The sequence below is a fragment of the Phyllostomus discolor genome, chromosome 6 (genome assembly GCF_004126475.2).
Source record: "Phyllostomus discolor isolate MPI-MPIP mPhyDis1 chromosome 6, mPhyDis1.pri.v3, whole genome shotgun sequence".
NCBI lineage: Eukaryota > Metazoa > Chordata > Mammalia > Chiroptera > Phyllostomidae > Phyllostomus > Phyllostomus discolor.
Window position 1 is genome coordinate 128150905 of NC_040908.2, and position 202566 is coordinate 128353470.

The 202566-nt window shown below is 40.0% G+C and overlaps 2 protein-coding genes, 1 non-coding gene and 2 pseudogenes across 6 annotated transcripts; all 5 read right to left on the minus strand.

The window, feature by feature from the left end:
* Window positions 1–2112: 2112 nt before the first annotated feature.
* On the minus strand, window positions 2113–97606 carry DENND5A (DENN domain containing 5A). Of its 4 annotated transcripts, none has more exons than XM_028514392.2 (23): window positions 97175–97603; window positions 68945–69016; window positions 68061–68170; window positions 63331–63988; window positions 52707–52894; window positions 46801–47118; window positions 40648–40863; window positions 39686–39920; window positions 32152–32302; window positions 31427–31520; window positions 26600–26731; window positions 23353–23505; window positions 16352–16436; window positions 14035–14119; window positions 13428–13556; window positions 9049–9170; window positions 7704–7849; window positions 7021–7139; window positions 6560–6741; window positions 5892–5974; window positions 5265–5388; window positions 4494–4662; window positions 2113–3144 (listed from the first exon to the last, which is right to left on the minus strand). In XM_028514392.2, exons 1-23 carry the CDS (start codon window positions 97284–97286, stop codon window positions 2961–2963), a joined length of 3867 nt encoding a protein of 1288 aa, XP_028370193.1. In that variant the 5' UTR covers window positions 97287–97603; the 3' UTR covers window positions 2113–2960. The 4 variants fall into 4 exon arrangements, with proteins under 4 accessions (XP_028370193.1, XP_028370194.1, XP_028370195.1 ...); XM_028514394.2 differs by having other exon boundaries at window positions 3065–3144; window positions 4528–4662; window positions 97175–97604; XM_028514393.2 differs by lacking the exon at window positions 68945–69016.
* An 18401-nt stretch (window positions 97607–116007) lies between these two features.
* Window positions 116008–138299, minus strand: TMEM41B (transmembrane protein 41B). The gene is made up of 7 exons (XM_028516224.2): window positions 137909–138299; window positions 127928–128045; window positions 124819–124947; window positions 122351–122444; window positions 121610–121714; window positions 120016–120154; window positions 116008–117663 (listed from the first exon to the last, which is right to left on the minus strand). The coding sequence occupies exons 1-7, from the start codon at window positions 138027–138029 to the stop codon at window positions 117494–117496; spliced, it is 876 nt and encodes a 291-aa protein (XP_028372025.1). The 5' UTR covers window positions 138030–138299; the 3' UTR covers window positions 116008–117493.
* Window positions 126394–126521, minus strand: LOC114501178. Its single transcript, XR_003684938.1, has one exon. It is a non-coding gene; the product is annotated as a small nucleolar RNA SNORA19 (small nucleolar RNA).
* Window positions 138300–154346: 16047 nt separating the features above from the next.
* Window positions 154347–155437, minus strand: LOC114501017 (annotated as a pseudogene).
* A 2661-nt stretch (window positions 155438–158098) lies between these two features.
* Window positions 158099–158748, minus strand: LOC114498961 (annotated as a pseudogene).
* Between the last annotated feature and the right edge of the window lie 43818 nt (window positions 158749–202566).

Consider the following 202566-nt stretch of genomic DNA (forward strand, 5'->3'; position numbering starts at 1 on the left):
GTTGCAGACATGCAGATAGAGTCATTTGGTCCTCACAACCCTATGATGCAAGCACTATTATCATTCCCATTTTATAGATGAGTAAACTGGGGTCCAGGAAAGTTATGTATTTAGATAGCTTGCTCTAGGTGACAGTAGGAGAGCAAGGATTCAACCTAAGGGTTTTGACTCCACAGTCTGTGATCTTAACCACTGCCAATGAATTCATTTACCCCACAGATACTTCCTGGGTACCTACCATGTGCCAGTCACTGCTTAGTGGACAAAGCGGACTGTGTCCCTCCCTTATAAAACGTACACTTAGAATTAGCAAATAATGAGTATAACAGTTGATAAGAAAGGGAATAAAACAGAATTTAGGGGACAAAAAGTAGCTGAGACTGACTTGGTGTTTTAGAGCAGTTGGGGTAGGTCACTCTGATGCCATCTCAGGAGAGGCCTGCATCAGACAGGGGGGCAGATGTCAGCAGAAGAGCCGCAAGCTGGGGGGGAGACAGTTCCGGCAACTGCAAACTTCACATCCAACACATGTGGCCTTGGGCAAGCGATTAAACTCTTTGCTTTCATCACCTGTAAACCAGGGATACTCTACACTTACCTTGCACAATTATAAGAGAGGTGTTGTATAAAGGTGTCTCTGGCCTAGGCCCACAACAGATACACACTGAGGTCCATGCTGCCCTTCTTGCCCAGCCAGAAATCCCCCTTCCTGCTTCAGGCCCACGGGGCCCCCTCTCCCCACTTTCCCTCCTCCACTTCCAAAAGAAACTGGGTTCCGCTTGGCCTTCAGGTAGACAGCTCTAGTGCAGCCCACTGATACCCCCTGCCTGCCGGATGTTGTACTGCAACTGTCTTAGAAGCCTCCAGTCTCTTTGGTCATCTCTTCAAAAATCCCTATCTAGGAACTCATCACCTGCCAGACACCAGGGATGAAAATGAACAAGAGACCCTCTCTCCCCTCTCAGAGCTCAGTCTACAAAGTAAGCCCACCATGAAAGCAGGCAATGACAACTGGAGAGGAAGTGCCAACACCTAAGAAACCACTGGAGCACATCGAAGGAACAATTAACTGTACCAGCAGGAATTAAGGAAGACTTTATAGTGGGTGACTCCTAAAGTAAAGCTTGAACAATGGGCAAGAAGTGAGTTGAGGCATTCCAGGCAGAGGGAACAGCACATGTGACATCAGGGACACACAAAAGAGGACAATGAGCCCTGGCCAGGTGAGTCAATTAGTTGGAGCATTGTCCCATGCACCAGAAGGCTGTGGGTTCGATCCCCGGTTGGGTGTGTATGGGAAGTAGCTGATTGCTGTTTTTCTCTCTCTAATCAATAAACATAGCCTCAAATGAAAAATTTTTAAAAAGGGCATTGAGCCCTGGCTGGCGTAGCTCAGTGGATTCAGTGCGGGCTGTGAACCAAAGCATCGCAGGTTTGATTCCCAGTCAGGGCACATGCCTGGGTTGTGGGCCAGGTCCCCAGTGGGGGCCACATGAGAGGCAACTACACATTGATGTTTCTCTCTTTCTCCCTCCCTTCCTGTCTCTAAAAATAAATAAATAAAATATTTTTTTTAAAAAACACCCTCTTCTCTTAAAAAAAAAAGGCATTGATTGGTTTGAGGTGTTCTACATGCTCATTGGAGCTTCCTGCCTCTACAGAGCAGCTTGGTTGAAGAATAAAATGGAAGGAAGCTGGTTCCCAAGATTCTCATAAAGCTGCATCACCTACCATCTCAAGAAAAGTAAACCCCTATCTCAAGAAAGAGCTTTTTTTCCTGAGGGCAGAAAGGATCTCAAGCGTCCTATGTTCCCACACCTGGTCTTATTTCAAGAAATGGCCCATCCTGCAACCTTGGCCGGGTCTCTTCCCCTGTGTCTCCTCCGCCTCCTCTGTAGATAGGAAAGTAACCCTTGTCTGCACCCCTCTCACCCAGGAGAGTTAACAGCTGTGGAAACTCCCACGCTGCCGTGGGAAGGACCCAGGAGTCACAGGCCCCCGGGCCAACGGGGAGAGGAGTGCCGCTGCGGCCCGGACCACTCTGACAGACCACACTGCCCCCTCCACCACCCACGGCTCGGAAACCCCCATAAAAATCAGGGACCCACACAGTTTTGTTTCAGGTGTTTTATTAAGTGGGCCATACTGTAGCTGGTTTCTAAGTTGCAAAACAACATAAATTGAACAATAACATAGCCGGTTAGACTGTGACAAGCTTTTCTTTTCCTTAAAAAAAGAAAGACTTAAAACACACAATGGAGGGTTAAATAAATAATATGGAAAAAAGGAAAACCTGTTAAAACATGCTTATGTTTACTTCTGTGCAACTGCGTGCCAAGAGGAAATGTGATTTTCTGCACAATAATACATCTCAGCATGTCTTCTTCCCAAATAATACTGACCAAAAAAAAAAAAAGAAAGGAAGAAAGAAAAAAGGTGAGATGTGGGACTGCTTGCCTGTGCTTGCAGAGGCACTGCTAAAATCCCTTTGATTGGAGCTTGGGGCTTCCACTCAGCACACCTGTGTGTGGCCCAGGAAAGCCAAATATCCATAATAATGTTAATATAGAAAACATTAGTTTAAAAACGATGTGGAATGGCCTCAGTAATGCGGCGAGGCAAGGAAGCGGACCTGCCCGCCCGCGATGCCAGCCTCAGTCCGGGGAGGCCGCAGGCCCCCAGCTCACGGCCACGGCGAGGGAGGGCACAGGCTTCAAAATAAGCGGCACCAACCTCGTCTCCCTCTCCTATCACTCTCTCACATGAAAGTGTGTAAAAAGCAAATCAGCAAATAAACTCTAAAATAGATTATTTATTCCAAAAATCCTCTAGTTTTCTTTTTACAGTGAGTGTACATCTTCTCTCCATCTCCTGCGCAACTTGCTTAAGTCCCTTGGGAAGACGGGTCCGAGCTGCAGGGCGAGTCTTTCTCAGTCCTATTGCTGGCTGGTGTTGAGAGGTCAGATGTCGATGCCCTTGACCAGGGACGTCTCCAGAGTGATATTGAACTCCTGCAATGTCTGCAGCACGCGGATCAAGGAATTGACAAGCGTGTGGTCTTTGATCAATGCCACGTCCTCGTACATGTGCGCAGTGATGGGGCAGTCGGCCAGCAGGGCAATCCAGTGGTGGAGGAGGTGATCTCTGGCAGGGCAGGACCAGTCCAGGTGGGTCAGAGGACAAAGGAAGGGAGACCGTTAGTGCAAGGCCAAGGGGAGACCTGCTCCATCTCTCCTAGAACAAAGCCTGAGGCTGGAGAAGTAGATAGCTCCCCACAGCCCCCTTTTCCTCCTCTATCGGGGCTTGGTGAGGAGGCCTTACCTGGCTTTAAAAGGCTCCCACGGAGGGATGCCCAGCCCCAGGAGACAACCGGATCTAACCCAAATCAACCCTGCCCCTGCCATCCCTCCCTCCACAACCCAACCAGACACCAGATCCAGTCAGCACTTCACCTCAGCAGCCCCTCCCCAGCCAACAGCCAATCACTCCTCCCCACAGCTATCACCACCAAGAACAATGTTAAGAGCTAACATCCACACAGAACTTAGCATGGACCAGACACTGCTTACCTGTCAAGGCTAACCCTATGATATAAGGTAGGCGCTATCAGTGCTACTGTAATTCCCACTTTACTGAGGAAGAAACTAAAGTACATAGAAGTTAAGAAGCTTTTCCAAGATCACGCAGCTAGTGAGGGGCTGATCGGAGCTGTGAACCTAATGAATCTGGTTCCAGAGTCTGTTTCCTACCACCACACCAACTCCCTTCCCTCCCGCAGCCTGAAAAACTACTGCCTCAAGTTTATTTGGCCTTCATGCTCTCACCTGACCTACGGGAACAGCCCCTAAAAATCTTGCCTACTCTTCCACATACCATCTGTGATACCAAATTAATGCCATCGCAGTCCCGTGGTTAAACAACGCCATCCTAACAGGGAAGAATTCTCTGTCCCAGCTGCCCTATCCTTGCAGCCAACTAACTCCCTGCAGCCTTCTCTGACCTCCCTCCTCTACCTTTCCAGTGCACCCCACACACGTGCACTTCTTTTTTGGACCTCACGACCTTCTGCCTTGTCGTGTATTCACTCGGGACAAGTGAACGTCTACGTGGCAGGGGCCACGTTTCATTCAGCTCTGTGCCCACCATCTCTACTCCCACCATCACAAGGTCTGGCACGCTCAAGTGTCTGTTGAAGGAATGACTAGATATACTCTTTCGAACCTCACCAGCGGGCCGCTTCTATTCCTTCCCATCAAATGCGGCTTTTCCTCCCCAGTTACACACACACTCTCATCCCCGCTCCCAGAGATCCCCCCAATATGCATGGTGCATAAAGGAAATTAAGGGCCTCCCGGAAGCCCTCTAAGGCCTCACCTGCTCAAGAGTGTCTGCTCATCTGCACTGCCCCCCACCCCCCGCCCACACCACACCGGGACTGCAGCACCCCTGCCGAGGCCAGCTGCTGAGCACTCCAGCCCACGAGGCTGCAGTACCTGGCTCCCAAGCACACCAGCATCTGAAACTTGCCGTCCTTGCCAATGTTCCGGGGAGTATTGTTGATTGCAGTGACAAATCGACAGAAATTTCGGGCCCTTGTATGCCAGTTTTCCTCAGGAACAACTTCATTCTGCTCCAGAGTCTCATAATAGGTTTGTGCTTTTTCTGTGAACAGGAGAAAAGCTTGCCAATGACAAAGTCTCTTAAAACCAACCTACCCCTGCAGGCTACCTGCTACGGGCCTCTCGATGCTGACGTAAATAACTTACCAAGGATGACATGAGGTTCGTGACGTCACTAATCACCTTTCAAAATGATCCCTATATACCTTATCCTTATTTTTTAAATTTATTTGGCCCCTGATACAAAGATGGTCCTTTCCCCAGTCTTAAGATTTAAAAACACTCGTGAAGGAGAAACTTGTTGCATAAAAATTCTCCAAGTGGTGCAACACAGGGCTTGGGCTCCGCTGCCATCAGCTGGCCTGCTAGATCTACAGGGAGGAAGTGCAAGGACTCATGACGAAGCCTGCACAGCAGATGCCCAGGAAGAACCTCTTCTGTCCACTTCAGGAGGTGAGTGAGAGCAAAGGGTGGGAGAGCTTCTGCCATCGCCTTCGGGAAAAGGCAGGGCAAACAACAGACCTAATCTGAGAGTCACCTGATTTGGCATGTGCACGTCAGACCCCAGCGGTTAGCACCCATGTTACAGTGGTGAGTCCCCATGTCTCTGCATGCTTCCCCCTTTCACATCCTAGTCAAACTCACCCAGGAAATCCCAAATGAAGACATTTTTGAAGAGACGGGGCGATTTAAATCCATGCTGGAAAGCCTGCTCCAGGGCCGAGACAAGGCCGCACTCTCCACAAAGCAACAGCGTCAGACTGCCTCGCTAGTAAGGAAACAGGGAAGAGTGACAGGCTTGCCTCAGCCAAGCTGCCCTCCACCACTGCGTCCCCAAACCCACAGCCCACAGCTGGGAGGGCAGCAGAAGACAGGCAGGACCCTTGTCTATCCCCCAGCACCTGGCGCAGTGCCTAACTCAAAACAGCTCTCAGTGAATAGCTATTGAATGAATGGACAAATGAACAGATGATGGATATGGGTCCCCGCCAGGGGAACAAAGCCAGTGTGGCCATTATTCAGGGAGACCAGGCAAATCCTGGAAAAAAAAACAAAACAAAACAGGAATACACACTGTTCACTAGAGGCCCAGGGACTCTGTCGGGTCACTGGTGTGTAAGGAAAACAGGGTAACCCAAGGCAGAGGCCCTCAGAGGAAGAATCCGCTCAATCTCACACTAACCGAGGCACACGCTCTACATTCTGGGCTGTCTGAACATTCTTCTCTCTGATTCAGTACAAGGCCCTGGGCTGGAGGACAGGAAGGCTCACCTCTTTCTCAGGCTTATGGAAGTGCTTCACGATGCCATTGACTGCCTCCCCAATGGACTCCTGGATCTGCCCCGTGTTCAGCTCTGACAAGAATCAAGCAGACATCCGTCACCAATCTCAGAGGCGAACAGTGCTTAGCTGACTGAGCGGGAGACTGAGGACACTGGGAGGGCCCATGGGAGAGGCAGGGCCGCCTGGACCTTGGGAAGAGTGGCTCTCACTCACCCAACTTTGCTGAGCCAGCTCTTCCTAAAATCTTGGGAAAAAAGCAAAGCCAATACCTTGGAGTTCTGTCTCTAAGAGATGCTGGTAAAGTTTACTTTCCATTTTTACCCTGGAACTTTTGGCAACCAAAAGTAGGCCAAGACTTGGCTGTGAAGCCCAGGAACCAAGAAAGAGAAGGCCAGAAAGCAACCCCTCACCTCTCCGGTATCATATACAAATAAGACAGAGGACCCAGGCCGGGCTCTACAAGCTCTCGGCTCCTTCCGGGCCTCTGGGGACAGTGCCAAAGGCCCTGAGACTGACTTGCGGGCAGAGGTGGTTCCTGAGGCAGCTGCACAGGCTGTGATTGGGCTAACGTATCAGGGCTCCCGGAGATCTGCCCAGATTTCCCAGGCTGGGGAGCATAGGAGGGGCGGGGGGGCCCAGCCTCTCCCCCTACTCACTGGGCCTGTTGTTGGGGGAGATGGCGACAAGCCTGCGGATGACGCTGGGAGACTGCTGCAGGGGCGGCGTCCGGCAGGGCCTCTCGTCCACCTCGGGCTGTGACGTGAGCAGCTCTCCAACTAGGACCCGCTCCAGGCTTCCGTCGTCCATGCCCTTTCCCAGCCACCGGCCACAAGGAAACCTAAGGGTCAGGCAGTGGCCTGTCAGAGCTGCCAGCTCCTCCAGTGTCCTTCCCCTTATTGCTGAAGGGTCTGCTCATCCATCCCACGGTTATCATCAGGGAAGCCACCCGAGTAATGGGTGGCCACAGCAATGCCACACATCTTCACTTGGCAAACCCTCCCTCTACTTTTCTCAGGTACATAAGGCAGAGCCAAACACTCCACACACCCAAGCATCATACACAGTCCCTGGTCCACCTTGCCCCTCCACCTTACAGCAGCGCTGAGGGAACACTTACTTGTAGGTGTGTCCTGTGATCTCATTCCTGACCATCACACACTCCACCAGCCATTTGGCATACAGCCCCGAGTTATCATGGCCTATCTGCACGGTAGTGAGCTTCCCCAGGTTCTGGCACTGTGAGAGAACAGCCACGTAGAGAAGTTGGAGTAGGAAAAGAAAACAGGAGAAAACAGTGGCGCTCCTTGGAAGCAGAGATCTGACTGGCTGCTTGCAACCTAGCAAGGAGAGAGCTCACAGCTCCACCTGCCAGCAAAACTGGCAGTACAGCACCACCTCACGAGGGTGAGAAAGGCGACGCTGCTATGTAGAGGGAGAATGGGGCGTGGGAGCAGGCCGCTTTGGAATGGGAGAGCAGCCTGAGATTCAGAGGTCTCGGTAAGCACTGGGCCCAGCAGCTGAGAGAACTCTCTGGGATTTCTCAATACACCACAGACAGGGAGGTATGAGTGTTCAGATGGGTGAGTGCCTGCCAGCCAGAGACTGTTTAGACAGGGCGGGCCCCCCCTTCCTTGGGTCAACTCTTGGCTCTGGCCTCGGATCATCTCAAGACAGGTCAGCTCTGCTGATGCATAGCACTCTACAGAGCAAGACCTCCAAAAACCCTGCAGAAAGCTCCAGAAAAGCAGCTGTTGCGAACTCAGATCCCCACAGAGCCTGTTGTTCCCAGATAACACGTACCTCGAAGGTCATCTCTAACACATTCCTGGGGACCTGCAGGATCTGTGTCTCACCCAGTTCTCCCGAGATGCAGATCCATGGGTTGGCGGTGAACATGGAGCCCCCCAGCTTCTTGCTCGGCACAATCAGGATGTGGTAGGGGATCACTGTTTAGGGGAAGCCACAGAGGCATGGAGGGGGGTCAGGAATCCCTCCCACACCTGAGAGGGCCCTGACCCGTTCCAGGTGTGCTGGTGGGTTTGTGGCCCCTGCTGTATCAGCACGGCAGAGGCTGGAGCTGCAGGTCTCTCGGACCTAGTCTCTGGCTGGCTCAGAATATAAGCCAGCCCCTCCCCTCAGCCTGACTCCTCCTAGGGTCCCCACCCAAACAGCAAAGATCCAAGCCCTTGTATGGGCTCAGAGCTAAATCAACCTGTTCCTTAAGTAATATCAGCCACTCCACATTGTCCTAAAATGCTTTCCAGGGCGCTTTTCAAGGCGCTTTTCAATCTATCATCTCATGAACGCCATTAACCATCTCAGGGGAAGCCATGCAGGTATTACAGTGCCTTTTCTGCGGCACTGAGAGGTAATTAGCTTCCCTCGGGTCTCCTAAATTCTCATTCAGTGCTGCTTCTACCGAAGCCTATAGCCCTCGTCTCTAGGAAGGAGGATGGATGTCCTTGAGAAAAAGAATCCATGCTGCTGAAGCTGCTGAATCACAGGGCAAACACGACTGGGCAAATGCAGAGACCATCCCCACCCAACATCTTGGCACCAAAGATAGATGAGGCTCCAGAGGCCTTCCTCGAACCCTACTGAACCCTCATCCTCACTCTGCAAATACGGAGACGGAGGCCCACGGCAGGGGTAGACTCTGCTCACAGAAACATAATGAGTTAGGGCTGGGACCCAAGTCTCCCTTGGCAATCTGGAGTTCTTCCTGCTACTTCAGGAAGAGTTGTTTTTCCCTGTGGGCAGTTCTAAAACCTTCTGTGAAGCCAAATGACTCAGCCCAAAAGAAAAGGGAAATGTCTTTACGGGTATGCAGAGAGAACAGTGAGCTTCACCACCCAACTCGTCCACCCCACCCTCACCGCCCTGGGCTCCCAGGGAAGTGCCCAGGACAACAGTGACAACAGAAGGCCCAGAGGGCTGAGCTCCCAGTTCAGAGCAAGAATAAGAAGCTTCAGGGGAAAAACAGCCTCCACTCGGGGGCAAAGGTACCTCTCTCCCGCAGAAGCAAAGGCAAACAGAAAGCACGAGTGGTCACCTTTTTTCTTAAAAAGAGAACAGTGAGTTAGCCTCAGGCAGGCTCACGAAGACCGGAACTGAGAAGGCTGGGGGGGAGCACAGGGCTACTCACGGATAGTTGTGAAGACATTGGTGAAGCAAAAGTAATCGACGGCATTGAAAGAGAGGAGGTGATAGAGGAACTGCTCCTTCTCGTCGTCACAGCGCAGGAAGGCATAGCGCTTGTACAACTTTCTGTCGGAGAGGAGGCAACACATCAGTCTCCCAGCCAAACAAAAGAGGAAGAGGCTAGAATTACTCAGTTCTGGAAGGAGACAGCTGAGGGGAGAGTAAGATGTCGAGCCTTAAGTTCTTCAGAGCTATCTGAAAAAGGAACAAAGCAGTTGCTCTGTCTAACCGAGGGCTAGAGGGAAAGCGGCCTGAGCTACAGCAAGAACAACAAAAACCAAACCCTGTCCAAGGGGCGATGTTATTAGAATGTGAAGTGTCAGAAGTTATGGGATCTCCTTCCTTAAACTGAGGGCTGACGTGAAATTCCCTCCAGGAAGACACAGGCCCTCTCGGGCTCCCAGCGAGGGCGTCCCCCCAGTGGGTGGTGGAGGAGCAATGACAGGAGGTCTCCGATCACCACTCATAACCAGGCCAAGTCTCAGACCCCAGCAGTGCTGAGACCCACAAGTCAGGACACTGCTCTGACTACAAGTGTAAGGCCTGTGACGCATCAGAGACAATACAGAGCAATGAAGGGAATGGTCCAGGTCACAGGCAAGGAAGAGCTACACTGATCTTGTCCTTCCCCCTTTCTAGCTTTCTCCCATCGCCACCATCGATCCTCTCTGCACACTCATCAAAGACCAACTCCTTTGCCTAACATTGCAGGCCCTCTGCGACTGCTCAGCAAAACCTTCTACCAGCAGAGGGGACACAGAGAGCCAAATGCACAGGCCCTCAGCACAGAGGAATACACAAAAACAAACACAAAAAAGGTAACTATCCTGGCTGCCAAGACTGCAATCACCATGGCCAGAGAGGTGTGGGATTCAGCACACCTGTGAGGTTCTACCCAGTCAGGCTTATAAGGTACTTTCAGCAGGTAATTCACCAAACAAGGCCTACTATGTGCTGGTGCTAGAGAGGGAAGCACCTATCCTCCCATAAATCTAGGTGAATAAATCAGGTAAAGGCCACATTGTAAGACACCCCATAATGCGCTGCCAAAGGAAAGGCTCTCTGGAGATTTAAAGAGCCATAAGCGCCAATGGTCCTATAACAAGAGGGGACTGAGGGGCAGCACAGTCTTAGACAGGTGTGCAGAAGGGGGACAAAGCGAAGAAACAGTCTGAGTGGCAATGAGGGCTCAGGGAAGTGATCGGTTAGCAATGAGGCTGAAAAGTTAGGTTAAAGCCAAATGAAGGCAGGCCCTAAATATTCAAGACAGGGAGTTTGCAATCTGCCCTAAAGTAATAGGTTTCTGCAATTTGCCCTAGAAGTAAAGGAGAAGTGACAATCAACTTCAAGAAATTTAAATTTAGTGTAGCTGAGGGGTGAAAGGGGGAAGAGGGCAAACTCAGGCAGAGGCAGTAGGTAAGGAGGCAGGTGGGGGCAGGGGCTGAGGACCGGAAATGCATACGTGGGAGGCAAAGCAGAGCAAGGGGTCAAAATGACTTCAAATTTTGAACCTAGGTAGGCAAGAGTGAGGATGGTCAGAGAGAATAATGGTGACATTAAAATTTTTGAGAAAAAGATTATGCTAAAGACTCTGTGAAACTTGCTTTGTTCTGTCTAGGTCAAGGTAAGATATCAGAATGGAAATAAATGGAGAACTAGAGCTCAGAAGAAACGTCAGAGCGAGAGCTTCAGATGTGGTGGTCACCTGCTAAGCAGTGACAGAAGTCATGACAATGGGTGAGCACACTGAGTGAGAGAGCCAAGAGAATGGGTGCGCATGCGGAGAACGGAGGACCGTGAAAGCCGGCACCCTGGAAAGAGTAAGGGGGAAGAGAACATGAGGGTACAGGGTCACGCCATGCAAAGTGAGTTTCAAAGTCAAGGGGTAGAGGAGGCACTACATCATATTAATCACTGCAGACAGGTTTAAGAAAAAAGTCTGAGCTCACTATATAAAGGCCAACTAAGTTCTTTCCTTAGAATACATAGTTGCCTTACCCTGTCTCCACCTTACCCCATCTCCAAGCTACATTCCAGAGACTCAGAAACATTCTATCAAGATATACTCCCCAAAGCTGCCCATGCCTCCTGTCTGCGAAGCTATGAATACATTTTATGTGCACAATCAAACATCTACTAGGTGCTAGACAACATGCTTTGCATGGGAAAGACAGAGTTCATGCCATCAATGAAAGCACATTTTAATAAGCAGTAAGCAACTAGACAATGATAATACAGCCTGTAGTGGCAAAACAGGGATGAACTAATACTGTAACAAATGCTGTGGGTGCCCAGAGGGAATGGACCCAGTCCCTGGGGAGTCAAGGCAAACTTTAGCAAAGAAAACTTCATATTAGGTCCTGAAAGGACTGAAGATATTCTGAGACAGGTGTAGAGTATGACGTGACTGGAGCTTTAAACAAAGGGAAGAGAAAGATGAAAAAGGACAGGATGGAAACGTAGGCAGGTATTTTGTTGTTGTTGCTTTTAATCCTCACCCAAGGACATTTTTCCATTGCTTTTAGAGAGAGACGAAGGGAGAGGGAGAGAGAGAGAGAAAGAAACCTGGATGTGAGAGAGAAACATCAACTGGTTGCCTCTACACACAACCCAACCAGGGATCAAACCCACACGCTAGGTATGTGCCCTGACCAAGGATCAAACCTGCAAACTTTCAGTTTACGGGATGATGTTCCAACCACCTGAACCACCCAGCCAGGGCGAGAGTGGGCAGGTTTTGATGAAGGGCCCCTTTCTCTCTCCCTAGGCCCCATCCAATATGCAATCTAGGGCAGCAAAGCTCTCCTCATTTTCTGCTCACTTAGAGTAGCACAGAGATCAGAACCAAGCGAGAAGTTACTACATAGTGAGTAAATTCTGAGCTAACCTTCTCTAATGGGACTACAGTTTAAAGAAATCAAGGCTAGCCTCCTCACTAAGGTCTGTGCCCTGCTGGCTATTGCTCAGGCCTTTAAGCTCATCTGCCCACTGTCCTGGACTTTGGAAGTTCTTGCGTTTGGCTCCTCTCAGACACCTCCCTGTCCTCCCACTGACTTGCAGCCTCTTCTGGCAGATGACACCCACGCTGGCCAGCAGGAAACATTCCCGCCCTCTGGCCCTGGTGCCCACACAGCTGCAGATACAATGGTCCTCCAGAATCTGGCATGCAAATGTCTCTCTTCCAAACGCCAGGCTTACATGTTCACTTGTTCTCTTTCAGTTATCCTCTCCACTTTCAAATTTTACTCCTTAATCTTTTTGTCCGACATTTAAGTGCTTTAAGAATTGCAATTTCTAACCTTTCAGGTTGAGCTCTCTAACCTATCAAGGTTTTAAAACTGGTTTCTTGCTGTGGTTTACACACACAATAAACAGTCTTAAAAAAAATACATTCCTACTTTGAATAAAAACAGATTCTGCAGCTTTCATCAACTGACTCAGACAAAGTGTCCCCAAGGTCCACTCCTCTGCTTTATCATCCACAGGGAAGTCACTTAATAAATGATACCATGAAAGATGCCTAAGAAAACGCTAAATGAAAATGCCCAGCAGGCTTGCCGATGAAGAAAAAGCCAAACATACTATCTGCAGAAACACGCGGAGAGGTGGCAATCTGAGGCACAGAACGGGCATAGCTCTCCTGCCTCCTCCTCCTCCTCCAGTACAGTGGGTACAGAAAGAATGCAAAAAATATAAGATCAAAAGAAGGAAACTATTAGGTTTAGTGGTCCCTGGGAGTATGAGAACCTTGAAATCCCTCCCCTCCCTCCTTCTGGGTGAAAAGTGAGGAGGGGGAGGGCCTGAGAGGGTCATCCAAAAGCCCTTTTAGGCACTAAGGAGACTCAGGCAAGGTCCATAGAGGAAGAGCAAGAACTTGGTTACTGTGGGCTTTCCCTGGGCTCAGGAAAGAACAAAAGAGGTAAGGGAATATCTTAGAAGTCTTCTTGTAATCCTCCAATCCTCTCCTCCCCAGGACAGAAAAGAGACTAAGAAAACGCCCATGCACAAGAATTACCCGAGTGCAGCAAGGAGAGGAGGAGCCCCCAAATCTGAGGTAGCCAATGAGGACCCCATCCTTCTGACTACCTCTTGCAGAAAACCATTGTGGGGCACGCATATTGAGAAAGAAGGGAGAAGAAATAGAATGATTCTTTTTCAGGTAGAGAGGGAGAAGCAGAAATGTTTCAAAACTTTCAAATGCAGTTTGAGTTTAGCTGAATACAGCAGTGACGACATACTGACTACTCCCCCTCCCCACACAGGGGTCTCCAATCCCCCCCTATTCCTGAGAGCCCAGTTCCACTCCAGGCAGAGTGGCCTTACTTGGTGAGCTCATGGTCTGAGAGAAGCTGCTTCAGGTGTCTGGAAAGTAACTTTTTTTCCATGGACAGTCGCACCCATGCTCTGGCCTTCCCCACATCAGTCTTGATTTCCCCGATGTTCTGGATATGCCTGAAGGGGGAATGAAGAAAAGGAAGTGGAGGGAGGGTGGGGGATGAACTCACTACCAGCACCGCCCCTGAGAAGCTGAAGGAGACCTGGTGAGGCAGTCTACCCCATCCTGAGAGAGTATGTCTCTCTTGCTCCCTACATCCTGGGCTTCCATGCAGCTTTGCCAGAAAGGCTCACCTGGCAAAGCACCGGGGGCAAGGGAGATTTACGGTACAGCTCTCAGTAAAAGTCAGGTGAACCCCAGAGCCCCTAGGTCTTGAGAGATGCTGATATAATTCTCAAAAAATGTCAGGGAACCCAACTGTTTATACAGCTCTACAAATGCATCAAGAAGCACAAGACCAATGAAAAGAGCTTCCTGATTAACTGAGATGTTGTAGACACCCAGGTCACTGAGACCCTGCTATTTAAAGTGGACACATAAGCAGCAACTGGAAACGGGATTTTAGTGGCTTATTATGTATGAGCCCACACTGACCTCATATCCTGAATGAGGGATATTCTCAAGGGAGACATGACTGAGCTGGCATCAGACTTCCTCCGTTCTGAGTCAACAAGTATTCCTAAAACAAAAACAAATTGGTTATAGGAGACCATTCTGCATGGCGTGGGCCCAGCTCCCATGGGAAAGCAAGGTCTGATGCACAGGACCCACACCCATGGATAGGTTCTCCCATGGGGAATCAGGCCTGCATTGTACCTAGGCTGCTTTTGAGGCTTGCTTTTTGCTAAAACTCCCTCACCCTGAATTGAGGCAGCAAACGTTTACTGCATATCTTTGAAGTAACTTCCTAAAGTCTGTGCTCCCTTCCAAGGATGAGTGTAACCAGTTCAACCACTTTTCCCTTTGCAGTTGCAAATATCCTTCTTCTGTGATGTGATTAGTGGCTTCCTCTCCTTTGTTTTCTGTAAAAGGTAACCACCTAAAGCGAACTTGTGCATAGTAAATGAGGACCACCATGTAATGTGCCCAGAAAAGAAGTAAAAGCCTGTCAAGGCAAGGGTTGGGGTGCTCTCCCCTTGAGAGAGTGGCCAGGCCGTCCCTTTTCCTCCACAGGACTCGGCAGTCTGTGTGAATTTGCCTCATGTTTTATGCAGTGGACACTGCTTGCCAGTGTCTGCATCAATTGGTCCTGTCCAAAGAGATCTGACTATCCAAATAGCTGACCACCTTTCTTGTCTCAAATCACAAATTACTACAGGAAACAGTTAGTTGCTTTGGTAGCACTCTGATCAATCATTTCATGACTATAGAACATCCACTAGGTTTCAGACTGAACACTTTTAAGCACACTATTTCATTTAATTCTCTAACAACTTATAAGATAGCCAAAGAAGGCATCACGGAGGAGGGAGCCGAAATTCAGAGAGGTTGGCTGCTTTGCCCCAGTCACAAGTGGCAAAGTAAGATCCTCTGGCTCCTAATCCGGCATGTTTCTCGTCATAGTCCACAGAGGCAGTGCTTCCACTTGGAGCTACTACTCCTGTCCTGCCCCTGCCTCAAAATGGGCTGCCAGAAACCCAACAGAATGTGTCAAGACCATGTTCCAGAAAACCGGACCTCTAAATTTATTTATATATATCTGCATGCCTGGCCCCTTTAAAACTTAGTACCTTGATTACCTAGCTGTTGAGGATTTTTGACTAGTTTATTCCTTGGCAATAACTTCTATGGCCTTCCTGAGAAGACTGCTTGCTCTCATATCCAGAAAGTTGAACAAAAAAGTCTTAAAAGGCTACTTAGGGAGCTCTTGCACCCAGTTTTCAGCCAACCACTTCCCCCTCATTCAGTGCTAGTTGAGGATGACTAGGTCAAGAGCAAGGACAACACTGAGTTTACACCTATCTTTTTACCCCCCATTTAAACTGATCTTTACCATCAGGCAAGAACATCTAAGGAAGGTAAACAAACTGCTGGGCAGAGAGAAGAGAATGAAGGATGGCATGAAAAAGAGATACTGCCAAGAAGTAAACGAAGGAGGGGACTGTCCTGGAAGGGACACTGTAGAACGGTACAAAGAACACCAGACCAGGAGACAAGAGGCCTGACTCCTAATCTGGCCTCTTCCATCAATCAGTTGTATGATCTTGAGTAAATTCAATTCCCCTCTGGATCCCAGTTTCCTCCTCTTGTAAAATAAAAGGGCTGCACTAGATGATCTCTGGGTCCCTACCCACTCTGATATTTTTATTAAATTAAAAACAGAAAGGAAGTGTAAGGAATCATTCACCCCAGGCCTCAAGGTAGAACACTGACAAAGAGGCTCTCTTACTGATAGATTACTGCAGTGCCCATCCAAGAGAAATGAAACAAAAGACTTGCTTCAAACACAAGACATCAGTACCACCCAAATCCATTTAAATTCAATCAATCAGTTAGAGTGTCGTCCCAATGCACCAAGGCTCTGGGTTGGACCCCTAGTCAGGGCACCTACGGGAACCAACCAGTGAGTGCACAAATGGGTGGGACAACAAATCAGTCTGTGTGTGTGTGTCTCCCCCCACTCCTTTCCTCTCTCTAAAACCAATTTAAAAACAAAACAAAGTCATTTTAATACAGGCCTCCTGCTGATACAAGTCTTCTATCTCACTGATCAAAAGGGTATATAATGAAAGCAAACCCCACGGCTATGGCATGCTCTGTGGTTCAAAGGGCCCAGCAGCTTAATGTGTACAAAGACAGCATTACAGAGCACAGGCTCCATCGACCTGGATCGCTCCCGCTGATCACTCTCGGGTAGGGACTGGGAACATGGGTGAGGGAGTTCCCTCCAGTGGTGCAGAGGCCATCTTACCTGAGGTACTGAGGCTTCCTGATGTGAGTTTTCTCTGCCGGTTTTCCTGATAATGCAACAGGTGGGACCACAAGGCTGATTTCCCCTAGAACCAACACAAGGAAACAATACCTATCAGTTTTGATTTCAGAGACTAACACATCCAATGAACAGAGTCAGAGATAATTTAAACATATAGATTCATGCTTTTGCTAAAAAGTATCTGTACAGCAGGTCCTCAAATAACACTCTGTTCAATATCATTTCATTATAACACTGATGAGATGCCATAGAAGCTTAACTCCTGTTTACATCACTTGACCTATGATAAAATTGTTTTGTTCTACATCATTTAATGTGAAGTCACAGAATCTATCAACATTAAGTGAGGACTTACTGTAATATTTCTTATCTCAGTGTATACCTGGATACAATGTACACACATGTGAGGGGGGACCCCAAAAACCAGAATTTATTTATTTAAAAATTGTGTATTTAGTCCTGGCTGGTGTGGCTCAGTGGATTGAGTGCTGGCCTGCAAATTGAAAGGTTGCTAGTTCAATTTCCCATCAGGGCACAAGCCTGGCTTGCAGGTTGGGTTCCCAGTTGGGGTGTTCGAGAAGCAGCTGATTGATGCTCCTCTCTCACATACCTCTCTCTCCTTCTCTTTTTCTCTCCCTTCCCTTCTCTCTAAAAATCAACAAATAAAATCTTGAAAAATTTTCATGTATTATTCTTATACATTTAAACTTCAGCCTCCTTCAAAGCACTCTGCATGTGATGCCACACACCCATCGAGACAGTTTTTTCACTGCTCAAAACAGTTTTTGAACTCGTCAATTTTGATGCCTTTTAGTGCTTCTGCTGTTTTTTTTTGTTTCACCTCTTCCACATGGCAAAATGTTTCCCTTTGAGGACTTTTTTTCATCCCGGGAAAGCACTTGGGGTGAGATGACGTGAATAGGGACGGTAGGGCTCGGAGGTCATGCTGGTTTTGATCAAAAACTGCTGAACACTCAGTGTGGTGTGGGCAGGTGCACTCGTAAATCACCCATCATAAAAGGGGCAAATGCATTGAAAGAGTCTCCAAAAAAATTCACTGAAGCTCAATGCAGCCTCTCACAACAATGCCAGCTGGTACACTGAGACAGATGGGTTCCTAGAACACTCTCCTGGGGGTGGGGGAGGGGGAGGTGTTGGGAAGCCTGTACTATAAGGAGCCTGTTCTCCAGAAGATAATTCCACTTTTTTTTTGGGGGGGGGGGGGACACCCCTCATATATCCCCTTACTAAAATCCTGGGGAAATATAAAGAAAAGAGAAATGGTCCTTGACTGGAAACAGGAAGGACATGACCCAAAGAGATATGAATAGACTAATGACTAAGAAAGAAAAAAGCAAATAACCTCTCAACGGTTTGCTGACTAAGGGTCAGCCTGGGTACAGCATGGTGTCTTTTGCACAGAGGAACTGATAGCCAGTCTGCAAGATTCTATGACAGCTAGTGAATTTCCTAAAATATTTAACGGCATTCCTGCCCCAGCCAGTGTATCTCAGTTGGTTGGACTACCATCCCACACACCAAAAGGTTGTGGGTTCAATCCCTGTTGGGCTGTGTATGGGAGACAACCAACTGATGTTTCTCTCCCTCTCCCTTCCCCTCTCTAAAAACAATAAACATTTTTTAATAAAATTTTTGTATTAGTGCAGGCTTTTTATTTTTTTATTCCCTTAGTACAGACTGGGAACAATCAGTCATCACTATGATGAGGATTTACTACTGAAGGTACAGTTGAAGAAGTCCGCAGGAAAGCAGCTATTAATTTTAGCAAGGCTGAGATACAGCCAGCATAAGAGAACCTCAGCATTTGCAGTTTAAACTATGGGGGGGGGGGGGGGGGGGGGCGGCGCAAAAGTAGGCATACAGTTTCAAGTATACAAAACAGTTTATTCTTGTATTATTATTTATTAATTGTTGTATTATTTCCCACATGAACAACTGTAAACCTCCTTTTGCCCCACCCTGTATTTGAGTCACACAGATTTGTCATTTTGCCAAGGCGCACATCTAAAGAGCATCTGCAAGCCTGACATAAGGCAGCAATTTGCCTAAGCAGTGAGTAAGCCCAGGCGGCACGCAGCAACTGCTTCGTCTCCTTCCAGTCATCCTTCAGGACACAGTGACTCTCATGACTTGATAAAACTTTATTTCAGATTCATGGTTAAGGTTTCTATATACTTGATATAATACAAAGGTAGTACAATGTTTGTTTTAGTGATAGGATTTAGTATAATTTCTTCAAGATTTTATTTATGTTTTTTAAAGAAAAAGAGGGAGAAAAACGCACCCCAACTAGCAACCAAACCTACAACCCAGGCATGTGCCCCAGTGGGGAATCGAACTGATGACGTTTTTCTCTGTAAAACGACATCCAGCCAACTGAGCCGCACTGGTCTGGGGCTATAATAATTTTATAAATTACTTTAGTTCTGTATTTTATAAATAATGATAGAAGCTACCATGTCTTGCTTCAGGTTTGCTATGAACTATGTTGAATGATTAAAATACAGTATTTTAGCCCTGGCTGGTATGGCTCAGTGGATTGAGCACCACCCTGCAAACCAAAGGGTTGAGGGTTTGATTCCCAGTCAGGGCACATGCCTGGGTTGTGGGCCAGGTCCCCACAAGGGGGCACATGAGAGGCAACCACACACTGTTTGTCTCCCTCTCTTTCTCTCTCCCTTCCTCTCCGGAAAAATAAAATAAATAAAAAATTTTAAAAATAAAATAAAATATTTTAGTTAACATTCTCAAAATCCTGTAAGGCAGGTATCCCTATCCTCCTTTTCTTTAGAAAAGAGCAAATTGAGTAGTAAGAGACTGTAAAAGATCACATAGCTAGTAAGTAGAGTGTGAGGACTCAAGTTTAAGTCTATCTAATGTCAGAACCATTGCTCTTAATAATGTAGCTATACAGACTGCTTTTGAAAGAGATCGTTTAACTTAGGAAATTATACCTTCTAAAGAAAGTTTAATGTCTGGAATGAATGTATGACTTTTACATCTCTCAAGAGTTTCCCTTGAGAATATCAAGAAACTATTCTGTTTCTATCCACCAACTTGATCTTTTTGGGGTGGAAAAAAAATCTAGCATTTAAATGGAAGAAAACCCTCATCTATGGGTCAGCAAGCTGCTGACATACACCTGCTGCATATTTGGATTTCCTACAATATCTAACCAGCTTCAAACAAAACCCAACAACTTCAATAGCAAGTTTTAAGAAACACATTAAAACTAGAGAAGATCATTTTTTATTCATCAAAATACCAAATATTTGAAAAAAATAGATGTTTGACAAAATCAGACTTATGGTTCCTATACACTGTTACTGCTCCTATACATTAAGATGTTATATCAATATAATATATGTAGAAAATAATACAAAACTTAAAATAGCCAGGCTCTTTGAGACAGTAATTCAACTTCTAGAAATCCATTCATTTATCAAAACCTTGGAGTAGGCTCATAAAGGGCAGGTCTTTGACTTAATCATCACCATATTCCCAGCATCTAGGCAGACCTGGAAGGCAGCCTCCCTTAAAAGAACTGTGTGGATGTGATACATACTAAATACAGCTGGTCAGCAGAGAGCCCTCACATGACGTGATGCTGAAGAACCAAAGGCAAGAGCAACACCAGGTCACTGTGCCAGCAGCATGCCTGGGCTCACAGTGATTATACTAGTCAAGGAGGGAAGGCAAGGGTGAGTGAGAGAACAGCAGCTGGGCTGAAGCTTAGCAATAGGGCACTGGGGTCCTTCCAGTACAGGAGACATGGATGACTCTCCTCCTTTGCAAAGGGACTGATAGAGACTACAAGGTTCAATATAGTCTGACTACCCATTAAGGGATGTGGCCACACGATATATAGAGAGTACCAGACTCTCCAAAACTATCAATGCATAAAGAGTGAGAAACAACCCCTTTTCACTTACCAGTCCCCAAATGGCAGCAATTACAAAACTTTGTATAAAATCAAACTTCACCTCTTAGTGTCAGATAAACATACTAGAGTAGGATGTCTATTTCCTTGGACTGTGTCATCAAAAGTCAAAGGGTAGTGAGGACAACAGAGATTCTTAGGAGAATTTGCTGGAGGCAGCCTTTCATGCAGACAGCCACAGCTAACAGCAAAATTTAATAGGAAGCTAGCAACAAACAGTTGTTTGGGTTCCCTGTGCTTTCTAAGTAGATAAAATGGGTGCTTGATCAGTAAGGTGTCCCCAGAAGAGGGAGATAAGGTAGTTCTCTGACCAGGAAACCAGGTTACAACCTTGGACTGGAACATAACAGAAAGGATGTCTCAGAGGAAGAAGCTGCTCTACACACAGGCCAGCAACATGGAGGTCTAAGGAACATGCCGCAGGAACCAGACAGACAGACAGGGTCAATCCCCACTGCACATGCGTCCCTGAGGTCATACCCTGCCAGCAAGCACAGGCCCTCACTTCCCTCTGGTGACACTTCTAGTGCTCCAAAAGCATGACTCAGAAAACAGAACCCAAACCAAAAAGCCCCCATTATTTTGAACTGTTTTCTCACCAAACAAGTAGACTCTGCCTATCCAAACTTAGAGAGGGGATCAAATGAATTCCAAAAGAAATTCCCCATGCTGCGGGAATTCTTGTAGAGATGTAACAGATGTAGAGCCTCGGAGAACAGGTTTATGACACGTGATGATATGTTTATTTTCAAAATGCCTCAAGATTTTCATGGCAAATATTAAAAAGTTTTGAAGACATGTGTTTTACCAAGAAGCTGAAAAAGTTTACTTAACCATGGTGCCAGGCTTGCTAAACTTTAAGGAAAATGACAAAATGATTATGTATATTCTAATTATTTGTTATAAAGAAAAGGAAACAAATTCCTCACATGGAACCTAGCATAATAACAGTGTTATATGTTACATACCCACCACATGCCAGGTACTCATTTTTATTACATTTAATTATCATAACACCCCTGCAAGGTAGGTTTTATTAACTCTGTACTATGCATACGGAAAATGAGAATCAAAAGTCACAAATCACTTGAAGTCATCCAGTGGAGCTAAGATTCAAATTCAAATCTTTCTGACTCCAAAGTTCATAGTGTTGCTACTTACACAACAGGACCCTCAAAATTTTAAGGATGTGATACACAATCTTTAACATTAAAAAAAATATTTAATCACAGTGCTATTTATAATACTAAAAAAGTCAGAAATAACCTAAATGACCAATAATAAGGGACTGATTCAAGTATGGCACATCTATACAATAACAGAATAGTAACCACAGACATTTGCAGAGAACCTCCCAGACAGGAGGCTCTTGACTCAGTGCTTCACTCGAATTACAAAACCCTCATGGGAACCCTTCAGAGGTGGGTACTTTCAAAACTCCAACACACAGAGGAGGAAATGGAAGCTTAGAAAAACTAGGTACCTCACTCGGTTTCATAAAATGATTAAGTGGGAATCAAACCCGGGTTTATCTGATTTATAATCTGAGCTCTTAATATTTATTATAACATCACCTAAAAATTAGTTAAGGGCATGGGAAAAATATTATGAGGTAAAAATAAAAAGCAAGTTACAAAACACTACTAGATTTTTTAAAAAACAGTTTTACTGAGATGTTTAATTCACATTACCATGAAATCCACACTTCATATAATTTTCGGGACCAAAAAAAATCTGGGTTTTAGTATATTCACAGAGTTACACAATCATGACCACTACCTAATTTTAGAACCTTTTCATCACCTCAGAAAGAAACCCATACCCATCAGCAGTCACTGCCTAGTCCTCCCCCCCCCGCCCACCTCTGGCATCTTTTTATCTACTTTCTGTCTATGATTTTGCCTAAATGGGATTATATAATATGTGGTCTTTAGTGATTAGCTGCTTTCATTTAATATGTTTTCAAAGTTCATCCATGCTGTACCATGTATCCATATGTTACTCCTTTTATTGAATAATATTCCATCATATGGATATACCACATTAAGTTTATCTATTCATTAGCTGATGGGCGTCTGGGACGTTCCACTTCTGGCCTATTAAGAATAATGTTGTGCCTTGGCTGGTGTGGCTCAGTGGACTGAGTGCTGGCCTGCAAACCAAAGGGTTGCCAGTTTGATCCCCAGTCAGGGCACACACCTGGGTTACAGGCCAGGTCCCCAGTTGGGGGCCTATAAGAGGCAACCATACATTGGTGTTTCTCTCTCTCTTTCTCCCTTCTTTCCCTCTCTCTAAAATAAATAAATAAAATCTTTAAAAAAATAAAAATTAAAAATTTTTTAAAAAGAAGAATGTTGCTATAAACATCTGTGCACATGTTTTTATGTAGACATATGTTTCCACTTCTCTTGAATACATAGCTAGACATGGACTTGCTGGGTCACTACACTAAGTTTAACATTTTGAGGAGCTTATTTTCCAAAGTGGCTGTACCACTTTACATTCCCACCAGCAGTGTATGAAAGTTCTAATTTCTCCACACCCTCTCTAACACTTGTCACTGTCTTTTTTATTTTAGCTATCTTAGTGGGTGTGAAAAGGAATCTCACTGTGGTTCTGTTGGATTTTTAAATATACACCTGTATCTGGGTATATGTGTAGATAAAAACGTTTTGAGGACAGACGTGGTAGACTGTCTCCAAACCATGAGGACAGAAACTCCAGAAGGGCAGAGGTCTTGGTCTGTTTTGTTCACTAAGGTATCTCAAGTGCCTGGCATACTATAGGTCCTCCATAAATATTTGCTGGATACTTATGTGTATTTTTGAATTTGTCCAAAATAAAATTCCTTTGATAAGGTTTCACGTTCTTCTCAAATTTAAAAATGCATAAGAGTAAAACTTGTCCGTGTATACTGTGCACCATTCTTCAAAGCCACCAGCTGGAAGAATATGGGAAAGCTAGTAAGTGAAAACAGGAGCACAGCCTGCACAGCAAAGGGAGGCCAGACAGTCAGTACCTGTTTTACTTGCAGCCCATGACTCCAGATCCTTTCCAAGAGGTCACAAAGGCTGGCAATCAAGGTGTTCTCTTCCACTCCTGTGATGTTGACCTCCCCGTGCCCTAGCTCCACAGCCTCTCTGCCCATCTTCTCCACCAGCATTCTCTTGGTCTACAAGGAATCAGTCGTAGGATTAGATAACCACAGCAAACAAGATCACATGCAACTGCAGAGGGTTGTGGCCACCTGCACAGCACATCTGTTGAGCTGGGACGGACAAGATGAGTGAGACCAGATACATAGAGTGTATTTATTCTCCATCATATAGGTCAGGTTCTGATAAAATGCATTCTTTAAAAGTTTAATAAAGAAGATACAAACATAGCAATCACTGTATGACCCTGAACAAGTGATTTCATCACTCTGGATTCAGTTTTTGCATTTATGAGATAAAAAGAGTTGAATAAAACCATTTAGTTATGCTCACTCTGACATTCTCTGATTCTCACTGTTTAGCTGACCTTATTAAATAAACCTTCAAGCATTTAATCCCTAGAAATAAATCTGAAGTACCTATCAAGGGAATAAAAATATTGTGGAGTAATAACTTACTTTTAGGTAAAAATTTTTAAGTGCTTATTGTAAAACAAAAAAAAATATGCATTGTATAATGATCATCTCAGCTTTCAATGTTATTTGCCAGGTACTATATTATGCACTGCATTATCTCATTTAAGCTTCCAAATAACTCTAAGAATTATTATTGTTGCCATATAATTGATAAGGAAATTGTCATTTAACTGATAAGAAAAAGTAACTTGCCAAAATCACATAGCAAAGAAGTAGCACATCTAACCTTTGAACCTAAATCTGCCTGAATATTGAATCCAAGTACTTAAGTAAGATTTAATCATATTATAAATTTGTGACATATAAAAATTTAATGAGCAGGGGGAAAATCACCACCAATCCTACTTTCAGAAGCTACAACTCCTAACACTTTTGGCATACTTCTTTCCAGTGTTACTATTCTTAATCTTTTTATTGTGAAATGTATCTCATATATATATGTGTATGTGTATAGGTATATATATACACATACACGTATATGTATACACTTATGATATATACATGCACACATTGTGTATTATAGCCATCACCCAGGTTAAGAAATAAAATACTGTTCATGTATACCTTTGCAACACCCTACATGCCCCTTCCAATCACCTTCCCACTCTAAAAGCAATCAGTATCCTGACAAGGAAATAGTCATCTCCTGTATTTACATTCTTAAACAATGTAGTTCAGTTTTGCCAGGATGTTTTCTTTTGTGATTTGCTTTTTCATTCAACTTTATATTTGTGCAATTCATCTACATTCATGGGTATGACTGCTGTCCATTTCCATCACTGTATAGCACTCCATCATATGAATATACTATAATTTACTTACTGATTCTTCTACTAATTGGTATTGGGTTGTTTCCAGTTTAAAGCTATTGTAAAGAATGCTGCTGTAAACTTTCTGCACATATCTCCTGGGTCACACTACAAAGGTTTGTCTTGGGAATACACCTATAAGAAGAATACTAAATAGTGCTATGCTGTTTTCCAAAGTGGTCATAGCAACCTATACTACCAATAGCATGAGAGTTCCTGTTGCTCCACATGCTAGTCAGCACTTGGTAGTGTTAGACTGCTTACCATACTTCTTCAGTTCTAAGAGGTACATTTTTTGCTTATTAACATCTCTGAAATTGGAATGTATTTCACAGTCACTGTTGACTGACTAGGCAACACAAGTGAAGACAATGTCATTGACTGGGTATGTATCTCAAAACCTGAGAATGAATGTCAGCAGCTTGGAAAACAAATCTCAGAGACAACAGAAAAGCCCTCTTTCAAGAAAGGCAGCATCACCAATGTTCTTGATAGCAGAAAAGACTATAATGTATGGAAAAATTACAGATATCGATGGCTCAAAGTGAACCAATAGAAGCTTTTTTCTGAAACACCTGAATTCAAAATATCAGTACTGGCTCTGGCTGGTGTGGCTCAGTTGATTGAGCGCTAGCCTTTGAATCAAAAGGTCCCTGGTTCAATTCCCCACCAGGGCACATGCCTGGGCTGCCCCACAATCGATGTTTCTCTTGCATGTTGCTGCTTCCCTCTCTTTCTCCCTCCCTCTCTAAAATAAAAAATAAATAAAATCTTTAAAAGATATATCAGTACTAATATGTCAATCCATCTTGTAACTAACAAGATGTGTATTTCTTCTGCAAGAGAAAGTATTATTTGATTTCATCCTATAAATGAGTACCACTCACAATCTGAAAATGCAGAAAAATCTTTTTTCTCATTGATAAATAAACAGGATATAACAGATATCAAGTTAGTTGAATTGTCCTAAAAAGTATGGCATACTGACTTGGTTGAAAGACTACATTTTTATAGAAAAGAAGTTACACATTCTTAACTAAAACATTAAAAATCAAGAATGACTATCTTTTTTGCCCTGGCTAGTATAGTTCAGTGGATTGAGCATGGGCTGTGAACCAAAGGGTCACCAGTTCGATTTCTAGTCAGGGCACATGCCTGGGTTGCAGGCCAGGTCCCTGGTTGGGGGTGTGCAAGAGGCAACCATCATTGATATTTCTCTCCCTCTCTTTCTCTTCCCCTGCCCTCTCTCTAAAATAAATAAATAAAATCTTTTTTAAAATCCCCAGACCTTACACAAAGAAATTTCAAGTGGATTAACAATTTTTTTAAAATAATAATAAATGTGTGTAATTTTTTGTATATCAATTCTAAAAAAAAAAAAAAAAAACAACAAGCTTAAACTGAGTAACACTTTGACCTAGCACATAATAGGCATTCATAAATTCTTGTTTCTGGACATATGAAATCACTGCTATCAAATTAATATAGAGGCAAAAACATTTTCATATGTGTAAGCTGAATCTGCTGGAGACAATTCAACCACAACCATTTCAAGGAATGTTAGATGTCTAAAATTAAAAACTACATCTCTCAGTTTTAAAGAATACATATTAAGTTTATGCCAATCAAAGTGTGCTCACTTTTGATTACTGGTTTACTTCATTTAAAACAAATACACTTAATTCCAAGTTAACACAATCTTAAAATTAATACTATTTCATATTAACAATATTTTTAAAACCAAGAAAGAACAGTCAGAGCCAAGCCTCGGTCTTAGCTCGGCTGCCAAAGGAAATAGCACACGTACAAAGGCGTCCACCGCTCACCTTGTTGCGACACTCCTTCAACAGGCCCTCTACAAACTTCCAGTTGGTCTGGGCAATCACTGACGGGGAGAGGTTGGACAGTTTGGGCTGGCGGATGGTGCTGCCCATATTCCTGGCTTCCTGGATGTACTTCTACAGTAAACGAAAAAATCAAAGACTCCATCCATGCACACAAACTACAGGAGACCAGTACTGATGGGTACCTGAAGAGGGCACTCTCACCCAGCACTTTCTTTCTGCCTCTTTCCTAGGCTCAGATAAAGTTGGGGCAGAAAATTTAACATGCAACTCTATAAAAGGGAAAAACTGAGAAAATATATGACGAATTCTGTTTCCTCTGTTGTAGAGCAGTCCATAAGGACTATAATTACCTTTGCTTCAATGAAACAAGAGGTAAAAACAAAACATGGCTGCAGCATGTATAGTTCGGCATGCAAACCCACCCAAATCACAAAGTACTACTGAAAAAATCATTTTATCCACTAAGCTGGGAGGAACTTAACTCGTTTGCCCATATCAAAGATATCTTTGTTATCACAAAGTATAACTTTGCTCCAACTGTATTTTCTGCTTTTCTACAATGTTCTGGTGATTTTCCGTATGCTGTTTGAACACAGAATGCACTATAAATGGAATGAGCTGCACACTGACATCCTCTCCAGTATCCCAGATTCACAAGCAACATTTTTATCCCAGACTTCTTTCCTCTCCCATATTTATTCCAGTAGCACAATTCTGTCTGGCCCCTCAATCTGCCCCCTACTACCAACACAAAGGTAAGGCTCAGTTACTATCACCTGGACTACTGCTACCTGCCTCCTAACTTGCTAGCTACCCGGCTGCTTCTAGTACCTCCTTCCTCCAAATATTCTGTCCACAGTCTCCATCACACAACAATCACCAAGCTTTTGATCCTGCATTTCTACTTAAAACTCTCTTCTTTGTCTCTAACAATCTTATCATCCTCCAAGGCTTAAATAAAGATTTTGACTCCTTCAAAAAGTCTTGTTTGATGATTACCCCAGGTAAAACTAACCTCTGCTTTCTCTAATCAGTGACCAAACACTGGCTTGCCTCTCACATGACCCTTTAAAAAGACTACTCTACTAAAGTTATTTGTGTTCCTGACTTTACTCCCTTAATAAACTGGTATTCCCTGAGACAAGGTTACCTCTTTGTTATCTTTATATTTCAAAGTGCTTACTACAATGATTTTGACCAAGCATATGTGCTCAATAAACACGGCTGGAAGAAGTAACATGGAGGTGAAGTGGAAGATCCAGGGGAGACTGAAATTAACACCACCCTGATTGGTATGGCTCAGTGGGTTGGGTGCTGGCCTGCAAACTGAAAGATCCAATTCTAGTCAGGGTACATGCCTGCGTTGTGGGCCAGGTCCCCAGTAGGGGAGTGCAAGAGGCAACCAAATGTTATTTCTCACATTGATGTTTCTCTCCCTCTTTTTCTCCCTCCCTTCCCATCTCTCTAAAAATTATATAAAATCTTTTAAAAAAACTTAAAAAAATGTAGCTTAAAAAAAAAAATAACACCCGGCCAAGATGGAGGCATAGATAGACACACTATGCCTCCTTGCACAACAAAAATAAGGACAACAACAATGTAGAAACAAAGTAACAAACAGAACTGACAGAAAATTGAACTGTATGGAAGTCCCACAACCAAGAAGTTAAAATAGACACATTCATCCAGACCAGTAGGAAGGGCGGAGTCAGGGAGCTGGGAAGAGAGGGGTCGAGGCACAAAAAGCGGTGGCACCGGCAGCGCAAGGCCCCCAGGGCACGCAAGATGGCGGCGGGCGGACCCTGGGCACACAGGCAGCAGCTGGCAGACCCCAGACAGGAGGTGGCAACAGGCAGACTCCGAGGGGTGGCGATTGTGAAGTGAGGCGCTGCGCACAAGGCGGCTGGCTGACCCTGCGGTCCCACATTCTCATGCAGATAGACCAGGCAAAACTGAGGAGCGAGACAGACTGTGCAACCCAGGGTCCTAGTGCTGGAAAATAAAGCCTCAAAACACCAGCTGAAAACACCTGCAGGGGTTGAGGTGCCGGGAGAGACTCCCAGCCTCACAGGAGAGTTCGTTGGAGAGACCCACAGTGTCCTAGAATGTGCACAAACCCACGCGGGAATCAGCACCAGAAAGGCCCAGTTTGCCTGGGGGAAGTGGCAGAAGGGACTGAAATCCAAGAGAGCACAGAGCAAATGCCATTGTTCTTTCTTGGACCCTGCTCCCACATACAGCGTCACAACCCAGCAACTGGGTTGACCCGCCCTGGTGAACACCTAGGGCTCTGTCCCTCATACGTAACAGGCATGACAAAACAAAACAAAAAAAAGGCTCAAACAGAAGAACAGATCAAAGCTCCACAGCAAATACAACTAAGCAACTAAGAGAAGCCAACCTATAAGATGCACAGTTCAAAGCACTGGTGATCAGGATGCTCACAGAATTGGTTGAATTTGGTTGCAAATTAAATGAAAAAATGAAGAACACACTAAGTGAAATGAAGAAAAATGCACAGGGAACCAATAGTGATGGGAAGAAAACTGGGACTCAAATCATTGGAGTGGACCAGAAGGAAGAAAGAAACAACCAAAGAGAAAAGAATGGAGAAATAAGAATTCAAAAAAAAAAAAAAAATGAGGAGAGGCTTAGGAACCTCCAGGACATCTTAAAATGTTCCACTATCCGAATTATAGGGGTACCAGAAGGGGAAGAGAAAGAGCAACAAGTGGAAAAGTTATCTGAGCAAATAATAAAGGAGAACTTCCCCAATCTGGCAAAGGAAATAGACTTCCAGGAAGTCCAGGAAGCTCAGAAAGTCCCAAAGAAGTTGCACCCAAGGAGGAACACACCAAGGCACATCATAATTACATTAGCCAAGGTAGAAATGAAGGAGAGAATCCTAGATGCAGCAAAAGATAAGGGGACAGTCACCTACAAAGTAGTTCCCATCAGACTGTCAGCTGATTTCTCAAAAGAGACCTTACAGGCAAGAAGGGGCTGGAAAGAAGTATTCCAAGCCATGAAAGGCAAGGATCTACAACCAAGATTGCTCTATCCAGCAAAACTTTCATTTAGAATGGAAGGGCAGAAAAAGTGCTTCTCAGATAAAGTCAAGTTAAAGGAGTTCATCATCACCAAGCCCTGATTTTATGAAATGTTAAAGAGACTTATCTAAGAAAAAGAAGATAAAAAACATGTATAGTAAAATGATAGCAAACTCAAAATTATTAACAACCACACTAAAACAAAAACAAAAACAAACTAAACAAACAACTAGAAAAGGAACAGAACCACAGAAATGGAGATCACATAGAGGGCTAGCAACAGGAGAGTGGGAGGAGAGAGGGGGAAAAGGTACAGAGAATAAGTAGCATAGATGGTAGGTAGAAAATAGACAGGGGGAGGGCAAGAATAGTATGGCAAATGTAGAAGGTAAAGAACTTATGACACATGGACATGAACTAAAGGGGGGAATGTGGGTGGGAGAGGGTATGCAGGGTGGAGGGGAATGAAGCGGGGGGATGGGACAACTGTAATAGCATAATCAATAAAATATATTTTAAAAAATAACACCAACACCCAACACCCCTTACAGCACCCTCACAAAAACTCCTAAGCATAGCTTATCCTATGAATCAGCACTTACAAATTTATAACCATGCCTTGCAATTTTAATTTATTCCTTTAAAATATAGCAAAGGCAAAATATGTTCCTTTCCCATCACTGAGGTGCCAGACACATATGAAAACAATATGCTTTATAGGATTTTATAAGTATATAATGCAATTTGCAGGGTATTTTCTTAAAAAGAAGTTTCCTGACATAGGTTTTTCAAGGTTAAACTCCAGTTTTCACAACTTCTTTGCAACTGAGTAAGGCCGGGTTTCCAGCCTGAGGTTTACAACTGGAAGCTTCACTGGGAACAAGTTACAGTAGAGCTGAGAAACTCAGCTTACAAGCAATGAGGACTCAGGGGATCCTCATTCAAGAATCCTCAGTCCCCAGGCACCTGATAACATTCCTCTCCTTTGCCTCTCTAAGAAAAAAATTCAAGAATGCCTGTTTTAAATTAATATACACAAAAAAATAGGGAAAATGTACCCTTCTCCCCAGGTTTGGATATTAACAGCACTAACCCAAGTTCAGCTTCTCTTCCTTCTAACTCTAACAGAATTACTTCTTTACTACCATACCACACACAAAAGGAGGCTCACAAAATTTAAAAGGATTTCTCCCAAGTTGCAGACTCTTGTCCTCTGAGGTTCCTGTCACGCTCCCCAGGGAGTATGGTGCATGAGGGAGTACTGAAAGGATAGAGAAAGGCGCTCTTCTAAGCACTGATATCACTTCTGAGTGGGCCTGCAAATAGGGCCTAGCTCAAAGAGAGGACCTACATGGCTAGCGGTTGGTTGTCAGGTACAAAACATCATACGTCCTAGATTTGTCATAACCTAGGCGCAGTATCAGGCTTCAGGAACTCACTCTATTCTTAACCCTTCTTTATGGGAAGAGATGTCTGAACGTGGAATGGAGGCAACCCCAACAGTCTACACAGATAACCTCTGCTCTGATTAGTAACTTCCCCACAATAAACCCTGTTACAAGCTATGGGGTTGCCTGCTTGGTTTTTTGGTCTCAAAGTACTTTCTTGGTTCGGTGGTCACTGTACCTCTGCTCCATACTCAAATGAGGTCATTGCCAGGACACTTGGATCAGACCAGAGGCCAAGGAAATAGGAAAGAAAATGAGAGTATAGCATGACAATAGGCCCATTCCTTGTTATTCTTGAGGTGACTTACCTCTCTCTGGTCATTGTCTAAACGAAGGTGTTCTGTGTGCTGCTTCTGCCGATCTTTCCGCCTCCACTGGGCAGGGGCATTCCTTTTTGTCCACCTGAAAAAATCAAAGCAGGCAATTAATAACATCCCAGTAAGTCCATGACAGGAAAAAACTTGAATATCTAAATGCTGGGCACAGAAAAACACCAAGGAGTCACTAAAGATAGCTCAGAGACCTTGAGGAAGGATAACTTAAAGATCAATAACTGGGCAAGAGAGATAACTCCCCAAGGAACACAGACATACCTCTCTTCACACATCTTCAGAAAGTTCACATGTAGATTTGGAACTATATTCAACCAACTCTGCCTGGGCTTTGTTACACCCATCTCCAAAAGTAACTGAAGAATAGCAATCCAGCTAAGTCATCTACTTTCAGTTCGGACTCCTATTATTTCAACCACCACTTATTGAAGATAAAATGCTAGCTAGATGTTGTATGGGATTCAGTCATAAGATAATTTCAACCCATTTGCAGCCTGCCTTTTTGCAGGTCCTGAGCATGTGGAGCTATCCCAATTTGCACAGCAGAGACAGGAACTGATAAAATTCTTGTCACCTATTTTCTTGTTCAAAAAAGTGAATGATCTGGATAGTTTGGGTCTTCTCCATATTTGCTTTATGAAATTCAGAGGGACCTGTGATGATTAGGGAGCTGGATCAGGGAATCCCTAGGGTTAACTCACTTGTTGCTGGCTGGCCCAATGGAAAGCACATCAGACTGTAGCTTTGGGAAGAAACCTGGCTCATACTTTCCTTGTCCAATCTTCATATCGAGTAAATGGGGGTGAACTGCAGTATGGTCAATTTTTGCCAGACGCAGCTCAATTGCTTTCTCTGGATCAGAAAAAAAATGTAAAATATTTTTTAAAATATACTATAATCTGGGCCATATAATAAGTCTCAATAAATATAATTTGAATCACACAAAGTACATCCTCTGACCACAATAATCTTAAAACTAAATTAACATACTTCTAAATAACCCAAGCATAAACAACCAAAAAAAAAAAAAAATCAAAGGAAAGTAAGAACTGAATACAAAAGCACAAAACATAAGAATTTGTAGCATGTCATTAATATTAGCTGAAAGGAAGTTTATGGCACTAAATGCCTGCCTTAGAAAAGAAAAAAGATCTCAAATTAATGAGCTTAGCTTCGACCTTCAGAAACTAGAAAAAGATGAGCAATTTAAAGTCAAAGTATAAGAAATAATAAAGGCCAGAGTGAAATCAATGAAATAAATAGACAAAATAAATCCAGAAACTGATTCTTTCAGAAGATCAGTAAAACTAATACACTTCTAGTCTGACCAATCAGGATAAAAAGGAAAAGACACAAATTACCAATGTCAGGGATGAGAGAAGTGACCTTGCTACAGATTTGACAGGATACATTACATATAACTTAATGCCAACAAATTTGACAACAGGTGAAATAGACAAATTCCTTGAAAGATGCAAACTGCCAAGTTCACTCAAGAAGAAACAGCTAATATGAATAGCTTTTTTTTTTTAAAGATTTTATTTATTTTTTATGGAGGGAAGGGAGGGAGGGAGAGACAGACAGACAGACAGACATCAATGTGCGGTTGCTGGGGGTTATGGCCTGCAACCCAGGAACGTACCCTGGCTGGGAATCGAACCTGGGACACTTTGGTTCCCAGCCCGCGCTCAATCCACTGAGCTACGCCAGCCAGGGCGCTTTTTTTTTTTTTTAATTGAATCTATAGTTTAAAATCTTCCCTCCCCTCCAGCAAAAAACCCAACCCTCCACGCCCAGATGGCTTCACTGATGAATTCTGCCAAACATCTAAAGAAGAAACAGTATCACTTACACATGCTCTTCCAGGAAACTGAAGAGCAGAGAATACTTCCCAATTTATTCTTTCAAGCCATCATTATCGTGATACCAAATCAGGCAAGATATTACATAAAAACTATGAAACAATATTCCTCATGAACAGAGATGAAAAATTCTAAACAAAATTTTAGTAAACTGAATTCAATAATATACAAAAAGATAATACATCATGATCAAATGGAGTTTATCTCCAGAATGCAAGACTTAGTAACTCACCATATTAACAAACTAAAACTAAAAACCACACAATTACCCCAATAGATGCAGAAGAAGCATTTAATGAAATACAGCACCCACTGCTGATAAAAAGTTTTGGTAAACTAGTAACAGGGTAAACATCTGTAGATGGTGGTGAATGTTTTCCCCCTAAAATCAGAAACAAGACAAAGATGTCTACTCTCACCACTTCTGTTTGACACTGTAGTAAAGCCAGTACAAAAGGCAAGAAATAAAAGGCACCCAGACTGGAAAGAAAAATGTAAAACTATCATTATTCCCAGGCAATATGATTTATCTATGTAGAAGATCTGATATAATTACAAAAAAGCTATTAAAAGTAAGTTTAGTGTGGTTGCATGACACAGATCAATTACAAAACTCTATTATATTCCTATATATTAGTAATAAACAATCAAAATTTAAAATTTTAAGTATTTATAATACCAAAAATATTAAATACTTAGGGATAAATATGACAAAAGCATGCAAAACTTGTATACTAAAAAATACTTGTACAAAACCGCTGAGAGAAATTAAAGACCTAAATAAATACAGAGATACGCCATGTTCATGGATGAGAACACTCAATGTTAAGATGTCAATTCTCCCTAAATTGATGTATAGATTCAAGGTAATCCCAATCAAAATTTCAGAAGGGTGTTTATAGAAATTGATAAGCTGGTTCTAAATATCTATGAAATACAAAGGGCCTAGAACAATCAAAATAACTTTGAAAAAGAATAAAGTTGCCCTGGCTGGTGTGGTTCAGTGGACTGAGTGCCAGCCTACCAACCAAAGGGTTGCTGGTTTGATTCCCATTCAGGGCACATGCCTGGGCTACAGACCAGGTCAGGTCCCCCGGTAGGGGGCATACCAGAGACAATCACACACTGATGTTTCTCTCCCTCTCTTCCTCCCTCCCCTCCCCCTCTGTCTATAATAAATAAATAAGATCTTAAAAAAAAAAAGAATAAAGTTGAAGGACTAACATTACCTGACTTCAGGATTTAATATAAAGCTATAGTAATTAAGACTTCGGGATTTAATATATAGCCAAAGTAATTAAGCAATGGTGTAAATGTAGATTAATAGATTAATGAAGCAGAACAGAGAACCCAGAAATAGATTTACACATAACCTATATACAGCTTATACTTTGACAAAGGATAAAAAGGCAATTCATCCTAAGTATGGGGAGTATTTGGAGGGTTATCAGCTGGGAGGGGGAAGGGGGAGAAATGGGGAAATGGTGCAGGGATCAAGAAGCATAACTGGTAAGAGCAAAATAGAAAGGGAAATGTTAAGAATAATACAGTAAAGGGAGAAGCCAAAGAACTTCCATGCACGTCCCATGGACATGAACTAAGGGAGTGGGGGACTGCTACAGGGGAGAGGAGCAAAGGGGAAAATAATTGGGACAACTGTAACAGCATACTCAATAAAATATACTTTAAAAAAAGAATAAATTTCACACTCTAGAACCCTAGCTTTCAGAGCTGCCAGCAGCAGGTCTACATACGCACAGAGTAGAAAGAAACCCTAAGAGAGAACAGGGTTAATAGGAATACTTCTAAATCTTTACGGTATGTGGATATATAAAATTTATCTGACTAAAAACAGTAATGGTTTAAGAGAAAACACACTTTAAAATCTATTACTGGAATTGTTAGGAAACCAACAAGGAAGAAGTTAATCTAGCTTCATAAGGAAGGATGAAGTGCTTTAACAAATAAAGTTAAACACAATCACAAAAAAACTGCTGGAAAAGAGAATTGTGCCAAGATTCTCAGAACTTAGTTTCCTCTCTGTTACCGACACAGCATAGCCGTAGGAATACAAGTTGAAGAAAATCAATAACACTGCTCTTTCCAATCCTTTTCTACCATATACCACAGTTTATTTATTTAAGCATAGACTGATCTACCTACAGTGTCCAAGAAAAGGCTGGGAAACTTTCCACTATTTAGATTTTATGCAAAGTAGCAGTAACTTCAATCAAATCATACTCATTCAAGCAAACTTCCTATTTGAAATGTACCCGCCCATCCAGGAAACCAGGGTACATTAGGCTCTACTTTGGTGCCTGCTACTTAAGTCAGAAAGGCTATGGGCAGACAGGGAGGTGACAGTGCATTCTGCAAGCGAGGGATCTAGAGTTTAATATACTATTTCATAGATGTTAAATGGTCAAGTAAATTACTTCTTCCAGCACAGTTTTCTTCAAGTGTGACACCTAGTGCAAGTAAATTCAGTCTTCGATTCTTAAATAGTAGAAATGTAGAAAAGGCTGCCTTCTTTTGTAATTCATTTTTATTGTAAAATCTTGTAAAACAGAAAGAAACTAAGTCTGCCTGTGTTAATGTCAGTTCAGACTTTTTAAAAATGTCTAATAGTTATTTTCAAATTGAAAAAAAAGAGGCAATTCATGGGACAAAAAATAGCCTTTTCCACAGCTGATACTTACATTACTCATAGAAATTTTAATTAATCAAAGATTCAAACAAAAAGCCTAAAACTATAAAACTTCCAGAAGGAAATATAGAGAAAAATATCCTGCTCTGGCTGGTGTGGGTCAGTGGACTGTGTGTCAACCTGTAACCCAAAAGGTCGCCAGTTCGATTCCCAGTCAGGGCACATGCCTGGGTTCAGGCCAGGTCACCAGTTGGCAGTGTGTGAAAGGCAACCACACAGTGATGTTTCTCTCCCTCTCTTTCTCCCTCCCTTTCCTTCTCTCAAAGAATAAATAAATAAAACTTTTTTAAAAATCTGTGTGACCTTACTTAGGCAAAAATTTCTTAGCTACAACACCAGAAGCATAATAAATTTTTTAAAAACTGATAAATTAGCCCCCATCATCAACATTTAAAACTTCATTCTTCAAAAGACATTGTTAAGAAAACAAAAAGACAAGCCACAGAGTGGGTATATCTGGTAGAGGACTTGCATCCAGAATACATAAAGAAATTTCAAAACTCACTAATAAGAAAATAACCCAATTTTTAAAATGGGCAAAAACTTTAAACAGGCAACTCACCAGAGAAGATGGATGGCAAGTAAACAGATGACAAATGTTCAACATTATTAGTCATCAGAAACATACAAACAAACCACAATGAGATACCACTACACACCTATCAGAATGGCTAAAACTGAAAAGACCGACCAAACTAATGCTGGCTACAGTGTGGGAGAACTATGACTCTCCTACACTGCTAGTGGGAATGGAAAATGCACAACCCCTTTGAAAGACAACTCGGCCGTTTCTTTAAAAAGTAAACATACAAACATCATACGATCCAGTTATTCCACTCCTAGCTATTTATCCAAAGAAAAGAAAACATCTGTACACAAATGTTCATCGCCCAGGTGCCCACCAAAAAGGTAAACAGACAAATGGTAGTAATATCCATACAATGGAATACTCCTTACATGAATCTCAAAATAATTATGCTAAGAAGCCAAAGTTAAAAAAAGAGTAATTACTATATCATTCCATGTTTATAAAATTCTAGAATATGAAAACTGTCCAGTAACAGAAATCACAGCAGTGGTTGCTTGTGGGATTTGGAGAGAGTGGGGAGGAGCTGGGATGAAGGTCTTACAAATGGCAAACTTTTGAGGGTGACAGGTATGTTTGCTAGTTCTTGATGAAAGTGAATAGATATACGAAAACTTTAAATATGTTTGGTTTATTGCATGTCAATCATACCTCAAAAGTTTTTAAGAGTAAGAACAAAAATAGCTGGTAAAAATCCTGGTATTTCCTAATCACATAAAAACATCTCAGCCTTTTGGCCTTGCTATTATCCTAGGTTAAAGATGCCTTCTCTCTTTGAACCTTCCTCGCTTCCCCCACCTTTACTCTTATTCAACAGAACTTATTCAGTTGTCTGAAATGTGCCAAGCACTAAAAAGAAAAGATAAAATGTACCAAGCAATACTCTAGGTCCAGTGGATACGTGGTGAGCCAATGGAACATCTTTACTGATAAAATTAGTGAGTAAGAATTGATTGTCATCCAGATACCTTTCAAGTGTAACATTTTAAAAGATCTCCAAAAAAGATTCCTTTAGTTATGCTTTTACCATTTTCCAATCAGACTGGTTCAAGAAGCTGAAGTGTCCATGTGGGGTGGGCTCCAGGCTATGGATCTAAGGCAAAATCCCTGCTCTAGCATATCTATAGTGCCTCTCACCGGGACACAGGTGAGGGATATAACAACGACAAAGGTATTCCCATTATTCCTGGAGCACAGCATAAGGGTTCCCTGAAGGGTCTCTGTGATACCCATTTTTTTCTGAAATGAGTCATACAAATGAGGGTTAACCCTCCCTTCCATACCCCAACCCCCACGTTCTAACTGGCTCATGACAACACATATGCGGCCACAACAAAGACCAGAGTAATTCACACCAGTGCACTGTGGCATTAGGTGTCCAACAAATTCATACAGACGGGTTAAGAATTGACTGCCTCAACCCTTGGGCAGATGAGCAGTGCCTCAAGTGACTAGAGCCTCTCACTTTACAGCTTCCAGCTACAAGCAGACTCCTCACTTTATTCCAGTGAGCCATATACAAATACTGTCCTTTTCAAGTATAGCACCACATAAAAGATTGGGAAGTCCTGATTTAAACTGATGGCTTGGGAGATGTTTCTCTAAAAATCTTATTTAAAAAATCTTAGAGTCTTGTAAAAATCTCCATCGAGCTCCCCAGGACCAAACCCTTAGGCAAGGTTCAGGAATCTGAAGCCTGATGTGTTCCATCCTGATGTGGATGACTATGTCAGAGGAGCCCACTTGCATGGGCAACATGTCCCCAAATCAAGCCTTAACCAAGGGGATTGTCATCTTAATGAAAGTCCTGGATCAAGAGCTGAAAGATAAAGACAGACGGCTAGAGAATACAGTCAATGAAGACAGAACTTTGTCCAAATCGTCACCAGACATATCTTCTTCAAAACCTAGAAAAACGCTTGCTTGGCATGTTTATTTATTCAGTAAACATTTGTTGAGTACTTAGCTTATGTTAAGCATGTAGTAGGTATTTATAATGTTTGGTAAGCAAATGAACAATATATACAAAACAGTGACAAGGACACTGAACATCCCACAAGGAAGTGACATACTACCTAATCTGACACCTCAAATTAAGACCATTCTCCAGCTACACTGATCTACATAGGGCTTCTGTGAACAAAAAGGCCTTTTCAATCACGCATACAACAAACCACTTTTAGCATCTGTATGTGCTAAGCACAATGGTAAAAGTTGAGAGGTAAGAAAATAAATATAGTCTCTGCCCTTAAATTGTTCCCAGGTAATGATAGCTCAAAATAACAGATATTACAGAGGAGAGGTAAGAACAAAGCAACACAGGAGCAAAGGAGGAATGCACCAACTCAGCCTCAGGGCATTAGAGAAGGCTTCACCGAGGAATCATACCAGCTTTTTGCCTCAAACACTATCAAGTGCTTACATGTAACTCATTTGCCCCTTCTTTCTTGCTAATAGAATCCCGTATTGTTCAGGGTAACATTACATCCAATTCATGATTCACTTTCACAGCCTCCCTTGCACTTAAGTATGGTCACATAACATGGCTCTGGCCCATGAGACAATGGAAGTTGTTGGGAATTTCTGGGATAGCTTTTGCTTTCTGATACAAGGGAAAATACAGCTGGTGGCAACCTCCCCTCTTCTTGCCCTGAACGTGAACATAAAAAGCCTCTTGTAAACATGAGGCAACAGCATGAATATAGAAGTCAACGTACTAAGGACAGCTGAATATAAAGTTAGAACCTCAGTTCCTGATTACACGGCTGAGCAGATGAACCAACACCAGCAACCACCAATTTTGCACTCTTGCTAATCTGAGAAAAACAATCCCCCCATCTGTCTTAACCCACTGCTGATTAGATTCTCTATTACCTACAGCAGGGCCACTTCCTAACTGACACAGTGTTTAAGGATGAAAAAAGTTAACCAGGCAAAAAAGACAGGAAAGAGCATTTCGGGCTATGGGAACAACTTATACAAAAGCAGAAACAGGGAAAGAAGCTGGCATGTTTAGGAACAGGGACACACTGGGGACATAATCCAAGAAGCTGAAAAGTACAGCAACAAAGAGGCCTCACCTGCTTCATCCACAGTGGTGCACTTCTGGTACATGGATGTGCGGAGGGTAGGCGTCCGAACGTTCAACAGCCTGATCTTGTCTACTCGGGAATCGAAAACCCGCAGCACAGGGTCTTTATCATCATCATCGTGACACATAATTTTATTGTCAATGAAAGAAGCAAACATCTGGGTCTCAAGGAATCTTGAGAGAAAAGGCAGGTAGGGCTCAGGCTGATCTGATAGAAAAGATGCCTGGTGGGAACAAGGAAACAGACAGTCATCACTGGAAAAGGGAAAAGGGTATGTCAGCCTTGACCAGCAAAGGCAACACATCCAAAGGATCCAATACGATAATTCTTCTCTGAAGTTCCTTAGGTATTGATGAAAAGCAAACAGCAAAATCTCTTCATCATTGTTTTTTAACACAAGGTAAAATCGCCTCATAGTAAGAACCAGACCTCTGTTCCAAAGCAACCAGACCTTATATTTTATCAACATCAGAGGGACCATAAACTTGTTTCCAGCATAGAATACAACTCACCCTTGAACAACATAGGTTTGAACTGCACAAGTCCACTTACATACATATAGTTTTCAATAAATATACAGCTGGTCCTCCATCCATACCCCAGGATTTTGCGTCTATGGATTCAACCAACCACAGGTGAAAACAGTATTTTCGATCGGCAGCTGGGAACCATGGATGCAGCAGTATAGGTTGTTCTACACCATTCTACTTATGGAACTTGAGCATCTGCCAATTTCAGCATCTGTGAGGATCTTGGAAACAAGTCCCCACAGATACCAAGGGACGGCTGAAGTTTGGGAGGAGTCAAAAGTTATACACGAATTTCTGACTGTGCAGGGGTTTAGCTCCCCTAACCCCTACATTGTTCAAAGGTCCTCTGTATTATGCAAGAAAAACTCATCACCAGTTAAACCTTCGTGCATTACCATCGCCCCAGCAGATTAAACTCACTTTATCAAAGTTTTGCATCTGCTCCCTGTTGGTAAACCAGGACTCCTTATCCTGGCTGGGCTGAATGACGAACACCTCATAATCCGCAAACATCTGAGTGAAACGATTTGCGAAAACTTCCCGGATCTGAATGTTTAGCTGGTAAATCCTGAGTTCTTCTTCATCACACTGAATTTTCAGATCTTTATTGCTGCTGGGGTCTTCACGTACTTCCAGCTATAAAAAAGAAATGACAGTTGAGAACACAGAAGTTTTTTCCTCTTATCCCAAAGAAATGCAACTCATTTGTTTTTTTTCTCCCCGGTCATTTACTTTGCGGGAGGGAGAGAAAGAGAGACAGAGAGAGAGAGAGGGAGACAGGGAGAGAGAGGGAGAGAGAGATGGGGAGGGGGGAGAGAAAGAGAAAGAGAAAAAGAAAAAGAAAAAGAAAAAGAAAAAGAAAAAGAAAAAGAAAAAGAAAAAGAAAAAGAAAAAGGAAAAGGGAGGGATACGGACATGGAGAAGAGATAAATGAGATGTTCCACTTGCAGGTACCCAGTAACTCAATGAAAGTGATCATTATGGGAAGAGAGAGATTCAACAATAGAGAAAAGGGTGCAACTTATCTCAAAGGTCTGGGGAAGGAGGGAATCTGGAAGTCAGTAAGAAAATGATAATGCAAAGCAGCATGGCTAGACTTTAGGTTGACCTACATCTTTTTGATTTTCTCCCCCATATCACTTTCCTTATGTCTCCCTACGAATTTTTCCTTATTGTGTCTTTTTTAACCTTTTTAATCTCTCTAAATATTTCTCTGCTCCTCTATAACTGGTCATGATATTTTTTGCATTTTTTTATGTTTACAATTTTTCAATTACAGTTTACGTTCATATTTTTATATTAGTTTCAGGTGTATAGCACAGTAGTTAGACAATCATGTACTTTATAAAGTGTTACCCTGCTATTTCTAGTAACCAACTGGAACCACACATAGTTATTACTAACTGGCCATGATGTTTTCTAAATATATTTTACTGATTATGCTATTACAGTTGTCCCAGTTTTTCCCCCTTTGCCCCCCTCTACCCAGAACCTCCATTCCCTCCAGCAATCACCTCCACTTAGTTCAAGTCCATGGGTCATACACATAAGTTCTTTGGCTTCTCCATTTCCTATACTATTCTTAACATCCCCCCTTGTCTATTTTGTACCTAACCAATTATGCTTTTTATTCCCCATACATTTCCCCCCCATTCTCTCCCCTCCCCCTGCCCACTGATAATCCTCCAAATGATATCCATATCTATGATTCTGTTCTTGTTCTAGTTGTTTGCTTATTTTTCAGATTCAGTTGTTGACAGCCGGGAATTTTTTGCCATTTTAATGTTCATAGTTTTGTTCTTGTTCTTAAATAAGTCCCTTTAACATTTCATGTAATAATGGCTTGGAGATGATGAACTCCTTTAGCCTTTATTTACCTTGTCTGGAAAGCACTTTATCTGCCCTTCCATTCTAAATGATAGCTTTGCTGGATAGAGTAATCCTGAATGTAGGTCCTTGCCTTTCATGACTTCAAATACTTCTTTCCAGCCCCTTCTTGCTAGTAAGATTTCTTTTGAGAAGTCAGCTGATAGTCTTATGGGAATTCCTTTGTAGGTAACTCTCTGCTTTTCTTTTGCTGCTTTTAAGATTCTCTCTTTATCAGACACATAGACAAAAACAAGGTGGGGGTGGAAACAGGAGGGAGGTGGGAAGGGCTGTGGGGGTGGGCTGGGATGGGAGTAAAAGGCAGAAAAGTGTACTTGAACAACAATAAAAATAAAAATAAAAAATAAATTAAAATAAATAAAATCTTTAAAAACATTTTTTAAAAAAGATTCTCTCTTTAACTTTTGGCATTTTAACTATGATGTGTCTCGGTGTGGTCCTGTTTGGGTCCAACTTGTTTGGGACTCTCTGTGCCTCCCAGACTTGTATGTCTGTTTCCTTTGCCAAATTAGGAAAACTTTCTTTCAAATAAGTTTTCAATTTCTTATTGTTCCTCTTCTCCTTTCTAGCACCCCTGTGATTCTGATGCTCGTATGTTTAAAGTTGCCCCAGAGGTTCCTAAGGCTATCCTCATTTTTTTTAGTTCTTTTTTCTTCCTGCTGATCTAACTGAATGCTTTTTTCTTCCTTGTCTTCCAAATCGTAATCTCAGCTTCATCCTTTCCATTGTTGGTTCCAAGTAGGTTTTTCTTTATTTCACTTAGCATAACTTTCATTTCTTCCCTTATGGTTTTGTTGTACTCAGTGAGTTCATTCAATATCCTGATCACCAGCATTTTGAACTCTGCATCTGATAGGTTGGTTATCTCCACTTTGTTGAGTTCTTTTTCTGGAGTTTTGTTCTGTTCTTTCATTTGGGCCATGTTCCTTTGTCTCCTCAATTTGGCAGCCTCCCTGTGTTTGTTTCTGTGTATTAAGTAGAGCTGCTTTGACTTCCTGACTTACTAGTGTGGCCTATTATAGAAAAGACATCTATAAATTGTGTGAGCAAAGCCTTAGGTAATCTCCAGGGTGGGGCAACCCACTTCACCATTTTGTGGCTGTGTGTGTGTAGGGGGAAGGCTCGGAGAGGGGACACTGTCACTGCCTAGCTTCTAGATGTTTGCCTGGCACTCACCCTGTTTCCAGTCACTTCACCCACTTCCCATATGTGATTGGCACCCTTCCAGGTGTTGCCCTGGTGGTGAATCCCAGAGTGGGTGGGTTTGCACACATTCTAAAACCATGTGGTCCCTTTAAGTGGAGTCTCCTGAAAACCTGGCAGTGTCCTCTGATGTCCCAACACCGACTTATTTTTACAGCCAGGAAGTTAAAGGGATTTATCTTCCCAGAGCTAGAACCCTGGGCTGTGCGATCTGGCCTGGGGCTGGCACTGCTTGCTCCCAAGGTATCCCTCCCAATTTTTATCCACCACTGGTGAAAGTGGGACCACCAATGCTGCCCCTCTGCATCACACCACATCTCCTCACCTGTCCACCCATCTCCACATCTCCACTCCTCCTACCCATCGTTAAATCCTTGGTTGTCGGATTTCCAAACAGTTCAATTTTCTAAGAGCTCTGGGTGTTACTTGTTTTGAGGTTTAGGTGTAATTCTCTGTGTGATTATGCAAGGAGGTAAAGCATGTCTACCTATGCCTCTATCTTGACCGAAAGTCCTTGTGATGATTTTTTTTAAATATCTGCCCTACTATCTAAATAAAGCAGGAAAATGAAATGTTTCACAATTCACTAAAAAAAAATAGCACAACAAAATGATTACATCAGCCCATTTTGTAATTACATTAGCCCATATGTAATTAACAAAAGTAATTTAACAGTGAAATTGAGGGAGCATGAAAAACTGCAGAAAGCTGACAGTCTCATTAAAGTCAAAAAATAGAAAGCTAAATACATCCCTGGAAAGAATAGAGGACTAGAATTTAAAGGACCAGGTTCTAGCCTCAGCTCAGCCACTTGCTAGGTCATTGGATGTTAGGTAAAACACTCAGGCTCTCTAAGCCTCCGTTCCTTGGGCTAATAAAGAGATTAAATGCACATACATTTTACCTCTTTGCACAACCAAAAGAAGGAAAACAACAAACTTAAAACAACCAGAACTGCCAGATAATTGAACTGTATGGAAGTCCCACAACCAAGGAGTTAAAGAAGGAACACTCATCCAGACCAGCAGGAGGGGCGGAGACAGGCAGACAGGGAGGAGAGGATGTGGGGCAAGGCAGCAGCTGGCAGACCTGGTAGCCCCACATTTGCATGCAGATAAACTGGGAGGAACAACTGGGGAGCAAGACAGAGCATGCAACCCAGGGTTCTAGCACAGGGAAATAAAGCCTCAAAAACCTCTGGCTATAAAAATCTATGGGGGTTTTGGCAGCAGGAGAAACTCCCAGCCTCATAGGGGAGTTCATTGGAGAGACCCACGGGGTCCTAGAATGTACTCAAACCCACCCATCTGGGAATAAGCACCAGAAGGGCCCAATTTGCTTGTGGGTAGCAGGGGAAGTGACTGAAAGCCAGCCAAGAACTGGGCAACTGGCATTGTTCCCTCTCAGACCCTTCTCCCACATACAGCGCCACAACACAGCGAAGTGGGTTGCCCCACCCTAACAAATACCTAAGGCTACAACACTTACTACATAACAGCCACTAGGAGATGGAAAAAATATAGCCCAAATGAAAAGACAGATCAAAGATCCAAAATCAAAACTAAGTGACAAAGAGATAGCCAACCTATCAGATGTAGTTCAAAATACTGGTAATCAGGATGCTCACAGAAATGGTTGAGTATGGTCATAAAATAGAGGAAGAAGTGAAGGCTACACAAAGTGAAATAAAGGAAAATGTACAGGGAACCAACAGTGACAGGAAGGAAACCGGGACTCAAATCAATGATTTGGAACAGAAGGAAGAAATAAATATCCAAACAGAACAGAATGAAGAAACAAGAATTCAAAAAAATGAGAAGAGGCTTATTCCCAGGAACCTCTGGGACAGCTTTAAACATTGAACACCTGAATCACAGGGGTGCTAGAAGGAGAAGAGGAAGAGCAGGAAATTGAAAACTTATTTGAACAAATAATGAAGGAGAACTTCCCCAATCTGGCAAAAAAAAAAAAAAAAACCAGAATTCTAGGAAGTCTAGGAAGCTCAGAGAGTCCCAAAGAAGTTGGACCCAAGGAGAAATACACCAAGGCACATCATAATTACTTCAGCCAAGATTAAAGATAAGGAGAGAATCTTGAAAGCAGCAAGAGAAAAGGAGACAGTCACCTACAAAGGAGTTCCCATAAGACTATCAGTTGATTTCTCAAAAGAGACCTTGCAGGCAAGAAGGGGCTGAAAAGAAGTATTTGAAGTCATGAAAGGTAAGGATCTACATCCAAGATTACTCTATCCAGCAAAGGTTTCATTTAGAATGGAAAGGCAGATAAAGTGCTTCCCAGATAAAGTCAAGTTAAAGGAGTTCATCATCACCAAACCCTGATTTTATGAAATGTTAAAGAGACTTATCTAAGAAAAAGAATATAAAAACTATGAACAGTAAAATGACAACAAACTCACAACTATCAACAACTGAACCTAGAAAAAGCAAACTAAGCAAACAAGCAGAACAGGAACTGAATCACAGAAATGGAGATCACATGGAGAGTTATGAGTGGGGAAAGGGTGGGGAGAGAATGGGGGAAAAGGTACAGGGAATAAGAAGCATAAATGGTAGGTAGAAAATAGACAGGGGGAGGTTAAGAACAGTATGGGAAATGGAGAAGCCAAAGAACTTACATGTATGACCCATGGACATGAACTAACGTGGGGGAATGTTGGTTGGAATGGGGGTACAGGTGGAGGGAATAAAGGGGAGAAAAAAATGGGACAACTATAATAGCATAATCAAAAAAATATGTATATATTTTTTAAAAAGCCCTGGCTGGTGTGGCTCAGTGGATTGAGTGCCAGCCTTAGAACTGAAAGGTCACCGACTCAATTCCCAGTCAGGTTACATGCCTGGGTTGCAGGCCAGGTCCCCAGTTGGGGGCGTGCAAGAGGCAACCAATCAATGTATCTCTCACACATTGATGTTTCTCTCCCTCTCATTCTCTCTCTCTCTCTCTCTCTAAATAAATAAAATCTTTTTAAAAAATTCCTATAACCTTTCAGTAGAAGAGAGCCATTCCCTGGCCGGAGATGGCACACTCCCATTTCTTGGGAAGTGCAATTCCTTAATAAATTTCCCACTTGCTTTGATTTCTAAAAAGAGAGAGAGATTTAACAACACCTCCTCTGTATGCTTTAGGTTGCTGTGAAACTCACAGGACAATGGATCTGAAAGAGGTTTGAACACAAAGATTACCCAACCAAGTCACTCTACAGTAGTGTTCACATAGGAGAGCAGGTTCTCCTTGATACCCAAGTGAAATGCTACCCAGATTTAATCCCAGATTTAGATTCAAGTAGCATTTACTAGGATGTTTGCCAGAGCTGAATCCACTGTATCCCATACAAGAGCATTCTTACACTGCAAACGAATGTGCCTTTTCCTAAACTTAGTGCTTTCACATCCCTGCAATTTTCACCAGGACAGCACCCTAGCCTAGACCAAACCTGTCACAGATTTATAAACAGCATCTTACCTTTTCCAGGCTCACCCCAGTCCTCTTGACCAAGGCTTGTAGCCGAGCGATTGTTTCATTCTCCTTGAGGAGCTCATAGGAATGCAAAGGGGAACCTGCGATGTTCCCATTCCTCTTGTCAGAGACAAGCTCAGATGCCCGGAGCCTCTTCAGCTTGGAGGCACTCTCACTGCAATGAAGGTTCCCTTCAGGAGGAATGCCAAATGCCATGAGAATCTCAGAGACTTCCTGGACAAACTCCAATTTGTTGGGAAACTGAGGCAGGTCCTCTGGCAGCTCAATGAAATGGTTGTCAATGTCCACAAAGCAGAGGTTGGCCTGGCAGTCAAAACAGGATGAGGAATGTGAACATTAATGAATAAGTTTCAAAAAGGATAATGAACAAGAGAGGAAAGAGAAAACATCTGAAATGGACACATATCAAGTATGGTATAAAGAAGATGAGGTTCAGGAAGAAAATAGACCTGAGTTCCAATCCTCCCCTGCCACTTTGTTGTTGTATGAGCTTGAGAAAGTTACTTAACTCTCTGAATCTGTTTCTTCAGCTATAAAATGGTAATAAAGAGATAAAATCAGAGTGGTAAGAATTATTTTTAGCATCTAGCAAAAAAGTCTCATATTATAAATGCTCATAAAATGTCAAATTCATAAATTCTTACAGTGGTAAAAAGAACACAAGGAGTACGTCAGAAAGTTAGGTCCCAGATCTGACTCTGTCACTTCTTCCTATATGGCCCTGAGCATACTATTATCCCTTTCTGAGCCTCAGTCTTGATTTGTAAGATTTGATTGCTGGTCTTGATGATTTCTGTGCTTCCTTCTGGCTTTACGATTGTTCTATATAGAGAGACACCACTCTCATACACTACACTACTGATGAGGTGGGTAATCTGGATTAACAAAGAACAATTTGGCAAAATCTATCTATACTTAATTTAAAGACAAAATTGACACAGAGAGGTTAAGTAACCTGTCCAATGTCACACAACTAGTAAGTATTACAGCTGGGATTTGAACTCAGCTTACCTGACTTCAGTCACACCCTCAAGCTCTTAACCATCCACTCTTCCCCTTAGTGTTCTTACACATTTCTTGTTCAATTTAACCTAAATATTTTATAGTTTCTGTGCTGTTGGAATTTTCTTGCAGCTATAAATTAGAAATACCTTTTATTTTTTATATTTATCTTATGACCATGAACCTGTTCTGACCAAGATATCTGTCATTTCCTTCATTGTAGTGCATTGTTAAGTGTTTAAGAATTTGTTTCATTCATAAAATGGGAATAATATTACCTATGTCACAGGTTTGTTTTGCGGTTTATGAAACAATCAATGTTGAAGACTTAGAACAGTGCCAGACCCACAGTGTATAACAAATGTTAGTCAAACATTGTTATTATCACTGTGGAATAAAAAACTTCAATAAATGGATATATATATAAAATTACTACATAGGAAAATTCTGTAATAAATAAAAATGCTAATGTATCATCAGATTTCTTAATTTTGCCACTGAAATAGATGCATTTAATTTACACCTCTGTGACTGCTAGTAAAAATTTTAATGCATATATTTTATACAATATCTTTCATGGTTTTAACACATTTTTCTAATGGGTTACTTATCATTTTTCTAACTCTTTGTATGTTACATGTGTTACACATATCTTCTCATAGTTTTTATCATCATTTCATTTAAAGATGTCCTTTCCTTAATTTAAAAAATCCAATTTATTAATCTGTATCTTGTTTACAGAAGTCAGAAATGTATTTTTTAATATTTTCTTCCAGAAAAATTAGATTTTTGCTTTTGACATTTAACTTCTTAATCCATCTTGTTTATTTTGTTATGGTGTAGGAATCCTTTTTTAGCTATTTTCCCCTATGAACAAGCAATTTTTCCAGTTCCATTACTAAGCAGTCCCTCCTTTGGACTAAGCAGTCCCTCCAGACGTCCCTACAGATGTCTGTATTGTGTAATAAAATCTTGGTCCACTTGTCCACCTTTTGTTTATCCTTGCAAAGAAAAGGCAGGATGGTAACATAAGTCTAGCTTAATAGAACTATTCCACAAATTCTCAATCTACTAAAACTGCATGTCATAACATCTCCATGCACGCATTCATTCAATAAACATTTGCTCAGTGTATAAATTACTCTACCAATCTGTAACTAAAAATGAGAACTTTCCCATATCCTCGATTTAAAGATTAGAAAATGAATCACTTACAATTTAGCTTTCTAGAGTTTCTCACAAGATAACAATTTTAAGCCCTGCCTAACTTAAAGGGCCAATAAATGTTTAAAAGGCTATTTTTGTTTATTCCTTTAAGACTTTAAAATTATAAATGCTTTCACACCGAGTCACTTAAAAAGACAGTAAAGACAGAACTAAATCATCTAGTCATGAAGAACACCTGCCTGCTTCCTAGGCCCTGTCCATTCAGCTAACAGAACAAAGCACTGTGGCCCACCAGAGGCACACAATGCATTGTGCCATTGATTCAGGGGAAAAAAGCAGTTTGTGCAATAGGAAACACTAAGGTAGCTAAAAATAACTGCATCCGCCCAACAGTGCTTGGTTTGGCTTTTCTCCCAATACTGTGAACCAAATATAGAATGTCTGTAAAGAATCTTATGAACTCCAAATGCTACATCCACATATTGAAGATATACTCCTGATCAAATGTGGCTAGAGAGAGAAAACCGCTCAGGGCCACTTCAGAGATGGGCTAGAGTAACACAGGAGCCTCTGAGTAGACACTACTAGCCATTCTCTGCAGAGTTGGGCTGAAGGAGGTAAGGATAAGAAGGCAAAGTAAAAAACGAGAACATTTAATTATTAGGTCACAGAATAGTCTCATGTTCTTTTCTACCAGGACACAGAGGGCTCTGACAAACAGAAGCCAACCTCAAACTCCTCATGTACCCCATTCCACAGCTGAGATGAGGCTAACTCCTGCAAAATAGCTTAGCAGACAAGAAGTCGCTTAGAAGGGGAAATGATCAGTTTTCCTCAGTTACTCTTCTGCCTTGTTAGTAAAGGCCATGGGAAGACTTAGCTGCTCTGAGGTAAGGACCACACGAATCCCCCAAAATCCAAAAAAGTCTCTCAAATCTCTTCCGGCAGGAGATCTCAATGCCCTTGCCTAGCCCTAAGTTCCTAACACCAAGTCACAGCCATCTCCACCCCGTAGTCTACCTCATGTTATTCACTGAAGGGGAGCACGACACACAACTTACTGGGAAAAAGATAATGAAGGAGTACCCTGAGAAAGGAGGGAAAAAAGTAGGAAAGAAGGACCCAAGATAGAAAGAAGAAACACCTCCTTCTTCACTTTTATATCCTCTGCTTGTGTCCCCTGACATAGCCGTGGACAACTGACTCCTTCCTGAACTCAGACAATGAAAAGCCAGAAAGAGAAGCACAGGACAAAAGATACCCCACAAAAGCAGCCCAGCACTTTTACTTGCTCAGGGTCAGCTGAGCTCATGTGTTGTTGTAGAAAGAAACAAAGGGCTTTTCAGACTTCTGATGCCCAAGATGGAGTAGCAACTGATGAATTCTGATATAGCGGAGGGTCAGCGAATATACACTCTCCGCCCTTCCAGAAGATAAAGTCCCTTTTACAAATCAAGCTGGCCCCACCCCACTGCTGTGATAATGCCCTTCTGCACAGGCCCAGTTGAATTTCCCCAGCACTGACTCAAAACTTCCTTCTAGCAGCATAAAGGTACACACAAGATGTCCACCAAAATGTCAAAACTAGTTATCTCTAGGTGGTGACATCTGAAGTAATTACTTTATTCTTTATATTTTCGTACACTTAGAATTTTTTTTACTATAAATGTATCATTTATGAGCTATCCCAAAGCTGTCTTTCAAAGATACTGTCACTCTCCACTCACTACATGTATCTTTCATGGTGCTTCACTCCTTGAGAAAGTCAGTTCTTTTCTCTCCAGTCTAAAGTTTCCCACAGGGACTAAAAATTAATAAATAAAATCTTAAAAAATAAATAAAACCAAAGGAAAGAAAAAACAGTAAAGAGATGTATTTGACTACAATTTAACTGTTACTAATGTGACATAATTATCAGCAGGTTCATCGCGCACACTACCCAAACGTGCCTAATGACATGAATGCTGCTCAGACCCAATTCCACAAGAACGCTCCCTTTTCGGAGGTCCCCTTACTCGTATTCTTCAGTTACACACAAAAAATCTTCCCCCCCAAAAAAATTCTGATGGAGGGAGGAAAAAGAATCATATTGACACTGGTATCCATTTTTTCCAAAGTCTTCTTCCCAGGCCTTGCTAATGACTAAGAAAGTCGGAATAGAAAAGCCCTTCCCAGCTGGTTTCGTACCAGCTACAAAATGACTGAAAAAGGTAGACCAGTTCTATTAGTAATTCTAGGAAAATAAAAAACAAAACAATCATTTCTAATCATGTTTTAAATCTATTTAGAATAAAGTAGGACGTACTTTATTTAAATACCAAAATTTTATATTTTGGTATTTAAAACAATAGGAAAGAGGAGCGGGCCACCCTCACAGCAAGAAAAGAAAAGCCTTCTCTCAAGGCCTTCTTATACTGAACAAAAAATGTTTTCGAAGCTGACTCGGTAACACAAGAATCACAATGATCGAATCAAGTTTTACAGATCAACTGTGGGCTGTAAAAGAAAACCACTGATTTATTAATATACATCTGACCACTAAAGTTATTATAAAATTATAGTTTGGGGCTTTCCTTAAAATAAAGGGGGGATAGGTACAGAAATATATAACTTAACACATATAAGTGTTACAGCTGGGCACTGAAAACATATGAATTCCTTACGCTACTCTTTTGCATATGTTTAAAATGTTTATGACAGCCCTGATTAGTGTGGCTCAGTGAGTTGGACAGTGTCCTGCAAAAGGTCACCAGTTTGATTCCTCCTCAGGGTATTATGTCTGGGTTGCAGGCCAGGTCCCCAGCTGGGGGCATGCCAGAGGTAAGTGATCACACATCGATGTTTCTCTCCCTCCCTTACTCCTCTCTAAAAATAAGTAAATAATATCTTTTTTTAAGTGTGTAAAATACTGTGATTGAAAAAGGCAATTCATAATTGTACAAACACAGAGACAACAATAGGGACTTTATACAAGGAGGGGCTCAAAAAAAAAGAATTTACTTACAAAAACTTGTACATTTATTCTTACATGTTTAAACTTCAGTCACCTTCAAAGCACTCTCCATTTGATGCATTACACCTATCGAGACTTTTCCTCTGCTTGAGGCAGTTTTTGAACTTACTGATTCTGATGCCGTTTAAGTGCTTCTGCTGTTTTTTGTTTCACCTCTTCCACATGGCAATTTTTTCATTGGGAAAACAAAAATGTTGCTCGAGGTAAGATCAGGTGAATAAGAGAGAGTAGGGCATGGGGATCATGACATTTTTGGTCAAAAACTGCTGGACAATCAGCATGGTGTGGGCAGATCACCCATCATGAAATGGGCAAACGTGCTGAAAGAGTCTTCCAAAAAAGTTCACTGAAGCCAAACACAGCCTCTCACAACATCAGCTGGTGCACTGATACAGATGGGTTCCTAGAACACTCAACCTGGGGTGAAGCCTATACTACAAGGGGCCTGCCCTCCAGAATATAATTCTGGTTTTTTTGTCAGGTCCCCTCTCATATGTCAAGTGATAAAGATGATGAGTGTTTCTGAAATGATATAAACTGAGGTAAATGTTCATTGTTTTTATTTTTCTCCTGGAAAGTTACTAACATTTCCCAAAATGAAAGAAAACAAATGTGGAGACAACACAGTGGGCATATCCCAAAGCCCTTCTCTTTCCAGTTCCAGATTGAGGCCAGGAGCATCAGCAGTCAAGCTCCACACTTCTCTCACCTCTTGAGGCAGCTCCAGCTTTGACCGGTCATCCAGGCCATTGGAATGCAAGCCCATCAGGTATGGAACAGGAGCATCTAAGAAATGTAGTAGAGAAGCCGGGAGAATAGGGACATAGACATGCTGCCATTGGAAAGGAAACATGAGAGCTGTAATTGTCTCCGCCACAGTCATCAGCCTCTGGTAATCTAGGTCAAAAGAAAAAACACACACAAAAACCAAACAGTCAAAATCAAGGCACTTGCTTCCCAAATAGTAAGTTAAACTCTTCAAAACAATTTCACATTTAGAAAGGATCAGAATAAATTTCAGCAAGGCTATGTGCAGAGTATGATTCCCCAGCGGGTATCAGAGACCTCAACAGATAAGTTGAAATACACCCTCCCCCACAGGTCCCTGATTATAATAAAATTTAATAAATAGCACTTTGCTCCAAACACTAAACCAGAATGTTCTGTCAGGTAGAACTGAAATCGAAAGAAAAGGAACAGTAGTCTGGGTCTCTGCTCAGCACGGAAGACAAAACAGGCTTCTTCAACACTCAGATTATGCCTGCATTCAATAAGGAGGTGCAGCCTGTCCTTATTGAGAACAGCACAGATGGGTTACTTTAACACTTCCCTAGAACTTGAAAGACCCAGAAGACTGACTTGCATGACTCAAAACTCTTGTTCTAGGTCAGAAACAGTGTGGAAGGGAAGGCCTGTGCTCACAGTTTAGCTCTTCAGAATGCAATTTCTAGACCTGGTTTGTTTTTTTTTTAATGAGTAATAAACACATTGGGGTAAAGCCAATAAAATGGACCAGTTACAATCAAAACTAAAAAAATTAATATTCACAAGCAGTATGTCCCCTGTTCAGGCCAAAAGAGACAAAGAAGGAACATACAATTTAAAATATTTGAGTAATATCCTTCTGGAATGGCTGCCTTCAAATGAGCTTTCACAAGGGTTAAAGTGGGTTCATGTACTAAAAACCCACGCCAACATTTAAACCACAGTTTGATTCATAAAGGAGTTATAGTGTAAGTAACAAAAAGCTTTCCAGAAAATCAGAAACACTGAGTAGGAAGTGAACAGAAGCTGGGATGTATCAACTAGGGAGCACCGTACATCTGCTCACTAATAATGCTTTGAAACTCATTGCCCTGATCCTGGCTAAGCAAAGAACACAACTTGGAAACCACTGTGTTTTCTCTTAACTAGTAATGCAAACAAATACAAATTATTGACTAAAACATCACAGTCTCTATCATTTTGAGTACACTATAGGAAAGGGCATCAAATGCTGTTTTGGGAAAACTAAGACATTTGACAGATAAATGATGTAACCAATCAGTGAGCAAAACTGAGCTCAGAGATTTGATCACCAACAACGGAAAAACAAAATACAACTAATTGACTTAGCAGAAGGACATAAGGACATGAACTTTTCATAGTCACTAAAGATCAGGGCTACACTGATACAAATTTAAAAAGAAAGTCTATCTCATTTTTTGTTGTGCCCACACAAAGCATTGTCATTCCCATATTAAAAACTATTTAGTAAGGATGCTTCCCCCCAGAAATGGAAATAACAATAAAGACAATTCCAAAATTACAAAAAAATACCCTCTTCAAAGGATTAAATTAGATTTTTATACATATACGTGTGCATGTGTGTGTGTATATATATATAATTTTAGAAACAGTAGTTAGTTGTACATGAAAGTAAGCCAACAACTGAATAATAAAATTTAGACAAGCTCTTACAAATTTTGGCAAGCTCTACCTTCAACCTTTCTGTGCTATGTCAATTCTATAGGGCACTATATAACTCTGTTTATCTGCTTTTTCCTGAAATTCTCCTGCTCTATGATTACTCTAAGAATCATTTAGAATTCTAATGATTCTGCATATGAGACCTCAATTCTTATATTTTCCAGCTCTTTTTTAAAAAGATTTTATTTATTTTTAGACAGACAGGAAGGGAGGGAGAAAGAGAGGGAGAGAAACATGAATGTGTGGTTGCTTCTCATGCTCCCTGTACTGGAGAACCTGGCCCGCAACCCAGGCATGTGCCCTGACTGGGAATCGAACCAGTGACCCATCAGTTCACAGGAGGCCACTCAATCAACTGAGCCACAGCAGCTCTTTTTTATAGATATAAATATCTGTAAATAATCTATTCAAGGGCAATAATCTTGAAAATCTCAGACATTATAAGTATTTTAAAATTCAAATTAAGATGAACCAAAAGAATGTAAAAGCTTAGAAAACTTTCAAGTGATATTTAAAGCTGATGGTCTAGTCTTACTATGTTCCAACACTGGCTCTTAAACACATACTTTGAGTAAATATTACACTGAATAACCATGCACGCACGCGCGCACACACACACACACCATTTCTGGATTTAAAAAAATTAGGCAGGACGTACCACAGGCCTTTTCAATCATGAAAAAAATAAAAAAACTTCCTCTTTCTCTCACCCAGAGTCAATAAGGCAGGTGCTTTATGTGGCTGGAATTCCTGGCACGTCTGCTCGAGGACAGTAACATCTAACAGAGGACAGGCAGACACTGAGTAAAGGAGTCCCTGAAATGCCTTTGTCATGAGTCTTCCTGGGCTCTAGCTACTGTGTCTGTGAACGTCTACTCTGTAATCACAAAGCAGGGCATGCTAGAGTCTGAAAGAAGGGACTTTCTCTGCTCCACAAAAGCCGGTTTTTCAATAGCACAGAGGTCTAGTTCTGGTTTTCCCTTACTCTTCTGGATGAATCTAATCTAGTATCTGAAATTCAGCCCACTTATTTCTGCTACAGTGGATAACTTTATTCACATCAGACCGAAATCTCTGAAGAATTCCTTTTCATGCCCTTGAAATGATGGTATTGTTAGAAACAAAACACTTTTGGAGGTGAGAGATAACCTCTTTCAACACTAAACTACTTTCCATTTATGTGGTTTGGCTTTATAGATAATAAAAATTTAGAATTTTATAGCCTTTTTGATTTGTGTGAGTTGTAGGTTTCTTTTTTCTTTACTTTTTTATATTTACAACCCATCTTGAAGAATGACCTAATAAACAATGCCTCAGGGATACAGCAATCCGTGGTACCCACACTAGGATGCTGATCTCCAAGAGCTGTAAGCAACAGTACAAAACCCATCTCTATACACCAATACACATGATAAAATCAGCACCTCCTTTGCCATTGCCTGTGTGTGCTCATGGTTCCAAGAAGGTGAAACCAATAAATAGGAAACAGCTGAAGGTCATCTGTACCCAAAGCATTTCAGCCAATCAAAATCAACTGGAGACACTTCAGCTTCAGGCAACTGCCAAGGTTCTCTCGCAGCTCCCATAATGTTTAGTGTGCAATTACTTTTAACAAAAAGAGATAATGCAAAACATTCTGGGATTACAACCACCACTAAGCAGTGAGAAAGACAGAATTAGCACATTTTATGACATGTCTCTGTGCCAAGAATACAGATTTGGGATCGCTCTACAGGTAAGTTCACTCATAAACTGCCGGGCAGCTCCTACACAATAGAAACGTAACTATAAACTGTCCTTAAATACCTGCACTTCTGTGAAAGCTGCGTGAATAAGGATGTTTCTAGTGTACTCTTTGTTCTTAAGAAACAACCTAATCTCTATGTCCTCATATCTCCAAAATACCTTACTAAATGAAAGAAGTGCAAAACAATGATTCACATCCATATATATACATGTTGTATATGCATAACAATGTCTGTAAGGAAACAGGAAAATAGTGGCAATCTCCCTGAAGGAGAACCAGGGACCAGAGGTGGAAGTCTTATATTTCACTATATGCCCTTTTATAATGTTTTAAGTTTCTACCATATGATTGAAATGCTTTTTTCCAAGTTTTAAAATACCATATTTAAAACACACATGAATAGGTATATTAAAATACTTTTAAGATATCATAATGTACACATATATAACTTAAATATTACAGCCCACTTCCAGGCAAGATGGAGGCATAGGCAGACATGGCTTGCCTCTTCCCACAACCACATCAAAATTGCAACTAAAATATAAAACAAGCATCACTCAGAACCATCAGAAATCCAGTTGAATGGAAGTCTGACAACTATGGAATTAAAGAAACCATGTCCATCCAGACTGGTAGGAGGGGCGCAGACATGGAATGGGCTGCTCCCTCACCCACCTGCAGTGGATAAAAATTCAGGAGGGATATCTCAGGAGCGAGGAGTCCCAGACACACACCAGAACCCCCAGCCCAGGGTTCCAGTGCCAGGAAGATAAGTCCCACAATTTCTGGCTGCAAAAACCAGCAGGGAGGTCAGTGAAAGAAACTTCTAGAGCCCCAAGGAGTTCCTCTTAAAGAAACCACACACAGACTTACCTACTTTGACTCATGCCCTCTGAGCTCCAGCAGCGGGGTAGCAGCTTGAAAAGCATCAGTGGCATATAGGGAGAAACTGAAGTGTCTGGCATCAAGGCAAGCAGAACCACTGTCCCTCTTATTAACCTTCCTCCCACAGAGTCAGCAAGCTCGTCCATATCTGCGACTCCATCAACCTGGCCAACACCATTTAACCCTCCTTGGAGAACCCCCAAGACTTGGCCCCACCCAACTTACAAGCCCAACCAAGCCCCTTTTCAATATGAATGGTTGGCCTTGGCTCATGCTTCACAACTTCCTAAATCCTATCAAACAATCAAGAGTGGGCCTCAGTAAGCCCTGGGCATGACACTAGCAGCAGCCACCTTAGATTCACAGCTTGGCTTCACCTGGGAATCTCCAAACCCAACACAAGTATAGAAGACATCTCAGATTGCTTTACAGCTCAGGAGCCCCAGAAAGAAACACAGGTGAGGGCTGACCTTGGCCTGTACCACCCAGGAAACCCCAGGGCCAGAGCACCCAGTGGACAGCTACAGACCACATCAGAGCACCAGCACTCTGCCCCTGCACAGATGATCCTCCACAGAGGGCAGGGGTTGGTGGTCAGTGGTCATAGCCAGTCTTTGCAGATGAATGGCCTGGTAAATCCCTCCCATTGATTGCCAACAGCAACCAAGGCTCAACCAAAAGAGGAGGATGTACTCAGCCCACACAAAGGGCACACCTCAAGTACCCAGCTTGGATGATAGGTGATGCTGTGCCCCTGGACCCTGCAGGACACCTATTACATTAGGCCACACTATCAAGACACAGAGTCAAGGCAGCTCTACCTAATACAGAGAATGAACACAGGGAGGCTGCCAAAATGAGGAGACAAAGAAATATGGCCCAAGTAAAAGAACAGATCAAAACTGCAAAAACAGCTAAACAAAATGGGGATAAGCAATCTGTCAGATGCAGAATTCAAAACACTGTTTATAAGGATGCTCAAGGAACTTAGTGAGGACATCACCAGCATAAAAAAAGATCCAGTCAAAAATGAAGGAAACACTAATAGAAGTAAAGAACCATTTACAGCCCTGGCTGGTGTAGTTCAGTGGATTGAGCTCGGGCTGCGAAACAAAGTGTCGCAGGTTCAATTCCCAGTCAGGGTATATGCCTGGGTTGCAGGCCATGACCCCCAGCAACCACACATTGGTGTTTCTCTCTCTCTCTCTATCTCCCTCCCTTCCCTCTCTAAAAATAAATAAAATCTTAAAAAACAAGAACTATTTACAGAGAAACAACAGTAGAATGGATGAAGCCAAGAATCAAATCAATGACTTCAAACACAGAAAGAAAAAAACAACCATGCAGAAGCACAGGGAAAAAAAGATTTAAAAAATGGGAATACTATAAACAGCCTCTGGGACAATTCTAAGAGGTCCAACATTTGCCTCATAGGGGTGCCAGAAGGAGAAGAGAAAGAGCAAGAAATTGGAAATCTATCTGAAAAAATAATGAAAGAAAATTTCCCTAATTTCATGAAGGAAATAGACATGCAAGTCCAGGAAGCCCAGAGAATCCCAATTATGATGGATGTAAAGAGGCCCACTCCAAGACACATCATTGCTAAAAGGCCAAAGGTTAAAGATAAAGAGAGACTCTTAAAAGTAAGGGAAAAGGCCCTGGCTGGTGTGGCTCAGTGGGTTGAGTGTAGGTCTGCAAACCAAAGGATCACTGGTTTGATTCCCAGTCAGGGCACATGCCTGGGTTGCAGCCGGAACCCTAGAGTGGGGCATGCAAGAGGCAACTGCACATTGATGTGTCTCTCCCTTTCTCCCTCCCTTTCCCTCTCTCTAAAAATAAGTAAAATATTTTAAAAATTTAAACACATTATCTGGAAAACCTAGTGAATGAATTATTTATGGATGCTGCTTATGCAAGAAAAACAATACATACATCTGATTGGTGGACCCATAACCAAAGGAAATGCCTAGATCTTTCATCAAAAGATTGGTGACTATATACTGATGTTTTAAGTTAAAATAAAATGTTTAATAGATGTATCATTTTTAAGATTCCCAGACTTAAATGGCTTTTTCAATTATTCAATTCACTACCCTATTAAGTCACAGAAAGAAATTCTGCTCTATTTGTAATTTTAAAACATCCACTAAAAACTAAGCTATTTAAAAAAAAAAAACTATATAACCTAAAGAACAACTATTATCCAGTAGTAAAGAAGCTGAGCTACTCAAATTTTAAAAAAACACCACTTACAACTGCCTCATAAGTCATCCAAGGGGTTAGACTTTTAGAGTCTTACAATTTCACCTGCACTCCTTTTCCCCAACACCTCTTTTCTATTCAGAAGGCAAGACACGCAGTGCGCAACACCAACTGTAAGTGGTGAAGGCATGTTTTTGGAGGATCAGAGAGATTTTCATCCACATAAGGCCTTCGAATCATAAATAAAACTATTTCAAGAAAACCAATGTGAATTGTTTACAATACTCTATTAATAATAGAGAGTATAACCTACATCCAATACAAGGCCACTCCATTTTAGCCTCAGCCATGCTTGACAATGCCCAGGAAGTTTTTGGAAAAAGCTTTTTCTTGACAGTGATAAGCATGACTTTGCATCCTGAGTTCACTTTGATTCTACACGCAAACCTCCACTCCCTTTGTATTATGGACACAATAACCCACATTCTGGGAAATATTAGAAGCTCTGATGGGAAAATGTTACCTGTCCCATTTTAATCTTCCTTGTCCTGCCTCTAAACATCCTCTACGCATTATAGCACCTGAATGCCACTGCACTTTCTAACACCCTATCCAGTTTGGTTTCCTCCTCTCTGCTCCATTTAAAACTAGTCTTCACTATTCAGCTAAGTCACTGTTTCAAAATATTTTTGCCAAGCTCCAGCCAAGAAACCACAACTAAGAAGCTACAGTACTTGTGCAAATCTATATTTCACCCAGAGAAAGGAGCCTGAAACTTCATATTCTAAACCAGAAGTTGCAAGATGAAGCCTCAGGAATCACGTTCAGCCAAAAGGTGCTTTTCATTTGGCCCACAGTGTCTAACAAGAATGTTGTTGCCAATGTTTAAAAATCAGACATTTAACATTAAAAATCTGGGTCCTCATGAACAATTGGAAGATCTAACATTAGGCCAGCACTCCCACACGAAATTAACCGGAGGTAATTACTGGCTATCCAGTTTAGATGGGGGTATGTGCCCTTCCATTCAATGTAGCCTCTATTACTTCACCCACGGACCAAATATGGGACAATTTAAGCACCAAAATAAATAATTATAGTAATGTATAACCTACTGAATAAAATTAAAATCTATGAGTCTATACAATAAAAAACTAACAAAGAGACCTGGCTGGCGTAGCTCAGTGGATTGAGCATGGGCTGTGAACCAAAGTGTCGCAGGTTCGATTCCCAGCCAGGGTACATGCCTGGGTTGCAGGCCACAGCCCCCAGCAATCGCACATTGATGTTTCTCTCTCTCTCTTTCTCCCTCCCTTCCTTCTCTAAAAATAAATAAATAAAATATTTTTAAAAAACTAACAAAGAAACAAGATGAAATGTTCTTCCTTGTAGTAAAATGCCAATTAAGAAATACAGTATTATAGAGTTAGGAAAGAAAACAACCATTTTGGAACCCCAAAGGTAATAACTAATTCCAATTAGAATTGTCAATGGATGTTAAAGCCATTTGGCAAAACTCTGAAGAGGAACAGCATAGAGTTTCAAAGTACCTCCCACAAGTTACTTATTAATTACAAAGGGGGAAAAAAGACAACTTTTCAGTTTAGAAATTTGGCAGACATCATCTTAATCTTAACCAAGTGATCAAATTAACACTACCAAAAATGGGACAAAATGACATCATGTGCCTTCCATAGTGATAAAATAGACATTATGTGTCTCCTTATATAATGCACTGAGAGAATTACAATATCACTTCTGTGACATTCCAGCCAAAAACATATAACTTGAATCTAATCATGAGAAAACATCAAACAAGTCCAAATTGAAGGATATTCCACAAAATACATTGCCTGTACTCTTCAAAAATACAATACCATTAAAGACATAAAGAATTGACAAAAGCAATACATATTATAGACCAGCTCATAGATCAGGAATAAAAATAAACCATCATAACAGACATTTTTGGACAATGGTAAAACTTGAATATAGTATTGTATCTATATTAATATTTCCTAGATTTGGTGATCGTACTATGGTTATGTAAGAAAACGTCTTTGTTCTTATGAAATAAAAGCTGAAGCATTTAGGAATCAATGGACATGGTGTCTACAACGACTCTTAATGGTTCAACTAAGTTCACACACGAGAGAAGGATGCATGGATGGACCTGAAGAACATTATGTTAAGTGAAATAAGCCAGTCAGAGAAAGACAAATAGCAATTATTTCGCTCATATTTGGACTCTAATGAACAAATTGAACTAACAAGCAAAACAGAAAAAGACTCATAGAAAGCAGGGTGCAGTTCTCGGGGGAAGCTGAGAGGATATGCAGGAATTGAGAAAAAGAGAGAAACAACTCGTGGACACCAACAACAGTGGGTAACTGCAGTGAGGAGGGAGCATAGGGGGGATAAATGGTAATGAAAAAATACAATAAAAATAATTTTAAAAAAATAAATAAATAAAAATTACACCAGAGAGAGAGAGAAAGAGGAATGATAAAACAAATGTGGCCAAATGTTAACAATTGGTGAACTGTTCTTCAAAAAGCTCTTTGAATACTTCTTGAAACTCTTTCATAAGTGGGACATTATTTTAAAATAAAAAGTCAGAAACAAAACCTCTAATGACTAAGCATCTCAGAATAACAAAGGCTTTACAATGGCCTGCAAGACTTCGTACAATCTGGCCTCCTGTTAAGTCTCTAACACCATCTGCTACTAGACTCCTGCTCTCTCACTCCACTCCACCCACCAGCTTCCTTGCTGTTCTTGAACAAAGCAGACACATGTTTGTCTCTGAACCTTTATACTTCCTGCGCCCTTTGCTAATTACTTCCCCTACAGTTATTAAGATGGGTCACTCAGAGAGGCCCAAACTAATCGCTCTATTAAAAATTAACACTTCCCTTCGCCAAATACCATCATCCTCTTCCTATTTCATTTTTCTCCATGGACCATATTATCAGCTTACATACTATACATTTTATTTTATTTAATTACCTCTCTTTCCCCATTACAATATAAGTTCCACTGTAGGAAGAATTTTTACCTGTTTTGTCCAGCACTGTATCTCTAGACCCTGGAACAATACCTGGCACACAGCAGGCTCTCAATAAATACGTGCTGAGTGAATGAATTTTATGTGACTTGTCTGGGTCATTCAATTAATATCTGTTTCCTTCTGATCTCCTTCATTATTAAGTACAAACCTGCTGCTCACATTCATGTAACCTCTCACTTACAAAAACAGTTCAGCTATAACAAATGACAGAAAGAAGCAACACATCCTCATTTTCTTAAATATAGTGGGGTTTTTTTTTCAAATACAGGAGTGGGCAAAAGTAGGTTTATAGTCGTGAGTACGTGAAACACAAAGTTTATTATTGTACTATTATTTATTTATTATGTTATTTATTTGTATTATAACTGTAAACCTCATTTTGCCCAACCCTGTATATGAACAATCATTGTTTGTGAATCCTTAATTTTACTGTCAAGGTAAGAAAGGACAGAAATAACTCTTCCGAATGACAGAACAGAACTGATAGAAAGTCAGTGTCCCATGAACATTGCCTCCTGCCCCTTTTTAACATCAACCAGAAGAGATTATTATCAGGATACACAGTTACCCTCACAGACTGGAGTGCCCAACAGAAGGCCATGGTAATAGCCAACAAGAAATGGTACCCTGCCCTGGCTAGTGTGGCTCAGTGGATTGAGCATTGGCACTGGTTCGAGTCCCCATCAGGTTTCAGGCCTGGGTTCCTGGCCAGGTCCCCAGTTGGGGACGTGCAGGAAGCAACCGATCAACATATGTCTCACACATTGATGTTTCTCTCCTCTCTTTCTCCCTCCTTTCCCCTTTCATAGTCCATTGGTTTCCCATCCACCACAGACCTGAAAAAGATCTGAGTTTTGCTCAAATTGTAACAGCCCTTGATCTTTATAGCCAGCCCCATTGTTTCCGATAGGGAAAGGGAGGACCTATGCAGGAAGAGAGCTCTAGTAAGCACTGACTTACGCTGTGAGTAGAGCAGGATTTGAAACTCCAGAAGAGCACAAGTAAAAAGTTGAAACACGTTCTCCACCCCAAGCAGTTCAAAGACCTCTCTGACAGGAAAGTCGAATAGGGGAAGCTCATTGGTACTTGGTCTCTGGCAGATTATTGGCCCATAGACCCCAGAAAACTTCAAGGACCGGCCAGGAGGTGGGAGTGGCACCTCATAGAGTACATTGTATATGTAGCTCTCAAGGGGCAGTGGAGGGGGCTGAGGTGAAGTGACTGCCTGGTGAAGTTGTTCCAGAACACTCCGACATGCTTTCATGAAGGACATGGGTGTGATGAGGCAGATGCATTTAGAGACATACAGCGTGTCTCGGCTAATGTCATATGAGTTGAATCGCTGCAGCTTGGTCCCAGGAGTGCCTTCACCATCCTCCATGTCACTGTGGTCTCGGCCATCAGCAGAGTGAGCATATATGACATCATACTCAGCATTATGCATGTGGTAGAGCGTCTGCATTGCACTGCAGATCTGCTTGCTAGTCACCTCCTCATAAAACGTGAGGGCAAACCCAAATGTCCGAGAGCCATCCTCCCTTGTGATAATAAAGGCATGGAACTGGGGCTCCCTGGGATCAGCCTGGGTCTTGAATGCCAGCCCTTTCGGCATGCACAGCTGCAAAAGATAACAAGAAAACAGGTGATGAGAATAATCACTGCTGACCCTCTTTGCAGAAACCCATCACTATTTATTTACTTACAGAGCAGCCACTGTCCTGGGTGTTTGGGATATCAAGATCAACATAGCAGAATATCTGCTCTAAAGATCTCTCATTCTAAATAAGAAACACTGCCCTAGCTGGCGTGGCTCAGTGGATTGAGCACCAGCCTGCAAACCGAAGTGTTGCCGGTTTGATTCCCAGTCTATGGCACATGCCTGGATTATGGGCCAGGTCCCAGGTAGGGGGTGCATGAGAGGCAACCACACATTGATGTTTCTCTCCCTCTCTTTCTCCCTCCCTTCCTCTCTAAAAATAAATAAATAAAATCTTTTAAAAAATAAGAAACACAAGTAAATACAATGATAATGGAGTCATCAGAACTATACAGAAGTATATATAAAGTACCAGGAAACAAAGAACAGACAATTCAGCCTAGGAACATCAGAAAAGGCTCCACAGACGAGGTTATGTTAGAGTTCCTCAGGTGGACAAAGGGAAGAAGGATACTTGAGGGGCAGGAAGACAATGCACAAGATGAGGTAAAAGAGAGCAGCATGACAGCATGTATTGAGAGATGATGCTAGAAATATATCTAAAGACCAGACAGGTGCAGCTTTGTATCTAAAAACAAAATCAAGTTTTAGACTATCAGCTCACAGAACTTTGTCATCAATAACACCTTCTCTGTTCATAGAAAAAAGGGTGCTCATTTCACACAAAGCAAGGAGACAGCAATCAGGATAAAGATGTTCTTTTTTTCACTTTAACTCCAGTGCTATAAGCATCTCAACAGTATAAGCAACCAATAGCTCAATGCTACAAAAAAGTTTGCTGATCCAATACTATGTATTTGTACATACATAGTAAAGAAACTTGGATAGCTAATCAAATCGATCTGAATCCATCAGTTCACATTTTCATTTTATATAAACCTAGCTATACAAACAAACTACCAGCAACTTAATTTAACAAATACTAGGACCTACATTATGTTGTATCCATTATCCTTGAACTTGACTTCCCAAAGCCTACGTGTTTTTAGACTATAACATGTTGCCTTACAGTCAAAATGGCAAAGTAGGCAGATGTGGCTTGCCTCTTCACACAACCACATCAAAATTGCAACTAAAATATAGAACAACCATTACTGAGAAAGGTCAGAAATCGAGTTGAATGGAAGTCTGATAACAACGGAACTGAAGAAACCACATCTATCCAGACTGATAGGAGGGGCGCAGATGCAAAATGGGCTGGCCCCACACCCACATGAATAAAAATTCAGGAGGGATATCTCAGGAGCAAGGAGTCCCAGACACACACCAGAACCCCCAGCCCAGGATTCCAGTGCAAGGAAGATAAGTCCCCACAACTTCTGCCTGCAAAAACCAGTGGGGATTGAGTTAATGAAGGAGGCTGATGGAGCCAGCCCTACGCAGATTCTCTTGGGGGACCCACACACGGACTCACCTACTCTCACTCCCTCTGGGCTCCACCACCAGGGTGGCAGCTTGAAAGGCACCAGTGGTATATTGGGAGAAACTAAAGTCTCTGACACTGAGGTGAGCAGAGGTCTTTGTCCCTTTGCTGAGCCCTCGCCACAATAGAGCTGGTAGGCTGGTGCCATATCTGAGACTCCATCAACCCGGCTAACACTGTGTGATCCACCTTGGAGATCCACAGAAGCTTTACCCCACCCAACTTATGGGTCCACCCAAGCTTCTTCATAAGAATGACTCATCTTGACTCCTAAATCCTATCAAATAATCAAGAGTGGGCCTCAGTGAGCCCCGGGCACGAACTAGCAGCAGCCACCTTAGATTCACAGCTTGGCTTCACCTGGGAATCTCCAAACCCAACACAAGTATAGAAGACATCTCAGATTGCTTTACAGCTCAGGGGCCCCAGAAAGAAAGACAGGTGAGGGCTGACCTTGGCCTGTACCACCCAGGAAACCCCAGGGCCAGAGCACCCAGTGGACAGCTACAGACCACATCAGAGCACCAGCACTCTGCCCCTGCACAGATGATCCTCCACAGAGGGCAGGGGTTGGTGGTCAGTGGTCATAGCCAGTCTTTGCAGATGAATGGCCTGGTAAATCCCTCCCATTGATTGCCAACAGCAACCAAGGCTCAACCAAAAGAGGAGGATGTACTCAGCCCACACAAAGGGCACACCTCAAGTACCCAGCTTGGATGATAGGTGATGCTGTGCCCCTGGACCCTGCAGGACACCTATTACATTAGGCCACACTATCAAGACACAGAGTCAAGGCAGCTCTACCTAATACAGAGAATGAACACAGGGAGGCTGCCAAAATGAGGAGACAAAGAAATATGGCCCAAGTAAAAGAACAGATCAAAACTGCAAAAACAGCTAAACAAAATGGGGATAAGCAATCTGTCAGATGCAGAATTCAAAACACTGTTTATAAGGATGCTCAAGGAACTTAGTGAGGACATCACCAGCATAAAAAAAGATCCAGTCAAAAATGAAGGAAACACTAATTGAAATAAAGAACCATTTACAGGGAAACAACAGTAGAATGGATGAAGCCAAGAATCAAATCAATGACTTCAAACACAGAAAGAAAAAAACAACCATGCAGAAGAACAGGAAAAAAAGAATTAAAAAATGAGGATAGTATAAACAGCCTCTGGGACAACTTTAAGAGGTCCAACATTTGCCTCATAGGGGTGCCAGAAGGAAGAGAGAAAGAGCAAGAAATTGGAAATCTATCTGAAAAAATAATGAAAGAAAAGTTCCCTAATTTCGTGAAGGAAATAAGACACGCAAGTCTAGGAAGTGCAGAGAATCTCAATTATAATGGATACAAAGAGGCCCACTCCAAGACACATCATTGCTAAAAGACCAAAGGTTAAAGATAAAGAGAGATTCTTAAAAGCAAGGGAAAAGAAGTTAGGTACCAGAAGGTTGCCAGACTTGAGGGGGGAAAGGGGAATGGGTGAAGAGGTGAGGGGATTAAGAAGTACAAATAGGTAGTTACAGAATAGCCATGAGTATGTAAAGTACAGTATAGGAGGTGGAATGGCCAAAGAACTTATACACATGATCCACGGACATGAACAACCATGAGAGGATTGACTGAGGGGGTGAGGTGCACTGTAATGGTAAGAGGGTCAAAAGGGGAAAAATCAGGACAACTGTAATAGCATAATCAATAAAATATAACATAAAAAAGAATGTAACATGTTAAAATTAAATAAGCACTCATCTAGGCATCAAATCCTTGAGGCTTTCTAAAACTCAGTTATCTCATCTGTGAAATAAAGGTAATACAGTATACTCTACTTATTTCACACAGTTATTGTATATATTGAACACGATCATCCTCTAAAAACTATAAAAAGCTATTAAAAATTAACAGAGGTAGTATTGATACAAGTATGCAGTTAAGAACAGAGCTCTAGAACCAGAATATGGTGTTTAAACTCCAGCTCAATTGCTTCTACCATGTGACCTTGGACACATGACTTAACCTCTTTGGATATTAGTTTCCTCACTTGTAAAATATTGCATATGTCTTTATGTTCACTTAGTATTATCTACATAAGGGGTATTATGAAAATTAAATGAGTTAATTCATGTAAAATGCATGTCATGTAAAATGCCTAGCACAAGGTGACTCAATGAAGGTTAGCTTATTCAAAGTAGTACTTCTCTACATGCCCTATCTAAAATTATGAGGAAACAAAAATGGTCATTTCTGCCATATCACTCAGACATATACAACACAGATTGATAGAAAATTGCTTTAAACCTCACTCTTCATGTAATCTCAATACTATAAGCAACCAATAGCTCAGTACCATAAAAAAAGTCTGCTAATCCATTACTATGTATTTGTCTCACACAACAGAAACACATTACGACTTTCAGTATTTTGATACATGTATTCTGAATATTTGATATATTCGTCAAAATGCAGAATCATGAACAATATAAATACAATCCCTTTTTCAAAATTTAGTCTGTAAATTCTAGTATTTGTGGCTAACAAATACTAACCATTCCCACTGCATCTTGGTCAAAGGGATTCCATTCTACGTTCTCAGGATATCGTGCAAGGACCTTAGACTTGAATGTTCGTCTCAATGGTGTCTGCTCAAAATTTTCCCCTACAAGAAAAGAAAAGAAGTAAATCATTTCCACAAAGTCCCTTGAAATTACCAGGTTATGAATGTCTGAGCTTGGTAGTCCAGCAATGTACAGAAATGAACACAAAGCAAGACAGAGAAATGCCAACCATCTAAGAATAGGAAAGGTATCAAAGTTTTTAGGTAAGTAAAGAAGCTGAAAAGTTTAGCATAGTTAATATTGGACACCAAAAGCTATCATTTCTTTCCATTAAAATGAAAACGATTACTATAAACCCAATGGTTAATTTTCTTGGGAGAGAAGGGAGAAAGCACAAAAAATGATAAAGGATTATATCCATCTTTTCTTTTTTTGTATGCCATCTTTAGTTTGCTTAAAGTCAAATAGTAACAGCATTGAAGCATAAGTGATTTTAAATTCAGAATGAAATATGCATTTCTATGATCTCTAAAAAAATGCAAAGGGACTAAAAGATTCGAGAACAGTAAGAACGCAGATTTCAAGGTAAATCTAATAAGCAATTTTGTCAATTCAAAATCATTTGAAATTTCTGAAATACTCCTTTGTTTCCCCCTTCGTCCCCCTAAAAACATTAGAGCATGTTGAAATAAGAACATTACAGTGAAAAGAGGAAGAACCAAAGAACCTATCACCTAGAGGGATACAAATGTGAAAAGTCTACTAGTCAAGGCGCAAGAAAGTTAGAAGGTCAAAGGGTACAAAATGCAACGGAAGAGACATATGTAAGAGGAACCAGAAAGCTTTGTGTATTCTCAATTTTCTTTTGTTTTTACCTTCAGTTGTACTGGAAATGAAAGGGCTGGTACCATCCCTGGCTTTAGAAGCCTGTATGTACTGGCATAATGCTATATGACAAATGAAATAACACAGTATTACAATAAAGTAGTGTGATTCAAACATTTTGACCATGACTCCAGTATGAAATAAATTTTTCAACATGAAGTAATACACAGACATAATATATATCTAAATTTATCTAAAATAAAAATTTCACAAAATACTTACCCTTACTATGTCACACCCTCTCATAATTTCTATTCTATATCATTAAAATTAAATAAGCTAACTGCAGACCTACCAACAGTTACAATTCAGTTTGAAAAACATTACAATACAGAATAATGGGATGAAGAGCTCAACCAATATCAAATTACTATAAAGTCACTAGTGCTATACTCAAAAGTATGTTGCCTCAAATATTGCTTTTCTTAAGGGGTTATGGAGTGAGGGACAAATTAAATGTGCCTAAATATTTCAAACAAATAAATTTAGTAGGAGCCACAGAAAAATATGTAGTAAACATAATCAAGGACAATTCAACTGAATTTTATATCTATTTACTGAGTAATTATGCTATACAAGGACTTTGAGTACTGTGGGGGACAGAGATAAACCAGATGAAATGCCTATCCTCAAGGACCTTACTATCAAATATATAAGGAAAGAACATACACAAATAACCATTTCATAGGGAGGATCCAGATCTTCGGTCTATTTGGTCTAACTATTCAGACACATGCGTACAGGACCCTGTTCACGTGCTCTAGTTGATACAATAAATTCTGTTCCAACTATAGTTTTTAAAAACTTGGTTTGAAACCCAAAGGGGTTGGTGATTACTAAGAAAGATGCATTCTTCATCAACACAGAATTGGGGTGACCTAAAGTCAGACAGTCCTTCACTCTAAATCATCCCAGAGCCAATGCAACAATTCCTAAAAAAGAAGAGTTTGTAATAATTCTAAGGAAATTGTCCCAGAAACTAACAATGATGAGAGTCAGAAAGTTATTGTTTTTAAAACTAAAACCTCTGCTTTCACACTCTCAGGTTCTGTCCATCATCACTGGAAGCCCACTTATTCAACCTCTGACAAGGCTCAACTTTTTGTTAGTAAAACAGGTACCACAATTTCAATCTCTCTCATTTCCTGATTCCTTCTTCCAAACTGATTTTTCTGGAACTCTTTTCCAATAAATTTCATCTCTCAAAATACATTTGGTTCTTTTTTTTAAATGATTTTATTTATTTATTTTTAGAGAAATAGGAAGGGAGGGAAAGAGAGAGGGAGAGAAACAGCAATGATCGAGAAATACATAAATCAATTGCCTGTCGCCCCCAGCCCAGGACATGGCTGGCAACCCAGGCATGTGCCCTGACGGGGAATCGAACTGGCAACCTTTTGGTTCTCAGCCTAGTGCTCAATCCACTGAGCCACACCAGCCAGGACCATCTGGTAATCTTCACTAAAGACTGGCAAAATCAGCAGGTAGCTGGTACCAGTGGAAGCAACAAAGCCCTACAGCTATGTAGAGCTTGTCTCAGAGCTTTCAGTGACACCTGCAAAGAGCCCACTCACAGCAAGTCTGAATTTACAGTACAAAGTAATTAAACAGCAAGCAGACAACATAATGATCTTGTCTACAGTATGAGATTCTCAGAATGTATTTTTAAATTGTATTCAGTTCTGAGAGAAGATAAGGATTTCTTCCTGCTAAGCTTCTTCAGTTTTGTCAGTTTGCTTATTTCTTCCTTAACTAGGCTAGAAAATCCCCTCAGTAAAAACCACAAAATATACAAACATACTGTAAGTCCTCACTTAACATCATCAATAGGTTCTTGGAAACTGCAACTTTAAGCAAAAAGATGTATAATCAGCTAATTTTACAATGGGCAAATTGATATAAACTAGAATTAAGCTCCTATTGCATATTTCTGGTCACCAAACTTCTAAATAAAACCCCAAACACTTCTAATATTGTTGAATAATATTCTAATATTATTCTAATATAACTGAATAATAATATTCTAACATAACTGAAATAAATGTGAGTTATATATACACTTAAGAAAGATAAAATAGTAGCATCTCCCCAACCCCCAAATTTAGCTGTGACCTCACATATGATCTTAACTGGAAATAAGGTATAATTAATCAATTGAGATGAGATCATACTGGATTAAGGTAGACCCTAAATCAGTAAGAAGGTCCTTGTAGAGAGACAGCAAAGGACACAAGAGAGACACTCAGAGAGAGGGCATGTGAAGACGGAAGCAGAGGCTGGAGATGCATCCACGAGCCAGGGAATGGGGAGGATCGCTGGCAGCCACCGAAGTGAGAAGAGGGGTCTGGAACAGATTCTCCCCCAGATCTTCCAGAAGAAGCAAACCCTGGCCATACCTTCACGTCAAGTTTGTAGTCTCCAGAAACGAGAGAATAGATTTTTTAAAGCACCCAATTTGTGGGTTTATTTTGCTTTTTTTTTTTTTTTTTTTAGTGTCTTAAGGCGGAAGTTTCAGGTACCAATTTGAAACCTTTCTTCTTTTCCAATAAAAACATTTAATACTACAAATTCCCCTATAAGCTATGTTAGCTGAGTTCCACAGATTCTATATGTTGTATATTCACTTTTGTTCAGCTGAAAATATTTTCTAATTTCCTTTGAGACTTTCTCTTTGACCCAGATATTATTAATAAGTGTGTTGTTTAATTTCCATATACTTGTAATTTTTCTTGTTATTGATTTTTGGTTAATTTCATTATGGTCAGACAACATATTTTATATGATTTCACTCTTTTAAATTTGTTAAGATGTGTTTTATGACACAGGATATGGTCTATCTCATAGAAAGTTCCATGGGTGCTTGGCAAGAAAGTGCATTCTGTTGTTGGGAATCCTACAAATATCAATTAAATAGATTCAAGTCAAGTGATGTCTGGACACCTGGAGCAGAAAAAACAGCAAGCTCACAATTCTATGATACTTGGAAATCTAGTCTTCTTCAGTGCACTGCTGCTGTTTATTTTTCAGGGCCCTCCAACAGCTGTTCCAATGGCTATGAGGTGCCCCCTAAGACATGATAAGCACTGAAAGGATGGAACGGGATTATTTAAGAGGAAACTGTTAAACAACCAGTGAGATGAAGCCAGAGGTGAACATGATGAGCTGACCTGGAGTGTAGACAAAGAGGAAGGGAGGCTATGAATCACAGGGAGAAGTGGCCTTTAGACCCTCTGTCCTCACCATCACCACCTCTCCACCACCTGCCCCTTCTTCAAACAAGCTGAGTAAAGAAGTCTTGTTAAAGATGTAGAGGCAGGTTGTAAGTAAAGGAACCACAGAGATCCAATCTCAGGCAAAAGTTCTTCTATATATTAGTCTGGGCAAGTGTAGTGGGAACATAGTATTTTCACTCCAAGGGGAAAGGAGGTGTACAAAGATAGTTATAAGGGGCCTGAGAACCAATCCTGTTTATTACAGCTACCTTCTAAAGAGTGGCAGAAAGGCAACAGAGGAAAGAGACGTACAAACCCAAGATATTTTTTATTAAAAAACAATTGAATTTTTCACCACTTTACTAAGGGCTGAGTTTTGAGAATAAGCAGTAGAGATTTAATGCCTCAGGAACACATACATTAGCCCTGCCTCCTGAACCCTGCATGCATGTCACAGGCTAAATCATAAATATTTAGACCTTTGAAAAGTTAAACAATATTAGGACTATCACGGCACAAGCACAACTGTCCTATTTTCCTAGAAACATCAACTGATTATTTGCCCAACACATACAGAGTGTACAAATACTGGCAGGTCTGGATATCACAACTAAGGCCCATTTCTAACAGCTACTTAAAAATTAATCAACTAGGTATCAGTTTATCTTTGTAAATCTGCCATCAGGAAAGTACAGTTCAGATAAATCATAACAGACTTTTTTAAAAAGTTTGCATGTGTTAAAAAGACATCTAATAGGTTCTTTGTTTATTTGTTCTGCCTTGACCAAGCCAGAAACAAACTGACATCTGTACTGCTATTTGCCTGTTGGTAATGGTTTAATTTGAATAATGCTGCACAAGGGATGCTTATGCTGAGAAGCTTCTAAGGAACCCCCTAAAGTCTCTGAAATGATTCATTAAATTTTGTATAAAGATATGTGTATTTTTCTGGGGAGAGAACGCAATTTTTGCCAGAGTCTCAAAGGGTCCCCTGACCCAAAAAGATTAGAAACCACAGGCCCAAAACAAAAGTGTCACAGGAACTTCCTCGCCTCACCACATCAACACCAATCCTACAGTTTAACTCACATTACCTATACCAAGAGTGATGAAATTCTTTTCCTCTGGGGACTGATACAGCCAGGTTATTATGCTATCCTTTGCATATTGACATTCTGGGATATCCTAGAATTGATCCTGTTGACACCAGTCACCAATTCAGTGCCACTCATGCTATAATCAGTTTACTTCCAGCACTAAAAGATGTCGCTGCATCTTCCCTGTTACAAACACTCCTGAAACAGACTGCCCACCAGAACAGTATCACTACCAACTCACACTTCTGTTTCTGGTGTATGTTGAAGAACCAACTTGAGTTTTCAATTCATTCACTGTCCCAGCATTTCAATTCTCTCTTCCCAATGATTTCCGAGCACTTGTACAAATCAAAGGTTACCTCCTGTCATCTGACTGATGGGGCACAATGTAGTAAGAGGAGGGAATGCCCATTTCTAACTAAATGAGCATTAGTCTTACTGTTATTTTTGGGTGAGCACTTCATTATAATCAGCACTTTCTAAATAGAGACATCTTTTTAAAAACACAGTAAGGCTAGCAGAGTTTTCGTAGGCACAAAAACCGTCTAACACTACATTCTACTCATCACTCTCCCTCACTTCTTCTGTATATGAAGTTAAAGTGAATGTATAGCTGCTGCAGCATCAACTGAAGAAGAACAGTGCTCTTTGGAGAGACAGCACATACCTTAGCCCCACATCACCAGCTGACTGTGCTGCTCAGGAGTCAGACATTCAGAGACAAACACCCAGAGTGCAAGCGGTGAGCTGCGCTTACCTTCAACAGGCCACAAGGCCTCTTTAAGGCACTAACTAACCCAGGACAGCTGCTCACTAGGCTTTTCAATGGAAGAGCAATAGAAACCATCTGTTACTGCTGTTTTCCCCTTGAGGCAGATTAGTTCATTTTCCTTCTCAACCTATTTTCTTTGTGAGATTATTTTAGATTTGTATATACGAACATTACTTTTACTGATAATTTGCCTCCTGCTTGACATTTTTCAGGCACCAACCTAGTCTAACTCAGGTACCCACTTACTCTAAAATGTACTGTTTTAACAAGGGGGGTGGGGTTTGAGAACCTATCCAGATAGGACTGCTCCAAACCACAGCTAGGACAGAACTTTGGTAGCAAAATATCAAGTGTAGATACCTTTCAGCCCATCTGAATGCCCTAAAGGGCACACATCTGGCAGGCTACCGTCTAAGTGCTGGAGACAATGTGGTGAAAGGGGGACCCCCATACACTGTTGGTAGGAATGTAAATCAGTCTAACCGCTATGGAAAATAACACAGAGGTTCCTCAAAAAATTAAAAATAGATCTACCATAAGTCTAGCAATTCCACTTCTGAGTATATATACACAAAGGAAAGGAAATCAGGATTTCAAGGAGATTTATGAACACCCATGTTTATTGCAGCATTATTCACAATAGCCAAGATACAGAAACAGCCCAAATGGACACCAACAGATAAATGGATAAAAAAGATGCAGTATATACACACAATGGAATATTATTCAGCCATGAGAAAGGATGATATCCTGCCATTTGGAACAACATAAGTGGAGCATATTATGCTAAGCGAGATAAGCCAGACACAGAAAAGACAAGTACTATAAGCTATCACTTATATGTGGAACCTAACCAAGTCAAACGCCTTTAAAAAAAAAAAAAAAAGAGGTGGTTACCAGGGGATGGGGGTGGTAAAGAGATACAATTAATGGTGTTTAAGGGTACAAACTTCTACCAACTAGTAAATGTCATAGAGATTTAATGCTTAGCATAATGAACATAGATAATAATATTGTACTATAAAGATGTAATGTGATAAATATTGTGTCAATAGCAATATTATAATACATAAATGTATCAAAGTCAACATGCCGTACACCTTATATTTACAAAACTTAACATGTCAAATTTATCAATAAAAATATGCAGATGAACCCTTTGGTGCTGTGGCGTGGCTTGGCTGGCTGGAGCATCGCCCCGTGCACTGAAAGGTTGAGGGATGTATTCCCCAGTCAGGGGACATACCTAGGTTGTGAATTAGATCCCTGGTGAGGGTGTGTATGAGAGGCAACCAACTGATGTTTCTCTCTCACATCAATGTTCCTCTCTCTCACCTTCCCTCTCTCTCTCTCTCAAATCAATAAACATATTTTTTATTTTTTAAATGTGGATTTTAAAACAAAACACATACCTGAAGGAAGGGAAAAAGAAAGAACTCTTGAACATAAGTGAGAAAGCCTGGAATTCTAGGCCTACTACAATCAAGACTTACACAAATCATTTTTATCTTCATGGGCTCGTTTCTCCTTCTTTATATAAGGCACCTGCCAACTTCCCCAGTCTCGCCCCCCACTATCCCCTCTCCGCCTCTTTACACATTATCTGTACTAACTCACTTGTATTTCCTCAAATATGGAATGCTTTTTTCATTCTTTTGCAGATGCTATTCTCTGCCGAGAATAAAATTCATACACTTCTGTGCCTGTTGGCCAATCTACAATTATTCAAGTGAGTGCTATTCAAAATCTATGGTATTCTAACAATGTTGTCTTTTCTCCTTTCTCCAAGTTATTCTGATATTCTTCTGTGGGACCTACTGTCAAAGCCATTTACTAATCATAAAACGAATTTGCTCCTTTGAATGTAGTTCATATGACATGGTTTTCAGTTCCCTCACCACCCTAGCTCCTAGAACTGAAGTCAGCGCTCCACCTAGGTGTAATCTAACCAGCATCTTTTTGAACAGGACTATCCACTTTTTTTTTTTTACAATATCTATTAATGCAAGCTAAAATAACAACTTTTTGTCAGCTATTACACTTTTTTCATTAAGTCCAACTTGTGGCCAACTAAAAAAGCCTTACATTTTAGTGTTGCTATTAAGTCATAGCTCCTTTCTATACTTCTACTTTTGTAGCACCTACTTCATCAAACAACTCAAATTTCTCTCTTATTCCCAAATATATCCTAATCATTCCCATCAAAACATTCCTGAATCCAAAAATGGTAGCTGGCAGTATTCCCCTCTACTATCAGTCAACTTCCTTAATAAAGAAAGTGTGGTTAATATGACCTATTCTTAGTGGGCCCATGTTGGCCATAAATAATCACTGTTTCCTGTTCTAAATCCTAATACCATGTCCTTAAACCATTCTAGATTTTGACTAGGCATATGTAAAACTCTTACTGTTTTCTCAGTTTTGAAAATGCCATTTTGTGGTAATTCCTTGAGTCCCTAAAGGTTACTGACAATGAGCGAATAAATGATCTCATCCCAAAATTCTTTCAGAACTCTAGGCTGTAATTTGTCTGGGTCATGAGACATGAATTCATTCAGAGGAGTTAAATGTTCCTGTATAAATGCTTAATGATCTCAGATTTGAGTCTCCTCTTAACCAATTCAGTTCTATCCTTTCCAATTCATAGACAATTTGGGGAGAAAGGTTCTGGGGCCAATGCAGTCTCCGAGATAGTTGAAAAATGTAGTTATTTAGGATTCCACATTTAGAGTATAACCCAGCATAAAATACCCTTCTTAAAGAAATATTTAGCAAAAACAAACAAACAAATAAATAAATAAATAAAAGTTTCTTCTGGTATTTTTTTTTAGGTTCTTCAAAACAAACCCATAAAACTGTTGGAGAAGGCAAAGATTACAACAGTTCTTACCACAGCAGCAAAAACCAAACTAACCAATAGATTACAAAATGAGGTTAAAGAAGAATTCTGAAAAAGAACACATCTTGCCACCACAGAGAAAGAGGAGAAAATGTACCAGGCCAAAAATTTTAATTCTCTGTAAAGGTGAAAATATGCCCACAATTCATACCATATCAACCCACAAATATTTGTTAAATGTGCAAGACACTTAAGCTAGGAAGGTGCTACAGTATATCCTGCGGTATACACTCTCTTAAAGATGAAGGAGGACTTTAAATACCAGCAAGTCTAGATTTAAATACTAGTTTCATGTCTTGTTGAATTTTAAGTAGCATGCTCAAGGTCTCTCTTCTATAAATCTCAGTTCCACATCTGTAACATGGGGATAATAATACCTAATTCATAGGCCTATAGAGAGGAACTAAGCAAGTTAACATAAGTAAAGCATTTGGGACATACCTGTATGGAACACAAAGGGTACTGAAATAGTATGTCTTTTCTTCCCAAAAGAACAGCCATACATGCAAGAGTCACCTCTAGATCTATGAAAGTAAGACACGGGAATGCCCTGGAGGCCCTAGCCAGGTAAGTCAGTTGGTTGGAGTGTCATCCCCATATGCCAAAGTTGCAGGTTTGATCCCTGGTCAGGGCCCATGCAAGAATCAACCAATGAATGCATCAATAAGTAGAACAACAAATTGATGTTTCTCTCTCTCTCTCTCTCCCTTCCACTCTCTCTAAAATCAATTTTAAAAAGAGACAAATGTTCTGAAAATTCCCAAATGCTTCCCAAGAAGGAGGCCTCTACTGCATAAAAGTGACATCTGTCTGGTTCACAGAATGCATACCGAAGTAGAGCCAGAGCAGCAAACACGGCTGTACCAAGAACACTGAAATGTCCCTAAATCCAAATTTCAAACTACAGCTTATAACAGGACCACCCAACAGCCTCTTCCTTCCCAGAGAACACAGGAGATTTAAGAATCTAGAAGCCTCCTCTCAGGTTATCATCAATAACAAAAGAAAATTTTCTTTACCCTTAAGACTTTTTATAGTAGTAAACTCCCTTTTTTTTTCTTACAGAATTCCTAAGCACTAAAATTTTACCAGTTGGTACTAAAAGCACAAAGACTAGCATTTGTTTTACTAAATGTGCATTAAAAGCACTGTATCGGTCATATCAAAAGCTTTGTTGTACTTCAGGCCCAGCTGTGAGAGCAATGAAAATGTTTCTCTTTCACTTTATAGAATGCTGAAAAAATGGCTCTCACACACAAAAGGGTGAGGGGAGCTTTTTTCAGGCAGTACAAAGTAGTGTCAACCTCACAGTGTTTAAGAGTTAGCTCTGGGATCACAGATCCAAATGAGAAAGGTGAGACAATAAAGCCGTTAGGAAGAAACACAAAATATCTTGTGACCCTGCAATAACAGATGTTTTAAACAGAACACCAAATGCACTAAACATAAAGAGAGAAAACTGAAAAACTAGACTATATCTAAGAACATTTGTTTCTCAAAAGTAAATCACCACTGAGAATGAAGAGGAAGCGCACAGATTATGAGAAGATATTCTCAATACTCATAACTGACAACACCCACATCTAGAAATTATAAGGAATGCCATTAAATCAATAAACAACAACAAAAAAGACCACATGAAAAATGGCAAAAGACTTTGGTAGTTCTAAAAAGAGGATATGCAAGTGTCTGATAAACTTTTGAGGTTTATCATTAGTCAATTTCATTAGTCATCCAAAAAATACAAATTTAAGTAATTCAATACCACTCCTTAACAACCAAAATGGTTCAAATATAAAGGAAGGAATATGTCGAGCATTGATGAGGACAGGGAGCAACCTCCACTCTCAGGCACTGTGAATGAGAATGTAAATTACTACCACCACTAGGGAAAACAGCACGGCAGTCTCTACTAAAGCTGAACATGTACCTCTGATCCAACAATTCCACTCAACAGACCATACTCAATAGACCAAAGGGCATGTTCACACACAAAAAAGGGCACATACAGGCACGTCTGTAATATGCAACAATTAAAATACTAAAAATCTAGGAACTACCCACGTCATTAACAGAATTGGAAGATAAATTGTGGTATGGAAAACTATACAGCAGTGAGAATAATCTAAAACCACATATAACAGTATGAATGAACCTAGTTGTGTGAAAGAATCCAGACACAAAAGAGCACACGGCCTATCATTACATTTATATAAAGTACAAAGACAGGCAAACTATGCTGTTGGAAGTCAGAACAGTGGTTACTTTCAGTGGGTGAGAGGGCACACAGTAGCTGGAAGGGACTCGAGGAAGGACTCTGGGGTGCTAGCAACATGGGTGTGTTTAGTTCATGAAAATATATCACAGTGTACCAGTTTGATATACATCTTTACAATATGTATATTTAGTTAATAAAGTTTAATTTTTTAAAAAAGTCTAGATTCTGACAGATCTGAATTTGAATCCCAATCTTCTAAATAATTGCTGTAAAACTTTAGGCAAGTTATTTAACTGTGCTGTACCTCAGTTTCCTCATCTATAAAATGGAAATAGCAGAACTTCTCTCATGTGTTGCTAACAGGCCTAAATGTGATCATGTATGAAGTACCATTACCTTACCTCTACTTCTCATCACTGTCAAAATTAAAGTTAAGTGAGGCAAACAATAAAAATGCTAGATTCAGTCAGCAAACAATTATGGATACTTACCACATGCCAGGCACTGTTCCAAGCCATTTAATGTATTAACTTATTTAATCCTAACATAATCCTATGAGATTCATTCTATTTCCACTTCCAAGAAAAAGAAACTAAAACACAGAAGTAAAGCACCCAAGGTTACATAAATTGTAAATGGAGGGTAGGGTTTCAAATCCAGGGGGCAGACACAACCTTTCAGCTACACCATCTCCTTTACTATCCCAAAAGGGAATCTCAGCTTTAAGGGGAAAATAATCAACTAAAATGTTTTTTTGTTTTTTTTGGTTTGGTTTTTTTTTTTCCACAAATCTTTACTTCTCTAACAGTTTACAGTTTGTATACTGTATATGGAAAAATCACTCACCCAAAAGCTAAGGGACTCCAAATTCAAGTTTTAGCTCTGACACTAACCAGCTGTGAGAACCCAGGCAAGTCACTCAGAACTCTTCCCAGACACACTTTCCTGTAAGTAGGTTTGGAAATTCTAACCAGCTCTTGCTTCTCTTCTATGAGACCTAAGCTGCCTGTTTTATACTTGATCTTAGCCAAAAGGCCAAGAAGAGATATGTTGCCTATTTTAAAAGAATACAGCATAAATACAAGGCCTAGAGATGACAGCGATGCTTACAGATGACAATGACAATGTATCTGACTGGTTCCAACGTCACTGTACTATTAAAGAAATACCTTTATTATAGATAAGAATGTTCTACCATAGCAAAAGTTTGGTTTTTGTCTGAGTTACATGGCTTTGGTCAAATAAAATTAAATCTAAATCATTTTTATCCTAAAATCCTTTGGCATATCAATATCAAGTACAGTAACTGTACAGAGCACTGGTGATATAAATCTCTCTTCCCCTTAACCATTCTTCCTAGGCTCTCCCTTTTTTGACTCCTCTCTGCTTCTTGCTCACACTTGAAGAAATCCAAGACCTATGCTTTAGACACACTGTACTGGGTTGCATGGTATCCCCAAAGAAGCTATGTCCACATCCTAATTCCTAGAACCTATAAATGTTATCTTATTTGAAAACAATCTTTACAGATATAATCAAAGATCTTGATAAGATCATTTTGGATTAGTTAGATGGGCCATAAATCCAAAGACAAGTATCCTTATTAAATAAACACAGAGAAGACACACACAAAGGAGAAGGCAATGTGGTCAGAAGTCAAGAAATGCTGACAGCCAACAAAAACTGGAAGAGGAAAAATATTATTCTCTCCCAGAGCCTGAGGGAGTGTAGCCTGCTGACACCTTAATTTTGGATTTCTGGCACCCAGAACAGAAAGACTTGTTTTAAGCCACCCAGTCTGTGGTAATTTGTTGCAGCAGCCATAAGAAACTAATATCTCCACACCACATTTCCTTACCCACCCTGCTTCTGTAGCAAACTCAGCAGCTTTCCCAAGCAAAAGAGATCCATAATCACCTTTCAAAAGCACCCAACCTCAATCTTCCCCATTCCTCACCCCCCCAAAAGAGTAAGCAAGAAATTATAAAGAATATACACAGAAAATTCATAATACAAATACAAAGGATCAATAAATTATTCTTTTTAAAAAACTCTACCTTAGCCCTGGCTGGTGTGGCTCAGTGGATTCAACACTGGCCTGTAAACCAGAGGGTCGCATGTCTGATTCCCAGTCAGGGCACAAGCCTGGGTTGAGGGCCAAGTCCCTGGAAGGGGGTACACAGGAGGCAGCCACACATTGATGTTTCTCTCCCACTCTTTCTCCCTCCCTTCCCCTTGCTCTAAAAATAAATAAATAAAATATTTAAAAAACTCTACCTTAGCAGTCAGAGAAATACAGTTTAAAACAATGACATAAAAAAAAGAGGAAAACAAATATTAGTGAGGATATGGAGACGGAGAAACCCTCATGTGTTGATAGTGGCAATGTAAAATGGTGCATCAGTGTGGCATTTCTTCAAAAGGTTGTTTTTTGTTTGTTTATTTGTTTTGAAAGGTTTTTAAAGAAAGTTACCATATGACCCAACAAGTCCACTCCTGAGTATATAACAAACAGATATTCAAGCAAAATCTTACACAGTTCACAATAGTCAAAAAGTGGAAACAATCAAAATGTCCCTCAACAGATGAATAAATAAACAAAATATGTTATAACCATACAATGAAATATTCAGCCATAAAAAGGAATGAAGTACTTATTTATGCTACAATGTGAATGGACCTTGAAAACATTATTCTAAGTGAAAAGAAGCCAGACACAAAAAGTCATGTATTATATGATTCCAATTATATGAAATATCCAGAGTACGCAAATCCAAATAGGTAGAAAGTGGATTAGTGGTTGCCAAGGGCTTGGGGGAGGGGGAATAGAGAACGACTGTTTCACAGGAGCAGGGTTTCCTTTTCAGGCAGTGAAAATGTTACGGAACTACATAATGGTGGTGACTGTATGACACTGTTAAATGCACTAAATGCCACTGAATTGTACATTTTAAAATGGTTAAAATGGTAAACTTTATGTTAAGTATAATTTACCACCCACAAAAAATGCACACACACACAAATTCACACAAGTAATTACATGATGGCAAGCTAGGAGTGAGTATAAATTGGTACAGCTCTTTCCAATAAGAAAATTATTGCATATTAAACTATTTAAGGGTTCATCTAGCCCTGGCTGGTGAGGCTCAATGGATAGACCACCAGCCTGTGAACCAAAGGGTCACCAGTTCAGTTCCTAGTCAGGGCATATAACTGGGTTGCAGGCCAGGTCCCCAGTTGGGGAAATGAGAGAGGCAACCACACACTGATGTTTCTTTCCTTTTCTTTTTCCCTCCCTTGCTCTAAAATTAATAAAATCTTTAAAAATAAAAATAATAAAGATCCATCTTAATAATTGTCTTATTGACTTTTATACTAAAGCAACAGTCACACACTCAGATTTGTATAACATATATACATTGTAAAATTATTTATAATAAAAAATATAAACTACCCAAGTGCCAAATAATTTAAAATTTTATAGTTCACTCATATTTTGAAATTAAATAACAATTAAAATCAGGTATATGAAGAAAATTTAATGGCATGAGAAAACAGTTGACATTTAATAACATAAGAAAATGATCAACACGTAATAGTAAATTAAAAAGGCAGGATAGGCGCTGGCAGAGTGGCTCGGTTGGTCAGAGCACCATCCCTGTATGCCAAGGTTGCGGGTTTGACCCCCCCAGGCAGGGCACATAAAAGAAGCAACCAATAAATGCATAAATAAGTAGAACAACAAATCAGTGTTTCTCTCTCTCTCTTTCTCCCTTCCTCTCTAAAATCAATTTTTTTAAAAAAGGCAGGATACAGGGAGCATTTGTGACCTTGCTCCTCAGCATATGTCATCAACAGTTTAGCTCAAATAAACTATATTTTAAAATAATTTTTAAGGCAGTAAACAAAATTATATTTCTCTCGTGATCCCAATTTTTTTAAGATTTTATTTATTTATTTTTAGAGAGGGAAGGGAGGGAGAAAGGGAGAGAGAGAGAAACATCAATATGCGGTTGCTGGGGGCCATGGCCTGCAACCCAGGCATGTGCCCTGACTGGGAATCGAACCTGCAATGCTTTGGTTCACAGCCCGCGCTCAATCCACTGAGCTATGCCAGCCAGGGCATGATCCCAATTTTATAAAGATTTATTAACATACATTTTTTTCACTGCTAGTATTTCTGAAGTATTTCCTGACAGCCAAAATACACCTAATAGATAGTTTCTACAAATCAATAATCAATGGGGACAGACTCATAAATGGACAGCAGGATGACAGCTGGAGAGGGGGAGATTAGAGGGTGGAGGGGTTGAACAAAAAGAAAAAAGGACTCATGGACATGGACAACAGTGTGGTGATTGCTGGGGGGTAGGAGTTATAAGGGAACTAAATGTTAATGGAAAAGAAATACAATAAAGATTTTTAAAAAAAACAAACATATGAATAAACAAAGGACTTGAACAGGTAATTCATAGAATATACAAATGTACAAGAAATATATGAAGAGATGCTCAGCCTCACAAATAAATTCAGATTAAAACAGACATTTTCTCTTCCTAGCAAACTGAAAATATTTTAGAAAAGCAGTAACATTTTATTATAAATGTAGAGAAAAATGGTAGAATCTTAGACACAGCTGGTGAGAATCTATCATTTTGCAGAAGGCAATTTGGCAATATCTATTAATGTTTAAAATATGTATTATTCCTTGGATGCAACAAAGTCTAGTTTTAACAATTAATCTTATAGAATGATTCCTACAAGTGTAAAGATATATGTACAAGGATATTTGAAAAAAGAAAAATTTAAATACTCCATATTGTTGCCAGAAAGATCTTTGTGTTGATGTGGGATATTCTTTGAAGATGGTATTTATAAATATATAATATTAGAATTTTAAATAAATCTTTTTTACTTCAGCTTGTTTGAATGAGTTTCTGTTCCTTGTAATTAATTAATTAGGATCAATAAAATTTCAGGAGAATACTTTATGATATTGAAAATAGTCATGATGGAACATTAAGTGAAAAAAATCAAAACACAAAATTTTTCCATTCCACTTTATCCCAATATATAAAAGTACACACACACACGCACCAACACAAGTAAAAACTGAAAAGAATCAGTCCAGGTGATGGTTACACACGTCAAACTTATGTTTAAGGTATACTGCAATAAAAAGAAGGCACTTATGCCCTGGCCAGTGTGGCTCAGTGGGTTGGGCATCGTCCCATAACCACAAGATTGTGGGTTTGATTCCCAGTCAGGGCACATGCCTGGGATGCAGATTTGGTCCCCAGCTGGGGCGCATGCAGGTGACAACCAATCGATGCTTCTCTCTCTCATCAGTGTTTCTCCCCTTCCTCTCTCTCTTCTTCTAATAAAAAAAATATCCTCATGTGAGGATAAAAAAGGAAAACACTTACAGCCACAGATAGCCTGGCCGAAGTGGCTGGACACTGTGCTGCAAAGCAAAAGGTCGCAGGTTTGATTCACAGTCAGAGCACATGCCTGTGTTGCGGGCCTGGTCCCCAGTTGGGGCACATGGGATTGCAAGAAACAACCTATAGATGTTTCCCTCTCACATCAATGTTTCTCTCTCTTTCTCCCTCCTTCCTCCTCTCCAAATAAATTAAAAATAAACAACAAAAGCACTACATAAAGATATCAAATGCTAACAGCTTAACTCTGGATGGAAAAATTATAAGTAACTTATTTCTGTACCTTTCTATAATTTCTAAGTTCCCTATAAAAATATGTATTGAGTTGGCAAACCGTTCGTGTAGTTTTTTTCCGATGGCTCTAGTAGTGCTTAGTTGTCTTTAACTTCATTAGAAACAATTTTGTTACATTGTATTGTGACAGCTGTCACATCAGCTACAATTTTTTAAAACCATCAAAATTGAATTTTCGTACACACATTTTAATATTGAAGGTGGAAAAAATACACAACATGTTCAGCATATTATGCTTTATTATTTTAAGAAAGGTAAAAATACAACTGAAATGAAAAAAAAGATTTGTGCAATGTATGGAGAAGGTTCTGTGACTGACTGAACATGTCAAAAGTAGTTTGTGAAGTTTCTCGGTACTACTAACATTTTGGGCAAACAATTCTTTGCTGTGGGTCTATCTTATGCATTGGAAGATGTTTAGCAGCACTTCTGACCTCCACCCATTAGAAGCCAATAGTGGGAGATAGCCAACATACTCAAAATACCCAAATCAATAAAGTTATTGGTGAAAATGAAAAATGTATCCTTTATTTTACATAAAAAGCTAAGTGGACTTTGTGGCCAACCCAAAATATTATGATTCAGTTTTATTTTTAGAGAGAGGAAAATACCATTCCTTACATTGTTGACCTTCAACCATGTTTTTTCCAACCCTCGGATTTTATAATTTATATGTAGGCCCGTAGGTATTTTCACATATATTAAATGAGCATTGACTTAATCAATAAATAATCAGAATACTGTTTTTGGTCAGGGTCACATCCAGGGCTAAGCACTTTATAGTAAATTTTGCAACAAATAAACTACAAGCTAGAGAACAGAATTCCTTTCCTCTCCTGAACCATCTGTTCGTCTCTTAATAAACTTTTCTGCAGTTATTGGTTTCTATGCATGACTCCTCAGAAGACTATGAACTCCTCAAGGATAGTAAGTATATCTCATATATCTATGTAAACAAGTGTTCCATCATTAAGCTGGTCTTTCAATAACAGAAAGGTATGTGGTAGAGGACTTTGGACATAGAGAAAACAGGCTTCCAATTCTTGCTGTATATGATGTAGGTCATGTTATTTAAATTCTCTGCACTTTAGTTTCCTAATCTGTAAAATGGGAATAATGCTATCTGGTACCTGGCACTGAACTGTAGTCAATAAACAATAAATGCTTATTAATTTAATTATCATATACTGTTGGGAACTGCCCTGACTGGTTGCAGAAGCTGTAACCCCCCATGGCTAAGGCTGAGTAAGAGACCTTAGGGCCATAAGCCACTGAGGAGACAAAGTTTATCTCCCTGGCAGGGGCGCCACCTCTGCCTCTTTTACTTCACCCTGCTTGGCCCCGGGAGGATGACTGGTTAGCCAATGACCAGTAAAGATTCCTCAAGGGAGGGATGACCTAAGACAGGCATGGTCACAAAGGGACCCTCAGGGAAGGACTTGGGGGGCTATAGAAAAAGGGGTGATGGACCCAGGCCCCTCCATTTTGACACAGCCTGAGTCCTCATTCTGTCTGGAAGAAGTCTCCTAATCTCTTGGCTGCCTTACTTCCCCTGCCTGGCTTAAGCCTGAAACAATGCCTGAGTTGGGTGTGGCCCTGCTGGAAAGGGCCCCAGGGGCAATCAAGCCTAAGAAAGAATATATAAAATCCTATGAAACCTGCTTTGCTAAAAATGCCCTCAATTTTCTGATAAGAGTCTAAGCACAAAATGAGTTGTTTCCCAAAGTTTTATAGCCATTTAGCTAACTGACCCTGACTCAGAATAGGCCCTCATAGTTCTTTATACGTTATCTATTGTTTGATCCTTATTGCCTGACAATGACTGATGAGCTTTACCTGTATTCCTGTGCAAATTGAACTCAATAAAAGCTCATTGAGGAACAGGATCCTGGCCTTTCTCCTCTGAGAGGCTGGCCACCTTTCCTCCCTAAGCAGATCATGTCTTGGTAGACTTATTCTCATCTATGGAGGACGGGGGGCGGGGGGGGGGGGGGGGCGGCTGCTGGACAAGGCTCCCGCACAATATAAATATAATTGGAATATAAAAATATAAATAATAGGAATAAAGTGCTCGGTGTACTTGTGAGTGGGTGGGATGGTCAACTGAGTCTACTACAGAGTGGGTAGAACAAAGATAACTGGTCTTATGGAGATGAGCTCAGTGACCTTGGCCTCATTAAATACACCACACTCATAACCAGCTAGGCTAGGCAGCTAACAGAAATGCATCAGCTGACCAAAACAGTAAACATTACTGTAGAAAATAAAACTAGCAAATGCTTAACTATCACTTTCCACACAATTGAAATGCAGGGGAAATAATGTATTTCATATAGCTGTTGTAAGAAAATGTGGGTGGAAGAATAATATTAGGTAACTACCTAGGAACAAAAGGGATCAAAAATTATCGAGACAGACAGAACCTCCAAGTTCAACAAATCTGGATGGATATCAGTTTGGCAGGTAACACTTCTAAATATTTGTTTTATTGCTCTCAACAAGAGATTATAATCCTGAGTCAATAGAAATGGTTAGATAAACTAAAACCAGGTTAATTAAAAAAACAAAAAAAAGTACAGGCTCATCTAAACTATTATAAAATTTACCTGTATAAATTAAAAATTATAAAATCATCAGAGTACAGTCCAAAATGCCTGCCCCCACCACCATCTGACCTCCAAATCTGACTCTCTCTGGCCATCAACTTTCTGAGAACAGAAAAACAACCTGCCATTCCCCTCTTCTGTAGACCCTACATTCTCCACTTCCTCAGCGCTTAGAAAAGTTGTGGAAGTTTGGCTTATTTAAGTTCTTATAAGTGTTATAAAAAAAAAAGGTAATATACAATTCTTTGAAAAACTGAATAGGCAGCCTCTATCTTTTCATAATTAACACAAATCTTTATCAAGCAACTACTAAGGCACTACATATAATGCCTAACTTTACAACTAGGCTAACGCATTGTTAGAGGGCCATTACTCTAAAACTCCTAAAACAAAGAAAGGAAAGAGCATCAAAAGCAACTGAAGAAAGAACCAAGTCCTTTGGCATCCCTGGAAAGTAATTCTAATGTATTATATCAAAAAAGGGTGTTTGTTATAAATTGGGTTTATTCACTTAGACAGGCATACTTCATTTTACTTCTCTTCACTATATTGTGCTGTTTTAGATATTGCATTTTTTACAAATTGAAGGCAAGACCCTCCACCAGCAGAAAATGACTGACTTTACTTGTGGTGGCCTGGAAAGGAACCCACCGTATCTCTGAGGTAGGCCTGTAAATCGTGGTTTATGATTATTATTTCTAAATCATTTCCTCCTCTTTCTTCCTGCCTTTAAAAATCCTGAAAGTGTCTCTGCTGCCTCCCATATTCTTTCATTACAAAGAATATGGTAAACCAGAAGTCACAGCCAGCCCCCAAACTACAACCACAAAAGATACAAACTGCAGGGAATTTCTGAGGTTAGCAGATGCAAAACTCTGGGTTTTTCTTCAAAGAAAACAGACCTCAGACAGAAAGCATAAAATATCCTGAACAGTCACACAAACAAGGGAGCTTCACAGAAACAAAGCCTTAGTAACTATTTGTTCTTAGAAAAACATTTCCATAACTGATAAGGGTGGGGAGACAGGAAAAAATATATATATAATAACAACCAGCCTCAACTACAATTCAGAAAACAAGCAACCTGACTCCTCTCCTGGAAAAGCTCCTCTACTGCTACTGGGTTGGAGATAATGAAAGAGGCCACACCACAGCTCTGCTATTCAATGATTAAGCCATGACTTTAGTTTTCCCAAATCTATAATTTAAAAATAATCTCATCAGGCCCTGGCTGGCATAGCCCAGTGGATTGAGCTCGGGCTGTGAACCAAAGTGTCACAGGTTTGATTCCCAGCCAGGGCACACGCCTGGGTTGCAGGCCATGACCCCCAGCAACCACACATTGATGTTTCTCTCTGTCTCTCTTTCTCCCTCCCTTTCCTCTCTAAAAATAAATAAATAAAATCTAAAAATATATAAATAAAAATAAAAATAGCACAATATTTAAAAAAAATAATAATATCATCAAAGATGAGATGGCAGGTAAAAGGCCTGGTTTCTAACTTGCGGGGTGACACTGGACAAAAAATTGTGTTAATATTTCAAGTAGGGCTGAAAAAATTTTAACTTTAAAAATACACTGCAAACCTATAAAGTAATTTATAAATATTAATCATTACCATCTGTCAAAAGTGGTGGCTGAAATATCTCTGATTTCTGGTTCTGTGGCCAATATAAATGAGTGCACACTTTTATTATGTTTTGCCAACTGGGAATGGTTTAGAAATCAGGCAATCCCCACACTCACTGAAGAATGAAGCTTAACAAGAGGAACTTCCACATACCTTCTCCCTGCTTAGGACTCTCAGCACCCCATGAAAACATTTTAGACTAACCCAGCTAGTTCAGCCCATACAAAAAAACCACAGATGGCCTGGCAAACTTTTGACCTAACCTACCCATCACACTAATGAACAAACAAAAGTTACTAACCTGGCTCTCACTAAGACAGATCCCATGGATGACAAACAAGCAAATATCCTAAATATAATATCTGAGAAACTCAAAGGTCTGCTGGGGATGTCCAACTCACGGCCCGCAGCCCGCATCCAGCCCAGGATGGCAATGAATGCCCAACATAAAATCATAAGTTTACTCAAAACCTTTTTTTTTTTTTGCTCATCAGTTTCCATTAGTGTTTGTGTATTTATTTTTTAAAGACTTTATTTATTTCTTTTTAAACAGAGGAGCAGGGAGAGAGGGACAGAAGCATCTATGTGTGGTTGCCTCTCACATGCCCCCTACTGGGGACCTGGCCAGCAACCCAGGCATGTGCCCTGACTGGGAATCAAACCAGTGACCACTTGGGTCACAGACTGGGTTTGTGTATTTAATGTGTGGCCCAAGACAACTCTTCTTCCCGTGTGGCCCAGAGATGCCAAAAAGTTGGACACTCCTGGAACCATACCTCATCCCATCTTACTTCCTGGAATTATACCTGATCCCTTGGAAGCATACTCTAAACAGTTTGAGAGCAGGTACATAATCTCATTTTCCATCCTGACAGGACTTGGCCACTCAAACCCAATCAAGGGTTCTATACACTCTGAACCAAAACTGGCCATCACAGAACATCTGGAACACAGACATTTTTAGCCAAGATCTGCTTAATAACTTTTTAAGAAGTAAATCTAAAAATCTGGCAATGATAAGATATGTGTAATCGCTGAATTCCATAAGTGATCAGCTTCTAAAAGGCAAGGCTTTCGCCCTGACTTGTGTCGCTCAGTAAATTGGGCATCATACCACAAAGCAAAAGGTCACCGGTTCAGTTCCTGGTCAGGACACATGCCCAGGATGTGGGCCAGGTACCTGGTTAGGGGCTTGTGAGAGCCAACTGACCTGATAGATGTTTCTCCCCCTCTCTTTCTCATCCGTTCCCTCTCTCAAAAAATAAATAAAATCTTTAAAAGGCAAGGCCTTCTCTTTCACTGGATCCTGTGCTATATCCTATGCTATATCCAACCTAAAATAGATCAAGTATAGGTACCTTCATGTGTATTTGGATTCCTGAGAGACCTCTAAAACCACTTGATAGTAATTCAAACCCAGACATGGCAAGACGAATTGAAGAGCTGAGCCAAGTTCAAATACACCTTCCACAGGAATTAGCCCAAAACAAGCTTATAATGGCTGCTGCCAAAGGAGGCCTTAGGCAAATAAAACTTTATTTTTAATCTAGGAAGGAAGGAAGGGCTGAGCAGAGTTTAAAAGAATTTGGTTTAACCACCAAACACTGACTCAGGATTTCCTCCTAAGAAGAGAGGAGCAGGGCCTCAGGGTCATTAAAGTAAGATGTGATCCTCCCTACCTGAGGGAGTGTGAGGTGGGGTTCTTCTATGTTTAAGAATATAAAAGGCTCTGCAACTAAATTTAGCAATGTAATTTTAAACTGCCTCGGGCTGCTCTGTAATTGTTTCTGTATGTTGGTCTCTTGACTTCTTCCTTACTACCTTATAAAAGGGATGCACAGCACCTAACTTAGAAATTCTCCCTCCCGCCACCCCAAGCAACCTTTACCTCTGAAAATATCACACAAGGCTGAGGTAAGCTACCAGTCCCTACTCTGGATATTTCATGTAAATAGAATGACTTTGACTTTTACTTCACCTAGGAAAAAGTCTGGACATCAGAGATGAGATACCTTTTCCCTTGACGGTGTGGCTCAGTTTGTTGTAGCATAAGCCAGTGCACCAAAAAGTCAAGAGTATGATTCCTGGTCAGGGCACATGCTTAGGTTGCTGGTTCAATCACAAGTTGGGGCACATATGAGAGGCATCCAATTGGTGTTTCTCTCTCACATTGATCTTTCTTTCTTTCTCTCTCTCTCTCTCTCTCTCCACCCCCTCCATTCTCTCCAAAATCAATACATATTTTTTTTAATTTTTAAGTATTTAAAAAAATTAAGTTTAGCTCATGATGACTCCCTGTTTGAAATTTGCTCATCATTTTTTTTTTTCTTTTCTTTTCTTCATTGATTCCAGAGATGGGAAGAGAGAGAGAGGGAGAGAAACATGAATCGGTTGACTCTTGCACATGTGACTGGGAACAAAACCCACAACCCAGACCTGTGCCCTGACCAGGAATCCAACTAGTAACCTTTGGTTTGCAGAACCAACTGAGCCACACCAGCCAGGGCTCATCAAACTTTATCATCACCCATCTCTGGTGATGAAAAAAAAACAGCCTTTTTTCTTTTAAATAAGTCATCTTTAGCATCAAGAGTATGCAAATCAAAACCACAATGAGGTGTTCTCCCTCTCAGGGCATGCTCTCCCCTTTCCCTTTCCCTTCTCCTTTCCCCTAGGTACTTTATCTTTGCATTTCTCTCTCCTCAACTCCAAGGGCCCTTCTTCTGCCCCTGTAACTTGTTTCCTGAGCCTACACAGCCCAGCTGGCTCAATTCTACTACCTCTGTAATTTTCTAAATAAACTCTCTCTTATAATTTGAAAAACACACACACACAGACAGTGGGACACCACTTCATACTTGCCAGGATGCCTATATTCCAAGGTGTTGGTGAGAATGTGGAAAAAGTGTAATCTTCATATGCTGCTAGTGGGAATGTAAACTGATGCAGCTGTTTTGAAAAACAGTCTGGCAATTTCTCAAAAGGTTAAGCATGGAGTTGCCATATGATCTAGCAATACCACTCCAAGAGAAATAGAAACATATGTCCATATAAAAAACATACACAAATATTTGCAGCAGCATTATTCACGCTATTAAATGAAGTAACAGCCCTGGCCTGTGTAGCTCAGTGGATTGACAGCAGGCCTGCAAACCAAAGGGCCGCTGGTTCGATTCCCAGTCAGAACACATGCCTGGGTTGCAGGCCACATCCCCAGTAGGGGGCACTCGAGAGGCACACACTAATGTTTCTTTCCCTCTCTTTCTCCCTCCCTTCCTTTCTCTAAATAAAATAAGGAAAAATCTTAAAAAAAAAAAAAAAAAGCATGCTGATACATGCTACAACATGGAGAAACCCTGAAAACATGCTAAATGAAAAGAAGCCAATTACAAAAGACCATGTATTATACGATTCTATTTACATGAAATACCCAGAATAGGCAAATCTATGAAGATCAAAAGGAGATTCATGGTAGCCTAGGTCTGGAGGTTAGGGAACTGGAAGGAAATGCGGAGTGACTGCTAATGAGCATGGGTTTTGGAGACAGAGTGATGAATATGGTATATTCTAAAATCAATTGTAATGATGATCGCACAACTCCGTAAATATACTAAAAACCACGGAGTTTTTAGTATATTCACTTATTTTAGTATATTCACGTATTTGAAGTTGTACACTTCAAATACGTGAATTGCTGTATTTTGCTGTGTATAATGTGCATTTTTTGCCCACATTTTTGAGGGAAAATAGGGATGCACATTGTACCTGGGTAGTGCCTGAAATACCATGTATATGTTCTTGTGTTCTGTAATTATCCATCACATAAAATTTCTTGTACCATAGTATGCTCAAAAGTAAGTCCTAAAATTCCTTTATAATACAAAAAAAAAAATAAATATCTAAATATAAACAAAAAATTGAATTAAAAAATTTAAATGAAAGATTTTTTTGCTGAAAGTTTGGGCCAAAAACATGGGTGCTCATTATACATGGCAAAACATGGTACTTGGTATGTGGATTTTAACTCAATAAGGTTATTTGTATGTACAGAGAAAGAGGACATACAAGTGATAAAGAAAATGGAGCAAAATGTTAACAATCAGTGAATCTGGAAAAAGGACATAGTGAAGTTCTTTGTATTATTCACGTCAATGTGCAGTGTGAAATTACATTAGAAAAAGCTAAAAAAGAGATATACTTCGTGACAATCACACACAGTATTCTTCAACATGAAACAGAAACTGCATTAGAAAAAACTAACATGATGTCTGCTCCTGCCCTTGCCAAATATTTTACTTGCCTCCCTTACTCTTCAGATCACTGCAAAGCACGCAAAGAAAGCATCATCACACAAGTAGCAGAAAAGTAAGAAGAGCAAGGGAGACAAATATTTTTTAACTTTCTCAGGGCCTCAGTTTCCTCATCTATAAAATCAAAAGGCTACATAATCTCTAAGAATGCTTACTGATATTCCACAATTCTGACATTCTAACTTCAGTGAGCAATACGGTCAAAGGGGAGTATGATCTGACAGGTCCTCTGGCTTTTCTGGACAGTGGGCACTTTCTCTCTTCTAAATGTGACATTAAGAGATGATTTCAGTGTATTCTCAGCGTTCTAAGTAGACCACACAGGGAACTAGCTAGTCTCCCATCTATCTATGTCTCCAACCCCTTCTCTTCAATTCCTAGCAATGTCCTGTATCAGAGCCTGGGAAAACTGGAGTAGTTTGCAAATGCACAAACCTAAGACACTTATGTCTCAATGCTGGGGGCACATCAGTTCAGGGGAATTTAAAGATTCCAAGATAAAAAATAGGTCACATGCATTCTGGAATCTTAAGGTTCAGGCAAAGACAGAGAAAGTAAACAGGAATCCCACCTCATGGCAAGCCTTCTCCTGCAGTCACCCGGTGATGACCATAAGAAGAAAAAAGGAAAATACAGATGTCCAGGAAACCCACCCATCAAAGGGGTAGAAAAAGGGACTGGACTCTACTACGATCTGCCTCCCCACTTAGGGTGGGCAGACAATAATGAAAACGTAAACCAAAAGCATTTCTTCTAGATTTGCTTATCAACCTGACAGGCTCAAAAAGCTAACAAGCAAATACAATTTTTTAAAGTTGGCTAGACTTGTGCTTCACTCCCAGATTACCTTCCTCTCCTTCCAACCCAAAGTACTTCTTCAACCAACCTGAAAACAAAATAATGTCCGCACCTCTCTCAGTTCCTTGCACAACAAATAACTACGTAGCTTGCATAAATGCTTAAGTCTGCAAGAAAAGGGAAGGAGGTGACAGGGAGAGACTCCTATAAAACCCAATGATCTTAGTCTATATTCAACACAGCAACTATATGCTTGCAACCAGACAATGAATCTTTTTTTTATTATTTTTTTTAATTTTACTGATTCTAGAGAGAAAGGAAGGGAGAGAGAAAGACAAGGAGAGAAACACCCATATGAGAGAGAAACACAGATTCTGCACATACCCTGACTGGGGACCAAGCCCGAAACCCAGGCATGTGCCATGATCTGGGCACAATCAGATACGCGATCTTTTGGTTTGCAGGATGACACCCAACCAACTGAGCCACAGCAGCCAGGGCACAACCAGACAATGAATCTTAATCCTTCTCCACAAAACCAGACGGAATACTGAGCATCTCTGATTTGTTTATTCTGGATTCACTTTTTAAGTACACAGAAGCTACCTGATACATATAACCTAATCTGTTAGGAGAGAATATAGACTCATGTCTCAGTAATTCCCTAAAGCACCTGGGTGCAATTCACAATTTCCTGTCATTTCACTATGACATCACCGATTTGGAAGCTATAAAGCAGGCTGAGCAGAGAAAATGTACCATTTAGCATCTCAAGACTGACCCCAATAGAGCTGCTTGTATTCTGTTTTGTTTTATTCAAAGATTTCCTCCAGATTCCCCTACTAATCCACCAGAAATGAAATAAAGGAAAAAAAGAAATCCTTCAATCAGTGCCTATTCTAACAAAGGCTACATATTAAATAAATGGTGCTCTCATTCCACTATTACAACCACATTTTAAAAGATAGGAAGAATACCCTTTATATATTTTATACAACTCATCCCCCTTTCTTTATCCTCCCAATAAGCTTTCATAGGAATATAATTTTAACTCACTGAAAAGTCAGATAATTAACAGATATTTACTTACAGAGAATTAACATTGATGAAGATGTACTTAATGGGATGCTTTTTATTTATTTATTTTTTTATTGATGATTTATCTAACTTGCTTCCAGTCACAGAAATATTCAATAGCAAAGGGGAATGTTTATTATTTGCAAGCCGTTTGATTATTTTCTAAAATCAAATGTCTATATAAAGTTTTTTCTTTTTCTTTTTTCAAATGTCTATATAATTTAATAGACACTCAAAAATTAAACAATCAAAATAACACTGGTTTATTCCACCACCTTCAAGTTTCTTTTACTGGAAAGAACTATGTTATTTTTAGTCTTTCTCAACATGTTAGTGTTTTCTAAAGATTCAGCCAAGCAATGAGATGCATTTTAGCATCACGAGAGGAGCGCTGGACCAAAAGCCAGGCAATTAACAGGACAACGTCCCTACTGACCTTCCTAAGCTTCCTTTTCCTCTTTGAAGTCCCTTCCAGCTCCAATACCAAATTCCAACAACTACACCATGGAGTCACAAACTCAGTAAATATGAAACAGATGACAAATTAACCTCTGTATCCTAAGAATTTGAAGACAATAAGGTGAACTTGAAATGATAAAACTACCCCAACAAATGATCTAGTAGTAACTGCATTACTGCTTCATGATTTTTTTCTTCACCTGTATTAATTTCAGAAAATGGTTTATTTGTTCTGACCTTTTAAAGGTCATCGATTTACCATGTTTTTAAAAAGCCAGTCCATTTTTGTCATTTGAAGTATGCACCTAATTCTTTTTTCATAACACTGGAATTTTTCTGGTGACAAAAACAGACCTGCGTATCTTCTCTGAAACAAAGTAAAATTAGTCAACAAAAGAATCACTTTCAGGAGAGAAACTTTACTGTGAATACATCATGCCATAAGACTAAAAAGAATATCTATCCCCCATCAATTCAAGATGACACAACAAACTTCCATCCACATGAAACCTGCAAACTGGAAACTCCAGACAAAAACTTTTTCAAGACTGTAGTAATTCAAAGGTTCCAGTGACCCGTGCGGTGGAATTCATGGGGATTTTACAATACAATTCTGACACCCTTCCGCAATTAATGCCAAATCTGATACGAGCCCCATCTTTTCTTCCCCACCACTTCCCCTTTGAAAGATGACTTCAGAAGCATCACCATGCAACCCAGGCTCTCCAACTAGGTTGCTGCCCTTTTCTTCACAAATGAAGCTGGCCTCATAAAGGACATAAATTACTTTTCATAAAAAGGGCCCCGGGGTACAAGTCCTTTCTAGAACTAAGGGAGTTCTCACTGTTCTGGGTGTGACCCAAGAATACTTGATCACATCCTATTAACCCAGAGGACCCGGCACAAGGCGAGTTAGAACAGTTTTGAGGAACTGTTATCACAGGCTTCTTGAGAAGCCAGATAAACTAATCAAGTTTTGTTTTGCTTTTTTTTTTTTAAGTCTGGGTGGAACTTACTTTCTCTCTGGGACGTGAGATGCCTCCCTAACGGGGATTCGAGAACAGGCTTCCCTTTAATTTATACTAAGTCACTCACCCTTCACCAGACTGAGAACACACACCCTTGCCCTCTTCCTGGTCAGTGCCGACGTGGCCAGAGCAGCGGGGTGCAGAGATCATTTGGACCCCTCAAGGTTCAGAGCCCCTCATCCCAATCTACCCTCCTCCAGCACCAAGCTCCTTTCCCGGGCGCCCGCCCTGGGTCCTTCCAAACTATCCTTGCCCAGCTCCTGGGACAAAGCGGGGTGAAGGGAGTTTCCTCGGGGAAAGAGGAGGGGGCGGAGTGGGGGGAGAGGGCCCCAGCCTGAGCGGGCGCAGGGAAACGGCCCTCGCTCCGCGCGCACTTACCCGACAGCTCGTCCGGCTCCAGCCCGGTCTCGGTGTCCAGCCCGCAGATGACAAAGTAGTCGGCGAAGCGACTGGGCGACGAGCCCCCTCCGCCACCGCCGCCGCCGCTCATGGCGCCGGGGCCGAGCCGGGCCGTGCGGAGCGCGGAACCCCCGCACCCAGGCGCCCGCCCGGCCTCAAGCCGCCCCTCCTGCCGCTACCGCCGCCGCTACCGCGGCTCGGGCCGCCGCCCCCGGCCCTGGCCCGGTCCCCGCGGCCGCTGCGGCTGCCGTGACAGGGCAGGGGGGCACCGGGCCGCCCCGCGCCGCATCCTGAACGCCTTCCCCTCCGCGCTTCCGCCGCTACTGCCAAACTAGAGCGCTGCGGCCAGAGCAAGATAGGAGGAAAGCGGAGAGCTCGACAGAGAGCTCGGCAGAGAGCTCCGAGAGCCCTCACCGCGGACCCCTCCCGCCGCGCCTGCGCAGGCCCTGTCTGGTAGGGGGCGGGCGCCTGGCGAAAAGATGACGTGATGCTCCTCGAACCCCGCGGGCCGCAGCGTCCACCGCGGTTGCCGCTGCGCAGCCAGCCACTAACTTGTCGCCCGCAACCTCCACTCCCTCGGGGCTGTAACTCCTTTGAGAGGTTTGAGAAGATGCGGGATGAGTGAGCGCGGGACCCAGACCCATGCTCCACTCCCACCTCCTCCTCTTACTATAGTTTGGAGATCCGCTTAACCCTGGCCCTGTCACAGGGATAGGGCAGCAAGACTGAGCTTGAAAGCCCTCCTTATCCCATCTCCAGGCTGTCGGTGGAGACCCTAGATAGAGCCTTCTCCCTGCACCCGCTCCCTGGCGTCCATGCTCGGCTCTTTCCCCAATACAGCTGAGGATGCCCTCTCTTTTGGAGGCGGTGAATCAACCCGATCCATATTTACCCTTCTTTTACAAATGGGGAAACCGAGGCCCAGAAAGAAGCAAGAACTTCCTCCAAGGTTATATAGAGTCTTAAAAGACAAAGCCTGGACTAAAATCCCTGGGTCCTGGTCAGCTTCCAGCTTCCCACTCCCATCCCAGTCAGGCCTTTCCCCACACACCATGCTGTCACTTTTTCTCCACTTGAGCCTCCAGAGACCCCTGCACTTGGGCGCTGTCCTTCTGCTTCTGAGAATTCTCAGACCCATGACTTTGTCATTTAATGTGTAACCTTGGGGAATCTCTAAATTTCAGCAGTCATGATTTTTGTGAAGATAACATAAGATAAATGTGCACACAGGTAAAGTGGCCAGAATAGTGCCTGGAACACAGAAGGCACTCCATATGTGTTATAAATTGTTACTCCAGCAAGATGTATGCTCAAGAATTTGCTAGGGCAGGCTGCTACTAAGGGCCCTAGAAGGCAGCTAGGTTCCCCAAGAGCTGACCCTGGGCTCTCTCCAGGCTTCTCCTCTGGGTACTTATCTCAAGCTTTTGTTCCCTTAGGGAGGATAGCCTGGAGGTCACAGCTGACGTCACTTGGAACCATAGCACCCACCCCTCCCTTATGTAACTGCCAGAGCTTGTGGAAGAAAAATGGAGAGAAGGTAGCTTCACAAAGCCCATTGTTATGAGCAAGGGAGCATCAAAAGGAACCACACTCCTTTTTTTATCTTTCCACTATGCCAGTTTCATTAAGGGAGACCTCTGCAATAAGTCAATAGTGTCACATGCATACAGAGAGGGGGACCTTGTGGGATATAAATGAGCAGAACCAGTGTCCAATGCAAAAGTTCCAATCACTGGAGGGGTCTGCAGTTGGAGAGGTGGGCTTGAGTCTCAAGCTAGGCAGCTAGAGTGGTGACATACATCCAGTGGAATGGAAGTCCAGCAGGGCTCCAAGTCTGTGTGGTACAGCCAAACTCAATCACTAGGTGGTCAGAGCTCTAAATTCTTAAAAGTCTACTGGCACAGGGATGGGGGGTTCCCACTTATAACAATGTCCAGATGGAGTCATTGTCCAAGTGTCCAGACTTGTGGTTTTGGGTATTCTGCCCCCCCCCCCCCAAGGGCGTCCCATTACCTCAGTCTTGATATAGCACTTGGCATAACTGTCATGGCTGACAGTGACTCTGTCTTGGATTGTCAAAAGTGTCTAAAAAGTTGGTTCCATCCCAGCTAGTGTGGTTCAGTTAGGTTGCCAGTTCAATTCTCTCACAGGGTTGCAGGTTTGGTCCCCCACTCAGGAGACTTATGAAAGGCAAACAATCAATGTTTCTCTCTCACGTTGATGTTTCCTCTTTCTGCTACCCTTCCCTTCGCTCTAAAATCAAAAAGTTTGCTCTGCTTCTGCTCTGTGCACCCATACAGGGTGATGCCCCATACTAGCCTGTATCTCCAGGACACTGGGACAGTAGAAGGAGCTCAGAGCGCTAAATAGTTACAAAGCACAAAAGAGGCACAACTCTCCACATTGGGAAATGGTCATGGAAGGCTTACAAAAGGAGGTATAATCTGACTTGAGTTCCAAAGAATCAAAAGGAATTTTTCAGTTAAAAGGGGAAGGAAAAGAAGATGTTTCACTAAGCATATATAACAACAGGGAGTCACAGATTGCAATATTACAGCAAGTAACAGCAAATAACTTGTTCAGGCAACAGCAAGTAACTCGTTTCAATGGGAGATGGAGAATTAAAAGGGGATGAAAGCAGTGAAAGAGGAGAGGGACAGAACAGAAAAGGCTTCAAAGGACAGGCTAAAGAATTTTTCTTGTAAAGTGTGCAGGGCAGGGGGTGATGAATTAAAGGAATTTAAGCCAAGGAGTGACAAAATCTGACCCACATCTTCAAATGATCTCAGAAGAAACTTAGAACAGACTTAAATGTCCTTAGTTTGAAAGTCCAGGCTTCCAGCCAAGAAGGAGACATAGGTAGACACACTGTGCCTCCTTGCACAACTAAAAGAAGGACAACAACAAATTTAAAAACAAAAACCAACCAGAACTGCCAGAAAATCGAACTGTATGGAAGTCCGGCAACCAAGGAGTTAAAGAAGAAATACTCATCCAGACCAGTAGGAGGAACACAGATGGGCAGTCTGGTGGAGAGGACTCACAGCAAGACGGCAGCTGGTGGACCTGGTGAGGCAGCAGCTGGAGGAGTGGGCAGTTCCATATTTGCATGCATATAAACCAGGAGGAACAACTGGGGAGCGAGACAGACCATGCAACCCAGGGTTTCAGTGTGGGGAAATAAAGCCTCAAAACCTCTGACTGAAAATATCTGTGGGAGTAGAGGCAGTGGGAGAAACCCCAGCCTCACAGGAGAGTTTACTGTAGAGACCCACAGGGCCCTAGAACATACACAAACCCACCCAAGGGAAATCAGCACCAGAAGGGCCCAATTTGCTTGTGAAAAGTGGGGGAAGTGACTGAAAGCTGGCAGAGAGTGGGGCAAGGGGCATTGTTCCCTCTCAGACCCCTCCCCCACATACAGTGCCATAACACAGAGACCTAGGTTGCCCCGCCCTGGTAAACACCTAAGGCTCTGTTTCTTACTATGTGACAGGCATGTCCAGACCAAAAAAAAAAATGGCCCAAATGAGAAAACAGATCAGAGCTCCAGAAAAAATATAACTAAGCGATGAAGAGATAGCCAATCTATCAGATGCACAGTTCAAAACACTGGTAATCAGGATGCTCACAGAATTGGTTGAATATGGTCGCAAATTATAGGAAAAGTGAAGGTTATGCTGAGTGAAATAAAGGAAAATATACAGAGAACCAACAGTGACGGGAAGGAAACCAGGACTCAAATCAATGGTTTGGGCCAGAAGGAAGAAATAAACAGTCAACCAGCACAGAATAAAGAAACAAGAATTCAAAAAAAATGAGAGGCTTGGGAACCTCCAGGGCAACTTTAAATGTTCCAACATCTGAATCATGCGGGTGCCAGAAGGAGAAGAGGAAGAGCAAGAAATTGAAAACTTGTTTGAAAACATAATGAAGGAGAACTTCCCCAATCTGGCAAATGAAATAGACTTCTAGGAAGTCCAGGAAGCTCAGAGAGTCCCAAAGAAGTTTGACCCAAGGAAGCACACACCAAGGCACATCATAATTACATTACCCAAGATTAAAGATAAGGAGAGAATCTTAGAAGCAGCAAGAGAAAAGGAGACAGTTACTTACAAAGGAGTGCCCATAAGACTGTCAGCTGATTTCTCAAAAGAGACCTTGCTGGCAAGAATGGGCTGGAAAGAAGTATTTGAAGTCATGAAAGGCAAGGACCTACATCCAAGATTGCTCTCTCCAGCAAAGCTATCATTTAGAATAGAAAGGCAGATAAAGTGCTTCCCAGATAAGGTCAAGTTAAAAGAGTTCATCATCACCAAGCCCTTATTATATGAAATGTTAAAGGGACTTATCTAAGAAAAAGAAGAAAATCAAAACTATGAACAGTAAAATGACAACAAAATCACAATTATCAACAACTGAACCTAAACAAAAACAAAAACAAACTAAGCAAACAACTAGAACAGGAACAGAATCACAGAAATGAAATCACATGGAGGGTTATCAGCAGGGGACTAGGAGGGGGAGAGAAAGGGAAAAGGTACAGAGAATAAGAACCATAAATGGTAGGTAGAAAATAGACAGGAGGAGGTTAAGAATAGTATGGGAAATGTAAAAGCCAAAGAACTTATATGTACGACCCATAGACATGAACTAAAACGGGGGAATGTGGGTGGGAAGGGATGTGCAGGGTGGAAGGGAATAAAGGGAGGGAAATGGGACAACTGTAATAGCATAATCAATAAAATATATTTTAAAAAAGAAAAAGAAAGTCCAGAGACTTTTTATCCAATGTGTCTAGGGAGATGAGGGTCTGGGAGACCTCTCATGCTAACTTAACTCATAAAATACAAATTAGAAACAAAAGTCTGACTGTATTAATTTGCCCTGGGAAATAGAACTGCTCAGAGGCCCAGAATACTCAGCTGTAAAGTGATCTCCTTCCCAGTAGGAAGTATGTTTGGCAGAGTGATTGCTTCTTTGAGAGAGTCAGGAAAAAATAAAAGAGCTGGATGCTTTTAAGATTTAGTGCTTAAATCCCCACTCCCTCTCTTACTCCTCTCTTACCAGCTGTGTGAGCTGAGGCACATCAATTAACCTCTCTGGAATGCTAATCATTCTTATCCTTCATGAGATTGCTTTAAAGACTTAAAAATTAATTTAAAAAAGAATTCTTTAAAAAGATATTCAAAATATCTGGGACATAATATACACTGAATAAGTGGCATCTTGGAGCACCCATTTCAACATGAAGGACATGAAAGAGAGCAAGTGAGGGAAGACATCTGAGGGAAGATAATTCCAGGAAAGTGTGTGAGGCAGAAAATGTGCCTGGAGTGTTCAAGGAGCAATAAGAAAGCTAGGGTGGGTGTAATGTACAGCGTAGGGAACACAGTCAATAGTATCATAATAAGCTTGTACTGTGTCAGATGGTTACTAGACCTATCAGGGTGGTCACTTCATTAGATATATAAATGTTGAATAACTATGTCACACACCTGAAACTAATATAATACTGTATATTAACTATATTTTAATAAAAATAAATTTTAAAGAAAAGTACTCATCACAGGAAAAAAAATTGTAATTATGTATAGTGATGGATGTTAACTAGATTTATTATGGTGATCATTTTGCAATGTATACAAATATCAGATAATTATGTTGTACACTTGCAATTAATATAATATGTCAATTATATGTTTTTAAAAGATTTTTTTTGAGAGGGGGGAAGTGAGGGAGAGAGGGGGAGAGAAACATCACAGGCCCCCAAATGGGGACTTGGCCTGCAATCCAGGCCTATGTCCTGACTGGGAATGAAACCAGTGACCTTTCAGTTTGCAGGCCAATGCTCAACCACACCACTGAGCCACACCATCTAGGGCCAATTATACCTAGAAAGAAAGAAAGAGAAAGAGAGAGAGAGAGGCAGAGAAGGAGGGAGGAAGAGAGGGAGGGAGGGAGGGAGGGAGAAAGTCTGGGTCCTCCTTCCGTTGACAACAAGGAGAGATTCAAACTTCACAAGCCCATGTGTATAAGCAGGAACTCTCACCCTCAACTCACACCTTAGCCACAATTTAAAAACAAACAAACAAACAAACAAACAAAAAACAAGCTACTGAAAGTGTGAAGCATTGTGGTTACATGACATCCAGAAAATCACTAATCGTGTTTTGAAAAATCCTTGTAATTTCATTTTATAAGTTATCTCTACCTTTATTGAGTGTTGCTGTATAATGATATCAATAATGGAAAAACTGGGAAATAAAAATAAATTAATATTGTATAAAATGCAATGATATATACAATGCATGTAATAAATCCCTTATATTAATGTAAAGAAAAAAGTATAATTTTTATTAATAAATCAGTTTCTTTCCCTTTGCTTAATATACAGTCAACAAATATTTTTAAATTATCAGTTTGAAGGGACACTGTGCTTGGGACCAAAGTGTTCATAACCCACCCCCACCTCAGAATTTGGAAAGCCCAAAATGAATCACTTATTTATGACTCCTCCCCTGCACCACCCTTCTCACCCCATTTTCTCTAATTTGTGTGAGCTAACATATACAAAACATTTTCCCTGACCATGTCTGAGCCTGATAAACAGCCCTAGCAGTTCAGGCCTTAGAATGGGGCCCTGCTGCCCCATCTTAGACCTATACCTCAAAAGGAAGAGCTACATGGGTACAAAAATCCCTGAGCCAGTCCTTCCTCCACTAAAAAAATCTCAGGAAGCAAGAGCTTCCCCATCAGCTCCTTCCAAACTAGGCCGTCCTTAGGCCCAAAGGGAAAAGCAAAGGTGGGCCACTGTGTTAGGAACTCTCACCTGGCCCTACGCACTGTCTAGGCAAGGAGGCTGGGAAAGACCCCTAACCTGCCCACCTGTACATTCTTACCTTGGCTCCAGGTAGAGCCTCTGAAGAGAGGATAGGGCCAAAGCTGGATTCCAGGATAATACTGGATTAATTGTTCTCCTTCACCTGTTGATCCCCCTCAAGGCCAAGCTCAAGCCCTATCTCTTCCTAAGGATCCTCCACTGGAGACTTCTAGAGCCCTCTCCATCTCATCACACAGGGCTTTCCTACAGTTGTCCTTCCCCCAAAGCAATTTATGTTAGTAATGCCTTGTTTATCCTACCAGAGATAGTCTATACTTAGACCAGCAGAGATGCTTCCGCCAGTGACATTGGGATCCACCTGAATCTACACAGGCAGAACCTGCCCACTCCCCAACTCACAGTACAGCGTTCAAGACAGACCACGGAAGCCCTGGCTGGCATAGCTCAGTGGATTGAGCACGGGCTGGGAACCAAAGTGTCCCAGGTTCGATTCCCAGCCAGGGTACATGCCTGGGTTGCAGGCCATAAACCCCAGCAACCACACATTGATGTCTCTCTCTCCCTCTCTCTATCTTCCTCCCTTCCCTCTCTAAAAATAAATAAATAAAATCTTTAAAAAAAAAAAAAAAAAAGACAGACCACGGGATGAACCCACAGGAACTCAAAAACCTTCCTCTCCAATGCTCAATGAAGAGTTCACCATGTGCAAACTGAAATGAATCCCACTGATCATACAGAAAAACATAAGCTTCATAATGCAGGCTTTCTTAAAACGAGAAACACAGACCTGCCCGGCATGGCTCAGTTGGGTAGGCATAGTCTGCAAGGTCAGTTCGGTTCTGGTCAGGGCATAAGCCTGGGTTGTGGGCCAGGTCTACATTTGGGGGCACGTGAGAGGCAACTGATCAATGTTTCTTACATCGATGTAACATCAGAGTGTGTATCCCTCACTTTCTCCCTCCCTTCCCCCTTTCTAAAAATAAACAAAAAACAAGAAACACAATACAGCTAGATATAGAGTGACACACCCACAACCATTTCTGACACCCAGCTCTCTCTGCACAGCAATCCATCTCCACAAAAGGAGTCACACATGCTTTGCTTTCCCTTGTCCTCCTGTCCCACTGGTACCCAACACCTTAGTCATAACCAGCATTGGGCTCTTCATGTCCCTTCAATGACACAAGCTCCCTAAATCAGTTAAAAATCAGACAGTACCCTTCAGCCACTATTACCCATAGCAACAAAGAAGCCCCAAAGAAGAGTCAGCACCAAGCAGCAGCATTCTGTGGCATGGGGAAGTATGAAGTTGAGCAACAGGAGGAACAAATTGCAGATAATGTTCAGAAGTGGTGCAACTTTTGCCAAAACAGTGCGTGAGCACACACATATGTATATCTATATATGCGTCTGTTGGAGATTCTTTATAAGTGAGTATTTGTGATGGGAGATCATGTATATGTATGTGCTTATATATATATATATATATTTATATATTAGGCATATATTTGCGTGTCTGCATGTGTAAATGGCATGTGCATATGTATGTGTGTATGTATCTGAGGAGGCTGAGCAGGGCAGGGTGGCTAGACCAGGTGAGAAGAGGAGTACCTGGGGCTCTTGGCAAACCCAAGCAGTGACTCACTGGTGGTCCCTCTGTTCCCTCTTCCCCTCCACCCCTCTACTGTGAGAGCCTTTTGAGTGTCTGGCTGATTGGCCTTATATGTTCTGCATCCAGTCCATACAGAATGTGAACACAGTCGGTTCACTAGTCCCATCACCTTGAGGGCTAAGAGCTCCCTGGGAAAGGCCAGATGGTCTAGTAAAGAAAAGTGAAAAGCTCTTGGACCAGATCCCCGAAGGAAGATGTATTTAACTGTGACTGAGCTCTCAAAGATTTTGGGGGGTGATAGAATTGTTATGTATCTTGATTGTGGTGGAGGTTACACAATTGTTTATGTTTGTCAAAACTCACAGAACCTTACACTAAAAAAGAGTGAATTTTTACTGTATGTAAATGGTACCTTAATAAAAAATAGGAAAAATATATACAATTAACCATTGAATATTTTAATATTTTTTTCAGCTGATTGTAAACAAAAACAGTCATACTATCAATTTTCTAAGTTATATCAATTTGCCTTTAGTATGACAGGAAAAACATGCAAGAATTATTACATGGAGAAAAGTTAGTATTTGATTATTGGAGTGAATAAACCAATAATGAATTTGAAAGAATTAAAACAGTACAACAGGACTTTTAACACATTACAAATTAACTGTAATCAGAATAAACTGAATTTCTAAAGTTCAGAGCATTGTGTTGTAGATGCATCTAGAGAATACTTTGTCTTTACCCACACATAAGAAGATGCTCTGTAGCTCAGCTGTTTAGAGCATTGTCCTGACGCACCAAGGCTGCGGGTCCCATCCCCGTCAGGGCACACACAAGAATGAACCAATGAGTGCATAAACAAGTGGAACAACAAACTGATCTCTCTCTCTGTCTCTCTCAAATCAATCCCCAGGGACCCTATAATTAGAAAGAAACCTCTGAAACAAACTGCAGTTATAGTCAGCTTCTCCATGGTTTAATTATTAGTAACCTACAGGTCAGATCTTTTTTTTTAAGATTTAATTTATTTATTTTTAGAGAGGGAAGGGAGGGAGAAAGAGAGAGAGAGACAGAAACATCAATGTGCGGTTGCTGGGGGCCATGGCCTGCAACCCAGGCATGTGCCCTGACTGGGAATTGAACCTGCGATGCTTTGGTTCGCAGCCTGCGCTCAATCCACTCAGCTATGCCAGCTAGGGCTTAGATCTTTTTTTTTTTAGAGAGTTTTACTTATGTTTTAGAAAGAGAGGAAAGGAGGGAGAAACTGAAGGAGAGAAATATCACTCAGTTGCATCTCACACACCCCTAATTAGGGACCTGGCCCAAAACCCAGGCATGTGCCCTGACTGGGAATCAAAATGGCAACCTTTCATTCACAGGCCAGCACTCAATCCACTGAGCCACACCAATCAGGGTGGAATGTTCAGACTTTTTAATTACCGCAAGATATGTGGACTGCAAAAAGTTAATGTAACTCCAGCCAAAAGAAAAAAAAACAAAACACTTTTTTATAGCCTGTATAGGCTTCTTGTGGATAAAAATACCAAGCCCACCCACTAGGCTTTGTCATGTGTTAGAACTGGTCCCACCGCAGCCACCTTCCTGGGCTGCCAGGGGCAAGACAACGCGTAAAACTAGGAACTACTGGTCTGGGTTCTCAACTGAAGGCCTCTGAGGCTGGGATTCGGAGGTGTGGCTCACCCCTTGGTCTGCCACGTCAGCTCCTGCCTGCTGCTCAGTAAGTTTGTTAAGCTCAGGTTGTGATTTATCATTTGTGCCTCTGGCCCCCCGGGACCTTGAGGGTAACAGCCCGGGCTGCCACTCATATTTATACACACTGAGCATTGTCCAAGACACATCAGTTATTGTGATCACTGTTAATTTACATAGTTTGTATAACAGTTTTCCAATAGATGGCAGTAAACTCTCTTAAGAAAGGCCACCTCGTTCTAGGTCACCCAAAATCGCAATATGAGCTAACTGTGGAGCTGTACTTTCTCTGCATTGCCCAACAGCGTGCTGGTAAACACTAGGACACAGGAAGTATAACTGGGCCTCACAGAACTAGGAAGTTAACACCAGTTGTTCTCTCTCTCTCTCACATACACACACACACACACATGCACACACACACAGGGCTTCTTCCTGCCCCTCTGCTTCCTTCTTCTTCCTCATCTGTTTACAAGTATTCTCTACTGGATATAGTAGTTGGCAAAGCCAACTCCATTTCTACCTCCTTCGATTATGCTCAGGGCTGGTTTCATTGGTGTTCCACCTAGGCCCAGGGCTCTGTATTCGAAGGGCCACACACTTGGTTTAGTGCTCTGCTGTTACCGTCTTAAAATTCTTAGTAATTTTATCTTTGAATTTGTGTTTTGTAAGTGAAATCTGATGGAGCAAAGGAGCATTCGCGTGAGCAGATGCTGTTGTGAGCAATCCGCACATCCGCTGTTCCTTGCAGTTTCATTCCCATACAGCATTTGCAATATTCTATGAGCAAAGAATCCCAGTGGACCTGTGATTCATGGGAGTTTAGTGACCCTCAAAGCCTGAACAAGGCAAGCATGTTATGTCTACAACTGCATAAGCAGGGATGCTGACTATCCTGGCTGGGTACGCTTTCCATTCAAATCAGAACTTGTTTCCCACACAGAAAGAAGGAAATGGCATTCTAAGAAATGCAAATGGCCAAGGAATCCTATCTCATTTTTATTGATGGAACTTCCTTATAGTAACCAATCACTTGCTAAAATGATGACATAGAGGGAAAGGCAATGCATAGTTCCTTTTCCTTTCAGTCCTTTCTTACTCATCTGTAAGTCCAAGGTAGAGAATGTTGGTAGAATGGGTTCATGTCAAGAAGTGAAATTTAAAAAAAAAGAAGTGAAATCTCTAAGAGCTGAGTCACTTTTCGCAGCATTTCCACTATTCATGTAAGAATGAAATGCATATTCATGTTTGAGGTTCACAGTAGAAATGTATGATTTCGGTGATTCCACAGGCAGTTAAATGCTCTTATATTGCATTTAAAATTGGCACTGCATGATATAAAGATAAATGTAAAATTCAAGCTAATAATTTACATTTTAAATTCATTTTTCTTAGAACAATACTAAATGGAAAATAAAAACACCATGACAAGTCAAGATGACCCTGGAAGAAAGGAAAAATCTTTACATTTTAGTTCCTTTAATGGCACTTTTCTTCCCTGCTTTTTGAACAAAGGATTTGCTGTATTTTCATTTTGCAAATTATACAACTGGCCCTGATTATTGCTTTGTTTATTGAAGAGGCTGGAAAGCTATGAACTCTAAAAACTAGAGTTCTGCATGCAAAGTAGGCCCCGAAAATTAGATGCACTTACAAGAAATTTGAATGGGAGAGAAACAGAGATCCATTTTCCCACATCTTTTGGCAGCGCTCCATGAGCAGGTAGGGTTGTAGAGATGCCAATGGTCTATCTCTAGCTCCGTGGATGATGTGACAGAATTGCAGTGGCAAAGGCAGTGGGTTCTCTTCCAGGATCTTAGAAGCACCAAGGGCTTCTGCAGAAAACTAGATCCTGTCCTGACCTCTGAATCACAGCTATAGCAGTGTGTTCTTGAACACAGTTATTGCCAGTTCTGGGTTTTTCTAGGAGTCATTTTTGGATCTTCGGTCTAAAGCCTGCTCCTCCAAACTTTCCAGTGATTTTGTAAAATCTAAAATTCCATACGTGAAGTCCTTTTTTCTGCTTAAAATATCTAGAAGACGATTGCTTGAAAACAACTCCAAAACGTCACACATTCTAATGGATTACACCTCTACCATAACATAATATCCTTAGTAATGATGATACTAAACTAAAACATCTGGTCAATTTTAAAAAATACAATGCATAATTTGTAAGTATATATTTATTCATTAAACCTTTAAAAAATAAAACAAAGTTTATTTAGAAAGTTAGAGGCAAAAGAAGGGCCTTGGGAGAAATGGACTCAGGGAACAAGTTACAGAGGCAGAAGAAGGGCCCATGGAGTTTAGGGGAGAGGAAGGTCTAGATAAGATGCCTGGAGGGAAGGACAGGGGAGGAGAAAGGTGCAGGCGTGCCCCGTGAGGGGAGAGCACACTAAACCCCTTTCTAACTTAAAACAAACTTGGAGTAGTTTCTTTGTCTACACTGCTCCACATCATTACTGTCCCAACTGATTCCAGACTTCAGGTTCGGAGCATTTTCAACAGCACCATCTTTTTTACAAAGCAGGAAACTGAACAGGCTGGACCTGCTTAGATCCAGTTTTTCACCACTAAATATAGGGGCTCCAGGCACTTTTCTCTCTTTGAAGTTGCTTATCTCTGAGCACACCTCGCATCCCTCTGACTACATCTCCACGTCAGCTCTCACCACCAGCCTCCTGCCTCCTGGGGACTTCTTGTTTGTTCCTTTACCCCTCAGCAACCTTCCCTTACATCAGCATAGGTCCTGTCCTCCAAGAGCTAATGGTTAGTTAAGAGAAGTAGAAAAGTAAATAAATTTAACAATATTGAGAACTCTTCATTTCTTTAGCAGCGGTACTAAAACTCCCCGTGGAGGAGGCCACCTTGTGGTTTAAGCCTGGAATTTCAAGTATTATCTTTTGATGGGACAGGAGATCCTATTAACTGGTGTCACATCTGTTTGGGTCCAGCAACCCTGCTCACACCTCATTTTACTATTGTTTATTCCTCTAGTTTTTTAAAAATTAAATTTAATGAAATTTATTATATCAACTCAAATAAGACAGTTTTATCTTTCCCTTTCAATCTTTACACCTAGTATTTCTTTCTCTTTCCTTGAAGCATTTGGCCAAAGCCTTCAGTACTATGTGAAATTACAGCAGTGATAGTGGGATTCTTTATTTAGCTCCCAATCATAAAGAAAATGCATTTAAAGTTTTCCATTAAAATAACATTTGCTGTAGTGTTTTGATAAACAATGTGTCAAAATAAATCACTCATTACCGACTTGTTGCAATTTTTATTGTATATAGGTATTGACCTTTATCAAATGTTTTCTTGTATCGGTATGATTTTCCCCTCTTAATGTGGTTACACTGATAAATTTTTCTGGTGTTCAACTATCCCTATATTCTGAGGATAAATTCTATTTATTCTTTTTTTAAAACATTTTATTTATTTTTAGACAGAGGGGAAGAGAGAGAAACATCAATGTGTGGTTGCCTCTCATGTGCCCCCTACTGGGGACCTGGACTGCAACCCAGGCATGTGTCCTGACAGGCAATGGAATTGGTGAACCTTTGGTTTGCAGGCCAGCACTCCATCCACTGAGCCACACCAGCCAGGGCAAATTCTATTTATTCTTGATGCATTTTCTAAATATAGGAGCTGGCTTTAGATATATATTTTAGGGTTTTTGTATCAGTGTTCATTAACAAAATTAGGGGTTTTTTTGTTTTAACTGCATTATTCTCTTTATGTTTGGGGATCAAAATTACATTTGACTTGTACAATGAACTGGAGAGATTTTTTTCTACTCTGGAAAAGTTTCTACATGAGTCAACTGTTTCTTCAAAGTTTGTTAGAACATGCCTGAAAAACACCTGGGTTTTGAGAGGTGATTATCTTTGCAATTCCTTTCATGTATTTTGGTTTACTATATGTTTGCTGTTTTTTCTTGTGCCAGTTATGGCACTGTATATTTTTTAGTTATTTATCCATTTCTAGTTTTTCCAGTACACATGTACTATAACTCAGTACTATACAAATTGTTTTTCTGCATATAGCCATATTTCCTTCAGTCTGTTTCCTTTTAGTCTGTTTTATTTGTACATTTTCTTTTTTGCCTTGAGCTTGCCAAATGTGTATGACCTAATCTTTTCAAAGGACCAACATTTTAAAATCTTTTCTATTGCTTTTTGTTTTTTTCATTAATTTCTGCTGTTATTTTATTCTTCCTTGTTTTTTGCTTTGGGGCTTTATCTGGAGCTCTATTTCCAACATACTCATGTAATGTTAATTTAGCTTTTCAATTAAACTATTCTGATATAAGTATAGATTTATACGTAGTTGTAAGAAATACAGAGAGAGATTATTTACCTGTTACCCAGTTTCTTCCAAAGGCAGTATCTTGGAAAAGACAGTATCACAACCAGGCTACTGACACTTCAGTCAAGATGCAAAACAGCTCCATCAGAAGGGTCCCTTATGTGGCCTTTTCACAGCCACACATTTCTGTCCTACACCCACCCCTTAATTCCTGATCTCTACTCCATGTCTACAATTTCTAAAATGTTACAGAAATGAATCATACAGCATATAACATATTATGATTATGTTTTCTCAGTATAATTCTGGAGATTCCTCCAGGTTGCTGTACAAATTAACAGTTCATCCTTTTTATTGTTGAGTATCCCATGGTACGGATATACTACAGTTTTAACAGTTTACCCATTGAGGAATACCTGGATCGTTTCCAGCTTGGGGCTATTATGAATCAAGCTGTTATAAACATTTATATACAGATTTTTATGTGAAGTGTCTTTATTTTTCTGGGATAAACACCCCAGAATGTAACTGCTGGGTCATATGACAGTTGCAAGTTGAGTTTTTTTGAAGCAACTGCCAAACTGATTTCTGGATTGGTTGTACTGGTTTAACACTCCCACTAGCAATATGTCAGGCAGCTGGTTTCTCCGCATCCTTGCCCACGTTTGTTGTCACTTTTTTATTTAGCCACTCAGGTGTCTAGGTGTATCTCACTGTGGTTTTAATTTGCCTTTCCATAGCAGCTTTTCATGTGCTTCTCATCTGTATGTATGTTTTTGTGAAATGTTTATATCTTTTGCCCACACTCGTTGTTTTTTTAACTATTAAATTTTGAGAATTCCTTTACGCAATGGAATACTACACAGCTGTTAAAAAGACGAGCTCCTACTTTTAGCAACAGCATAGACAAACCTGGAAATGATTACGTTAAGTGAAGTCAGTCAGTCAGAAAAAGACAAGTACCTTATGATCTCACTTATATCTGGAGTCTGATGAACAAAATAAACTAACAAACAAAATAGAAACAGAGGCATAGATACATGGAACAGACTGATAGCTGTCAGAGAGGAGGAGGGAAAAGTCTGGATGAAAGAAGGTGAATGGATTAGCCGTAGAACATATATGCATAACTCACAGACAGACCACAGTGTGGAGATGGCCAGAGGGAAGGAGGGGCAGGAGTGGGTGAAGGTAGGCAAAGGGGAGTAAAATGGGGGTATCTATAATAATGTCAATAGTGAAATTAAAGTTTAGAAAATGATTAAAAAATTTGAGAATTCTTTATATATTCTAGATACCAGGTCTGTGATGGATATGTGGTATGCAGTTCTTTTCTCCTATTCTGTAGCTTAAGTTCTTATACATAGTTGGGATGGGGGTAGGTTAGGAGGTGGAGGAATTGAACGAAAAGGAAGGACTCAGGGGCACGAACAAGTGTGGTGATTGTTGGTGGGGAGTGGGGCATAAAGGGATTAAACGGTAATGGAAAAATATAATAAAGATTAAATTTAAAAGAGGCAAACATTTTTACAGTACAATTCATTAATTCTTCCTTTTATAGATCATGCCACTGGTGTCGAGTCTTAAGAATTCTTTATCTAGCTTTAAATACCAAATATTTTGTTTTGAACCAAGTTTTAGTTTTACATTTTACATTTTTAAAAATTAATTTTGAGTTAATTTATAGATAAGATTTGAGTTTTTAGGTGCAGGTTAATTTTACCTGTGGATGTCCAATTGCTCCAGCATTATTTATCTAAATAGGCTATCTTTTCTCCATAGACTTGCTTTTGCATCTTTGTCAAAACCTGTTTTTGACATATGTGTGAATCTTCTTCTGGGTTCTTTATTCTGTCCCACTGATCTATGTATCTGTACCTCTGCCAGTACCACAGTGTCTTAATTACTGTAGCCATATAATAAACCGTGAAATCTGGAAAAGTAATTCCTCCTACTTTATTCTTTTTTGAGATTTTAGCTATTCTACTTCTTTTGTCTTCCCATTTGCATTTTAAAATAATCTTGTTTAAATCTACCACATATACTGCTGGGATATTGATGGGAATTACATTAAACCTATAGATCGTATAAGGCAGTGATTTTCAACTTTTCATCTCATGGCACACAAACGATTCACTAAAATTCAGTAGCACACCAAAAAATTAATATTTTCTGCTGATCTGACAAAAAATTGGTATAATTTTGATTCATTCACATTGGATGGCTATTGTTGTGTTTGCTGTTGTCATCTTTTTATTTGACTTTCTAAGGGAAACGAGGTCAGTGCCCCTGACTAAATAGTCAGGTAGTGAATGTTTTAAAAATTCTTGCAGCACACCAGTTTAAGACAGTTGATATAAGGTATCTGGTAATGCGGATAACGGCCAGAATTTGTATGCATAGCGTCTGGCCACACAAAAATAGGATGGAAAAATAATCTCTACCTGTATGTAAGGCTTGGGAGACTTTTGTATCTCAAGTAAAGGGGAAAAAAAAATCAGAATTGAGTACTAAAACTTCAATAAAACCCATCTCTTACATATCTAATGGTCATTTACACTCCAGGAAAGTTTCAGCCCTTTCGATTTATTCTGCCCATTTTCTAAAAGGCAAAGAGAACATTCAGTTGGGTTAAGGTTCTCAAGTCAACTACAAAAATTAAAGGTTTAAAAAATTTTCTTTGTTCTTGCCCTGGCCAGGTAGCTCAGCTGGTTATAGCATCATCCCTATAAAGCAAGGCTGAGGGTTCAATCCCCCGTCAGGGCGCATACAAGAAGCAACCGATGGGCTGGGTTGGCCCAGTGGACTGAGTGCTGGCCTGCAAACTGAAAGATCCACCAGTTCGATTCCCAGGCAGGGCACATGCCTGGGTTGCAGGCCAGGTTCCCAGCTGAGGCATGCGAGAGGCAACAGATTAATGTACATGTTGCACATGAATGTTCCTCTCCCTCTCTTTCACCCTCCCTAAAATTATAACAAACTTTTTATTTATTTATTTAAGATTTTATTTATTTCTTTTTAGAGAGGGAAGGAAGAGAGAGAGAGAGAGAGAGAGAGAGAAACATCAATGTGCGGTTGCTGGGGGCCATGGCTTGCAACCCAGGCATGTACCCTGACTGGGAATTGAACCTGAATTGAACCTGTGACACTTTGGTTCACAGCCCACGCTCAATCCACTGAGCTACGCCAGCCAGGGATAAAACAAACTTTTTAAAAAAATTATTTTAGCCCTGGCTGGCGTAGCTCAGTGGATTGAGCGTGGGCTGCAAACCAAAGTGTTGCAGGTTCGATTCCCAGTTAGGGCACATGCCTGGGTTGCAGGCCATGGCCCCCAGCAACCACACATTGATATCTGTCTGTCTGTCTCTGTCTCTCTCCCTTTCCTCTCTAAAAATAAATAAATTAAATCTTTAAAAAAATTATTTTAAAAAAGCAGCCAATGAATGCATAAACAAGTGAAACAACAAATCAATGTTTCTTTCTCCCTCCCTTCCTCTAATTTTTTTCATTGATTTTAGAAATATTTAAAATTTCCTTTGTTGTTGAAAATGCATATCAGAATTTCAAGAATATATTTATATTCAATGAAATAAAGACCAAGTACTACATTTCATTTTTAGTATAATTTATTGTTACATTTTAGTTTGCATTCATTGTGTCTTAGAAATATAAATAAAATAAAATAAGAAATATTATACTCAAAGTAGCTGAACTCCAGTCTCACTTCATCAGTTCATCAACTTCCTAGTTAGCTTGTAGGCTTCCCCACTACACATACTTGCTCTCTTGTGGTTATTATATGTATCTGTCTTCAAGATGTGTCTGAAGCTTGAATTTACATCTGGCATCAAGCCATATCTGTGAATCCATGAATATGGGCACCGCTGTATTTATAGCCCACTGAAGGGTTTGTTCTTGGCAGCCACTGATGATAAATCTAGAAAGACTGGCTGGCTATTCTCTTGGGAGAAGAAAATATATCCCACCTTGAGTGACAGTTACAGTTTTCTAACAGAAAAAATATAATCAGCAATGGGAAAGAATCAATGATAAGGATAGGGAAAATACTCTGAGAATAGAGTAAATACAGTATATACACACTGGAGTGAATACTGAGACTTCTCCTGAGTCAAAGATCTTTCACTTTTAAAAGTCTGGTAAAAATTTATTCAATTACATTTTATACAGTAATATTTAGTGAACTCTGTTCAAAAGGTTATGTTTTAAGTTCATTTGTAAAAATAACAAAAGCTTATCATTCAGTCTCTGGTCTATAAGAAAGGAAGAAAACCTTGCTAGAAATAACAATAAATAATTTCACACAAAGGCCAGGTGACATAAGAATAGTATATTAATCAATATATTTTCTTTGTATTTACAATAAATCCATTTGTTAATACTGTGATAGAAAAAATAATAAATCAGTCCACATTATATAGTAGAAACAGGCTTTGAGAATGATCATACCTCTCACAATAAGATACAAGGATTTCTCCCAGCTAAAGTACTTTTCAGCACAACAGTCTTGGGTGAAGGTAGAACTGACGAGAGTACTTTGCTTCAGATCAGTTATGTCCTAGAATCAAGTGTATTACCATTAAGCAAGCAGCAAAAAGCTGTTTCATTTTTCCAGGACTATTTAAATTTAGTAGTTACCTTGTGAGAAGTTAATTATACTTTGAGTTATAAAAAGTAAAAAACACTAAAGTGGGAAACTGCATTAAGCAGAAGCAGCCCCAAACAAAAAAGCCATCAACAGAAATGAAACAAGGCATTTTTATAAGTATATCATGCATAAAAGGATAGTTACATAATATATACTTTAATGACCAGACAAATAAATAAGGTAAACTTTACAGTTATTGGAACAAATAAACTATATTTAATCACTTAAGTGTTATGCCATCACTGTTTATTTCAAAATATAAAGTAATATAATTAATCTAACATCTAAAAACTATATATGATTAATGTTTGTTTTTTAATCCCCTTCAGAGATAGTAAAGGGAAACTGTGTAACAAAATATTACCTGAATATAAATTATCAAAACCAATATGACACAATTATCATGTAATCACCATTTTGTATATGCACAATGAAAATATCGTGAAAGCTAGAAAAAAATGAAAATAGAATGGTCAGAATTTTAAATTTCAAACAAATCCATGATAATCTGGAACAGAAAAAAACAAAATACACAAACAGATACAACTTGATACCCCTTCCAACTCAGTAGTACACTAAGATGCAACTTCTAAATAAGTCCATTACCTCAAAGGTAAAAAGAGGAAGATGTAAATCTCTTTTAAGCACTAGTTTTAAATCTATGTTCTAAAAAAAGGCCAACACTAGCCAGAACTACAATACTATTTTTAGAAATCTAGTTGTTTTACTTTTGTATATCTAATTTAATTATTAGCAAGGGATAAGAGAGGAAAATACTAAAATATCAAGCCAAGGGTAAGTATCTATAGCCAGTTCATGAATGTATTAAACTGAATAAATCAACGGGGTCTAGAATTTCCTATGATGTTATTACTAATTATTTATGGCTACCCTTGGAATAATAATTTAGAAGACGGCTATCATAACTACTGACAGCACTTTCATGGTATACCAATTTCATTTTTTTCTTCTCTCCCTTGCCACTTAAATGCATTATTTTAACTATCTGATAGGAAATTTTATTTTACAAATTCCTTGTTTCAACTACTGAAGAGGTGATTTTAACACATAAACCTGCCAGTCCTGAGATGATGATGATGATGATGATGATGATGATGATGATAGGAAAACTAAAACTCCGATGGTTTTTCACTCAAATTTCTGCTTTAGTTTTTTTTGGAAGATGGCTGGCAGGATAGAAAGAAGAGCCAAAATCATTAGAACAAATACTGAATTCCAGGAAACAGCTTCCCCTGCTGTTGTAAGTTGATACAATGTTGTTCCTGCCTTAATTGCTACAAAAGACGGAGGTGCGACACCTAAAAAACAAACAAACAAACAAACAAAGCCAGTAAAAAAATCATTGTCTTTCACCATTAAAATTTTCTGTATGTAGAAAATATCTTTTAAGAATATAGTAATCTCCCTTTTGGAAATTTTTTATTTAGAGTCCCTCAAGTTTATTTCCAATAAGGCAAAGGGGGAGTAAGGGGACCATCAATATAAGTAATAAAAAGATGTAATTAGCCCTGGCTGATGTGGCTCAGTGATTTGAGCACTGGCCTGCAGAGCAACAGGTCACTGGTTTGATTCCAGTCAGGGCACATGCTTGGGTCATTGGCCAGGTCTCCAGTAGGGGCAGAAGAGAGGCAACCGGGTTGATGTTTCCCATATCGAGGTTTCTCTCCCTCTCTGTCTCCCTCCCTTCCTCTCTCTCTCTAAAAAAAAAATCTTCTTAAAAATGTATTAAAAATATATGCAATTTAAAAGTGTTTATAAAATGTAAATTAAAGAAAAATTTTAAAATTTTTTTAAGAATTAAATTTTTCATAATCACCTTTTAAGGAAATAAATTTAAGAACTCAAGAAAAGTTTCTGGAAAAAAATTTTACATTTATGAACACCCTTAAAAAAAGAATGTGCTCTGATCCAGCAATTTCAACTTTAGCAAATAATGTGTATGAGCAAAGATCTCAAGGATGTTCATCATCGAAGCATTAAAATAATAAAAATCTGGAAATAATCTAAATGTTCAAAAATAAGATAGTAAGTTGTCGTTCACCCTTGACAGAATACACTTAAAATAAAAATAAAGTGGTAGGAGATACTCAGAAATGAAATAACTTTAAATATGAGTAAAAAGAATTTAAATAGGAGTATATACAGACTAATATTTCATTAAAAACCAGAACTGAAAAAGCTGTTTTAGCCAAAGCTAAAGTTAACTAAATCTCTAGGTATTTCATCTGTAAAATAAGGAGATATGGACAAAAAGTCTCTTTTGATCCCATGAACATTAACATTAATCTACAAAATCTAAAGTTACCCCTGCTGAGATTTTTAAGTTTATCAAGGAATGTTTTAAAAAGTAGCAATAAAAATTGATTTTGATTACTCTTTTAAAAAAAGATTTTATTTATTCAATTTTAGAGAGGGGAAGGGAGGGAGAAAGAGAGAGAGAGAAATGTCAATGAGTGGTTGCCTCTCACACACCCCCTACTGGGGATTTGGCCTGCAACCCAGGCATTTGCCCTGATTGGGAATCGAACCACAGGCTGGCACTCAACCGCTGAGCCATACCAGCCAGGGCTGATTTCAATTATTGTTTTCAAGAAGATTTATTCTCACAATAAATGGACACTCAGTACACAAGGAATCTGCTCATTTTATTTGTAGCTAAAGAATTCTACTTAAATTTGAAACAAAAGCAGAATACTTTTACTAAGGAACCATTTGAATTTATAAAATATATAAAAGAATCTTATGTCCAGTGATTAATTTCAAAATTAAGCACAGCTCCTTGAAAGCAAAATGTTTGTTAAACCTTGCTTCCCCTATACATTTTGGTAATGTCCATATCAATTCAATAAAGAAAAAAAATTTATCAATTCTCACTAAAAATTAAAGTTCAATATTTCAGTGCTTGATTAGAGGATAAAGGACAAAATTATTCAAAAAAGGCACTGTGATTTTTTTTGTCTCCATAATGAAGGAAAGAATGGAATTAAAAAATTCAGCTTAATTCTGCATGATTAACAAATATCTGGTAGAGAATATCTGGTGCCGTTTTAAAAGGATTAACACAGAAATACTTAAATTAAGACAATCTAACGGCCCTGGCCATGTGGCTCAGTTGGTTGGAGTGTTGTCCTATACCGGGGTTTGATTCCCAGTCAGGGCACATACCTAGGTTGCTGGTTTGAGCCTTAGTTGGGACATGTATGGGAAGCAACCGATCAATGTTTCTCTCTCTCAAATCAATGAAAACATATCCTCAGGTGAGGATTTAAAAAAAAATAAAAGACAAGCCCTGGCTGGTATAGCTCAGTGGATTGAGAGTGGGCCTGTGAACCAAAGCATCACTGGTTCAATTCCCAGTCAGGGCACATGCCTGGGTTGCAGGCCAGGTCCCAGTAGTGGGGCGTGAGAGGCAATCACACACTAATGTTTCATTCCCTCTTTTTCTCTCTCCCTTCCCCTCTCTCTAAAAAGAAATAAAATCTTAAAAAAAAAAAAAGACAATCCAACAAACATTTCTAAGCACCTACCTATTTATATAGACAACGCTCTGTGCCAAGGTCTGGCATATCTGCAAAGAGCATGAAAGCTAGCCCAGCCTAGATATGTATGTACACAATGAGTTCTAACACAGAGTGAGCCAGAGACCTTACCTAGAAAAGTGCCAATAAAAAAAACTTTCAATGGCACATTTATCACAGGAGATGTAATATTAATAAACCAATTAGGCAGAAATGGTGTTATTCTCAAAAATATAATATAGTTAATGAGATGTTCTCTATGACGTTCAACCTGTCATAAGAAAGAAAGAATTAGGATCAAGATAAAGTTAGTCTTGAAAACAACTTGCTTAATATAAAATACCTTATTTCAAATTCTCATACAACTATACAACTTGATAGTTGAGTTTATCCAATGATCAAAAAGGGTACTTGAAAATAACAATGAACTACTTATCAAATGCTCACTACCAAAGCTAAATAATACGGGATAAGAGTTTTTTAAGAATTGTGCCTATAGCATAATGTTACACTGCTGAAGGTGGCTCTACATCAGCCTAGATCAGCGATTTTCAACCGGTATGCTACAGAGGTGCACTGTGGTGCTGAAAGGATTTTAAGACATACAATACCTGACTATTTAGTCAGGGGCACTGATGTCTTTTCCTTTAGGCTGTCATATAAAAATATGACAACAGCAAACACAACAGCAGCCATCTGGTTTGAATGAATCAAAATTATGTCTATTATTTTTTTGTCAGATCAGCAAAAAACATATTTTTTGGTGTATCACAGAATTTTAGTGATTAGTTTATATGTGCCATGAGATAAAAAAGTTGAAAATTGCTGGCCTAGATAATGATGACTCCACAATGACATTTTAAACCTAAAATGACAAAATTAAACGTATGACTAGATATAAAAAACACATCAAGTAACCAACTTTTTAATGCCTTTAACTTCCTACAATGTAAAGGGCTAGGATAGCACATCAATACACCCAGACTCCAATTTTTTAAAAAAATTCAGATCTTTATGTTATTATAATATATATCACATGAGTAAATTCATTATTGATAAGTAACATTAAACAAGTATATGGAAATATTTAACCAATTAAATATAAGCAATAATTATATTATAGTTAGTACCTCCTTTGAATAAACAGAAAGTAGGTACTCCAAAAATACATGTAAAATAATTTTAATATTTAATCAGTAACATAAAAGGATAAGCAAAGATGATCTTTAAAATTCCTTTGAGATTTAACAGCATTTCTTTCAATTGTTTATAAAAAGAGGGTTTTCTTAGTAGTACTATGTTAGACTTTTCTGTGTAGTATTGCTTATATTATTGCTAGTCTTTGCAGAAATCCTGACTGAAGATAACAGTTGCTCCCCCTGTGAAGCACATTAAAGGGGCTGGTTGATCAAGTTCTTCAGGGACCCACTGACAGCATCACTGCATCAACACAAAATAGGTGAGGCATCTAAAATACGTGGATGCCTTTATATCGACATTTTTACTTCTATGCTCTGATGGAACTCACTAAAAATGAAGAATTAACATACAAAAACTTGTATCTGAAAATATTAACATTCATTATTTGCCTCCCACTTGATTTTACTTTGGCCAAAAGATCGTTTTCATTAAAGCGCTGAGTCTGAGTTAATGTATGTAAGGACTACATACTGACCACCCAATTAGCCAAAAACTTACATTAAATAATTTTAAAATACATGTTTACCTGCTGTGACCATTTTACTGCTTTCTCTGTTAGGTATTTGTATACAACTGGTCTTCCAACTAAATAGGAGAGCATATAGCAGAATGAGGCACCAAGTCCAGAACACTAGAAAATAAGAAGCCGTCAGTGTTTTGTACTCATTCGCATGGATACATTGACCTAAGGAAAAGCTGAACTAGTTTACTTCTTTGGGGGCGGGGCAGGGAAGATATTCTGCATGGTGTCTCCTGTGCAGAGAGCAAGAACCCATTTGGTCTAGTCCTTTCTCGGACCAAATTACGACTAAAATGAGATCAGCTACAACAAACTAGCACTTATGGTTAAATTTAATGTCTCTATCCAAACAGCTAAATGTTAGCTTTTAGCCTAAGAATAAAACTCCAAGAGCCAATTTGTTTCTTTCAATTAATATGCCTGACAATACCACCTCCAGCCCTGGGACTTAACTCATTTTGCCCACCCATATTCTTGGACTATTTGAATGACAAAATACAACAGGAAGAAAAGGTTAAAACTGAGCCTATAAATGCAATTGAATCTATGATTTCCCTGTTCTAAGAAAAAGCAAACTAACTATACAACAGCTCCTTATGGAGGGACTTAACAGATTAACATTAAATGTCTCTTAAAACTAATGAGTTTATGCTTAAATAAGTGGGACCAGTAATGCTGTCCTCCTCCCCCTCATTCTATTTAAAGCTATGTTTTTTGTAGTCTCCCAGTTTCATTTCATATACTTACCAAACAAACAAGAAATAAGGCTAGAGGAAAGGGATAAAGAAACCCTGAGAGTATGCTGAGAAATATAGAACCTGGAATAGCAAATGTTTGCAAGCTGTTAACTTTTAAGTTAAGGATTAAAACATAATTAAGTAGAATTTTAAAAAGACAAATACAACATTTCAGGGAAAAAAGCATAAAAATATAAGGTATTGTGTTAATAAGTTACAGTATTAAAAGTAAAATTATGTCCAACGGTGTAAAAATATATATATATAACTCCTCAGTTATAATGCTCTTATCTCTAAGTTGACCATTCACTAACATGTGACAGCCAGGAATTAGGCACTTTGTCAAAAAAAAAGAGAGAGAGAGAGAGAGAATGCACAAGAACAAAAAAGGTCTTCAGTAATCTTTTAAATATGCTTCTTTAATGCATTGTATTTACTCCCAAATATTTTCAGGTATGATTTCTGTGGAAATTTCTAATTTAACTTACAGACATTTGCCTTAAATTCACTAATTTAAAACAAGACAGGGATTATAAGATATAGTAAAAATTACAAATCTTATTTTAAATACAATTATGCTTTTTTCTACTTTCCTTTAGTTTCCAGCTTTGGCTTTGGACCCCTCTGTCACCTCAACGTGATTTACTTATAAGGTCAGTCAGACTGCAGACTGCATTAACTCCCTCAGAATCTCTCCTTCCTAGTTGAAAACTTCTACCTTCATCCACTAATTTCTCCCTCTCCTCCTTTCTCTAGTTCCCACTTTACTCGTGTTTCCATTTTAATCTTCTTCCTGGGTTGTTTCTTTAACTTCTGCTCTTCCACAGGATCTGTCCTGTATAAAACCACACAGATGCCTAGGAACTAAAGAAAACTGAGGCTCTGCTTGACCGAGGTATCCTGTCCAGCTATTGCCTCTCATCTTTCTTCCTCGAGGGACATTCCCTCCTCCTCCCTTACCACCTGGCTCACCCAGTCTACTGAAACCACTCTACTGAAACTTCCTCCTGGCCAAAAATCTACGGCTTTTTCTCAAGTCGTTTTTTAGTGATTCCCGAATAGAATTAAACATCCTCTCACATAAAAAATATTTTTTTACTTTTCTTCTACATTATAGATCTAGTTTTTTTCTTCTCACCCTCAAATCTCGGATTTCTCTACCATTCTGTTAGCCATATTCACCTCTCCCTTTCCTTTGATAAATTCAGCAATTTCCATGGCTTCAAGTACATGGCCATACATGCTGACAACTCTGAATTCTCTATGTCTGATTCAACTTTTCCAATCAAATACCAGTCTCAAATTTTCCATCTGTCTACTGGATACCTCCACTAAAAGTAACAGGCAGCAAGAATAAAAATAATTTGAAAGAATTAAAGTCATTTGCTTTTAAAATAAAAGCTGGTTATTTTTAAAATAAAGGCATAATGATTACTGTCACAACATCAAGAAATAATGTCTTTCATTAATTGAGAATATTTGAAAAATAGAATGGATCAGAATAAAAGATACAGCCCTGGCTGCGTGGCTCAGTCAGTTGGAACACTGTTAAACACAGCAAAAAGGTTGCGAGTTCAATTCCAGACAGGGCACCTACCTTGGTTTCAGGGCATATCCCTGGTCAATTGTGTATGGGAGGCAAATGATCAAAGTTTCTCTCTCACAGATGTCTCTGTCTCTCTCTCTCCCTCCATCTTGCCCTCTCCCGCCCTCCTCTGTTTCTCTCTCTCTAAAATCAACAAAGTAAACAAGTCCTCAGGTGAAGATTAAGAAAAAAAGAGAGAATAAAAGATGCAAAAATCAGAAATTAGAGTCCACATATTAGATTAATCACTAGTGGCATAAGCAGCCTGAAAATATTTAGAAAGAATAAAGTTATTTCCCTGACTAGTTAAAAATACAACATGTATTTTTATAAAACAAAGAAATACATACTAAGTACTATTTTAAAAATCCATATCTTTTGAATAACTAATTGTTATTCAAAAAGTCCTCAGGATTTTTTTTTTACAATGAAAACCATTAAATGGAAGAAAAATGTCATAAACAAAAAGATTTATAACATCTAAAAGAACAAAAAATTAAATATGAATTATATCTTCAAACCTAAGGGAATTTTTAACAATTATGGTATGGCAACTACTAATTAAAAAGAATTATTTAAATTAAATTAAGACAATCAACAAATAATCATAAGTAAAACAGATAAATAATTATCTCAATACAAAGGAAAATGTTTATAAGTAAAATAGGCAGAATACAATAAAATTGGTCAAAATATCCAGAAATAATTACTTAGTTGAAGAGATGGGATTAATATGAGAATATTTTACATTTTAATTTTTTAATATTCTAGTTAATATTGTTACATTATATTAACAGTTTTTAAAAGGAACAATAATTATGTATAACCGAGCAGATCTTTTAATACCTTTTTCTTGAACAAAACTAGAGAACATTTTTCAGTTAAAAGGATACAAAATATATGTAGCAAAATAAGCTACAAGTACTTGTACATAAAAGGTGTCCTTATATTTGGATAAAACTTTTCCTAGAGCCTTGGCATCATCCATATCTCTGGGAACCTTCATATTCACTCTTTCTTCTCTAAAGAAATAAAATTAAAGCGAAAAATTTGAAAGCAGAAATTTGCCAAGATAATTAACAGTATATAGTCAGTCAATTTCAAAACATGAAGTTTTATCCAAAATAATGCCTTGATCTGTAAAATATTAAGCATAAATTCACAATTAACTTCAAAAACCTAAAAACTGTTTTTTAATGCATTAATAATATAACGAGACATGTACTATATATAAGAAAGTTCAAGGTAACCCAAATTATTGGGATGGCCAAAAAGTCCACATGGTTTTTTTCGTAAAAAGTAAAGACACATTTTTCATTTTCACTAGTAACTTTATTGATTTGGATATTTTGAGTATGTCGGCTATTTCCTGGGTTGATAACATTGACTGTTCTCAATTAATGTCTCAATTTGATTACTATTAAGTTCAACTGGTCTACATGACCATGGAACACTGTCCAACAAGAAATCTCCAGCACAGAACTCCACAAACCACTTCTGACACGTTTGATCAGTCACAGCACCTTCTCCATACACTGCACAAATCTTTGTGTTTCAGTTGTGTTTTTATCTATCTTGAAATAATAAAGCATAATATGGCAAAAATGTTACATATTTTCTTCCATTTTCAACATTAAAATAGCTATATAAAAATTCACCAATTTTGGTTTTTTAAAAAATGTTAGTTGATGTAAGAGCTATCACAATAAAACCTAACAAAATTTGTTTCGAATGAAGTTAAAGACAACTAAGCGCTACTAGAGCCATGTTATAGAAAAAAACAAATGAACATTTTAGCTAACCCAATAAATGGGGAAAAGCATTTGCTCCAACAGCGGTATAAATTTTTAATTAAGAAATCAACCCTGATGTTAGCAATATTTAAAACACATTTAACATCATTTTGGATAATCCTCATGATAATCCAAAATCAGTAGTCAATCACAACTCAAATTAGGTAAAAACTGTACTAAAGTTACATATCACACCTTTTCTGGACTATTCCAGCTCAAAGTTCAGATAAAAACTTAAACATTTTCTATGCTGTACACCTGAAACTAATGTAACATTGTATGTCAAGTATAATTAGAAAACGAATTAAAACAAACATTTTCTTCCCATTCTATTAATTTTACTTTATATTTGATTTCTTGTTTGGAACTGAATAATTCCTTGCTTATAAAAGCCTCAAATAATCACCTTTGCATTTAATGTATACAGTGCTCGTTTGTTTATGATAAAATTTAACTGACCTTGCAGAACAATGATAGAATGCTGCTTACGTCCTATAAAAATCACAGGCAAACTAAAATAGGTTTTCTCATAACTTTAAAAACTTAAAAAACTATAGAAGTGTGCATGCATGCATGCATACGCACATAATAAAACATAGAAATAAGAATTTAAAAGGTTTATAATAACTCATTATTATGTACATGTGATGTTATTTTTTATTATTATTATGAACTATTTGTCTGAAGGAGACTGGCAGCATTACTATTTAGTTATACTGCTAATTAACCTTCAACTACTTGTATAGCACATAAGAAATAACACTGCTCACATATACGAGAAAGCAGGCCAATGAAATGTGCACTGATGTTATTTTTTTTTAAAGATTTTATTTATTTATTTCTAGAGAGAGGGGAAGGGAGGGACAAAGAGAGGGAGAGAAACATCAGTGTGTGGTTGCCCCTCACGCACCCCCTACTGGGGACCTAGCCCGCAACCCAGGCATATGACCTGGGAATCGAACCAGCAACCCTTCGTTTGCAGGTCAGGGTTCAATCTGAGTCACACCAGCCACAGCAGTGATGTTATTCTTAAGGCATATTCAGAACAATCTTACATTCTATATTATTTCCCTCTTTCAGTCAGCTCTTTATTTCCTACTCTCTGGTCAAAACCAGAAAGAATTGCCCTGACTGGTGAGACTCAGTAGGTTGGGCATTGTCCAGAAACTGAGAGGTCCCCAGTTCAATTCTGGGTCAGGGCATATGTCTGGGTTGTGGGTCAGGTCCCCCGTTCAGGACCTGCAGGAGAGGCAGCCAACTGATCTTTCTTTCACACATCAATCTTTCTCTCCCTCTTCTCCTTCCTTTCTCTCTTTAAAAATAAAAATAAATAAAATCATTAAAAAAATCAACATAATCTAAAATTCAATCACACTAATATTAAAGTAATACAACATGCTATCCTCCCAAAGACATTAATTTACACTGATGCAAGAAATCAAAGTATTAAAATATAGTTTATAAATTTTCAAGCATAAGACATTGTTAATGAAAGGAATTTAGAGGGAAAAGTAACTTCCCAAAACCTTGAAATCACATTTCAGTGGCCCTGGTTGAAAGCCTACTATATTTCTGTAGTTTTTTACAAGGTCCATTCCACTGTAAAAAGAACCTATTGAGACCATATTATTTCCATAAAACAAGGAAGAGGGAAAGAGCTAAGAGACACAGACGCACTGGGTGAGGAAATAAGGAAATATAAGATAACAATTGGTTACAAAGACAAGTAGGAAGGGAGGAAATAGGGATAGAAAATGGAATGCAGAGGAGATCCATGTTTCTCAAAATGCAGGTCAATATCTATTATAGACTGTAAAATAAATTTACTTAGTCACTAGCATTAAAAAATGAAATACAATAGAAAATATCAGAAACCACCACCCATTTCACAGAGTTTTATGTTTATATGTATGCATGTGAAGGAAGAAAAGGAGAAGGAGGTAAGCACATACATATATGCAGAATCATTAAAAAGATTAGGCCTTAATTATAGAAGCAGTGCTAGGAACGCCATGCATAGAAAATCAAGAGGCATATTTGGAAAGAAGCACTTAATTAACACTGTCAATATAAATATGGACATACTACAAGCCGTGAGAGCTGATATACAATCACCATGACAGTTTGTCACTTAAAATTAGTTTAACTTTTAATCCACTTTCATCTCTATAAATGTCTAGACATTTTCAGTTTGATTCAGTATACTTACTCACTAAGTTGAGGAAAATTTTTGTACACCAAAAACATGACAAAAGCTGCAGATAAGAAAATGGACAGCAATATAAGAAGTGACATTCTTGCTGACCCAGCTTCCGCACAGGCTTTTTCTGAAATGGGGGGGGGGGGGTGAAAAAAAAAGCCATATTTAAGATAAACATAAAGGAAGATAGTATCCCCAACCTGCAAATAATTTCTTTAAAGGCTTTCTTTCCAAAAAGCTGTTCACATTTTTGCCCCAAACACTGTAACATTAAATTTTAAGTACAATTGTATTTGATGTTTATTAACTAGGTAGAGTATTTTTCAGGGCTATATCCATTTTAGAAGCATGAAAAAACAGAACACCAGAATTTGGAGCATTGGTTTGTTGATGAGCCAAAGGGGAACAATGGGTATTTCTCTAAGTGCTATCACTGACTTTCAATTTTATTATCTACACGGGGAACTTAGAATGGCCTTTAGGAAAAATGATGTAACTGGCAATTACTTCAACTGTTACAAGAACCTAAAGATTTCGCTAATGCAGTGATTTTTCAACCTTTTTCATTTTATGGCATACATAAACTAATAAAATTCTGCAGCACATCAAAATATATATATTTTTGCAATTCTGACAAAAAAGGCATACTTTTGATTCATTCACACCAAATGGCTATCGTGTTTGCTGTTGTCATTTTTGTAATTTGAGTCTAAGGAAAGAGAGATCAGTGTCCCTGACTAAATAGGTATTGTATGATTTAAAAATTCATGAATTCTTACAGCACACCAGTGTGCCTCTCCTGGCACCTGGGTTGGAAAATTGCTGCACTACTGCAATTGGTGAACATTATACTTTCTCTTCACACCAATGGCTTCAGAATAAAGTTGAACCTCAAATGTTCTGTGTGGCTCTGTCCGTGATTCCAAGAATGGGAGAATGCATTTGCATTCCCTCACAAGGTAATCTTAGCATTATCTTTAAAATTATATGCCAGATAAAAGTATGAAATGAGCCCTGGCTGGTGTGGCTCAGTGGACTCACTGCCAGCCTGTGAACCAAAAGGTCTCCAGTTCAGTTCCTGGTCAGGGCACATGCCTGGGTTGCAGGCCAGGCCCCCAGTAGGGGGCGTGTAAGAAGCAACCACACATTGATGTTTCTCTCCCTCTCTTTCTCCCTCCCTTTCCCTCTCTCTAAAAATAAATAAATAAAACTGTTTTTAAAAAAAGGTATATCAGACACGTGTTACTGCCCACTCTGGTAGGGTTCCCCTTCTCTGGAAACTAGCACCCTTCCCATGTCCATCACCCTCCCACAAAGAGGCTAATCTCATTGACCCTATTCTAACCATGTGATTCCAACACTCTACCCTCCAAAACATGTAAGGCTAGCTCGCCCAAGGTTGGAAACCTGACCCAAACAGAAACAATTCATTCCTGAAAATTTGAACTAAGAGAAATAGATATCGTTGTCAAGGTCTTGAGACTGACAGGTCAAAACAGTGTAGACTACCATCGATAACATGGCAAGCCAAAGACATGTACCAGAATGTAAGGGGGAGGTTGGAACGGAAATTCAGAAAGCAGAAATGGGAGATATAGCTAACCTACTTGATTTTTAAATGCACTTTTCTTGAAGTCTGGCTAGATTACTTATTGCTCATGGACACCAGTGAAATTATCTCCTATTTTCAGAACAATTTCCCTTTTTATATGTACTAGTTTAAACTGATTACTGTTCCTTTTCAACCCAAAAGCCTTAACTTGCACTTTCTTTATCTTTCATCTCACTATGGCAGTTTTATGTTACAACTGAATCAGATTTTGCTAAATTCTATGTTGAACCATCTAGCAACTATCTAGCAACCCCCTAGCCTCTTCCTACTCAAGCATGTTCTGGGAACTACAGGAATCAGCATCATCTGTGAGACTGCTGGAAATGCAGAAACCCTGGCCAGGCAGCTCAGCTGTTTAGAGAACTGCTCCAATAAGCCAAGGCTGCAGGTTCCAAGTCAGGGCACATACAAGAAATTACCCACTGAATACAAAAATGCATGGAACAGCAAATCAGTGCCTCTCTCTCTGTCTCCCTCCCCACTTCTCTCCCTCCCTCTCTCTAAATCAATTTTAAAAAATGCAGACTCTCACCCTGGCCAGTGTGGCTCAGTTGGTTGGAGCATCGGCCGGCAGACCAAAAGGTTGCAGGTTCAATTTCTGGTCAGGGTACATGCCTAGGTTGCTGGCTTGATGACAAGAGGCAACTGATGATGTTTCTCTTCCTCTCGTCCCCTCTCCCTAAAATTAATAAGCATGTCCTCAGGTGAAGATAAAGATGCAGATTCTCAGACCAACATCCCAGACCTACTAAATCAGAATCTGTGTTTTAATAAGATACCTAGGTAATCTGTATGCACATTAAAGCTTAAGAAGCAACAATCTGGCCCTGGCTGGGTAGCTCAGTTGGTTAGAGTGCTGTCCCTAATCAAAGTTATAGGTTCAATCCCTGAACAGGGCAAATACAAGAAACAACTAATGAATGCATAAATAAGTAGAATAACAAACCAACATCTGTCTCCCTCAAATCAATAAATAAAAATAATTTTAAAAACCAAAAGCAACAATCTGGTTCACCCTAGCTATTTTAAGGTAAGCAAATAGAGGTCCAAAGGATGATGCACTATCCATTAAAAAAGAAAATCCTAACCAACCAAATAGTGTTAAGTATATCTCCAAGGCATTTGACTATCCATTTACAGTCAACTTATAATTTCTGCTGAAACACCAATTGCTTAAATCAGTGCTTTAATATACTACATATACATTATTCTTATCTGTTCATTAAAGCAGGCTTTCTAAAAGACAATATTAGAGTTATCACATTTTAGTATGTAAACACTAAGGTTAAACATTTTTTCTTTTCCAATTTTCTGTAAACATATCACAAATCAGCCAAAATTTTCAACTAGTCCTTACCATTTTAACTTTGTTATGTTTCATCTTACATAATCTCAAAAAAGACTTTACTTCAAAAACCAAGTCACAAACAGAAACTTTATCATATTTATAAATATGATAAATATCAAACTTACCATATTTATAAATTTACTGCAGGAAGAAATGGGATCATAATAATACAAAAGATGCCTTCAATGAACTAATAAACCAGGCATGCCTGCCCTGTAATCCTCTAGTTCATTAATCCCCTGATGTATTTGTATACGTTTTTTTGCAGCACAGAGAATTAAATAGACTTTAAACATCTGCAGTAGGTCAAATATGAAAAGATCTCTGCAGAGCTTATGATAATAAATGACAAATTGTCTACTACATTTTTGCCCTAATTATGGTATCTAATTCAATGCATCCCTTAATGACTCATAATAAATCATATCTACTCACCCTAAAAAAAAAAGGAAAGAAAAGAGTGATCACCAGTAGTTACAAAAATATCAAGTGTGCACTGAAACCAATTCAACCAAAAATCCCTATTTAAACATAAACTGTTAAACTGCTAAAAGAGTTTGTTTTCTACTTTACTAAGTAAGGAGGTACTCTACTAGAAAAAAAATGAGTAATATATAAATATTACATATTTTGGCACAGTTTTCTATGGGTTGAAATCAAAGAAAAGACATGTTAACAAAGGTATACAGTCTATGATTTTTCTAGAGGCCCATTACTTCTTAAAGATATACCACTTTTTAATTTTATTGACTTTTTAGATAGAGAGGAGCGGGAGGAGAGAGAAACACAGAGGGAGAGGGAGAGAGAAAGAGAGAGAACTATCGATATGTTTCACTTACTTATGCATTCATTGGTTGCTTCTTGTATGGCCAAGGTATGCTACTTTTTAATCTACCTGGAATTAATTTGCCCAGTCCTTGTGTTCCATTTACTTCCCTGCTAGAATCAGGTGCAGAGTACAAAAAGTACTGATACAAATAATTTAATATTATGGGTATCTTTTAAACTCTTCAAAACCATCAATAACTTTATTTTTTGTTTTTTATCCTATAGGTATTTGTGGACACAGAATTACTTCTAAGAATAAATGGCTGATTTTCCCCCTTTCTTGGAACTTCTCTTAGGGTTTGTACTATAAGCAAAGTGTGCACTCAAATGTATAGTTGCTTAGAACTATCTGCTGAGCATCTATTATGTATCAAACTTTGCTCTATCTCTGCTCTTAGGAGGCTGATGCTACCCTTAGTTAGACTCCCAGGGAATGGTACAAAGGGGCTCTGAGTTTACTGAAAAGCAAGGTTACTGGGTTAGAGTGAATGGAAGCAAGATTCAAAGAGCAGGTGGAAATTTAGTTGAAGACTCAAAGGTAAGAAAAGAATTTATGGCCTTCTAACCTGTACTGTAAGTAAACATATTTTTGAAGACTTCAACAGATAACACAGTTCTCTTAAATTAAAAATTAAATAAGACATTTAGCATGCTAGCCCTAATATTAAACTATAATATTTTTCTTCCCATTATGAATTCACCAGTCCTAAGTAAGGGGTTGGTGAAGAGAAAGGTGTCAGACATTTAACTGGACTTCAGAACACTAAGCTGAAGGTTGAATACACATTCCTGGTTGCTTGCTACTTGTTTTACAGTTGGATGATAAAATATATAGACACTTGAACAAAATTAACCTACAACTCATTTTCTTCACTTTGTAAAATTAGGCAAAAATTTGGAAGCACTATGCTCAACAGTAACACACACACACACACACACACACACACACAATACACTGGTAAGAATGCAATAAAACTAAGTGACATTCAATTTTGAAGTTCTCTTTCATACAAATGGATAAACAGGGAGAGCTGGCTATTATGATTCAAAAATTCTTCTTGAATAGAATCCTAATAAACCCAAATACTAGCATGCAATTCATTTATTTCTAAAAAGATAAAAGGTAAAGAACTTGTTCTAATGGTAACTCTACATCTACATATGTAGCATACATATTTATAATATGCCTTCTTCTAGCTGCATTAGACACATGTCATTTAACATTTAGAGCTACCCATACCAGTACTTAATACATTCATTAACCTCTAAATCTCCCAGCATACTAATTCCCAATCTGAATCATCCTATTATCTGTTTTTCCAATCCCCTCCCAGGACAAAGGTACTGTTAGAAAAGGTCAGATCATCATGCTCCTTTGGCCTAAAACAAGTTCACATGTTTTTCTGTCTTCAATTAAGATTATCACTGGCAAACAATAACCCCTTTTCAGCACTCTCCAAAAGGCTATTTCAAGTCTCTTCAAGCCTTTAATTCTAGCTTCCTCTTCTCTCAACCAATGACACTGCCTCTACACTTAGTGAGCTCCCAAGCTCTAACTCAAGATCTGCTAGTGAAATTATCTTCCCTGGTGCCTTTTCCTTTATCTTTGCATTTAATGCCAGCCAGCATCCTTCCTTCCAGATCTGGCTCTCCGAATTATCTCTCCATTTCCCCTGTATATTTAATTCTTCCCTCTTACAAGCACCTTTTCTCTAACTTCTAATATGTATATATCCATCCTGAAAAAGCCTAACTTAAATTCAATGTGTCTGAGATAACTTCCTGTTTCTCTTATTAGTTTCATATCAACACCTTTTGAAAAGCAAAACCTTTGCCTCTAAAATCCTGGGAATGACTACTAATGGTCATCTAGTCCACTAGTTCTCAATATTCAGTCTCCACTAGACCTACCTGATCTCACCACAAAGGAAGTCAAGACCCATCTCTCCTGAGAACACAACTTTATAGGGACTCTAACAAGTAAGGGCTTTCAGATTTTTAAATTATTAATGAAAAGTGTAATATCATCAAGTATACATTTAAAAAGCAAAAATAACTATAAAATACAGCACTACCTATTTCGTATAAAAGCTCATTCTCTAAGGCTTATTATGGTCTGCAACTCTGCTACCATTCAACTCCCACACCCTCCTCACTGTCTAACCACTTTCAGGCACTTTCCCTATTCACTGAAGGCTGAGATCAAACTTGTATTACATACAGTAAACTTATTCCTAATCCTAAAAGATTCATCATCCATTTGTACAACCCAGCCTCAAAATTTTCAGACCTTCATTCCCATTCAACTTTAGTCAACCACTTCCAGGGGCACATAAGTTCTCACATCACTTGAGACTGCTCTACCATGGACATCTGAAATCCTGATATATCATTCTTTGATCACCTGTATTCTTTCGTGAGCTCACTCACTCCATTTTCTAACTTCTACTGGACTCCTCACTTCTCTCCCTTCCATGCCCATCGATTGAGCTTGGACTCAATGGTGTATCGTCTGAAGTTGCACCTTTGATTGGCATCCTTATCCCTTCCTTATATCTAATCCAACCCAAAACCAGTGTTACAAGTTCACTTTCTTCACTGCTACACCAAGATGACTGAACACAAATAGAGAAAAATCATGAGCCATCCAACACAGAGACCCATGTTTGGGGGAAGACTGACTTGACCTCATTTCTACTCCCTTTTCTAGGTGTAGGCTATGAATCAGGCTGAGCCAATCAAGTTATTCTTACCTCTGACAGTGGTGATAGTTTCAGGGACAAGCATTTCATTGACATAGTCTAATCAGAGTGAATAATCAGACTTTTATTGGTAATGCTAAGGAAAAGATTCTCAAAATTAACAAAAAAGCATTTAGCTCACCTGTACCTTTAAAAGGAATCAACCTTAAGTAAAGCTGACATCAAGTAAGCAGACCACCACACACAAAAAATCTAATCCTGGTGATATCATTCATTGGTTCCAGACTGAAGCCAGTGAATCCCACTTAATCTCTCAAGTTTTTAGTTCTATGGACCCTTAAACTTCCTTTCAGCAAAGTTCCAATTGTGTTTTCTACTAATTATAAGCCAAAAATCTTGATATGTAATATTTGGATTGAGGCTGGCATCAACAAATCAAGCTAATAATACCTTGGTTAATGTCCAGTTGCCAACTTCAGTCTAACTTTAGTTCCTAGTTATCAGTAATCAGAGCTTCTTTTCTCCTCTTAGCCAGTATCCTGCTTATAGTAGATATTCAATGAGTATTTGTTGAAACAAATTAGCATGGCAGGATCTAGAATAGGCACTGAAAGGGATTTATTTTTGTCCAAGTTCTTACAATATTGTCTTCTGAAAGCAGTAAAATTAACTTCAAGACAGCGTTCCTCAAACATTTTTGGCTGCCTTCTACAATAAGCAATGTATTTTATACCATAACCTGATATACCAAGATTTCTATAAATGAAAAATCTCAAAGAAAATACTACATGCAAAGTGTTCTGTTATTTTCTCTTTTTTTAAATGGCTCATCATTACAGATCAAATTGATTTCACACTGCTCATGAGGGTAATGACTTACATGTTGAAAAACACGGTTTTAGGAATTCTCTTAAATCAAAATGGGGGACTTCTATGACTTGCTAGTAAGCAGATCATCCAAGGTAAATAACACACAAAAATAAAATACTCTGGTCCATGCACCCGTGCACACAGATTAGGTCAAGAGCCTTAAAGTGGTTCTACCTCTTGTCTCCTTTCCTTCCTCATCATGCAAGCGTTAGACTTTCAGTGTCATTGCCTTGCTTAAGTCTTCACAGTAGTTAATCCTCAGTCTATAACGCTCAAACATTACATTAGAGACCAAAGTCATGGCAAGGAACACACCAAATATACCAAACACTGCATATAGTGCATAAAATACTTAAAAAAACACACAGTGACAACTATTTGTCAAAGTTATGCATATATGTCAAGTAATAAAATACAAATTTGTCATTACTATATTTCTCAATCAAGAGCAACTAAAAATTTTATCCGTTCTCTAAAACCTTTTCATTTTAGAATGTCAAGTTACCACCTGCAATTAACAAAAATTATTTTTTATAATCTGAAAATCAGTGGCTAAGTAGCTACTAATGACATCAGATCACCAGCTGATTACCACCAGCAAGTAAATCAAACTCTGCTACGTAAAAGGTCCATGAAAGTTCCTAACCATGAATGGTCCAGAAAATTCGTAACACTGCAGAGACCAAGAAAGAATGACAAGAAAAAGAAAAAAAATTTTTTTAAAGTATCGATCCCAAAACTTCTGTTTTCTAGCACTTTATTTATTTTATTGATTTGGGGGAGGGTCGAGATTTGTTGTTCCACTTATTTATGCATTCATTGGTTGCTTCATGTATGGGCCCTGGCCAGCCATTGAACATGCGGTGTATGGGGATGACACTCAAACCAACTGAGCTAGCTGGTCTAAGCCTTATCTAGTATGTTCAAGTCTTCTATACTACCACACCATTTTGACCATGGCCAACCTTATCTCCTACTATCCAACAAAAATTCTTCACTCCTGACAACTTACTCATTATTGACACACATACAAGGTTCACATTAACAATCAATGTGAATCCCATTCCCTTCTCTTATCCAAAACCTATTTATCCAAATCCTATTAGTCTACGAAGGCATGCTTTCACATCTCCTCCATCTTCCTACAAATTTGTAGTCCACAGAAGTCATTTGTGTTGTTCAAATGATAACATAAACAATTTAAAAGCACTTTGGAGATTTCAAAACTTTATTTTCTCAACAGTATTAGGTTAACAAAAATCAGTAATAAATCAACTGATTGCTATTGCAAACTAAATGACAATCTTTAGGGACACCCTACATAGAAAACACTTTTTCAAGGAACCCCTAGATTACTGTCACTGTCAGTAACGGCATCTTCAAAACAACATTCCTTTAATTTGAATGGGTTTATACATTGAGAACAATTCATTTCTGAGTTACTTAGTAAGTTATTTAGCTCTACTGTCCATAAGGTGGGAAAATACCCAAATACATAAAGCTTAAACAGCCAAAGTAAACTGGAGACATTTTAAATCACTTTAAAAATATTTAAAAATAAAATACCATTTTCTGCTAGACAGTCTTTTCATTTTGGCTGAATGTTAAACTTATTATCTTCATAGTTATAAATTTTAAGTGTACAATACTTTATTGTTGATTATAGTTACAATGTTGCTAAACATTCTTAAAAGATCTTTACCCATCACTGGTGGTAGAACACAATAGTGGAAGTAAGCTACAGACAACATAATAGCCTTTATTAAGATCTCTTCAACTTAATGGGCTTTAAAAACATCTACAGAGCTTATCAATTTCAACTGCTGAAAAGCAATGAAAAACCCTATGCCAAGATGGAATCAAAGTATTTAATTTCTAGGTACACTTTTTTCCTTAAAATAATATTTAAACCCCTGAGAACTGCCAGAATGGCATAGTGGGGAAAAGCTTTAGAGAGAGAGATCTTAGCTATAATAGTAATCGTTAACTTCATACAAGCCAAGCATTACACTAAATCCTTGACATGAATTATTTCGTTCAATCCACGTACCAATCTAACTAGATACTATTAATTTTATCATTGTACAGTTTGGACACTGAGCTTTGAAAGATAACAAGTCCAAAGTCATAACTAGTAGATACTCAAACCTGTGTTCCTGCCACCTGGAAATTGTACTTAAACGTAGTTACATCCTTGCTCTTAACCACTACATTACTAAACTGTCTTTGTCACTTTGCGCAAGTCATGTATCCACTCTGGGCCTCAGTTTCCTCATCCACAAAAATAAAGTAATGCATGCTAAAGTTCCTTACAGCTCTACCTAGCTTCAGTATAATATCAATCTTACACTCTCCCTGGTGTCAACAAGCCAGTGTCATTCCTTCTTTTAACTGAATTCAACTAAAAAAAAAAATTACGACGAACCAACTAGATGTCCTGCCTTGTGGTGGTCAGCGGCCCAAGCCCAGGTCCCCGACTCTCTCTTCTCCTGCCCCTGGGTGCGAACAGGCAGGCCCCTCTGCCCCAGCAACTCCCGGGAACCCGGCTGAGATCTTTTCCCCTCCGGAGCCCCTACCGGCACACTCTCGCCTCTGGGCCAGGCCCAGCTCTTGTCCCTGGTTCCACTTACCCTTCAATTGATCTCCGCTGCCCGGCGCCGTAGGGCCCCGCGTCCCCGATACTTGATCCCCAGCTGGGGTCGTCTGGAGTGCCCCCGTCGGCGATCGTTCGGCGACTCTACCTTTCGCCATGGCTACTGCAGGGTAGGTGGAGGGAACGAGGCGATGCCGCACCCCCTTCACAACAACTCCACCGGCGCCTTCTAACACCCAGAGGCCACAGCCACAGCCAGTTCCGAGAGACCACCTAACCTGAGACCACCTTACCTAACCTGAGACGACCTCAGTCGGGTAGCACCGAGGCGTGACCTCAGCCCACTCGCACTAGGCTCCGCCCCGCACCGCCCCGCGCCGCCCCGAGATTCTAGAGCTCGTGCCCGCCCAGTCACCGCGAGACAAGTCAGGATCTCTGCCCGCCGCACTCAAAGCCCCGCCCCGCCATGCCCCGCCATGCCCCGCCTTGCCCGGCCTCGTTACTTGGGGGAGCATGCGCAGTCGTGGCATTGGAGTTACCCGGTTTGACTCGCTCTCCCAGAGTTCTAATGCGCAGCTTTAGTTACCCGGAAGTGCAATTCCGGCGACTTCAAACCCTACGTCCCAGCCGCCGGAAGTGCCCGAGAATGACTGGTAGCGTCTTTTGCAGTGGGGTCTCGTCGTGCCTATTCCCAACTGCTGATCCGAAGCTACTGTCTGGAATTTGGAGGGGCTAGAGAATGCTTGATATGAAGATGTTGAGAAACGTAAAACTTGATCCGATTCTACTGAGTTTCAGAAATCTAAGACTCAGGGAGGAGCTATAACCTGTGAAGGTCACAGGGTGGCAGAAACGGGTTTAGAATCCGTTTTCCTGTTCCCAAGCAAGTGCTATCCTTTGTCACCCATCACCCTGCCGCCCGTCTCTAGTAAACCCAGGTCGGCTCATTACTTTTCTTTTTGCTGAGCCCCAAACTATCTTTCTTAATAGTTTTCCATTCCCACCTCTCCCAGCAGTATTCGGTTTACTCACTGAAGGGTGTATGGGAATTTCCTCTAAAACCAACTTGGCAGCGTGTATAAAAATACTGTTCCAATCCAGTAATTACATTTTTAGGAGACTACTTCTTGGAAATAAACATATAAAGAGAGTTGTCCTAACAGCATTATTTACTGGTATAATGGTACATGTGCAAGCAATCTAAAAACCCAAAACTAAAGAAAAATGGTTAATTACGGGATATGCATTTAATGGAACTGTTTTATGTACACGTCCTCTATTTGTATTAACGCCTTCAGTGACCACTATAGGAGGCAGGTCACCATTTCATTTCCTTCATAGTCGTTATTAAAACCAGTCATTATTTGAGTTATTTACTTGTTTATTGTTTGCCTCCATCTCTAGAATGGAGGCTTTATTAAGGTAGGGTCTTAATAAACAGTTAAGTGGACATTTGATAAATTTGTTGAATAAATTTTCAACCATAGAAAATAATATATATTAAGAGACTAATAATCTGGAAAATACTTATTCAGAAACAATTTCAAGAACTAATTATAAAAAACAAAAATGTTAGAAGAATTATAAAAGCAAGTAAACACATCATTAGTGTAGAGAACGTCTTCCAGAGCAAGACACACAATTTTCAAAAATTTATTATATTTACTACACATAAAAAAATAAGTATGACCAAAAAAACAAAAAAAATAAGCCCTGAAAACTCTAAAACTAAAACAAGACTGAGAAAAAATATTTGCCATAGAAGTAGGAATTTCTACAAATAAATTAGAAAAGCACAACTTGACAGAAAAGTGGACAAAGAATGTGAGTGGTCAGTTCACAGAAGAAAAAATTAAATAGCCAATAAATTGATGAACAACCTCATTAATAGAGTGTCGTAATACTGAGAGGTGCACAGACTGCAAGAGCAGAAAGAGGGTTATCTAAGTTAGAATGGAGCTGCAGTGAATGCCCAGCAATAATGATTTTCAACCTGATTTAAAGGATGACCGGGTAGTAAAGAAAATGAAAGCTTTTGCAAAGGTTAGAAGCTACTGCTTATTTTTTTAAAAAGTGGAAACAAAGAGAAAAATGGAAAGAAATGAGATTAAAGAGATAACACAAGGACCTTAGAACAAAATGCTAGCAGTTTGAACTAAGCCCTCCAGGACTTCTGAAGCCACTGAACTTGTTTGTTTTTTTTTCCTGAGTGCATTTCTGGCACTATTTTTTTTTATTTTACTTTTCAATTATAGTTTACATTCAGGTATTAGTTTCAGGTGTACAGCATAGTGGTTAGACAATTATATACTTCAGAAAGTATTCCCCTTGATATTTCCAGTACCCACCTGGCACCATACATAGTTATTACAATATTGTTGACACCCCTGTAACTATTTTGTAACTACTAATTTATACTTCTTAATCCATTCTCCTTTTTCACCCAGTCCCCCAGAAACCTCCCCTTTTGGCAACAATCAGTCTGTTCTCTATCTCTATGAGTCTGTTTCTGTTATTTGTTCATGTATACTATTTTTTAGATTTCACATGTAAGTGAAATTATATGGTATTTGCCTTTCTCTGTCTGACTTATTTCACTAAACATACTACCCTCTAGGTCCACCCACACCATTGCAAATGGTAAGATTTCATTCTTGTTTGCAGCTGAGTAATATTCCATTGAATATATATATACCACCACTTTTTTATCCACTTGTCTATTGATAGACACTTAGGTTGCTTCCATATCTTGGCTGTTGTAAATAACACTAAGAATAAATGGGGTGCATTTATTCTTTAAAATTGGTGTTTTGGGATCCTTTGGCTATATACCCTGAAGTGGAATTGCTGGATCATAAGGCAGTTCCATTTTTAGTTTTTTAAGGAAACTCCATACTGTTTTCCACAGTGGCTGCACCAATCTGCATTCCCACCAACAGTGCATGAGGATTCCCTTTTCTTTACATCTTCACCAACGCTTGTTTGTGGATTTTTTAAGAGATAAGGTGCCTTTTTATGGAATTCAGACACTTTCTACTTGCCTGATTTTTAAGTAAATATACAATGATATGTTCATGATATACTTACATATTTCATGATATACAGATTTACACAGCTTATGTCAAACCAGAAACAAACTGATATATCACACACATAGGACAGTTTAGCAGTCTGTTCAAAATGTCAACAACAACAACAACCCCTACGGGGACAAAATTATATTGTACATAGTGTGTACTGAAGTCATAAGCATTCTCTTCCTCTTCAGGCATTATATCTAAGACATAAGATTGTTCAGACTGCTCATCTGCTTGAGACTCTTCAGGCAGTGCCTCGCAGGCCTCTTTGGCTGGGAACATGTCTGAGCTCTTTTTATCAGCTTCAACACTCTCCTGGTCATTGTTGATGTCTTCATAGTCTTCCTTCTCTTCCCGCTTCTTCTCCTTCTGTTTTCGGAATTCTTCAGGTATGTCCTTTTTCTCTATTATTCCATTTGTCAGACCTGAGTTATGGAAAAGAATGCTACTTCCTAAAGGAGGGTCCCTCATGGCTTATATGCTATGTGCATTGTTCTTTTCCAGTTCTTCCAAATTAATTTTGTCCTGGCTGGTGTGGCTCAGTGGATTGAGTGCTGGCCTGTGATACAAAGGGTCACTGGTTCAATTCCTGGTCTAGGGCACATGCCTGAGTGACGGGCCAGGTCCCCAATGGGGGGTGTGCGAGGGGCAACCACACATTGATGTTTCTCTCTCTCTCTCCTTCCCTTCCCCTCTCTAAAATAAATAAAATAGAAAAAAAAAAACAGATTAAACACCATTTCATGTCTGTCACAAGGTTTTCATTAAAATGTGGAGAAAGAGTCCAGGATGTAGAGGGGTGGCAATAGTAGCCTAAAGAGCCTCCTGTCCACTCAGAACACAGCAGTTTGGTAGTACCTTCTTCATTTGGGCTTTCACCTTTTTGGTGTAGGCCTCTCCTCTGAGCAAACAAAGTAAAAAATTCTAGGAGTTCTTCTTTTTTCAAGATTTTATTTATTTTTAGAGGAGTGGAAAGGAGGGAGAAAGAGAAAGAGAGAAACATCAATGTGTGGTTCAACTTGTTGAATAAATGAATGAGTGAATGAATTCCTTCTTGTCCTTCACACCCCCATCCAGTCACACACTGGGTTTAGTCAGATCTCAATCTCCTTACCCTCCTCAGTCACATTTCATGAACTCTCTTCTCATTCACCTTTAGGCAATTTTCCATGTGACCACTAAAGCTGCCTCTAGGAGGCAATCCTCAAGCCCTTCATGATTTGACACAAGCTCAAATGGTCTAGCTGACTCTGAATCCAACACAAATAAACAAATCAATAAAAAGGGAACTATTCTGAACCATGTAGTACCCTTAATATGCTATACTCATCTGTGCCGCTGTGCCCTTGCAATAGTTACCCCGTGCCTTAAATGTTTTCTCCCCAGTGTTTTCCTATAATCAACTAGTGTTTATCTTAGAAGAGTTGTCTTAAGGGTGCCAGTCCTAATAGATACTTGCTATGTTAGATTGCCTCTATTTTAGTTGAGTCTATCTATCTATATAAATAAATAAATAAATATAAATAAATAAATATCCTAACCCAAGGATATATTTTTCATTGCTTTTTAGGGAGATTTGAAGGGAGAGACAGAGACACCCATGTGAGAAAGAAGCATCTGAATGTGCCCGGACCGGGGATTGGTATCCAGACAGGGATCATAGGTGTTGGGACCAGGGTTTACGTGTGTACATGTCTGGACTGGGGATTGAATGCACATCCTAGAATTGTGCACTGACTGGAATTGAACCTGCAGCCCTTTCGTTATGGGATGATGCTCCAACCAACTGAGCCACACTGGCCAGGGCTCTGATTATATTTTAATTGTTTATTATTTGCCACCAGACTATAATGAACCTTTAGTGATCCAGCACAGTGCCTTTTTCAATGTTTTTGTACAATGAATGCCTTTGAGATGCATGAAAACTCTCCAAATGCATATGATCAGCAAACAGTTAAATATACAAATCTCTTGCTCAGCAAAGATTAACACAAAGTCTGAAGTTGAAAATACTGATACTTGGAGAGTATTATGCTAAATGAAATAAGCAAGTCAGAGAAAGACAAATACCATATGATTTCATTTACATGTGGAATCTAATGAACAAAATAAACTAACAAAATAGAAACAGATTAATAGATACGGAGAACAAACTGACAGCCGTCAGAGGGGAGGGTTTTGGGGGTCAAATGAAAAAGGTGAAGGGATTAAACAAACAAACAAAACTGATATCCCTGGCTGGTGTGGCCCAGTAGATTGAGTGCTGGCCTGTGAACCAATGGGTCACAAATTTGATTCCCAGTCTAGGACACATGCCTGGGTTGTGGGCCAGGTCCCCAGTAGGGGGGGTGTGATAAGCAACCACACATTGATGTTTCTCTCCCTTCCTTTCTTTCTCCCTCCCTTCCCCTCTCTAAAAATAAGTAAATAAAATCTTAAAAAAAAAAACCAACAAACTGATAGACAACAGTATGGTGATTACCAGAGGGAGGGGAGGAAAGAGAGGGTAAAGAGGGGATAAATTGTGATGGAAGGAAACTTGACTTAGGGTGGTGAACACATAATAAAATATACAGATGATGTATTGTAGATTTGTACCCCTGAAACTGATATAATTTTATTAACCAATGTCACCCCAATAAACTCAATAAAAAACAATAGATAAATTTTTAAAAAAGAAAAGAATGACACTTTATGAAAAAGGAAAACTGAGGATGGTAGACCTGTACCAACAGATATAAAAATATTATAAAACCTGTTTAATAGTCATTAAAACAGGTATGCAGAGGGCAGGAAAAAAGTAGAAGTAGGTAAATAAATGAGATTGAGTAAACCCTTATAATTATGGGGATTAGGATATGATAAAGGTAGCATTTTAAGTCAGAAAAAAAGATTATATAACAAATGCTACAAGGAAAATTGTGTAACCAATTTTTTAAAAGTCAAATTCTTATCATATACTATATACAAAATTAAGTATCAGATGATATTAAAGCCATATAATTAACAAGCAAAGCTATGAAAGTACTGAAAGATAAAGTAAGAAAAAATGTTTTTATTATCTTAAAGTGAAAAGACCTTTTTTAGTGGAACCTATAGGGGAGCCTCTGATTTTACATGTGGCAACCTTAAAGAGTTTAGTACTTTATCACACACTCGAAAGTAAATCTACTTCTTCAAACAGTAATGAACAATGTAGAGTTTATTTGAAGAGACAGGGAGATACTTAATAAATTCCTTTATAAATGTATGTTCTCCCCTCTTATTGTCAGCTCCTCCCTTTTTCTTTCTTTTTTTTTAAGATTTTATGTATTTATTTTTAGAGAGGTGGGGGAAAGGAGAGACAGAGGGAGAAACACATGTTTGGTTGCCTCTTGTACAACCCCAACTGGGGACGTGGCCCACAACCCAGACATATACTCTGACCAGGAATTGAACCAGCAACGTTATGATGAGTAGACTGACACTCAATCCACTGAGCCACACCAGCCAAAGCAACTCTTCTCTTTTTCTTCTCCTCCTAATCCCTAGAGCAGTCTTTTTAGCTTTTAATTTTGACTCACAGGCCCTGGAGGCTCTTTGGGCAATGTAAGCAAAATATTTATCTAATAAAATTGAGAAACATTTTTGATAATCTAAAATTAATATTGGAATAAGGAAGTGGGAGTCTCTAAGTCAAGATATAGAAAGAAAAAAAAAGACAGAACAATATCAATACCTAGAAGACTCTATACTTCCTTCCAAGTCACTCTTCACCCTCCCCAAGAGGAGGTGAAAACCCTCTGAAAATATAATATTAAACCCAAAGCCAGCTTGAGATTTCCCTGTCTAGCCATGACAGTGTACTTCAAACTGGAACAGCCTTCCCACTACAAACAACTGGAAAATTGGATAAAATATCTGAAACAACTCTTTTCAGATATTGAACAATAATCTATTATAATTGAATTTATGATTATTATAAATTATAATTGAATAATAGTCAATAATAATAGACTGTTGTCTTTGAGAGAAGGGAGATCAATAAGGTGAGCCTCATAATCATCATGTCTTTCTGCCTGGAGGGACTTTCTGGATCACAGAATAAGGAGGGGTAGCCCAAAGAGAGCACAGTGGTGTTACTGAGCCAAGGAGGAAAGGACTGGAGTTCAGGCTATCAGTTTGGCTGGAATTTACAGCACAGGATACCGGAGAGAAACTAAAACACACTCCAGATAGCCACATAGGAGTCTCCTTGTGTGTTTGGCTGAAAATCCGCAGAAGCCAGGTTACGACTATCGGAAGTAGAGCAAAGATCAAATGCTAGGGAAATATCAAGTACTGGGAAGTTGTGAACTAAATGGAGATTCCAGTGTTTACATGGGCTGGAAGACATTAAATTTCCAGTCAACCAGAGTGGAGAAAACTGGCCACAGTGGGCACTCAGAAAATACACCAGAAAGGCAAATCTTTAGAATTAGGGCTAATCTAACCCTAGAGAAAAGGCTGCTGTAGATACACATTAATATTAAAAACAAGATTCAAGGGATTAACTTGATGAACAAATAAATGAACCATCTACCAAAACAAAACTCAGCATTTATCAGGTTCAATTTTTTAAGCTATAGGTCTCCAGTTCAATTCCTAGGGCACATGCCTAGGATGTGGGTTCAGTCCCAGGGGCAGGGGCAGGGCTCATAGGAACAGCAACCCATCCATGTTTCTCACATCAATGTTTCTCTCCTCTTTCTCCCTCCCCTTCTTTAGAATAAAAATTAAAATCAAGATGATCTATAGCATGAAGTGTACAAAGCTCTTCACACAATCTAAAACTATTAGGCATTCAAAGAAGCCAAAAAAAAAAAAAATGACCCATAATCAGGAGAAAAACAAATCAATAGAGGGAGACTAGAAATGACTTTTTTTAAAAAGTGTGGGGACCCTGGCTGGTATGACTCAGTGGATTGAGTGTTGGCCTACAAACTGAAAAGTTGCCAGTTCAATTCCCAGTCAGGACACATGTCTGGGTTGCTGGCCAGGTCCCCAGTTGGAGGCATGTGAGAGGCAACAGATTGAGGTATCTCTTGCACATCAATGTTTCTCTTCCTCTCTTTCTCCCTCCCTCCCCCTCTCTTTAAAAATAAATAAAATCTGAAGAAAAAGTGTGGGGTTAAAAAGATGCTTTTTCTTCCACCTTCTAAGTTCTTCTGGCTGAGCTAATAGTAAAATTAACAGAGACAGATTAACAGGAGAAAACAAAAATTTTAATACACGCACATGGAGAAGTCACATAAGCATGAAAATTGCAAAACAGTGAGGTATAAAATGGGATATATATATTTGTTATTTTGGACAAAGGAGAAAGGGAGGGAAGGGGGTCTTAGATTTCAAAAGTGAAAATGGATGATTTGCGGGTGTTTGAGGAAGATCAGAACCTGTGAGACATGAAGTTTTTTTGGGGGGGGAGGGTTTGGGGAGGGGTTGGGGAGAGGAGATCTAGTAAACAAGCACCTGCCTGGAGTCTTCAAGTCAAATGCTAAGGTGATTTTGCTAAGGCTCCTTTTCTGAAGCAGGTTTTCCCCTCTGAATTTCTTAGGCAGGAAAAGGTAGGAGGGTCAAAGTTTCTTTCTGAGTGTATTCTTAGTAACCAGCTTAAAAATCAACATCCTAAAAGGCAAAACTTTTAGTCTCCTTCAAAACTATTATGAATATGTTCAAGGACTTATGTCCAACCTTTTGGCATCTCTGGGCCACACAGGAAGAAGAGTTGTCTTGGGCCACACATTAAATACACAAACACTAATGAAAACTGATGAGCAAAAAAGAGGTTTTAAGTAAACTTACAATTTTTTGTTGGGCCATTTTCATAGCCATCTTGGGCTGCATGTGGCCCACGGGGCCATGGGTTGGACATCCCTGAAGGAAACCATGAACATAATAAGGGGACACACACATAGCAATAAAAATGTAACCCATAAAATGAACAAAACAGAAATTATGAAACTGAAAAATACAATATCTGAAATGAAAAACTTACTAGATGAGCTTAACATCAGATTAGACATTATATAAAAGAAAAAAATCTGAGTCTAACATATGTCTAATTAATTTCAAAAAGAAAAAAGAGAAAAAATAGGGTATTTAAAATACTTGAAGCCCTGGTTGGTGTGGCTCAGTGGGTTGAGCACGGGCTGCGAACCAAAGCATCACAGGTTCGATTCCCAGTCAGAACACATACCTGGGTTGCAGGCCAGGTCCCCAGTAGGAGGCACATGAGAGGGCAACCACACATTGATGTTTCTCTCCCTCTCTTTCTCCCTCTCTTCCCCTCTGTCTAAAAATAAATAAATAAAATGTTTTAAAAAAATAAAGTACTGGAAAAAATAGTGGCTAATTATTTTAAACATTTGTTGAAAACAGTAAGCCGAAAAATGAGAAAATTCATTGTATCCCAAGCAGGATAAACATAAAGAAAAACACACTTAACCATAGCATAATGACACTGACAACCAAAGATAAATGAAGAATCTTCAGAACAGCCAGAGGGGTCTTGGGGGTAGATACTTTTCATTCAGGGAAATAGCAAAAACAACAAATGAAGCCCTGGCTGGTGTGGCTCAGTGGATTGAGTGCCAGCCTACAAACCCAGTCTTGCTGGTTCAATTCCCAGTCAGGGCCCATGCCTGGGTTGCAGGCCGGTCCTGGGTGGGGGGGCGTGTGAGAGGCAACCACACATTGGTGTTTCTCTCCCTCTCTTTCTCCCTCCCTTCCTCCCTCTGAAGATAAATAGACAAAATCTTCAAAAAAGAGAACTAATGAAGACTTTTCATGAAGGAGGAGAAGGAAGGGGAAGGGAGGGGGTAAGGGAGGAAATGGAAACTTCCTTAAAATGCGTAAAGAAAATAAAAACAAAGCTGAACTGAAAGTTTCAAATTCAGTAGAAATATCTTCAGATATAAAGGTGAAATGAGGATATTTTAGATAAACAAAAGTTGAGAGATCAGCCATCAGAGTCATGGAATATAAGAAATATTGAAGGAAAATTATAGCAGGAGGAAATGCATATCTATAGAGGAATTGAAGAGTGCCAAAAAATAAAACAAAATGGTAAACCCAGGTGACTATAAAATAGTTCTTCTTCATTATATAATCCTCAGAGGATAATTGGTAATCATAACTTATTGGTGGGAGTGTTAATTATACAACTGCTTTAGGAAAAGACTTGGTAGTTTCTTATAAAAAATTAAACAAACACCTACCTTATGACAGTAGTGCTACTGAATTTATCCACAAGGATTGAAAATACAAGGGTGGGCAAAAGTAAGCATGAGTACATGAAACAGCTATTATAACAAAGCTATTGTAATAATCACAACCTGCATGTGTTTTTCCATACAAGCAACCATAACCTACATTTGCTCACTCCATACATGTCCACAAAAAGATTTATCCACAAATATTCATAGCAGCTCTAGTCACTATAGTGAAAACCTGGAAACAAGTGGCATAAGGGCAGTGTTCCTTAAGTGGGGCAACCTGGTGTGGGGTGTCAGAGCCCAGGCAGAATAAGGAGGTGGGTTCAGCAGAGGGGCTTAAAAACCAAGCAGATTGAGGAGAGTGGAGAGGCAGCCCAGGGTGGGGTTTCAGAGACCAAGCCAGGTGTGTCAGAGGGCCCAAGACCACCCCCAGTTTCAATGATTAACTAGCAGGACTCAGCACAGTCATTATCATGGCAATGATTTATTACAGCAAAATGTTATGAACCAAAATCGGCAGAGGGAAATGCACATAGGGCAAAGTCCAAAGGAAACCAGACAAAACCCTCTAGGAATTCTCTCCCAGTGGAACAGCACAGAACATAATTCCTCTAGCAACAAATTATGACATGTAAAATGCTGTTTACTGTTGGAAACTCAGTGCCAACTTTTTTTTTTTAAGATTTTGTTTGTTTTTTAGAGAGAGAGGAAGGGAGGGAGAAAGAGAGGGAGAGAAACATCAGTTGATTGCCTCTCCAACAACCACAGCTGGGGACCTGGCCCGCAACCCAGGCATGTGCCCTGACTGGGAGCCAAACCTGCAACCCTTGGGTTTGCAGGCCACCACTCAATCCACTGAGCCGCACTAGCCAGGGCAGTGCCCCAATTTTTTATTGGAAGTTGGTCACATAGGCATTCTATGCCTAGCAAGTACCAAAATTCCAAATGCCCACAAGGACGGTAATTGTCAACATAAACCATACATATTGTTTATACAAACCATTTGTGCAAGGTGAACCATGCTTTTCAGTGTGAAAATGGTGGGAATCCTTCTGAAATCCAAGTTACCAGATGCCAGCCAAGAACCAACCTGGCAAGCAGCTTCTTCAAAGGAGAGCAGTCTCAGGCCCCCTATGGAACTCTTTTTCTGCAACCAGGTAACACAGATATCCCTGAAGAGAGGTGACTTAAAGCAGGTTTTCAAAGCCAAAGGAGGATGAGGAGAGTGTCCACAGTAGGGGAAATGATGGCACTAGCCCAGGACTGGGAGTCAGAGTCAAAGCTGGCTGAAAAATGCATCTATGTAGGGCAACCTGGTGCAAGATACTGGAGTTCGAGCAGGGTAAGATGGACTTCTGCACAGGAGAAAAAAGGGTGCAGCAATAAGGGATTAGGTTACAAACTAATAGATGGATTTAAAAAAAAACTAGCAATATTAGGAATACCGAGAACCCAGATTTTCTTACTGTCATTAGAATAAGAAACTTGAGCCCTGGCTGGCGTAGCTCAGTGGATTGAGCACCGGCTGCGAACCAAAGCATCGCAGGTTCGATTCCCAGTCAGGGTACATGCCTGGGTTGCAGGCCACACCCCCCAGCAACTGCACACTGATATTTCTCTCTCTCTCTTTCTCCCTCCCTTCCCTCTCTGAAAATAAATAAATAAAATCTTAAAAAAAAAAAAAGAAACATGGAGAAAAGTACAATGAAACCTGTGGTGTTGGATTGAAATTGGAGGTGTCAGTGTGAAATCATGCCTCTCAATATATAGACAGATAGATGTTAGAAGGAATGTAAATGTAAATGAGAGTATTCACTAAGAGGGCCTGGAATCGGGGGACATCCCCACAAACAATGAATATGCTTAGTGTCAAGGTCTTGGTTCTAAATAATATTCTCCACTTCCTAGAAAAATGGCTGATTACAGGGTTGGTTGGGATACGGCAGAATACAGGACAAGTCTGGAACGGGTTGTGCAAGAAACAAGGAAGTGCTTGAGGAATGACACAGACACAAAAGGACCCAAAAGCTGGCTTGCAGAGGCTTCATGGCCACACCAGGTATAATTTGACCTGGAAAATAAAATAATGATATTAACAAACTATAATCCATTGGATAAAATGTAAAATCATGAATCTGTATTTATTTTTTAAATCAATGAATAAGTTAAAAGAATATTTACATAGTTTGAAAATATCTATTATAAAATATTGATCAATTCCAGAAGGAAAAAGAGTAATTTTACATATATCAATAACTCACTCTCAAGGGGTTAAAAAATTGTTTGTACTGGTGGCAACAATTCTGAAAGAAAAAATACAAAAATCACAGTTACATTTGGAGATTTCACCACTTCTCTCGGTAATTAATACAAAAAGTTATGTATCCTGTTGGTTATGTGAGTCTATATATTTGCTACAATTCATAGAACAGTACTGCAAAAGTCAATTATACTGTTTGATTTTTAAAAAATAAAATACCATATTTTTCAGACTATAAGATTCACCATCCCAAATTTGGGAGGAAAAGGGGGGTGCACCTTATAGTCCAAATGTAGCTTACTTGGCTCGCTGTGGGGCGAGGCGGCAGTGGAGGGGGTCACAGGTTATTAAATATTTTACCACATTTTTGCTTCAAAATTTTTTTCCTATTTTCCTCCTCTAAAACCTAGGTGCGTCTTATGGTCTGGTGCATCATGTAGTCCTAAAAATACAGTAATATCTGCACATATAGTAATGAGAATGACAAAGTAAATCAATAACCTAACTTTACACACTAAGGAACTAGAAAAAGCAGAGCAAACTAAACTCATAGCTAGCAGCTGGAAGAGAATAATAGAAAATATAGTAGCAAAAAAACAAGTAGAGAATTGAAAAATATAGAGAAAATCAACAAAATCAAAAGCCAGCTCATTATAACAATCAACAAAATTGACAAATATTTAATTAGGTTGACTAAGACATAAAGTGAGGAAAACCAAATTGCTAAAATCAGAAAAGAAAGTAGGACGTTACTATAGATTTTATAGAAATAAAAAAGAGCATAAGAGAATAATATGAACAATTTGCTTCAGGGAGAGGAATGGGATGGCAGTAGAACGGTGAGACTTCACTATTTGAATTTTGTCTTGTATGCATGAATAATATATTTAACCAGTAACAACAACAAACTTGGGAACATGAAAACAGACCAAAGGGAAAATAATATATTCAAATGTAAATTATTTGTGCTGTACTTTCTAACATTCTTGCAATAAACTTGTGTTGCCTTCAAGATTAGAACACAAACCAAAAAGGTTTTTTAATGTTTATAATGTTTGCATGTATACAATTTTTCTTGTGTTTTCAAAATGTAGTATAATATCAATTTTTACTTTTTTTTTGACTAGAGGAATTCAGTGAAAACAGCATCTTTTTATCTGTGAGCATGAACTGGAACCCCTAAGCTTTGCATTCCCAGGTGAGACCTCTGCCTGAACTGGGAATGGAAACAGTTTAAAAACAAAAAAAGAGGAGCAGTTTCTCAGGGAGCCAAAGATGGAAGATGCTCTAAAAATAGATTGGAATGTGATGGGTGGACTCAGGCATTCAGAACTAATTTTTAAGTCCCAGTGTTTGGGCAGCTGTCAGACAAAGGCAGGCAGAAGCCAGTGGGATCAGGTCCCTGGAAACCAGCTGGTGAAGCTGGAAAGAAGAAGCAGGCTATGGATATGGGATAGGCAGGGCCAGCACCTTAAAATATTGTCACCCACTGTCACCCACACTAGGAGGGAAAAGGCCCGGGTTCTGGTCAAAAGCAGAGAGCCTGGTCAAACTCTGATTTGACATCACTCTTTTGACAAAAGAATGCAGGCGGCTTTGGCTGCCTTTTCATTTGTGCTGGATGGAGAAGGTGCTGGCCAAGAATCCAAATAGTTCAAAGCTTTGAGGCTTAGCCCTCTGGCCCATTTCTCTCTGTGTTGCTATTTGCCCAGGCCAGAGCAGAACCTTAGTCTCTAACAAGTCAAGATTATCTGAACAAATCAGAATATTGTAACTTTTTGAATGAACATTTTTATTTAAAAAATTATTTTTTCCATAGGATAATTCATCAATCATCATTACATTATATGGAACATTTGTTTGGACTTTTCTCTTTCATGTTGCCTCCCCAAAAGGAATGGAAGCTCCATGAGGACAGGGGACTTTTTCTGCCTCATTCACTGTTACTTTCTCAAAGCTCAGAAGACAGTGTGACACAAACAATTACTTAGAAGGTTTTTGTGGAGATAGAAAAAAAAATTGCCAAAAAGCTGTTACAAAATTCAAATAGTAAAGATAAAAATGCATGAATTGAGTTTTTCATATCTGCATTTAACTCTGCTCCCCCAAGATAACCATTATAACACATTTGTGTGTACAATGTTAATCCTAGAACAATCTTTTGTCTTATTTCTGTAGATATTAAGCAGGCCACACTGACTGGCATACAGGAAGTGCTTGATAAAAAACTAGTTGAAAATTTATTGAGTGAGTTGTAAGAAGTCTTGGGGTGGGGTGGGAGGACTAAAAACAAAGTTGGCACTTACGTGCTATTTTCCCAAACAAGTCAGGGTGAATTCCAGAGGTTAGGCATTCATCTTCACATCACAGGTATCAAGGAGAGCACCTGAACACTACCAATGGTTTGTTAAGCACTTCCTCAGTGACCCAACCATATAATGAGAAAAATGTGATTCTCCAGCCTGCTACACAACTTCCGGCTTCCTTGCATAAGAACTCCCTGCCCTAAGCCGGCTCAGTGACTTCCTACCATACACAGCATGCTAGATCCAAAGCAGAATTCCCATCCCAAGAGGCTCTCTCTATGCCTCTCTGCTGCTGGCAAGATGTTAGAAATGAGAGGACTCTCCCATAGGCCACAGATACACATGCCTGTGGCCAGCACGTCTGGATGGAACTCTGCTGAGTTAGAATCTCCGAGAGACAGAGATCTGTCAGCATCTCTCTGTGACAGTGTCACAGAAGCTTTGTCTGCATGCCAGCTTCTCTGAAAAAGGCAGTCAAAGCCAGAAAAGTCAGCCACTCAGTCACACTGAAAATACAATATTGAAGCATTAAGCTGGAATGTGAATATTTGCAGCTGTCATACCACACTCACTAAGTGAAATAACATTCTGTGCCAGACTTCCAAAGACATAATCACATGAAAACTATTTTTATTGCCTTGATGCATGGTTAAAAGTAGTTTACCACAAATATAAGAAAGTCTACTATTGGATCTCCTCTAAGAAGCATAAATTCAGAGAGCAAAATAGCTGGTTCCTATTTTACTTCAGGAAACATTTAGTTATAAATAAAGTGATACACTAAGCATAGACTTGTGACTCAGGGTGCATTCTTTGCTAGTTAATAACTTCACTGAGTCAACAAAACTAAATCAACTTACCTAGAATTTACTTTTATGATAGAAAAACTTCTGCCCTGGCTGGTGTGGCTCAGTGGATTGAGCACAGGCCTGCAAACCAAATGGTTGCCGATTCAGCTCCCAGTCAGGGCACATGCCTGGGTTGCAGGCCAGGTTCCCAGTGTGGGGTGTGCAAGAGACAGCCGCACACTGATATTTCTCTCCCTCTCTTTCTCCTTCCCTTTTCCTCTGTCTGGAAATCTATAAATAAAATCTTTTAAAAAATAGAAGAAAAAAAAAGAAAAACTTCTTACTTAGTAGTCCTGGTACACTTTTAAGCTCTAATTCACTTTTGTTTTCTTCTTGGTTTCTGCTTATTTCAATACCATGTCTTTTACCTTCCAGAAGTTAAGCAAATCTTCCAATCTTGCACTGTATTAAGTGCTATGTTCTCTTAGTGAGGGTGAGGGGAATGAAGAAAGGACTTCCTTCTCAGTATCCAAAACATCAAAAGTTGCCAAATAAGTAAGTCCTCAGGCCCTTGCACCATCTATCTAGCCCTTGCACCTGCTAGCCCCTAACCCTAACCTAAGCCTAACCCCTTTTCCCAAATCTTTGACTGGCTGCTTCCTCCTCATTCAGGTTTCAGTCAAAGGTCAGTCCTTCTTGACTATCCTAATTAAAATCGCCCTCTTCCCATCACTCTGTTTCATGACACTTAGTCTTAGTATTTTTCGCACATCACATCATCTGAAATTATAATATCTATTTATTTTTTTAAACAATCACTTTATTAAAAACAGCAAATTTCACAAATACTCATTTAACATTTTGTTATCACCAGCTGCTGGAAAATCAGTGTGTCCTGATTACCTAACATAAACTGAAGCTGGGCTGCCACAAAAAGCCTGTGCATCATCAACCTAGGATCAAGAGTGGAATAAGTTTGGTGAGCTCAAGAAGGCTAACTCCTTCAGCCCTGTGGATTACATTTAGCACAGTGCATTTCCAGAAGGCAACAGTCATAAGCATAGCAGCACAACCTCTGCATCACATTTCCTGATTAAGCCTTCCACGAGGCCAAGTTCTCCAGTTACGGTGAATTACAGCTAGTCAAATTTACTAAAAGCAGTATGTGAAAATAATCATTGCACTTGCACTGTAATTGCCTTAATTCCTTATGTGGAAGATGATTCTGCTACTGGATTCAGCTGGAAAAGTAAAGAATGCCGCTTTTCTTCAAACCAGAAGAAAAAAATGGCATTTTATTTTAGCTGGTAGAAGTATTTGGAACTGCCAAATGGAGTTTTTGCATGAAAGAATTCAATTCTTCTAAGTCAGACAGAAGCTTATCCAAATTAGAGTCACTAGCTGTTTTCCTCTTATCCTCAAGAAGTTCCTGTAACTCCCCATAGAGCTCCAAACTCAAGCAAGCTAATTTTTCCTGCATTTCCTGAACATGTTCCATCTGTTCAATGGAACCTTCGTTTCCAAATGCTTGAAGTTTTCCAGAGTGGAAATCATTCAAAAGGCTGAGAAGCCCCTTCTCCACCTCCTGAATGTCAGAGACATTTGTAAGAAAGGGATGCTGAATTGGAGTTGACTGAGCACCTTTTCCTTCTCCACCCTGAGGTTTTGTCTTTCCTTTCATCACTCTTTTCAGCTTGGTCACTGTGTGAAGTTGACTGTGACGCAGGATTTAAAAGCCCTGTGTTTTTACTAACTGGGTTGTTTGTTTGTTTGTTTGTTTTGCCTTAACAACCTGAGTGGGCACTAAAAGACTTAGGACTCCTCTTCTTCACTTTCCGCTCCTCCATTGTTTCAAGGTCATCTTATTAAGACACTTCATACCTGAGGAAGGAGGGGATCAGATCCTCTTCCCCTCAACCTGCAAACACCTCGGAGCCTCTTGGAGCCTCGGAAGCTACCGAATCAGGTGCAGCTGCTGAAGCTACTGCTGCAATTTGAGCCAGGGTCACACCCAGCTCCACCGTGCCTCCACAGTGCTCTTTGTTGACCATATTATTTACTTGATTATTGTCTGTCTCATTAGGTAAGACCTAAGCACCATGTCTGCCTTGGGTACTACTATTCTAGCACCTTGAACATTGCCTGGTACACAACAGGCTTTAATACTTACTTATATATAACTGTATAGGTAGGTGATTAAGTTTAGAACTTTGGAGAATGATTGGTTTAAGGACTTGAAGAGAGGATTTTTCACCCCAATAAATTTAATTTTAAAAAGAGGATTTTAAATTTTCAATAAATTACCTTCTTGCCAAAAAAGAAGAAAAAAGAGTTGGGATTATCATGTCTATTGCCAATTTCAAGATGTGCCAGAAAGATATTTTATGGCTGTTACACTTGTGGTTAATTGATACTAAGTAAAGATATATGTTTGCATCAGAAAAAAAAAACATTTAAAATTTTTTATAGATTTTATTTATTTATTTTTAGAGAGAGAGGAAGGGAGGGCAAAAGAGAGGGAAATATAGACTTTCAAGAGAAACATCAATCAGTTGCCTCTCGCATGCCCCCAACTAGGGACCTGGCCTGCAACCTAGGCACGTACCCTTACTGGGAATAGAACTTGTGACCTTTCAGTTTGCAGGATGATGCCCAAAACACTGAGCCAAACCAATCAGGGTAGAAGAAAAAAAATAACATTAGCAAACATAGTTATATCTTAAAAGTTCAAAATATGACTTCATTAATATTGCCTCTCTGAAATCTTAACTAGGTTGGTTTTTTTTTTTTTTTGTCAGTGTGGCAATTAGTGTAAGAAACAAGGCACTCATAAATAATGCAATTGATTTAATTCCTCTTACCTCCACTTTCCTCTTCTGTAAAATGTAGTTAATGATCCTTCTTATCACATAGAATAGATCATGTATACTAAGTACCTAGCTTTAGTAGATGGTCAACAAATATTGTTTTGGGTTGTTGCTCTCTTTCAAGTACCCAAAATCCAGAAGCCTTCTGAGCAGCATCTGGCCTGCTCCCTGATCTCCTTCCGCCTCACAGCACTCTGTTACATATCCGCCCTGGGAGGTCATTCAGCGGGCATTGTGGAAACAAGAGTGTTCTGATTGTAAACAGCCACTGCTTGTCAGAACAACAACAAAATCAAGCATTGTCTTCAGTCTCCTCTCCAGCGTCAATTGTGCTTCAATAATCTAATAGTAAAGAGGTATCTGAACTCTGCACTTAAGGAGATGGTGCACATATCCAGGGAGAGGCTACCAGTTCATTAGAAGCCACAGCAGTAGCAGAACAAAATGAACCAGAGTAGTAAATTTCAGGGATGCCTCCCCAACAAGAGGCAACTAGCTAGTGAGAAGAGCTCTAACTGCTTCATTCCCCTCCCTGGCCCCATCATGAAAACAGGGAAGTGGACAAGGTATCCCAGGGGATGGCCCAGTCTCCACCTGCCTTCCAAGGCACTAGTGTGAGAGGAGGATTGCCAGTCAACCAGTCTCCCCCTGCAATAAGTCTAGCTTATAGAGGGGGAGGTAGATAGCTTTGAACCAATCATAAACCTGACGTTTTAGGTCAGACAGAACTGAATTTCAGTAGTCACAGCAGCTGCCCAAGGTGTCATTAAGGTACAGGAGAGGGGTAATCAGTAATAATAATAACACCTAATAATTACTGAATGCTTACTATGTGCTTAGCCTGTCAAACACTTTACATATATTACCCTGTCTAATCCTCATAATAACCTTGTGAGGTAGGTCCACTACAGCCTCCCTCCACAAAGGGAATTAAGAAGTTAATTTGCCTAATTCAGACCCCAGCAGTCCTGCTCTAGAGCCAAGTTCCTGACCAATATGCGCTATTGCTTCTTATATTCTAATAGGTTGAGATTTCTTTGTAAACCAGTGTCAAGACAATATAATATGTCAGTTCAGAGTTCTCTCTTCTGCTTACTCAAATAATAAAATCTCTCAGGCTATGAATGCCAAGAAATCTTACCTTATTTGAAACATATTTTAAAGGTAAGTCTCACTTGGATTGTATAATAAAGGCCAAATTCAATCACCTCCCAGAAGAGTTAAGAGGGCATCTGCTCTATGTGCTATTGCCATTTATTTTTAATGATCTCTGAACTTTTTTTTTCATCCTCACCCAAGGACATCTTTCTTCATTTGCTTTTAGAGAGGGAGAGAGATGAAGGGCTAGAGAGAAACACTGATGAGAAAGAGGCATCGATTGGTTACCTTCCCACGTACCTAGACTGGGGATCTGTGCCAGACCAGGGATCATAGGCACCTGGACTGGGGGTGGCATACACCTGCACCTGGACTGGGGATGAACTCACAACCTAGGTATGCGCCTTGACCAGGAAACAATCTTGCAACCCTTCAGCTACAGGACAATGCTTCAACCAGCTGAGACACACTGGCCAGGGTGATCTCTGAACTTTTTATTGGGCTACTGCCCCCCACCCACCACCAAGAGGTATCCTACTTCTGCTTCCTGAATGCCTCAGGAAGAGGCCAAACTTTTTGGCCTCAGTACTTTGGTGTCATTGAACCCAGACACCACTTTGCTGTTCACAATCATGCGGTGGTAGTCTTTTGGACACATTGCATGGAGTGGCAGTTGTCCAGGACAGCAGCAAAATCAAGTCCTCCCCTTTTCCCATCAGGCAATGGTAGGTGGCAAGCTTAGCCTCCAGCTTGACCTTGATATTCAATAGGACCTGATACTCTTGGGTCTGGTGCTGCCCTTCTGCCCAGGTCTGGGCCAGCTCTGACTCCAGGTGCAGCAGGATCCCATTGAACTGTTTCATCTGCATGTCATAGCGTGTATCCATCTCCCTCAGGCTGTTCTCCAAACTGTCCTTCAGGTTTCTCATCGAGTACAAGTTGATCTCCAAGTACTGGATCATATGTCTCAGTTCTGTGAATGTCATCTCAGCAGCTCCTATCTCAGTGGTCTGTGAGGTGATCACTGTGGTGCTCTCTTCATTCTTCTGGGACCAGTACTTGTCTGGCTCCTCTCAGTTCTTCTGGGCCAGCTCATCATACTGGGTCTGGGTATCCACCATGATCTTGCTGAGGTCCTTAGATTTGGGAGCACCCAACTCCACCATCAACCCAGAGTTGGCTATCTGGTTTGTAGACCATTTACTTCTTCATTGTGGTTTTTTGTTTGCTTGTTTGGTTTTTCCATGAAGAACAGCTCCTCCTTGAGAGACTTGATCTTTATCTCCAGCTGCAGCCCAGTGATATTGACCTTTCTGAGCCCACTGACATTACTCTCCACAGACTAGCGCATGGCCAGCTCCATCTCACACTTGACTCTGAAGTCATCAGCAGCAAGATGGGCATTGTTAATCTGCAGAATGATGTGGGCATGGTTCACAGAACTTGCAAAGATCTGAGCCCTCAGGTCCTTGATAGTCTTGAAATCATGCCCCCAGTCTCTGACCTGGGGTCTCTTCTTCTCCAGGTGTTCCTGGATTTTTCTCTGCAGTCTCCAATATCCAGTCTCCAGGCTCCTCACCCTCAAGGTAGGAGGCTAGGCAGTCATTCAGGCATTGCATAGTCTCCTTTTCTCTCTAAATGCCCTTATATGCCCACCAGACCCCTGGCTAACCCTGCAGCCAGAGCTCTGGACCCGCAGCTGCCCCACATGCTGGTGGAGTGGGACATGGAGATCTAGAAGCTTGAGGCCCTGGTGCCTGCATAGATGTGGGTTGTGTTGCTGGCTGGTCGGGCCAGTGGCTAGGCAACTGCATATAGCCCAGGGTCCAGTAATTTATGGGGAAGCTGGGCCAAGTGCTGAAGCTCACGTTGTTCAGGGAGGACAGGGCGATGCCAAGACACAGGCTCAAGCCACAGTCTCTTACTCCATTTTAACAGCTAAGAATTTAGATATCAGAAAGCAGTCTCCCACGGCATGAATGATTTTCTTAAGCTATATTGCCTCTTACCAAAGATTTCTGTACATTTTTTTTAGTTAATTTCTTCTATGATTCAATTTGGCAAATATTGTTGAGCATCTGAAGCATGCCATATACTGTTTGTTATGAAAGGTACTTTCCTTAAGAACAATTACACTCTCCCAGGAATGAAAGGAAAACACATAATGAGCAATAACTCAACTGAGGTTGTAGTATTTGTTCTAGTGACTGTGGGAGCCCCAAGAGATGAATGCTTGGTCCTGTCAGAAGGCTGCATGGAGGAATTAGCATTTGAGTTGGAAAAGTGAACAGGACTTAGATAGGACAAGGATGGGGAAATAGTATTCCAGGGAAAGGGAAACCATAAGCAAATCATGGAGGTATAAAATTGGAAGACAGCCCTGGCTGGTATGGCTCAGTGGATTGAGCACAGGCCTGTGAACCAAAGGGTCACTGGATTGATTCCCAGTCAGGGCACATGCCTGGGTTGTGGGCCAGGTCCCCAGTAGAGGGTGTGTGAGAGGCAACTACACATTGATGTTTCTCTCCCTCTCTTTCTTCCTCCCTTTCCCTTCTAAAAATAAATAAATAAAATCTTTTTAAGAAATGGAAGACATATCCTAGAAAAGAGATATTTAGCAAGGCTGAAAGATAGAGGATGAGGCCCTGACTGGGTAAAAGCATCAGTTGGTTAAAGCATCATCCAATACACCAAGGTTGTGGGCTCAATCCCCAATCAGGGCACATACAAGAATCAACCAATGAATCCATAAATAAGTGGAACAAAAAAAATTGACATCTCTCTCTCTCTCTCAAATAAATTTTTGTGAAAGGAGGATGAATATTGGGATAAGGCAGGATTTAAATAAGAAACTGAGAATGGGAGCAAAGCTGACATAGGAACAGGGTACCAAGACAGGGAGCCTAGGACAGAGGAGAAAAGCACTGGGAATGGAAGGCTCCAAGACCGGTAATGACCACACAGAGTATGGCTTGCAAGATAGTTTCAGTGTGGGAGGTGTTGGTGGTTGAGGATAGAGAATTTGAGACTAGATTAGGGAAAGCAAAAATTCAATTTGGGACATTTTGTAGTTTTTGCAGATTATCTTAGGGGGATATTCTTCAGGAGACTATAAATTAGAGCCTAAAACTCAGCAAACTTTTTGGCTATGAATAATAAATAAGGAAGTCATCAGCTTATGGGTGAGAAAGAAAATTGTAGTAGTAGATAGAGTTATTCAGCAAAGAGGGTAGAGAGAGATGAGGAGATGGCCAAGAACAGAATCTCAGAGGTTACCCATATATGGCAAAAGGAGAAAACAGTGGAAGATACTGCAAAAGAACTGAGAGGTAAAGGAGAACCCATTGCAGGGGAGATCACAGAGATTCAAGAATGCAAAAAAAAAACATCTTGCAGAAAGTACCCAGCAAAAGCTACCATTCATTTTCTTAATTACCTCAGTCAGCTCTGGTCGCTGTAACAAAATACCCATAGACTAGGTGGTTTAAGCAACAGATATTTGTTTCTCACAGTTTGGGAGGCTGGGCAGTTCAAGATCAAGGTGCCTGCTCATACAGTTCCTGGTGAGAACTCTCTTTCTGCCTTGTAGATAGCTGCCTTCTTGCTGTGTCCTCCGTCAGCACAGAAAGAGAGCTCTGGTATCTCTTCCTCTTCTTTGAAAGGCACTAATGGCATCATGGAAGCTCTACCCTCATAACCTCATATAAATATCTCACAAATACCTCACATTGGGGACTGGGGCTTCAACATATGAATTTTAGGGGAGGCAGGGGACACAATCAGTCCTTACATGATAGTAGTCATGATTCTTTGGGTTGCAAGCAAGAGAAATTCACTTCAAACTAGTATAAAGAGAATGTGTTGCAGCAAAGTCCCAAGGTAGCCAGGATACAAAGGGAAAGGAAACAGGATTTGGAAAATCATCAGGAATCAGGATCCTGATAGTCCTCTTAGCTTCTCTCATCTCTATTTCTCTCTGTGTAGCTGTTTTTGTGTCCTCTGTCTTTGAAGACCAGCTTTCAATGTTTTGTCATGCATATGGCCAAACAGGGCACTCCATTATTTCCGAGCATGCACCTTCTCTACTCAAGCAACATGCACCTAGTAAAATTTCTCAAATCCAATTATAATTCCCAACTCCATCATTGTCAGGCTTTAGAAGAGTGAAACAATAACCTTTTCTTTTTCACCTAAGGTTGCTTGAGTTGAGTTTCTGTTATATGTAATTGAATGACTTCAGAATTTCTGATGGTAGAAGTTGTTAAACGCCAGAATGTTTTCCAAAAAAAGGCTTTCTTTCTAAAGAAACTCTCCAAGAATTGCCTAGAAAGGACAATTCTTTCTTTTTTTTTTAAGATTTTATTTATTTATTTTTAGAGAGGGAAGGGAGGGAGGGGGAGAGAGAGAGAGAGAGAAAGATTCAATGTGTGGTTGCTGGGGGTTCTGGCATGCAACCCAGGAATGTACCCTGGCTGGGAATTGAACCTGGGACACTTTGGTTCCCAGCCCGCACTCAATCCACTGAGCTACGCCAGCCAGGGCAAAATTCTTTCCTTTAAAAGGTCCTTGAGTCTAAACTTTTTCTATGATTTCAAAAGTAAGCAACCAAAAAGAAATCACTCAACTGCTTCATCATCTCTCTGGAGGCAGACAGGTGTTATTATCCCAATCTGATATGTACTAATGGGCACAACAAGCTTCCACAATACTAAACTTAGTTTTAAGGGGTAGCATCTCAAGGACCAGTCTAAATCATCTCCACCTCTAAAAAGCTTGGTTTCGATGGGGCTGGACTCAGGTGTGCTCTTGTCAGTAGGGCTGAGGTCGTAAGGATTGAGACACAAGAGTTTGCACCAAGGGGGTGGAAGTGGATGAGGGCATAAGGGGGATAAATGGTAATGGAAAAATACAATAAAAATAGAATAAATTTATTGTTAAAAGTTGGCACTAAAGCAGGTGGCGTGTCATCATCTTGCTGGTTGACTGTACACATCTCCTCATTCCTGTCTTAACAACAGCAGAATCACCAGCACACTTCCACATCCCCTTGACATTGGTTTTCTCTGTGGCTTTTAGGGGCTTGACATAACTCTCTGGCAGCTTCTGTGATGTCTGCCAAATGGATCACTTGGTGTTTCTAACCTAGAAGCAGCTTCAAAGTGAATGTCATATAGATCAGAAACTGCTGTGGCTTAGCTCTACTGGGCCTCTTGAGTTCCTGTTGTTGCTGAAGGATCAGGAAGTAAGGGTGGGGAGGGGAGAAGGAGGAAGAGAGGCCACACTAGAGTAGCTCTGTGCCCCAAAAAGCTGTATTATCAAAGGCCAGAAGATTTCTGACTGCAATTATTGTGCAATAATTGGAAGCACCCCAAACTTTCATTCCTCTTGTTCATGCAGTTTATTGAACTGGTGTGCTGTAAGAACATTAAAAAATGTGTGCTAGTGATTGCAACTCAGGCAATACTCAATAGGTGGCCATGCCTGGAAAGGAATATGTCAAAATATAATAAGATGTTGTCCCACAAAGTGAAAGGTCACCAGGTCTATTTCCAGTCAGAGCACACACCTGGGTTTCAGATTCAGTACTCAGTCAAGGCATGTACAAGAGGCAATCAATCCATGTTTCTCTCTCACATCCATGTTTCTCTCCCCTTCTTTCTCCCTTCCTTCCTCTCTCTTTAAAAATAAATAAATAAAGTGTTAAAAATAAAATAACAATTCCTGTTACAATTGCAACTATTTCTTTCTCAGCTCTCTTTGTTTCTTAATACAATGCAGCAGAAATATTTCTATTTAATTTTTTATTAGGTTAGGCATTCCAATGAACAACACATGCCTCTCATATTTTTTAGTTTGTTAGACCCTGTCATGGGACCAACCTCTATTTCCCATCTTCCCCTTATCTGAAGCCATTCAGTAGTACCTGTAGGCTCAGTCATGACCTAGTTACATAATCCTGTACAGAGGGAGGAGGAATTTATGGCACTTCAGTCCCTCACTCTAGGATTTCCTGTCAAGGCTGAGGTTGGTCTGAACTTGTTTCCATTCTATCAGATTACTAACTGACCTTCGGTCTCATTCTTGAGACTCAACCCTGCCTTGGACTCTAGACCCCATTCATGGATTTCAGCCTAGTGCCTTAGTTCCAATCTTGGTACCCTGCCCAGTGCCCTGATCCCCTAGTAATGGGGGCATGCCCACTCCTTTCAGTTCCCCACTCTCTGTGGCTGGAATGTCTCTGATCTATCTGTCTGAAATCTTGAGTATCTCCTATTTCAGAATTCTTTGTCTCTCACCCATTAAAACATGCAATTTTCTGTTTGTCACTAACTGCCTATGCTATTGCTCACTATTTGTCACTGTGTCTTACCAATGGAGGATACACTACTATCACTGACACTGTCCTCTTGTGGTATCAGATCCTAGTCTCTTCCTCTTAGTTGGTGCTAGGCCACCACAGGCCTCAAGCCAGGCATGAACCATTTCCCATGAATAGAATGTTTTATTATATAACTGCTCTGAAGAACAGTGCAATCTTTGTGACCAAACCAGGAAAAGCACAGTCCCATGTAGTGAGCCTGTTGAGGACAGATCAAGGAGTCACCTGCAGTCTCTGCTCAAGCACAGTCAACCTGGATCAGAGAATTTTGAGTCCTAGCTCAGTGAATGTGTGTATAATGAACATCCATTTTGCCTTACCCAGTGTTTCTTCTGGTATGATACTACAATTTTTTAAAAGATTTTTTATTTACTTAATTTTGGAGAGAAGGGAAGGAAGGGAGAAAGAGAGGGAGAGAAACATCCATGTGGGAGGGATACACTGATTGATTGACTCTTGCACACCCGCCACTGGGGACCTGACCCATAACGCAGGCATGTGCCCTGACTGGGAATCGAACCAGTGACCTTTGGGTTGACAAGCCAGTACTCAATCCACTGAGCCACACCAGTTAGAGCATACAATTCTTTTTTTTAGAAATCTAATTTTATTTTATGTTTTAATAGTTCATTTTATTGTATTATTTCCATTACCATTTCTTTCCCCTATATCTTCTTTCACCTCCTCTCCCCCTCCCCCACAGTCTCCATAGTTTTGTCCATGTCCATGAGTTCCTTTTCTTTTTTGTTTGATCCCTCCACACCCCTCAACCCCACTCCACAGCTGTCAGCCTTCTCTCTATCTATGAGTCTATCCCTATTTTCCTTGTTAGTTCAGTTTGTTCATTAGATTCCACATACAAGTGAAATCATATGGTATTTGTCTTTCTCTGACTGGCTTATTTCACTTAGCATAATGTTCTCCAGGACCATCCAGGCAGTTGCAAAGAGTAAAGTTTTCTTCTGTTTTATGGCCGAGTAGTATTCCATTGTGTAAATGTACCATAGCTGGCTTATCCACTCATCTACTGATGGACACTCGAGCTGCTTCCAAATCTTGGTGACTGTAAATAATACTACAATGAACATAGGGGTGCATATATTCTTTCAGATTAGTGTTTTGGGTTTTTTCAGATAAATTCCCAGAAATGGAATAGCTGAGTCATAAGGCAGTTTCATTTTTAATTTTTTGAAGTAATGCCATAGTGCTTTCCACAGTGGCTGCAGCAATCTGTACTCTCACAAACAGTGCAAATGGGTTCCCCTTTCTCCACATCCTAACCAGGACTCATTGGTTGATTTATTGATAATAGCCATTCTAACAGGTGTGAGGTGATATCTCATTGTGGTTTTAATTTGCATTTATCCTACGATTAGTGATGTCAAGCATCTTTTCATATGTCTATGGGCCATCTGTATGTCCTCTACAGAGAAGTGTCTATTCAGGTCCTTTGCCCATTTTTTTAATTGGATTGTGCTTTTGTTTTTGTTTTTGTTTTTCGGTGTTGAATTTTGTAAGTTCAAATATAAATTTGGGATATTAACCCCTTGGTACTATATTTTTTCCTTTCCCATTCTCAATCCATAGAGTTCTGGTAGGGTTGACTCAAACCCCAGGTTTAGCCTTGGCCAATCAGAGCAACACATTGATTGTTCCTGGGATGTGCATGTGACCCAAGTTGGGTCAGTAACAGTCTTACCCGGAAATGTTACTGGAGCTTTCAGAAGAGAGGCACTCTCTGCTGGGGTTAATAAGTTGGGAGAATGTAACCTGGAGCTGCTGTTGGCCATCTTTGTTACCACATAGGGAGAGGCTGCCAGGGAATAAAGTCAACTCAGAGGAAAGCAAAACTGAAAGAAAGAGGCAAATTTGTCACAACATTGATCCACTTCTAAAGCCAGCAATCCAACAATGGACTCTGTGGTTTATGAACCAACATATTTACTTTTATTGTGTAAGTCAGCATGAGTTAGATTCCAATTACTTAAAAATATTACAGCTAGCAAAGAAAGACTGACTGGTATTTCCTTCTGTTTTACCAGCTGGGTAAACCTGGAGGGAGGAAATACACCACAGAAAAGCAAGTTGAAAAAAATGTGCCCCAAAATGTAGTCTTTCATTCATTCAACCATTACATAAGAACAGCAGCATAATGCAATGAAAACAACACAAGCTTCATAGCCCATTAAAGCCCTGCTCAAATCTTAAATCTTTTCCTTTCTAGCTATACATATTTACTGAACATGTTAATTTATATTTCTGAGTCTCTGTCTCGTCTTTTGTAAAATGGGAATAACATTACATATGTCTGCCCTGATCTGTGTGGTTCAGTGGTTTGGGCGTCGTCCCACATACTGAAAGGTCACTGGTTCAATTCCTGGTCAGGGCATCTGCCTGGGTTGTGGGCAACGTCCCCGATGGGGCTGCATGCGAGAGGCAACCGATGGATGTTTCTTTCACTTCAGTGTTTCCCTCCCTCTTTTTCTCCCTCCTTTTCCCACTCTCTATAAGTAAATACATACATACATACATACATACATATCCCTGGCAATAAAAGGCATTCAAAAAATAGTAATTTTAATTATAAAACACTTTGACCTACAAAAACTTTGAACTCTTGTATTCTAAAGGTATTAAAACAATGAAAACAAAAGCAAAAAACAAACAAACAAACAAAAAAAACCCCACCTTAGTCACTACCTCCAGACAGTCAAAATCTAAGGAAGAAACACAATGTTAAAGAGAGAGAGGGGCAGGGGACAGTGTAAACTTTCATGTGTCTGCTAGAAACCTTGATAACAGAGGAAGAAGCTCATTTCTTCTGAGGTGATCAAAAAAGATTTCACAGAATAAGTGGAATCTGGGCCCTAGAATGAACAGAATTTTTGGTAAGCAGAGATTGGGAGGAAGAGCATCTCAGAAAAAAAAGAGAGGGAGGGAGGACAAAAATGCATGACTACGTGTATGGGATAACAGAGCATATCAACATGGCTGGGGTATAGAATCCACATGGCAGAAGCAGTAAAGCTGGAGAAGTTTGCTGCTGCCAGACCTGGGGTGGGGTGTGTGCTGAAGAATGTGGCCTCTATTCTATTCTTGGAGAATAGAACCTTTGAATAGAATCAGGCAATGGGAACTTTTGAAACATTTTTGGACAGTGTTTGTCCAGGATGAAAGTTATGATTGATCAGAAAATCACTTGGATCCTCTTTCAAAATGCACACTGACCAGTTGTTCCTGGTACAGTGAGCCACTGTAACTGAGCAGAGCTTGTTATAATTTTCAGCCATGTGTAGGAACATGAAAATGGATGGAAAATATCATCCCTGAGGCAGAAACACTATTTTAGAAATTATTGATTCTGTGTATCAAAAGGGCCCCAGGATCAGTAAAGCTGTTAAAACACACACAGGCACACACAGACACACACAGGGACAGGGGAGAAACTGTAGTCATCCCCCCTATAGGCTTCTACAGTCATTTCCTTCTAGCTTCTTTCTCTGCCTCCAGTCCTCTCCATTTCAAACCATTTTATATTTTATGACCACATTAATCTTCCTGTTCTGATCCTGTCATCCCAATTCCAAAACCTTTAATGACAAGCCACTATCTACAGAACAGACTGAAATTCTTTGTTTTCTCATAGAAGGTCCTCCCTTTGGATGAGACTACAACCTACCTTTCATACCTTGCTTTCTGCTTTTTGTCATCAGGCATCTCCTGGTCCAGCTAGGCTGTACTAATCAAGAAGCCCTTGCTTTCCTGTCTCCAGGCCTCTTTCACATTGCGTACTCCACCTGGAACACCACTCCACATTTCCCTTCTCATCTCTCTTCATCTTCTCCATCCTTGAAGGCTCAGTCCAGATGTTTCCCTGACCCCCTTCTCTCTCCCAACCTGCCTTTGATAATGTCTCTCCATTCTGAACTCCCATAGATCTTTACCTATATCTCTCTCTATGTGTGCATGGTCAGTTGTTTATTTTTTAAAATATGAAAATTTAAAATACAAAATAGTATAATAAGCGACATAAAAAGCACATGTGAGTATTCCTACCACCCAAAACTAGCAATTTTAACAGTTTCATATTTGCTTCCATTTTTAAAATTTTAATTATTTTTAAAGAGAGGGGGAGGGAGGAAGAAAGAGAGGAAGAGAAACAGCAATGTGCAAGTAATACATTGATTGGTTGCCTCTCACATGCCCCCAGTGGGGGACCTGGCCTGCAACCCAGGCAAGTGCCCTGACTGGGAATCGAACCTGCAGTGTTTTGGTTTGCAGGCCAGTGCTCAACCCACTGAGCTACACCAGCCAGAGCTGCTTCCATATTATTAAAAGAAGTGAAACAGTAAAGCTAAATTAAGTAAGTCTCCTTTAACTACAGGCTCTCCCACTCAGTCCATTTCCCTTCTTAACATTCAGTGACAACTACCACCATGAGTCTGGTGTACATGCTTCCATTCCATTCCTTATGATTTTATTTGCATACATATATGTATTGTGATGTTCTGTGTGTTCTTAAATTTACATTATGGTATCATGATGTATGTATCATTTTGCACTTTGCTTTTATCACTCAAAATTGTTTTTGAGACCAATTCACGTTGATATATGAATATATTGCATTTTATTTATATATTCCTGTTGGATAAAAATTTAGGCTGCTATCACCTTTTTGCTGTTATAAACAATGCTGCAGAGGACATCCTCACACTTGTTTCTTTGTACACATGGGTGAGTGTTTCTTTGGGATATATACCCAGAAGCGTATGGCTAAGTTATACAGTATGTACCTTTAAAGATTTTTAAAGTTGTGGTTAAATACACATAACAAAATTTACCATATTAACAATTTTATAGTGTATAGGTCAGTAGTGTTAAATGCATTCGTTATTGGGCAACCAATGTCCAGAACTTTTTTTTTTAAATATATTTTATTGATTATGCTATTACAGTTGTCCCATTTCCCCCTTCACTCCCCTCCACCCTGTACCCCCTCTCCCACCCACGTTCCCCCCCTTTAGTTCATGTCCATGTGTCATACTTGTGAGTTCTTTAGCTTCTACATTTCCCGTACTATTCTTGCCCTCCCCCTATCTATTTTCAACCTACATTCTATGCTACTTATTCTCTATACCTTTTCCCCCTCTCTCCTCCTCCCACCCCCCTACTGCTAGCCCTCCATGTGCCCTCCATTTCTGTAGTTCTGTTCCTGTTCTAATTGTTTACTTAGTTTCTTTTGGTTTTGCTTTAGGTGTGGTTGTTAATATTTGTGAGTTTGCTGTCCTTTTACTATACATGTCTTTTCTTTATCTTCTTTTCTTAGCTAAGTCCCTTTAGCATTTCATAAAATAAGGGCTTGGTGATGATGAACTCCTTTAACTTGACCTTATCTGAGAAGCACTTTATCTGCCCTTCCATTCTAAATGAGAGCTTTGCTGCATAGAGCAATCTGGGATGTAGGTCCTTGTCTTTCATGACTTGGAATATTTCTTTCCAGCCCCTTCTTGCCTGTAAGGTCTCTTTGGAGAAATCAGCTGACAGTCTGATGGGAACTCCTTTGTAGGTGACTGTCCCCTTACCTCTTGCTGCTTCTAGGATTCTCTCCTTCGTTTTTACCTTGGCTAATGTAATTATGATGTGCCTTGGTGTGTTTCTTCTTGGGTCCAACTTCTTTGGGGCTCTCTGAGCTTCTTGGATTTCTTGGAAGACTGTTCCCTTTGCCAGTTTGGGGAAGTTCTCCTTTACTATTTGTTCAAATACGTGCTCAATCTGTTGCTTTTCCCCTTCCGATTCTGGTACCCCTATAATTCGGATATTGGAACGTTTAAAGGTGTCTTGGATGCTCTTAATCTTTTCCTCAATTTTTTGAATTCTTATTTCATCATGCTTTCCTGCTTGGTTGATTCTATCTTCCTTCTGGTCCACTGTATTGTTTTGAGACTCAGATTCCTTCCTTTCACTATTGGCTCTCCTCCGCGTATCTTCCTGCATCTCTTTTATGGTGATCTGCATCCTTTCATTTAAATTGCGCCCAAAGTCAATCAATTCCGTGAGCTTTCTGATCACCAGTGTTTTAAACTGTGCATCTGATAGATTGGCTATTTCTTGGTCGCTCAAAAGGATGAGTCCTGGGGGACTGATCTGTTCTGCTGGAAACATGTCTTATGTCTTTCCCTATCTCTCCAATTATTATTATTTTTTTTTTCTTTTCCGGTCTGGTTACTCTTGTTACAGTGGGGGGCGGAGTCTTAGGTGTTCACCGGGGCTGGGCACCCCAGTCGCTAGATTGTGACGTTATATGTGGGGGTGGGGGCAGGGGCGGGAGCGGGGACGAGAGGGAAGGATGGCGGCAGTTCCGTTCTCCTGGGCTCAGACACTTCCTTGCTTGGGATCCTGGGCTGCAAGCTCTGCCCTGGTCCACAGTCGGTGCCCCACTGGTTCCCCCAGGTGCAGCTTGCGTACTCAGGGATCACCGCTGCGTTCTTGAGCCCCAGATGGCTGTCACGCCGATTTTGCGCCAAACTCTCCCCGACCTCCGCACGCTGCCAACCAGTGCCCACCCGGCTTGTCATTGTCCCCTACCAGTCTGGATGTACGGGTCTACTTCAACTTCTTGGCTGTCCGACGTCCATTCAGATAAATCCTCTGACAGTTCTGAGTGAAATTATGCCTATAAATTATTGTTGTTCTATTCTTGGTTGTGCGAGGAGGTACGGTGTATCCACCTATTCCTCCATCTTGCCGGAAGTCCTCCAGAACTCTTTTCATCTTGCAAAACTGAAACTCTACGGGTAGGTACATTTTTAAGACATTATTAAGTACATGACATTTCATCTGCTAAACTGTGAACTTTATAAATGTGTGATCACCCTGGCCAGATAGCTCAGTTGGTTAGAGCATCGTCTTGATATGCCAAGATTTCAGGTTGGATCTCAGGTTGGATCTCATTGTCACATACAAGGACCAACCAATGAATACATAAATAAGTGGAATAACAAATTGTTTTTCTCTCACTCTCAAATCAATAAATAAAAAATTTAAAAAATAAATGTATGATCAACATCTTATTAATTTCTACATGTAGCAAAGTGCCTTGCACCATATTTAAAAGGCAGATATAAAACAATTTGTTGAGTGAATGAAAGAATCAACCAATCAAAAGGAATACTATAATTTTCATAATTATGGTAGGATAAGATTTCCTCATTCCACAGATGAGGTACTGGAAGTCAGCTCTGGCAACCTCATCTATTTGGAACATAGCCTGCAAGCCAAAAAAAGGACAGCAATGACGTGAACAGATAAAATAGCTGACAAAAAAAGCAGTGCTCTAAAGCATATGCACTTCACCTTAGGAGATCCCTTCTGGACTTTTATTTGGAGTGTACTTATTATTTTAAAATTTTATTATAAAATATGGCACATTTGGTGTAAAATTAGGAGATCACAAAAATATACACAATAGATATTTTAAAAATCACCTTTTGTTGAAGATAGAGAGATGCAGTGGTCAGATTCCCCCCCAGGAGAGAGCTGTGCGGCTGTAGAGAGTATGGTCAGCTGACAACCTTCCAAGGTTGACCTCTTGGTCATCTCAGCTTTTCAGCCAGTCACTCTTTTCTCAGAGTGACCTAAGGCAATGACTCTGAAAGGTGATACAATGGCCTGGATATTTTTACCCTTACATCTCCAACACACAATATTTGCATCCAAACTCCCCTTCGAAATGACAAATTTTGTATCATGTCTGACCACTCCATCTGCACAATCCTGCTTCCTCCCCTTTCTTTTCATAGATGTAACTCCCGAACATTTTTTTTTATTCCTAACTCCAATTCAGCATTTGCTTCCTAGAGAACCCAACTGACACACTCTTAACTCTATCATCCTAATTCCCAGAGGTAAAAACACCATGACCATTTGGCAGTACTTCTTCCTAGTTTGTTTACTATGAATATACATACTTTGACATTCTGTGTTTATTTTCATTCATTTTAAAATTAGCATTGTATTATGAAATTAAATACTTCTCAAAAATGTGATTTAGAACTGGCTGGTGTGGCTTACTTGGTTGGAGCATTGTCCTATAACCAAAAGGTTGTGGATTTGATTCCTGGTCAGGGCAAATAACTGGGTTGTGGGTTCAACCCCTGGTTGGGGCACATACTGTAGGCAATTGATTGATGCTTCTCTCTTGCCTCAATGTTTCTTTCTCTCTTCCTTCTTCTCTCCCTTCTTCTCTCTCTCTCTAAAAAAAAAGCAATGCAAAAATGTTGTTGGGTGAGGATAAAAAATTAATTAAAATTAATTAAAATATGTGATTTTTAAAAAGCATCATGTGGATATGACAGCTTTTAAAAATTATTGCTTTGTGGGACTTCCAGCAAGATGGCGGAATAGGTGGATACACCGTGCCTCCTCGCACAACCAGGATTGGAACAACAATAATTTACAGCAGTGATTTACAGACAGAATATTACCCAGATCCGGCAGAGGATTTATCTGAATGGAAGTCGGGCAGCCAAGAAGTTAAAGTAGACGTGTTCATCCGGACTGGTAGGAGAAGACGAGCCGGGTGGGCACGGGGCTGGCACGGGTTGGCGGCGCGCGGAGGTTGGGGAGAGTTTGGCGCGAAATTGGCACGACAGCCATCCAGGGCGCAGGAGCGCAGCGGTGATCCCTGAGTGTGCAAGCTGCAGCTGGCGGACCAAGGGGAGTAGCGATTGTGGACCAGGGCAGAACTCACAGCCCCAGAGCCTAGGGAAGGGTCTGAACCCAGGAGAATGGAACTGCCACCATTGTTTTCTCCCGTCCCCGCTCTGCTCCCGCCCCCACCCCCGCCCCCACATATAATGTCACAATCTAGCGACTGGGGTGCCCAGCCCCGGTGAACACCTAAGACTCCGCCCCCCACAGTAACAAGAGTAACCAGACCGGAAAAGAAAAAAATAATAATAATAATAGGAGAGACAGGGAAAGACATAAGACATGTTTCCAGCAGAACAGATCAGTCCCCCAGGACTCATCCTTTTGAGCGACCAAGAAATAGCCAATCTATCAGATGCACAGTTTAAAACACTGGTGATCAGAAAGCTCACGGACTTGATTGACTTTGGGCGCAATTTAAATGAAAGGATGCAGATCACCATAAAAGAGATGCAGGAAGATACGCGGAGGAGAGCCAATAGTGAAAGGAAGGAATCTGAGTCTCAAAACAATACAGTGGACCAGAAGGAAGATAGAATCAACCAAGCAGGAAAGCATGATGAAATAAGAATTCAAAAAATTGAGGAAAAGATTAAGAGCATCCAAGACACCTTTAAACGTTCCAATATCCGAATTATAGGGGTACCAGAATCGGAAGGGGAAAAGCAACAGATTGAGCACGTATTTGAACAAATAATAAAGGAGAACTTCCCCAAACTGGCAAAGGGAACAGTCTTCCAAGAAATCCAAGAAGCTCAGAGAGCCCCAAAGAAGTTGGACCCAAGAAGAAACACACCAAGGCACATCATAATTACATTAGCCAAGGTAAAAACGAAGGAGAGAATCCTAGAAGCAGCAAGAGGTAAGGGGACAGTCACCTACAAAGGAGTTCCCATCAGACTGTCAGCTGATTTCTCCAAAGAGACCTTGCAGGCAAGAAGGGGCTGGAAAGAAATATTCCAAGTCATGAAAGACAAGGACCTACATCCCAGATTGCTCTATGCAGCAAAGCTCTCATTTAGAATGGAAGGGCAGATAAAGTGCTTCTCAGATAAGGTCAAGTTAAAGGAGTTCATCATCACCAAGCCCTTATTTTATGAAATGCTAAAGGGACTTAGCTAAGAAAAGAAGATAAAGAAAAGACATGTATAGTAAAAGGACAGCAAACTCACAAATATTAACAACCACACCTAAGCAAAACCAAAAGAAACTAAGTAAACAATTAGAACAGGAACAGAACCACAGAAATGGAGGGCACACGGAGGGCTAGCAGTAGGGGGGTGGGAGGAGGAGAGAGGGGGAAAAGATATAGAGAATAAGTAGCATAGAATGTAGGTTGAAAATAGATAGGGGGAGGGCAAGAATAGTACGGGAAATGTAGAAGCTAAAGAACTCACAAGTATGACACATGGACATGAACTAAAGGGGGGGAACGTGGGTGGGAGAGGGGGTACAGGGTGGAGGAGAGAGAAGGGGGGACAAGTGTAATAGCATAATCAATACAGTATATTTTTAAAAATATTATTGCTTTGTTAGACATTTACATTGTTGCCAGTTTTTGCTTCTAAATAAATAATCCTGCAATTATTACTGTATATAAGTCTTTGCTCATATCTGTAATTATCACCTTGGAATATATACATAAAGATGAAATTACTGGGACAACAGGTTTCTATTCTTTTATTTTTATCCGTATAAAAATGAATAAAGTTTTAAAATATTTCACTGAAAATATTCATTAAAATATTGAAAAATATTTCAATACTTCAATATTACTAAAAAAATGTATAGTGAAAAACAGTAGTCTTCTGCCTCATTCCTCTTCATAGTCCCAAAACAACAATTTTCCACTTTTCACTGTCACTTTGGATATTTGCCTTCATAGGTTCATGCTATTATTTCCTGGTGTATCTGCATTAAACATGCTTTGCTGCCTTCCTGTTGTGGTAGATGAGGATGTAGAACTCTTATAAATATACCACATACCCAATACCATTTCTCCTTCCCCATCCTCCCAAACTAGTTAAATCATAATTGTGTCTTATATCAAAAACCAATATTTGTGATCAATATGAATATTTTCACAGGTGAGTCAAGAATTGTAATCTGACTCCTTTCTTATAAAAGTCAAGTGAATAAGAACCCATTTTACTTCATCTGTACCAGCCCTGGGTAATGACTTGAAAAAAAAGTGTTTCCTTTTCTGATATTAAAAATAAAATATGTTCACTACGGAAAAGCTATTTACTTCAGAAACAGAAAAAGAAAGAAACTGAAATCATCTGTAATCACAGTCCCTGTATGAACTGCTGCTTTTGCCACTCCTTTGATCCTTGTCCTCTCTCCAGGTACCCATGCCAATGCTACCTGGGCCATCTGCAGAGTGTCACCGGGGTGTCCTTGCCCCCTGAGGAGCCTTGGAGCATCCATTCTCTGCTACTGCTATCTTGAATCTGTCCCTGCTAACCTGTAGACCTCCACTACCCACCTCTCTCTGGTCAGTAGGCCTGTCCCTTTCTCATGGACAACTCTTCTTAGCAAAGACCCTGCAGCAGTGTGTGCTGGATTCATAATTCAGTTCTTTTCAGTGTACTGGTGAGTCAGTGTTTCCATTTTAGGAGTACACAGCCTTCTCCTTCCCAGGACTGAGCTGGGCAGGTTCAAAGGAAGCTTTATAGAATCCTCACAAACACTATCCTCTCTAACACTCAGGTCCTGTGGCCAGTGGGAATTTCTTCCTCATCATGGGACCTTTCCTTAAGAAATCCATTATTGCTTCCTACAATCTGTGTTTCACCAGGTGATGTTATTTTTAAACCCAAATTTTATCTCCCATAGTACTTCTGGACCCAAGATAATCCAAGGAAAGGGATGGATGCTTCATGCATTCTGTAACAACAACAGTCCAGGGAACACATGACCTCTAGGTTCTACACCAGGACACCGAGCTCTGCACCATCTATCAGGATGCTGGTAGACTACTCATATGTCAAGCCACCCACTCTCTTTTCCTCTTCCCCCTCTATTCGCTTAATTGTTCCCTCTTTTGTTCATACTTAGATCAGAGAGTGTATTACACAGTATTATAATTATGTGCTTATGAGTTAATCTCCCCGACATCTCTCCACCCTGCCCCCAGTTCCCAGAGGGCAGAAATCTATGTACCACAATGTAAGATCAAGAGTAGGCATAAAATATTTCTGGGAGGGATGGGGGGTTGGATGAGCCAGACTACGCTGTAAGTACCAGGAAAATAATTCAAACCAAAAGACAATGGGGAGGTGTTACATTTTCTTGAGCTGCACAATGGGTTAAAGAACATAGTGAACAGTCAAAATGTACCAGGTCATTGTGTGCGAGTTGGATGGGAATGCAGCTAAACCAGTTAGGAAATCACTGCGGTGACTCTGAACTGAGATGTTAGGAAGTACTGTACATGATGGCTGCAGTGGCATGGACAGAAATAACTACACCTAAAAAGCATTTCCAAAGAAATAATAACGAAAACTGAGATTTGCCATGTTCCTTGATTTCCTAGGCTGCGCCAACAACACCGAGGTGGGTATGGAATTACCCCCATCTCATCCATGGGCAGAGGGAGATTTGGCCAGATTAAGTGACTCTGTGGGGTAGGGGAGGGGGGTCACACACCTGGCAAGTGGCAGGTACTGAGCTTCCAACACAAATCGTGGGCTCTAAGAGCCCAGGCTATCCCGGGCCTCTACTGCCCGCTCTATACCCACTCTCAGCACTGCAGGGTGAGGACTATTCCCCCGAACTGAAGCCACAACTCCCCAATCTACTGAGAAGGGCCCTTGCAGGGCCTAAGGGCTGGAGTCCAGGGGCCTTTCACGAAGCTGTTAATCCCTTTCGGGCTCCCAGACCGCACTTAAGGGCAGACGGAGGCGCGTCGCAGCGGCCGGAGCTCCGCGAGGCCCTAGCGAGCGGAAGCGGCTGAGTCACCGCGAGGCAGGGGCGCGGCCTGCTAGGAGGGGCGGCCCGGGGCCTCCGGCGGCCCCCGCTTAAACGCGCTGTGACGCTTGCCGCCCGCGTCTCCAGCGCTGCCGGGAACCACCACTGACGCGGCCGGAAGAGCTGAGTCAGTGCAGGCTGCGCAGCGAAAGCAGACGCGGAGGGCGGCCGCCCGCCTTCTGGGGCCCGGCGCGTCTGGCCTTCGGCGCGCCTCGTCCGACAGGTGTGCACAGCTGGCCGCTCGCAGGGATCCCAGGCATTCAGCCGAGATTAGGCGCAGGTTTCCAGTGGGTTTTGAATCTAAGACTAAAACTTGAAATATTGGAGTGGCCTCAAACAACGGTTGCTATAATGCTTGTTTCAGTGGAAGCTACTGTCCTTGCAAAAGGAGACAGGCTTTGTGTCAAAGACTGGGTAGATTTTGAAGATCAGAGGGACTTGCCCTAGACCAAAATTGATTAGCTGACTCGGTTTCAAAATGCAGTAAATAATACTTAAAACATTCACACATAATTATTTTTTAATGCAAGAGCAAACCTTCCAGAACTTTAAGAGAAAATAAACCTTGGTTTCTGAGATGTTCTAACAAGGTGAGGGGGTTGCAGAGGGACTTTCTAGACGCCCCTGATAAACCTGATTCCAAGGTCATTCTCCAGTTTCTCCCCACTCCTACACTATTGAGACTAGACCCCATTTTTGTATAATAAAGCTTTACTGGTTTTGTTCAAGTTTCTTTTTTAGTCAGAAGAAATTTTGGGGATGAGGTATGGGAGGAAGAATGGAAATCATACCTAATTAAAGTCCCTAAACCAGAAACCACAATTTCTTATGCTGCTCTCCTTACATTTTTGTTCACAAGAAGTTTTTATATAGCTGCATCAGAGCTATAATTTTCTATTTCACTGTTTTCGGGGATGTCATATAAACATTTGCCCATGTCTCACAGATCTTCTGGATCATCATATAAGCTACTAAAATACCCTACTGCTCCTGTGCTTGTAGGTTGTTTAGTGCCTGGAGTTGCTCTTTGTTCCTAATTGTCAGTGTTTGTCCTCCGTCAGGAAAGGTTCTCACTGGGCAAAACGGTGGAACTTCATGAGGATAAGTGTCTAATCCAGACACTGTTTTCTTTAATCACGAGGAGAAGTGGCTGCTAACTGTGGCACTACAGGAAAGCTTCTTGTCGTTTTTAAGAGTTGTCATCATTTCCCCAGACATTCTTTTGATATGTTATCCCAGTTGGATAACCAGTCTTTCTTAAATGTGGTAACTGACAATGGTGGTATACATTAAGAAACACTAGACCTCCTGTCAGCAGTCTGACAAAAGCGGGATTCAGAGTTGTATCCAAGACATTTTCAGATTTCCATCAAGCAGTTTGTGTTCAAGCGTCACTGTTTCCTGTCTCCTGTATGTATGACTCAGAGTAAGTTATTTAAACTCTCTCAGGCTCATTTTTCTCATATGAAATATGGGGACAATCAGGGTACACACTTCATAACTTGTGACAATTAAATTGTGGTCACATGTGCAATGTGGAGGCTCAGAGTGATTGCACATAGTGCTGAACAAATGTTTGTTCATCGGTAAATACTGTGGTCTTTTTGTTACTGAAGAGAGTGTGGGCTCTGTGCTGAGTTATGACAAGCACACCTGTCACGGCCACCAAGGCCAATACGGTGGACGTGTTTCCTTGTAAACTCCCCCCACCATTTGAAAATTAACTCAGTGTATAATTCTTCTTAATAAGAGCAATAATTTCGTCACTTCCGGCAAGATGGAGGAATAGGTGGATGCACCGTGCCTCCTCGCACAACCAAGATTAGAAAACCAATAATTTACAACAATAATTTACTATCAGAATAACACCCAGATCTGGCAGAGGATTTATCTGAATGGAAGTTGGGCAGCCAAGAAGTTGAAGTAGATGCGTTCATCTGGACTGGTAGGAGAAGACGAGCCGGCGGGCGCGCGGAGGTCGGGGGAAGGTTTGGCGCGAAATCGGCGCAAAAGCCATCCGGCTCACAAGAAGGCAGCGGTGATCCCTGAGTACGCAAGCTGCGGCTGGCAGACCCAGAGGGGTAGCGATTGTGGACCAGGGCAGAACTCGCGGCCCAGAAGCCCAGACAAGGGTCTGAGTCCAGGGAAACGGAACTACCGCCATTGTTTTCTCCCGCCCCGCCCCCACATATAACGTCACAATCTAGCGACTGGGGTGCCCAGCCCCGGTGAGCACCTAAGGCTCCGCCCCCCACCGTAACAAGAGCAACCAGACCGGAAAAAAAAAAAGGACAGACGGGGGGAAAAAAAAAACTATGTTTTCAACAGAGCAGATCAGTCCCCCAGGACTCATCCTTTTGAGCGACCAAGAACTAGCCAATCTATCAGATGCGCAGTTCAAAACACTGGTGATCAGAAAGCTCACGGAACTGGTGGATTTTGGACCAAATTTAGATGAAAGAATGCAGATTACCATAAAACAGATGCAGGAAGACACGTGGAGGAGAGCCAATAGTGAAAGAAAGGAATATGAGTCTCAAAACAATACAGTGGACCAGAAGGAAGATAGAATCAACCAAGCAGGAAAGCATGATGAAATAAGAATTCAAAAAATTGAGGAAAAGATTAAGAGCATCCAAGACACCTTTAAACGTTTCAATATCCGAATTATAGGGGTACCAGAATCGGAAGGGGAAAAGCAACAGATTGAGCACGTATTTGAACAAATAATAAAGGAGAACTTCCCCAATCTGGCAAAGGGAACAGTCTTCCAAGAAATCCAAGAAGCTCAGAGAGCCCCAAAGAAGTTGGACCCAAGAAGAAACACACCAAGGCACATCATAATTACATTAGCCAAGGTAAAAATGAAGGAGAGAATCCTAGAAGCAGCAAGAGGTAAGGGGACAGTCACCTACAAAGGAGTTCCCATCAGGCTGTCAGCTGATTTCTCCAAAGAGACTTTACAGGCAAGAAGGGGCTGGAAAGAAATATTCCAAGTCATGAAAGACAAGGACCTACATCCCAGATTGCTCTATGCAGCAAAGCTCTCATTTAGAATGGAAGGGCAGACAAAGTGCTTCTCAGATAAGGTCAAGTTAAAGGAGTTCATCATCACCAAGCCCTTATTTTATGAAATGCTAAAGGGACTTATCTAAGAAAAGAAGATAAAGAAAAGACATGTATAGTAAAAGGACAGCAAACTCACAAATATTAACAACCACACCTAAAGCAAAACCAAAAGAAACTAAGTAAACAATTAGAACAGGAACAGAACCACAGAAATGGAGGGCACATGGAAGCTGAGCAGTAGGGGGGTGGGAGGAGGAGAGAGGGGGAAAAGGTATAGAGAATAAGTAGCATAGAATGTAGGTTGAAAATAGATAGGGGGAGGGCAAGAATAGTACGGGAAATGTAGAAACTAAAGAACTCATAAGTATGACACATGGACATGAACTAAAGGGGGAAATGTGGGTAGGAGGGCGGTACAGGGTGGAGGGGAGAGAATGGGGGAAATGGGACAACTGTAATAGCATAATCAATAAAATATATAAAAAAATAAGAGCAATAATTTCATAAAGCTGAAAATAGATATAATGTCATAAGATCTTTTGAAAAAAGTTTTATGTTTGGAAACTTGAATCTACCCGGGCATTGTGGGAGTGAAGCTGAAGGGAGAAGAAGAAAATCAGGAAGTGGTTACCTTTCATTTTAAGCTCTTTTGCACTACTTTGTAACCACACACATAAATTCTTTACTTTTGTTTTGTTTGTTATTTTGGATGTGTGGCCTGAGTACTTGCTTTTGAGTCAGTTTGCCTGATGATTCTTCAAACTGAAAACTGAGTCCCAGATCTGGTTCTGGTGTAACACATGCTAGAATTTGCTATTTCATTTCTCTTTTCTAGGGACTCTTCAATTACTATTATTTATCCATTCAACACATATGTCTTAAGTGGCTATTATGTGCTAGGCATTATGTTAGGTTCTGAAGACATTCTTCAAACAGCCAACCAAAATTTGGAATGATGTGTATATCGGCTATATAGAATGGATTTTTGTTAAAGATTCGTGTGATTGTGAGTCTGTGGGCATGTTAGTAAATCTTGAGATGACGTAATAGAATACAGCTTTCGTTGCAACAGAGCTGGACCTAGAACATTCTATTTCAAATTCCAGAGTCCTGCACATGTGAAATGTGGTAAGAGAGTCTCTTTCACTAAATACTGCTTTTCTGGAAATCTGCCTGAAGATATTATACCAAAAGGCCCTGTGGTCACTTTGATGGAGAAATTATTTTATTCAAATCAATTCAATTCAAAATTATATATTGAGTGCTTACTACTTAAACACTGAGGTAGGGGTGGGAGATGAGCCAAAAGCAAAAACAACTCAGACCTCATAGCTCATCATTGTTTAAGAGTCTTAAATGTTTTTGAAGATTGCTCTAACCCAGACACTTATCTTTTTAAAATCTTTAATGGGTCTCTTTTGCTTTCAGACTTTTTTCATCTCAAAAAACAAACAAACAAACAAACAAAAATCCAGCACTAAATTTAACTGAGTACTGGAGGACACTATGCTAGGGATTGAGGATACCATTGCAAAAACTCATGTTATTGATTGCAATGTCATTGATGGCATCTGAGTCGCCAACACAACACACTTGTATGAGTCTGTGTCTGTAGCTGTAACATATGTAAGTTTGCTATGTGTACAGTTGCAAGCATCTGACTAACTGCTTTATGACTTCTCGTGTAGTTGTCCAAAAGCAATTGCATAATGAAAAATGTATTTGATAAATCATTTTATTTTTCTTTGTGTTACAGTTAAAGCACTATATGGATTTATTTTTTTTAAGGTGTGTGTGTATTTAGACTATGGTGTCTATGGATCTCATTTAAGAATAGTAGAGAGGGCCCTGACTGGTCTGGCTCAGCTGGCTGGGTATCATCCTGCAAAGGTTGCTGGTTCAGTTCCCAGTCAGAGCAGGTGGCTGGGTTGCAGGTTTGGTCTCCAGTGAGGGAGTGTATGAGAGGTAACTGATTGATGTTTTTTCTCTTTCACATCAATGTTTCTCTTCCTCTCTTTCCCCCTCCCATACCCTCTCTCTCTAAAAGAAGAAAGAGAGAAAGAGAGAAAGAGAAGAAAGAAAGAAAGAAAGAAAGAAAGAAAGAAAGAAAAAGAAAGAAAGAAAGAAAGAAAGAAAAGAGAAGGAGGGAGGGAGGAAGGGAGGGAGGAAGGAAGGAAGGAAGGGAAAGAAAGAAAGGAAGGAAGGAGGGAAGGGAAGAAGAGAGGGAGGGAGGGAGAAAATAGTAGAAAGGACATTACAAAAAGAGGACTGATAGGTTGAGAACTACTAGCCTCTTCAAATAAATCCAAATGACTTATCCTGGCATTGTGGCCATCATTGTCTTCTCCCAGATTTATTCCTCTTTGCTATACCTAAGACTAGGCCAAGTTGTTTACTTGATATTTTCAATATTGGAGCAATACCTTTCATTCCCACAACTCTGAGGTCACCTTATTTTACACCTTAGGACTCTTTCACCTTTGATACATCTAATTGACCAGTCTATTCATAGTCTGTCCAATTGCCTAAGAGAGTTGTCCAATGGAAATGATAATAATTAACTAGGTTAAAAAAAATTAACCAGGTCGATCAAATTTTCTCTTGCAAAGATTGAATTTGAGACCTGGACAGTAAAATAGTTGATAGCAGGGTCAGAAACTGAAATGCACACAGAGAAAATAATGTAACTAGAAGTTATGACACAAGAGAAGCCAGGAGTAGACAGCAGCCTTGACTATGCAGACACATAACGAAAAGTTAAGTGGTAGTAACATGAGCCGTAGATGCAGAGAGAGCATCCCTCTATAGGGACAGTCCATAGAAAGGGATCCAGGAAAAACACCTAATTTTTAAAAGCTGCCTTGGATCCAGTATAATCTCCCAGATCCCAAAATGAATTTAATCCCCATGAGGCTTCAGTCCTACATCACTGAGATCCCTATCTTCTTTATTTTCCCACACAGCCTTGGAAGAAATCTTTATCACTTAAAGTAATGTGATCTTTGCAACTAAAGGTCCTAACTACCACATTCTCCAAACCATGCTCTCTCATTTCTGTGCCTTTGCCATCCCCTCTGTTTGCAGTGTTCTGCCCTCATAGTCTTGGAATTACATGTTATACATAGAGAGTCCAGCTCAGATGCCACCTCTTCCATCCACCCACCCTGATATTTCAGCTGCAACTTATGACTCCCTATCTCCTCAGAGCTCATACTTCTATTTCTTTGAAGAATGTGCCTTACTCCTAACTCCATATCATATGAAAACATTATCTTTATTCGATTATAAGTATCTTGAAGTAAATACAATGACTATTGCATCTCTGTTCCCTTCATAGCAGAGCTAAGCATGGTGCCATGAACAGAATAGATGCTTAGTTATTTACTGCCACTTCTATTGATTGCTGCCTATCTTCTCCCCATTTCTCAGGTCTTAATTCTTTTATGGTGTCAGTTATCTTTAAGAACATGGCATTGAACCAAAACTTGTTTGCACTTAGAATTTCAGTACATGTTTGCTGAATGAAAGATCTAACTTTGCTTGATATCTAGGTAAGTATCATGTAATGTGCCCTGGGCATCACAAGGATATAGACAAATATTTCAAATCAAATGTTTTTGGTAGTAAACATGCTCCTCCTACTGTATTGCAGATTTTCTTTCTAATGGCTTTACCACCCTCTAAGTTACTCAGGCTTAAAAACTTCAAGTTGTCTTGCTATCACATCTCAAATTCCCTTGCCATAGTCTGAGATTCCCCAAAAGTAGAACCTATAATGCCAGTAGTTTAACTGGAAGTATAATTCCAGAGGGCAAAAATGAAAGTAGGAAGGAGAAAGAGCTAATACAAGGAAAGGTTTTTAGTTGTCTACTAGTAAGGGAAACTGTCCTGTGAGACTGTAAGATTTATGAAGTGTGTCTCAGGGTGATCTGACCAAGAGAAAGGAGGGAAGAATCAGCAATCACTGCCCATTGGTCAAGGGTTGCCTCACAGACTATTAACTTCCACACACTTCCAGAAGGTCCAACCATGTTTCTATGGTCATTCTGTGATACTGCATTAGAGAAACCCTGAGGTAGGAAGTGAGAGGCCTGTGGCTCAGGCCTGAGGTGAGGCCCAGTTGCAGACAGGTTGCGTGGGTATATGTCAAGAACTGTATTTACAAGCCCAAGTTTCATGAATGCTGACAGAAGATCTGAGACTCCTAGGTCAGAGACAAAGGACTTTATTATTCAGGCAGTATCAGTACTCCATTTCTGGAGTAGTTGTCAATACTAATAAAAACTAATGGCTGCCCCTCCAAGGAGAAAGGGATCTGTTATAATCAAGCTGCCACCCAGTGTCTGGCTGAACTCTTCAAGGAATGGAGTAATATTGAGGACATAGCATCAGTCTCTTCTGCTAGGAGGTTTGGCATTCATTCAGAACAGTAGCTAGAACAACTTTAATTAGAGGCAACCCACAATGTTGGGCCTATGCACAGCCTCCATACCTGCTATCATGGCCACTCCATCAATAGCTCCAATGATCACTGAGATGGCCAAGGAGGGAGCCTGGCTAACATCCACAGGACAAGCCACCCTGCCTACCCAGTTTCTAAATGCATCCTTTCTGACATTTGCTCTCCAGTGGACATTATAAGGAGACACAAAGATCTACACACTTGATGCCTATTTCTTTAAGTCCATCCAATAACCTTTCGCCAGACCTCCTTGTCCCCATCTTCCAAACTTCTTCCAGGATATTGATTAACCAGACAGAACATTCACCACCAGGAATCCATGCATATCCATATCTCAGGCTACTTATCCCTCCATATAAAATGAACAAACAGATGTACTGCTTTAACTTTACCTATTGGGAGAATTTTCCTTCACCATTGTCCTTTATGGCCAGTGTAGAGCTGTGGTGCAGCATATTCTATTATTTTTTTTATTAGTACCAATATATAAACTGATCTTTCTGTGAACTTAACCTAAGTTTTCTGCCCCCATCATTGGACTGGATTGAAAGATAGGCTTCAGTGCAGCAGAAGTATGTGGCATAGGAGTTACTGTAACTTATTCATGTCTTCTGGTCCTGCTTACATTCAATCCCAATCTCTGTTCCATTCTGAAGCTCCTAGGGGTTTCTATCTGGCACGTCTTGTGGTCTCCCTCTGCATGTGCACAGAGCAGTGGTCAGCCATGTTCTCATGGGAGACCACCACTGCACAGCTTTTAGGTTGCACGTCTACACAGCTCCCTTGTCTGTGAGATCTCCCCTCAAAGATCCCAACAACTTCTCTTGTCCTAAACTCTTTTAAAATTTATTGATTTTAGACAGAGAGAGAAAGAAATAGAGGAACAGAGAGAGAGAAATATTGATTTGTTATTCCACTTATTAATGCATCCCTTGGTTGATTCTTGTATGTGCCCTGACTGCGAATTGAACCCTCAACCTTGGCATGTTAGACAACACCCTAACCAACTGAACTACCCGGCCAAGGCCTCTGGTCCTAAACTCTTATCTTTGCCTCCTTAGGTCAGTGGGACCCCTGTGTTCTGCCAGAACCTAGTTCTTCGAGCTGTAGTTAAGGATTATTCTTAGACAGATAGATGGACAATCATGGGATTCACTTAGTTCTCTTTGTCTCAGGAATCACGATCTTTTACTGTTTTTTTGGTTTTATTTTTTTACCTGAAAATGAATGCCTCATATATTTTGTCCACTTTTATAGTTGTTTATAGTGACAAGGCTATTCCCAATTGCTCTGTTATGGCCAGAAATGGCATATGTATGGATTTATAATTTATATCAATGTCATTATGCTATAAATTTAATTAAGTTGCTTACTTTTTCACAGGTTATATTTCCAAGATCTGTTCATATTGCTATGGATACATAATGATTATTGCTTTTAATTGTAGCATAGTGTTCTGAGGTTGGAATTTACTACTTTTATATTTACATGGCCCTAGTAATAGATATCTGGGTTGCCTCCTCTTTCCCTTTACTACAACAACAAAAAGCTATGAAGGGTGTACTCTGTAATACAGACATAAAATTGGGAGTACTGCCTTATAGTGTGTAAGCATTATTTGATTTTGCTTAGTAGTAACAGATTATTTTTCAGAATAGTTACATAAATTTATACTCCTGTGATCAGTGTGCAAGAGTGCCTATATTTCCATATATTTGTAAATACTTAGTGTTTTGCAACTCTGTCTTTTTTGTCATTCCAATGGAATAAAAATTATACTTTATTGTTTTCTGTTTCACAAATAACTCATGGCCATGAGCATTTCATTATATCCCATTCAGTAATTTAAGCTTCCCTGTCTATGAATTACATTCTAGTAACTTATGCCCATTTTCCTTTGGGATCTCATTTGTACTGATTTGAAAAAACTTGATAATAATTTCCTGTGGTTTTTAGATGCAGCAAGCATATTTACAGAGTCTGTGTTTGTCTATTAACTTCATGGTATCTTTTAATGGATAGACAGCCTTATTTTCATGTAGACACATTTTTTGAGTTTTAAAAGCCTTTCCCTTCTTCCATGTAAATCTATCTATCTATCTATCTATATCTATATATAAATTACCTATATAACATGTATATATCTATATCTATATCTGTATCTATATCTATATCTATAGCTATATCTATATCTATATCTACCTATCTTCTATTAGTTTCACAGTTGTTCTTTTCAAAATTGTATCTTTAATCACCCTGGATGGTGTTGCTCAGTGGATTGAGCACCAGCCTGACAACCAAAAAGTTGCTGGTTTAGTTCCTGGTCAGGGCACATGCTGGGTTGTGGGCCAGGTCTCCAGTTGGGAGCATGTGAAAGGCAGCCAATCTATGTTTCTCTCACACATTGATTTTTCTCTCCCTTTCTTTTTCCCTTCCTTCCCCTCTCTCTAAAAATAAATAAACACAATCTTGAAAAAAATTGTCTTTATCAGGGATTCACTTGTGTATATAGTGTGAGGTAGGGATCCAGTTTTATTTTTCTACTTATAATAAGAGCCAGTTTTTCCAAAACTATCCAACAAACAACCTGAACTTTTCCTGACTTTTTGGTGTTACTTTTGTCATATATAAGATTTTCATTTATATGAGAGTCTGGTTTATAACTTTTAGTTCTGTTCCATTTACTTAATTGTCTGTTTCTGAGCCAGTGACATACATGCATGCTTTTAATTACTATAGTTTTGTGGTATGTCAACAGGGTGTTACTATGAATTACGCATTATTTTCTATCTTTTTTAGTTGTTTATGGTGGACATAGGTGCACACTATTGGTTATTTGCTTCTTTAAATATTTTTATTGAAGTATAACATATATATTAGAGTGCATAAATCTTAAGTGAAGAGCTAATTTTTGCATGTGTATATAACTGTTATATCCAGTATCCAAACCAATATGTACAATGTGTCCATCATCCCAGAGGGTACCTGTGCCCTTTCCGTATCAGTATACCTTCCAGGGGGTGACTAGTATTCTGACTTCTACAACCATTGATTAGTTTTGCCTGTTTTTAAATTTAGTATAAGTAGAGTCATACCATATATAATGTTTTTGTGTGTGACTTCTTTCTTTCAACATTATCAGGGAGATTTGTCCATGTGCTTACAAGATATCAATAGTTTGTCCTTTTTTGTTGCAGTGTGGTATTCCATTGTGTGAATTTATTGATCTATTTCAATACTGGATATTTGGGTAATATCTAGTTTGACCAATTACAAAGAAAACTGATACATTATTGAGCATGTCTTTGATGGACATAAGCATTCATTTTTTTAGGTTGTATATCCAGGGTCATATGTATAATTAGTTTTAGTTGGCACTGCTAAACATTTTTCCAAAGTGATTGTACCAAGTTACACTCTACCTGCAATGCACAAGAATTCTGCATGGTCCACATCTTAACCAACACTTTGTATTGTCAATTATTCAAATTTTAGACATTCTTTGGGTGAGTAATCCTACCTTATGGTAGTTACAGTTTGATTTTCTTGATGATGAATGATGTTGAACATGTTTTTATATGTTTATTGTCCATTTTGTTTTTATCTTTGGTGAGATGTCTATTTAACTCTTTTTTTAAAGGTTTTATTTATTTTTAGAGAGAGGGGAAGGGAAGGAGAAAAAGTGGGAAAGAAACATCAATGTGTGGTTGCACTCGTGTGCCTCCTATTGGGGAGCTGGTCTCAACCCAGACGTGTGCCCTGACTGGGAATCCAACCAGCGACCCTTTGCTTTTCAGGCCAGCACTCAATCCACTGAGCCACACCAGCCAGGGCTATTTAACTCTTTCTTACTATTTTAAATTGAGTTGTCTGATTTTTTTTATTTGTAGGAATTCTTTATATATTCTGGATATAAGTTCTTACATACTTGGATTGATGTATCTTAATAGCTTGACACTGTTAATTTATTAATTATTTTTAAATATTTTTTTTACTTCAGAATAGCTTTAAATTTCAAAATCATTGCGAAAATAGTGAAGAGAGTTCCCCTATACCCACCATCTGGTCTCCCCTATTTAACATCTTACATTACTATGGTGTACTTGTCATAATTGATGAACCACTACTAACACATTACCATTAAATAAAGTCCATGCTTTATTCATATGTCCTGTTTTTCCCTACCCTTCTTTTTTTTCTTCTAGGATTCCACCCAGGATACCACGTGAAATTTAATATAAATATTAAATTCTACGTAGACTCCTCTTGGTTACAATATTTATTATTAAAAAAACTTTTCATTATTATGCAGTTATAGATTGACAGGAAATTGCAAAGATGGTATAGAGAAGTCTTGAGTACCCTTCACCCAGATTCCCCATTACATCATATGTAAGCACAATGTTAAAACCAGGAAATTGGCAATGGTACAATGTGTATGTGTAGTTCTATGTTTTATTATCAAGTGTGTAGATTCCATTAACTATCAAGATACAGAGCTATTCCATTGCTACACCTCCCTTGTGCTACCCTTTTATAGTCACACCAATTCTTTGCCTCCTTTTTTTACCCTTGATAACCACTAATTTGATAACCACTTGATAACTGCTAATTTTTCTCCACTAAACAATATTATCACTTTGCCATTGTTGATTTTTGAATTGACTTTATTTTTTTGGAGCACCTTCAGGTTTATAGAAAAAGCAAGCCAAGAGTATAAAGAATACCCATACATCCCTTCATCCTCCTTCACACAGTTCCCTCCATTATTAACATCTTGCGTTAGTGTGCTACATTTGCCACTAGTGATATATTAACTGAAGTCCATGGTCTACATTAGGGTTCGCTCTTTGTGTTGTATATTCTATGGATTTTGACAAATGTATAATGATATATAATCACTATTACAGTATCATATGGAATAGTTTCATCACCTAAAAATCCTCTGTATTCTTTTCATGATTTTTTTCACTTAGCAAAATGCACTTAAGTTTCCTCTATGTCTTTTTGTAGTTTAATAGCTCATTTTTAAAAAATATTTTATTTATTTATTTTTAGAGATAGGGGAAGGGAGGGAGAAAGAGAAGGAGAGAAACATTAATGTGTGGTTGCCTCTTGCACACCCCCTACTGGGGACCTGGCCCACAACTCAGGCATGTGCCTCAACTGGGAATTGAACCAGCGACACTTTGGCTGGATTTGAGCTGATGCTCAATCCACTGAGCCAACACCCAGCAGGGCTGATAGCTCATTTTTTTAAATCCTCACCTGAGGATATGTTTAATGATTCTAGAGAGAGGAAGGGAGATAGAAGAGAAATGTCAATGTGAGAGAAGCATCAATTGGTTGCCTCCCATACATGCCCGGACTGGGGATTTAACCCACAACCTAGGTATGTGCCCTGACCAGGAATTGAACCTGCAACCTTTTGGTGTATAGGACAACACTCCAACCAACCATGCCAACTGGCCAGAGCTAACTCATTTCTTTTTATTTCTGAGTAATATTCCATTCCATTGTATGTACCATGGTTTGTTTATACATTAACCTATTGAAAAACATCTTGATTGTTTCCAAGTTTTGGCAGATATGAATAAAGCTATACTAAGTATTGGTGAACAGATTTTAGTGTGGACATAAGTTTTCAAATCATTTGGATAAATAAGGAGTGTGATTGCTGGATTATAGAATAAGAGTATATTTAGTTTTGCAAGAAATTGCCAAACTGTCTTCCAAAGTGGTGGTACCAGTTTGCATTCTCATCAGCAATGAATGAGAGTTCCTGTTGCTTCACATTCTTGTTGACGTTTGGTGGTGTTGGTGTTTTGGATTTTAGCCATTCATGGGGTAACCTATTGATTTGTATTAATTTGTAATTCCACAGGGACATATGATGTGGAGTGTTCTTTCATATGCTTATTTGCCATCTGTATTACTTCTTTGGTGAGGCGCCTGTTCAAATTACCATATGTTGAGTTAACTGTACTGTGGGCACTATGTGTTTAGAGTTTCTGCTAATTACTTGGTATACATGATCTACACCAACCTGATGGTAGAATTGCTGTTATTCCTATTATACAAAAGAAAATGGAAGCCCTCAGTCATATCAAAGGTAGGAAGTTATAGAGCACAGGTGGCAAACACAAGGCCTGCAGGCTGAATCCAGCCCTCTACCTTGTTTTATCCAGCCTAGCACCTTGTTTCTACCCAGCAGCAGTGCCAAGCTCCTTGGCCCTAGTTAAGAAGTAGTTACATTTATACAGTCCTAAAATTAGGCTGATATGGCCCCCAGTGAAAATGAGTTTGACATCCCTATTACAGAGTCAAGATTCAACCCACAGCTGTTTGAATTTGAGTCTGATGCCCCTTCTACAGCTGACTAGAATAATTTTTGCAGGTGTTTCTGGGTCAGCTCTCAATTAGATTCCTTTTGTAGAAAATGAAGGCTACCAAACATCTAACCACAGACCTCCTTCCTGGGAAGAGGGGTAATCTGACGTCGGGTTAGTTTTCTGGGTATTGTGGCCCAAGACTACCTCATATGTAGTCTGACTTTTTCTTCCCTTTCAATCTGCCTGTTGTGCTAACTCTGCATATTAAAAGACTATTAACTCTGTTTGATATATTAAAGGACAATGTAATTAGCATATCTCCCTCATATTATGAGTGGACAGATAAAAGGAAACTTTCCCATTTTGAGTTAAAAGAATAACCCTAGCATGTGATTTTTTTTGATCCTCATGGCTACCTTGAATACTTTAGGTGATAAAGAATATATCCACCTGTATATAGTAAATAAAAATTGCAGAGAGTCTCCTGCTTCCACCCATGGTGAAGTAACAGTGAATACCCCCTGTTGTAAACAGGTAGAAAGTGAATATAACATGTAAAACAAGTGTTTTCAGACTTCAGACAAGAAGCAGATTAAGATTGTGATCCCTGAGAGGAAGAAAACAAATAAAGTAAGTCTAGTAGTTTCCCCATTTTGTGTCTAAAGGTACATTCTGGACCATGAGGCAAAAAGGGGGTTCCCATAAAAAACACTATGGTTTCACTGATGCAAGAAGACAAAGTTTAGCCCTGACTGGTGTGGCTCAATGGACTGAGTGCTGGCCTGCGAACCTCAGGATCACTGGTTTGATTGCCAGTCAGGGCACATGCCTGGGTTGTAGGCCATATCCCCAGTTGGGGTGTGTGAGAGGCAACCACACATTGATGTTTCTCTCCCTTTCTCTCTCCCTTCCCTTCTCTAAAACTAAATAAATAAAATCTTTAAAAAAAGGAGAAGAAGACAGAGTTTAGGGAGTTTAGAGAGGCCAAAGTAGATGAGGAGAACAGGGTAGTGTTTCTGAAAGGAGAAGACTATACAGAAAAAGAGCTTGAGAAGTCCACATGGAGTCACGTTGAGTCTTTGCTGAATATTACGATGTTTACACAGAGGGTAAGACTTCAAAGACTGGGCAAAGGGTAACCAGGAAGCTATGAGATGCACAGTTCCTAGAGTTCTCATAGGGCTGGGACCCTAAAGTTCCCACCAGCCAGCCTACAGAGACCTTGTTGGTCACTTGGGACATAATAAAAATCCCACAAGACCACACCCTAGTTGTAGTGTAAAATAACCCTATAATAATGCTAACTTAGACTTAGCCTTAAAAACATCAAGCTGAAACCCCAATAACTTATTTTCCTACCAGGACAAAGTACAACATGCATTAAAGAAAAGTAAGAAAACTCACTCACTCAATACCATAAAATTCACAATATCCAGCATCCAATATAAAAATTACCAGACCTTGAATTGACTGGGTAGATCAGTTGGCTGGAGCATTATCCCATACACCAAAAGAGTGTGGGTTCAATTTTTGGTCATGGCACATACATAGGTTGCATGTTTGACCCCTGAGTCAGGGCACTTAGGGGAAGCAACTGATCAATATTTCTCTGTCACATAGATATTTCTCTCTCTTTCTCTCTGTCTCTCTCTAAAAATCAATAAACATATCCTTGGGTGAGGATTTTTTAAAGATTACAAGACATACACACATACACACACACACACATCCCTAGACCTGGCAAGAAGTAGCAAATGTGACACAAATTACCAATACCAGGAATAAAAGAAGAGATATCACTGTAGATACTGCCAACATTAAAAGAGTAATATGTGGATATTATGAACCACTTTATGTCTATAAACTTGACAAGTTAGATGAAATGGACAAATTCCTTGATAGACACAAATTGCAAAACTGACTTAAGAAAAAGTAGAAAATCTAAATAGTCCTATATCTACTAAAACTTAACTTTATAATTCAAAATCTTTCCAAAAAGAAATCTCCAAGGCTCAGATGGCTTCACTGCTGAATTCTACAGATACTTAAGGAAAAAATTAAACCAGTCCTACACAAATTCTTTCAGAAAACAACAGAGGAAGGAGTACATCTAGCATTGCCTTAATACTAAAACCAGGTAAAGCCATTTAGGAAAAGAAATCTACTGACTAATATCCCTCATGAAGATAAATGCAAATATCCTACAAAAATTAGCTATTGAGGCTTCCAGTCAAGATGGCAGCATAGGTAAATGTGGTACTCGCAAATTTCCACAACCACATCAAAATTACAACTAAAGTATAGAACAACCATCATTCAGATGGTTGTATATAACCTCCTGAAATATGGCTAAATGGAAGTGCTACAACTGAGGATATACAACAGAAATCACATTGAGACTGGTAGGAGGGGCACCGGCTGGTCCCACACCAACACCAACATGTGGCAGATAAAAATAAGGAGAGATATCTTGACTGTAGAGGTCATGCCTGAGGAGCATGGGGTTCCAGTCCCACACCAGGCCCTCAGCTCAGGGTTCCAGCACCAGGAAGGGAAATAAATCCCCAAAACTTCTGGCGATAAAACCCAGCAGGAATTGTGACTGAGTGAGGCAGAGGGCTCTGGAATCTCACACAGTTCTTCTTAAGAGGTTTGCACATGAGCCCTGCTGGTGTGGTTAAATTAGTTGAGCATCATCTCATACACCAAAAGGTCGGGATTTCAAATCTCAGTCCGAGCACATACCTAGGCTGCAAGTTTGACCCTTGGTTGGGATGTACAACCAACCAATGTTTTTCTCTCACATCGATGTTTCTCTTTCTCTCTCTCCTTCTCCTCCTGCTAAAATCAGTGAACATATTTTTAAAAATTAAAAAAAGGGGCCTGTTCATGGGCTCACTCACACTTACTCCCTGAGTTCCAGCATTGCAGCAACAGCTTGAAAGTCATCAAGAACATACAGGGAGGAGCTGAATTATGTGGCATCAAGGAAAGGGGTGGAGGGGCAGCTTTCTCCCAGACAGAAATTCTAGCAGAGGCCATTGTTCCATTTCTGGGCCCTCCTCCCAACAGTGCCAGCAGGCAGGTACCATATCTGAGTCTCCATCAACCTGGCTATCACTGCTCTCTCTGCCCTGGAGATTTCCTAAGACCCTACCCCACCCAATTTGGGACCCACTCAAGCTGTTTTCAGTGGCTTTTCCATAGGCATGGCCTGTCTTGGCTCATGACTCAGACTTGCCTAAAATCTCTCGAATAAGCAGCATGTGGCCTTGAAGTGCCCCGTAGCTCTCACTAAGTGGCTCCAGGTCTGGCGCTAGCAATAGCTAATATTGGTTCGCAGCTTAGCCTCTCTTGGATACCTCAAAACCCAGCACTAATAGCATCCATATGCAAGTTGCTTTGTAACTCATCCTGGTTAGCCCCAGACAGAACACAGGCAGCAGCTGACCTTGGCCTGCACTTCCCAGGAGACCTAACAAACAGTGCCCTAGGTAGACAGTCTCAGACCAGGTCAAAGCACCACACAACTAACTCCATAAACAACGCAATTAAGGGGCAAGCTCAGTCAGCACTACAGCCTGCTGAATAAGTCCTGGTCTTGTGGGGTGGACCACTGCACAGCTGATCTTCTATGGTGATCATAGCCAGTCCTTGTAACCAGTTGGCCAGAAGGTAAATCCCTCCCATTGACCTGCCAACAGCAAATAAAACTCACCTACAAGAGGAAAGTGTACACAGCCCACATGGTGGGTACATCTAGAGTGCCCAGCTCAAGTGAATAGGGAGACTGTGCCGTTGGAACGTACAGAACACCTACTACATTAAGACCACTCTACCAAGCTGAAGAGATGTAACAGCTTGATTTAATGCATAGAAACAAACAAAGGGAGGCTTCCAAAACGAGGAGGCAAAGGAACATGTCCCAAACAAAAGAGCAAAACAAAACTCAAGAAAAAAAAACTAAAAAAATCAAGACAAACAGTCTATGAGATGCAGAGTTCAAAACACTGGTTATAAGAATGCTTAATGAACTTAGGGGAAGAGTAGATGCACTTAGATAGAGCTTCAACAGCATAAAAAAAGAACATGGAAATCATAAAAAAGAACCAGTCAGAAATGAAGGCTACACTAACTAAAATGAAGACTAATTTACAGGGAATCAACAATAAAATAGATGAAGCCAAGAATCAGATAAGTGATTTGAAATATAAGGAAACAAAAAATACCCAATTAGAACAGCAAGAAGAAAAAGAATATGAAAAAATGAGGGCAGTGTAAAGAGCCCCTAGGACAACTTCAAGCATACCAACATTCACATCATGAGGGTGTCAGGAGGAGAGAGAGAGTGAGCAAGAAATTGGAAACCTATTTGAAAAAATAATGAGAGAAAACTTCCCTAACCTGGTGAAGGGAATAGATATATAAGTCCAGGAAGCAGAGAGTCTCAAACAAGATGGACCCAAAGAAACCCAAACCAAGACAAATCATAATTAAAATGCACAAGGTTAAAGACAAAGAGAAAATCTTAAAAGCAGCAAGAGAAAAGCAGTAAGTTACCTAGAAGGAAGCTCCCATAAGATGTCAGCAGATTTCTCAACAGAACTTTGCAGACCAGAAGGGATTGGCAAGAAATATTCGAAGTGATGAAAAGCAAGGACCTACAACCAAGATTATTCTACCCAGTAAAGCTATCATTACAATCAAAGGACTGTAAAGAGCTTCCCAAACAGGAAAAAGCTAAAGCAGTTCATCATCACCAAACCAGTATTACATGAAATGTTAAAGGGTGTTCCTGAAGAAGGAGGAGGAGGAGGAGGAAGAGGAGAATAAAAATAATAAGAAGAAACTTAAAAATTTGAATAAAATGGCAATAAATACATATCTATCAAGAATTGAATTTGAAAAACAAAATAAATGAACAAGCAGAATAGAAACAGACTTATAGATACAGAGAACATTTTTTAAAATGATTTTATTTATTTTTTAGAGAGGGGAAGGGAGAGAGAAAGAGAGGGAGGAAAACAGTGTGTGGTTGCCTCTTGAGGCTCCTTCTGGGGACCTGGCCTGTAACCCAGGCATGTGCCCTCAACTGGGAATCGAACTGACAACCCTTTGATTTGCAGGTCAGCATTCAACCATTGAGTCACACCAGCCAGGGTGATAGATAACATTTTGATGGTTGCCAGACAGGAGGTATGTTGGGGGGATCAGTGGAAAAGGTGAAGGGATTAAGAAGTACAAATTGGTAGTTACAGAATAATCAAGGGGTTGTAAAGTATAGCATAGGGAATATAGTAAAAAATATTGTAATAGCTATGTATGGTGTCAGATGGGTATAAGATTTATTGGGATGATCACTTAATAAGTTATTTACAATGACCAATCACTAGGGCATAAAGTTGAAACTAATACAACATTGTATGTCAACTGTAAATTAAAAATAAAAAATAATTTAAAAAATTAGCTATTTAATCCAGGAATAAACAAAAATGATATTACACTATGACCACGTGACATTTATCCTAAGAAAGGAACATGTGAAATCAATTGACATCATTTTCCACATTAACAGAATAAAGGGAAAATCCATATGATAACATCAGGAGCTCCAGGATAGTTGACAGAATTAAAATAATACCCTATTTATGATAAAAACTCTTAAGAGACCTAGGGATAAAAGGGAACTTTTTCTATTTGATAAGGAGAAATTATGAAAAGCCTATGGCTAAAGGGTGGGGAAAATGGTGGAATATTTGAGATCTTGTTCCCTGGCATATGCCTTCAGATGGCTCAAATAAACTCTTATGAAAATTCTCAAAACAAAAAAAATAGCATGGGAACAAATAAAAGCTTTTTATATGCAGAAGACTTAATTATATATACAGAAAATTCTAAGGAATCTAGAAAAAAATACTACAATTAACAAATTGACTTAGCATGACTGCTGGATACAAGGTCAAAATACAAAAATCAATTCTATTTGTAGATATAAGCAACAAACAATTTGAAAATGAAGTATTACAATATCATTAACAATAACATGAAATACTTAGGGAGACATTTGCGAAAATGTGTGCAAGGTCTGTACATTGAAAACTCACAATATTACTGAGAGAAATCTGTAAATATGTAAATAAATGGAGAGATTAGCATGTTCATGGGTCAGAAAACTCAACATGTTAATTTTACCCAAATTAATGCATTGATTAAATGCAGTAACTATCAAAACCCCAATACATGCATTTTTAAATTACAAACTAATTTTCAAATGCATATGAAAATGTAAATAATCTAGTATACTCTAAACAACTTTGAAAAGGAGTAAAGAAGTTGGAGGACTCATATTATTTGACTTCAATACTTACCAGAAAACTGTATTAGTCAAGATATGGTGATATTGGCATAGGCACAGATAAATACATCAGTAGAATAGAACAGAGTTCAAACATAGATCTATGTATATCTGGTCAATTGTTTTTCAACAGAGGGTCCAAGGTAATTCAATAGTCAAAGGATGAACTTTTCAATAATTTGTGTTATACTAACTAACTGGATATTCATGTGCAGGAACAATTAACTTTAACCCTTACCTCATATCATATACAAAAATTAACTCAAACTTTGTTAGACTAAAGCATAAACCTTTAAAGTATGCAATTTCCAGGAGAAAATGTTTACAATGTTGAGATGTTTACAATTTTGTATTTATTACATAAATACAAAAGATCCACAATTATACAAGAAACCAATAAATTGGACTTTATCAAACTAGAATACTGCTCTTTGAAAAATTAATTAAGCAAATGAAAAGACAAGACACGTACTAAAACAAAATATTTACAATATAGAAATCTGAAAAAAAATGAAAGAATTGTGCCCAGAATATTTTGCAACTCAATAACTAGAAAGGTAACAACTCAATTTTTAAAATGGGCAAAAGATGAAAACAGAGACACTTTAGGCCCTGGATGGGTAGCTTAGTTACTTAGAGCAGTATTCTGATAGGCCAAGTTTGCAAGTTTGATCCTTGGTCACAGCACACACAAGAATCAACCAATGAATGCATAAATAAGTGGAACAACAAATGGGTGTTTCTTTCTCCCCCATTTCCTCCGTATCTAAAATCAATAAATAAAAAATTTTTAAAACTAGACACTTTATAAAAGATGGTACAAATGGCTAATAGCACATGAAAAGATTCTTGATATCATTAGCCATCAAAGAAATGCATATTGGGGGTAATGACATACAGAATCACGTACCACTGAATATCCAGTTGACTAGCTACGCTGAAAAAAACCAAGAATTCACATTGTTGGTGAAGATGTGAAACAATGGAATGCCCATAAATTACTGGTGGGAATTTAAAATTGTACAGTAAATCTGAGAAATGATTTGGCAGTTTTTAATAAAGTTACAGTACAAACCAGCCAGTCCACCCCTAGCTATTTATCAGAACTGAAAACATATATCCACAAAAGATTTTGTACACAAATGTACATGTAGGCTTTATTCACAATAGTGAAAGACTGGAAAAGAATTAAATGCCTATTAACAGATGGGTGAATACTCACATATCCAGTTAATGGAATGTCATTTAGCATAACTACTGTTTATGCTCAACATCATGGAAATAATCTCAGAAACATTATAGTGAGTAAAAAGAAAGCCAGACACACACACACAAATACTTACTGAATGATTCCATTTATATGAAACCCTAGGAAAGGCAAATTGAATCCATAGCGATAGAACATAACATCAGTTCACGTGTGTGGCACGGCACAGAGCATGTAAGGATTACTGGGGAGGACCAATGGAGATATACATGTTGATTGTGGTGGTGTTACATGGGTGTATAACCTTGTGAAAACTCATTAAATTTATTTTTTATTTTTTATTTTCGCATGAGGATATGTTTATTGATTTGAGAGTGAGAAACATCGATGTGATAGAGAAACATTGATCGGTTGCCTCTCATATGTGCCCTATGACTGAGGATCGAATTTGTATCCTAAGCATGTGCTATGACTGGGAATCGAACCCACAACCTTTCACTGTATGGGGCGATACTTCAATTAACTGAGCCACCCAGACAGGGCAAACTCATTAAATTATATGTAAATTACACTTTGATGAAGTTGGTCTTTAAAATATGGTTTTGAGCATAAAATTCAATTTTATGTAGATCAGTGTACTTAAAAGGAATGCAATAACAAAATGATCTTAATGTGACAATTTCAGTACAAGGTTGTCTTTCACCTTTTCTTGCATATATACTAAGCTTTAACACATATGAACCAAGTTGCTGAACATGCAGACTCGAAGCTACTGGGAAGGGTGCTCTCCCCATTTCTTCTTTCTTTACCTCTCCTGCCTTGCCCTCTTACCTTCTTTTCTCCTCATCCCTTTCCTTAATACGAATAACAATTTACTTTTGTACTGAACTTAATAATTATAAAGCACTTTGCAACCTCATTTGAGTCTTAGAATAATTTTGGGAGCCCAGGAAAGGGTTATTTGTTCATTTTACAGATGGAAACAAAAAAATGATGCCCAGTGATATAAAAGTCTTACCCAAGGCAACACAGTTGGCACATGCCTCAGAACATAATAGCTCTTTTCTTAGCTTCTATATCTTTCTTTCTCTTTTTTTAAAGATTTTATTTATTTTTAGAGAGAGGGTAAGGGAAGGGAAAAGAGGGAGTATCAATGTGCAAGAGATACATCAATCATTTGCCTCTCACACACCCCCAACTGGGGACCTGGCCTGCAACCTGGGCATGTGCCCTGACCAGGAATAGAACCAGCAACCTTTTCGCCTGCAGGCCAGCACTCAATCCACTGAGCCATGCCAGCCAGGAACTATGCCTTTCTTTTATTCCTCACAGTTTAAATTGTTCAGAGTAAAAATCTTACCAGTCTTACTTTTAGAGTAAGAATTCCTACAAATATAACAACTACCTTCATTGAAAAAAACTAAATTTCATGAAAAATTTTGTCTAAAATGTTCTGACTATCTGAAGTAGACCTAACATAAAAAGTACTGGATGTGAGGTCTTGACAAAATCCAGTCACCTCAGACAGATCTCTCTGGGCCTTAAGATGCCTTCAGGTGCTAGGTACTTAACATGAAGGGCCTTGTCATTAATGTTCACCCACAAAAGCCTCCAATGGAGGGCTGTAAAGAGAAGATTAAATCTGTCCATTCTCATATTTATTGTGGTCACATCCTGATCCCCCATTTTCTCTCTCTTGCTTATAGACAGATTTTTTTTTCTGTTTGAACAACAGAACCACCCCTTATGAGATCAGTTAAGCACATCATCTCTGCATTGATCTTTACCTCTTTTTAATTTTTGTCTAGTCATATCCCAGCTCAAAATCAGCTCTGAAAGCCTGTAGTTTCTACTTTTCTGAATTTCTCAGACTTGTCCAGTGAGGTGTAAATACCTGTGTTGGCTGTGGCACTGGGAAATGGGATTGAGGGATGAGATAAGGTTAACTATGTTTACACTAGCCCAACTTAGTGCTTTTTCCATTAATCTTCATATTATTTATTGACCACATACTCATTTCTGTCTGCCACAAAGAAATAGTCATAGTTCCTGTCCTTGAGAAGCTTCCATCCAAATTTTGAGTCATGTAAGTCACATTCTCTGTGTCACAATCTTGACAAAATAAAAATAAACCTACGAATAAGTTGGTGTGCTAATCATCCTGCCAGGTAAGCTCCTGAAGGGTCCTGGAGCCAAGCTCCTTAGGTAGATAAAGGAACTCTGGCTCCTTAGATAAGTTCCAGCACCCTATGAGCTCCATTTTCTCTGGAGCATGAGACACGGGCCCCACTCCAACAGCAGCAAACCTTGCTAACTCTCAATTTCCAGTACTCAGGGAGAGGAGGAATTAACATTTTTGGATCACCTTCTATGTGTCAGGTGCTTTTACATACATTGTGTTGTGCTGTAATTGTCACAATTCCATGATGTACAAGTCAACTCTAGAATCTAAAATAGGTATATAGTAGTGCAAAAAAGACAGGCTTTGGAATCATGAAGACTGAGGTTTCAGTTCTGGCTCAGCCACCACATTGTTGCTGCTTCATTCATCCCTTTCTTCATTTATTCACTAAATATTTATTGAATTCCTGGTAGATATTCAAGGTCTGTGTTAGGAGGTGAGGATATGAAAGGGAATAAAACACACTCCTTATTTTTAAGGCCCTCGTATTTGAGGAATGAGAAATTTCTTAAACAGATTGTTTCAGTACAATGATAAAATTAACCATGTTATCTTTATGACCTTTCACAATTTAAGTAGCTTATTTGAGGCTTGGATTCTTCATTCGTAAATTAGGGTTAATTATATCTCACTTTCAATCACAGTGGCTGGCATATAAGAAACTACTAATACTACAAAGCACCACTACTCTAGGAAAAACTAAAATCAATAAGTAATCTATTAACAAATGGCATTTAAAGGCTTATGATTCATTTTAGGTGTCTATTTTTTAACAATTATTACTATTTTTTATTTTGAGAGTACATTTATTAAAGGTGGGGACAGTAGGCCCTGGCTGGTGTGGCTCAGTGGATTGAGTGCCCACCTGAGAACCAAAAGGTCATTGGTTTGATTCCCAGTCAGAGCACATGCCAGGGTTGTGGGCCAGGTCCCCAGCTGGGGGTATGTGAGTGGCAGCCCATTGAAGTGTCTCTTGCACATCGATGTTTTCCTCCTTCTCTTTCTCCCTTTCTTCCTCTCTCTCTAGAAAGGAAGAATAAATAAATCTTAAAAAAAAAAAAAAGCTGGGGACAGTGAGTTCTAGCTAGATAGCTAAGTTGGTTAGTTTTCCCGATATGCCAAGGTTGAGGGTTTGATCCCCCATCAGGGCACCTACAAAAATCAACCAATGAATGCATAAATAAGTGGAACAACAAATCAGTGTTTCTCTCTCTCCCCATGCCCCTGACCACTTCCCCCCTCTCTCAAATCGATAAATTAAAAAACAAACAAACAAACCTGGAGACAATGAAACAAGGGAGGGCTTAGGGTGAGGAAGCAAGAGGAGATAACCTAGGTGGGGCTCCTTTTGCTCTAAAAACGTTATAGGAAAGAAGTGAGCCATGCTGTGCTGCGTGAATTCACTGAGAAGTAAAAGTCACAACAGAAGTGAGCTAAGGTGGGGCTGCTTTTAGCTCACTGGAAAGTCAGAGAAAAAGAGCCTTTGAAACAGGTAAGGGGGTTAGCTTGGGATGAGTTGTTACTTCCTGCTGTTCTCCTGGTTGCAGGTCTTGTGGGGACACTTAGATTTAGGTGAGAAAAATAAAGATGTAGGCAGGAGAGGGAAGATAGGTATGGGAATGCTCCAAAGAGAGCTGACTTAAGTATCTATTGTTAAAAAACAAAAATTAACAGAGTAAATTTGAAGATCTAATTGGATTTACTTAAGCAATCATGAGTCAGGCAGCATCCCATAGAACAATTAGAAAGGCACAGATGAGTTCTGAAAAACGCAAGGTTTTTACAGACAGGAAGAGAGTGGGACTAAAAACTAAGAGTTAGAGTGTTTCAGGTAAGAACACCTTCCCTAAGGGGAACGCAAGGGGTCTCATCAGTCAGATTACCTTGCAAGAAAATTCAGACTGATTGATTATGTTTCTGGGAAAGGCTGAAACAACAATTAGATCAGGTATTAAACCTAGGTTTTTATCATGGGCTTTTGTGATGTCATTCTTGACCTCTGGTTTTCTGTTTAACACTATGTTTACATAACAATAATAGCAGATATGAAAGGAAATTATTCAAAAGCTCACCATTCTGCAATAGCAAATCATTTACTGGGGCACTTTCCCATTATGGAGCACACCCACACCTATTCTTCCCCTCAAGGCACATCACCTTTGCCTTTGCCTTTTCTAAGTTCCAAGGACCCTTCTTTTGTTTCTGTAACTTGTTTTGGAGCCTACACAGCCCAGCCAGCTAACGTCTACTATCTCTAACTTTCTAAATAAACTTTCTCTTATAATTTGAAAAAGAAAGTGCACCAATTACTTTCATTTGCCAACCTGGTTTCCCAGTCTTTGTCCATGTTTCAAAGCTGTATCCTTACATAAATGTTTTTGTGTTGTTACAAGGAGT

Excerpts from the sequence above, each read along its gene's own strand:
- DENND5A (XM_028514392.2), bottom strand. The coding sequence starts at position 97,286 with ATGAGCGGCGGCGGCGGTGGCGGAGGGGGCTCGTCGCCCAGTCGCTTC. Across the intron at positions 40,864-46,800 it reads CTGGGGTGAGCCTGGAAAAG|CTGGAAGTACGTGAAGACCC; the intron begins GTAAGATGCTGT and ends TCTTTTTTATAG. Across the intron at positions 23,506-26,599 it reads TGAAGGAGTGTCGCAACAAG|ACCAAGAGAATGCTGGTGGA; the intron begins GTGAGCGGTGGA and ends GATTCCTTGTAG.
- TMEM41B (XM_028516224.2), bottom strand. The coding sequence starts at position 138,029 with ATGGCGAAAGGTAGAGTCGCCGAACGATCGCCGACGGGGGCACTCCAG. Across the intron at positions 128,046-137,908 it reads CAGCGGAGATCAATTGAAGG|AAAAAGCCTGTGCGGAAGCT; the intron begins GTAAGTGGAACC and ends CCCCCATTTCAG. Across the intron at positions 120,155-121,609 it reads CAGTAAAATGGTCACAGCAG|GTTGAACGTCATAGAGAACA; the intron begins GTAAACATGTAT and ends TTCTTATGACAG.